The 248,842-nt window shown below is 41.6% G+C and overlaps 6 protein-coding genes across 11 annotated transcripts in view; 3 read left to right on the top strand and 3 right to left on the bottom strand.

Annotated features, from left to right (window-relative positions):
* Positions 1–40,878: 40,878 nt before the first annotated feature.
* MAP3K7CL (MAP3K7 C-terminal like) lies at positions 40,879–139,162 on the bottom strand. The gene is made up of 6 exons (XM_065422585.1): positions 139,072–139,162; positions 133,408–133,555; positions 104,665–104,773; positions 77,237–77,298; positions 63,206–63,321; positions 40,879–42,059 (listed from the first exon to the last, which is right to left on the bottom strand). Exons 2-6 carry the CDS (start codon positions 133,423–133,425, stop codon positions 41,879–41,881), a joined length of 486 nt encoding a protein of 161 aa, XP_065278657.1. The 5' UTR covers positions 133,426–133,555; positions 139,072–139,162; the 3' UTR covers positions 40,879–41,878.
* Positions 139,163–139,404: 242 nt separating this feature from the next.
* CCT8 (chaperonin containing TCP1 subunit 8) lies at positions 139,405–155,808 on the top strand. The gene is made up of 15 exons (XM_065403725.1): positions 139,405–139,551; positions 142,769–142,859; positions 143,616–143,695; positions 145,572–145,721; positions 146,030–146,210; positions 147,008–147,069; positions 148,829–148,966; positions 150,378–150,556; positions 151,781–151,847; positions 151,935–152,022; positions 152,137–152,252; positions 153,340–153,411; positions 153,490–153,654; positions 154,136–154,255; positions 155,467–155,808. Exons 1-15 carry the CDS (start codon positions 139,492–139,494, stop codon positions 155,542–155,544), a joined length of 1,647 nt encoding a protein of 548 aa, XP_065259797.1. The 5' UTR covers positions 139,405–139,491; the 3' UTR covers positions 155,545–155,808.
* Positions 155,809–157,938: 2,130 nt separating this feature from the next.
* On the bottom strand, positions 157,939–182,690 carry USP16 (ubiquitin specific peptidase 16). Its single transcript, XM_065397419.1, has 18 exons — positions 182,565–182,690; positions 180,426–180,521; positions 175,660–175,838; positions 174,904–175,007; positions 172,843–172,946; positions 169,624–169,811; positions 167,966–168,058; positions 166,976–167,106; positions 166,491–166,578; positions 165,356–165,431; positions 164,861–164,952; positions 163,947–164,003; positions 162,415–162,579; positions 161,083–161,743; positions 160,285–160,379; positions 158,864–158,950; positions 158,349–158,505; positions 157,939–158,224 (listed from the first exon to the last, which is right to left on the bottom strand). Exons 2-18 carry the CDS (start codon positions 180,487–180,489, stop codon positions 158,103–158,105), a joined length of 2,463 nt encoding a protein of 820 aa, XP_065253491.1. The 5' UTR covers positions 180,490–180,521; positions 182,565–182,690; the 3' UTR covers positions 157,939–158,102.
* Positions 182,691–182,803: 113 nt separating this feature from the next.
* On the top strand, positions 182,804–188,130 carry RWDD2B (RWD domain containing 2B). 5 transcript variants are annotated; one of them, XM_065406499.1, is made up of 5 exons: positions 182,804–182,847; positions 184,575–184,804; positions 184,897–184,964; positions 185,769–186,134; positions 186,835–188,130. In XM_065406499.1, exons 2-5 carry the CDS (start codon positions 184,589–184,591, stop codon positions 187,067–187,069), a joined length of 885 nt encoding a protein of 294 aa, XP_065262571.1. In that variant the 5' UTR covers positions 182,804–182,847; positions 184,575–184,588; the 3' UTR covers positions 187,070–188,130. The 5 variants fall into 5 exon arrangements, with proteins under 5 accessions (XP_065262571.1, XP_065262562.1, XP_065262546.1 ...); XM_065406490.1 differs by lacking the exon at positions 182,804–182,847 and adding an exon at positions 183,217–183,267; XM_065406474.1 differs by lacking the exon at positions 182,804–182,847 and adding an exon at positions 183,217–183,363.
* Positions 188,131–189,734: 1,604 nt separating this feature from the next.
* On the top strand, positions 189,735–237,022 carry LTN1 (listerin E3 ubiquitin protein ligase 1). Of its 2 annotated transcripts, XM_065414176.1 has the most exons (30): positions 189,735–189,785; positions 193,813–194,016; positions 194,664–194,762; positions 196,538–196,768; positions 197,658–197,710; positions 198,552–198,732; positions 199,562–199,735; positions 202,906–203,096; positions 203,656–203,803; positions 204,262–205,050; positions 205,680–205,721; positions 206,873–207,065; positions 208,465–208,704; positions 213,134–213,287; positions 213,555–213,705; positions 214,888–215,089; positions 216,151–216,310; positions 216,564–216,668; positions 216,955–217,097; positions 219,608–219,743; positions 226,139–226,283; positions 227,334–227,547; positions 227,897–228,134; positions 229,074–229,148; positions 229,674–229,860; positions 231,426–231,597; positions 233,624–233,844; positions 234,997–235,191; positions 235,808–235,975; positions 236,498–237,022. In XM_065414176.1, exons 1-30 carry the CDS (start codon positions 189,744–189,746, stop codon positions 236,558–236,560), a joined length of 5,316 nt encoding a protein of 1,771 aa, XP_065270248.1. In that variant the 5' UTR covers positions 189,735–189,743; the 3' UTR covers positions 236,561–237,022. The 2 variants fall into 2 exon arrangements, with proteins under 2 accessions (XP_065270248.1, XP_065270242.1); XM_065414170.1 differs by lacking the exon at positions 205,680–205,721 and having other exon boundaries at positions 189,739–189,785.
* Positions 237,023–246,967: 9,945 nt separating this feature from the next.
* N6AMT1 (N-6 adenine-specific DNA methyltransferase 1) overlaps positions 246,968–248,842 on the bottom strand; it is a 12,398-nt gene continuing 10,523 nt past the window's right edge. Inside the window, exon 6 of the mRNA XM_065413833.1 lies at positions 246,968–247,799. Within this exon, the coding sequence (XP_065269905.1) occupies positions 247,693–247,799 (107 nt within the window). The 3' untranslated portion in view covers positions 246,968–247,692. The remainder of the gene's footprint in view (positions 247,800–248,842) is intronic.

Below are 248,842 nucleotides of genomic sequence, written 5' to 3'. Positions count from 1 at the left end.
TTGATAATGACTCCTTGAGTACAGGCTTTCAACCAGTTGTGCACCCATTTTATAATAATTTCATTTAGACCATATTTCCCTAGTTTGCTCATGAGAATATCATATGAGACTGTGCCAAAAGCCTTACTAAATTAAGATATATCACATCTATTGCTTCCATGCAAGACACTAAACCAATAACCCAGTTAAAGATAGAAATTTAGGTTGGTTTGACATGATTTGTTCTTGACAAATCCGTGCTGGCTATGCTTTATAATTCTGTGTAATCTAGGTGCTTACAAACTGATTGTTTAATAATTCGCTCCTGTATCTTCCCAGATATCAAGGTTAGGCTGACTGGTCCCCAAGTCCTTCTTGTTCCCCTTTTTAAAGACAGGTACTATTTTTGCCCTTCTCCTGTGCTCTGGGATCTGACCTGTCCTCCAGGAGTTCTCAAAGATAATTGTTAATGACTCCAAGATTGCTTCAGCCAGTTCCTTAAGTACCCCTAGGATGAATTTCATCAGGACTTGCCGACTTGAATACATCCACCTTATCTAACTATTCTTTAGCTGTTCTTTCCTTATTTTGTCTTGCATTCCTTCCCCCTTGTTGTTACTATTAATTGTGTTAAGTATCTGGTCACCATTAACCTTTTTAGTGAAAACTGAAGCAAAATAGGCATTAAGCACCTCGGCCTTTTTGATATCATCAGCTATTAGCTTTCCTTCCCTGATAAGTAGAGAACATACACTTTTCTTTGTATCTCTCTTGCTCCTAATGTATTTAAAGAACTTCTTATTGCCCTTTATGTTTCTTGCTAGGTGTAATTCATTTTGTGCTATGGCCTTTCTGATTTTGTCCCTACATGCTTGTACTATTCTTTTGTACTCCTGCTTAGCAATTTATCCATTTTTCCACAGTTTGTAGGATTCCTTTTTGATTTAAAAGAGCTCCTAATAGAGCCATATTGACCTTTTCCTATTCTTATGTTTCCTTTGCATTAGGATAGTTTGTAGTTGTGCCTTTACTGTTGTCTCCCTGAGAAACTGCCAGGTCTCTTTAACTCCTTTATCTGTTAGATTTTTCTTCCCACGGGACCTTACATACCAGTTCTCTGAGTTTGTTAAAGTCTGCTTTTTTTAAGTCAATTGTTCTTATTCTGTGTTCACATTCCTTCCTTTCCTTAGAATCATGAAAACTATCATTTCATGATCACTTTCACCCAAACTGCCTACCACCTTAAAATTTACAACCAATTCTTCTCTGTTGCTGAGATTCAAGTCTAAAATGACTTGTCCCCTGGTTACCGCCTCCACTTTCTAAAACAAAAAGTTGTCCCCAATACATTCCAAGAACTTATTGGAAAATTTGTGTTTTGCCATATTACTGTTTCAACAAATGTCTGCGTGGTTAAGAGTCCCCCATTACTACCAGGTCTCTTTTCAGATTGAAACCTGAGCTTTTCAATTAGGGAAGTGTGTGGGGATGTGTGGCAGAGGGTTTCATCCCAGATCACTCTGGGATTTGAACCTTTGTCTTCCTCCCTAGTGCCCTAACCCCCACATGAGCAAGCCAATAAGAACTGGTTTATACCAGAATTCCTCCATCAACATAGCTTCTGCCTCTTGGGAGGGGCAGGGAGATTACTTACGGTACATTGATAGAAAAATCCCTTCTGTTGCTGTAGTAAGTGTCTACACTACAGTGCTTCAGCAGTGTAGCTTTAGCTATGCTACTGTAGCACTTGTAGACATATTCTGAGTCTCCCCCTTGCTGCGCCCCCTTCTTTGAAACTCATATGTCTCTGTGCAACATTTTGCTGAAAATGTTCCAACCAGCTCTATTCAGAAGTCATGATATTTAAATGGAATTGTTTTGATTTGCCTTAGGTTTTTTGAGCTGATAGGGTGCGCTTCTTCAAGCTTTTCTCTGCAATCAGGAGGGCTAGAACCGTCCATTTTTATTTAATGAAAACTGAGATTCTCATATAATTGCATGACTCCAGGAGCTAAAATGTCAAATACTGCAAGAGTTTACCACACTTTTATCAATGTTGGAGAAGGGTACAGTTGAGGCACACACGAGTGTCTAATTTCAGGTCAAGTGGATCTCTAGTCCATATATACCCATCAGAAGAACAGAAGGGAAGCCATCACCCTATATATTAGTTCACGGTCTAAACTAGGGGTCGGCAACATTTGGCACGCGGCTCGCCAGGGTAAGCACCCTGGCGGGCCGGGCCAGTTTTATTTACCTGCTGACGCGGCAGGTTCGGCCGATCGCGGCCCCCACTGGCCGCGGTTCGCCGTCCAGGGCCAATGGCGGCGGCGAGAAGCCGCAGCCAGCACATCGCTCGCCCGCGCCGCTTCCCGCCGCCCCCATTGGCCCGGGACGGCGAACCGCGGCCAGTGGGGGCCGCGATCGGCCGAACCTGCCGCGTCAGCAGGTAAATAAAACTGGCCCGGCCTTTACCCTGGCGAGCCGCGTGCCAAACGTTGCCGACCCCTGGTCTAAACAGAAGGCAAAACCACAACACGAATTTCTTCCACCTTGCTTTTAAACAGTTCATTCTAGTTGTAATGAAGTCAAAACTTATCCACCTCCAGTGGGTTGGTTTTATTCACAAAAGGAACTCAAAATGACACAAAATCCAGGCCAAGCCTTCTCTCCAGAACTTGCCTATTTCCAGATTTCCTTTCTGAAGACTTCTCAGCCCATACTGGGGAGAGGCAGAAGCTCCCTGTGAATGGGAGGGGTGAAGGGAGAGGAGAGGGAGTGAGGGGAGGTACTGCAACTTGGCTGGTGGGAGAACAGGGGAGACAGCTGGCTCCAAGCTGGAAAGGACAGTCTCAGGGATCCTGGCCTGCTCCCAGGCCCATTCCAGTTTCTTTTGGGTCCTGTTCCCTGCTCCCTAGTTCAATCTTGGGGTTTGCAGTGGCTGCTCCATCCCCTCCAGCAACACATTCTAGAACAATTTTAGGGTTATAGACACCAGAACTTATGGGCTTATTGCAGAAATTATTAAGTTAGGTTCTTAGGTGTTATGCAGGAGGTCAGACTACAGGGTTGTAGGGGTCCCCGGTCCTTCTGGCCTTAAAGTCTATGTCGAGGTCTACACTAGAAACTTGCTAGTATAGTAATATTGGTTGATTGTGATTTTTTGTAACATTTCTATACCAGCAAAAGCCCTAGTGTAGATGCAGTTACACTGGTATAAAAGTGCTTTTGCCAGTATGATTTATTTTGCTCACCAAACTGCTATAAATTACCCCAGTACTTTTTTGCTGGTATGAGCTGCATCTGCACTAGGAGGGTTTACCAGTATAGGTATATTTGCAAATTTGTTTAGTGTATACCTTGCCTGTGAATCTATGAACCAGGGATCAGATTTATGCTGTGCCTTACAGGTTGAGCCCACATGGAGAGTGAGGTAAAAAGTGGCTTAGTGCTTCCAAAGTCTGGCCTCAGCTAGAGGCGTCCCCAGCTCCCAAAGCAACTTGGAGCAGCCCCAGGGTCTGCTGTGCAACCCAAAATAGCTGTTGAGCAGAATGCTCCCCGCCCTGATGTCATCTGCTGCCTCCTTGCAGCCAGGACTGTGCAAGAAAGTGATGTTGGGCCTCTCTGCGAACATTCTGTTACACCGGAAATCCCTTTACAGGCTGCACTTCCCCCTTTATGCTCCTGGAGTAGTGTAAAGGGATTGCAGCAGGGTACAAAATCTGGCCTCAGATTTATCAGTGCGGGGAGGGATAGCTTAGTGGTTTGCGCATTGGCCTGCTAAACCCAGGGTTGTGAGTTCAATCCTTGAGGGGGCCATTTAGGGATCCGGGGCAAAAATCTGTCTGGGGATTAGTCCTGCTTTGAGCAGGGGAGTGGACTGGATGACCTCCTGAGGTTCCTTCCAATCCTGATATTCTATCAAGTCATCAAGTTCTCCACACAAAATGATGGACCAGGTATCTTGCTTCCTGAACCTCAGTGAAAAATTAAAGATAGTAGTTGTTAAAGGCACAATGGCAAGTGTGTAAAGAAGCAGATTGCTGCAGGTCTCCCTTGTTAGGAATTAGAAACAAGATTCATTAATTTTGTTTTAATTTGTATTATAGGAATACATTCATAGGTCATGAATGCACAGTTAAGACTAAATTACTGTAGCTTTCTTTCATTCTTGCTTTTTCAGGTGCTCATACCTTTTGCAAATTGCTTTTACAGTGAAAGTTTCCATGCATAGTCTCAGCCTAACTATGAGTTTTTTGGGGAAGGTTTTTAGCAAAAATCCTGTCAGTCCTTTTTAGTTATGCCAGTTGTGGGGGAAGTTCCCCTTATGTTCAGACTAGAATGAATGTACTTGCATAACTCAAAAATATCTGAAGCTAAACATTGAGGAAGGAAAAACTACTATATTTGAAGAAATATTTTTTACTATTTTTGAAGTGGTTTTTTTCATGCATGTTCTAACATTCTTTTTCTAAAGATACCATGTTAACTGGATTCCTACTCTTGCATCTTTTACTTGCAGTGCAAGCCCAGGCAGAAATCCCCAAAACTAAGAGGTTGTACAGCAGTGATCAGTACATTCGGGCTAAGCAGCCCCTTGTGCACCAAAACATTTCCTTTTTCAAGTGAAGGAGCTCCTCAGCTGATGGCTACTCTTCAGTAGTCATTATACCAACTTAAATCTGATAGAACCCAGGGAAAAGTCTCATGGAGTTCCTGATTTTTATCTATTCTTTTCCCCTAACTGGTCAGTTTAAATCCACACATGTTGAAATAGGGGGAGACTGTTATTCTGAGATTGCTGTTTTGGTTGTTTAAGGCAGAGTTAGGCCTCACTTTGCCTTGGATCACTTCTCTATCTCTTGTTTTTGGTTTTGTAAAGTGTTTGATATTAATAGTCTTCTTGTTCTCTCTTTATTCAAACACCTCCAGTTCTGTCCAAAATGGCACGTTGAAGCACTGGTTGCAGCTGTGCCTTACCACAGAGCACCCATGTGTGTTCCAAATGGCATTTGTAGATGGCTCACTCCATGTCCAGGGGCCCCATTTCTTCAAGAACTGGGAAGTTACACCATTAAATTTCAGAGTTGTACACATGCATGGAAAAAAAGCTTCAAGAAAACATTTGATTACTGTAAAACTCCAGCCACCCATCAGCAGCTGTATTAAAGATAGACATTAACACTCTAGGCCAGATCCTCAGCTAGTGTAAGTTAGCGTCATTCCATTGTAACACTTGCTGTGGACCTGGCACACAAACTTTAAACATCCCCCCCAAAACAATGCTCCTTTCAGTTTGCTATGTTTGTAACATGAGCCAGTAGTCTTAAAACAACTTAATGGTTCTATACTCTTTAACATGCGTTAATATTTCTGAACAGCAATCATCTCTCTTGTAACTGACAATTTTGCAACACAAAATCAAGGTAAGATTAATATATGAAACATTCTTTATTATATTAGTTGTACGAAATAAAATTTGGTCAAGCAACATTTTCCCTTCCAAGATCCTACAGTATGCAGAAGTATATACTTGTAAGCTGCTCTTGTACAAAAAACCATTTTAAGCAACTGCTGCACTTCTGTAACTCTGCAGATAAGACAACAAGGAAAGATATGAAATCACCAAAGGGGGTGCTGAAAAAGTACAAAGAAAACCAGGATGGTGTCAAATATATGATTGGGTGGGAGATGCAGGATTCAATGGCGTTTATCAACAACAATAACAACAAATTTAGATCTTAGTTTGTGGCTGTGGAATTTTTTGTATAGTTATATTGTCTTTATTTCTCATAATTAGTTTTTAATTTTTTGCTCTTAAGCATTTGTTCTCAGCAGGAATTATGATGCCTTTAAGCTAAGAAAAAACACTTCCATTAGGAAGAAGGATTGTCTTCTGGTTAAATCACAGGTCATGGAGCCCAGCGCTCTGGACTCAGTTCCTGTCTTTCCTTCCTCAGCCAAATTCATCCCTGGTGTAATAGCACTAAAATCAGGGATGAATCTGTACCCATGACTTTGCTAAATAACTAAAACTCTGTTTGTCCATCTGTAACATAGGGATAATAATTACCTATTTCATAAGTGTTAATAATTGCAAAACTTTTCTGTTTTAATCAAGTACAATTTTATCAAGGGCTATATGGTTATCAAAGCAGCTATATCTTTACATGAGAAATACCCAAAAACCTTTAAATTGCATTTAGGATTAACCAGGATCAGACATCATGAAGAGGGGTTGCCAGGTATCACTAGCATGCATATGAAGATTATGAGGACAAAATTCTGAAACTTTTAATTTTGATGGAGAATAGTTTACATTATCTTCCAGTGGATGGCTCTGTGTCTGCTTTCAAGCTCTTTAAAAAGAGAGTATACATGAAATGAGAGTATACAGTCTTTTTAGTTGGCTAATGCATCTCACAGGAATAATCAAAGTTTTTCTGCAAAATAACATAAGTAATTTCTGGTTTAGCTGGCATAAAGCTTTCCGCAAGGACAGCAATTTGCTAATGTAAATTTAAAATAATCACCATGTGAATATTGTGTCCTTGCTTGAAATTTGGCCGAGAGTTACTGATGCTTTTAGTGGCAACTGCTTCCTATTCTGAATCTCAATTTATAGAGCTGCTCTTCATTTATGGCATGATTATGGTTCTCATGTTCCCACCTACTTCCATGGATATTGGTAGTTGTCATAACTCTCAAATTGCTTAAATCCAGATATGAGGCAAACAGCTTTAGGGGAACTGTTAACAGGAAAAATTTTGTTGCAGGAGCAGGTTGAAAATCTGAAATGTTCATATTTTCAAATTAAGAATGACAAGGAGAAAACTTAACTACTGCAGAAGTATAAGACAAAGAAGGCATAAAATATAAGGGTCTGTTACAAGTTTTATGGATTTCCCCTTATGACTTTTTGGTGGGAGGGTGGAGGGAAAAGGCAAATCAAAACAAAAAGAACTTTTACTCTGGATTGAGACTTGGTATACAAAATATTGCCCCATGTGAACTAGGAAGAGATTCCTGGCTACTGTTTTCAGTGCATCACCTTTAACAATGCTGACTTCCTAAACAACTCAAAACAGAATGAAAATATGTTGTAATACCATGTTTCTCATATATGACCACACTGAAGAACCTAATACTGTCTTTATTGTAATTAGGCACTGCTTGAAAGGAAAAAAATAATAGTCCAATTTTTTTCCCTAAAAAAGGAGAAATGAAACTACCAAAAAGGAGATCTGGGAGTTAAACTGAAAATAGGGAAGCAGACCTTCCTATAGATGAGTAATGCTGTGGTTTCAACAGGCTTAATAATGCATGAACTGAAATTAATGCTCATTAAGAGTTTTCAGAATCAGATGAAAAAAGCTAAACAAAAACGAATGACCCATTTACTGATTTGTAATGGAGTTCTTTTTGCCAATCCAGAAGCATAAAAGGGGCTTACATGACCCTCACACAATATCTTTGTTTCTCCAACTGATATAGAGCTGACATAACAGTTCTGTGCTGGTCCCATTGCCTATCTCGAGTGCAGCAGATGTGTCAGACTAGGCTGGGGAGAGAGGAGATGTGGCTGGATTACACTGTGCTCTGTTTAGTCTGTGCTGGTGTAATGGCTCACAGAGGGCCTTTGCAACTCTACAATGTACAGCCCTTTGACTGATCTTAGTTGTGCTAGGCTTCTGGCACAGCCCAAAATAAGGGTGTTGCAAAAGTCACTTAAAACGTATCCCATTTCCTTTGTTGTACACAGGAACAACGAACCACAGAAATTTAGTTAATAAATTCTCCAGAGGAAAGTTACAACAGATCATGATTCTAACTGTGTGCTCCTACATGGAGCCAGGCTCAAAATAACCACAGTAAAATCTCTAAAGACCTGAGTCTCTTACATCAGTGTAAATCAGGAGTCATTCCAATAACATTTAATCTACAGTGGTATAAAAGATGTAAGTGAGAGCAGAATCAGACTCTACAATATTTAACTTGCCTGAGATCTAGTTGAAATTGGAATATCTATTGATGAGGCATGCTGTTTACCAATATTCCCAACCACCAGTTCATTTAATGGACAGCATATAAATATACAAATGTTTAAGACTTGGAAAAACCCACTTTGTACCTTTCAATCTTGCTACTGTTTTGTATGTTTAAAGGGCCAGTTTCTCAACCTCTGTAAATTTGAATAGTTCCACTAAAGTCAATGGCACTATGCCAGTATGTACAGGATGAGGATCTGGTTCCTTGTCTTTTAGTGTGATAAACTCTTAAAAAGAAGTTTTTTAAAAATCTCAGGTGGACTCTCTTATGCCACATTCTTTTTTTTTCTTTCTTTCACAAAGAAAGAAAGAACGAACAAACAAACTATTGCAAAGAAATTCTACTCTGTAGCTGTCCTTCACTGGGGACACGTCTGGTACTATTTGCCTCCATGACTACATGTGTATTTTTTATGGTTTGTTATTATAAAAGTCTTTTGTTCATACTCAGAAAGTGTAGTATTAATCACAAGATAAATATTTTACATTTATAAAACCAAAAGTTAAATAAACAGTTAAATAAACAAAAACAATATTGTGTTTGCTAGACAAGACTTAAAAAAAAATGTTATAAAAGCAATTAGTGTCCACTATTGACATGAACTAACCAGTTCAGCTGGTCAAAATTATAGTTAATTTTATTTATATATATAAAACAAATTAACTTTCAACCAAAATGAAAATTTTCATTTTGATCCTAATTTTCCACTTGTTTGGTGAAAAATGGAAACAGAAACCCAACATTTTTCAGTAATTTTTTTTAGTGACAATCTTTGGTTTTCAAAAACCCAACCCAAAACAAAACAAAAATATTTTTTACCAAAAACTTTTCAGAACTGTTTTTGATCAAATATTCTTCTATTTCAATTGACAAAAGATGAAATATTTTCATAATTTCCCCAGGAAAAACAATTGACATTTTCCAACTAGTTATGTTAAACAGGCAGCTATTGAAGGCGCAAAATATAAGGTGTTCCCTTTCCTATTAAAAATAAACTCCCAGTGGAGGGAGCTCCAGTCCTAGGTTGTCATGATAATCTAGCCATTGTTGGGGAAGCTGTTTGAAATTATGTTGAAGGTGTTTGTGAAAGAACAACACATGTATTTTCTTTCATATGCAGTAAAGATAAATATTAGCCTTCAGGATACACTATAAGGCCCACCTTTTATCAGAGAAAGGTGTAACACAATCCAATGACTGGAAGTTGAAGCTAGACAAATTCAGACTGGAAATAAGGTGTAAAATTTTGACAGTAATTAACCAACCATTGGAACAATTTACCAAGGGCTTTGGTGGATTTCCATTACTGACAATTTTTAAGTCAAGATTGGATATTTTTCTAAAAGCTGTGCTCTAGGAATTATTTTGGAGGGGAGTTCTATGGCCTGTGCTATACAGGAGATCAGACTAGATGATCACAATGGTCCTTTCTGACTTTGGAATCTATGAAAGCCTTTTCTCCCTTGTCAATGAGGAGATGAGCATTGTGTAGGGGTGGATTGTGATAGCGTGAGGAGATCAGTTAGTTCTTGTAGTTCTTGGGTTAATTGAAGAATCTGTTTATTTATTGGTATATTTTAAAAAATATTAATCAAGGATACCAGGAGCATTGGATGGCGGCTTTTGTTGTAGTTTGTAAAAACCCAAATAAATACCTATAGCATTTTCAGTATTTCTGTGGCAGATTGAGTTTACTCTCATACAAGCCATGGGGAAAGGCCATGAAAGCGGTATAAGAATAATTTCTCAGACACACACAGAAATAGATTAATAAAACCTTACAGCATATAAAATAGATTTAAATGATTACTTAAGAATTGTAGTCATACCCTCAAGAAAGGAGGAGGATGTTGAGTCATCATGAAGAAAGGAAAAAGGAATGGAACGTGTTCTGATCATAACCATTACAGATGTCAGATGCAACCGAGACAGACAGATGAACAACAAAAATATGCGTCAAATGATGCAAGAGACTAATAAAGTCATCTGGCATTTGAGCACAAACACTTACGGCACTTTGAAAGAAACCATGGAAATGAATCTACATTCTAGCACATCTGAACTGTTTGACTCCCACTTAAGAAATACAACACTAGGTTCTTGAGCTTGTGCTGCTTTGGAGTCTAATGCCTGAGGAGAGGATTAATTTTAAAGGTGTTGGGTAGCAAACTATTTGCAAGATTTACACACACAGCTCATTTGAAGATCATTTTAAATATATCAGTGAAACAGAGGTAAAGAGTCAAGTTGCTTTTACATTTGCAGACTTCACTGCTGGTGGACCTGATGACAAAAAACAAGATATGATTCTATGCCATGTGGACATATTTAAATCAACATTTAAATAAAAATAAACCCAATTTTTTGTTTGTAGTGTATAAGCTACCATCAATTGATATCCAGTCTACTTTTGTTGTAGAGCTAACACAAAACAAACAACGTAAACAAGTAGGAATTATTTTCAAATATTTTGGCATAGCTCCAATTTTAACAACCAGAGGTTCTTATTATAACTTACTTTTTCTCTATTGGTCACAAAGTAAATTGCCAAAAAGAGAATTGGATTATTCCTCACATCAACTCTATTTTATTCCCTTTTCAGTATCTATAACCCTTTCCTGAGATCACTCATTTACTTTAGAAAAGAGGGAGTCCTTGATTCTCCCCCTCTTTGTTGCTCTAGCCCAGTAATACAAACCACAAGTACCTAGTTTTCTTTGTGCAGCAAAAATTAATTCTGTGTCTGTCTCTCCTCCAAAATGTAGAACTGAATGCCCCATAAATGAGGCTGCTCAGGTCCAGGCACTAATTAACCCAATCAAATTCTCAACTGTGAGGGTGATTCACAAAGGAATTTAGGTGTTGGAACGGTAAGTGTCATGGCAACTTTTAGACACCTAGAAAATCACGGGAACAAAACTGAGTCCACAAAGCCAGAGCTGGGTGCCTACGCTCCCTGTACAATGAATGGAGATAGACAGGCGCGTTAGACTGTGATCCAGAGAAAAACCTGCACACTTGGCAGCGGCTGAGGTCAGGGAAGTGTTCCAAGCACTGCCTCTCTAATGGAGATGGATGCTTAAGTCCAGGCAGGTAGGTGGCTAGCTCTGCTTGTGATTGTTGAGCCAGGGAAAATAGGCATATGGCTACCTAAGTTGTGTGCAGGTCTGGAAACAAAATACCTAGGAGGGAGGTGGGCCTCCCTTAGAACTAGGCTTGGCAGAATTTGATTTTTATTTTTTAGAATTTTGACAGATAATATTGATGTTTATTTTTCAGCATTTTTTCTATTTTTATCATTTTAAATTTTTACAGCTGCAAGAAATTATAGGGGGTGAAAATAATTATTTAATGACAGCCGATGTTGAGATTCAAAAAGTTAAAGTTTTATAACTATTAAAACACAAATTGTCAACATCACATGTCAAATTATACAAAGTAAATATCCTTAAATCAAACTAATAAGTTCTCAACCAGCATTTTTTCTCACTTTGCCTACTTGTAAATCTTGATTGTTATGGATGGAAATATTTTTTCATCAATGGGAGGGGGGGGGGGATGGTATTTATAACTTTAGCCCAAGGATAAAGATTCCCCAGTTTGTGAATCACTCTGAGGTTTAGGCAGCAGATAGGAGATGCCTAGAGTGAGACAGCAGCGCACATGCCAGATGCAGAAATGTAGGCACATCGGGAACTTTTGTGGCAAAAACTTAGGCACCAAATGAATTAAGCCTCTGTAAAGTTAGGCAGCAGCCGAGTGGGAGTTTTGTGGGTTGCGGTGGTACCTAAAAATTGAATTTAGGTGTGTAAATATCTTCAGCTTGGATACCACTGCCATCATACAGTAGGTGAACAGATCTATTCTTAGTCCAGATGAAATTCTCCATTTGGATTCTCCTCTGTGCTTAGTGGTTGGCCAGCTATTCATACTCATTTGGGTGTGGTGAAAACCATAATAAATTGTAATTTAAATGTACGGGCTCACATTGAAAGCAAAATTAGGCTGATTTCAATTTTGCACCTAGTTACACCTCCAAGACCTTTAAAAAGTGTGTGAACAATTAAATGCTTAAAGAAGGAACTAGAAGCACCATTGTAGGAAAAGGAAGACCTGGAGGGGAATGCACACACAATGCTCCAAATATGTACAATTAGCTGGTGTGCAGAGGGTTCATCAGCTGTTCAAATCTTGTTTGTGGTATTACACATGGGCAAAAAGAGATGAAAAGAAAACTACAGGTCTATAACAGGAAGGTGCATTCACAAACCTTGAAACTATATGCAGTTCAATAGGAAATTCTGGAATTGAATATGTACGGTGCTATGTTTTGATAGCTTGATTACAAAAGAGTACCTATTCTCAGGAGCTGGCTAGAATGCTATAGTAGGCTTGACTACTGGTTCCTTTGCAGCTGAATCCTGATTTTAGTTGGATGAACTAAACATCTGTGCTGCGAGCCTGCGACATTTGTGAGTCAAATCCTGGAAACAGCATTGCTGAGTAGTCTTGATGCTTTCTTAAGTAATCCTATACTATCTATGGCTCATAGTGATGAAATCTGAAGGACTTATATTCAGTAAGTTCAAAGACAACTGCCTATGAGGGATTGGGGCAGAGCTCTTAGAGAGGCTGATTGAAAGGAGCTCTGCAGCTAATAGCAACAGAGGGTCTCTATCACTTTCAGAAGCAGAAATGTGGAAAGGGGTCCTGGTGTTTTCTGTAAATGTGTAAGTTCCTATACTGCTGTCTATGGTGAGGGTGATTGAGGGCACAGTTGATTAAGATGCTAATAATGGCAACTCCATAGTTTATTCTGCTGCCCTGCTTCCTTCTCAGCCCTGCCTGCCCCCTTTGCACCCACACAGAAGGAGCGGTCTCTGCACTGTCCTGAATAGGCTAGTTATCCCTGGTCTTAATATGGACAGGTAAGGGGTTTTGTCCTCTTGTAACCCTCCCAACACACAGAGTTCAACTGGCACCACTTTAGACTCACTTCAGTCCTTAATACCTTCTTTGAGTCTTCTGTGGGAATTAGCCTGTGGAACTTACTGCCAGAAGATACCATTAAAGCCAAGAATTTTGCAGGATTCAAAAAAGATTAGAAATTTAAATAGATGATAAGACTATCCAGAGTCATAACGGGAGCTTTGGAGGAGATATAAACTCTTGTAGTTTGGAGCGTAAACTAACTTCTAATTGTGAGGCGTTAGGAGGAAACTTTCCCAGGGAGCAGGTTATCCCATTACTGCCTGCTGCTGTTTCTTGCACATGCCTCTTGAAGCAGCTGGCATGGACATTGTTGGAGACAGGATATTAGATGAGTCACTGGTCTGAATCAGTATGGCAATTCCTATATTCCTAAGAAAATATTAGAAAACAAGAGCAGGTGGTTACAAAATTCAAAATACATGCAAATATAATAGAGACTGTTATTTACAGTCTGTAAATAACAGAAGTTATTGTATTGTTCAGGAGATTAACTGTCACGTTTAAAAGATAGAGGAAGAGAGGAAAATATTAATGTCCCAGTTAAAATGTCTATGAATAACTGCAAAGAAAAACAAAATTCACTTTTAACACTTGTCATATAACTCTTTAGAAAATTTGTGCATGAACATATTGTAGCATATGGGGTAATTCATGACAATATTCTACAAGGGATTACATGGCATGATGAGACCATATATTACATTAGAAGTCCTATTTAGATAAGTAAAAAAGAAGCAAAAAGTGCACAGCTACTGAAGTCTGACCGTGAACTGTACTAAAAAAGAAGTAATACAATATTAGATCAAGTAATCACAACAAACTGCAACAAGTTTTTGGTAGTGAATCAGGATTCTCAGTAAGCCAGATATTAACAACATAAGAAACTACATGGACAGTAATTACTGTGGAGACCAACATAATAAATAGTAAGGCACATGTAAAAAATGGACAACATAGGAACAACTTTGAAAAGTTTGCTGGAGCAAAGTAATACATGAAAGAGAAGATTCAAGAATGAAAATGAGCAAACAATTCAGTTGACTATATAGGATTCTTAGCAGGAATTTAAATATTAATTTAAAAAGTTAAAGATGATCTGGTATTTTTAAAATAACAACTAATGATGGGATGTTGTGCTGAATGCCCCCAATAGAAAGAGTAAGATGGGTATCTGTATGAGGCCCTGATCCAGCAAAGCGTGCTCCTAAATTTAAGAACATGACTAGTCCCATTGAAATTGATTTTAATGGGACTACCTAAAAACTTTGAATGAGCAAACTTTAAAAACCTGTTTAATAATGTGTCCCACTATGTTAGATATTGTAAAATATATAGTGGATTTTAGCCATCTTAAGTTATCTTAATACTGCTTTGTGAATTCATCAGTAACACAGTATGACTAAGAAGTCTAAAGTGATACAGCAAAATGTGTCATATGCAGGGCCGGCTCTAGGTTTTTTGCCACCCCAAGCAAAAAATTTTTTGGCTGCCCCCCACCCCAGCCCTGGGCTCTCACCCCACACCCACCCCCTGCCGCCCCAGCCCTGGGCTCTCCACCCGCACCCCACCCACACACCCCGCCGCCTCAGAGCTGGGCTCTTTCTTCCCCCCCCACCTGCACCCCCTGCCACCCCAGCGCTGGGCTCTCTCTCTTCCTCCCCCCGCACCCTCTGCCGCCCCAGCCCTGGGCTCCCGCCTCCAGGACCGTCCGGGACCTGGGAGGGCAGAGCCGGGGGACCGCCCCGACAGGGGGCTGAGGAGCCAGGGCAGGGTAGCCCCAGAGGAAGCGGAGCCCCGGAGAGCGGGACACAGGCCCCGCACGGCAGCACCCCACCCTCTATGGCCCCGCTGCTGCTGCTTCTGGCCGCCCTGCCCCAGCCCCTGGGCAGCTCGGGCCACTTTGCCCACCCCAAGCTGCGGCGCTGGGGGGCGGCCGCCCTGCGGCGCCTGCAGGTGGCTCCATGTGCCCCGCGGGGCAGCCCCCCGCCCAAGTGTCCCCCGCTCGGAGCCTGCCCGGCCCAGCCACAAGGTGTGGTGCTGCTCCCCCGCGGCATGAACCTCAGCGGCCCCAGGGCGCCCCCTGCGCACGACGCGCTGCTGCTGCCAGGGCTGGCTCCAGGCTTTTGCCGTGGGAAGCAAAAAAAAAAAATGGCCAGAATGCCGCCCTTGAAAATGTGCCGCCCCAAGCACATGCTTGGTTTGCTGGTGCCTAGAGCCGGCCCTAGTCATATGAAAAGTTTAAAAAACACTGACTGATCTTTCAAACCAAAAAATTGCAATCAGTTTTCAGAGGAAAATCCTGTTAAAAGTACTATTCAAATGTATCAGTTTCATTATGGCTGCTTTAAGCAATTATCTTTGAGAAATTAATTTTTTCCTTCTAGCCACATACATGAGATATTCAACAATCATTCAGATTTGATTCACCTTATCAACCAAACTATAAACTTTCACGTAAATGTAGTTTGAAATTTCAATCAATTATATTCAGCTCTGGCCCCAGACCTAAAGCCTGCAGCTCTGTTGAGACTACTCAAGTCAAGAATATGAGTGTTTACTGGACTGGGTCCTATGTTTGCACTGACAAGAAACTGGCAGTAACTTTTATGGTGCTCACAAACAAATCAGGTTATAAATGGAAAGTATGGTGGTCCTGCTTACAATGTTTCTATTGCTCTAAAAGTTTTTACCATTTTGACAGAGAGAGTTACTATTACATGCAGTGGGAAATGCTGCCAGATCTGATTAAAACTTTTGAACCAGGAGAAACTTTTATAGAATTTCTTTTACAATAAAAGGAAGCTTCTGATTTAGTTCAACCAGTACCAACTAAAACTTATGTTTGTAAGGACACAAAAGACTTGCATGTGGTTTTTCATTATTTGCCAATTGCAGTGGAAATGATGCAGCACCAAAAAAATGCTGACTGGAGAGTCAGTTGTGTTTTCCAGGTACTTTCTGGTTTTGAAACATCAGCTTTGTCCAGTTACTGTGAGTGGTGCAGTTAACTCTAGCCTAGATTTGATACTATTAATACATTTAAGAGTAGAGAAATTCACCTTAAATCTAACATTTTTTGTGGAAAGCAATAGCACATTTAAGAAGTCAAATATTTTCTTTGAATAAACTAAGACATCTATAAATACTAAATGGCAAACTACATTTAATTTTAATGCTTCATTTATGTTCATAATCACACTCCATAGATGTATATTTTAACCTAAATAAAGAGTAAGGATTTGTATATTGCTATACTGCATCTCCTGATGAGGACAGATAAGATTCAGTGAGCTAAAGTAGGGGAAATGACCAAAAGGATCTATGCAGAGCATCTAAATATTGGGTTGCATTATTTGCTGGTGCAAACTGGAACAACTTCACAGGTGTTGTAAATTGACACCGCTTCATTAAAGTAAATGATTTTAATTATGAACTCTGACAAAGGGACTCAACCTTAATGAGCTGGTACAGCACAATGTACAGTGGGGATCTGCTTGGGCCCTGTTGACTCTACTTTAATAAAAATTAATAATTATGGTTAAATTCACAATCCAGTGAGCCAGAATAAGAACTTTTTCATTACTTAAGTCCTGTGCTAGGTCTCCATAAAAAAACCTGCAAGCAAGCCAGCTATCCAATGGGCCCTTCACATCCTCTGTGCACCACAGGAGGCGCTGCATAGACTGATGTGAAGAATGACATTGGGGTGAACGGCCCATATTATGGTAGCGGCCAAAGAATGTCTGTAAGGGTTTATCCACACAGGGAAGTTATTCTGAAATAAGATACAGTGTGTTTAAAGAGCAACTAATATTGTGGAATAGCTTATTGTCCCTGTGTGGACAAGCTCTGAATGAATTCAGTAGTCTTAACTATCTAAACAAGTGGTACAGAGGAGTAGGGTGCCACTATTTTAGCTGTGTTTTATTCAGTGACATGAATTTCATCCTAAGTATGGGAATGATACCTATGCCCTTTCTAACCTAACAGCAAAGATAGTCACAAATTTTTAATTTTGAAAAGTTAAAGCATCCATTTTAATTTCATCATATCTAGTATTAAGGGCTTGTCTACACAAGTTGTTGTTTCTGATTAACTCCATGATGGGAGTTAAACGCCAAATGCTTGTGCCCTATTCCCAAGTAGTCTGGCAAATTAATCAAAACTTAAATTTTGTTTGCATGCATTGTTCTTTAACTTTTGTTTTCATAAAAATAGACACTTAAACCTTGTGTAGATTATGAAAAATGTGTTTTTTAAAAGTCAAGGTAACCAATATGCTTTGAAACACCACTTAGCACCTGGCATGGACCCGGTTTAACAGTTTTACAACTGTGTGAGGTGATGATCAGGTAACATGACTGTAAAGATGTCAAACTGTGTGTACACTCGGAGTGGGATCCATGGAGGGACTTAGGCATTGCAACTCTAAGCATCCTGGCACCTAACTTTTAGGCACCTAGAAAATCACAGAAACAATACTGCAATCCACAAAGGCTGAGTTAGGCACCTAGGTTCCTAAACAATGAATGGGGATAGACAAACAACTCAGAATGAGATTTGCAAAAGCCATGCTAGGCAGGGAGATGCCTAAGGTAGACAATGGGAGATGCTGATGATGGAGGAAGGGGGTGTTAAGTCCTTACCCTCTCATGGAGATAGGTGCCTAAGTCTGACTGTAGGGAGGCACCTATCTCTGTTTAGTAATCCATGAACACGAACCAGCCACATAGAGTCAGGCAGTTTAAGTGCCTCAGGTATACTCCAAATATGCTGAACAACTCTGCAGATGGACTTCAAAGAAACTGAGGACCCACTTACTGCACCTCATATACTCCAGAAGGGACCATCTCAGACAAGAAATCATCACATGCTCCCACACACTGAAGGAAAAAAACAAGGAAAGTTACCTGGAAATCATGCAAGAAATCCAAAACAACTATAAAAAAGAACCCAAACAAACCTGATGACAGGCATCCAACACAAAAACAAAACAACGACTACTCCACGACCCACAGAACGCCATCTCCAGGAGAAACCATGGCACCAGTATCCACCACATGGATGCTACATGACACCCGAACATCACCAGTTTATCAAAACTGCCCCCCACTGGAACTGAATTATCTGTATTCTCTAAGGGACTGAATTTCTGCCCCACCACAGAACCTGATACCATACTAACATGGAGAACTAGAAAAATTCTTCCACCATCTCTGCCTTAAAGAATCCTTTCACAACAATGATGACACCACTCACAATTATACAATGATGACACTACATCCCCAACAACAATCATAAGAAAAAAGAATAATCTGACTGGACACCACAGAGCAGACGAAACCACACTCTTGATCATTACATGGATTACTTCAGGAAAAAAAATTGTCTGCAAAATCGTTAACATCCATCTCATCCACCATAATCTCTCCACCACCTGGAGGACAGGCATACAGTCCCTGAAATCTAACCACCAGACAGTGATCAAACCAGCAGACAAGGGGCGCGCCATTGTAGTCCTCAACTGTGATGACTATGTTAACAAGGCTGTGATGGGGTGTCCATCCCACAAAATGCCTGAAGAGGTAAATGAGGCCAATTAACCTTAGGCTGCACCTGGAGGAAACCTAGGGAGTGCTAGGGTCTAATTGCAGATGAAATCCAGTTGGGGGAGGAGCTTGGCAGGATCTACAAAGAGAGGAAGTTGGCAGGTTGGAGGAGGAAAAAAAAAACCGGTTACTCACCTTTGTAACTGTTGTTCTTCGAGATGTGTTGCTCATATCCATTCCAATTAGGTGTGCGCACGCCGCGTGCACGATCGTCGGAGAATTTTTACCCTAGCAACACCCGGTGGGTCGGCTGTGGAGCACCCTGGAGTGGCGCCTTCATGGTGCTGGATATATACCCCAGCCAACCCAGCGCTCCCTCAGTTCCTTCTTGCCGGCTACTCCGACAGTGGGGAAGGAAGATGGGTTTGGAATGGATATGAGCAACACATCTTGAAGAACAACAGTTACAAAGGTGAGTAACCGGTTTTCTTCTTCAAGTGCTTGCTCATATCGATTCTAATTAGGTGACTCCCAAGCCTTACCTAGGCAGTGGGGTCGGAGTGAAACATCGCTGAGTGCAGAACCGCTGAGCCAAATGCGGCATTGTCTCTAGACTTGCACTTGCACCAGTTTAACTGTCAGTGTGGGGCACTGTGGGACAGCTTCTGAAAGCCAGCCACTGTCGATGTAAGCAACGCAGTGTCTACACTGACACTGCATTGACCTAACTATGTCCACCTAAGCACTATGCTTCTCGCGGAGGTGGAGTTATTAAGTCGGCATAGTGGATAAGTTACATCAGCAGGAGTGAAATTTTAGTGTAGACACTTACAGAGTTAGGTTGATGTAAACGGCCTTAAGTCGACCTAACTCTTTTATCAAGGCTCCTTCCCCACTCTGAACTTTAGGGTACAGATGTGGGGGCCTGCATGAAAACTTCTAAGCTTAACTACCAGCTTAGATCTGGTCTGCTGCCACCACTCCCAATGTGCTAATTCCCTTCCCTGGGTAGCCTTCAGAGACTCTTCACCAATTCCCTGGTGAATACAGATCCAAACCCCTTGGATCTTAAAACAAGGAGAAATTAACCATCCCCCCTCCTTTCTCCCACCAACTCCTGGTGGATCAAGATCCAACCCCCTTGGATCTAAAAACAAGGAAAAATCAATCAGGTTCTTAAAAAGAAGGCTTTTAATTAAAGAAAAAGGTAAAAATCATCTCTGTAAAATCAGGATAAAAAATAACTTTACAGGGTAATCAAACTTAAAGAGCCCAGAGGACCCCCCTCTAGCCTTAGGTTCAAAGTTACAACAAACAGAGGTAAACACTCTAGCAAAAAGTACATTTACAAGTTGAGAAAACAAAGATAAAACTAACACGCCTTGCCTGGCTGTACTTACAAGTTTGAAATATGAGAGACTTGTTCAGAAAGATTTGGAGAGCCTGGATTGATGTCTGGTCCCTCTTAGTCCCAAGAGCGAACTTTCCCCCCCCCCAAAAAAGAGCACAAACAAAAGCCTTCCCCCCACCAAGATTTGAAAGTATCTTGTCCCCTTATTGGTCCTTTGGGTCAGGTGTCAGCCAGGTTACCTGAGCTTCTTAACCCTTTACAGGTAAAAGGATTTTGGAGTCTCTGGCCAGGAGGGATTTTATAGTATTATACACAGGAGGGCTGTTACCCTTCCCTTTATAGTTATGACATCTTTAGTGTAGACCAGGGCTAGCATTTAGGTCGATGTAGCTAGGTCGACGCAGTGTCAGTGTAGACACTGTGTTGCTTTCATCAACTGTTGGTGGCTTTCTGAAGCTGTCCTATAATGCCCCACTCTGACAATTAAATTGGTGCAATTCGTGCACACTACCGACAAAAGGAGCACAGCATGGACATCAAAAGTGATTGAATTACTGCAATGGCTGTATGTCGACGTAACTTAGGTGAACATAATTTTGTAGTGTAGACATACACTAAGACATTTCTTGTGAGAATGACTTAGGTGACTGCCTCACTCCATGGAAAACAGCCAGATGAGGAAGTGGTGGTGCTGTTGCTACCCACCTTAAAACGTTTAGCCCAGTGATTAGCGCACTTTCCTGAATGTGGGAGACCCAGGTTCAGTTCTCCCCTTCTCTGCCACAGGTGAGAGAAAGGATTTGAACAAGGGTCTCCCACATCTCAGAAGAGTGCTCTAACCACTGACCTAAGGAAGCTGTTCTCTGAAAGATACAATAATGACAAAAAGTATGGTTGTATTACTCTTATTAGCTTATACTGGACTCTTAGAAGTGCTTTTCATTTACACAGGAGAAGAGATACAAATTATGTCATTGGAGAGCACACAAAAATTCAGCTGACTAATAAAGTATTATTACAATCCAACAGCATAAAGCCTAACCAAAGAGCCTGTTATGTATTGACGCACTTAGCTGGATTTCCTTAATAAAAGGCGTTTATTGCAGAAGTTTCTGAGGTATGATAGATATCAAAACGGTACTCACCCATATCCAGAAGTTCCTCTTTTCATCAGCTCTCAGCAGAGTAGCATTTTTTTTCTAGCTACAGCGCTTACCCCACACGTTTCTAGTCAGTATGAATACAGCAGATACAAAGATTCTATTTTTACCAATGTGCATACTTTCTAGAACTCTTTAAGTCTTTAATTGATGGTTTAATTCACTGTGCAAAAACCATCTACAACAGTCAATTACCAATTTGAGAACTGGGCTGGATCAAATTGAACCTACTCACATGCTGTACATAATATTTCAAACAAAAATATACAGCCCTCAACAATATAAAACTATTTACTTGATCAAATCCAGCATAGTACTACAGACCTACTGACTGCAGCATTGTCTTTAGATGAAAAAGTATAACAGACTACAGACATTAGGGAACTGAGATTTATCTGAAATGAGATAACTATGTATAGGCAGGCAAGACCTTGGGAGCAAATATTACAGTGAAGGAGGAAGTCTGGCCTTTAATGGAATAAATCAGAAAAATCAATAGACCAAAAAGAAATCTGGAAACCAAGTTGAAGGTTGAAGCGCTACTAGCAAAAGTCAGATGAAATGGTTCAATTCATTAAGAAAACAGTGAAAAGAGCAAAATAACCACAGTTAGAACAAATGGAATCACTGAGCAATCAAGAACAATCATAAGAGAGTTTATGAGCAATATTGTATTTTAATGCATCTGCATTTTCCAAAACGGATCACCAGTTCATACAGCAATTGCATGAACAGATGAAACAAACACAAACCTTCAAGAAATAATTAAGCATAAAGACAGATAAAATTGGAAATAAATCCACAGAATATTTAATATAATGCCAATAAAAATGAGCAACAGCATCCGGGAAAAATTAGATGGAGTCACTAAACTAAGTGGTAACTAATGGTAAACTGGCTAGATTATCCAGGCCAACTGAACTGTTCTGAGGGAAAGTCCAAAGTGCGGGCAATAGGCTTCCAATAGACCCCAGGAATTATTTCAGAAGCTGTGATCAACCAGAAACAGAGGGGCCCTGGCCACATGCCCTACATTGTGGGAGGGCTGTGTGTGTGTTGGGGAGTTACTATAGTGGCTCCACATGACGCAACAATTCTTCCATGACAACAGAGATTATTTACCCACCCACACATACACCCTCCCTATCCCGGTAGAACTGGCCAAAGAGAGCTCCCCACTAGAGGGCACAAGGACTGTCATACGGGATTAATATTTAGTTATCTTTTTATATAAGTTCTTCCCAAAATCTTGTAAAATGTAAACTATCTTCTGTCTAAGTTAAGGGCCCATACCTGAAAGTCAGTGGGGACCTATGAATGACTAAAAAATGATTTGTTTGCAGGATTGGGCCATATTATCTGTGTAAGAATTGTTAGCTAGGAAAAATACTGAATAATATCCAAGTCCTTCCAAACAAGCACAAAACAGTTTCTAACCACCTGTTAGTTGCCAGAGTCCTGGACGCCTATCTGTCAGACTTCAGGCCAGGGAGCAGTACAAGGACAGCAGTTGTTGCATTGGTGGATGATCTCCCTACTGTCTACAGACAAAGTAAATACTTATGCATTCCTTTGGACCTGTCTCTGGCATTTGATACTACTGTTCACCAAATACTCCCATCCTGCCTCTGAGAAGCTGCAGGGTGAACAGAAATACCCTGAAATGGCTCATGGCCTTCCTGTGTCAGACCAAACCCAAACCCAGAGGATGTTATGGGCAACTGTTCTCTCTCTTAAATCTCACCATCAGAATCCTACAAATCTCAATCCTCTTTCCTCATATCATTCAACATCTACATGAAGCCATCGGGAGAGTTAGTGAGACAACACAGACTGAAGTGCCAGCCATATACAGATTATACCCAGTTCTGCATCTCCTCTACACTGAATGTAAATAGCATCATCTAACAGCTTTCTCCTTGCCTAGCTGAGATCAGCACCTGCATGAAAAGCAACTGGCTGAAGCTGAACCCAAGGCAAGAAAGGTGATACTAATAGGAAGAGAGAAGCACTTCAAAGAATTTGCCTGCTCTAGGACCTCCCACTGTTGAGTCCTCAGAATGTTAGGTTGGTCTGTAGACTTGGGTTTGTTTTGGACTCCTTATTTCTGTTGATGCTCAAAAGCCATGATGACAAGGGGACAGGGCCGGCTCCAGGCACCAGCTTAACAAGCAGGTGCTTGGGGCGGCCAAGGGAGAGGGGCGGCACCTGCGGCAATTCGGGGACGGCAGGTCCCTCACTCCCTCTAGGAGCGAAGGACCTATCGCTGAACTGCCGCCGCCAATCGCGGCTTTATTTTATTTTTATTTTTTCCCCAATTGCTGCCGCCGATCGCAATTGCGATTGCGGCTTTTTTTTTTTTTTTTTTTTTGCTTGGGGCGGCAGAAATGCTGGAGCCGGCCCTGCAAGGGGTGCTCACTTCCTTCTGTGACTAGCTAGAAGACTGCACCCCAGTGCCCTCACTACTTCTCCCCAAGCACATGGAATGAAGGAAACAGAGCAGGACCTCTGGGTTGCAAGACCCTATGCGCACCAGTAACTTTCCTTAGCAACAGCTGAGAGCAGCCGCTCTGGGGCAGGGAAGACAAACAGAGCTCCCTGCTCTCCTGGCCCTAGATTCCAGTGGCAGGGAAACCCCTCTAAAGACACCCGCCCACTCCAGGGCAGTAAATCACTTCCCTGCCCTTCAGCCACAAGAGATGGAGAACACAAAGCAGGACCTCCTCTTGGGTGAAGCCAGCCTTTGGAAAGAATAAGGACTGCCCGAGCAGCAGCAGGGCAGCAGCAAGCTCATCCAAAGGATATTGCTGGATGGCAGGGTCAGCAGCAGACTACTTTTTACAGTTTAAACTCTGGACATTTTCTGTTTGCTGACTGGTTTGTTGCCTGTGTCTCCTCCCACCTCTGTCGCTTACAATTCTTCGGCTGGCAGCCTCACTTTTCCATCCTTCTTTTCCTCCCCCCTCTTCTTATCTCCCCTTCTCTCCATCCCACTTCCCTCCCCTCCATTCCCCTCCTTCCTTTTCCACCACTCCCTTGCTCCTATATATTCACTTCTGCTCCCACTACTTCTCAACCACCCCCCTACCTTCATAAGAAATAGCTTGTATGTCCAGTTCTTTTTCTGTGTGCATAATCTCTCTGATCCCTTTGTTTGTAGGTGGTATCCTTTCCCCAGACTTTGTCTGGTTTTTTGTATTTCAAGGTTCCAAGTTCCTCAGCGAAAGGTCTAGGTCTATGTGTTTGTACAACACTTAGTCCAGGGGGGCAACATTGGGGACTTTGGGGTCTACTGCAATATAAATTCTAAGGTCTACATTTTCAAAACTGAGTACTAGGGTTGCCAGGCATCCTGGGGCAGCGTGCAGAGCCCCCAGCCCTGGCCATCTCTGCACCTAGGACCCAGAGGGATGTCACTGCTTCCTGGGAGCCACCTAAGGTAAGCGCCGTCCAGAGCCCGCACCCCAACCCCTTGCCCCAGCCCTGAGCCCCCTCCCACACCCAAACTCCCTGCCCCAGTCCTGAGCCTCACTCCGCCCCCTGAGCCCCAGCCTGGAGTTCCCTCCTGCACCCAAACTCCCTCCCAGCGCCCACACCCCCTCCCACTCCCCAACCCCCTGCCCAAGCCCAGAGCCTCCTCCCACACTTCGAACCCCTCAACCTCACACCCCAGCCCAGAGCCCCCTCCTGTACCGCAAACCCCTCATCCCCACCCCAGGTGCCCGCAATCCTAGCTGGAACCCTCACTCCCCCATCCCAACCGCCTGCCCCATCTCAGAGTCCCCTCCCACACCCTGAACCCCTCATTTCTGGCCCCAGCCTGGAAATTGCACCCCCCAGCCCAGAGCCCATACCCCCCTCCCACACCCCTGCCCCAATCCAGAGCCCCTTCCTGCACCCCAAACCCCTCATCCCTGGCCCCACACCAGAGCCCGCACCCCCAGCCAGAGCCCTCTCCCCTTCCCACACCCCAAACCCCAAACCCCTGCCCCATCCCGGTGAAAATAAGCAAGTGACCGGGGGGGTGGGATGGAGTGAGCAGGGGTGGGGCCTCAGAAGAAGTGGGGCAGGGGTGGGGCCTTCAGGATGTTCAGTTTTCTGCAGTCAGAAAGTTCGCGACCCTACTGAGTACTAATTTGTAGTTCTTAAAGAAGCCTAACTTTACAAAGTGTTGAGCACTCAGCCTCGATTATCAGGCCCCAGTAAGCTCCCTCAAGCTGGGCACCCAAAATCGCTAGGTGCTTTTGAAAATTTCAGCCTAAATTCTACTTCAATGAATCATAGCCACAATGCCTACATAGTGCAGAGAGTGTTTTTCTCTTCTTTTCTCCCTTCCCCTTGGTTAGCTTTGCTACTTTAATTAATGTGGTATTTTCTGGAAGTTTTCCTTAAATAAATAAATAAAAAGTGTCTCACAATTGCAGCTATACTTGAGCACTATTTTAAACCTTTTCTTACTTCAGACATATATTAAGTAATATGCTTTCCTATTTAAAGAATACGTGTCATTAGACAAAAAGCTCCAAATGCTTAAGATCATACTAAAATAGTCATTTTGTTTGTTCAGCTGCACATATCACTGTAGGTCTAAGCTCACTGCATATCTAGTGTATTTATAAAACCACTCCACTTACATTGATTCTCTTTCCTTAGCGTGTGTTTTAATATTCCTGAATAAAGAACATTCTTTTAAAGCTAAAAATAGTTCAGTTTTGCTCAGCATTCAATGACTAGTGAGGGGACAATAAATCAACTCAGGGGAAAGTTCCGCATGTTCTTCTGAGATTTAAAGGCTGGTTTTTGTGTTTGTTTATTTATTTGCTTTTAAAAAGAACAATGTCATAAGAATTTCTATTAGCGATCTGATGAACTAAGTGTTCATTAGTTCAATATTTTCCAAATTTGTCTGTACATTGGTAAAAAAAAAAAACTCTGTGTTCACAGATAAACAATTTAGGTCAGTTATTCTCATCTCCTATTAAAGTCACTGGGAGTTGAGATCACTTTGCACCACATAGGATCTGGGCCATATTTCAGTTTTCATGGTAATTTCTATTCATAGTTAGAAACAAACAAAAAAACCCTACTTGAGAGCACATTAAAATTGCATCATCAAGCATGCAAAGGTTAGTGCAACCTTAATTCAATTCCCTTCTGCATTTGCATTATGATACAGTCTTTAATTACATGATTACATACTGTTTTTACTCGTCACAGTCCCAGTTTACTTGCCCAAACAGTCCTAGTCTCCCCTTCCAGGCTCTCCATCCAAGGTCCAGTCTCTCTCCACTACCTGTCTCCTTGCTCAGCCAGTCCCTGCCCCCCTCCCCTCCAAGCCCCCAGTCAGTTTTCCCCTCCCAGGTCCTCATATGATCTGCCTCTACCCTCTCTCCAGCCTCCAGTTGTCTCCCCTCATGCTCATGAGCGGTGGGTATCAAAGGCAGAAGGCTAAGCCTACCCAAACAGCCAGCGTGGCCCCGCTCACACTTCACCCCCAAACCCCCTCCTGCTTCCCACCACACTCTGCTGCGGGTGCAGCTCTTCCTTCCCATGTGACCAGGGCCCCAGGAGAGTGGCGCCAGAACCGGGGCCTGGCTCATCCACTTTTCGCCAGGGCAGATTCCGCCCCCTTCCCCTCCTCTTCCCGAGGCCCCACCCTTGGCCGGGCCAGCGTGGAGCCCAGGCAGCTGCGGTGGACCCTCCACCTGTCCACAGTGCGGGGGAGCTGAGAGCAGCCCCTGGCCCGTGTCCCTGCCCCCTGGGCTCCCCGGCCGCCTGGAGCTCTGAGGAGCCACAGAGTCGCAGACCCTCCTCCTACCCTGGGTGGGCAGGGAGCCCAGGAGGTGGGGACACAGGCTGGGGACTGCTCAGGCCCCCTGCCCAGGGTAGGTAGAGGGTCTGCCGTGGCTCCTCACAGCTGCCCGCCCGGCTCATGGCCGGGTTGTGGCCCTGAGGCTCCCCCTCCCACCCCTGGCTGGAGCTGGGTTGGGGAGAACTGCGTGGGCAGCTGTTGGTTGCCTGGGTCCCTTCACCTGCCCTGGGCGGGGGGGGCCTGGGACATAGACAGGGGGCTGCTTTCACCTCAGGCAGGGCACCCCCCACACTTTTGGGAAGGCTCCGGCACCCTTGCCCCGGGCTGGCGCTACTGGGGGCCGGCCTGCAGCCAAGGACTCTGGGCTGCCGGAGCCAGTGCTTGCGCTGCCCGCCCACCTGATGCTCTGGGGCTGGGGGGGACTGGGTGCCCGGGCAGCCTGGAACTGGCAGCGGGGGCGGTGGGGAGGGGTTCTGAGCTCTGGCGGGGGAAGGGGGGTTGGAGGAGTGGGGTCCTGGGCAGAAGGGATGGGCCAGCCATCCTCAAGCCTGCGATTCACCTGCCGCCCATGCTCCTATTTCCTGCCCCATCCACCCCCGGTGCCCTGTTGCAGTCTTTTTCCAGCCATTCACAGTTCTCCCCTTTCACCCCAGCTCCTCATTAGATCCGTCTCCCCTCTCCCACTAGCCCTATTTCCTTGCCATGGGTTTCCAGTCCCAGTCTCCTTAGCCAGGCAGTCCCAGTCTCCCCTTCTTCCTCCAGCTCCTTGTCCAATTTAAATGTTGTCTTCCCCTCCTCCCCCTACAAACTGGCTCCCATTTCCCCTCACCAGCTCCCAGTCTCCTTGCTGAACCGGTACCAACTTCCTTCCCCTTCCCCAACTCCCAGTCTCCTTGTCCACTCAGTCTCCTTTCCCCACCTCAGATCTCAGTCCCAGTCTCCTTTTCCAATCAGCCCCAGTCTGTCTCCCCACAACTTCCAGTCACAGTTTCTCTTTTTCTGCCCCCTACCAAAGTCCTTGTCTCACCAGACTCCCTGTCCCAACCTACTTCTTTCTCTCCCCTCAGTATGGCTCTTGTTTCCTTTGCATTTGAATCGGACAGCTTCCTCCTCCACACTGCTTGGGTGCCATCAGGGAGGCACTGAGAGCACAGAAGATGGAGGTTCCCTGCTCCCAGTTCCAGCATCTGGCCCTGAGCAGCTGGAAGCTGCAAATTATGGGAAAAGCCAGCTTTGCCACTCTAACCCAGGAATGCAGCGTGCTCAGTCACTCTGAGAGGGATGGCACGCATGCAGGCCAGTCACATGTAGGAGCTAGGAGGGGATGGAGCATGTTCAACTGCTGTATGGGAATAGCACATCACACGCAGGAGCTGTGAGGCAATGGTGCATGCTCAGTGAGGATGGAATTTTCAGAGATTTTAGTTGCTAAACTCTTTACTGAACATGTGTCAAGTGACATTTTTCAAAGGCTTATAACTTGGCCAAAATTGGTCAGATTTTCATTAGGATGGCAAAAAGCACATCCTTGACACACAATCCACATTACTGCCAAATTTCAAGTCCCTACTCCAAACTAGGAGTGCTACAGCTTCTCAAAGAAAAGGTTGCCATAGATTTTTTTTAAACATTGCCAAACAATGTATTTTTTTCTGTAGCCTCATTCTCAGAAACTAGATTTAACAGAATCTATCCTAATCAATTTAGCTTGAGGCAGACAACCAGGATGGAAAATTTTACCCCCAAAAGTTTAAGTTTGGCAAAGTTATAAGCAACTGAGAAAGGGTCTTATAATCAGAATTGTCAGGCAACCTTAATAACATGTGGTATTACCAATCTCACTTCTAATAAAAAGAGAAGTAGTATGCAGGGAATCAAGTGGATGGGCCAGGAGACCTATATTCTATTCATGCCTCTGCTACTGACCTGCTGTGTGTGCTTGGGCAGGTAACATCACCGATTTATACCTCAGTTTCCCATCTGTAAATGGGGATAATGATACATACCTTCCTTTGTAAAGTGCATTGAGATCTATGGATAAAAAGCACTATGTGAAAACCAATGGTAAAAATTTCAAAAGTGCCTAAATGACTTAGAAGCCTAAGTCCCATTTTCAAAAGTGACATAAGCACTTATTGTAAGTCTCATTGCAAGTCAATGGGACTTAGGCCCCTAAGTATCTAAAGTTTTGTCTGTACTAGAGCGCCTTGGCCAGTATAGCTGTGTCAGCAGAGAGCCCCCTAGTATAGTTGCAGTGTACGCCAGCAGAAGCAGTTTTGCCAGCATTACACCAATTCCCAAACAACAATAACTAAGCAGATAGAAGTATTCTTGTCAGCATAGTTGTGTCTAAGCTGGGGGGTTTGCCAGCATACCTATGTTGGCTCGAGGTATGATTTCCCCCCCACACACACACACTCGTAGCCAACATAGCTAAATGTTATGTGTAAACCAGGCCTAAATCAGATTTGAAAATGGGATTTAGGATTCTAAATTGCTTAGGCCCTTTTGAAAATGTTACCCTAAAGCCTGGTCTACACTGAGGGGCTGGGGGGGTGTTGACCTAAGATACGCAACTTCAGCTACGAGAATAGCATAGCTGAAGTCGATGCATCTTAGTTCGACTTACCTCGCGTCCTCACGGCGCGGGGTCGATTGCCGCGGCTCCCCCCGTCGACTTTGCTTCAGCCTCTCGCCGAGCTGGAGTTCAGCAGTCGACAGGAGAGCAATCGGGGATCGATTTATTGCGTCTACACTACACGTGATAAATCGATCCCCGATAGATCGATCACTACCTGCCAATCCGGCGGGTAGTGTAGACGTACCCTAAGTATTGTTATTTTTAATATGATTGCAATGCTGCATGAGGTTATATTTCATCATGTCTTGATTGGTGTCAAGGGACCTGGAAATTACTAAGTATGGGGAGACAACTTTCATACCAGACCAGCAAAGATGTTCCATACTTACCTTGTTTAGTAATTAGAATGTATAAAGCCTGTGTCTCACTGACGGCCCTAATCTGGCTGGCTGGTGCTCTAGAGGAAGGCAGTGATAGATAACCAGCGTGTCCTCTGCAAAAGGATTCTTCCCTCTTCCTCTTCTTCCTTCTGCTTAGTATCTTAGAGGATGAAGTCCTTAAACAGCATTTATTATGTGAGACCTTCAGCCTTCCTGACATCCCTTTAAAAATCTTCCTTCTAAAGTTTCAATTGGCAAAGCCTAAAACTGTATTAGTTCCTTAGCATAAGCCTTTGTTGCCAGGGAACCCTCTGTTGTGGGAGATTGGGCAGCCATGGGTGCAGAAAGCCTGAGCAGTACATCACTTGCAGGGAGCTGGAACAGAGATAGGGCACCTGCAGCCAGTGCAGAGGACAAACAGGGCTTCCACACAGATGGTCCTGTGCCTTCAGCAGACTCTCCAAGATCCACATGGAGCTTGGTGTCCCTACTTCTTTTATTTTGGGATTCAAAAGAAACAAACCCTGCCCTCACTGGATGAACTGGAAGGAAATTTGGCCAGGGAACTGCTCATGGAATTTTCCTCCCCCCTCCACCCAGCCTCCACCCCCTCCATTACCTTTTTCTGTGGAAAGGGGAATCAAGCCCAGTATTTACAAACTACTTGCAAGGTATTTTGCTGCTGATCCTTTAGCTATCACTCCAAGATCAATTTAAAGATACATTTTAAGGGTTTTGTAAATATTTGACATTTTTTCTCTGTTTACTTATTATTTTAACCCCAATTTCCAGAACTTTTCAGAGCCACTGTGTTAAAAGCTGATAGGCTGTTGGTCATCATGTGGGTATGGACAAGTACAGTTAATAGGAAAGTCAACATGACTGTTGGAAGAACAAGCAGAGAGAATGTTTTCTTAGTTATTTAGAGTGGGGAAGAAGAGACCTATCATCTACATGAGCTCTTTTGCAGTTAAAACTGGAACTGAGCTCAACTCAAAACACCAGAGCCAGATTGTTGAATTTTGTGGTTCGGGCCCACCTCAGGATAAAACATCTCAGTGTCCTTCATAATATGAAGAGCCTTCCCAAAACCAGAGTGCCATTCATACCAAGATAGTCTGTTATCTGCTTTGTTGATTTACTGATAATTCAGATGGAAGGCCCTGATTAAGCATTCCAAGCACATGCTTAAATCAAACTGACTTCATAGAATCATAGAAGAATCATAGAAGATTAGGGTTGGAAGAGAACTCAGGAGCTCATCTAGTCCAACCCCCTGCTCAAAGCAGGGCCAACCCCAACTAAAGCATCCCAGCCAGGGCTTTGTCAAGCCGGGCCTTAAAAACCTCTAAGGATGGAGATTCCACTACCTCCCTAGGTGCTTCACCACCCTCCCAGTGAAATAGTTTTTCCTAATATCCAACCTAAAGCTCCCCCACTGCAACCTGAGACCATTGCTCCTTGTTCTGTCATCTGTCACCACTTTGAACAGCCGAACTCCATCCTCTTTGGAACCCCCCTTCAGGTAGTTGAAGACTCCTATCAAATCCCCCCTCACTCTTCTCTTCTGCAGACTAAATAACCTCAGTTCCCTCAGCCTCTCCTCACAAGTCATGTGCCCCAGCCCCCTGATCATTTTCGTTGCCCTCCGCTGGACTCTCTCCAATTTGTCCATATCCTTTCTGTAGTGGGGGTCCCAAAACTGGACGCAATACTCAGATGTGGCCTCACCAGTGCCGAATAGAGGGGAATAATCACTTCCCTCGATCTGCTGGCAATGCTCCTACTAATGCAGCCCAATATGCCGTTAGCCTTCTTGACAACAAGGGCACACTGTTGACTCTCATCCAGCTTCTCATCCACTGTAATCCCCAGGTCCTTTTCTGCAGAACTGCCCCTTAGCCAGTCGGTCCCCAGCCTATAGCAGTGCATGGGATTCTTCTGTCCTAAGTCCAGGACTCTGCACTTGTCCTTGTTGAACCTCATCGGATTTCTTTTAGCCCAATCCTCCAATTTGTCCAGGTCACTTTGGTTCCTATCCCTACCCTCGAGCATATCTACCCCCCACCCACCCGACTTAGTGTCATCCGCGAACTTGTTGAGGGTGCAATCCAGCCCATCATCCAGATCATTAATGAAGATGTTGAACAAAACCGGCCCCAGGACAGACCCCTGGGGCACTCCGCTTGATACCGGCTGCCAACTAAACATTGAGCTGTTGATCACTATCCGTTGAGCCTGGCGATCTAGCCAGCTTTCTAGCCACCTTATAGTCCATTCATCCAATCCATACTTTTTTAACTTGCTGGCAAGGATACTGTGGGAGACTGTATCAAAAACTTTGCTAAAATCAAGGTATATCACTTCCACTGCTTTCCCCATATCCACAGAGCCAGTTATCTCATCATAGAAGGCAATCAGGTTGGTCAGGCATGACTTGCCCTTCATGAATCCATGTTGACAGTTCCTGATCACCTTCCTCTCCTCCAAATGCTTAAAAATGGATTCCTTGAGGACCTGTTCCATGATTTTTACAGGGTCTGAGGTGAGGCTGTCTGGTCTGTTCTTCCCCGGATTCGCCTTCTTCCCTTTTTTAAAGTTAAGATGTTGAGCATTCTGGCCTTGATCCAACAAGCACATAGATATCACTCTAGGGCTCTGAGTAGTCCTATTGGGAATTTAATGGGACCACTCACAGACAAAGTTAAGCATGTGCTTAAGTGCTTTGTTATATCAGGAACAGAGGTCTCAGCACATTTCAGGATTGAATCCTTAAATGCTGTGTTGATTCAGGGCCTAAATCAGTTTCACTGGGGTTTGCAATTCTTGCCCTTGCAGACCAGTCAAGCCTCACTAACTTCGATAGTCATACCGATTTCAGAATATATTTTAGACAGATTTAAATATCATCCTGTTGTGATAAAAATGTCAGTGACAATTCTGCTTTGGATGGGCCTTACTTCATAGCACTGTCAATCAAACTTCAAATGAAATGTCTGCAATACAGATTGAAGGATGATAAGAACACCACACACATTTAAAAACAGTTAATGAATGCAGAGTACAAGTCAGCAGACCTACAAGTGTCACTACTAGCTAATAAAAACATTTTATTGCATTTGGTAAAATCCTGATTATGTCTTCTTCCTTTTCATACTTCTCATTTAAGTACTATGTATATAATGTTCTGGCTATTATCCAGGTTTCAATTGTGGAGAGCAAACAAAAAACCAGTCACAGATATTTAAAGGGGAATTCCAGACTGAAACAAAAGTTTGAGAGAATTTATAGGCACTTCCCACTCCCACACTTGTTCTTGCAACAGTGTTCTGGTCATACAGCTGAAAAGTATTTCAGAATTTTGCAAGGATAATCCTGTCTAAATTAACCTTACACAAGGATTTCAGATCATGTGCATGTACAAAATCTACACAATTTGTTTGGTTTAAGAAAGGTTCTAACTAAGCGTCAGCATTTTAGATAGCTTGAAAATTTAAAAACTTGTACTGTAGCTGGAATGTTGTCTATATTTTAGAATACTCTTGAATTCTAGTACTTTAGAGTCTGCAATTACTTAACGTTAAGCATAGGATAGCATGTGCAGAGAGAAGTAGAAAGACCTCATTTACTTTCCTTTTATGAATATAAGAATGTAACTCATGAAAACACTGAGTCATGATGTGGACTGAAATTTGCTAGCAAAAATAATAGACCAGAATCCAGGCTCTGCTGTTATGTACAAACAGACTACCAATGATTTTTAGTTCTTACAGCATTATTTTAAATGTCAAATTTAGTTAAAGTTTCTGGAGGTGACAATCACTTCTTAGTTAATGTTTGTACAATACTTTGAAAATGTAAACCACTATAGCTCAGATTTTGATACATTTACTCAGTTGAATTCCACAAATAATCCCCACTGAAGTCAATAAAACTACTCATGGAGGAAGGGACTACTCATCATGAGTAAGGGTATCAGAGGCCAGTAAGTATTATTCATTCTTTGTAGCTTCTCTTGGATGCCTGTTTAGCTATAGTATGCCTTATTTAACTTGGATGTTCAAATGGTTGGCCATTTTCAACACTGCTGTAAATAATGCTTTTCTACAATTATCTTTAATATGTTAAGACCATTAGTTGCATACAGAAATACTTAGGTGGAAACAATTTAGTCTGCTATTCCATAAATATTTGTTAGATATAAATTTTAAAGAAAATCAGAACCCCATTTGCTTTTGTACTTCTAATTTTCTGGACAAACGTACACGACATGGGTTGTTAAATATTTCTAGCAGTGGTAGGTATTTAATTAACCACCAGAGGGAGCCTATACAGTCTAATAAATGTAAGAGAAATATACTTTTTCCTAAGATAAACTAATGAAAGGTTTTTTTTTCTTTTTTTTTTTAAAGGATTATAGATAGATGGAAGGGTATTGTTAGAAAATAGCTTATTAAATGAATGTAAACTGTCTGGTTGCGAATTGTTTGAGGGCAGTTTACGAATTTTTTTTTCTGACTATTCCTTATTTGAAATTATTTGACAAATAATTTTGCAAATGATTCTTATTCTGTAAATGGTTCACAGGCTGCTTGCTGGGACTATTTGATATGTGAAATTCAAACTTTGTTGCTTAGATTTGATCAGATGCATAACATATTACATTTCCTGATGGCTTGAGCCTAATGTTTACACACTGCGTACGTTTATTTTTGAGTGCAAATCTTGCTTTCCATAAAAATTCTTTAATATTTGCTTAAAATTCAGGGTTTCCTCTAGCATTCCAGTCAGTAGATTTATTCACTGTAATATCTGCAGAAAGTGAATACAAATGGAGTGTTTTGTTTGAGCCAATAATAGTTGAAATGTTTTGGGTTATTTGCTCACCTCTGATTATGCACTTTAAAAAGCTGAGCGATCATTCAAACTATATAAAGATGGTATGGATAGGGGGCAGGACTGGGACGTTGCAGAGTGGAGCCCTAGAGAAGCAAGTCTGTGGGGTGGGGGAACAGGAGGGCTATCTGGGTTCCAAATAGAGGGGTGGCATAAGAGTCAAATGGGCGTGTGAGTAGTGTAATGGAATGCTAAACTGTATTTGCCTGTTCAGCCACTAGGTGGCACTGTGTGCTAAATGCCTTATTTAAACAAACCTCAGCCACACCCAATACCTTATTTAAACAAACCTTAGCCATACCTGGCAGAGCATTAAAGGATCTTATGATGAATACATCTGATATATATCTTGCTGAAAAGGAAGCTCTGTGACCAGTCCATATCTGGTACAGAAGTATGTGACATGGTGTCAGGTGTAAACTTAAATCAGACACAGAAGGAAAAGCAACAAAGGTTGCAAACAGAAGGAACAAAGCAATAAAAGTTGCAGGATCCCATCAACATGCCACTCTTCAATGCCCCAGAGAACTTCAGCTTTGACAAACCTTCAGAATGGATAGAGTGTAAACAATATATTACAAGATATCACATTGCTACCAAGTTCTACTAAGAAACTGGAGATATACAGGTATCTTTTTTTAATTTATGCTATGGGAGAGCAGGTAGAGCATATCTTTAGATCCTTTGATTTTACTGAAGACAGTCACGAAGATGACTATGAAATCTTGAGAGGGTTTTGTATGTAACATTTATCTAAAGAACATACTATTAAAATTACCTTGATGGATACGTACAAGACCTTTCTACGGCGACAAAACCACTGAATGAACTGTTAAAGTTAAACACATCTTGGCTACAGGGGCCAAATCAAGAAATTGCCTTCAAAAAGGTAAAAGAAATTATATCAACAGCTCCAGTTCTCAAGTACTATGCTATGAACAAACCCACAGTGGTCGGTGCGAATGCACGCAGCTATGGCCTAGGTAAACAACGTAGCTCTGAGTGGAAGCCAGTTGCATTTTGCTCTCGCACATTCATAGAAGCAAAAAAGCAATAAGCACAGATTGAAAAGGTGTGCCTGGCAAGCACATGGGCATGTCGGAACTTTTACAGATATCTGTGTGGACTGGATTAATTTGTACTGATAAAAGGCCATAAACTGCTTGCAAACGTCATCAGTGGAAAAGACTTGGACCAAGCACCACTGGGATAGCAATGTCTATTGCAAGGGTTAATGCGATTTAGCCCAATTATTAAATGTGTTCCTCAGAAAAATCTAGTCATAGCAGACACTCTGTCACGGAACCCAGCATCACACTCAATTACCTATGAGCTCAAAGAGGACATAAAGGTGTACATGGATGCTGTGGATGCACACAAATCTGAGACAGAAAAGAGACTACTCCAGCTACAAAAAGCACCTTTGACAGACTCGCAGCTTCAGGAAGTTCTAAGTTACATTAGAGGTGGCTGACCCAAGCATGGGCGCCAGGTTTATATAGTTTTTGGTGGTGCCCAGAACGGAGCCATCCCATCCATAGGACGGACTGCGGCAACCGCTCCGGGCCCCAAGCTTTGAGGGGCCCCGCGCTTCAGAGGGACGTGGGGTCCAGGCAGAGCCATCCCATTCATAGGATGGACCGGGACAATTGCCTAGGGCCCCACACTTTGGGGGCCCCGTGCTTCAGGGGGATGCGGAGTCCAAGGCGGCCTGGGGAATTAGTGGGGGGCCTGGCACTGGCAACAGCGAGCAACTCGGTCCCAGCCCGCCCCTGCTCCGCCCCCATTCTACCCCTTCCCCCAAGCCTCCACCCCGCCTCATTCTGGTTTCCACCCCCTCCCCCAAGTGACGCTGAGAGCCGGCTGGGAGGAGCCGGCTGGAGCCAGGTTGCTTGCTGATGCTGATGCCAGGTCCCCCCTGCTAGCCTCCCAGGCCGTCCTGGACCCTGCATTCCCCTCAAGCGTGGGGATCCCCAAAGCGCGGTAAGCCCAAACATTGGCGGAGCCGGGCCCACATTCCTAAATAGTGGTGGAGCATGGGCATCACGGGCCCATATAACTCGCTACCTATGGACCAAGTATCTAAAGGACACTAAGAAAGTGACAAGAGACTATTTTGCAGTGAATGGACAATTAAATGAGTCAAACAGACTCATGATTAGAGGCAATGGCATCGTAATTCCAAACAAAAGGAGAGGCGAAATCCTAAACCTCATCCATGAAGGATATAGAGGTTTAACTAAACCGTGTTTAACGGCACATTAGGAAGTTGGCACCTGTGCTCACCCACTTTGTCTCTCTAATATGTAGGATCTAGTAATTATGCTATTTTAACTATTGCACAGCTTCAGCAACAAAGAACATTGACATCTTGTTAATGTATAAAAATGTTTTATTTGAAAAACATGTAGTATATATGATTTTTTAAAAATGCACTTACCTTACACCAGAACCTCAGATAGGTCAGCTCCATGCTCAGACTGGGTTCCATGGCTGATGTGATATTAACATAAAGGTTCATGCCACGGAACCGCAGCACAACTGTATGGGAAAGAACTTATCTGTCTTAAACTATGCCTGTTTGTAACAATCTCCATCTTTCATTAAGAACTAGCCTGTAATAAGCCACATTTTTAAAAGCATCAATTCTAGGAATTTTCCAAAGATCATAAATTCACAAGAGAGCTGGAATAGTAACATGTTCCAGGAAAAGGAAACAATTCTGAAAAATTGCAGCTTCTTCTTTTCCAGCTTTTTTTTTTTTTTAATCTATAAAATCACCCTAGCATTTGGCAGTTTCAGGACTGCATGAATCATATCCTTGCTAACTGGAATACTTAAGTAAGCTTGTTCAGCATTAGGTATGTTTGTAAAGAAGTGAGTAAATAGTAATTGGAAATGAAAAACTTAGATTTTTTTAGAACATTTTTCTTCTCCCACCATTCTCTAGTGACCTGACCTGAAATAACTGCATTTATGTTACTGCACTGATATGTTTAATATCTTCAGACTGAATAACCTATTGGGATCCACTAAAAAAGACCCCTGCTGCATTGGTGCCAAAATTAGATCACTCTAACCTCTTTCCATATGAAAACTGCAATTGTTAGAGGTATGTAAAGTTTAAGGTCTCACTGGCAGTTGGGTATGTACACTCAGAGAGACAGAACTTGGCATTCAAAATTTCTGAGATGAAATACAATATAAAATCACCTTTAACATAATTGCCTAAAATCTTCTTTTGTATATAGTATTACATTTAGAATGGATTTTTTTTTTAGCAGAATAGTTCAGTCATAAACCTCTAAATAGTAGAGGAAAAGAGCACAAATCATGAGCAAATCTTTTCATATAAAATGTAATTGGTATTAAATCATTTAGCAGTGTTGTTGCTTTAAGAAAAACCCAGGGTGTCAAGGCTACATAGTGTGACAAAGTTCCTCCTCTATTTTGGTGGGTCCTGCGCTTATTGGCGGATTTGCTCGCCTCAGAGATCTTCCCCTCTGGTGGAACCCACAGTCCGGGTCAACTCCTCCTGTGTCTGATCAGGAGTTGGGAGGTTTGGGGTGAACCCGGGCCCGCCCTCTACTCCGGGTTCCAGCCCAGGTCCCTGTGGATTGCAGCTGTCTATAGTGCCTCCTGTAACAGCTGCATGACAGCTACAACTCCCTGGGTTACTTCCCCATGGCCTCCTCCAAACACCTTCTTTATCCTCACCATAGGACCTTCCTCCTGGTGTCTGATAACGCTTGTACTCCTCAGTCCTCCATCAGCATAGCACACCCTCTCAGCTCCTTGCGCCTCTTGCTCCCAGCTCTTCACACACGCACCACAAACTGAAGTGAGCTCCTTTTTAAACCCAGGTGCCCCGATTAGCCTGCCTTAATTGATTCTAGCAGCTTCTTGATTGGCTGCAGGTGTTCTAATCAGCCTGTCTGCTTTAAAATTGTTTCCAGAAAGTTCCTGATTGTTCTGGAACCTTCCCTGTTACCTTACCCAGGGAAAAGGGACCTACTTAACCTGGGGCTAATATATCTGTCTTCTATCACTCTCCTGTAATCTCCAGGTCCTGTGGACCCCCCTTAGGCCCACTTCCTGGATCCCAATAGGATCACTCTCCTGTAGTAGCCATCTATAAAACCAGGGTGAGGAGGTTGGCCGATGGAGTCTCCTGTGACTGTGGGGCCTATTTCAGGTCCTCCGTTCATTCACGTATCCGGGCAGGTTTCCTCTGGGCGGCATCTGCTGGCTCCCTTGACGCCTTCGAGGAGCAGTGGGCGCTGTCCGAGGTTCTCTGCTCGGTGTCCCCGTCTGGTTCGCTTCGTTTGACCCTTTGACCTCACTCCTCTCCCTGTTCTTTTATTAGTTGTCCCCTGTAATTTTTTGGTCTCCAGGTCCTGTGGACCTGCCCCCCCACTTAGGCTGGGGGGAGGGATCCTTTAGCAGTGGGCGGGCTTTGCCTGCCCACTTCCTGGATCCCAATAGGATCACTCTCCTGTAATCACAGACTTGTGGATCCTCCCCTTAGGCTGGGGGGAGGTCCTTTTGCAGTGGGGGGGCTTTGCCCGCCCACTTCCTGGATACCAACAGGATCACTCTCCTGTAACCATCTGGCCTGACCCTGTCACAATAGTTACTCTGATTATGTAAAAGTTTATTATTTCATGCTTTAATATTTTTTTAAAATACCCATTGGTAGAAAAACAAACAAACATAGTTTCTCTTCAGAAGGCTAATCTGACTGAACCATACTTTACACACTGTGAGTAGCCTCTTGGTTATCCTCAGTTTTCTACAGTTTCATTTTCCTACAAATGGATTTGCAAAGTTCAGTGGAACTAATTTTGTTCATTTGTCAGATCCTTTAGTTTTTCTTTTCTTATTTGGTATTTTCTTGATTATTTTTTTCTTTTTCAGCTACCTCCATTTTGGTTTTACTCATTTTGCTGGTGATGAAATGTCTTTGAGCTGCTATTCTCAAAAACATGTGCGTTCATGTTAGTACATATATGTAAATTAAAGTGAGCTATTTTTGATTGTACATTCTAATTAACAATATAAAGGAGGGGGAAAAACAGCGTTTGGCTAAATGGAAAAAGACCGGATCAGTGGAATACAAGATCCCAAATTAATTGAAGTCGAAGGGAGTTTCCATTGATGTCAATGGGCTTTGAATAAGAACCTTATCTAAAGAATTCCAGATTTATTGCAGGTGGCGAGACCACAGTACTCCAATACCACAGGGAGGAGGAAACCGAGAATTTACAATATTTGTCATGCATTCAGTGCAATCCCACTGAAGACAACAAGATTACACACAGTGTATGTCAGCATAGAATTTGTCTCAAAGTTCTTACCTTGCCCGCATTCCATATCTTAAGTATTTTATATTATTCATTATGCTGTTTAATGTATGGATCCAGTTTTGCTTTCAAATTTGTACACACAAGGACTACACTGTGAGATAATGATCTGCCCTAAATAAGGGGCAGCACATTATTACATGCCCGTTAAGCATCCCAGGAAAAAAGATTGTGACTCAAACACAATTCCCCTTCTTGTTTTCCTACTGTTCTGGGAAGAGAGTAAACTGCCCCAGGTATAGACCCAGTACAAGGTATGCTGCCCCGTGTGCTGGGGAGATTGGAGCTGAGATTCTGCCTGTTCCCCACCCTGTCCTGTCCCCATACTCCATGAGGAAGTAAGCAGCAGCCCTATGGAACCTACTTTCATGTCTGTGCTGCTACCTGATGTTGTTAGCCAGCAGAGAGATGTAAGGGGGCACCTTGGGCTCCTTTAGGCCTCTGTGCTGCACTAGCTGGGGTAAAATTTGGTGCTAAATAACTTCAGTGAGAGTTGCCTAGGTTAATTTAGTATAAATCTTGGGTCCTACAAGAAGCATGGGGTCAAAGTTAAAGGTTACAGTGAATATCTTACCTTTTGCAATTCCTAACATTTTTAATTTTAAAAGTGTAACCTCATCATCAAATTTGTGTATTTAATTCTAACCTCACAAAAGTGTAACATACTTCCAGTTGAGCAGAGTTTAAAATATGGGGAAGATTAAGGAAGTGAAGGGCACAAAATAGGTTTTTTTTGTATATCCACTTTTAATGAAAAAAATACTGTATGAATAGAAATGGAAGTATAACAAAGGATTTTCAATTGATTTAGGAAAATACAGTGATAAGTAGAGCAAGGAAAAACAGACATTTTAACTCTCAGTTATTCATATATCACTGAACTGCTTAGTACCTACCCTCAGTCATTTCTGTTCCAAAACAGCCTACAAAATAAAAACAAAATATATGGTACTTTTACTGAAGTATTCTCCATTAGCAACCATAAAGTCTTATTTATTCACCACTGTAGTGTCCAAACATTACTTTTCCATTTCTTGCATGCCAAAAAGTACAAATGAATTTTTAAAAGAAAAGAATTTCTAGCCAAGTATATGGCAGTGGAAAGAAAACTTTCTTATCTGTTTCTTCACAATTTAATAACTTGAAAATGATTACTGGCAATATAATTCTTTGATTAAAATGATCGGTTAGTGCTATTTTAATGAAAGTACTTTTTTAAAAAATGTGCAACCTTTTAGAATTTATAAAACAACCTAAAGTTGACATTATCAACATGCCAGATACCTGGAGCATAATCTTGAGCCATAGCCAGATTAGATTTAGGACAATGTCCAAACATTTTAGGCATGAAAAAAATAAAAACAAAAAAGAAAACTAAACTAAAATAGAAACACATGAGTGTGTTCCAGTGTTCCATATATTAAAACTGCCCCTGCTGTATGTCTTAGTATGGTCCAACTCCCAACATAGAGACTATTTATATCAGTTTCTAGTGTGTCCATATCTTCTTAAATTGGAAGAAATATCTTTAGAAAAGAAATCTGATCTACTAGAACATACAATGGGGCTAGATTAGCTTCAATTATGTTACTTGAAATAAAATATCCATTATATTAAGCTACCGGCTGGCAAGCATTAAATCAAATATAGACTTTTATATATTCTGTATTTCTAGTGAAGTGTTACAACAGAACCTTTTTTTAAAACCTCTTGGCCAGCACAAAACAAAGACTGGATTTGACTGCCTCTTATTGGTTAGTTGAGAGTTATGAAGAGCCCTGTCTCTTTTGGTATTGTATTCTAAGCTTTTCCAGTTGCTCTGCACACTGCGTCTGAGCCAGTTTCAATGTCCGATTCTCCTCTGTCAGTTCTGCATATTCCTTAGTCAGCTGAGCAGCATCCATGCTCTCCTTTTCTGCCTGTTCCAGTCTGGCAATCAGCTCCTTTCTGAGGATTAAGAAAACAGGAAGATAAAAGTTGAAGTATGTAAGTGCCATTACCCAGGATACGCTTTTGGACATCAACCTATGGTCTTGGTCCCTAGGAAAGACAACACTATAAGGTTTTGTGTTGATTATAGAAAATTTAATGCTGTTACAGTACCAGATGTATATCCCATGCGTAGAACTGATGATATACTGGACATTTTAAGCAAAGCTAAATATCTCAATTATTTTGATTTAACTCAAGGTTACTGGCAGATCCCTTTGGATGAGGATGCACAGAAAAAAATCTGCTTTCATCACCGATATAGGACTCTAGGAGTTCACAGTGTTACCATTTGATTTAATTAATGCTGGAGCCACCTTCCAGAGGCTGGTAAACCAAGCGTTAAATGGTTTACAGACCTTTGCAAGAGCATGTGTGGATGACACTACAGTATTTAGTAACACTTGGGCTGATCACAAAGAACACTTGGGAACTGTGCTGTCAAAACTCAAAGAGGCCGGCCTAACTATAAAAGCCTCTATAAAAGCCTCTGTAAAACTGAAGTAGCCAGAGTTCCTTATTTGGGACACTGGGTAGGGGAAGGTCAAACATCCCTATGCTTTGAAAGTTGAAGCTATTGTAAATTGGCATATATTCCAAAACAAAAAATAAATCCAGTCTTTCTAGGTCTGGTAAACTATTACAGGCGGTTTGTGTGTGGGTCTGGTGACATTGTCTCTGCCATCACAGATTTATGTAAAAAGACCAAGCTAAACAAAGTCGGTTGGATGAAAGCATGCCAGGAAGGATTTGATAAGGTAAAGAACATTTTGTCTGAAAAGTCTGTTCTAGCTAGCCCTGATTTTGACAAAATGTTTAAACTGTGTAAAGATGCATCAGACATTGGTCTGGGTGCTGTGCTGATGCAAACAGGGGAGAATAACATGAAATACGCAATTGCTTTCTTAAGCAAAACATTTACATCAACTGAATAGAATTAGTCTGTCATAGAAAAGGAATGCTATGCTATAGTGTGGGCAGTTAAGCAACTATCCTGTTCAAAAGAACAGGCCCTACCTGTTCAATAGAAAATTCAGGGTCTTAACAGATCATTAGTCATTGATTAGGCTAAACAAACCTAAAGGCTCAAATTCCAAGCTTCTACACTGGAGCCTCTTCAGGATTTTGATATGGAAATTGTGCACATAAAGGGAAAAGACAACATGGCAGCAGATGTAAAGCGTTTGATACTGTGCCGCACGAGGAATTACTGGTTAAATTAGAAAAGATGGGGATCGATATGAAAATCCAGAGGTGGATAAAGAACTGGTTAAAGGGGAGACTGCAGCGGGTAGTACTGAAAGGGGAACTGTCGGGTTGGAGGGAGGTCACCAGTGGGGTTCCTCAAGGTTCGGTTTTGGGTCCGATTTTATTTAATCTATTCGTTACTGACCTCGGAACCGAATGTAGGAGTGGGCTGATAAAGTTTGCGGATGACACAAAGTTGGGAGGTATTGCCAATTCGGAGAAGGATCGGGATATTTTGCAGGGAGACTTGGATGACCTTGTAAATTGGAGTAACAATAATAGGATGAGATTTAATAGTGGGAAGTGTAAGGTGATGCATTTAGGGATGACTAACAAGAATTTTAGTTATAAGTTAGGGACGCATAGGTTGGAAGTGACGGAGGAGAAGGACCTCGGAGGACCTCGGAGTCCTGGTTGATCGCAGGATGACTATGAGTCGGCAATGTGACGTGGCTGTGAAAAAAGCTAATGCGATCTTGGGATGCGTTAGGTGAGGTATTTCTAGTAGGGACAGGGAGGTGCTGCTTCCGTTATACAAGGCGCTGGTGAGACCTCATTTGGAGTACTGTGTGCAGTTCTGGTCTCCTATGTTTAAAAAGGATGAACTCAAACTGGAACGGGTACAGAGAAGGGCCACTAGGATGATCCGAGGAATGGAAAACCTTTCCTATGAAAGGAGACTCGAGGAGCTCGGTTTGTTTAGCCTAACCAAAAGAAGGCTGAGGGGGGATATGATTGCTCTCTTTAAATATATCAAAGGGATTAATACCAAGGAGGGAGAGGAATTATTTCAGCTTAGTAGTAATGTGGATACGAGAACGAATGGATATAAACTGGCCGTGGGGAAGTTTAGGCTTGAAATTAGACGAAGGTTTCTAACCGTCAGAGGGGTAAAATTTTGGAACAGCCTTCCGAGGGAAACGGTGGGGGCAAAGGACCTCTCTGGCTTCAAGATTAGGCTTGATAAGTTTATGGAGGGAATGGTTTGATGGGATAATGTGATTTTAGTCAAATAGGCATTAACGGGCCATCGCGGGTAAAATGAGAGTCCGGCTGTAGAATCTTGCCTGTATGCTCGGGGTTCTGCTGATCGCCATATTTGGGGTCGGGAAGGAATTTTCCTCCAGGGTAGATTGGCAGAGGCCCTGGAGGTTTTTCGCCTTCCTCCGCAGCATAGGGCAGGGGTCGCAGGCTGGAAGATTCTGTTGTGGGTGAGTCAGCTTTTGTGGCCTGCATCATGCGGGAGGTCAGACTAGATGACCATATTGGTCCCTTCTGACCTTAAAGTCTATGAGTCTATGAGTCTATGCCCTGTCCAGGAAAGAGGGCCCTGACCAACTGCCTCTGGGTTAGCCACAGCTTTGTAAGGGGGAGGTGTGACGGTCTGTACCCCAATGTTCACCCCTTTTACAGGACTATGATAAAGTTTGTACAACAAGTATGCCTTTGAAGAGGCATCATTTGAAAACTCATAATTTGCTGATCATTATTGTACTGGTAAAATACGTATGGGAACATTGTATGTAAAGTTATAAGATTCTACTGTATAACACTACTAAGGCCTTGTCTACACTACACAGTTTTGTCAACAAAAGTCAGGCTTCATTGACAAAACAGTGGAGGTGTACACACAATTCTCCTTCCACCAATTTAATTCTCCTGCTACACCGACATAATAAAACCACCTTGATGAGCGGCACAGAGCTTTTTGAGACAAAGTTAGAGTGACACATTGTCAGTGTAGACACTGTGCTTGTTTATGTCACCCTAAGGGGACTCCAGGTGGTGTCCCACAATGCCCATCATGACCGCTTTGGTAAGCAGTTTCTACTCTGCTGCCCTACAGCCAGGTACAGAGGCCTGCACTCCTCCCCCTTTAAAGCCCTGGGAATTTTTGAAATTCCACTTCCTGTTTGCTTGGCCTGGACAGCTCACATCACATCTTCCCAGCCAACCATGCCAGCTTTCCGCAGCAAACATGCTCCCATCTGGAGTACACAGGAGTTGCTGGATTGGTTGGGTCTGTGAGGAGAGGAGGCTGTGCAGTTGCAGCTCCGATCCAGACATAGGAACTTTGACACCTACGAGCAGATTGCCTGTGGCATGGATGGGAAGGGGCACGAAAGGGGTATGCAGCAGTGCCGTGCTAAGATCAAGGAGCTGAGGCAGACGTACCAGAAAGCAAGGGAGGTCGACCGTCACTCTGGTGCGGTGCCAAAAACATGCCACTTCTACAAGGAGTTGCTCGCCATCCTCGGCAGCAACCCCACCTTCACCGCCAAGAGCCCCATGGATACTTTGAGGGGACTGGAGGCTGCGGCCAGTGGAGTCATTCCCAAAGACTAAGTGGTGGATGAGGAGGTCAAGTTGGAGGATGATGTGGAACAAGCAACAGGCTTGTCCTGTGGCATGGCGAGGTGAGCCAAGACCTCTTTTTGACTCCAGAGGGATCTACCCAGTCACAGCGGTCCGGCTCTAGTGTGCCTGAAGCAAGAGAGGGGAGCTCCGGTAAGTACTCATTCTGCTTTGATAGTGCATGGTTATATGAGCTAGAGGTGTCCTTTATTTTGTTACATGGTGCACATGGGAGAAGAGATTAAAATTAACAACACTTGGTATTGTTTCATCTGCTTCTTGCTCCCCTGTGCAGCTACGCAGTGGGGGCGCTGCGGAAAAGTTTGTTAATGCACACCAACATCTCCTGGGAATCCTCCATAGTGATCTCTAGGAAACTTTCCTGCAGATACGCTACAATCCTTTGCCGAAGGTTCCTTGGCAGAACTGCTTTGTTTCTTCCCCTGTTGTAGGAAACTTTGCTGCACCAATTGGCAATTACTTCTGGAGGCACCAAAGCAGCACACAGGTAGCAGCATATGGAACCTGTTGGAAGCCGCACGCATGCAGGAAATGCACCCCTGCATCTTTGGTTACCCTCAGTAGTGTGATTTCAGCTTCAGTTGCCCCCCGCCTGTGGAAAACGGTGCCAGTATTCAAAATAGTGTCCTTAGGCGCTTGTACTGATCCCCTTCTGAAACCACCCAGACCCTCTCCACCATCCCCTCCCCACATCCCCCCGGCCAAACTCACCATGTTTAGTGCTCTGTTTAGTGCGTGCTTGTCAAGGAAAATTAATAATGAAAGTTACATACACCTCTTTCTCAAAGACAGTGAGTGCACACACAATACTGACTTTGTGTACTGTTTCTTTTGCTTCTGCAGATGTGTGCTTGAGGGCCAGCTCCTACACACCAGCGGAACACCTCCATCAGATAAGGAAGCAAATGAGGAGGAGTAAGGAGGACATGTTTCATGAAGTGCTGCAATTGTCAGATCAGGCTGATAGTGAGCACAGAGCATGGCGAGAGACAAACAAAAAGCTAGAAATGAATAGCCAGGAGAGGGGACAGGGCCAGGAGCAGACAATACAGGGTCAGGAGCAGATAATAAAGCTTACGGAAGACCAAACAGAGATGCTTGGGTCCCTGACTGCACTGTAGTGCTCAATTCCCTGCCTTCCATGCTCTTCCCAAACTCCCCCCATACATTCCTTGCACTTCCTGGCCTGCCACGGTACCCCTGGCACTCCACCCGCAGGGACATCTCCCATAATGAAATCTGGACTTACACCCAGCTGTGAGATCCTCACTTCAGAGAGTGCTGCTCACTGTCATGTCCCTTGTAAGAAATGTTAATCTGGGCATTGCTGTTTAATAAAAATGTAGTCTTACAAATTCAGTGTTTCTTTGTGCAAGGTGGTTGCAACAGAAATTCATACACAGTGGTAATCGCCACATTTGCAGACTACAATTAATGCTCAGGCAGGAATCATTACAGGGATCATTCAATGTGGCAAGTAAACAATGCTTGGCTCAATTCATTACTGAAAGACACATTGCTGGGGCTCATTGTCAAAATGCTGCTTCAAAGTCTCCCTGATTCGAATAGCCCCCCACTGAGCCCCTCTAATAGTCCTGGTGTCTGACTCCTCAAAATCAGCCACCAGGTGATCCACCTCAGAGCTCCACCCCTGGGCAAACTTTTCCCCCATGGTTTCACAAATATTATGCAGAGCACAGCAGGCTGCTATGACTCTGGAAATAGTTTCCTCGTTGAGGTCTAACCTGCCAAAAAGGCAGCGCCAGTGACCCTTTCATCTGCCAAACGGACATTCTTGGTTATTCTGCACTTGCTGAGTTAGTTGTTGAAGCGCTCCTAATGGCTGTGGTGTATGGTTTCATGAGCCATGAGAGTAAGGGGTAGGCTGGGTCTCCCAGGATCACTATGGGCATTTTCACATTCCCTATTGGAATCTTTTTGTCTTGAAAGAAAGTCTCTGCATGCAGCTTTCTATACAGGCCAGTGTTCCTGAAGATGCTTGCGTCACACACCTTCCCTGACCGCCCTGCACTCATGTCAGTGAAACGACCCTGGTGATCCACCAACACTTGCAATACCATAGAGAAATAGCCGTTTCTGTTGATGCACTCCATCGCAAGATGGTCTAGGGCCAAAACAGGGATATGTGTGCCATCAATCGCCCCACCGCAGTCAGGGAATCCCATTGCCGCAAAGCCACCCACTATTTCCTACACATTGCTCAGAGTCACAGTCCTTCATAGCAGAAGGTGATTAATGGCTCTGCACACTTCCCAGCTCCAAACTGATTGGCAACTGACTGGTAGCAGTCTGGAGTTGTCAGCTTCAACACAGTGATCAGCACATGCTTTTCCACCGTTAGGGCAGCTCTCATTTTCACATCCTTGAAAGCTCCACACAGAGTTCAAGGAAGGTGGCTTTGCGCATATGAAAGTTATGCAGCCACTGCTCATCATCCCATATCTGCATCACAATCCAATCCCACCACTCGGTGCTTGTTTCCCGAGCCCAATAGTGATAGTCCACCGGATGCAGCTGCTCGATGAATGCCAACATCAATTTTGAATTGTTTCTTTCCATGGTACATAGCAGGGCAGGCACCACGGATTCCTGTTCAGATTCACAGCTCATGAAATACTGCAGGATCAGCCTCTTTGTGTTCACAAAGCTCATCACAAGTCAGGTGATCAGTGCAGGATCCATGCTTTCAGGCAGAAATGGCGGATGCAAAGTTTACAGATGCAGTTGAAAAACGGCGTGAAACACAGTCAGAAGTCCTTGGAATCATGGAACAGAGAAAACTGCATCATGGGGCGGTGATCCCACCCCTATGATGCACTGTGATCCATTCCCAGAACTCCTAGTGGGAGAAGTTGGCGATTTGCACAGTGGGCTAGCTACCCACGGTGCACTGCTCTCTCTCTCTCAGTGCCAGAGCACCAACTGTGGATGTTCTCTGCCGACAGAAAGAACGTTGTGTGAACATGCACAAGCGATGTAATTACAGGAGTTTATGATCGTCGATGAAACTTAAATCGACTTAACTCTGTAGTGCAAACATGGTCTAAGACACGTTCCAAGTCCAACTAGGGGCTGGCTGGCATAGTCTGTTCCCTTAACTCACCAACCAGTTCAACCCCTTGCTTCAGGAAGAGTTTCCTTTGAAAGTTGCCTTGTCCTTTTCATCATCCTGCTTCTCACAGATTAAGTAACTTTTTAAGCATTTATAGCCCTGTGAGCAGTTAGCTCCCAGTCTGGGCAAAACAATGCTAGCAACTTGGGGGGGACAAGTCTGTACTCGGTGTCCTTATCTGGGGCCATTGTCTTCTTTCTCTTTGTTCTTCCCTCAGCATCCTTTTAAGGTACCTCAATTTATTCATACAGGAAAATCTTATAGCATAATATGGAATAACTTCCCCTTGCTAACCAGATCATATTCTTTGTTAAAAAGCAGAATGTTATTGATTAATTCATTCCTCTTTTCTTATCCTGTACTGGAACAACTATTTTTTTAAATGCCAAAGTTGAGTTGAAGAGAATATTTCTTACTAGGCTGCTATCAACAGGAATTTTGCCTGCCTAAGGATCAAGTGCAAATGAGTAATAGCTAAAAAAATTTAAGAGGAATCAGTTTGTATTAATTTAACTGTATTAATAATTTAGTGACATGAAACTTCCTTTCCATGATTTTCGTCACTTGGGGCCAGCTGAGGTCTTCCTCAGAATGTCTTCCGACTTATTCCATTGGGTGCAATGCTGGACTGAAGGCTTGAGCTTTTTCAAGCTACCACTTCCTAATTTATGAATATTCCAGGTAAATTACTTCAGATTTATTCTTCATTACTTTTCTTATACTTATGCAGTTACACTAAACAGAGATAGAATAAAGTAAGCAATCAGTAACCAGAATCTAATTTCACTGCTTTTCAGCACCAGCAGGTAAAGGATTTGAAATCCATGACAAATTTTAGAGAAAAAAATGTTAGTACTTATGAAAGTCAGACACCAACAATACTTAGCTGGCCTCAAACCAGGGGACGTGCAGGCAGACACTATACAAACTTGCACAAATCTGTAAATCAATATCAATCCTGAATTGCAAAACCTGGATCAAAAGAGACTCTGAGCAAGCACTTTTTCCAACTTGCTCTACAAACAGAGCCAAGAGACTATAACCCCTTCCTGGGTTTGGCTTTATTAAATAATAAGTAATAAAAAAACCAGATAATCAAGATCACCTCAAACCTTCTCCACAAACAGTTTGTGTCTAATGCTCCTTCCCTCACTGCTCAGCCCACACCTTAGATCCTCTTTCCTAGAAAGCCAATTGCACCTCTCTTATATTCAAGTAGTATAAAGAATCGCCTGCCTCTGAGTCAGCAGAACTTATTCTTTTATTGTCAGTATCAACACCTGTTAGAGTGGGGTAATGTTTCAGGCAAACACTATCAGCCTGTTACAAAGGCCTAAGATTAGAATACCAGGGAACTGCTAAATGTTATGAATGGTGTGGTTTACAATGCCCACAAAAGGCTGAGACCACCTACTAATTTTTGCTTGTGACCTAACCCTGGATTTGAACTAAGCTTTCAGAGTTTGAAGGATACCACAATAAGCTCTTGCACCATCTAGCCTTAGTTATGGATGCTTAATAAATAGCTCTAGCATTTTTTAAATCTGTGTTTTCTTTTAGCAGCTACACTGTGGTTAAAAATTAACATAATTGATAAAGCATTTTCTAATGCCGTTGCTAAGACACTTGAGGCTATGAGGGAATCTATAGTTTCCTTTTTCAATGTCCACTTTGTTTTTTCTATGAAAAGCATGATTTACATGGTAAAAATGTAATGAAATGCATGTCTTTCAGTAGCAAAAAGACAAATTAAAGAAACTGGCAGAGCCTTAATGAAATTATTTTCACCCCCCCCCCCCCCCCCCCCCCCCAGTGTTGCACAGTAAAGGCTCTTTTTGTGGCGAGCACAGGTGCCTTTTTATTTAATTCATTCTGAATAAATAATAAATACAAGCAAATTCTGCTAGCTTATTTCTAACAAATAAAAAAACATCAGATATTGGGGTGGAATGTACCTTGTAGGCATTGCCCCTTCATGGGAGTGGTGCACAGTCGCTCCCCCCCACCCTCTCCTGTGTGAGGATGAGGAAGGATTATGCCTCTGGATATGTGACTTACAGGGGCATGTGCCACCCCTTAGGAAGATGTAGCATGCACGTCTGCTGGCTGGTGGCAGGACCACAGTCCTACCTCCTCATTCAACATTTTGGGGCTGCTTTGACCCATAGGCGTAGTTTGACTTCTATATTTGGGGCGGGGGGCAGCTCCAGTCAGGCCAAGGGGGCCACACGTGAGGGGAAAATTCTGCACCCGCCTGAGGCTTACAGTTTGGGGGGAAGGTGGGGACATTGCCCATGTTCTCATCTCAGGGGGAACTAACAGAGTGCAGGGATTGCAATGAGCTGGCTCCTGCTTGGGAAGGATATTCGAACAAGGACCAGTAACAATCTGGTTTTTAAGCTATAAAGGCAGAGCCTGTGGTCATGCCACTTACAGCATGCTTCAGCTGTGTAGTCCTAGCACATCTGAGCACTGACCAGCATGGCAGGACAAGCTGAAGAGTCTTTTGGGATTAAATGAAGCCAGCATACCACTCTGATTTGGTAGTGTTTTACAACCTTTTTGCACAAGTGCAAATAACTACACAAGGTGCAAGTGAGTGGAGAATAAGGCCTAAACTGGGTAAACTGAGCAATCGTCAGAATAGGAGGTTGGTGGGTTTGGGCTACACAGCATTTTTAGGAACATCCACAGGTATCAATGAAATCCTCTGCTCAATGTACAACAGCAGTCAAAGAAAGCAAACAAGATGTTAGGATGCATAAGGAATAGGATGGAAATTAATATAGAAATTATATTGCCATTCTATAACTCAATAATGTGGCCTCATCTGAAACACTGCAGTAATGGTCACATTTTAAAAAGGAAACTGAAGTACGAGGGGGTTCAGAGATAAGTGACAGGAATGATTAGGAGCAGGGAAACTCTCTTATGAAGAAAGATTGAAAAGTTTGGGACTATCTTAAAGGAGATGAATAAGTGGGACCATGATAAAAGCATATAAAATAAAGAACAGCATAGAGAAGGTAATTTAAGGGCTTCTATTCTCCCCCTCTTGTATTACAAGACTAAGAAAACGTTCCATGAAATTGAAAGGTGACATGCAAAACTAATCAAAGGAAATAGATTAAAAAAAACAAAACCACACAACACAGTTAGTCTGTGTAACACATTGTCATCACTGAGACTAAGAGGATCAGACATTTAGAGTATGTCCACACTGCAATATAACACCTGCAGCTGACCTGTGTCAGCTGACTCAGGCTATGTCTACACTACAAAATTAGGTCGAATTTATAGAAGCCGGTTTTATAGAAACCGGTTGTATGCAGCCGATTGTGTGTGTCCCCACATAAAATGCTCTAAGTGCATGAAGTCGGCGGACCGCGTCCACAGTACCGAGGCTAGCGTCGACTTCCGGCGCATTGCACTATGGGTACCTATCCCACAGTTCCCGCAGTCTCCGGCGCCCATTGGAATTATGGGTTGAGATCGCAATGCCCGAATGATGCAAAACAGTGCCGCGGGGGGTTCTGGGTACATTGCGTCAGGCCCCTCCCCCTCCGTCACAGCAACGGCAGACAATAGATTCGCGCCTTTTTACCTGGGTTACCTGTGCAGACAACATACCACGCCAAGCATGGAGCCCGCTCAGCTCAGCTCACCGTCACCATATGTCTTCCGGGTGCCGGCAGACGTAGGACTGCATTGCTACACAGCAGCAGCAGCTAACTGCCTTTTGGCGGTAGACGGTGCAGCATGAGTGGTAGCCTTCATCGGTGATCGGGATGCTGGTAGCTGTGGGGCTGGCAGCCGTAGGGCTGCATTGCACCAGCCCCTTGCCTTTTGGCAGTAGATGGTTTATTACGACTGGTAACCGTCCTCGTCGGACAATCATGGATATCAGTCATAGTATATTATTTTCTGCCAAGTATTGGCTGCTGAGCACCCAGAAGAGGCCGAGGGCGATCTGGGTGCTGGCAGACATATGGCTGGCACACGTGGGGCTACATTGCTACACAGCAGCAACCCCTTGCCTTTAACCGTCCTCGTCGGACAATGATGGCTATCAGTCGTAGTATACTATTTTCTGCCAAGTATTGTCTGCTAAGCACCCAGAAAAGGCCGAGGGCGATCTGGGTGCTGGCAGACATGTGGCTGGCACACGTAGGGCTACATTGCTACACAGCAGCAACCCCTTGCCTTTTGGCAATAAATAGTATATTATGATTGGTATCCGTCATCGTCATACTGGTAAGCGCCCAGTATTTGCTGCCAAGCACCCAGAAAATGCCGAGGGCTATCAGTCATGCTGCTCTGTCGTCTTAAGATGTAAAAAATAGATTTGTTCTGTATTCATTTCCTTCCCCCCTCCCTCCGTCAAATCAACGGCCCGCTAAACCCAGGCTTAGGAGTTCAATCTCTGGGGGGGGGGGGTGCATTCTGTGTGACAGTTGTTTGTATTTCTCCCTGATGCACAGCCACCTTTCTTGATTTTAATTCCCTGTACCTGTACGCCATGTCGTCACTCGCCCCTCCCTCCCTCCCTCCCTCCTTCCCCTGGTCTTTAGATACTAGTTTCGCACCTTTTTTCAGACCAGACGCCATAGCTATCACTGGGATCATGGATCCCGCTCAGATCACCGCGGCAATTATGAGCACTATGAACACCACGCGCATTGTCCTGGAGTATATGCAGAGCCTGGACATGCCAAAGCAAAACCGGGACCAGCCGAGGAGGAGGCGATTGCAGCGCAGCGACGACAGTGATGAGGAAATTGACATGGACATAGACCTCTCACAAGGCACAGGCCCCAGCAATGTGGAAATCATGGTGTTACTGGGGCAGGTTCATGCCGTGGAACGCCGATTCTGGGCCCGGGAAACAAGCACAGACTGGTGGGACCGCATCGTGTTGCAGGTCTGGGACGATGCCCAGTGGCTGCGAAACTTTCGCATGCGTAAGGGCACTTTCATGGAACTTTGTGACTTGCTTTCCCCTGCCCTGAAGCGCCAGAATACCAGGATGAGAGCAGCCCTCACAGTTGAGAAGCGAGTGGCGATAGCCCTGTGGAAGCTTGCAACGCCAGACAGCTACCGGTCAGTCGGGAATCAATTTGGAGTGGGCAAATCTACTGTGGGGGCTGCTGTGAGCCAAGTTGCCAGGGCAATGAGAGACCTGGTGATATCAAGGGTAGTGACTCTGGGAAACGTGCAGGACATAGTGGATGGCTTTGCTGCAATGGGATTCCCAAACTGTGGTGGGGCGATAGACGGAACCCATATCGCTATCTTGGCACCGGCGCACCAAGCCACCGAGTACATAAACCGCAAGGGGTACTTTTCAATGCTGCTGCAAGCCCTGGTGGATCACAAGGGATGTTTCACTGACATCAACGTGGGCTGGCCGGGAAGGGTACATGATGCTCGCGTCTTCAGGCACTCTGTTCTGTTTCGAAAGCTGGAGGAAGGGACTTTCTTCCCGGACCAGAAAATAACCGTTGGGGATGTTGAAATGCCTATCGTGATCCTTGGGGACCCAGCCTACCCCTTAATGCCATGGCTCATGAAGCCGTACACAGGCAGCCTGGACAGGAGTCAGGACCTGTTCAACTACAGGCTGAGCAAGTGCTGAATGGTGGTGGAATGTGCATTTGGGCGTTTAAAAGCGCGCTGGCGCAGCTTACTGACTCGCTCAGACCTCAGCGAAAAGAATATCCCCATTGTTATTGCTGCTTGCTGTGCGCTCCACAATATCTGTGAGAGTAAGGGGGAGACATTTATGGCGGGGTGGGAGGTAGAGGCAAATCGCCTGGCCGCTGATTACGCGCAGCCAGACACCAGGTCGGTTAGAGCAGCACAGCAGGGCGCGGTGCGCATCAGAGAAGCTTTGAAAACTAGTTTTGTGACTGGCCAGGCTACGGTGTGAAACTTCTGTTTGTTTCTCCTTGATGAAATCTCCGCACCCCCACCCACCCGGTTAACTCTACTTCCCTGTAAACCAAGCACCCCACCCTCCCCTACCCTCCCCTCTTCAAGCACCACTTGCAGAGGCAATAAAGTCATTATTACTTCACATTCATGCATTCTTTATTAATTCATCCCACAACTAGGGGGATAATTGCCAAGGTAGCCCGGGATGGGTGGGGGAGGAGGGAAGGAAAAGGACACACTGCACTTTAAAACTTTAAAACTTATTGCTCTGGAAATCATCTAGGCTGGAGTGACTGGGTGGCCGGAGGCCCCCCCACCGTGTTCTTGGGCGTCTGGGTGAGGAGGCAATGGGACTTGGGGAGGAGGGCTGTTGGTTACAGAGGGGCTGTAGCGGCGGTCTCTGCTCCTGCTGCCTTTCCTGCAGCTCAACCATACGCAGGAGCATATCAGTTTGATGCTCCAGCAGCCGGAGCATCGACTCTTGCTTTCTGTTTACAAGCTGACGCCACTTCTCCTCTTCAGCCCGCGTTTCAGCACGCAACCTCTGCTCTTCAGCCTGCCACCTCTCCTCTCGCTCATATTGGGCTTTTCTAAAATCAGTCATTGACTGCCTCCACGCATTCTGCTGTGCTCTGTCAGCGTGGGAGGCAGTCTGTAGTTCAGTGAACATTTCGTCACGCGTCCTTCGCTTCCGTTTTCGAATATTCACTAGCCTCTGTGAAGGTGAAACATTTGCAGCTGGTGGAGGAGAAGGGAGAGGTGGTTAAAAAAGATACATTTTAGAGAACAATGGGTACAGTCTTTCACGTTAGATTTTGCTGTTCACATCACACAGCACATGTGCTTTCGTTACAAGGTCGCATTTTTCCTCTTATATTGAGAGCCTGCAGGTTTGGTGTGAGAGATCACTCACGCAGTGCCAGGCCACAGATTTCAGCTTGCAGGCAGCCATGGTAAGACACAGTCTTTTGGCTTTTTTAACCTTGTTAACAAGTGGGGATGGTTTAAAACAGTACTGCTCTCATTAACCATACCAAGCACCCGTTGGGTTGGCCATTTAAAATGGGTTTGCAATGTAAAAGGAGGGGCTGTGGTTTCAGGTTTAACATGCAGCACAAACCCAACTAACTCCCCTCCCACACACACCCAATTCTCTGGGATGGTCACTTCACCCCTCCCCCCCACCGCGTGGTTAACAGCGGGGAATATTTCTGTTCAGCAGAGCAGGAAGGGGCACCTCTGAATGTCCCCTTAATAAAATCGCCCCATTTCAACCAGGTGACCGTGAATGATATCACTCTCCTGAGGATAACAAAGAGCGATAAGGAATGGATGTTGTCTGCATGCCAGCAAACACCGGGACCATACGCTGCCATGCTTTGTTATGCAATGATTCCAGACTACGTGCTACTGGCCTGGCGTGGTAAAGTGTCCTACCATGGCGGACGGGATAAGGCAGCCCTCCCCAGAAACCTTTTGCAAAGGCTTTGGGAGTACATGAAGGAGAGCTTTCTGGAGATGTCCCTGGAGGATTTCCACTCCATCCCCATACACATTAACAGACTTTTCCAGTAGCTGTACTGGCCGCGATTGCCAGGGCAAATTAATCATTAATCATTAAACACACTTGCTTTTAAACCATGTGTAATATTTACAAAGGTACACTCACCAGAGGTCCCCTGTGTGCCCACAGGGTCTTGGGTGAGGTCGGGGGTTACTGGTTCCAGGTCCAGGGTGATAAACATATCCTGGCTGTTGGGGAAACCGGTTTCTCCGCTTCCTTGCTGCTGTGAGCTATCTATGTTCTCTCCATCCTCATCTTCCTCGTCCGCCGAACCCGCTTCCCTGTGTCTTTCTCCAGTGAGGGACTCATAGCACACGGTTGGGGTAGTGGTGGCTGCACCCCCTAGAATGGCATGCAGCTCCGCGTAGAAGCGGCATGTTTGCGGCTCAGCCCCGGACCTTCCGTTTGCTTCTCTGGATTTGTGGTAGGCTTGCCTTAGCTCCTTAATTTTCACGCGGCACTGCTGTGCGTCCCTGTTATGGCCTCTGTCCTTCATGGCCTTGGAGACCTTTTCTAATATTTTGCCATTTCTTTTACTGCTTCGGAGTTCGGCCAGCACTGATTCATCTCCCCAGATGGTGAGCAGATCCCGTACCTCCCGTTCAGTCCAGGCTGGAGCTCTTTTGCGATCCTGGGACTCCATCACGGTTACCTGTGCTGATGAGCTCTGCATGGTCACCTGTGCTCTCCACGCTGGGCAAACAGGAAATGAAATTCAAACGTTCGCGGGGCTTTTCCTGTCTACCTGGCCAGTGCATCTGAGTTGAGAGTGCTGTCCAGAGCGGTCACAATGAAGCACTGTGGGATAGCTCCCGGAGGCCAATAACGTCGAATTCCGTCCACACTAACCCAATTCCGACCCCCTAAGGCCGATTTTATCGCTAATCCCCTCGTCGGAGGTGGTGTAAAGAAACCGGTTTAAAGGGCCCTTTAAGTCGAAAGAAAGGGCTTCGTCGTGTAAACGTGTCCAGGCTTAATTCGATTTAACGCGGCTAAAGTCGACCTAAACTCGTAGTGTAGACCAGGCCTCAGGCTCAGGCTGCAGGACTATAAAATTGCAGTGTAGATGTTCAGGTTGGTCCAAACTCCAGGACCCCACATCAGGGGGTGGGTCCCTGAATTTGGAATCCAGCCCAAATGACTACACTGCAATTTCAGAGCCCTGAAGCCCAAGCCTGAGTCAGCTGACAAGGGCCAGGTGCAGGTGTTTTATTGCAGAGTAGGCAATGGCTAAGCCTCAAATGGCTACTAAGAATATCCAGAACTTATAACAGCAATTTTTTAAAAAAAATAATCAAGGTCTGTGGGAGGGATATAAACCCAGATGCTTTGGCACATACACCTTCCTCTAACTATGGGAAATTAGAAGGAAACTTTCCCTAAGGACAGATTATCCCATAAATATGTCCTTGCAGAGTTTCTTCCTCTGAAGTAGCTGGTACTGGCCATTATTGGAGCCAGAAAAATGGATTACATGGACTACTAAACTGATCCAATATAGGAATTCCTATGTTCCCCGGGCAAACTGTTTTTGAAAATAGTTGCTAAGTGTTGCTTCTCTGAACTCTCTTAATGTGCCAGTAATCATCTGTGTCAAGGGTGGTTTAGCAGTATCCAGCGATGAGGATGAACACTAATAAAAGCATGGAAATCCCCCATCTTCAGTTCACCTGAATGTTTATACCACATAAAAGGTTTGTGTAAGCAGGCAGCCTTTTTTCTTTTTTTTTGGTGGGGACGGGGGTGAGGTGGTAGAAAAAGAGAGAGTGAACTAACGTGTAAGTCAGGGCATAAGCATACCCTCAACTAGGGGTCTACTACAATACACATAGAAGAAAGGAAGTGAAAAGGTATCCATGGCACAGAAAAGGGACAATCCTAGACCACATTTACTCCAGGCATGTGTTAGAATTGTTTGGGGGAGGAAAAAGATAAAACTGGCCAGAGCTAATAATACAAAATATAGCTAGCAACCAAGACAACTCTAATATTTAACTGCATAATCCAGGGTCATTAGCTAGTAATAGTAATGTAATAAGTGCCCAAAATAACCAGCCATCCTATCCCTTTCACCCAAAATTAGAGATCTAACACATCTGTCATGGAAATATAAGAAGTTACAGGAACATAAATTAAATTACATTCACTGATCTAAGTGTGGTGTATTCTTGCCTCCACACCCCTTTCTTCCTTTTCTATCTCTTCTTCCATTTCAGGTTGAGTTTGTCCCTTGCCCTACATATCAGAACAAATTCTCTGCTGGTGTAAATGGGCAGAATTCAAATGAAGTCAGAGCTGTGCCCATTTACAGCATGTTCTCCCACCAGTCTTGCCCTTTGTTCTACCCTATAATTCTCATTTTTTGATCCCCTCATCCTATCCCTCTCTCTCACTCCCTCTTCCTCATGAGGTAACTGCGTTCATTGCTCCCACACCTACCATGGATTGTGCTCTTACTATCTGCCTCTCCCACAAAGAAAATGGGGCAAAAAGACTCCTGCTGTGGAGTGCAGCAGTCAGTGTTAGTCCAATTCACCACCTCCCTTTATAGCTTTGTGCTCCTGCCTCCCCCTGCATTCTGTAGTGAAAAGCACATTGCAAAGGAAGAGGGTCTGAGGGCAGGAAGAGAAGGCAGCCAGGAGAGGGCCCCTAAGCAACAGGAGGCCAAAAGAGACACGCCAGCTGGTGCTAACTTCTTAGCACTGGCTGGTGGGCTAGCATGCAGGACAAAAGTGCAAACCAAGATTGTTAACTGCCCTGCATTTGCTCTAGGTCCCTGGAAAGAAGAGAAGGCAAGAGAGAAATTACACATTATTTATCTACCATATTTCTAAGGCATCTGTCACTTTGGTATGTAAACAAAGTTATAAAGAAAGCATTTTATAAAATAACCCTTTTCAGCTGTAGTTATTCAAATGTGCTTGTGGCACTGACATCTATTTATGCTTATGATTGTTTTGATATCATCATGATATGATTAAGTTCCCTCCTTGATAAATTCTGATCTGTGCAATAGCGCTAATTTACCATGTGATCTTTACTGGTCTGCAAATATTTTTTTAGAAGTAACAATGTGGAGTATTCTGTTTAGAGCAGACTATCATCTTGTTCAATATTTTGAACACAGAGTTTTGTATCATCAGGCTTCCTGGCAGTATGCGTTGCCAGGTAGTGTTTGACCTTTGCATTCCACAGATAAACTAATCTGTGGAGAGGAAGTTAAGAATGCTGGCAGGGTAGCCATCTAACATAAGATCTCTTGGCCTCAGTAAAAATGTGAACTGAGTGGAAGAAGAATATTGCACAAGTTACTATTTGTTCAAAATAAAAGGGAGAAATCATGTGTGTATTTATCAGTTTATTGTATTCAATATTTACAAGCAAGGATTATATTTACCTGGCATATTACACTATTATGAATCCACATTTCCACAAAAGGAAGGTTAAAATTTGATAATATTTTGTAGTAAAGTTGGGACATCTGCTGTAGTCCCTAAACTGGTGAAGTTTCAGAAAGCTCAGAAAAGACTCCATTTTTGAACTTCTGTCATTCAGACAGACTTTTCACTCCAGCCCACTTCTTTTTAGAAGAGACAAAACATCCCTTTCTTTTAATTTATGGAATATTTAATATCCCATTTCATCCCAGCCAGTGTGATCCACTCTAGTCTATTAAATTTCAGCAAATACCCCCACTTATATCTTGTTCCCTGTAACTTTCAAACTGTTTTTGTCTAGAACAGTATTGTACTATCCAAAAAACTAGTCAACAGGCCAAAAATCATTTTCTCCTCCTCCTTTTTTAGATTAAATGAATTGAGAGCTAGTAAAAGGTGCTGGACTGACATCCTTATCTGTCTAGGCATTTCTAATGCACCCACCACCATGGTATCTAGGTATCATGTATATTATTAGGAGGCATATAACAATAGTCCAGAAAGAAATTACATAGCCACTCTTGCTTGGATATATTTTTGTATATATATTTGGAAATCTCCAGCATTAAACATTTCTTATGTGCCTATTGTCATAGTATCTGTATATATATAACTCTGTTCCCAAAAGACAAATTTCATTCTATCATATGCAATAAACTATTTTTAAAAGATTTTTATTAAAGAAAAACCTCAAAGTCTCAAGTGTGTTTTGCTTGAAAACGTGTGTAGTTCATTCAGGTATGTATCACTTGTAATAAAACATTTATATCAGCTTTCTGAAAAAATAAAAAAATAAGACCGCCTTTTTAAGCCTGGGTACCTAAAGGTACTTAAATCCATAATTTGATATATAAGTATCAGACTTGGATTTTCAGAGGTGCCAAGCATCAATGGCTCCCACTGAAATAATTTGGGTGCTAAATATGGATTATAAATATGTAACTGACTTTAGACAACCAAGTTTAGACAAGTTTCAACAACCAAGTTTAGACAAGTTTGAAAATTTTGGACTAATATCGGCGGTGGAACAGATAAATAGTCTCAATTTCTTCCCATCTAAAGTTACAAAAATACATTGTTAGCACTTACATATTATGTTATTAATTTTAATTTTGAATTCTTTTCCTTGTTTTAGATCTACTCACAATAAATCAGTTCCATTCAACTTCTGGACCAAACCTTCACCACTTGTGGCCCAAATCACAATAAATGCATATATCGAAATTTGCACACACAACCATACACTTGGACATGCAGACATTTATTTTACACATGCATATTTGTATTTGCTCATCCAGAGGCAGGTTATGCTTGTGCAACTTAGGTGGACAGTTTTGAAAATCTGTCAGTTTTAGGATCCCAAATTCAATAATCTTTTAAATCATGGAAAGATTTGTTGGATTTTTTCATGCCATTTGGTCCATCCTCCACCTTTAGTACAAAGAATATGGCTTTTCCTACCCTACATATACTTTAAATATACTGACATTGGTGGTACATCCTGACCAACTACTAATGCCAAACAGTCTCTACCTCACCTATGCACAAAAACCAATTTGTCTCAAAACAGAAATTATAATTTGTTCTGAAAACAATTCTTAAAGATCAAACTATGGGCTCTAACAGTGCATAAAGGACCACATTCTGGAATGTATCCTTAATATCATAGCTCTCTCAGCTGGCCTCAGCTAGCAATCATATCTGTCAGGCAATAAAATACCTGTATGGCTTAATGCAGGAGGAAAAAAATAAGAAATTGCTGCAAAAATCATTGGAATTAGTAGAAAAATCCCTGCTAGTAGGAAGTTTGTTCAGGTAATAACTGAGACCCCAGTCCTATGATTGCCCTTTGATGGCAGATACCTGCATCCTTACAGGGGATTCTGCAAGAAGGGCAGGTGTTCACTCATCTGGACCCACTTGCAGGTCTGGGGCTTAAAATCTTAACATTTTTTACAGTTGGGTCTCTGATCATACCTCACCTTCTTACATGACTTCAAAAGGAATCTCCTGAGTTGGGGTAATTGAGGCAGAAAATTATGCTTTTGTTGCCCTGAGGAAAATCCAAAGTCCCATAGCATCAGAATTAATGGTTTGTTAAAGAAGGATGTATCTCTTGAATTAGCTTTTTACCTCTGACTCCACCCCAATCCAAGGCTTGGTGAAACACAGCTACAACAAAAAGGGCTTTTTCTGTGGGATGGCTGACCTTTTGTTAAAATAAAATCCAAATACCATACAACAGAAATGGAAAGTACAGTAGATTAAGGATCTACTTAGAGTATTATTTTCAACTGAATTATTCTCACTCTTTTGCTCTTCACTGAAAATGCCGAATCATTCTGGTTGTCAATGTCTGGCATTTGATTTAACATTAACTACACCTTGGAAGAATCCAATTAGCGTCAAAAATTTTTGTTTAATCTGTTTATATAATTGTGGTGATCAACAACTGAGCACCATGCCATAAAGTCAATGCAAACCATTACTATAAACAGGATGGAGCCAGTGAGAATAAACCATCAAATGGATCAGAAAGGTCAGGCAAGAGAATAAACTTAATGTAACTCAGGCAAACCACCCTGCCAGGCAAAAGGAAAACAGAAAAAGAAAAGGAGTAGTCAGGAAATGAAACACAAAACAACTGGACAGAGAGGGACCGAAAAAATGGTCAAAGGTAGATATGCCATAATAAATGGGTCTTCCAGAAGGCTTGTCTACATGCAAGGTTGCAATAGTTTAAAATCACACCTTAAATTAAACTACAAATCACAGGGTCCACACTGTCTTTGCACAGGTTTAACTAAAGTTAATTAAAAACAAATTTAAGCTATACAGAACTAAATCATTCTTAAAACTGAAATAAGGGTGTCTACGCAGGGGATTGCACTAGTTTAGACTGGTGCAAGTATGTGTGAATAAGGCCATACAGTGTCCTAAAAGCAGCCAATAAAGGGATTCTGGTGGATGTCCTTCAGTGGACAGTTGCATAATTGAGAGCCCTGGACAGTTAAAGTTCTGCTCTCGTCCTGGTCATGGCCGAACCTTAGGACAGAGAGACGGCCTGCTCTGTCCAATTGCAGATGTCCCAGGCAGGGGAATAGGGTCACAAAGACCTTCTGGCTTAGATTACGAAGGATTTCTATAGATCAAGATCTTGAATGTTAGCTTCCTTACTCAAACTTTTACTCTTTTAGTCTCTTTACTCAAACAAAAATACCATTTTTCTTTAATACCTACTTCTGGCAGCATTTTCCACTTTTCCTTCACTAACCTAGAAATCATATTCCATGTGAATGGTTCTGTAGTAATTTTAAAATAATTATGAAAGTTTTTCTTCATGCAAATTACACTTCTTTTCCTTTGAACGTATAAGTAAATACTGAGGTTTCTTTGGAGAAAAGTTACTTACTTTCTTTCTTCCAGCAGTGCAATTTCCTTTTTGACCTCATGATATTCTTCTGCTATTTGGCAGTGCTGTTTGAACACCTCCATAGATTCCGTAGAGTCATGGCAAGGAGGCAGAGGCTTCATAAACAGAAGGAAAAAAATAATCTAATGCTTCTGCATGTGACAAACATTAGAAATGAAATCTTGCCTATTTAAAAACCAAGATATGATTTGGGTCCAATCCTGTAGTCCTTATTTAGGGAAAACATCTATTTACTACAAGGACTGCAGGACCAGACCAAATGTTATTACTGTTATTTCCCATCTGTCACATGTAAACATAAACCTTTTAACCTTTCAAGTATTTTCATAATTTTCCTTGCCACCTTTGCAAGCCATCAGTGAAATTTGGATTAGAAGAAGGATATTCTCCCTATACAACATCTTCGTCAGATACAGTGAAGTAATAATGCTAAATCTGGGGCACCAGTTATATCCACACCACAATATAAAATATGGTATTTATAATTTCACTGCAGAATCAAGCAGAAAATTAATTTGAGTTGAGGGTGGGAAGAGCTCTAATTCAAACATAAACACCTATAAGATTAGAAAAGGGTACACCGAGGAACCATTGGCTAACTAGTTTTGTTTTCATATACATGCTTCCCTCCCCCCCCCCCCCCACTTTATGGAACATGGTCTTATAGTTAAAGAACACCACTGTCAGCCAGAAGATCTGGGACCGAGTTTTGCAATTTACTTCCAGGGAGCCAGAATTTCAACCCTAGCCTCTATCCCATCTCTGCCACAGCCTTTGATGTGACCTTGGGCAAGTTTCTCTCTCTGTGTCTCAGTTTTCACAACTGCAAAAGGAAACAGACAGTACTTACCTAAGGGCTGAGGTGAGGCTTAATTCACTAATATTTGTGAAGTCTTTTGAGTTCCAGTGATGGAAGGTGCTGTTGAAGTGCAAAACTATGAGGACAATGAAAACATTTCTTTAAGAGTATTCAGATAATAGGGACCCAATTGTCCACCATTGAAAGTAATGGGAGTTTTGCCACTGACTTCACTCTATGCAGTCCCTATATTAGTACAGCAAGTTGTTTTTAAAAGAAGAATGCAAACTTTGGAAATCCACTATTGTAAATACAGCAAATAAAAATATCCCACCCTGAGACTCCTCTCAAGAATTAAAACGAACGTGTTGAAAGTACAATTTGGGGAAGTGGAGGTTGATGGGTATTGCTCCTTCTAAAAAAATGCAACTTAATTCAGACATCAGAGATGAGCTTCACACTTTGTCCATAATACTTGTAGGAAATTTAATATTTTTCAATTGGTAGCCATGAATTAATCAACTGCACATGAATGCCACATAACATGATCATGCCACCTGTTTAAATCAAAAGGAAACACTTAAAAATAATTCTTCTACTGTCCTGCTAAGGAGCATCCAATTGCCCTCTGGAATAAAAGTGAATCTATTTCTACCCCTCATTGCTCTATTTGGACTCTTCTATTTAGGGAGGAATATGCTTTCAGTGACTATGGCAGGAATGGCAGCGCACTGGTACTTCGGTTATTCCTATTCCTGACTCTGAAATCTTTTGCTGTAGCTAAAGTTACAAAGCATAGTTTTGATTAAATCTACTTACAGAGAAAGAACAAAAGGGTTTTTACTTAATAATGAGTCTCTTTCAGATGTGCCTTAATGAAGAAAAATGGTTGATGTGATGCAGGCCATTTGAATTAATTGTAAGTGGTATGTAGTTTTTAAGAAATGTGGATGTACAAACATTCATTTTCAATACAACATGAGTTCTGACAGTTTAAATTAAGACATTTATAACAATACTGCTGTGAACAAGTTGTTTTTAAGAAACAGCTTTGAGTTCAGGTGAGGTCAGAGCCCCAGAGAGAGAGTTCCTCATTCCTCAGGACATCCAAGGGAATGAGGACAGACACAGGGACGGATTTTAAATGGCAGGCCACAACTTAGATGAAAATTTAACACTGGAGAGAGGCACTATCTGCCCTATCTCACACAAGGCATTTCAGGAGGGTCCATCGCGGTGTTTACAGGGCATCTATCATAGAGCTCATAACTCAGGGTAGACTCTCCACTGCCTACCCCAAGGATTCACCTTGCTCTGCTGAATCCCCTACACTTCCACAGTATGAAGGGGACAGAAGGTACCAAAGAGGTACCCCGGTCTGCAACGACTTCAGGTATTCCTTATTCCATAGACCTGGGTTCCACCAGTGAAATCCCATATCTCTTATCTGACACAACTGCTGCAAATTGGGATGAACTAACACTCTTAGAATTCCTCACATTAAATTCCTACATCTTATACAGAAGTCATTAAGCACCTCCGCCATTTCCACATTTTCTGTTATTTTCCCCACCTCAGTGAGTAACGGGCCTACCCTGTCCATGGTCTTCCTCTTGCTTCTAATGTATTTGTAGAATGTTTTCTTGCTACCCTTTATGTCTCTAGCTAGTTTGATCTCGTTTTGTGACCATCTGAGGACTTAAGAAAAGCCGTTACTAATAATGCTTGATTTATTTTTAAAGCTGCATTTGAGAGAGAATATTAAATTTTTTAATCTGAGGTTCCACAGAAGATAGAGAAGGCTTGTTATCACCTCCATCTCCCTTCCAACACAACATTATTCCCAAGAGTACCTTTTCTGCTTGACTTTTTATTTTATTTGTTTTCCATACTTTGCATCTAGCCACTGTACACTGAAATATGGACAATGTCAAACCAAGAGAATTTTATTGCAATAAGCTGCACGTTGGACAGCATGTACATTACATCATATCTGCTCATACACATGCTGGGCTAGGGGACCTATTTAGCAATCTTCTGTTATCCGGGGCAGTCACATTTCATTCTGCCTTTTTTATTTAATGAAACTAAACTGGCATGCAACTAAAGCTGGTTGAGAATTTTTGAAATTCCATCAAAACCTTTTTATTTTATTTTTTCTATTTTTGACAAGCTTACTGAGTAACTGAAATTTTTTGAGAACTTGAAATTTCAGGGAAAGGTATTTGCAAAAAGTTTCTACATTGTTCATGAAAAATAATTCTACCAGCTCTATATGAAATACAGGCAGACTTATTATTTGATAGCAAACTGCTCTCTATCAATCACAGGTAAAATGGGAGGTATAATGCTTTGTCCAACTCCCTGGCTGCCAACCAGAATGTTCAATTTAGCAGAGAGAGTTTATATGAGCCATAATTTGCTCTGGAATAATCTCTAAGTGCTCTAGCTCGGCAATCAAATTTGGTGGAAATGTTAATTTCCAGGTATTCCCATAGATGTTCACTATGCCTCTCTAGCATCACAGTGTGTTCTCAGCTATCATCCATGACTGAGAATAAGCAAACTTATCACTTTTGCCTAAAACTTTCTTGAACAGGGCCTTCCTTTCCCTTAGTGGGCCCTCAGGGTCTGTCAAGGCTCCTGTTTGTCTGCAATAAGTAATCTTTGTTAGTCTTCTTGAATGACATTCCACCATTTGTCCCCCAGCCCAAACTTTGTTTCCTACTTTCTTTTTGGGACGGTGTTGTCTTGTGTCTTTACAATTTAGGCCTGGTCCATACTAACCCCCCACTTCGAACTAAGATACGCAACTTCAGCTACGTTAATAACGTAGCTGAAGTCGAAGTACCTTAGTTCGAACTTACCGCGGGTCCAGACGCGGCAGGCAGGCTCCCCCATCGACTCTGTGTACTCCTCTCGCGGAGCAGGAGTACCGGTGTCGATGGCGAGCACTTCCGGGATCGATTTATCGCGTCTAGACAAGACGCGATAAATCGATCCCAGAAGATCAATTGCTTATCGCCGGACCCGGAGGTAAGTATAGACGTACCCTTAGAATCACCAAAACAAAGTGCTTTGTAAGAAGAAATTGGAATTTGAAACCAACACTATCATATTTCTTGCTATTTTGAGGATTGGATGTGCCACTACTTAATGTGCTAACTTTCTCATTTCAGTGATCATGTCGTAGGCTAGCTGGCTACTTAAAGAGAGTTAGATCCAGCCCCCCTGAGATAAATCAGCTGCCTCACAGCTGATGCTGTGAGGCTACAGATGAGGTGAAAACTTGATCACTTGGTCCTCACAAAAAAACTACAAGTAGCTCAGTTGAACCAGAAAGCTACACAGAGTGGGTAGGCTCTTGCAGGAGTCCCTAGGTCAGGGGAAAGAAACGGGTTTATGTATGACTCTCAGGCAGAAGCAGGGAGACTCGCCTTAACTCCCAGACAGAGGGCCTGTGGAGTGTGATCCTGCAGGGGGAGTAAATAAAATCTTCTGGAGGAACCTGAGTCAAGGGGAGGAAAGGATAGTTTGGTATACAGAACTTGTGTTATTTTGAAGAAATAAAAGAGAACCTCTGAAGAAAGGAGGACTGGAATCCTGTAACTGCAGAGTGTACTTTAGTGCACAGGCTGATTAGTTAGCCCACTGGCTTACCGGCCACTACTGCACCAAATTCATTACAGGGCAGGAGAGGTGCTGGGCATCTGGCATCACAAGTGCCATCTCTGGGGAAGGAAATGGGAAAACAAGCAAAGTTCTCTTTTTTGACCTGCAGAGGAGCATGGCAAGGAGATTCTGCTAAAATGTTTACTTGCAGAAAGGAGAAAGTATTTTTGATTTAGGCAAGAGGACAGAGAATTAATGAGGGAATAAATCTGTTACCACCAAGAAATGAGTCTACAGAGGCAAGTCCTGAAAGAACAAATGCAAGGGCAAAGGCCTCAAGCACCATTATCTCAAAGAAGCTATTGTAGTGGTTCAGCAAATATCATCATCTCACCTTCACAGAACAATGACACGTAATTATTAGTGTCCTGTTGGCTCCCAACAATGCATTTTCACAGCAATCCAACCTACTAAAGAGCAGGGAAAAAGAGAATGGGAATTCCCAGAACATGCATTTCTTGTCCTTAAAGTCTGTGCATTTTTTTGGTAATGTTTTGTTAGGTTGCACTGGCCACTGGTTGTGTCTGGCCTGCATATTAGAATACTTAATCAATTTGATTTACAGGATTTGTGTTGAGTCCAACAGGCATACTTTAGTTTATTCTCAATATAGTATCATTTCACTATGCCATACAGTTAATATATAAAAGCATATCTGCAACAAAAGATTTTAAAAAAACCACACGCAGCCACAAAGGAAACATTGTTATATTTAATAGCAGCAGTTGCCAACATTTAATCCTTCTTATTTTAGCGTCATCCAACCTCATTCCCTTGCACTGGCAAAATATGTGCCCACAGCAACTCTCATTTGGTTCACCGAGCTAATACAAGCAGCACTGACTAAAGTCACAGGTTCAGGTGATGTTGTCTGTCCAGCTGTGCCTAATTTGCGGCAAGGCCTAAAGCCTCCATAGTTTATTGAACACTCGGTCAGGCTTGCACAAACTTTGTACAGAATGCAACAGGCAGACATTCAGAGATCCTGTACTGTAACTGCATGTCATCAGTCCTTCTGTGTGAGGATACGTGCACTGTTTCTTTCAGTGTAGCAGGAAGCCAGGCAGGACGGCTTGGAGGAAGAGTCTAGGAAGAAGCTCCATAGCAAAGAAGAGAGAATCTTTTGGGATTATGCTGTTTTTCTTATTCTAATGAAGATGTTCATTGTTTGAAGAAAGCAACTTTCCGTGATTCTTTGCCATTGTCACCTGCCCCTTTGCACTTAACCTTTCAAATCCATAATACATCACCATCCTACACCCACCAAGTTTGTAGTTGAATTGTCCTAGTTTGGGTAGTTGGTCGCACTGCCAAACCCAAGTGTTCAAAAATCATGAGATTGGCTTTAAAACATGAGATTAATAATAATAATAAAACAAAACATTTTGGATTCTTTTTATTTACCTTCTGTTTGAGGGCCTTTAGGGTGCACTCAGGTCATGTTTTCAAGCTTTTCTCTGCAACCATGAGGGCTAGAAACTTTCATTAAAAAAAAATGCTGAGCTTCTCATAACTCCAGGAGCTGGGTCTTAAAGAAAAACACCAAATATTGTGAGACTCATGATAAAATCACGAGAGTTGACAACAGTGAGTTGGGATATAGTTTCTTAATTCAGGGAAGCAGTGGATACACAGGCTCACCGAGAATAAATGTGGGGACGAAGATTCCATTAATATAAATTTTGTTGGATAGCAGCAACACAGATGTGTCCGCTCCTGAAAAGCCTGGAGTTTATAAAAATGTTTGCATCATACACTGTGTCTGGCCTGCCTGTGTACACATATAGATATCAGCTAACCTGGATATGACTACACTGGAGCTGGAGGTGTAGTTCCAGCTTGGATAGATATACCTCTGTTCAAGCTAGTATGCTAAAAATAGAAGTGTAGCTGCAGCGGGATGGGCTAAATACATAGGGTGTTGAATGGGATCATACTTGCGGTGGCTAGCTGTCCTGCCGCCCTCACCACTGTAGCGTCTACTATTTTTAGTGCACTAGCTCAATCAGAGCTAGTGCAAGTATGTCTACCTCAGCTGGAAATTAGACTACCAGCTCCAGTATAGACATACTCTATGATCCATTAAGCTGGCATCACCATGATAGCCCTTTTTGTCAGATGTACCTCTGGGCTTGATGTGGAGGGACAGAATGGATATTTGGGTTCCCTCTACACATCCTGCATAGTTTGGGAAGCCCAGTAATGACCTCTTGTGCATTTGCCATGTTGATCACAATGCCCTGCAACATACCTCCGTAACAATAGCAACCACTATGTACCAAACTGATGACCAGGTAAGCGGTAACTAGCTTCCACTGTGCAACCATAATCCATCAATTAATTTTCCTCTAAAGTAATAGGATGGGTCAGATGATTGGTCTAGAAACTGTACTACCATGCTCAGGAGGAAGTGGAGAGACTTTGGATCTACTCTGGAGAGAGTTGGTTATTTTCTAGTCCTAGTACGGTGCCCCAATACTGTTGGTATGGATGTCTTATAAATGCTAACATTATAATGTTATTACTACAGAACAAATGGATAAGTTCATGGACTATTAAGTGCAAATATAGGATATTAAGGCACTTTTAGAATTAAGTGAATATTTAAAATTATAATGTACTTTTTACACCTTTGCAAAATAATTTGTACATCTTTATTCATGGTCACTACAATTTTAAGTGTCATTATAAAGGCTGAGAACAGACAGGACTGGCTACTAATTTTGTCTGTTACATACCAAGGAATCTCACAAAACCTGGATGACTGGGCAACAAAATGACACATGAAATTCAATGTTGATAAGTGCAAAGTAATGCACATTGGAAAACATAATCCTAAATATATATACAAAATGATGGGTTCTAAATTAGTTGTTACTACTCAAAAAAGAGATATTGGAGTAATTGTGGACAATTCTCTGAAAACATCTGTTTAATGTGCAGCAGCTGTCAAAAAAGCTAACAATGTTAGGAACCATTAGGAAAGGGATGGATAACAAGACAGAAAATATCATAATGCCACTACATAAATCCGTGGTACATCCCCACCTGAAATACTGCATGCATTTCTGGTTACTCTATCTCAAAAATATATATTAGAAATTGAAAAAGGTACAGAGAAGGGCAACAAAAATGATTAGGGGTATGGAACAGCTTCCATATGAGGAGAGTTTAAAAAGACTGGGACTGTTCATCTTAGAAAAGAGACAACTAAGGGGGGATATGATACAGGTCTATAAAATCATGAATGGTGTGGAGAAAGTGAATAGGGAACTGTTATTTACCCCTCCACATAACATATGAAATTAATAGGCAGCAGGTTTAAAACAAACATAAGGAAGTATTTCTTCACACAACACACAGTCAACCCGTGGAACTTGTTGCCAGCGGATGTTGTGAAGGCCAACAGAATAACTGAGTTCAAAAAAGAATTAGATAAGTTCCCAGAGGATAGGTCCATCAATGGCTATTAGCCAAGATGGTCAGGATGCAACCCCATGCTCTGGGTATCCCTATACATCTAAGTGCCAGAAGCTGGGACTGGACAACAGGGGATGGATCATTTGATAATTGTGCTGTTCTGTTTGTTCCCTCTGATGCCTCTGGCACTGGCCACTGTCAGAAGACAGTACACTGGGCTAAATGGACCATTATGGACCCAGTATGGCCATTCTTCTGTTCTCACATAACAAACTTCTCTTTTTATAGCACTGAACATTCTCATTACTTTCCCAATAAAATCTGACTTAAATTTACCTGTGACTTCATAAATGAGGCAAGTCTTTCTGTTACATCAATTTTATGCTAATCTAACTCTATTGATTTTAACAGAGTTATACTGCATAAAACCAGTGCTGCTGAGAATCAAGTTCATGATTTCATGTAAGGCCATGGAAGGGAGTTTCATTATTTTTTATAAGAACAATTTTCCATGACTACATTCTTCCCTATTCAGGGGAAAACAGGAACACCCAAAGAGAGTGGAAAGCATAACTGAGAGAGGAGGAGACAGATGGAGCAAAACATATCGGGAGCAGAGACTGGAGAGACATAGTACAGGGCCCAATAACTTGGGTGTCTAAAGTTGGACACGTTCATCTGTAGTCAGCAATCTAAATATCCATTTCAGGCATTAGGTGTTAAGTAGATGTCTAAATATGGTGCATATCTTTTAGTTCAAAAAATGGGATTTCAGGCAGTGCAGTCACCTCTCATAACACTATTAATCAAGAAAGCCCCCTCAGAAGAACCAGTCTTTGGGGGGAGGGACAGAGGTTTTTACTTCCTCACAGTAATCTCCCAAATGCAGAAAGCATGTCCCCTCTCCCATAGACTGCATGAGTCCAATGTGAGGGAAACAGGACTGGACCCAAGACTCCGATTCAGAAAAAACACATAAGCATGTACTTAAGTTCATCCTTATTCAGGAAGCATCGGACTTCAGTGGTACTTAGCACACGTTTAAGTGTTTTGCTGAATTGGGGCTAAGGACAACATGCTGAAGAAAGTGGAAGAACAGGGAGCTTTATTTATATCAGCTCTGCTTTAGTTGAGCAGCCTGGTAATTTCTGCATACGGATTTATTTTATTAATTGTAATATGTCAGAATGATTCAACTTTTCTACTTAGATAGTTTAGCCTGCTGTGTAGTTAGTACACGCTGAACTTTCTGAGGCTAGTGGGCCCTAGAGGCCCACCTATAATGTCTTCTTGATGCAGCCCATCAGAGCTGTGCCGCAGTTTGTTTTGTTTAATACAAAGCAAGTAATACTCCTTGGAATTTTTCCATTGCAGAGTAATGGAAAATGGAACTTTCAGAAATGTATTTTTAGAACAAAGTTCTTGCTGTGACTTCACTAAGTAGATCAGAATACTGGAATGAAAATTTCCATTTTTCAGAAAAAGCAGTTAACTTTCGATTATCAAAAGTGCTCTGTTGTAAAAATGGCTATAAAGCACTAAATATTTGCAATTAGTCATCTAGAAATATTTATTCTGGATCTGGATCTTCACCTCTGCAGAATCTCTGCTTATAGCGGACTGACAAAGCTCCACAGCTCAATGGGAAGTGCACACATTCTGTGGAGTACCAAGATCAGTTCTGCAGAGTTCTCCCACAAGCAAGTGCACAAAGGGTGGGTGGATCCGGATAGTGATGAATGGCAGTGGGATGATCCATTTCAAGGCTGTCAGTATCTCTTCGGGGCTCTGACATCTAGGGAGAAAGGCCACACATCCAACAGAGAAGAGAGTAGCACACTGCCTGATATCTGGTCTGTAGACTGCTGCCCAGGATTCTGGCTTAAAAGCACTAAACTATAAGGCTGAGATTGTCAGTCACTTATTGAATACCCAAATTAGTTATGTGGCTTTGAAAATCTCACCACAAGGGTTCCAGTAATTTGTGGTCTTTGATATTACAAGTTTCAAAATCCTCCTTTAGGAGTTTGGGAGCTCGCAATTGGCAAGTTACTTTTTAAGAAAAACTGAGTATCAACCACTGTATATCCATTTACCTTGCACTTACATGTATACTTTGTTTCTCTTAATAAAATATCAGTGTCTCTGCCTATAAACCTGACACCGTGAGGAAAGCCTTGTAGCCTGAAATATTGGTATTTTTATTGTGAAGATACACACAAGCATACTTAAGTCAAAGGATTTCTCATTGTTGTGCTACAATTGACTTAGCATTTTGGATTCAGAGAAAAATCAAAATAAAATTGCCTAGCTAGTTTACAGTAGATACAAATAAAGTTTAAGATATTAAATATAAAATCCATTTCATTTACACTATAGTTGTGAAACAAACTCAAGGAAGGAAGGAAACTCAAGGCTGAGCTGAATTCACTGTTAAATTTAAACACAGCACAAAAGTCTGAGCTTAAGGCCCAATCTGGCTATCACTTGAGCACTTGCACATTAACTCAATGTAATTACTTACGTGTATAAATGTAAGCATGTGTGTAAGTGTTAGAAGGACTGTGGCCTAAGAATGAAGCACCAACATTAATTAATCTGGTAGAATCAGCCAGACACTCATCATAATGTATACTTCCCTGATATTACAAAAATGTTCCTGAAAGATAATAAAAAGAACACTATCTGACCCAAAGCCTTTGATGGTTTCTTCGGATTGGCTGTGGCATCTTGAGTTCTTTAGGGAGAAGGAAATATTTAGGCAGTTCTTAAAAAAAAAAAAAATGTTATGGACTCAACAGACCAAGAGGGCTCCTTGTAGAATTTTTCCACTGTGTATTTAGAATATTTTGTAAAAGGCTATTATTTATCCAACAGACTTAAATGCTTCCAGAGGAGCAGTTTCAGTCTATTGTGAAAGTATACATTTAGAGAGTGTATTATATGTACTAAAAGTAGGTTGTAAAAGTCTTAATAAAAAAAAAAGAGAGACAAGGTGGGCGAGGTAATATCTTTTATTGAACCAATTTCTGTTGGTGAAAGACAAGTTTGTGAGCTTACACAGAGCTGTTCTTCAGGACTGGAAGAGGTTTTTAGTGCAGAGAGATTTTTAGTGTCTAGCAGAGTGTGATAGGGTGTGTTCTTCACACTTGCCCTGAAGGGGTTAATGTAGACCAGAGGGGCCAATTAATTAGGCTGCAAACTGGGGGAACTAAGGCTGAGAGGAAAGCCCTAATTAAGGGAAGATCATCTGTGTAGGAACAGGAATGGGGTTCTACAAAGCCAGAGAGCTGATAGCAGAGAGAGGCTGCAGGGAAGTAGTCTGTAGTCACTCCCTAGGAGAAGGGGTGTGTGTTTGGGGCTATAGAAATTAGCCTTCAGTTACTCCCTGAGAGGAGAAAGATTGGGCTGGCAAACCTGGGGGATTGGGGTGGGTATCAGAGCCAGAAGGAGTACGAAAGGCTCAGGCAAAAAGGAAGCAAGGTTCAGGATGGTGCAAACCTTGGCTGCTGACTAGAGGGTCCTGAGCTGGAATCTAGAGTAGAGGGTGGTCTACCAGCCACTGTGAAAGTGGCATCATCGGGGCAGTGAATGAAAAGGCTGACTAAGACTGCTGGTAAGGAACTGCGTTTGATACCTCAGAAGGGGGAAACATGCATAGGGACCTGGCTGGAGGGCCAAGTCATGAAGAAGGAGCACCTTGAGTCGCAGAAAGCGCGAGAGAGTGGCAGCAGGGTGTGCAGCGAGTAGCCAAAGGGGGCCTTGGACTGGGAAAGAGCTAATTCCCAGAGTGGCCAGGGGGAGGTGCCACCTGTGGTGAGGGGATCTGGTGACACAGTCTTATGAATTTAAGTTTCCAAGCTCATCTTTTGAAGGTATTGTGCAGGTTTCCTTTGTAGATGAGGACTGAGAGGTCAGATAAGATCATTTTGTGAAAAGTGTTCACCCCTGGGTTTTGTCTCTTTCACCTGCAGAATTTGGTCCAATAAAAAATATGACCTCACCCATCTTGTCTCTCTAACATCCTGGGACCAACACCGCAAACAATTTTTTAAAAATTAAAAAATTTAAAAAATAGTCACTTTGGATGTAAAGTAGCAATAACAGATTATCTGGGTAACTTTGTTTTTAAATATCACAAGCAGCGAAGATAGTCATACATAGCACTCTTCATCCAGAGATCTCAATGTGTTTTACATAGAAAAGTAAACATCACTATTTCCATTTTACACAGGAAAAACAGATGCACAGAGAGGTGAAGTGACTTGTCCAAGGTCACACAGGAAGTCACTGCAGAGCTGGGAATAGCACCCAGGTTTCCTGACTCCCATGCAGTGGTCTAGCCATTAAAAACTACTGGCTCAATCAAATTAGGGCTATATGCTGCAGAAAATATCCACAGCCTTCTGAGCCAGCAGGAAGATCGGCAGACTGAAGAAAGGCTAACATACCAAGCTTTACACCAGAATTCTGTATTCTGGGCCCATTCCTCTTACCTTCCCTACAAATCCCACAGGCCCACCCCTGTTCTCTGTATTCTGATGGGGAGGGTGAGGACAGCCTCCGTTATCCTCCAGCCCTTCCCCTGTCAACTTTCTGGTGAGTAGTGGGAAGGACAGAAAATGAGGTTTCTCCAGACCAGTGGCTCCCTGGCATCATCTCCTTAGTTGACAAAAGACAGCTAAGGAAACATCATTGGACCACATAGCTCCTTTGAAAATATTTCCCAGTTTACGTAAGGAAAGCACCTGCCTTTGCATTTAAATGTCAGAGGATGCCTGCTGTCATTTACATGAGCCTGAGTGTTCCTGGGAAAGATATGATCTGAAGCAGCCATCAAAAATGAAACTGTCGTCATTCTGCTGCTACTACGGAGGGGCACTGACCCTAGGAACAGGGAGCCAGCTCTTTGCCTCCTAAACCTCTGAGTTTCCATGGACCCACAGAAATGGTCCGATTCTGTGGTGAGTTGGGCTGCTTTGTGTTATCCTTGCATCACAAACTACAGCACTAAAGCCATCTTAGCAGGCGGCAGGAGGATTCCCCCATCACTATAGCAGCTCCTATGTTGAAAGTGTGGCTGAGGCAAAGGGAACATGGCTGAGGTGTTTACATCCTTATGATCACTGACTGTTGTAGTGGGGGCTGTTGACCAAACAGCATAAATTAGGGTAACCTTCAGGATACTCTAATTCAGCAGTTCTCAACCAGGAGTCCAGGGCCCCCTAGGGGGCCGCAAGTAGGTTTCAGGGGGGTCTGCCAAGCAGGACCGGCATTAGACTTGCTGGGGCTCAGGGCAGAACGCTGAAGCCCCACTGCATGGGGCTGAAGGCCGAGCCCCAGAGCCCCGCCACCCAGGACGGAAGCCAAAGTCTGAGCAAATTAGCTTTGTGGGGCCCCCTGTATCATGGGACCTGGGCAACTGCCTTGCTTGCTACGTCCTAACGCTGGCCCTGGCTTTTATATGCAGAAAAACAGTTGTTGTGGCACTGGTGGGCCATGGAGTTTTTAATAGCATGTTGGGAGGGGCCTCAGAAAGAAAAAGGTTGAGAACCCCTGCTCTAATTTATGCTGGAGACTGACCTGGTACCAGGATGGCCTAAGATTAAGTTTAGGAGTGAAATGCAAGAAAAACCTTTGTATACCAGTCCTTTCTTGCCCCACCTTCACTGAATGCTTTGTAGCCTCAGTGAAGTATCTTGCCTGGAGCCGATCTTGGACTGGATATGGGCTTTAAACCATTTTACAAAGTATCGGCGCAATCCTTCTCCCATTGAAATCAGCAGTGAAACTCCTATTCAGTCCAATGGCAGCAGGATGGGCCCTGTTAAGGTTTGCACACAAATAATTTGTAAATAAAAAAAAAAATTGAAACTGCCACAATGGCCAAATTTCCCTGCACTGGGTTGAAAATTCAAACCAATCTCCTTGTTGATATAGTTTCTCTCTCTATGCAAATGTGCAGTCCCATAAATTTTTAGAGCTCAGATGTGCACCACTGAAACACTCACAGCAACTTAACTATGGCAGCACAAATATATTGTTTCAAGTTTGTTTGTTTTTTTAAAAATCTATTATACATGGTATAGAATCAGTTAAAAATAAAAATCAAAGTTTACCTGAAGTTGCTGTTCTAGTTCTGAAAAAGCCAAAGGAAAGGTGTTTTCAGGAGGAGCATCATCTAAAATGTAAACAGACATTTTGAAAGATAACACTTACTATAAAGGCATTTCACATGCTCGATTGATATAGTATGGCATGTATGTTGTCCCTTCTGTCCTGATCCTGCAAAGACTTACACACATACTTAACTTCATACATGTGCGTAGTCCTACTGAACTCAGTAGAACTACTTAGGGATGTAAAGTTAAGTCTTTGCAGGATTGGAGCCTTGCTTTGTGTTACAATAATTCTGAAACAGAGTCACACTTATAGAATGTATTATAGCACAGTCCAGACAATTTCTATCTCCTGCTTCCCAATTAAAGTACAAATAATTCAGGTTTCTGCCATACACACCCATGCCTTCAATGAGCTCATGACTTAAGTAAAGAGTAAGGCCTTGTCTACACTGGCAAGTTTCTGCGCAGTAAAGCAGCTTTCTGTGGTGTAACTCCCGAAGCGTACACACTGCCAAGCAACCTAGTGTGCAGAAACTGTACAGTTGCAGCGCGGTAAAAAAATCACCCTGACGAGGCGTACAGCTTTCTGCGCCTGGGCTACAGTGCCACAGTGCCAGTGTAGACACCCTGGTTGATTACAGCGCTGCAACTGGCCTCCAGGAAGTATCCCACAATGCCTGTTCTCACCTTTCTGGTCATCAGTTTGAACACTACTGCCTTGCCCTCAGGTGACCAATTGTGAGCCCCACCCCTTAAATTCCTTGGGAATTCTGAAAGTCCCCTTCCTGTTTGCTCGGTGACGCATGCAGTGGTCTCAGCGCATCTTTCCAGGTGACCATGCCTGCTCCATGCACCAGGCAATCCCCCACTTGGAGCAATGCCGAGCTGCTGGACCTCATCAGCATTTGGGGAAAGCAGGCTGTCCAGTCCCAGCTGCGCTCCAGCCGTAGGAGTATGGGGGGAGGGATAGCTCAGTGGTTTGAGCATTGGCCTGCTAAACCCAGGGTTGTGAGTTCAATCCTTGAGGGGGCCACTTAGGGATCTGGGGCAAAATCAGTACTTGGTCCTGCTAGTGAAGGCAGGGGGCTGGACTCGATGACCTTTCAAGGTCCCTTCCAGTTCTAGGAGATGGGATATCTCCATTAATTTAATTTTTATTTTATTTTATTTATTTAGTATGATACCTACGGACAGATTTCACGATGCATGATAGAAAGGGGCCATGACTGAGACACACTGCAGTGCAGGGTCAAAGTGAAGGAGCTGTGGAAAGCCTACCACAAGGCGCAGGAGGCAAACTGCCAATCCAGTGCTGCGCCCACAAGCTGCTGGTTCTACAAAGAGCTGGACGTGATAATCGGTGGTGAACCCACCTCCACTGCAAAGGCCACTGTCGATACTTCGGTGGCTTATGTGCCAGTTGAGAGTGAACTGAGCCAGGAGGAGGAAATCTTGGACGAGGATGTGGAGGGGCAGGGGGACCCAGAGGCAGAGGACGACTCGGAGATCAGAGATGCATTCAGCCAGGAGCTCTTCTCTACCCCGGAGGAGGGTAGCCAGTCACAGCTGTCGGATCTTGGCGAAGCGCAAACAGGAGAGGAGGCCCCTGGTAAGTGGCTTTGATTTTGGGAATCGCTGAAGCGAGTTGCTGGGGGCAGGAGGGTTGCAGAAAGCAGGCTTGTGTCTGTATGATGCGCGTACCACCACATGCCTAGTCTGAGCGGCGGAACAGGGTGTTGATTGACTCCCTCACCTCACAGGAATCTGCCTCAGAGATCTCCAGGAAACTGTCATGGAGATACTGGGCAATCCACTGCCACAGGTTCTTTGGCAGAGCTGCTTTGTTTCTTGCCTCATTAAGGGTAACTTTCCTGTGCCACTCTGCTGTCACTGGGGGACGGGGGGACCACAGCCACACATAGGAGAGCTGCATAAGGGCCAGGATGGAAGCCGCAGTCTTGGAGACGACCCTCCCTTAATTCCCTGCTCACCCTCTGCAGCGAGATATCTTCCATAATGAACACAGCCTGTGGAAAGTGTGGGGACAGTAATGATTATAAGGTCCCCCCTACAGTGCTGGCTCTCCCTAAGAGCCAAGTGCCCAGTGTACAGTATGGTCCTGGAACACTGATTTCCACTGCCCCTGCGGTTACTAACCATTTTGGGGGGGTCTTGTGGCTCATGTGTGTTTGCCTGGGGTCAGCCAGTTAGTGACAGGTATGTGAATAGTAGCTGTGTTTTAAATCAGTGGCCTGTGTGTTGCAAACAATACTGCTTCTGTAAATTGTTGCATTTTGGCTTCACAGATATGACCTTGGGAGCGCAGCCTCCTTCTTTGTTATCGCCAGCTGAACAGCTGCTCAGAATTAGAAAGCGGCGACAAAGAACTAAAGAGGACTTTCTGCGTGATGTCACGGTGCACTCCATGGCCAAAAACCAAGAATTGAAGGAGTGGCAGGACAGCAAGAAGAGGGACCGAAAAGAGAACGCAGCGCGCCAGAATGAAGCCACGGAGCAGTTCTTAAATGTTATGGAGCGCCAAGCAGACACTATCCAGGCGCTACTAGCACTGCAAACCAAACAGCTCCGTGTCCGCCCTCCCTGTCGCAAAACTCTTTCCCATGCGCCCCCCAGACACCGCTTATCAACCTCCTGGCTCCAGTCTGTACCTGTTGCATTCCACTCCTGCCCTGTCACAGCCAAGCCCTGCGGACTCCCAGTACCCACTGCACTCAACATCCATCCCTCTGCAATTTAGCCCTGCTCAAGTACAGTACCCACTGCACTGTACTCCAAAGGACAAGGTTGCATATGATACCTGTACATACACAAATCTTTAACTGTCCCGGGACCCCACCTCCCCCTCGGACCTTCCCTTCCTCCATCCCTCACAGTGCTGATGTGTTTTTTTGTTTGATCCTGTCCTCCATTGTTTTTTTTTTAAATAAAATAATTGTTTTGGTTTGAAAGCAATCTTTATTCCATTAATTGAAAGCAAACAGAGCCCTGCAAATCAACAGGCAATTTTCTTAAACCTTCATTGGGCATCGTCTGCACCAATCACAATCACCTCCTAGCAACAAATATTAGTGGCTTTCAGCTTCAAATTGCTGCCTCAAGGCATCCCTGATCCTTATGGCCCCATGCTGCGCCCCTCTAATAGCCCTGGTCTCTGGCTGTTCAAATTCAGCCTCCAGGCACTGAGCCTCAGCGGTCCAGCCTTGAGTGATGCTTTCACTCTTCCCGTCACAAATATTATGGAGTGTACAGCACACGGCTATAAGCATAGGAATATTGTCATCAGCCAGGTCCAGCCTCCCATATAGGCAGCGCCAGTGGGCCTTTAAACGGCCAAAAGCACACTTAACAGTCATTCTGCACTTGCTCAGCCTGTTGTTGAACCGCTCCTTGCTGCTGTCAAGGTTCCTTGTGTATGGCTTCATAAGCCACAGCATTAAGGGGTAGGCAGGGTCTCCCAGGATCACAATGGGCATTTGACTTCCCGTACGGTGATCTTCTGGTCCAGGAAGAAAGTCCCTGCTTGCAGCTTCCTGAACAGGCCAGTGTTCTGAAAGATGCGTGCGTCATGCACCTTTCCGGACCAGCCTGCATTAATGTCTGTGAAACACCCACGGTGATCCACAAGCGCCTGGAGAACCATAGAGAAATACCCCTTCCGATTAATATACTCAGTGGCTAGGTGGTCTGGTGCCAAAATTGGAATATGTATGTCATCTATCGCCCCTCTGCAGTTAGGGAAGCCAATTTGTGCAAAGCCATCCACAATGTCACACATGTTGCCAAGAGTCACGGTCTTTCGGAGCAGAATGTAATTCATCCGGCCCTGCACACTTCCGTCAACACGAGTCCAACGGTCAACTTTCCCACTCCGAACTGGTTAGCGACCGATTGGTAGCAGTCTGGAGTAGCCAGCTTCCACAGTGCAATTGCCACACGCTTCTCCAACGACAGGGCAGCTCTCATTCTCATGTCCTTGCGCCGCAAAGCTGGGGTGAGCGCATCACACAGTCCCACGAATGTGGCTTTCCTCATCCGAAAGTTCTGCAGCCACTGCTCGTCATCCCAGACATGCACGACGATGTGATCCCACCATTCAGTGTTTGTTTCCCGAACCCAAAAGCGGCGTTCCACTGTGGCCAACACCTCCGTGAATGCCACAAGCAATCTCATGTCATAGCTACTATGCGGGGCGAGATCAATCTTGAACTCCTCTTGCCTTTGTAGTTTAAGGAATAACTCCACTGCCACTTGTGACGTGTTAGTGATTGCGAGCAGCGTATTGGTCAACAGTGCGGGATCCATTCCTGCAGACTGAAGAGGCAGAGCGCACAGTACACAAACCGTTGAAAGATGGCGTCTAATGCAGACGGAAACACAGAGATTTCTGGGATGCCAAGCAATGCATCATGGGGCACTGGGACAGGACCCAGGATGCCCCGTGACCCCCTTCGCCTTCCCACAACTCTTAGTGGCAGAAGAGGAAGAGATGCTCTGTGGGACAGCTGTCCAGAGTGCACCACTCCAAATACCGCTGCATGTGTGAACACGCTATTGCGCAGGCAGCTGACAGTATGAACACACAACAGCGGTTTCCCTTCAGCGCTCTCTGAGCGGTGATGTAACTGCCGGCACTGTAACTCTGCCAATATAGACATACCCTAAAGAGAGTTCATCACCTGCTAGAAGGTAGTCAGCATATCGCAGGGTTGGGCCCAATTATAAGTATGACTTCTAAACAGTCTTGAAAGTGACTTTTCTGCTATGGTTTAGTAGGGCTAAAATAACAATATGAGAAACAGTTTTCCCCCTGTAGTAAATGTAATGCCCATGGAACACACCACAGATTCTTTGTGTAGTTACAGAGGAATGACAACACATACAGCAGCACAGAATCATAGAATATTAGGGTTGGAAGAGATCTCAGGAGGTCATCTAGTCCAATCCCCTGTTCAAAGCAGGACCAACACCAACTAAATCATTCCAGCCAGGGCTTTGTCAAGCTGGGCCTTAAAACCTCTGAGGATGGAGATTCCACGACCTCCCTAGGTAACCCATTCCAGTGCTTCACCACCCTCCTAGTGAAACAGTGTTTCCTAATATCCAACCTAGACCTCCCCCCACTGCACCTTGAGACCATTGCTTCTTGTTCTGTCATCTGCCACCATTGAGAACAGCCTAGCTCCATCCTCTTTGGAACCTCCCTTCAGATAACACTGGTCTACAATTTTTGAGAAGTCGTCTGCTTCAGAGATAAAATGTGCTATTTATTATGTATTTTGATGTGCTGAATTCAAATATGACAATTAAAACAACTGATTGGCTACTGTTTCTAAGATATTTAAGTTTTTACATTTGATGTCTATGTATATTGTGTAGATAGTAGAGTTTTAATCATAAATTGTAAACCTAGGTCTTTTCATGTGTTTATGGTTGCTTTACATGATAATATCTCACCTGTCCTGTTTATGTAACACTTTAAAATCAGCAAAAGGGTTATATAAATAAAATTTATTATGAAACAAAAGGCAAAAAACTATTCTGTACATAGTTTAGTCCTATTCAGTGTCTACTCGGCGCTTCTTGGCTTGTCTCTTGTATTCATTAAATGGAGCATCGCTTGTCACTGTCCAGCAATAGTCTGCAAGCATTGATGGGCTCCATTTGCCCTGATAGCGTTTCTCCATTGTTGCAATGTCCTGGTGAAATCGCTCGCCGTGCTCGTCGCTCACTGCTCCGCAGTTCGGTGGGAAAAAATCTAGATGAGAGTGCAAAAAATGGATCTTTAGTGACATGTTGCAACCAAGGCTTTTGTATGCCTTGAGGAGGTTTTCCACCAACAACCTGTAGTTGTCTGCCTTGTTGTTTCAGAGAAAATTTATTGCCACTAACTGGAAGGCTTTCCATGCCGTCTTTTCCTTGCCACGCAGTGCATGGTCAAATGCATCATCTCGAAGAAGTTCACAAATCTGAGGACCAACAAAGACACCTTCCTTTATCTTAGCTTCACTTAACCTTGGAAATTTTCCACGGAGGTACTTGAAAGCTGCTTGTGTTTTGTCAATGGCCTTGACCAAGTTCTTCATCAGACCCAGCTTGATGTGTAAGGGTGGTAATAAAATCTTCCTTGATTCAACAAGTAGTGGATGCCGAACACTTTTCCTCCCAGGCTCCAATGACTGTTGGAGTGGCCAATCTTTCTTGATGTAGTGGGAATCTCTTGCACGACTATCCCATTCGCAGAGAAAACAGCAGTACTTTGTGTATCCAGTCTGCAGACCAAGCAAGAGAGCAACAACCTTCAAATTGCCACAAAGCTGCCACTGATGTTGGTCATAGTTTATGCACCTCAAAAGTTGTTTCATGTTGTCATAGGTTTCCTTCCTATGGACTGCATGACCGACTGGAATTGATGGCAAAACATTGCCATTATGCAGTAAAACAGCTTTAAGACTCGTCTTCGATGAATCAATGAACAGTCTCCACTCATCTGGATCGTGAACGATGTTGAGGGCTGCCATTACACCATCGATGTTGTTGCAGGCTACAAGATCACCTTCCATGAAGAAGAATGGGACAAGATCCTTTTGACGGTCACGGAACATGGAAACCCTAACATCACGTGCCAGGAGATTCCACTGCTGTAGTCTGGAGCCCAACAGCTCTGCCTTACTCTTGGGTAGTTCCAAATCCTTGACAAGGTCATTCAGTTCACCTTGTGTTATGAGGTGTGGTTCAGAGGAGGAGGATGCGAGAAAATGTGGGTCCTGTGACACTGATGGTTCAGGACCAGAAGTTTCATCCTCTTCCTCTTCCTCGTCTGACTCAAGTGAGAATGATTCTGGTGCATCAGGAACCGGCAGTCCTTCTCCGTGGGGTACTGGGCGTATAGCTGATGGAATGTTTGGATAATGCACAGTCCACTTTTTCTTCTTTGACACACCTTTCCCAACTGGAGGCACCATGCGGAAGTAACAATTGCTGGTATGATCTGTTGGCTCTCTCCAAATCATTGGCACTGCAAAAGGCATAGATTTCCTTTTCCTGTTCAACCACTGGCGAAGATTTGTTGCACAAGTGTTGCAGCATATGTGTGGGGCCCACCTCTTGTCCTGATCTCCAATTTTGCAGCCAAAATAAAAGTGATAGGCTTTCTTAACCATAGTGGTTATACTGCGCTTTTGTGACGCAAAAGTCACTTCACCACAAACATAGCAGAAGTTATCAGCACTGTTCACACAAGTACGAGGCATCTCTGCTCACTTTGGCTAAACAGAAATGTGTCCCTTTGCAAAATCAAACACTGACAAATAAGAGAGCACGACACTGTATGATTTCTAGAGCTGATATAGGGCAATTTGTTCAGCAGAGTGATGTAAGCTTCGTTATGATTGCATCATCCATGACTTCTAGGAATAACATGATGCAATTCATATCATGTATGACGCAATACCAGCTTCAGATTGCATCATTCATTGTTTTGCCTAAAAAGCAAGTACTGTCCAAACCCAGTCATAGATTTATTCATAGATCCAGTCAAAGATGTATTTTAGTCATTTCTGGTTTAAATTGAGATCCCTTCCCTTTATAACTCACTTATCCTCCGCCATTCCCAAATCAAGGGTCGTATATACTGACCCAATAGCATATCTTGAAAACTAGAGCCAATCAACAATTTTAAGCATCATTTTCGTTCTCAGTGACCCAGAAGTAGTAAAGTTTGACTACATTTATTTCAGAAGCATTTTGGCTGTAGAGCAGTGAAGGCTGCTATCAAATCCCCCCTCGCTCTTCTCTTCTGCAGATTAAATAACCTCAGTTCCCTCAGCCTCGCCTCGTAAGTCATGTGCCCCAGCCCCCTAATCATTTTTGTTGCCCTCCGCTGGACTCTCTCCAATTTGTCCACATCCCTTCTGTAGTGGGGGGACCAAAACTGGACGCAATACTCCAGGTGTGGTCTCACCAGTGCTGAATAGAGGGGAATAATCACTTCCCTCGATCTGCTGGCAATGCTCCTACTAATACAGGCCAATATGCCATTGACCTTCTTGGCAACCAGGGCACACTGCTGACTCATATCCAGCTTCTCGTCCACTGTAATCCCGAGGTCCTTTTCTGCAGAACTGCTGCTTAGCCATCGGTCCCCAGCCTGTAGCGGTGCATGGAATTTTTCCGTCCCAAGTACAGGACTCTGCACTTGTCCTTGTTGAACCTCATCAGATTTCTTTTTGCCCAATCCTCCAATTTGTCTAGGTCACTCTGGACCCTATTCCTACCCTCCAGCATATCTACCTCTCCCCCCAGTTTAGTGTCATCTGTGAATTTGCTGAGGGTGCAATTAATCCCATCATCCAGATCATTAATAAAGATGTTGATCAAAACCGTCCCTAGGACCGACCCCGGGGCGCTTGATACCGGCTGCCAATTAGACATCGAGTCGTTGATCACTACCTGTTGAGCCCAAAAATCTAGCCATCTTTCTATCCACCTTATAGTCCATTCATCCAATCCATACTTTTTTAACTTGCTGGCAAGAATACTGTGGGAGACTGTATCAAAAGCTTTGCTAAAGTCAAGATATATCACATCCACCGCTTTCCCCATATTGACAGAGCCAGTTATCTCATCATAGAAGGCAATCAGGTTGGTCAGGCATGACTTGCCCTTGGTGAATCCATGTTGACTGTTCCTGATCACCTTCCTCTCCTCCAAGTGCTTCAAAATGGATTCCTTGAGGACCTGCTCCATGATTTTGCCGGGGACAGAAGTGAGGCTGACTGGTCTGTAGTTCCCTGGGTTCTCTTTCTTCCCTTTTTAAAAGATGGGCACTATATTTGCCCTTTTCCAATCGTCCGAGACCTCCCTCGATCACCACGAATTTTCAAAGATAATGGCCAATAGCTCTGCAATCACATCAGCCAACTCCCTCAGCACCCTGAGATGCATTAGATCTGGACCCAGGGACTTGTGCACGTCCAGCTTTTCTAAATAGTCCTTAACCTGTTCTTTCACCACTGAGAGCTGCTCACTTACTCCCCATGCTGTGTTGCCCAGTGCAGCAGTCTGGGAGCTGACCTTGTCTGGGAAGATGTACTCAATGCTTTTTTTTGCCTCCTTCAGCTTTTTCCACGTCATCTGTCACTATGTTGCCTCCCCCATTCAGTAAGGGTCCTACACTTTCCCTTTACCTTCTTCTTGTTGCTAACATACCTGTAGAAACCCTTCCTGTTACACTTCACATCCCTTGCTAGCTGCAACTCCAATTGTACCTTGGCCTTCCTGATTACACCCCTGCATGCTCTAGCAATATTTTTATACTCCTCCCTAGTCATCTGTCCAAATTTCCACTTCTTGTAAGCTTCCTTTCTGAGTTTAAGCTCACCAAAGGTTTCGCTGTTAAGCCAAGTTGGTCGTCTGCCATATTTGCTCTTCTTTCTGCACTTTGGGATGGTTTGTTCCTGCACCCTCAATAAGGCTTCTTTAAAATACAGCCAGCTCTCCTGGACTCCTTGCCCCCCTCGTATTAGCCTCCCAGGGGATCCTGTCCATCAGTTCCCTACGGGAGTCCAAGTCTGCTTTTCTGAAGTCCAGGGTCCATATTTTGCTACTCTCCTTTCTTCCTTTTTTCAGGATCCTGAACTCAACCACCTCATGGTCTCTGCTGCCTAGGCTGCCACCCACTTCTACTTCCCCTACCAATTCATCCCTGTTTGTAAGCAGCAGGTCAAGAGGAGCACAGTCCCTAGTCGGTTCCTCCAGCACTTGTACCAGGAAGTTGTCCCCAACACTCTCCAAAAACTTCCTGGATTGTCTGTGCACTGCTGTATTGCTCTCCCAGCAGATGTCAGGGTGATTGAAGTCCCCCATTAGAACCAGAGCCTGTGATCTGGAGACTTCAGTTAGTTTTCTAAAGAAAGCTTCGTCTACCTCATCCTTCTGATCCAGAGGTCTATAGCACACGCCCACCACGACATCACCCTTGTTGCTCTCGCCTCTAAACTTAACCCAAAGACTCTCAACAGGCTTTTCTCCAGTTTCAAACTGGAGCTCTGAGCAATCATACAGCTCCCTTACATACAATGCAACTCCTCCACCTTTCCTCCCATACCTGTCCTTCCTGAACAGTTTATACCCATCCATGACAGTGCTCCAGTCATGTGAACTGTCCCACCAAGTTTCTGTTATTCCAATCACACCATAGTTCCTTGATTGTGCCAGTGCAAGCTTCTCCATATCACATTACTTATGTGTTTTTACTCTGAAGGACCCACCTGCAGGGATGAAGTTAATTCATTCATATGCTCAATCAAATCAAGGGCTTTTTAACATAGGCTGCCAACCAGGTGTGACTGAGGGCACGTCTTCACTACCCGCCGGATCGGCGGGTAGCAATCGGTCTATCGGGGATCGACTTATCGCGTCTAGTGAAGACGCGATAAAATCGATTCCTGATGGCTCTGCCGTCGACTCCGGAAATCCACTGCGGCAAGAGGCGGTAGCGGAGTCGACGGCGGCGCGGCAGCGGTCGACTTGCCGCCGTCCTCACAGCCAGGTAAGTCGACCTAAAATACGCCACTTCAGCTACGCTATTCACGTAGCTGAACTTGCGTATCTTAGGTCGACCCCCCGCTGTAGTGTAGACCTAGCCTCAGTGCCCGTTTTGGGGTTTTCACTAGGAACTGGATTGAGAATAGAAATGTGAATCATACTCCTGTGGCAATATTCATTACTCATAGTCACACTAACAGTTTTGCATTGGATTTCACTGTTGTTTATGTATCTTGCTGCAGGTTACAGATCTTCATTACTAGCTCACTTTCAGAAGCTGTTGTATGCATTGTCACAATTAAACCACGGTTGTTTACACAGTAGAAAACTGCTGAGGCAGGATCTTGTAAGCTGCTCTGTGCTGACAGACCTCTGTGCTCCCACAGAGCCTCACTGAGGCTAGGTCTACACTACGGGGGGGGTCGACCTAAGATACGCAACTTCAGCTACGTGAATAGCGTAGCTGAAGTTGCGTATTTTAGGTCGACTTACCTGGCTGTGAGGACGGCGGCGAGTCGACCGCTGCCGCGCCGCTGTCGACTCCGCTTCCACCTCTTGCCGCGGTGGATTTCCGGAGTCGACGGCAGAGCCATCGGGGATCGATTTTATCGCGTCTTCACTAGACGCGATAAGTCGATCCCCAATAGATCGTTTGCTACCCACCGATCCGGCAGGTAGTGAAGACGTGCCCTGAATCAATAGGGCTTTGTGGGGATGCAGATGTCTGCTCACACAGAGTATCTTGCCAGATATTTTGCACCTCTGTATCCTACTATCAGTGGTCATGGAGTGAAGTGATTGTGGTGGGGAATAGGGAAAATAAGCAACCTTGTTCCAGGCAGAGTATACAGAGTATATATTGGCTAGTATACAGTCAAAACCTTGCTTTAACTAATAGAGAGTTGGCATCCAGGGCAATGAGCTGGTCTTACCATGAATCATACTGTATTGCACACTGGATATACCTCCACATATGGGCATTCTATCTGCATGCCATTGAGTCCCTGGTCCCTCTGCTAACAAACAAACAAAAGTGAGGGCCATAGCAAGGAAAAATGAAGTGGAGAAGAGGGCAACAACACAAGTAAAACAAATAGTCTATAGATACCAAAATCTAGTATTAATATTCTGAGAGCTCAGTTTGCAGTATTATTAAAAACATCTCCCCACCACCTACCCACAAGGTTTCTCCTGCAAGATATTTAAGTTTTTGAATTGCATAAAGTTACTTTACATCAACGTGCAAATGTTTACTTTTAAGTTGCTGTTGCCTTCTTGCGCAAATTTTAAAAATAGACAAATATTCTAAAAGAAGAAAGACGAATAATGCTGCATAGCCAAATGGAAAGAAGGAATATGACTCAGTCAGACCAGTAGTACAGCTGCTCTACAACATTTGGATGAATAGTTGTAAAACATTTTGACAGCAATATTGGATCAGAGTTGTGGAGAGCCGTTAAACTGACATTTGACAATTCCAGCAGTACAACATACTGTACCAGTAGCAGTAAGGAAGACCCCCTCGTGATTTTAATTTTCAAAAGAAATCAAGAACACGTAAAGCAGGAATTGCTGTTATTTTTCACATGCACAAGATTTTAAAAATATCTTTTTTGAATTTTTGACTGTTTCAAACTATTAGAAATGTTACACTACTAACCGCAGTGTAGTTAGTAGAAGCAGCAAATAAAAAATAAAACAAATTCCCTAAATAAATTTTAAAAGGATGAACTCTAAAAAGAAATAATTTCAGAGGAAATCCTTTCAATAAGCAAATGTTCACTGCTTATTTTCTGAACACAAAGTGACTGAGTCAATGGTACTAAAAATAGAACTTATTGGTATCTTAACCATTATAGCATACCATAGTACATTTTATAATGGGCCTGCTTTAGCATCTACTCAACAGCTGCAAGGGGTTTTTTTTAGTCACACTAGTTTAAGACTTCTTTAAATCAACTTCTTTGTGCTGTTATACACCAGATAAACTAAGAACTTCAGTGGCAGGAATTTTCTTGAATTTAGAAATGCATACACATACTTATAGACTAAAGCAAGGTAAAAAACACAGTGCCACCCCCACTCACACACACAGTAGAAGGGATTTTCAAAGGAGCCTAAAGGGAGTTAGGCACCCAACTCCTAGTGAATTTCAATTGAAGCCCTTAGATTCCTTTGAAAATCCCAGTTTAAGTTCCCAGTCCAACTCCCACTAAAGTCGATGGGAGTCTTCTTACCATTGACTGGGAGTGGAAGACAAAACATTCCACTGCTGTCTTACAAATAGTTGTTTAGCACACTGGCAAAGTGTGTTTTGTATCCTTCTTTAAGGGCTGATCCACAACACATACTTTGCCAGTGCGCTACACAACTATTCGTAAGACAGCAGTGGAATGTTATGCCTCAGGATTCCTGGTTTCTAATCCTGGCTCTGAGAGGTCAGTGTCTAGAGGCCAGAGCAGTGTTTACAGACAGACAAGTACAGACATTGCTTGCTAAAAGGCACGGTGGCTAAATGAATGAGACTTGGCTCTATCATATAAGAGCCCTGGGTTCTATTCCCAGTTATGCCTGAAATGACCTTGTGCAGCCTCTCAGTTACCTTATTTGTAAAAGGGTAGGGAAAAATAATTGCCTGCCCTTAGGATAGGAATATGAGGGCCTTGTTTAATAATAAGTGTTATGGACTTCACAAAAATATTAACAGCACCCATGAGCTTCCTGCTCATACTTTCTCCTAAGCTAAAGGATGTTCCGTGGGGGACTCTCAGTCTCATGCCCTTTAAGGGCATTTCTCATAAATTCCTGTGAAATCCTCAGAAAAATGTCATTACTGTCTACCAAAAACAGAACATGGTTTTAAGGATTAATCAGGGATATTATTATTATTATTATTATTATTTTTATATGAGCCTCTAAATAGAAAATATATGCACTTTGAAGCCCACACATTGTGTTAAAATAATGAATTTATTATTTGTACTACAGTAGTTTCCAAAGATCCCAGTTAGGATCAGGGACCCATCCTGGTAGGCACTGTACAAACATATAGGATTACAGCATCCCTGCCCCCAAGGAGCTAACAATCTAAGGATATGTCTACACAGCAAAGAAAAATCCATGTCAGGCGTGTGCCAGCTGACTCAGGCTCGCGGGGCTCAGGCTTCAGGGCTGTTTCACTGCTGTGTAGACTTCCGGGCTTGGGCTGGCACCGAAACTCTAGGACCCTCCCACCTCACAGAGTCCGAGAGCCCAGGCGCCAACCTGAGCCCAGAGGCCTACACAACAATATAACAACCCTGCAGCTTGAACCTCTCAAGTCTGAGTTGGTTGGCATGGGTCAGCTGCGGGTTTTTCTTTGCTGTGTAGACATATCTTTAGATTGTTAGCTCCTTGGGGCAGGGATGCTGTAATCCTATATGCGGAGTCTAGTTGCTGTGTAGAAATATCCTAACTAAAGACAAAACTCAACAAGTGAGCATGGCAAACAATAGGAAGGACAGAGGTGAGGGTACAAATAATAATCAGTATTGTGTTATTGTTTCCTTATTCCCTTCTATTTGCTGTATCCACATGTAGCCTGTTGTCTCATTCTTCAGTTATAAGCTCTTTAGGGCAGGGACTGTCATTTTGTTCTGTGTTTGTACAGCACCTACCACAAAGGGGTCCTGTCAATGACTAGGGCTCCTAGGTGCTACCACAATACAAATTAATAATAATAATAACACTGTGAAAATAAGATTACAATGCACTTTAAAACCTATGGATGACAAGCACAGTGCAGGAGCCATTTATTATGATTTTACATGGTTAAACTAGCTGATTGCACAACTTGATGGTTCCAAATTATTTTAAAGTATAGGCCAACATTTTTAAGTATGAGAGCCCACGATTAGGCTCATAGATCCATACCTAGGCCCTAAGATAAGGGAGTCCTGATTTTCAGAGGGATAGAGCACCACAGTTGTCACTGAAGTAACTGGGCGCTGAAGATGCTCATTATCTCTGAAAAAGCAGGCCACTTCTGTTGAGCCTAAGGAAACTTAGGTTGGTTTAACTTTGTTGGTCAGAGTTGTGAAAAATCCACACCTCTGAGCAGCATAGTTAAGTAGATCTAATTCCCCATCGATTAAGTCGATATAATTCTTCCATTGACCTAGCTACCACCTCTCGGGTATCCACACTGAAGCTCTACAGCAGCACTGCTGCAACAGCACAGTTGTGGGGCTATCACGTCTTAAGTGTCGATAACCCTAAGTGTGGCTTTAGGAGCCTGTCATAACTATAAAGGGAAGGGTAACAGCTCTCCTGTGTACAGTACTATAAAATCCCTCCTGGCCAGAGACTCCAAAATCCTTTTACCTGTAATGGGTTAAGAAGCTCGGGTAACCTGGCTGACACCTGACCCAAAGGACCAATAAGGGGACAAGATACTTTCAAATCTTGGGGGGGGGGAGGCTTTTGTTTGTGCTCTTTGTTTAAGGGGTCGTTCGCTCTTGGGACTGAGAGGGACCAGACATCAATCCAGGTTCTCCCCATCTTTCTAAACAAGTCTCTCATATTTCAAACTTGTAAGTAAAAAGCCAGGCAAGGCGTCTTAGTATTACTTTGTTTTCTCAACTTGTAAATGTACCTTTTACTAGAGTGTTTATCTTTGTTTGCTGTACTTTGAACCTGAGACTAGAGGGGGGTCCTCTGAGCTCTTTAAGTTTGATTACCCTGTAAAGTTATTTTCCATACTGATTTTACAGAGATGATTTTTACCTTTTTCTTTAATTAAAAGCCTTCTTTTTAAGAACCTGATTGATTTTTCCTTGTTTTTAGATCCAAGGGAGTTGGATCTGTATTCACCAGGAGTTGGTGAAAGGAAGGAGGGGGGAAGGGTCAATTTCTCCTTGTTTAAGATCCAAGGGAGTTGGATCTGTATTCACCAGGAGTTGGTGAAAGGAAGGAGGGGGGAAGGGTCAATTTCTCCTTGTTTAAGATCCAAGGGGTTTGGATCTGTATTCACTAGGAGTTGGTGAAAGGAAGGAGGGGGGAAGGGTCAATTTCTCCTTGTTTTAAGATCCAAGGGGTTTGGATCTGTATTCACCAGGGAATTGGTGAAAGGTTTCTCAAAGCTTCCCAGGGAAGGGAATTAGCTTGTGGGAATGGTGGCAGCGGACCAAATCTAAGCTGGTAGTTAAGCTTAGAAGTCTTCATGCAGGCCCCCACACTTGTACCCTAAAGTTCAAAGTGGGGATACAGCCTTGACATGGTGGCACAGCGGTGGAGATCATTTTAAACCCAAAAGCCAGTAAGAGATTTTTTTCCCCTTCTAGCTGCTTGGAAAGCAGAGCTGAAGGTAGATGCATATCTTATCTCTCCTTGCCTGAAGGCAGAGGTGTTAAGTTTTTTTAACAAGAGCCTTTGTTAAGAGAAGGGTTCAATTAATGAGCAAACGACTGGTAAAAGGAATTTACAAGCTGAATTGTTTTTTTTTATTTTTACATCCTCGGGAGTAGCTAGTTAGAAAGTCTCTGTTAACTCAGCAGCAGCCTGAGCTGAGTGCATCCCAGTTTCAGTCAACTGCAGAGGGGTGTGACCCAGCACAAGAAAACAGGAAAATGACTACCAAAGAAGTAGCTAACAAAATAGAACTGGCCAAACTAGAAGCAGAAGAAAATGAAAGAAAACATCAGAGACTGCTTCAATTAAAAAAACTCGAGACAGAGCAGAAAAAAAAAGAAGAGAAAGCCAAAGAGGAGGCCCACAAGAGAAAGATGGAGCTGGAAAAAGCCAAAGAGGAGGCTCACAAGAGAACTATGGAGCTGGAAAAAGCCAAAGAGGAGGCGAGAGAAAAAGAGATGGAGGAGAGAGAAAAAGAAAGGAAGCATGAACTGGAAGTAGCAAGGGCTAGGCAGGATGCACCAGCCCATCCTAGCAACTCCTCTCCAGGTACCACTTCCCATCCCAGAAAATTCCCCACCTACAAGGCAGGCGATGATACTGAGGCCTTCTTAGAAAATTTTAAAAGGGCCTGCCTTGGATACACTCCAGACCAGTACATGGTAGAGCTGAGGCCGCAGCTCAGTGGACCCTTAGCAGAGGTGGCGGCTGAAATGCCTAAGGAACACATGAACAGTTATGAACTTTTTAAAAACAAGGCCAGACTCAGAATGGGGCTAACACCCGAGCATGCCCGTCGGCGGTTCAGAGCCCTAAGGTGGAAACCAGACGTGTCATTTACCCGGCATGCCTACCACATTGACAAAAATTGTGATGCCTGGGTATCAGGAGCAAATGTTAAATCTCTGGAAGATCTGGTTTCCCTAGTAAAAATGGAGCAGTTTTTAGAGGGTGTTCCTGAGGAAATAGAAAGGTACATCCTAGATAGGAAGCCCAAAACTGTAACCGAGGCGGGGGAGATTGGAGCCAAATGGGTGGAGGTGGCAGAAAAGAAAAAAAACTAGTAGCAGTTGGAGCGAATATCAAAAAGGGCAAGCCGAAACAAAACCTTACCACCGGGGACAACCCAAGGCCCCACCCACATCCCAAGGGAAACCCCAGACGCCTTCTCACCCCACCACACCAGTCTCCATCAACCAACATCGCCCCGGTGATACCTTAGCAGGGCGATGTTTTAAATGTAATGAACTGGGGCATATAAAGGCTCACTGCCCCAAGAACCCCAACCGATTACAGTTCATTACACCCCAATCACACCAAAGATCCCCAGACCCAGATGCCTCTCTCATACCCTCGGAGCGAAAGGAAACCTTGAGAGTGGGCGGAAAGAAGGTTATCGCTTGGAGGGACACTGGGGCACAAGTGTCAACTATCCACCAATCCCTAGTGGACCCCAAACTCATCAACCCGGAGGCTCCAGTGACCATTCAACCCTTCGTGTCACAGTCTGTAACCTTGCCTACAGCCAAGTTGCATGTCCAGTACAAGGGCTGGTCAGGAATGTGGACTTTTGCAGTCTATGACAATTATCCCATCCCCATGCTGCTGGGGGAAGACTTGGCCAACCATGTGAAGCTAGCCAAGAGGGTGGGAACAGTCACCCGCAGCCAGGCTAAGCAAGCTTTCACCCCCATCCCTGTTCCTGAGCCGTCCACCAGGGCCCCGTCTGTGTTACCAGAGGCCCAAACAAAGGTGGTGGAACCGGATCCCCTGCCAACGACTGCAACAGCCGTAGTGGATCCAATCCTAGAGACCCAGCCAAAGCCAGTCCCAGAACCGGAACTGGCAACACAGCCAGCACCAGAACCATTGCCAGCACTGAGTCCAGCGCTTGCAAACCCGTCTACAACTCCAACGCCAGAGGGCACCAGCGAGCCTGAACTGGCGGAAGCAGCAGATAACCCTACCCAAGAGGCTCAGCCAGAGCCTGAAATACCACATAGTGCACCAGCGGACAGCGGTTCACAGTCAATGGAAACAGCCCCAGCACCTGCATCGCTTCCAGAGGGGCCAAGCCCCAGTCCACAGTCCAAGGAGGAACTGATGTCTCCAGCATCAAGGGAACAGTTCCAGGCCGAGCAGGAAGCAGATGACAGCCTTCAGAAAGCTTGGGCGGCGGCACGGAGCACCCCACGGCCTCTCAGCTCTTCTAACCGATCCCGGTTTGTTGTAGAACAAGGACTTTTATACAAGGAGACTCTTTCTGGTGGGCACCAGGAAGACTGGCATCCTCAAAGACAGTTGGTAGTTCCCACTAAGTATCGGGTAAAGCTCTTGAGCTTAGCCCATGATCATCCCAGTGGCCATTCTGGGGTGAACAGAACCAAAGACCGGTTGGGGAAGTCCTTCCACTGGGAGGGAATGGGCAAGGACATTGCTAATTATGTCTGGTCTTGTGAGGTGTGCCAACGAGTGGGAAAGCCCCAAGACCAGGTTAAAGCCCCTCTCCAGCCACTACCCATAATTAAGGTCCCATTTCAGCGAGTAGCTGTGGATATTCTGGGTCCTTTCCCAAAGAAGACACCCAGAGGAAAGCAGTACGTACTGACTTTCATGGATTTTGCTACCCGATGGCCGGAAGCTGTACCCTTAAGCAACACCAGGGCTAAAAGTGTGTGCCAGGCATTAGCAGACATTTTTGCCAGGGTAGGGTGGCCCTCCGACATCCTTGCAGATTCGGGAACTAATTTCCTGGCAGGGACCATGAAAAACCTGTGGGAAGCTCATGGGGTGAATCACTTGGTTGCCACCCCTCATCACCATCAAACCAATGGTCTGGTGGAGAGGTTTAATGGAACTTTGGGGGCCATGATACATAAATTTGTAAATGAACACTCCAATAATTGGGACCTAGTGTTGCAGCAGTTGCTTTTTGCCTACAGGGCTGTACCACATCCCAGTTTAGGGTTTTCACCATTTGAACTTGTGTATGGCCGCGAGGTTAAGGGGCCATTACAGTTGGTGAAGCAGCAATGGGAGGGGTTTACGCCTTCTCCAGGAACTAACATTCTAGACTTTGTAAGCAACCTACAAAGCACCCTCCGACACTCTTTAGCCCTTGCTAAAGAAAACCTAAAGGATGCTCAGGAAGAGCAAAAGGCCTGGTATGATAAACATTCCAGAAAACGGTCCTTCAAAGTAGGAGACCAAGTCATGGTCTTAAAGGCGCTCCAGGCCCATAAAATGGAAGCGTTGTGGGAAGGACCATTCACGGTCCAGGAGCACCTAGGAGCTGTTAACTATCTCATAGCCTCCCCCACCTCCAACATAAAGCCTAAGGTATACCATGTTAATTCTCTTAAGCCCTTTTATTCCAGAGAATTAAACGTTTGCCAGTTTACAGCCCAGAAAACAGATGACGCGGAGTGGCCTGAAGGTGTCTACTACGAAGGAAAAAAGGATGGTGGCGTGGAAGAGGTGAACCTCTCCACGACCCTTGAACGTCTGCAGCGACAGCAGATCAAGGAGCTGTGCACAAGCTTTGCACCAATTTTCTCAGCCACTCCAGGACGGACCGAATGGGCATACCACTCCATTGACACAGGTAATGCTCACCCAATTAGAACCCCACCCTACCGGGAGTCACCTCATGCCCAAACTGCTATACAAAGGGAGATCCAGGACATGCTACAGATGGGTATAATCCGCCCCTCTAATAGTGCATGGGCATCTCCAGTGGTTCTAGTTCCCAAACCAGATGGGGAAATACGCTTTTGCGTGGACTACCGTAAGCTAAATGCTGTAACTTGTCCTGACAACTATCCAATGCCACGCACAGATGAGCTATTGGAAAAATTGGGACATGCCCAATTCATCTCTACTTTAAACTTAACAAAAGGGTACTGGCAAGTACCACTAGATGAACCCGCTAAGGAAAGGTCTGCCTTCGTCACCCAGGCAGGGGTATATGAATTCAATGTACTCCCTTTCGGGTTGCGAAATGCACCCGCCACCTTCCAAAGACTTGTAGATGGTCTCCTAGCGGGATTGGGAGAATCTGCAGTTGCCTACCTCGATGATGTGGCCATTTTTTCTGATTCATGGACAGAACACCTGGAGCACCTGGAAAAAGTCTTCGAGCGCATCCGGCAGACAGGACTAACTGTTAAGGCTAAAAAGTGTCAAATAGGCCAAAACAAAGTGACGTACCTGGGGCACCAGGTGGGTCAAGGAACTATAAATCCCCTACAGGCCAAAGTGGATGCTATCCAAAAGTGGCCGGTTCCAAAGTCAAAGAAACAGGTCCAATCCTTCTTAGGCTTGGCCGGATATTATAGGCGATTTGTACCACACTACAGCCAAATCGCCGCCCCGCTGACAGACCTAACCAAAAAGAAACAGCCAAATGCAGTTCAGTGGACTGATGAGTGTCAAAAGCCCTTTAACCAGCTTAAGGCAACACTCATGTCTGACCCTGTGCTAAGGGCCCCAGACTTTGACAAACCGTTCCTAGTAACCACAGATGCGTCCGAGCGAGGCGTGGGAGCAGTTTTAATGCAGGAAGGACCGGATCAAGAATTCCATCCTGTCGTGTTTCTCAGCAAGAAACTGTCTGAGAGGGAAAGCCACTGGTCAATCAGCGAAAAGGAATGCTACGCCATTGTGTACGCGCTGGAAAAGCTACGCCCATACGTTTGGGGACGGCGTTTCCAACTACAAACAGACCATGCTGCGCTACAGTGGCTTCATACCGCCAAGGGGAATAACAAAAAACTTCTTCGGTGGAGTTTAGCTCTCCAAAATTTTGATTTTGAAATACAACACATTTCAGGAGCTTCTAACAAAGTGGCTAATGCACTCTCCTGGGAAAGTTTCCCAAAGTCAACTGGTTAAAAATTGTTCTTGGACTGAAACATATTGTTAGTTTTATATAATCAGTAGTATGTCTAAAGGTACATGTGTCTTATTAACTCTGTTTTCTCCTAAAGCTCCAGGAAGAAATCACAGCCAGTGTGGAACCGAACGTCCAACACTATCTGTAATTTGGGGGGCGTGTCATAACTATAAAGGGAAGGGTAACAGCTCTCCTGTGTACAGTACTATAAAATCCCTCCTGGCCAGAGACTCCAAAATCCTTTTACCTGTAAAGGGTTAAGAAGCTTGGGTAACCTGGCTGACACCTGACCCAAAGGACCAATAAGGGGACAAAATACTTTCAAATCTTGGGGGGGGAAAGGCTTTTGTTTGTGCTCTTTGTTTAAGGGGTCATTCGCTCTTGGGACTGAGAGGGACCAGACATCAATCCAGGTTCTCCCCATCTTTCTAAACAAGTCTCTCATATTTCAAACTTGTAAGTAAAAAGCCAGGCAAGGCGTCTTAGTATTACTTTATTTTCTCAACTTGTAAATGTACCTTTTACTAGAGTGTTTATCTTTGTTTGCTGTACTTTGAACCTGAGACTAGAGGGGGGTCCTCTAAGCTCTTTAAGTTTGATTACCCTGTAAAGTTATTTTCCATACTGATTTTACAAAGATAATTTTTACCTTTTTCTTTAATTAAAAGCCTTCTTTTTAAGAACCTGATTGATTTTTCCTTGTTTTTAGATCCAAGGAAGTTGGATCTGTATTCACCAGGAGTTGGTGAAAGGAAGGAGGGGGGAAGGGTCAATTTCTCCTTGTTTAAGATCTAAGGGGTTTGGATCTGTATTCACCAGGAGTTGGTGAAAGGAAGGAGGGGGGAAGGGTCAATTTCTCCTTGTTTTAAGATCCAAGGGGTTTGGATCTGTATTCACCAGGGAATTGGTGAAAGGTTTCTCAAAGCTTCCCAGGGAAGGGAATTAGCTTGTGGGAATGGTGGCAGCGGACCAAATCTAAGCTGGTAGTTAAGCTTAGAAGTCTTCATGCAGGCCCCCACACTTGTACCCTAAAGTTCAAAGTGGGGATACAGCCTTGACAGAGCCTAACTTGTAGGTACCATGGTTTGTAAACTTTGGGGATATATTTTATACATTAACAATCCCCACTGGTCCTTTACCTATCCATTTTCAGCTGCAGGCATTATGATAAAAGTGAGACTGGAGGAGGGATTTGAAGGAGCTGCTGAAGAAGCATCTACTGTAAAACACAGTTATTGGTTTATGTGGCTATATACAACAAAAAGCAAGGGTTCCCCATGATCACATTAGGAGGATTGGATTAAAATGGTTGGGAATATAAAGAAAGTTGTCAAAAGAAGTAATTTCATGTACATCCAAATATTGTATTATTCCCCTCCCCAACAATGTCATTAAAAGAAAGCACATACATTTTTACCAGTAAATTTTCAGGGGAAGTGATTATTAGCAGCAGACTGACTTCAAGTGAAATAAATGACTGACAATTAGAAAAAAATGCATGTATTCAACAATTAGGTAAAACCCAATTCCACTGCCAGTATTTTATAGCTGGATTCAAACTCTCCTTAGGCATGTGAAGCTGTGTATTTTACCTACAAAACAAGATTAGGTACACCTACAAACTACAGGCATGCCCATCATGTCCTATCAGAATAAAGCCCCTACTTCTAACCACTTAGCCCTAACACCTATAAAAAACAAAATTAAGCATGGACTCTGATTCTGGTTTTGATTGAGGCCTCGTCTACACACAAACTTTAATTAGTTTAATTAAATTGGTTTAGTTTAACTGGTGCAAAGCCCTGCGTAGACACTCTTAGGTCTGATCTACATTACAGACCTATATCGGAATAACATGTTACTCAGGGGTGTGAAAAATCCACACCCTTGAGCAACATAGTTATACCGACCTAACATCCCCCGCTTTTAGACAATGTTATGTCAGCAGGAGAGCTCCTGCCAACATAGCTACTGCCTCTCAGGGAGGTGGATTAACTAAATTGATGGGACAGCTCTCTCCCCTCAGCTTAGAGCGTCTTCATTAAAGCGCTATATTTGCATAGTTGCATCAGTGTAGCTGCGCCGCTGCATTGTTTTAAATGTGGACGTGCCCTTATTTTGGCTTAAGGGCAGCTTATTTGGTTTAGTTTAAATCTATTCCTACATCAATTTAAGCAAAATTGAAATAAGCTTGTCCACTCAGCCTTTTGTGTTGGTTTAATTCAATCAGTTTTAAATCACACCTTAAGCTAAACTGCTACAAATCTGACAAGCCATGAGAGAATTTATGCCAGTTTAGTGAACTTGAGTAAAAGCATCAAATATAGATATCTATATCTACAGGATTAAGTGATACACAGTAAAATTGTATTTTTATATAGCATCACTGTTAGCAGTTGGTCAGAGTTCCCTCAAGACTTTTAAGGACCTGGTCACCCCACAATCATAATAAAAATACAGCACAAAACTGGCCCGGTTTTAATTGTTTTTGTGGTCATTGTCAGGCCCTAAAAGAGCCAACTTTTGAACACAGTAAAACAATTTTTGGTATGGATAACATAAGCCATATCCCTTCTTGTAGATAAATAACACTAAATAACTTGCTTTTCTTGAGTTGATAACAGTCTCTGCTTTCAGACCCAGTACTTTGTTGCAGTTCTAACCAGTGAGATAATCACCATCCAGAAGAAACACACCTTTTCCCCTTTTCTATCTGGTTATGTTGTAAATTCCTCCCTGTACTACTGTGGTAGAATAATTCAGCCTTACGGGGCATCACACCTGCTACCATGATTGGCAAACAAGACAACATCTAAGAAAAAAAATTAAATGAGTTCAATTCACTCACCTCCTCATTCTGGGTGAGGTTTTTACATATACCTCTACCCCGATACAATGCGACCCAATATAACATGAATTCGGATATAACGCAGTAAAGCAGCGCTCCAGCAGGGCCGCCCGGGGGGGGGGAAGGCAAGTGGGGCAATTTGCTGCAGGGCCCGGGCCCCTCGAGCCCTGGCCCGGCGGCGGTCCGGGTCTTCGGCGGCATTTCGGCGGCGGTGGATCCTTCAGTGCTGCCGAAGATGCGGAGCAACTGAAGGGCCCCCCGCCACCGAAATGCCCCGCGAGCCCTGGCCCGGCGGCGCTCCGGGTCTTCGGCGGCATTTCGGCGGCGGGGGGCCCTTCAGTCGCTCCGGGTTTTCGGCGGCATTTCGCCAGTAGGGGGCCCTTCAGTCGCTCCGGGTCTTCGCCGGCATTTCGGCGGCGGGTCCTTCAGTGCTGCCAAAGACGTGGAGGGACTGAAGGGCCCCCCGCCGCTGAAATGCCGCCAAAGACCTGGACCGCCGCCGGGTGAGTACAAGCGCCGCAGCTCCCCTGCTTTGCCCCAGGCCCCCTGAATCTTATGGGCAGCCCTGCACTCCAGGGGGGCGGGGCTGCGCACTCCGGAGGATCAAAGCAAGTTCAATATAACGCGGTTTCACCTATAACGCGGTACGATTTTTTGGCTCCCGAGGACAGCGTTATATCGGGATAGAGGTGTACCATCACAATACTAAATCTCTCAAGATGCTGTCAGAGTTGAAACACAGAACTCCTTCCTGAATTGAGAAAAGCAACTCTCCTCCCATGAAAAAAGGATTAGAGGAATATAAAAAGGTGAAAAGAAGAAAAAAGATTCTAAATTTAAAATGGATAAAGGTGGCAGTGAGACGCTGTGTCAGCAGATTTATTTGTTTCTTTGCAGTGTCTCTTTAAAAAAAAGACATTTCAGTTGCTTGTTTGAACTAGGATCATTTGAATGTGGCTTTCTGTAAAACCTCAGACTTGGAGTGATTTTTCTTTTGCCTTGTTTAAATACGTTTGATATTGATATCTCCATTCAGGCTTTCCGTTAACATCAGGTGCTGAATTCTCCTGATGAGGTCAAATACTATGCTGATTTATACCTCTGAGTAGCCCTCCGGGGGTTGCAATTCAGTGTGAAATATGGTCCTTAATCTACTGGTTCCTATTTACTCTCTCCTATCTTCACAGATGGCCTGGATCACTTGCTGCAATAACACATGTATGCTGAGAGCCAGATAATGTGGGCAATGAGGAAGTCCTAAGGAATTTAATAGAGAATGATCACCTTTCCATAGTTCTGAATCTTCTTACAAATTTTAATAGAGTCTGGAATTATTGCCAGAGCAGAGGAGACAGGGTGAGAGAAGGGAACAGCTTGCGACATTACTGAATTTTGACCTTTCATGCTCTTCACAACCTTGTCCCTCGCTACTGTCTTCTCTTATCCCTTATCACATTGCCCTTCCATCTCCTCTGCTCTGCCCATTGTGCAAGCCTCCTTTGCTTGATTTTCAGCTCTTCACACAAGCAGCTGATTCTTCCATGATTCATAAGGACACTCCCCTCCTCTCCTTAAAATCTCTCTTCAAGACCTACCTTTGCAGTGATGCTTACAAGAAATCAGATTGTTAAGGATGGCTTGATGGGCAGATGGGGATAGTTGGTACTTTCTTTATATATTATAATATACTGGTAATTATAATTTACAAAGCAAGGCATATATAAGCTTGCACCCTTTCCCCACCCCCACCCCAGATTGTATCCTTCTCCCAACTTTTATATGTCACTTGTCTTTGTAAAGTTTTTAGCATATGGACTATGTTACCATACATAATTATACGTCCCTTCAGAGCTGTGATGTGGATTGGGCTTTGTGGGCTACTGTAATATTAAGTAGTAATAAATACAGGAAGTTTATTTAAAAATATTTTTTAAAATATTATAAAAGAAAAAAGAAAGGTGACAAAAATTTCATGGATGTAACATTGGAGTTGAGATTGTATTCACACAGCATTCAGAAAACGGAGCATTATTATTCCTATAACAGCCTATACTCTGCTCCGTGATACAATTCAAATGCAGCATAAGTGGATGCTATTCCACTTAAGTCTGTGGACTTATATCTACTTATACCAGGTTTGAAAGTGGTCCTGTGTGTAAAAAGCATACACAAAAGCAGTTTGATACTAAAGAGTGTACAGAGAAAATAAGGATACAAAGAATGAAAAACAAAATCGCGGAGCAGAGTTAAGGCTGTTGTAGGAATAATAATGCTCCGTTTCCTGAATGCTGTGTGAATATATATATATATATATATATGTTACTCTCTTGTGTAAGAATGCACAGAATGGAATAACTTACCTGAAAAGATCTGTGACTTCTGAGAGCAGAAGCTGAACTACACCATCCATATTGTGAAAGGGAGACAGATAGTATTGTAGCACGGGTAGTCTACAAACATGCATGGCAAGTGGGTTCACAAGTAATGATAACTGAAACCCTGTGAGTTTCAAGCTCTGTATACACCTCCGCCTTGCCTCCAGGCTCTCCCCTAGCACTGGCAGCAGAGCTAGTTTCCTTCTTTGTGATGCTGCCATTGCTTCCCTGTTTCTGGTTTCTTTATTTCATTCTGATTTTCACAAAGTGCCTATCAACAGCTCTCTAGGCATTTTCAAAAATTAAGATACACTCAATAATGTGAACCTAATCCAAGGGTTCACATGTGCACAGGTTACGTTGGGGAAGTTAACGCTCCATCAACATTAGTTTACAGGACAAACGGTAATGGAATTTGTACTACTGTATCGGGGAACATGCCAGGTTGAGCGGCTGTTTCCTGAACCCTTCCCTCAAGCTGGGCATTCTGTTGGTATTCTTCAACCTTTTTGCCTATGGGAAAGTGTCTTTTTGTTCTGTCTCATAGACTCATAGACTTTAAGGTCAGAAGGGACCATTATGATCATCTAGTCTGACCTCCCGCATGATGCAGGCCACAAAAGCTGACCCACCCACTCCTGGAATAATTCTCTCCCTTGACTCAGCTGTTGAAGTCCCCAAATCGTGATTTAAAGACTTCAAGTCACAGAGAATCCTCCAGCAAGCGACCCCTGCCCCATGCTGCGGAGGAAGGCGAAAAACCTCCAGGGCCTCTGCCAATCTACCCTGGAGGAAAATTCCTTCCCGATCCCAAATATGGCGATCAGCTGAACTCCGAGCATGCGGGCAAGATTCTCCAGCCAGACCCTCCGGAAAAAGTTCTCTGTAGTAACTTTTAATATCCCATCATTGACCATAGTTACTAATTACCAGCGATGGCACGTTATTGACCTATTGACTAAAATCACGTTATCCCTTTGCTTAGATGCCAGCTTTGCCCTCCCCATCAAAATAAAATAACAAAATAAAAAAAATGTTGCCCAGGAGTTTTAGCACACTTTTTCAGTTTATATGCAAATATATTGGTAATTCAGTCATAGTTTTATGTTTATTCCACATTCTCTTGAAATAAATCTCACTTTTACAGTATCTAGGCTGTTGGACAAGTGATTTTAATCTATTGTTAGTTTCCTCTAACAACATTGTAGTTACCAGACAGGAAAACTGATCATTCACACACATGGAAAAAGTCCATCCATGACATTCGACTTCATTTGGTAATATAAATATGATCAAGAACATATAAAATCTAGAAACATTTCATTTGCATTTATTCCATAAAATTGAACTGTACCTGGGGAGTCATTTAGACTGAAGGCAATTCGGACTGGCTTATCAGCAGGTACTCTTGCTGTGGTGATCATGTGGGCACTTGAGTCTACGCGTTTATCTGTGTGTTCCAGCTGCAATTATATAAATATTGCATACATTACTGATCATATGAAGCCATTACGTCCTCAGCTTAGTGATTTGCACACATTTATAGCTGCACTTTTTGCATTTTTTATTCCAATAAAGCAAATTTAAGGTGACATGCACAGGGCTACATTTGATTTTTCTTTAAAAAAAATTTTAAAGTGAAATTCAGTGATAGAGACTAAATTCCTTGATTTATCCACAGTTCAGGTAAAGGCAATGACGAAGAAAATTTTCCCACTTTGTCCTGTCAGCATATCTCAGCCTTGACCTGGACAGTCACACATTTAAGGGTCAGAAGACTGCTAATTCTCCAAACCTTGGTACTGATCCTTCAGTGGGATTCCTTGCAGATGTTACGGGTCTGCCTAGAAGAAGTCAATTGCAGGATCAGGGCCTAATTTAGCCTGTGGCCTTTCTTCGGAGTCTGCCAGCGCCAAATGGCGGTTTTAATGAGGTGGATAACTCTTCACTAAGAAACAGCCCCAAACTCCCAATTTATTTCACACAGAACACCAAATAGCCATCAAATATTAATGGTCTTCAGTTGCTATCAACTTAGACAGGATAAGCTTAAAGCATGTCCAGGCTTATGCACTTATAGTTATATTATGTGTATTTAGACTTTCGTATAAAAGTTTTTTCCCAAACGAAGTCTATTAAGTATTTGATGTCCAACTTAAACTCCTATATATCTCATATAAAGCTGCTGTAATTAACATTCACAAACAGTATACACTGAGGCCCTAATCCTGCAATGAGCCAGGTCCTTGTATGGAGCCTAAATGAAGTTAATGGAACTTACATTGGTGAAAGATCTGCCCAGGCAGAAATCATTGTAACACTGGGCGGTAAGAGAACTAAGCAAACTTCAAACATTACCCAGCAGTGCACTGCACCTATATCACCTAGGTGGATTGCTACATGAATAACATTTAAAGAAATAAACACAAGTGTAAAACACCCACAGAAAATTGGAAATCAAATTATTCAATAAAGTATAGCAAAATTGCTAAAAGCTGCGCTATACTTCTGTAGACAATGTGGCGTTTAATTGATGGAAAGGGAAAAGACAGTTCTCTTAGCCAATCACATTGCAGCTTTTCCGTAACACTTTCGAAAGCAATGGTTGTTTTTCTGTACTAAAATTGCATCACCCCATTTGATGTCATGTTTAATTATTAGAGCATCACATAAAGTCAGTACAACAGAACATCATTACAAGATAAAGGTCTTGCTGGATGATGCACAAAATTCATCCCTAGCATCAATCCTTTGCAGGCAGTAGAGTAGCAGCAAGCATGAGTTTGGCCCACTGACTTAAACATTTATTTTTTGTTTTGTCTGTCTGAGCATTTAGCCAGCAGAGGGAGACTGTTCCTCTGTGGCAATGTTACACAATAAGCCACTGACGTGAACTCTGATCAAATAGTGGATGTTTTACAGTGCTTAGATTTTCTTTAAAAAAAAGAACAATTATTCTAAAATCCTTACTTTGGAGCTGGCAGCCTCTTTTCATATTAATATTTGGAGGATTCTCATGAATAACCCCATCTTCCCTATTATTACTAATCAAAAGAACACACACACCCCCAACCAGCATCAATTGGAAGAGAGACCACAAAGTCATTTAAACAGACAAAATGCATTTTGGGGGGGTCTGTTTATGTAGCAACTTTTTCTAGAGTAACGATCTCCCTCTTCCATGGTCTCTTTGTGAAAAGTATTTGAGACCTTGCATGTTTTTTTTTTTTTAAATAAACAGAACAATTGCAAAACCAAGATATAACATACCCTTCCCACATGACTCTCAAACAAACCTAGAACAAAAGAGAGATACAAATTCGCACAACTTTGGAAACAAGACTGTTCATCATTACATATTGTATCACACATGCACCACATCTGTTAACCATCATCAGACAGGTTTTCTACACAATAAGATGCTTCATGTTTAATATCACAGATTAAGAAATGAGAAAAAACATTCATGGAAGTTAATACCATTTTAACAACAAACATGATAGGATGTCTTTTGTTGGAATCCTTAAGCTTACCATAACTGAGCACTGTCCTAAGTAAATCAGTGGTCTTGTCCCATTCACACACTGTGTGGTCTACAATGTTTACAAATTACCAGTATTTAGTCACCGATCTGGGGGCAAAAATAAATACTCCCTTCAATAACTAATGTTTTTAATATTACACAAGAGACTTTTTCATTTTGTTTTAATTTACGGAAAGAAAATCCTATCTATATATACACACTGTACATGAGCCAGTTATCTCATTTTATGAATTAAGATTATTTCTTCACCAGATTTTCTGCAGAATCCTCAATGGTCTCCATCATCAAAAAGAAAATAAAGAAAACAAGAAGGCAGGGAAACCTTCATTTCAGTGCTGTGTGTGTAAATAGGATGATGAATGTCCCATCGGCTCAGGGAAATGAAACAGACCAACTGCGTACAAACTTCCCACTTATTTTCCTCACACACAAAAAAGGATAATCATTCCCTAGACAGAAGGATATGGGAGTGGGCAACTTTGAGTATAATGAGGTCTTTAAAAGGATCCCAGAAAGCAGTTCCATATTCATGAGGACTGTCTGTGGAACAGGCTGTTGTTTCTTTATAAAAATCTGTAGCAGAACTCAGATTAAGTGTGTTACAGCTCTATCAGTTTAGTTCAGTTTTCACACCTGTTGCCTTACCTCACTTAGTGGAGAGTCTGCACTTGTATAATCCAGGGCTAGCCACTGCCTTGGCTTGTCGTTGCCTTTATGGAGTAAAGATTCAATAAAAGAAAAGGCTGCACCTGCTACATAGCAACAAACTGACAGAGTCTGAGAAGCTGAGACAGCTGTTAAGGCAACATGCTGCTACCTGCACTTCCCAAAGGCTTTGCTATCCCACAAGACCACCCTTTTCCGCTTTTCTTCGCAATTCCACTCTCCCTTCCTTTCCTTTCCAACAATGAGATTTATGATGTTATCATGCTTCAGAGGGAAAAAAAATCCTTCTGACAGAGGCATTAATAAGCAGCAAACTGTGGAGAGTTAAAGATTTTTAATTCATTAGTCCTGGCAAACCTAAAATACAAACAGACTTGCTTCACAGGACAGGAATGTTTTCAGCATGACCCAATCAGTGTCTGTGTCTATTCCAGCAAACTGGCAAAGATAGCATGACTCCAGTCAGCAAAAATGTCTGTGGCTCGAATCAGCTTGGGGTGACATTGCCAACTTGGACTGGCTACACGCAAACTATTAAATGATAGAGGCAACTATCAAAGCTAACAATGAGGATGAGGCTTGGTGTTTTAGGCTAGGTTTGTAATGGCTTTGGTAAAGTGTCTAATAACAGACTAACAACAGATGATAGAATTATTATATTAAAGAGACAATGGATTAATTTTAGTAGTATATTAGAGTCTTGTATAGTCTTCATTATAAGTACATTCTGAAGGCAGATTTATTTACAAATATTTTGGACAGGAATTGAAATTGCAATTGACTTAAAACTAACAGCTTGTAGATTCTGCTGCTATTTCTGATACTGCCAGTCAGTTTTGTAACTACAAGCAAGGTAATTAGTAACTGAATATGGAAATGCTGTGAAAAAAAGAAGCAGTTGTCCAGACTGATGCAATTACAAAAAGCAAAGCTTAAATACCCTGCTGGCTGTATGTATTCTTCTGGATAACTGCGATCCCTGAAAGTGCAAAGGATACTATAGGACAGGAGATTGACTGACAATATATCTGCTGCACCTATCATTATACTGTGGTTTTTTCATTAAGAAAAGCTTGTCTCTTTCACCAACAGCAGTTGGTCCAATAAAAGATATTACCTCACCTTGTCTCTCTGACATCCTGGGACCTACGCACCAACACAGTTACAACAACACTTTTAAAAAAAGTTAGTTTCCCTACCTTCAAAATATTTTTAAAAAAACAATACATTTAATTTGACAGGTTATCCCAAATGCTCGTATTCTGGAATGTCTCAAGTACAGCACATCTGGGGCCAGATTCTCTGGTTCATCTGAGGCATACTAGATGCAGAAGCAGGGGGAGCCACAAAGGTGGCATTAAATCAACTTTCTGTCTCCCCCCACATCCTGGCATTGGTCAGGAACTGATCCAGTCCCAGCATAAATAAGAGCTACCCTTTGGCTGCTCTAATTTACACCTAGCTCCCTGTGATCCAAGGGGCTGGTCCACACCTGGAGATAGCTGGAGCACAGAGCCACCCTGCTTACACTCCCCTTTCTCCAGGAAAGACCCCCGTGCTGGGGGCTTGGAGGATGTGGTGTGGAAGCACCACCCAGGCTCTACATTACCTAGGGATTCCCCTGGTAGCTGATTAAATCGGCTTTCTAGCTTCACTGTGCCACCAGAGCAGGAACAGGAATCTGGCCAAGAGAATCCATTCCATGATTTCAAAGCCTCAGCATGCCCTGACTTCTACACTCATGAGGGAGCTCATCTTTCTTTCCTTCTCAGCTGTAAATATACTTCTGAAAAGAGATTTATAATAATCTCTATTTATCTCATTTTGGAGGAAGATTTCGCTTTGTTCACAACCACTATTGCTACTGAAATTTCACAATAAAATAGCACTGCAGCTTAATACTGATCTCAATGAGGGATTCTTTCTCCAACTAGAGGACTAATTATTTTTAAAGGATGTATTTGGTTTACAGACATAGGGTGAAATTCTGGCCCCACTGAAATCTATATTGAAACTCCCATGGACTTCAAGGCCAGGATTTCTTTCATAGGGCCTGACTCTCTCCTGTTTTGCATCGTGTGTAGTTACTTACACCTGTTGAAAGTGGATGTAAAATAAATCAGATAGATAGCATTTACATCTAGTTGGCAGAGGTCTGAATGAACGCACAAGGTGCAATGCAGTGAAGAACAGGTCCTATATAAGGTATTTCTAAGATGCATACAACCTTGGTATTTAAGCACCAACAAGACTTACCTTCACTAACCAAGACAGCAAGATTACTAATCACTCACTAACATAGGTCATACACATGCAATCTATCTGGCATGCCCAAGATGAGGCAGAAACACTGACACATGAATGACACATGGATGACTTTTCAAAACAGTTGATTGACAGTGCACAGCTATGAGATCACAGTGTATATAGTGCATGTATTTGCAAATTCAATACATAATATTTTGGTATTTTCTATCTATTGTAAGCATGTTATATCATATTCTCCATTTATTATATATCAGTGTTTCTGATGAAATCCCATATTACTCTTCACACATTTCAAAAGAAGACAGTCTTAACAGTGCTTAACTCCAAAAACGTAAAACAATTCTCACGCATCTCTTTCAGTCAGTTTAGTACCATGCAGGGCTGCAAGTCACCCTTTGGGACACAGAAACTATATAAACCAAAAAAACCTTGTATCACATTTAAATTTCAGTGCTTTATACATTGATTAGTCCTCTGGAACTACTGCTGTATGTACTATGTGGATGACAGTGTAGTCTGACATTTTCAGTACAACAGTGGGAGTCAAGAATCCAGGGCTTTATCTTGCAGCCCTTACTCATGTGAGTAGTCCCACTGAAACCAAGCACACAATGACATGGACTTCTGTGACTGCATTGATCCTGATTTGGTGGTCATGTGGTTGTCCATCTAAAGAGCTCATAAACAAACTAGATTTTTAGACTTATTTTCACATGTTTGAGTTTACATTTTTGGAGGAGTTTTCCCTGATTCCTCGGAGACCCTATCCATCAAACCTTAACATTAAGACATTTTACATATACAGCACTGTATCTGAAATATTAGGTTGAATAATTACTATCATTCTGTAATTATTTTTATAACCTGTTTGCTATTGGGAATATAACATTACAAAACATTCAATTAAAGCTGAAATCAAGCAATAACATGCACTCATATAGCACCTTTCATATGAAGTTCTCAAAATCACTTTACAAAAAAGGAAAACTGAGTCTTAGTGAAATTAGGTTACATGCTCAAATTCCTATTAAGGCACTGTAAAACTTGGGAACAGACTCTAGTGGCCCAATCCCATAGCTCTTATTCATGTGAGCAGTCCCATTGCACCCAAGAAAACTACTCCACGATTTGGTGCAGCACAGTAAATACTTGTTGATAACAGGCTGAATATACACTTTACAGTAAACTCTATGAAAAGTTCAGAATGCTGATAATCCCTCTGGTTTTTCCTGTAGAAGCACAGTAGTGGTGCTGTACCCTGTTTTCCTGCCAGCCTGCTCTTAGTCATCAGATGTTTGGTACCCAAGCAAAATTCTTTTGATCCCATATCACATTATGAAACCTGAACTCCTCTAGAAGAGTGACACACAGGATATCATGTTTTAGTCATCAAAAGATTTAAAAGTAATCATACTTTAAATTAGAAACACTGCAGCTTATTGATATCTGGTACAAGTTTGTAATTTTTTAAAATATGAAGTATCAATTATTTTACACATGTATAAAGAGCAGTAAAATGATCAGTATTTGCTATCTAACAAAACACCTGTTCCCTTCCCTTTTATAGCTGTGCTACTTTCAATTCATGTGAGTTTCCTAATATGAATAGTATTTTGGTAGCATATGACCTCATTCAAACTGAAATGGTGTTTCAGAGGTTGCTAGTCACTATTTAAAAATACACTTAAAAATATTCTAACACATGGATGAAGTTCAAAGGAGATGTTGAAAAACATGCTTTTCCTAACAGTGAATGAAGGGAAATTTTCATTTCACTGTTTCATCTGAAAAGAACACAAGACAGAATACAAACAGAAATTAACTTGTTTTTTTTATAGCAAAAACTGTTTAAGGGTCCAATCTTGCAAAGTTGCAGAGCACCCTTGACACACACAGAGGTTGATGGAAGTTAAGGATGCTCTACACCTCACAGGACTGAGTTCTGAAGGAGGAGCAAATGGCAACAAGACAGATTCTTTAACTACACATTACATGCTGAATCACTGAAGCCAAAGGGATTGCCCGGGTGTGAGTTGGCACAGAATTTGGCCAAATAAAAATATTTCATGAGTGCATTTTTTGCCTGAACCTGCACTCCATTCTCAGACAAATGTTCTATTGGGGAGTTCCTCTGAATATATAAAATACAAGGTCTAAAATATTGCACTGCAAGGGAATGTGCAGTAGGAGGTGGTGTTTTGTGCATGTAAAACATTTTTTGTTGATATTTTTCTCTTTCAGATTTAAAAAAAACGTAGTTGCATTTGTAGGGGAAAAAAACTTAGTGGAAATTTCTATAGACGTAAAATACCAACCACATGTATAGGAAAACTGAGTTATACCCAGAAATTTGGCACAAATCTCCCTCCCCTCTTCCTACATCCCCCCATTCCCCAACAAGTGGCGACAAACACTGAATACATTTAAGCTTGCTATTTTAGAAATCCATTGTTTTGCCATCAGTTAATCCTTTTCTAGTTCACTAAAGAAATCCCAGAATGCATCATTCTGTGATCTCACTGATACAATTAGTCCCATGCAATCCATTATAAGCAAGTTAAACTAATTATTTCTGTGCTGAATGCCCTCAACACCTTAGCTGGGCATTTAGCACATACTTTAGTGCTTACATCATTTTTTATTTTAGCTTTGCAATTTAACTTTAAGAAATGTATGGCTATAATGAAAAGTGTTCCAGATACTTCTGATAAAAACATTCAGAACTAAGGGTATGTCTACACTTACCCGCTGGTTCGGCAGCAAGCAATCGATCTTCTGGGATCGATTTATCGCGTCTTGTCTGGACACGATAAATCAAACCCAGAAGTGCTCGCCGTCGACTCCGGTAATCCTGCTCGGCGAGAGGAGTACGCGGAGTCGACGGGAGCCTGCCTGCCGCGTGTGGACCGCGGTAAGTTCGAACAAAGGTACGTCGACTTCAGCTACGTTATTCACGTAGCTGAAGTTGCGTACCTTAGTTCGAATTGGGGGGTTAGTGTAGACCAGGCCTAAGTTTTCTGCTTACAACCTGTACAACTTCATTGACTTTTAAGGTGTTGCACATGGTGTCAGTGCTCAGTGTGAAATGAATATACGTATAGATCAGTAAAATGTCCTCTGCCAGTTAGCATCAAGAGGTCCCTGGATCACAAAGGAAGCTCAGCCCAAAGGACCCTTACTGCGTGCTCTGGTATTGGCAGTGTCCATACTGTGTCCAGTGCCCTTCGGCCGTGACCCATGGGGAAGCAGAGGGGGAGGGGGCAGCTGAGCGCCACAGTCAGAGGGGTGGCTGCTGGTGTGGACTATAGGGATTTTCCATTCAGTGCACTGTCCTTCTGGGATTGCTCCCATCAGAGATGGGGGAAGGGGACTGCTTGGCTATGGCATCAGTTCATTTCCAAACCTGCCTGGCTCCCTTCCTGCCTGGGGGCGGGGCTGAGGTGAGCCCCTCCAACCTGAGCTACTAAAACAATGCCTGCAACTTGCCAGCAAAGCTGACCTGTTCAATGCTGTCTGGCTTCTCTGCAATTAAGGGAAAGGGGGACTGAGATGAACCCATCCAGACTGGATTGAGGGAGAAACTGCATTTTCCACCAAGACCCTTGGTTAAGGAGGGAAGCATGAGACACAGACCTTCCCTTTTGCCTCTGGCTTTCTCAGCCTAGATCCCTCCTGAAGCCTTCAGCGGCAGTAGTAGCTGCAAATGCCTCAGAAGGGGAGGTGCAGCTGAGGAGACAATCTTGTCAAAAAGGCAGCCCTGGGCCATGACTGGGACTCAGATAAACACATTAGTGAGATGAATTTTTAGTCAGAAATTTGAAATCAAGTTTGGAATTTCCTCAGAAGAGCTCTGCAGAAGCAGAGCCACCAGCCAATGGGGAGACAGAGAAAACCAGAGGGAACTTCAGGGGACAAGGTGCTGCCCTGCTGCCAGTGACTAACTTGTCTAGTTCTGTCCCCAAGCTGCAAGCAGGCTGAAGGATCCACTGAAAAGTATCAGTGGACCTCAGCATGATGAAGAAAGGTGGTTTACAGCCACGTTTCCTCCCTCTCCACAGCCGTACTGACCACAAGCTCAGCATAGTTAAGGATCATCTGTCCCTTAGTATCCCTTAGCTAAATATGGATCTCAGCTTCACAATATTTAACTCTCACCATTGGGTCAATAAATCTTGGTATTCATCTAAACAAACTCAGGGAAATAATTTCTGTTCTCAGGTGACACCTGGAGTAACTGCATTGATTTCATTGGATATTACAGACTCAATTGTCAACATTATGCTGATAACAAGCAAGTGTGTACACACAAATAAACACTCAAAATCTTAAACAGAAAATGTTGTCACGAAGCTTCCCTGCTGTCAGGAAGAAATAAGCATCCCTAGGACACAAAGGTAAAAAGCCCAGCAGCAGCAGCCAGTGTCTTGCCTTTCATTAGAACTGCCACTCTTGTTACCGCTACTGGAGCTGCATCTGCAGTGGCACCAGTCAGAACTGTAGAGGGGAAAGTGTAGGGTAGGCAAATGCAAGACTCATCTATTTGCAGAAGTTTGTTCTCAAAAAATGCAGTTTATATCAGTCCAGCCATCCCTTTCCCTTTTCTATAAATATCCACCCTCTCCCTGCCCCCAGGAAAAGACAACATATGGACTATATAACCCGTCATGGGCAGAACAGGAAAGACAGCCCAAGAATACAGCAGCTTAAAGTTCTTGTATTTGGCACCTAGATACCACAAAATGATTGGTACATTAGAGATAGGTATATATTTGTTACATTTAAAAAATATTAAAAAACATTATTAAAGTTGTGAAGTCAATAGTTAACAGAACAGCATTAACAAAATACTAGAAGGTACATAGCTATATATATAGAAATCAATACACAAGACTAACCGGCAAGTACACAGAACCCAAGAGTGATGCCATATTATGTCACGATAGGCAGCAATGTTTCTACGCGATGTCTACAAAAGTTATACTGACAAAAGTGCTAATGTTGCTCAGTGTTGTGAAAAAACCATCCCGCTAAGCAACATAAGTTATACCAGGGGTCGGCAACGTTTGGCACGCGGCTCGCCAGGGTAAGCACCCTGGCGGGCTGGGCCAGTTTTATTTACCTGCTGACGCAGCAGGTTCGGCCGATTGCGGCCCCCACTGGCCGCGGTTTGCCGTCACGGGCCAATGGGGGTGGCGGGAAGTGGCGCGGGCGAGCGATGTGCTGGCCGTGGCTTCTCGCCACCCCCATTGGCCTGGGACGGCGAACCGCAGCCAGTGGGGGCCGCGATCAGCCGAACCTGCCGCGTCAGCAGGTAAATAAAACTGGCCCGGCCCGCCAGGGTGCTTACCCTGGCGAGCCGCGTGCCAAATGTTGCCGACCACTGAGTTATACCAACAGAAGCGCTATGTAAGCAGGAGAGGCTCTTCCGCCAACATAGCTCCCACCACTCATTGGAGGTGGTTTAATTATGCTGACGGAAGAGCTCTCTTCAGTTGGCACAGAGCGGCTACACGAGCGATCTTACAGCAGCACAGCTCCATTGGTACAACTGTGCCGCTGTGAGATTGCTAGTGTAGACATGGCATAAAAAATGGTATTTCCAGGAATGACTTCTCTGCATTAGTTAATTAGTGTTAGTATAAGATGTAATGTTATTCCTAGAAATAACTTAACTTGATGCTTCTTGGAGACAAGTAATGCAAGGTGACAGTGCCCTCAGTTTCCCAGTTAGGTAGGCCAACAAAAAGCAGTTTTCCTATGTGCTTTCAGACACCCCACATTCACAGGATTCAATGGTTTTAGAGTTTTAGCTGAACAATTTCTAATAACGTTGACTACAGCTCAGCAATTATGATCCTCAAATATACATACAATTACACTTAGAAAACTCATGATTTGGCACAAAACATCCTTCTTTTGAGCGCTCATAGTCCATTACTTACAATAGGTTCTTTAAACACACCACACTGAACCATGTATATAAATAATATTTATCCAAATATATCTGCTCCCCAATGCTGCCCCTTAGAGGACACATTTTAGAAGTTCATTATATCAAAGATGCAAACCCAGACCCTTGAAGACCACAAGAGCTGAAGTTTCTCAGCACAACATAGGTTTGGGCCCATTTTGAAAGGAACAGTTCACAAATATGTGTAGGAGCACTTCTTTTTTTAAAAAAAACAAGTTTCCTTTGCTTAATTTCTGCCTAGGGGTTAGTTCATCAACTTGATTTCCCTTCCCACTTTTGACTTACACTTTTTAATGAATGTCCAGTTTTTGACTTACATGTGATTTTGTTCCTGTGCTCATTAAGCAAGTTTTATAGCAACACAATAAGATTTCTGAGCTAAACCTATGTAATAATTTTTTAAGAGTTGCTAAATCTTTCAAAATAAACTTGGTTATAAACCATGTTCTGTAGCATGCCGGTGTTGTACAGCTAGGGTGACCAGATGTCCCGATTTTATAGGGACAGTCCCGATTTTGGGGTCTTTTTCTTATATAGGCTCCTATTACCCTCCACCCCCTGTCCCGATTTTTCACACTTGCTGTCTGGTCACCCTATGTACAGCCTCTGTGTATGCTCCCCAAATCCTCTCTCTCTTGGGTGGGGGATTATAATGGTATCACAGCAGTGCTGGTGCAACTGGGGTCTTCTATGCCCGTATGGAGATGGAAAGCAAGATTTGCCTCTAGTACCTGAAATGGGTAGGAAAGTACCCATTAATAATGTGTAATGCCCTGATTCTGCAAGGAGCTCTGTGTAGGTGGATCTCCATGCCTGTGCAGAGCCCCACTGAACTCAACAGAACTCTATGCAATTGGGCTGTTTTGCAGCATCAGGGCGTACACATTTGCATGCAAGCACTGACAGGGGAACAGATCCTGATAAACTTATAATGAAACAATTTTGAATTCTTGAAGCTTTAATTTTGTACAAAGGTTCAACAATTCTGGAAAGAAGAAAACCTTATGTCCCCAAATCAACTTCCAGTACTGTATATTAAAGACAAAATTCATGCTTTCTGACACTATAAGCAGTGTAATTAGGGATAATACTCCTTTTGCTATGGAATTGCATTTGTGTTCCATTATTTCAAGTGCAAATACAGTAACTCCTCACTTAAAGTCATCCCGGTTAACGTTGTTTCGTTGTTACGTTGCTGATCAATTAGGGAACATGCTCGTTTAAAGTTGTGTAATGCTCCCTTCGAACGTCGTTTGGCAGCCGCCTGTTTTGTCTACTGCTTGCAGGAAGAGCAGCCCATTGCAGCTAGCTGGTGGGGGCTTGGAACCAGGGTGGACTGGCAGCCCCCATCAGCTCCCCGCTCCCCTAAGTTCCCTGTGCAGCAGCTGTCTGCAGTTCAACTGTGTCCCTCCCCCCACTGCCATGTGCTGCTCCTGCCCTCTGCCTTGGAGCTGCTCCCCGAGACTCCTGCTTGCTGTGCCGGGGGGGAGGGAAGGGAGAGGGGGCTAATGTCAGAGTGTCCCCCTCCCCCCTGCTCCTGCAACCCGCTTACCCCATCTTCCATAGAGCAGGGTTCAGCACTGAGGGAGCTTGCAGCAGCTGCGGTCTCAGCAAGCTGATCTAATTAACAAGGCAGTGTACTTAAGGGAAATGCGCATATCTCCCTCCATTCCTGCTGCCTTGCAGACTGAGAGAGTTAACCCTTGAGGGCTCAGCCAATTGCTAATTCATCATTTAGCAGTAAGGGAAATATCCCACCCTCTGACTCCTCCACCTCAACCAAGCTTCACAATCATCATCACTGTGTACCAGTATTAATTTTTTTGTTTAAAACGTATACTGTGTGTGTGTGTGTGTGTGTGTGTGTGTGTGTGTGTGTGTGTGTGTGTGTGTGTGTGTGTGTGTGTGTGTGATATATATATATATAAAATATAATATAGTCTTTTGTCTGGTAAAAAAAAATTTCCCTGGAACCTAATCCCCTCATTTACATTAATTCTTATGGGGAAATTGGATTCGCTTAACATCGTTTCGCTTAAAATCGCATTTTTCAGGAACATAACTACAATGTTAAGTGAGGAGTTACTGTACCCTTTACTTAGCCCTCACTGTCTACACGTTTGTCCATTTCAGAAGAAGCACTATGCAATAAAGCATACGTTTGTACTCAGGAGAGGCCCAGGACTGCATTAAAAGAGGGGTGCATTGTATGCGAGGGATGAGGTTCACGACCAGATCTGTCCAGGGAGGGAACAGGGAAGAGTATCCACATTGTGCCCAGTTACAGTTTATATTATTAACTTCTCTATTATGCTAGCACTAAAATTCTTCAAACTCAGCTAAATGTAGAAAGTAACAATTAAGCTACATACATGGGATTGATTCCTCATTGCATTATTCCATTTTCTCCAGTTTTACAGCAACCAATGGAGTGACAACTGCATAAAAATAGAGTAATGCAGCAGTGAATAAGGCCCATCATTCCTGAGCCTGTGAACCTCATAATGTAGTGTTGCTTATTATATTAAGATTGTTTGTGTCATCATGGCTAAGTATTGGCATTTCAATTATAAATCACTATTTTCAGGAGTTACAAACTAACACAATGTGGTGCACAAAATCCCAGCCTATATACAAAATACATGCTACACTGTTTTTGAGTTATAAAATGGGGGAAATGATCTATTTTAAATATTCATTTGCTAAAAACTAAACTTTGCAGGTCATAATTTGCAAACAAAAAATGTTTACAAAGGTTGAATGTATGAGTCAGTAAAGTGGAGTAAAGTTGACCTAATGCCCAAAAACATTGTTACACTTTCTTTACATAAATCCTACACATTTAAAATACACAAATGTCACTCAGAATGTCTGTAAATGAACACAGATGTCTGTAAAATACACCTCTACCTCGATATAACGGGAGCCAAAAAATCTGACCGCGTTATAGGTGAAACCGCATTATATCGAACTTGCTTTGATCCACCGGAGTGCGCAGCCCTGTCCCCCCAGAGCACTGCTTTCCCGCGTTATATCCGAATTCGTGTTATATCGGGTCATGTTATATCGAGGTAGCGGTGTATCTGTAAAATGACCAAAAACTTCAAATTTGGGTGTCCTAAGAGTACCTTTGTTTTCACTCTGATGGTGGTCCTTGTTCTAATTGGCTTGGTTGTAGAATGGCTGAATAAACCTTACCAATAATTTTGTATAATCTCTAAGGGTTTTTTGCAATAAAAAACATATATGACATGCTTAGAACATGTGCTCCACGTTTCATTGTTTCAGAGTTGGTATGACTCCAATTATGCATCATCATTATCCTGTATTATCTTAGAACTACCAGGATCAGCAAAATAGAGAGTTCACTTAAGGCTTGTCTACACTGGCACTTTACAGCGCTGCAACCTTCTCACTCAGGGGTGTGAAAAAACACCACCCTGAACGCTGCAAGTTTCAGCACTGTAAAGTGCCAGTGTAGACAGTGCACCAGTGCTGGGAGCCACTCCTCCCATGGAGGTGGTTTTTTTACAGCGCTGTTTTTTTATAGCTCTCTCCCAGTGTTATGCCGCGACTACACAGCCATGTTAAAGTTCCACCGCGGCAGTGCTGCCACAGCCCACGCTTTAACGTTCTTAGTGAAGACATGCCTTTAGTTCAACACAATAACACAAGAAAAATGCAAAACAGAAGGAAAGCCACCCCATCTCAGTTAGCAGTTTTGCTTCCAATAAAGTACTTCTTTAAAAAAAACAACAAACAAACAAACCCTACATACACCAATTATTCTCATGGCTAATCTGTTTTGTTTATCCAGCATAGTAACTACTCTCAGTAGCAAGAAGTCTGGATATCATTTCGCATATGCAGAGCCCTTCTCCAGCTTGTACGGATATCTGCTTGTCCTTACATTTCACAATGGCTTAATAGCTTTCTAGCATCCATGCTATAATCTTCCAAATTACCTCCAATTTAATAACTTCATTTATGTATCCCTGAATAGGTTTTGGTCTTATTGCTCTTAAGCACCATGCACTGTTTGACAATATTTTCCACAGATGACATTCCCCAATCCTTCATTTTTATTTCATATTTTCTCTATACTGAACTGCAGGTTCTTAAACTATCTAGTTTATTCTGAATTGTATTGCTTTTTTCCTTTATTATGATCGCTCCTTTTGTAGTATAAAGCACATGAATATCTGTTCCTCTTTTTACACTTCAGTTCCTCAAAATGACTGGTTATCATCATGACTTGGCTAAATTTCAATCAGACGGTTACATTCTGCCTTCCAAAATGTCCCTTGCATTTTAGTTGATTAAAATACTCTTCACTTCCTGTCCTAAATTATGCTGTTCTAAGTTATAGCTCTGCACTATTAAATGGCTGCCATTTTCCATCCCAGAGGTAAGTGTCATGAATGGGTGAAAATGACTGCTGCATATGTAATTTATGCATCAGACTGTCAGAACACTTCATGCCGACTGTCCCTACTTAAAATGTAGAGTGTCTGTATTTATTTTTAAGCAATAAATTTGCCATTTTTCCAAGCTGTCTCCTCAAAAAGTTCTCTGTATCCAAGGTATTTCAGTGGAATTAAAAAACATGTCCCTACTTTTCTCCCTAAATGGAGATTTTCAATACTCACAGGTGTGCTTTGGGAAATTTTGCATGAAAAATATTATATAATCGTCAATCATTATTTATTATTTACTAATACTCACTTTTCTACCGTGTTTCAATCAAGATCCCATGCTGACATTCCCTATCTGTGAATATACTTTCAGTTCCTGCTTTTGGATATATATGCAAACATCTCAAGCACCCCAAAGTAGCTATTACTTCCAGAAATTTTAGCCCTATTTTTGAGGGTTTTTCCCTTGATATCTTGGGTTAGATTACTCCCTTGTATAACTCCACCAAAGTCAACAGGAATTACATCAGGGATGAATTTGATCCATCATATTAAATACTTCACAACCTATTTACTTCATTCAAATTAGTAATGTCGTATAGTGAAATCTAATAGGCTGAAACAATTTTAAGATACTTGGCAGCATATCATGATGGTCTTGCCCTCTATGGTAAAATATATCAGCACCTTGACCCATACTGTGATGCCTCTATCCTTTGAGGAAGTGGGTCACTATATGTATGTATTGTTTTATATTGCTTGTTTGTCTACTTAGGCTCTGAACTCAAAGACCTTACAATCTATGTCCCCTCTTTGCTCCATACAGTGCCAAGCACACAGATGATGCTCAACAAATAATCCTAGGAAACAAAAGATGAAAATAAAAAAGCTTTCTTTTCAAAATCTCCCCTCAGTGAATTTCCTCTTAGATTCCTATGACTCTTTTTATTCTCCCAGAAAAAATCAGGTCCCTGTTTCAGTATTGACTTCAGTCTCCAGCAGAGTCACAGACCCACACTCATTCATCTTTAATCGTGCCCTGACTGAGCCAAACTTGACCACAACCTGATCTCCTAAACCAACCTGAACTCCACAATTCTCACATACACATAAAATACTAAGAAATGTGTGACGGAAGTATACATACAGGGAAAGATAGGGATAGAGTTGCAGCCTGAATTCTAACTCCACACCATTGTGTTATTAAAATACATGCATGATGCAAAATCCCCTCACTGCTCGGATTAAGCCACAATGCAGACTATTCAACTGCAAAGTTTCATGTTTAAAGAAGTGTTGTTGTTTTTTAAACAAAGGGGCAAATTCTGAGGTAATATGTAAAGTGGAGTAAATTACATGTTGGTAATTGGGTGTAAGTAGGTTTAAGGAAGTAAGATGTACACACCAAGGGTACGTCTATACTTACCTCCGGGTCCGGCGGTAAGCAATCGATCTTCTGGGATCTATTTATCGCGTCTTGTCTAGACGCGATAAATCGATCCCGGATCGATCCCGGAAGTGCTCGCCGTCGACGCCAGTACTCCTGCTCTGCGAGAGGAGTATGTGCAGTCGACGGGGGAGCCTGCCTGCCGCGTCTGGACCCGCGGTAAGTTCGAACTAAGGTACTTCGACTTCAGCTACGTTATTCACGTAGCTGAAGTTGCGTATCTTAGTTCAAAGTGGGGGGTTAGTGTGGACCAGCCCCAAGTATCCAAAAGCAGGAAAAATAGGCCACCGCCTGTTTTAAAGGACAACCTCCCATCAGCTGCTCTTTCTGCTACAAACACTATTCCAGCCTCTAAACCTGTAAATTCATTCTCATTACTATGGCTAGTTGAAATTTTTGACAAAAATGTCTTTTCAAATTATACATTTTTTTGTGCAAAATTTTTTCTATCATTTGAAATTTTCCAGTTTTCAGTTAAATATAACATAGTTGGATTCAAATTAAAATGAAAACTTCTTGGCTTTTGTTTTTTCTGACAGCTTCTCTTCTCCCCCTCCCTTTTTTCCAGTGGAAAAATCCAAGATTATTGATTTTGAAGAATGTTATTGGAAAAAGTCAGAAAATTTCAGGAATTTTTTTTTTTTTTAAAGAATTTTAAAAAAAATTTTTAATGGAAAAATATTTCCATTTTTGACCAGCCCCACCTAGTACAGAGAATAAAATTCAGGTATAAGGTGGTATAAATTACACTTGGTAAGTCTAGGATAGCCTAAAATTGTGTAATGTATATGGTGGGGAGTGGAAAAGAGGGAATTTGGTTGATAGTGTTCAAAAGCACCAGTATAAAATATAGAGTCCTATTTATTTATTTGCAACTGAAGAACTGCCAAGCTACATTTTTTCTGATGGATAAAAAATAATTGTTGTTACTCTTCCTTGTCTTAGATCTTCGTTTTTTGCAAAGATTGCAGCGCAGACAGAACTGTTAAGAAACTACAACACTGAAAATAGTCTATAATGGAAATGCAACAGATCCTTACTGCAGTCGTCATCTTGTGAATGGTGATCCTAAAATACATTAATTTGGGGAAGATGGGTCCTCTATGATCACTTCCATTTTCCCCCTCTTAATTCGTCCCTCATAAAGGCTTCGAATCACAGTGAACCAGGAAAGAGGGAGCCTGTGAACAGTGCTCCTGGATTAATATAAAAGTGCTGCTCAGGAACAACATTAAACACCTTTTCCTTCCCTTGAGGGCTCAGTTGTGTTGCTTCTAGAACACTCCCAGCCTCTGCGGTCATTGGAAGCAAGGGATAAGTCTACGCTCTGAACTTTGATCCCTCACATGGCAGCACATTGTGCTACCACCAAACTACTTGGGGCCTGGCTCTATGGTACACTGTAACCATCCTTGATGATCCTTCCCAGGGTAACAGATCAGAGAAAGAAATAAGGTCCTGTTGTCCTGCTCCAAACCTCATGCGTAGACATATCTCTCAACTCTGTACCTGAAGACAGTGCCTCTACTGAAATTTTATTTCTCAAATTGCGTGTTTTGGGCTTACAGTGTATTTACTGAGAAATCTGCTGACTCTGTAAATTGTAGAGCTGTATAATATGTTCACAGCATAAATTAGAGCTGTAGTAGTTTATGCCTGGCGTTCTATGATATAGTTTGTGTCCTTTAACATATTCTCTGTCATGTCTCTGGCAACATTTCCTAATGAGGTTCTTTCTCCCAAGCTCTTTTAACAAATGATGTGTTTGACTATGACCTCAATTCAAAGCTTCTGAAATCATTTCTTGATGTTTTTCTAATTACTATTTCTGGTTTAAAGTTTCTGAAAACTGTGCAGAATGTGTCTCTGGCTTGAAGAAATATAGCATAAAAAGTGAGCTTGTATATAATGATGTTTCCTTAAAGTGAAGTTCTATTTTGAAAAGTGACTACAATAATGGCAACAGATCTGATCCGTACGTGGATTCAGTCAAACCTGCTGATATAACTGAAATAAGATTTTACTGCTTTTTACTCCTTTTAGCACTGCAGAGCAAAAACAACTATGAAAATAGTGCACTGGAGTCTAATATTCTTGTGCGTTATCCACAGACTTCATTACTAAGTTTCATTTATAGAATCAATCATTTTCACTTGTGCAACCCCACTGAACGCAAACTGTTCTAGCATTAAGGGCACGCAGCAGCCCTGAATCTGAGCAGTAAAAACATGAGCTTTATGCTAGTTTAGCCCATACATTCACCCTGACCTTTGCTGTATGCAGTTCAGCTGAACCCAGGATCTGGTTAGTAGTATTCAGCTGACTTTCTGTAGTTCCTTCTTTTGGTTATTGAAATTGATTTTCCTATAATGGGAGCAGAGGGAAACTTTCCCGTAGTTGGGACCCTCCTTCCAGATGGTTCTGGGGTTGCCTCTCGCACTGAGGTTGCCTCTCCGGGGGAGGGAACTCCAGTTTCTAGGAAAAGGCAGGTGTTAGTAATGGGAGATTCGATTATTAGAAATGTAGATAGCTGGGTCTGTGATGACCGGGAGAACCGTATGGTGACTTGCCTGCCTGGTGCGAAGGTTGCGGATCTCTCGAGGCATCGAGATAGACTTATGCGTAGTGCTGGGGAGGAGCCGGTGGTCGTGGTACGTGTAGGTACCAATGACATAGGGAAGGGTAGGAGAGATGTCCTGGAAGCCAAATTTAGGCTGCTAGGGAAGAGACTGAAATCCAGGACCTCTATGGTGGCATTTTCAGAAATGCTCCCAGTTCCACGCGCAGGGCCAGGTAGGCAGGCAGAGCTTCAGAGTCTCAATGCGTGGATGAGACGATGGTGTAGAGAGGAGGGGTTCACGTTCATTAGGAACTGGGGAAACTTCTGGGATGGGAGGAGCCTATACAGGAGAGATGGGCTCCACCTAAACCAAAGTGGAACCAGACTGCTGGCACTAAACATTAAAAAGGTTGTAGAGCAGTTTTTAAACTAGGAGATGGGGGAAAGCCGACTGCTGCAGAGGAGTGTGTGGATCGGACACAGACTTCTCTTAGGGGAGAGTCTGATGATAGAGAATCTCCAGGTTATAGTCAGGAGCAGAGGACTGAAAAGTATAATGTAAGGGCCGGATCAGATGATAAACAGTCACATAAAAAAGAATCTGGCACATCAGAAAAAGGCAGGCTAATAAACAGGGACAAGTTTTTAAAGTGCTTGTACACAAATGCCAGAAGTCTAAATAATAAGATGGGTGAACTAGAGTGCCTTGTGATAAAGGAGGATATAGATATAATAGGCATCACAGAAACCGGGTGGACTGAGAGCAATCAATGGGACACAATCATTCCAGGGTACAAAATATATCGGAAGGACAGAACAGGCCGTGCAGGGGGAGGAGTGGCACTATATGTTAAAGAAAGTGTAGATTCAAATGAAGTAAAAATCTTAAGCGAATCCACAGGTTCCATAGAGTCTCTATGGATAGAAATTTCATGCTCTAGTAAAAATATAACATTAGGGATCTATTATCGACCACCTGACCAGGACAGTAATAGTGATGATGAAATGCTAAGGGAAATTAGAGAGGCTATCAAAATTAAGAACCCAATAATAGTGGGGGATTTCAATTATCCCCATATTGACTGGGAACATTTCACTTCAGGACGAAATGCAGAGATAAAATTTCTCGATACTTTAAATGACTGCTTCATGGAGCAGCTGGTACGGGAACCCACAAGGGGAGAGGCGACTCTAGATTTAATCCTGAGTGGAGCGCAGGAGCTGGTCCAAGAGGTAACTATAGCGGGACCGCTTGGAAATAGTGACCATAATACAATAGCATTCAATATCCCTGTGGTGGGAAGAACACCTCAACTGCCCAACACTGTGGCCTTTAATTTCAAAAGGGGGAACTATACAAAAATGAGGGGGTTAGTTAGACAAAAGTTAAAAGGTACAGTGACTAAAGTGAAATCCCTGCAAGTTGCGTGGGCCCTTTTTAAAGACACCATAATAGAGGCTCAACTTCAATGTATACCCCAAATTAAGAAAAACAGTAAAAGAACTAAAAAAGAGCCACCGTGGCTTAACAACCATGTAAAAGAAGCAGTGAGAGATAAAAAGACTTCCTTTAAAAAGTGGAAGTCAAATCCTAGTGAGGCAAATAGAAAGGAGCACAAACACTGCCAACTTAAGTGCAAGAGTGTAATAAGAAAAGCCAAAGAGGAGTTTGAAGAACGGCTAGCCAAAAACTCCAAAGGTAATAACAAAATGTTTTTTAAGTACATCAGAAGCAGGAAGCCTGCTAAACAACCAGTGGGGCCCCTTGACGATGAAAATACAAAAGGAGCGCTTAAAGATGATAAAGTCATTGCGGAGAAACTAAATGGATTCTTTGCTTCAGTCTTCACGGCTGAGGATGTTAGGGAGATTCCCAAACCTGAGCTGGCTTTTGTAGGTGACAAATCTGAGGAACTGTCACAGATTGAAGTATCACTAGAGGAGGTTTTGGAATTAATTGATAAACTCAACATTAACAAGTCACCGGGACCAGATGGCATTCACCCAAGAGTTCTGAAAGAACTCAAATGTGAAGTTGCGGAACTATTAACTAAGGTTTGTAACCTGTCCTTTAAATCGGCTTCGTTACCCAATGACTGGAAGTTAGCTAATGTAACGCCAATATTTAAAAAGGGCTCTAGGGGTGATCCCGGCAATTACAGACCGGTAAGTCTAACGTCGGTACCGGGCAAATTAGTTGAAACAATAGTAAAGAACAAAATTGTCAGACACATAGAAAAACATAAACTCTTGAGCAATAGTCAACATGGTTTCTGTAAAGGGAAATCGTGTCTTACTAGTCTATTAGAGTTCTTTGAAGGGGTCAACAAATATGTGGACAAGGGGGATCCGGTGGACATAGTGTACTTAGATTTCCAGAAAGCCTTTGACATGGTCCCTCACCAAAGGCTCTTACGTAAATTAAGCTGTCATGGGATAAAAGGGAAGGTCCTTTCATGGATTGAGAACTGGTTAAAGGACAGGGAACAAAGGGTAGGAATTAATGGTAAATTCTCAGAATGGAGAGGGGTAACTAGTGGTGTTCCCCAAGGGTCAGTCCTAGGACCAATCCTATTCAATTTATTCATAAATGATCTGGAGAAAGGGGTAAACAGTGAGGTGGCAAAGTTTGCAGATGATACTAAACTACTCAAGATAGTTAAGACCAAAGCAGATTGTGAAGAACTTCAAAAAGATCTCACAAAACTAAGTGATTGGGCAGCAAAATGGCAAATGAAATTTAATGTGGATAAATGTAAAGTAATGCACATTGGAAAAAATAACCCCAACTATACATACAACATGATGGGGACTAATTTAGCTACAACGAGTCAGGAAAAAGATCTTGGCGTCATCGTGGATAGTTCTCTAAAGATGTCCACGCAGTGTGCAGAGGCGGTCAAAAAAGCAAACAGGATGTTAGGAATCATTAAAAAGGGGATAGAGAATAAGACTGAGAATATATTATTGCCCTTATATAAATCCATGGTACGCCCACATCTCGAATACTGTGTACAGATGTGGTCTCCTCACCTCAAAAAAGATATTCTAGCACTAGAAAAGGTTCAGAAAAGAGCAACTAAAATGATTAAGGGTTTAGAGAGGGTCCCATATGAGGAAAGATTAAAGAGGCTAGGACTCTTCAGTTTGGAAAAGAGAAGACTAAGGGCGGACATGATAGAGGTATATAAAATCATGAGTGATGTTGAGAAAGTGGATAAGGAAAAGTTATTTACTTATTCCCATAATACAAGAACTAGGGGTCACCAAATGAAATTAATAGGCAGCAGGTTTAAACCAAATAAAAGGAAGTTCTTCTTCACGCAGCGCACAGTCAACTTGTGGAACTCCTTACCTGAGGAGGTTGTGAAGGCTAGGACTATAACAATGTTTAAAAGGGGACTGGATAAATTCATGGTGGCTAAGTCCATAAATGGCTATTAGCCAGGATGGGTAAGAATGGTGTCCCTAGCCTCTGTTCATCAGAGGATGGAGATGGATGGCAGGAGAGAGATCACTTGATCATTGCCTGTTAGGTTCACTCCCTCTGGGGCACCTGGCATTGGCCACTGTCGGTAGACAGATACTGGGCTAGATGGACCTTTGGTCTGACCCAGTACGGCCTTTCTTATGTTCTTATGTTCTTATAAGCCCTACATCAGTGGTTCTCAAATTTTTCCATATCATGACTAAGGTTACGATTTAGTCATGGAGGTCGCGGAAGCCACGGAATCCATGACTTCCAGCAACCTCCATGATTTCAGCCTGCGGCGGTCGGGAGCTGCAGGGTTCCCCGCCACCCGTGGGGACAGGGAGCTGAGGGGGAACCCCGGAGCTCCAAGTCGCCGCAGGTGGTGGGGGTACCCTTCAGCTCCCGGTCGCCACGGGAAGCAGGGGAACCCCCGAGCTCCTGGCCACCATGGGCCCCCAGAGCTGCGGGGGTACTCCGCAGCTCCCAGCTGTTGCAGGAGGCATGGGGCCCCCACAGCTCCCGGACACTGCACCTGACAGGGGGATCCCCAGAGCTGTGGGCAGCAGGGGTACCCCACAACCCCCATCTGCTGCAGGCCGCAGAGGACCCTGGAGCCCTGACACTCAACTTGCGGTAGGGGACCCCGGAGCTCCTAGCTGCCATGCAGCTACTGGCAGCGTGTGGACCCACAGATCCCCATTTTGTCACAGATATTTTTAGTAAAAGTCAGGGATAGGTCACAGCTTCTGTTAATTTTTCTTTATTGCCCAGGACCTGTCCCTGATTTTTACTAAAAATATCCATGACAAAATCTTAGCCTTAATCATGACTCCATGTTATATCACAAAAACGGCTTTTAATTCCCATCCCATGGTTTCGGAACCCCCTCATCCATCTAGCCTAGTGGTTCCCAAACTGGGGTTCGTGAACCCCTGGGGGTTCACGAAATGTTACAGGGGGGTGTGACGGGTTGGATCACAGAAACCCCCTTCGGAGCTGCCACCCGATGTGCAAAGACTACCCCTGCTTCTGTTTTCCCTGCCAGCTCAGGACTCCAGCACCCTGTCTTGCTGAATTAGACACTCCAGTCCACTTCAACACAGACCCAGGGTCTGAATCACTTGTCCCAAAGCTGCAAGTTTACCTGAAAACAGCTCATAGAAGTGTGCTTGTCTTTAGCACTCAGATGCCCAACTCCCAATGGGGTCTAAACCCAGATAAATCAGTTTTACCCTGCAGAAAGCTTATGCAGGGCAAACTCATAAATTGTTCGCCCTCTATAACACTGATAGAGAGATATGCACAGTTGTTTGCTCCCCCAGGTATTAATACATACTCTGAGTAAATTACTAAATAAAAAGTGATTTTATTAAATACAGACAGTAGGATTTAAGTGGTTCAAAGTAGTAACAGACAGAACAAAGTAAGTCACCAAGCAAAGTAAAATAAAATGCGCAAATCTATGTCTAATCAAACTAAATACAGATGATTTCCTCACCAGTTCCAGAGCACTCCCTTTTACAGGCTAATCTCCTTTTAGCCTGGGTCCAGCAATCACTCACACCCCCTGTAGTTACTGTCTTTTGTTTTAGTCTCCTTCAAGTATCCTGGGGGGGGGGGGGGGGTGGAGAAGTTCCTTCTTTAGCCAGCTGAAGACAAGATGGAGGGGTCTCCCCCAGGTTTAAATAGACTCTCTCTTGTGGGAGGAGACCCCCCTCCTCCCTCCTATGCAAAGTCCAGCTCCAAGATGGAGTTCTGGAGTCACCTGGACAAGTCACATGTCCCTGCATGACTCAGTCTTTACACAGGCTGAAGCCATTGTCCACATGGTATCTTGCATGTCTCCAGGAAGACTTCTTATGTGGATTGGAGCATTCCAAGATGCATTGTTCCCCAAGTGTTTCCTGATCAGGTACTTAACCTGGCGAATTCCTTCCTAAAGAAGCTGACCAAATGCCTCCCAAAGCTTACTTAGAAACCAAGCAAGCATACAGCCCATATTCTTAACCTCAAGTAGAAAATTATATATATATGTACAAATAGGATGAATAGATATAGTAGACCATAACCTTTACGGAGATATGTTACCTGGCACAGGCAGCACAAAACATATTCCAGTTATGTCATACATACATTTATAAGCACCCCCTCCCCATAAAGCCTTATGGGGTACGCTGTCACAGGGGGTTCTTGAGAAAAAATTCCCTAATGGCGGCCAGAGCTGTCCCTAGGGACCCCGGGCAGCAGAGGCCCAGCAGCCCGGAGCCCCTAGACTTCCAAGAGCTAAGCACATCAAAGCAAGCATATCTATCACACTGAGGAGATTTAAACTTCAAGACTCCTTATAAGAAATGGAAAGGGGAGGTGGATATTTTTTGCTGTTATTAAAATTAAATAGGCAGCTAGTGTTGTTTTTAAAAGTATTATGAAGAACAAATTTAAGCTTTGTTGTAACGTGTGTTGTTTGCCTGGACTGCTCAAGACCTGAATGCTTGTGTAGGAGGAACTCTTTGAGTTGGCTTCTTAAATACCTTCATGCTGTTTCACATCTGATACTCCTTGATGAAACATAGGATCCTTGTCTTATAACAGGCTTATTCAAAGTGTTACAAGCTACAAAAGTGAGATCTTGGAAGAGTGTTGCCATTTTCATAATGTAATAAAAATACTGTAATGATAAATAATTAATAATAAATAGTGTGTAATAAGCATGTCATAAAAACAAATTTTATATTTCCAAGATCACTGCTTTTATAATTTATACTCAGGTAAAGGAGAAAATCCCTGGAAATATTCATTTTTAGGAGGAGGTTCACGAGACTTGACATTTTAACGAAAGGGGTTCACAGGTTGTTAAAGTTTGGGAACCACTGATCTAGCCATATGGTCATGACCCCCTGGTTGAGAAACTATGCCCTCCATTGTGTACCTTGACCCCACCACCTGACAGCATGGGAGTTTCAACAGTTGCAAAGAATAATAAAGTTCTGTACGATATATAAAGAGCAACTTCCAGCTGAGACAGAGCCCGCACAGCTCCTACTGACTTGGTCAGAGAAGGTCTTTCATTTGGCTCACCTGACAGACTTCCTGGCCATGCACAGTGGGTCAAACACTGGTCCTGATTAAGTCAATTGACCTCAAAAGTACTAACATTTGGTTCTACAATTGCTCTTTGGGTCTTAGCACAAAACAAGTCTAAACACCAAATGTGCTAATTGGTCAAACCCATTCCACTGTCTGGTGACAAGCTAGCAGACACAACAGGTACAGACAGTAACAGAGCTTAGGCTATCAGAAGTAAATCATATGCAGTTTTGATATGATCAAACTGACAGTTTCCACACACTGGAAGCTTACTAATGGAAAATCTGTTGTGAATACTATTCGGGGCCTAATCCTGTTCCAAATATAGTCAACAGGATGACTCAGGATCAGGATCATTAAGTATGCAATCAGTATTCAGACATGTATTGTTTCTTACTGTGGTTTCAAAAAAAAGCAGAAGAGAGGAGACTCAGCGTGGCCAGATCTGAAATCTATTCTTCCATAAAAGATGAGAAGCAGCTGGTACTCAGAGTTGATAAGATAAATAATATTGATGACAAAGAGAAGCTGTGCCTAGTATCCCTTTATAAGCAAAAAGACAGAGACATCTTCCCCGGTTGGATGCTGTTTCAGGCACCTAACATTTATACACAGGGTCCAAATTAAAAATGGCTCATATCCAACATGGAGAACTGCTAACACTGCTGAGTTGGTGCTGACTACTTGTTTTCTGAAACAAGGTTGTCACCTTCAGTTCCTGTCTATTGCAAGTGAAATGGTACCTTGAAAATTCTACATACAGTACATTTTTCTTTATTAATCCTGTTAAATTTTATTTAACCCTTTCATTCTGCTGAATGTAAAACTGTTACTAAGAAAAGACTTAGTCAATTATTTCACATCTGAATGTAATAAATATAATGCAGTACTTATATAGCTCTCTGCATTTTCACAGCACAGTACAAACATTAAGGAATAAATACTGATTCTATGGGCATTATAAAAATAATTTTTTACTGTTAAGTATACATAAATACATATTAGATCACTGATTTCCTAATCTATTACTGTCTTATTGGCTTTAAACAGTAATGTGACATTTTACTTTTTTAAAATAGTTTTTCTTATAAAATGGTTTCTGCCTAGTCCTTTTATATATGCACATGTATTGTTTTTGCCTTGCTTAAGTGTAACTTCAGCAGCTATCCATAGCAGTTGTCATTCTATATAAATATATACGGTAGTACATTATTTTTCTCTGCCTACCATTTTATGTTTAAATGAATATGTACACACGAGTGATTAAAACGAAGCCACTAAGAATACAATATGTAACAACACTACAGCTTTAGATACCGAGCTTTTTTGAGAGAGAATAGTAAGTAATGTGCTCTATGAACCAGGCTGAGGGAGGGAGCATAGTCTCCTGGTCAGAACACAGCACTAGGACTAAGCCTTGGGTTCTAGTCCTGGCTTTGCCACAGGCTCATTCTGTGACTTTCAGTGAGACACTTTAGATATGTGTGCCTCAATTTACACATTGTAAAATGGAGTAAGAATTCTTCCCACTGTACTGAAGTGTTGTGAGACTCCATTCATTAATATTTTTTAAATGTTTTGAGAATCTTATATGAAAGACACTATATAAATGCAGAGGTCAAGATCCTCAGTTCCAGCCAAGGAGTGCACAACAGTTCAGAAATGGGAGGTGAAAAGGTGGCCTTTACATTCCTCTGATCCACTGCCAACTCTATGTTGGGCCAGTCTGCTTACTGCTGGCAGCCCTAAGGGGCTGATATGGCAACCAGGGATAAGTGAAATACAAGGAAATTCCCCTGGCCACACCAATGTTCCTCAGCCACAATGGCACCAGGGAGGTGAAGACTTTACAGACTTTGGGCCTAATCCAAAGACTACTGAAGTCAACAGATTCCCATTCAGTGGGCTTTGGATCAGGACCTCTGTGGAATCTTCATACCACAGGTTCAGATCACACATAATTAAGAACTCCAAAGTTAACCCTCCCAACTATCACACAACAGGAAAGAGGACAATACAAGAAGAACACAAGTAGGAAGATGCTTGGCCAAACTCTTTCAAGTTAAGGAGTGGCAATATATATATATAAAAAATAAACACTAGGAAACTCTTCTATCCTCACTCTGAACCGATAAGACTTATGTCTTCCTTGGAAGTTCCAAATTGCATCTGGCTGCATGGGCATCCTGGCCAACATGCTGGGGAACTATCTAGATTTACAAGATTACATACCTGCATGTCCCACGTGCCCACCAACAGAATCGGTGGTCTTCTCTTAGGATCTGCACCCCCACTAAAGTTCTTCCCTTCAGCATCATCACCGCCAAGAGAAACTCATGTCAGGAGTAGTAGCTTCTTTCCGGAAATTGAGAATTGCAATTATTTTTATTATTTTTATCTCCATAACTGGGATCTAGTACAGTTAGCTCCAAGAGTCTCAGTCATTCATTTCCCAGACTGTTGTCCTGTTCTAGCACTTCAGTTCTGTGATAAATACAGCCTGAAGTTCATTAAAATCTTTTCACAGTTTCGACCCTCTGGTTATCAAGACATCCCACGGATCCTGAAAAAACCTTCCTATCTCCAAAAAGGAGTGGTATGTCAAAACAGCAGACTGGAAGCTTTAATTTCTACACGAGTGTTCTCTCCATCAGAGAATGCACTTACCATGGCTGCTCGTACCATGTCTCATGTTGGTTCTCTGGGTCTTATCTGGTTCTGGAACTCTTTCTCAGGCAAAATGCAGCCCACCAGTTTGCAAGACCTGGAGGAGATGATGTCATTCTTTTCCAGGTGAGTCTTCCTACTCATGGCGCTAGAAAATTACAAAAACTGTAGTAAACATTTTATTTTCTATGAAGAAGTGGTCTTCCTAGGACAGTATTTTGAAAAGGCTAAAGAGAGGATCACAGAGTGATCTTGTGGCTTGATCTACAAGACAAAAGTGCCGCACATGGAGTCACTGCCTCTCTGTGCCTCTGTTTCCCCTTCCATACTTTGTCTGTCTTGTCTAGTCAGTGTAACTTTTTTAGGTCAGGGACTGTCTTACTATGTGTATATGTGGAATTTCGCACAATGTGACCTGAACTTGGCTGGGACCTCCAGAAACTACTTTAACGTACATACGACTAATAATAATTGAGATTATAGTTCTCATTCCATACTCAGTCCTGTACTCTTTGTGGTCTAACACCTCTGTGTTTTACATGGGGGAGGATGAACTCTGCATATCTTTACAAAAATGAGGTATAGCCCTCAGGCTCCTGGCAAGTTGCCACTGGAGCCCTTCATTGGCCAAAGTTGGAGGTCCCTTGGCTAAATAGAGTTTCAATTTTATATTTATAATTTCATCAGATTTTTTTTTTAACTTTCCATTTTCCAGCTGAAGACTCCTTGTACTGTACAGGCAACTGGAAATGAAGCTACTTGTTTACATACTATTCTTTGCATCTTTGTTAAAATTTTACCATCCTGAAATTTGATGAAACATGTGTCTGCAGATGAACTGGGGATTTCCATTTGTGCAGTAATAGATTTTGGCTGGTGAAGGAGCAGTCAACTGCCAAGAGCCAACTCTCTGACCTTTGGATGGTCCTCTAGTATGGCCAATGTCCCTGCAGAATATAAACTGAGTAGCTGAGTAGCTAAATAAAGATCAAGGCCAAGTCAAAGTCATGATTAGACATCCAGCCCTGAACAAATATTTAATACCCATTCTTGACTGAATAGGAACAAAGGTCTTTTTACTAATATTTTATATGATTTTAAAGTGTTCTAGCTTCAAAGCCATTTTAAAACCTTTTTTTTTAAATTTGTGCTTAGAACAAATTTTTTGGAAGCATTTGACTAATACTCTAAAACACCACTCACATTATTTACTTATCTAAAGCATTGTGAATGAATACAAACACTTGGTAATTTTACCTCTCCAAATAAAACCTGCATTTAATAAGACATCTGAATTAGGACAAATCAGATTGTTCAAGGGATAAGGTAGAGGATACACAGCCTTTGTCCTAGGTTGCTGATTCAAGTCAGTGATGATCTAAAGTTACCATCCGATGGTTACTGGCGGCCTACATGACTTGAGTTTGATTCTTAGTCCAGTTTCAACATTCCACAAATTACATTCAGGACACCTCTACCCCAATATAATGCGACCCGATATAAACCGAATTCTGATAGAACACGGTAAAGCAGTGCTCCGGGGGGGGGGGGGGGGGGGGGGGGGCTGCGCACTCCGGTGGATCAAAGCAAGTTCAATATAACACGATTTCACCTATAACACGGTAAGATTTTTTGGCTCCCGAGGACAGCGTTATATCGAGGTAGAGGTGTATTTGTAATCATTTGACTAATTAATTAACTAATGACATTTTAATTACTGTAGATTTAATGAGGGAATGTCACATTCTGACTGGCCCAATGCTTGCAAGGTTACCACTCCATAATGCCATACAAAAATCCTTAGTTCAGTCCCTCAGCAAAGACTTTTGCTTGTTACAGGCACTGGGAGTGCTTCAGAGACACTGTTACCTGAAAAAGCTGAGAGCTGCATTCATGGGCTCTGAAATGGTAACATCCAGCCCTCGTTGGCCAAAGGTTATCATGATGGGTGACTTGAGGGAGGAGTGAGTAGAAGTCCTCCATTGAGAGAGAGGGGTTTTTGTACTTTTAATGGAAAGTTAAAGGTTTCTTTTCTTAAATAGGCCTGATTCTGCTCTCATTCATATGAGTGAAAATCAGGAATGAATCTACTGAAGTGAAAGGAATTACAACAGACCAAAACCAGTATAACTGAGATCAGGCTCAGGGTCTTTATTTTGTAATACAAAAACACATTGGCTGCATTATGCCTGAATTCAGGTGCTACCAATAAACCTAAGTATCCAGCGCAGCTATGAAATGGGAACTCAGGAAGAGAAGGGCTGCAGATACCATCACTGAAGCTCATATAATTAAGGCTACGATTTAGTCACGGGTAATTTTAGTAAAAGTCATGAACAGGTCATGGGCAATAAACAAAAATTCACTGCCATGACCTGTGGTGGCGTCCGGAAGGAGAGGGGGAGAGTGCTGCTGGAGGGAGAAATGGGGAGGGAGGCGCTGCTGGGGAGGGGGCCCGGGGCCAGCAACACCAGCTGCCAGGGGCCAGTGGACTGCAGTGGCTCCGGCCGGCTGCCAGGGGACCACTACCTGGGGCTGCGGACCATGGCTGCTCCAGGGACCGCTGCCTGGGGCCCCAGACTGCAGCTGCGCCGTCGAGGGACCACTGCCCAGAGCCGTGGCTGCTATGGTAGGCTGGGGCTGCAGCTGCTCTGGCCAGGGACCACTGCCCGTGGCTGCTCCGGCCGGACAGGGACCATTGCCCAGGGCCACGGACTGCAGCTGCTCCAGCCAGCCGCCTGGGGACCACTGCCTAGAGCCGCAGCTGCTCTGGCCAACCGCCCAGGGACCACTGCCTAGGGCACATCTGCTCTGACCACCCAGGACCACTACTGGGGGCCGCCAGAGCAGTGGCTGGTGTGGCTGTCCCCAAGGCCGTTCCAGCAGCAGCTGGTGTGGCTGGCCTGGAGCCAGCTGCTTGGGCTGCCCTAGGGTCAGTCACACTGGCCCCCTTCAGAAGTCACGGAGGTCGCAGAAAGTCACAGAATCGGTGACCTCCATGATAGACATGCAGCCCTACATATAATTAATTAACTACTACTAAATTATCTGATATCCAGTAAAGCAAACTACAAATATGCTACAAAGAGCTTTATATAATGGAAACTCACATGCCTCTTTAGAATAAGCTATACTGGCATAAGCACTTTTATACCGGTATAACTGCAACCATGCTGGAGAGGGAGAGTTGGTCACCTTAACTAAAAAAGCTGCAAAACTTTTCAGTGTATACTAGTGACTTGCTGTAGCTCACACAGGAAGTCTGTAATGGGGCAGGTAACTGAGCCCACTTCTTCCAAGTACCAAGCTACCAAACACACATCTCCCACATGGGAGAGGGGGATAGGGAGCCCTTCTCTGGAAACACTGAGCCAAGTAACTAACACTAGCTCATCCTTCTCCTCTAACATGAAGCTAGTCCATGCATTGTGTTATTAGAATTGGTACTGTATACAGAATACATAGTTGTTCATGAGGCTTCATACTCCTGGACACCTTGTCTATAAATATAACAAAGCTTGCTCGCTGACAAATTTTCCTAACTCTGATTTGTAGACTTATGGAGGAAAGGCCTACATTTAAAAAAAACATTAATTAAAAAGGTGGTTTGTTGTCAGTTTCACTTTCTACAGTAGTTCTTACTTCTCTTTTCTACTGTGTTACATGGTGTTATAAAAACACACAAGTCTGTTAAATTATGCAAGACATAAAATTAAGTTAAGTGCACCCTCTTGAGGTTATTTAAGTGACAACCCTTACTTAGAGCTTGTCTACATTAAGAAAATTTGTACTGCTGGAGCTAAATAAACGTAAGATTAGAATAAACAGATTTAGTTACACACCAGTAGTAGGGCGTAAAGCAGTTTAGTTTAATTCAGTTATTAAAATAACAAGGATAGTATGTCTTTTACAAAAGCTGTGCAGAAAGAATTTGGTTACAGAATGAAGCTTAGCTCATTTATATAACCACTAACAAATTAATTTAGAGAAGCAAAGGACTAAGAAGTTAAGGCTTACAATCTGTAAAGGCTTCCTAACCCCTGAATCTAGACTGATTATTGTTATTATTTGAATGCATCTTCCTTTTTCTCTGCACAGCTTTTGTGTATTATGAAGAACATTTATCAAGGAAGGCCTCTACACAGTTAGCGATCACATGGTCACCAAAAGCTTCAGTGGTGAGATGACAGATACAGGCATAGCTATAATGGCATAGCCCCATAGCTAGATGCAGCTTACAGCGTCAGAAGGGGCTTTTCTGTTGCTGTAGGAACCTGAGTGACAGTGGCTAGGTCAATGGAAGCATTCTTCCACTGACCTAGCTGAATCAACACTGGATCAACATAACTAAATCGCTGAGGGGTGTGTCTTTTTCACACCACTGAGCACCATAACACCATGTCCACCTACATCTGAAGTGTAGACCACTGAACACCCTGCCAGATCATCAAGTCCAAATGGCCTTCTAGTAAGCCATGCAATTTCAAGATTGATCTGGGTGGTACTGGATCTGCAAGCAAGCTATGTCCCTTTTGCTTTGATGCTGATGATTAAGGCTGAGGTTTGTCATGGAGATCACAGATTCCATGAGTTTCCGTGACTTCTGCAGCAGCTGGTGTGCCTGGCTCAGGGGCAGCTCAGGCAGCCCCTGCGCCAGGCGCACCGGTTGCTGCTGTGGCAGTCCCAGGTTACCATGCCCGTCCCCCACAGCAAAGTTTGGGTGTGGGAAGGGGCAGGGGGTTGGGGCACAGGAGGGGGTGAGGCGGGCTCTGGGCAGCGCTTACCTGGGGGCTCCCTAGAAGCAGTGACATCCCCCTCGTAAGCTGCTAGGCGGAAGTATGGCTAGGTAGGTCTGTGCGCTGCCTCCGCCCAGAATGCTGGCTTTGCAGCTTCCATTGGCTGGGCCCCAACCCCCTGCCACCTCCCACACCCAAACTCTGCTTCTGCTGGGGGGGGGAAAGTGTGAAGCCAGGTAGGAAGCCTGCTGGCCCCACCACCCCCCACACACCAGTGGGAGTCCCGGGCATCCCCCACCCAATTTTATTCACTGGTATTTTTAGTAAAAGTCATGGACAGGTCATGGGCCGTGAATTTTTGTTTACTGCCCGTGACTTTTACTAATACCCGGGACTAAAACTTAGTCTTACTGATGATGCATCACCATAGTCGACACCCACTGTGCATGCTCTGGGGTTTCAGCCTGGGGGAAAGGGTGTCACAAACAGCTGGGCTGCAAACACCCTGCTCTTCCTCCCACATCATCTCCCACATGGGAGAAGGGGACAGGGAGCCCTTCTCTGGAAACACTGAGCCAAGTAACTAAAGCCCTGGGCACAGTAGGCATCCCTACACTGTGTTGTAAACCTGGGCCTGTGGGACCTGGACTTGGGAGTTTCCAAACCCACACTTGAGCATCCACATTACATTGCAAACCTGGGTTTACAATTTCTGGCCCAGCTCCCACAGCCGTGCTATGGCAGCAGAAGTGCCCGATACAGAGCTTCTGGCTGGGAACTCCGACTTGACCCCTGTCCACACTGCAAAATGACAGGGCTTGGGGCCTGAGTCACCTCGGGTCTGCTGAGCTACCCCCGCCCCGCGCTGGGCCCTGAGTGCCTGCTGCCCCCACTCAGCCTGACGTGTGTGCGGCCACACGGGGCTCACCAGGGCGTGTAGAGGGACCCGGTTTTATACGCAGCACAGGCTGGCTGCGCAGGCACAGGGACGAAGCCCGGCTCGCGGCGGCAGAACGAGGCGCGGCAGCGCAGTCCGGCCGCTGGGAGAAGGCGCAAGGCGGCTGCTGTGGGCGCGCGCAACTCGTCCCCTCCGCTGTCACAGGGACTCCGCCTCCTCCTCCGGCGCGTCCACGAACCACCCTCCGATCGATGTTCTCTAGGAATCATTCGCTTCTCCCTGGGAAGAAAGAGGGAGCCCGCCGCAGCCTGGCGCGGCTGTTTCCTTCTGCGCCTGCGTGCCAGGGGAGGGGCTTGTGAGTTGCGCGCGCAAGCTCCCTCCATTCTCCCGTTTCCCGTGGTTCAGCTCGTGCATCACGGCGCGTGGCCGGCCTCACTGCTCCGAGCGGACATGGCGATGCACGTGCCCAAGGCCCCGGGCTTTGCCCAGATGCTGAAAGAAGGCGCCAAGGTGAGAGCGGGACCGGGCCTGGGGTTCCCGCGCGCCCCCGGGTCCGGGCCGGAGAAGCTTCTAGAAGCGCAGTTCGGGCTGGACCCTGCGGCTCCACGCGCTGAGGGGGGCGGGGCCTGTCGTGTCCGCGGTGCCCCTCCTCCTCGGACTAGTGGGGGGCGGGGGGCTCCGGCCGCGAGATACGGGCTCGGGGGCAGCTTCTCCCCCATTACCCCCCCCGTCCCTGCTCCACGGCGGGTTCGCGCGTGGCCGCCCTGGAGGCTGCCGGCGGGGCCCGCAGCTGCAACCTGGGAAGGGGCTGGGCGGGGCCGAGCCGGCTGCAGGGCTGGGGCTGGAGCGAATCTCCCCTTTTCACCTGCCGGTTTTACCCTGCCCTGGGCTCGCGGCCCCTGTTGCCTGAGCGGTGACTGAAAACAGTTGTGCCTTGGGGTGGATAAGCAGATGAACAGGAGCTCCCAGGGCGATGCTGTGACCAAAAGAGCTACTGTAATCCTGGGATGCATCAATAGGGGAGACTTGAGTAGGAGCAGTGAGGTTATTGTAGCGCTGTATTTGGCTCTGGCGTGACCGCCACTGGAATCCTGTGCCCGATTCTGGTGTCCATAAATCAAGAAGGATGTTGACAGATTGGAGAGGGTTGACAGAAGAGCCACGAGAAGGATTAAAGGATTAGAAAAACGTGCCTTATAGTGGTAGATTGAAAGAGCTCAGTCTTTTTAGCTTAACAAAGAGAAAGTGAAGGAGTGAGTTGATTACAATCTAAAAGTACCTACATGGAGAACAAATATTTAATAATGGGCTCCTCAGGTTAGCAGTGAAAGATATAAAATGATCCAATGGCTGGAAATTGAAACTAGATAAATTCAGATTGAAAGATGTACATTTTTAACGGTTAGAGTAATTAACCAGCGGAACAATTTGCCAAGGTTTGTGGTGACTTTTTTCCGTCACTGGCCATTTTAAAATCAAGATTGGATGTTTTTCTAAAATATATGATCTAGGAACTATTGTGGGGAAATTCTATGGCCTATAATATACAGGTCAGACTAGATCACAAGAGTCCTTTCTGGCCTTGGAGTCTATGAAAGTATTAACAGTAATGCCCCCAAAGCATTAGGCAAGTGACAGTGGGTAATTTTGAGCAGCTGTCAGGCCGTTCAACCACAACTCTGTGTTTATTGAGACTCTGATCCCTCACCCTGTGTAGGTTGCTTGGCTTTCAATATTGCAAGCTGTTTGGGCAAGGAATTGTTTTGATAGATAGCCACACAGTGCTTAGCACGAACGAGCCCCAGCTGTGGAATGCAAATGCTAATAAATTAACTCACTCCTGTTACTAATGAATGTCCTTATATCAGTCTATTCTTACTATACTGTTTACAAACAAAATTCCAGAGAAGCAAAATGCTTAATACAATGCTACACTCAACATTGAATTTATAGACACCTCTACCTCGATATAATGCTGTCCTCGGGAGCCAAAATTTTTTACCGCGTTGTAGGTGAAACAGCGTTATATTGAACTTGCTTTGATCCACCAGAGTGCAGCCCCCCCCGCCCCCCCGCACTGCTTTCCCGCGTTATATCGGGTCGCGTTATATCAAAGTAGAGGTGTATTTAACATGTATTTTGGCAGGAGTTGACAAACCTGCATAGGAGAATAGGAACTTTGCTCAAATAAATGGACAGAGAGGGATTAGGTATGGAGTGGCCAACCTGTGGCTCCAGAGCCACATGCGGCTCTTCAGAAGTTAATATGCGGCTCCTTAGATAGGCACCGACTCCGGGGCTGGAGCTACAGGCGCCAACTTTCCAATGTGCCGGGGGGTGCTCACTGCTCAACCCCTGGCTCTGCCACAGGCCCTGCCCCCACTCCACCCCTTCCCAGCCCTCCCCTGAGCCTGCCTTGCCCTCGATTTCAACCCCCCCCCCCCACAGCCTCCTGCATGCCCCGGAACAGCTGATCAGGTGTGCGGGGAGACGGGGATCTGCTGACATATTACTGTGGCTCTTTGGCAACGTACATTGGTAAATTCTGGCTCCTTCTCAGGCTGGCCACCCCTGGACTAGGTTATTGATGACTCCTCCTGGAAGGGAGAAGAAAGCAACAGAGGTTTCTGAGTACTGCTGCTTAACAGGATGGAGAATGGGAGACGCAAGCAGCTCAGGGAACTTTATGCTTTTCTTTATTCACAAGAGAGTAGTTGGAGGTAGGGAATAGTTGCAGGAGCTGCTGAACTCTTGTAGAAAGGAGAGGGGAACAGGGGAAGCAAAATGGCACAGATGCTGGTTCTCCTTTAACAAGAAGAGACAGGAACAGAACAGCTGGAGCTGCTTCTACCTTTCCTGAAGTTGTGAGAGAGCTTGGTAAACAGCTTTCTCTGGGACTTTTAGAGGGCACCCAGATGAGCTTTGCAGAGGTGTGTGAGAGAGGAGACATGATTTATTAACTGATAGGAGCTCTAAATTTACAAATGGATGTATCTACACATCTACCCCGATATAACGAAACCTGATATAACACGAATTTGGATATAACGCGGTAAAGCAGTGCTCCGGGGGGGGCTGCGCATTCCGGTGGGTTAAAGCAAGTTCGATATAACGTGGTTTCACCTATAACACGGTAAGATTTTTTGGCTCCCGAGGACAGCGTTATATTGGGGTAGAGGTGTATGTGGGAGGGAATTTGAAATTATTTATCTTGTGGCGCATAGTTGACTTACTGATGTGGGGAGTGGTGTAAATGGTATAACTTTGGGAGTATGATCTTGATGGGAATGATGGTGCATACATTTTTCTCAGGCAAGTAGGTGTGGAGGACATTTGTCATGCCCTCCATAAGCCAATATCCTCACCAGAAGTCCCTGGTTTACTTAGACAGACTTACGAGGTTCAATCTGTTGAGTGTTGACCCAACTTTCCTCTTTCATATTCATAAATTTGCTTTAGTTGCTAAACTCTGCAGTTGACAGCCAGTGTATGTTAGCTTCTTTGTCACTGTTTTTGAAAGAGGAGGATTGAATTTTTGTTTAAACTTTTGTGTAGCCAGGATTTCACTCCAAAATAACTCAGTGGGAGATTTGCTATTGACTTTAGTGAAGCCAGCATTTCATCCTGGCTGTCAAATGACAAGTGACTGTAATTCTTCCAGAATTTTTTTGTTAGAACCTCTGATTCTAAGCAATAAACTTTTTTTTTTTTTTTTTTTTTTTGACAGCATTTTTCAGGATTAGAAGAAGCTGTATTTAGGAACATACAGGCATGTAAGGAGCTTGCCCAAACAACCCGTACAGCTCTTGGACCAAATGGTAACCTTCTCTAATTTTATACTGTTTATTGTAATATTTATGTACAAAGAAGCTATATTTGTTTTTCTTGAAGGACGACCATTCCATTGTTTGTGGTAAAACTTCAGTTATAAATGTCTTTAGTCACATGATTTCAATAAAGGAGCATTTTCAGTCTGGTCAATTTTTAAAAAAAAGTTTAAGGTCCCATATCTGCCTCTGAGTCCTCAAGTCTGTTTTTGTAGAATTATCATCATTGTCCTAATTTAATTTTTTTTGTCCCATTTGCTGCTATGTGAAAGATCCACAGAAGGTGAAGAAACATTGACTGTGTAGGGGATATAGTTAAACTGACTACACACTGCACTATCAAATGCACAAAATAAACTGAAAAACATATTGTGCTGGTACATTTTTGTTAGTAATCTTAAATTATGTAATAGGATTACAAAACACTAATTTTGTTTAAATTGTTAGTATCCCCTTAATGTAACTTCAAAACTTTATTTCAGAAGAGAGAGGTCTCACAGATTCCTCAATCCAAATTTACAAATGTTTATAGGGCTAAAAATTATGAAGGTCAAAATATCCCAAACCACTTCTTTACAGGGGAAACTGATTATGGTAAACTTCTTTGTTATAAATACTTTTATATGAAGAACAAAAATAGTCCGTCGATTGCATGAGATGAGAGGAATTAACCAAATAACACCAATTCAAACTGTAAAGTATTTACAGTTGTGTAAAATAAGAATTGATGAGCTTTTTATCATTTAGGAATGAACAAAATGGTTATCAATCATCTTGAGAAGCTTTTCGTGACAAACGATGCTGCAACTATCTTAAGGGAGTTGGAGGTAAGTGCTTTTTCATGTTAAAAGATTTTTACTTACTTACTTACCAACTAGCTAAAGTTTATTTCAACAACTAAGACTTACTCAGTTTTATTAATAAGGGTAAGTTTGTAGGATCAGGGCCACAGTTTCTAAATGATCTAATTCATAATTACTTGCATCTGAAGAAGTGAGGTTCTTACCCACGAAAGCTTATGCTCCCAATACTTCTGTTAGTCTTAAAGGTGCCACAGGACCCTCTGTTGCTTTTTACAGATTCAGACTAACACGGCTACCCCTCTGATACTAATTCATAATTGGATCCTGAGAGGAGTGTAGCAAATATACACACAACAGAAAAAAATAGAAGGGCTTTTCAGAGCTCTAGTAGTGACAGAAAAGCCCTGCTGCAAAGACACTTGGATTATTGAATATCATTATTGGTATTTGCATCTCTTCCTCCTCAAAATAGGAGTAGAGTTTAGGAATGAAAGAGACATGGATTGTAATTGCTGACATCTTGTGTGGAAGACTCTCTTGTTTAAGAGAAATAAGTGCAACGTTAATTTCTTGTTGGTGCCAACTTTCACATGTCCCTCTACCTGCGTAGAATTCTCACTTTTGGTTTTAGGGACTTGGGGATGTGACATTATCCTGCAATGAGAAAGTTAAGAGAATTGTGCAGAAGCTGAGGTGACATGTCATTTGCTGCAACAGTTAAATAGAAACTCAATTGTGTGATGCCTCTGTGTCAACCCATGAATAATGTTGTGTGTATGCTATTGAATAGTGATACTCAGACTGAGGTTCCTGAGCCACAAGTGGCTCTTCAGTTTGTCTTCTGCGGCTCTTTGCAGCACATGATATTAAACCACAGTGTTTTAATATCCTTAACCAATCAGGTTATTTTACTATGTTATTAACCAATTGTAGTTGATAAAATAATAATACTTGGTCAGTTATTTTGCTGTGAGAATAATATATAAAAATAGTAAATAAACAATGCATTCACACTACTATGGCTCTTTTGGGTGATGTTGATTGCTAATTTGGCTCCTGAACCACTGAGGTCTGAGTATCACTGCTATAGAACTTTCCTAATTTACTTTAAATAGGGGACCATTATAAATGATTGAATTCTAAAATTAGCAAGTGAACAAACACACAGCGAAAATGTTTAAGAAAATGTATTTACTGCTTTTTTAATTTGATATTTTTAAATCTATATTTACATGCACGGTTAGACTTGTTTTTCCAGTATTCTCAGTACTGTAAAATTTCAGTAGAGTGCTTAAATACAGGAGTCTTGATTGCTTATTATAATCAATCTTGCATGTCACCATGGCTTAGACACCGTAATTGTAGCTATAAATATATCCAAGAATAGATAAAAGCACTTTTCTATTAAATTGTTTATTGGAAGGGGGAAGAGCTGCCATTTTTGTGCAGATTGCAAAGTATAGCTTAGAGCTGATCAACTGTGTATATATGCATACACAAAACTCAGTGTTGCTTGAAGTTTATCTTGACAAGGTAAGTTGAAAGTCTAAGGTAATCTACATGTGTGATTGTAAGGCCACACTGGTATCCCATAAAAATTATGCAGCTGTCAATTAGAAATGGGGAAGAAAGGAAGTGCCTTTTTTCTATTGTCTTAACCCCACAGCAGTATTCCAGAGTCTTGCAATTTTCATATCTTATACTCTTGCTTATTGTGTAATTTACTGTTTAACTTGCTTTTCCCCCATCTAGTTCATAATCCTGATTAATTTTAGATCAGATTTTTAACCAAAAAGGAGCTTATATTTGATACATACAAAGAACTTTAGGGCTATATACTTTTAAAGTTGACTAACCGGGATATTAACAGTTACATTAATATGTCTAACTCCTTTAACAGGTCCAACACCCTGCTGCAAAAATGATTGTAATGGCTTCCCATATGCAAGAGCAAGAAGTTGGAGATGGAACAAACTTTGTCCTTGTTTTTGCTGGAACCCTTCTTGAGCTAGCAGAGGAACTTCTGAGGATGGGACTTTCAGTTTCAGAGGCATGTAGTTAATTTAATATTCATGATGCATGAACACTGGTAGATGATAATTAATATGGGTTAATCAGTGACCTTGGGTTGTGTATTACTTAATCACATCTGTAATATTCTTGAATACTTGCTATGTATTACTTGATGATCTCCATCCCTTTTGAGCTGCTCCCTTTAGTCAACTTTCAAATGACAGTATATACATAATGTATGCATTGATACTTTGTGACTCTTTCAGAAGGAAACATAGTGAACATGAATGTACAGTTAGGTGGAGGAGGTTAGAATGTCAGTGAACTTTGTCATTTGCATTACAGGTGATAGAAGGTTATGAAAAAGCTTGCAAGAAAGCCCTAGAAATTCTTCCTGACTTAGTATGCTGTTCTGCAAAGAATCTGCATGATGTTGAAGAAGTGGCATCTTTGCTGCACACCTCAGTAATGAGTAAACAATATGGCAATGAAATCTTCCTGGCAAAGCTTATTGCTCAGGCATGTGGTAAGTGAACAAGTTGCATCTTGTATGTATCTAAACTGAATACAGGCTTGTTTTTAATCTTTGTTATGTTATTCAAGTGCTCACGTCATAGGTGAAAGGCATTGCCAGCTATTCATGTATTAGGCTAAATGAGCTGAATATATTAGGTCTCATGCCTTTGGGGGCAAGGGAGAGAGGGAGGTGGTATTTCTTTTCATCTTTACCCACTGAATTCTCTTCATGCTCATTGTGGCCCAGCTGTGGTTAGTCCAAATGGCTTTCTAGTAAGCCATACATTTTTCAAGATGAAAATCTATTTTCATCTTTGCAGTTGCACTCATGCTCTTAAATGCACGATTTAATCTAAGTGTGATGTTGGTGAGTTTTGTTATATAGAGCTCTCCATCTTGTAGAGCTCAAGAATACAACTCTCATCATTAGAGCAAATTTTTCCTCAAAATACTCTGGGCCAAATTCAGCCTCAGTGTAAGTGGGCACAGGCTAAACTTGGCCTGCTGGCTTCATTGATTTGTGTTCTCTTGCTGGCCAGATACTGCTATTTCATAGTGAAGAGTTCCGCTTTCTCAGCATTGCACTACCTATACTTATCTGTAACTGATCATCGAGGAGGGTAACTGTTCCCTGCTAACGTAAAATTTGGCAGTTCATTTCTTGATCTCTTTATTTGTTTAAAGGCTTTTGAAACCAAATATCTTATTAATACAGTATTTTCTATATAAACGATGCGTATGATTTTCTAGTGTCACATTTGTACTTTGCACTTAAATTATATAATACATGTTTCTTTCCTCAAACAGTATCTATTCTTCCTAATTCTGGTCATTTCAATGTTGACAGCATCAGAGTATGCAAAATTTTGGTAAGCTCTGAACTTTTTTCACTAAAGCATGACTAATTCTTACTCCTGGGGGAATTCTGCGCCAAAAAATTAAAAATTCTGCACACAATATTTTAAAATTCTTCAAAATTATGCATATTTTATTTGTCAGAATAACACAATATAACCACGCCAGTTTCAATTATTTTGGTAATCTATTTCACAATACTTGTCAGCAAGTATGTCTGGAACAGACAACAAAAAAAGATTCAGGAAATGTTTTTTGACAAATAGATTCCTTTCTAGGCATATTAAATATGGAACTTTGAGTAGTAATTCATTTAAACTACAATTCAGAAACATATTTGCCACACACTTAGAAGCAGTGTGAAAGCTTGGGGGAGTCAGTGGCAACGGAGGAGCTGAGCGGGAGGGAAGTAATTGCTGGGAAGGAGCCCTGGGAGTGAACCTGGAAGGTTGTTAGGCGTGGGTGGGACAGTTTTTTTGTGGGGGGTGGGAGGGATTGTTAGGGAGTTGGGGAGCATCCCCCATTCAGACACAGACTGACTCCCTTTCAGTCAGGCACATCTTCTCTGCACGCCCACTCCCCATTCAGCCAGGCATATCCCCATGTGGCCCTGTACCCTAACTCCCATTCAGCCCTTGGCTTAATGTTACCCCACTAACTCCTGTACCTTCACTAGCCCTTCTGAACCCCAGTTTGTGACTCCCCAGCAGCTCCATGTGTCCCACTCTGTTTGTCCCCCCGTATCTCGTGCCTCCTAACCTGGTCCCGCGGCCATGGCACTTTGAGGAAGGCAGCCTCTGCCTCCTCCGTCTCCGCAGCAGGCTGCCCTCTCTTCTGGCACTATATCAGCCCCTGGTTGGCGAAAGGTGTAATTGCAGCGTCACCCCTCTCATGGCTTCCCTTTGCCTCCCTGTCAGAATCAATTATTTTGTGGCGGGGGAGGGGGAGAAATATCTGCAGGGGATATTCTGCGCTTTGCGCAGAATTCCCCCAGGAATAAATTCTGGTATTCCTGTTATTGTATTAGATAACTCTGTAATGAAAATAGCTAACTTCTGGATCATAAAATGTTACATTTCTGTTGTCCTTCACCCAGCCTAGACTTTAAGATTGTCTTTATTTTTGATAGATTGAGGCACGGCTTCAATAATGTAGATATATTGTTATAGCACATTCAATTAAATTATTTTTACCAAACTCTGGCATTCCTAGTTTCAAGATATTTTCTGTGCAATACTTGGCTTAGAGCTGAATTGCCTGTAGACTTCAGGGGCAGAACTCTAAGTGTTTGGTCCTTAAACAAATCAGTTTCATGAGCTAAAAGCTCAACCAATATGTTTTTCAGTAATCGTACCTTCAATTAAAGTGCAACCCAGATGTTCAGGCTGGGGTGGGGGAGGATGCAGAATGTTACGGGCCTGATCCTGTTGTTCTTACTCTGTCAGTGGGATATTAACCTCAGTAAGGATGACAGGATGGGCTAAACTTGTGCTTCCCATCAACTTCTTTCTTGCTAATCCTTCTTCCTGACTGGGAGCAGAAAAAGGGATCACTAAAAATTTCTAATTGTTACTGCCATGGAATAAATCTTCAACTGTGTATTTCTAGAGAAGAATATTCAGTATTCCCAAATCAGCATAGTGTTTTCTCCTCATCCTGGAATAGAAACATGTCTAAGCATGTTCAAACATGAGACTTCCGTTTTTAAAAGAGCAAGTGTAGCTTTACTGTGGTGGATTGGTGTACTTTATCTGTCCCCTTTATTCTCTTTAGGGCTCTGGTATCTCTGCCTCTTCAGTCCTGCATGGTATGGTTTTTAAAAAAGAAACTGAAGGAGATGTTACTTCTGTCAAAGATGCCAAAATAGCTGTGTATTCCTGTCCTTTTGATGGCATGATAACTGAAACTAAGGTATGTAGGTGCCCAAAAGAAGTCCCATAGCAATTTATGTACATATGCAGTACTTGGTCTGTATTATTCTCAGATTAATATTAACTTTAAATATCCTTGACAATTGACGGTGACAACTTTTTTTTAATAGGGGACTTGAGCTTCTATGTTAAAATGAAGTTCAGGGTTTTCTATCATAGCTGTCTAAACCATATTTTTCTCTAACTTTAATATGAAGTGTTCCTTTGAGCAGATGCATTTTCAAACTTTTCCTGAGACCACTGACAGATAATATATAACACAAAATGTTAGCATACAAATATAATTTGAGTCAAAATAGAGTTTAATATATTCTTAAGATATTCTTGTGTTCCCAACACACAGTAGTTTTGCTCTACTAGGTTGTTTAATATGACATTTAAGTGCAAATTAATTAACTGACTTAATTGCAGATACCTATATTACATCATGGTGGTCGACAAAATTACCTGAAAAGTTATAGACTCTGGTAGGGGTGAATGGAGCTGCATTGCAGTGACTCAATTCTTTTCCTTTGAAAAGTCCTAGATGATAGTGTTGGGCAAAAGTATAGCTCCCCTGAGAACTCATGTCAGGTGTGTGAAGTGGTGTTATTCATTACACCCTTCTGTCCAATGTAAGGCTGTCAAAAGAAGTAAATGGTTTAGGCTGCACTGACATGAGCATGTGGATGACGGCAATCTATCTTTTTGTTCAAAATGGGACATTTACTATTTCTTTGCCTCCGTAAAGCCTTCCTTAGATTTTAAAGATAACAGTGGTAGCTGGAAAAAATCTTTCCACCTGTGTCTGGATAGGATGGTTGTGACTTTCCTCTTGCCAGAGCGATACAAACCTACTTGACATCTAAAGTAAATTAGTATGATATGTTCTGGCGCTATCCTGGAAGACCAGTTAGAAGCTTCTGCTGATATAAAATGTGGCTGCTCACTTGGTGCTAGCCATGTGGAGGATATTACACCTCATTCTCCATAAATCACACTGAACTCTAGAAGTAAACTGGTAGCCAGGATGGTTTGTGTGTATGTAAAATTCTATATGGTTAGTATTCTGTTTTAGGAAGCACTGTCTTGACGCTTGAGCAGCTACAGGGACAGGTATGAACAGTTCCTGTATCTGAACTCTGGACTAGAAACTAAGGCATTCCTGAGATAGGATCTTCAGCTGTGAAATTTCTCTCCTGGTGGTCCAGAACTGAACCTTGCTGACCTGCAATTTAGTATCTGACACGTTTCACTCATGCTTTTACTTGAGGAATAGTGATAAAGTAGCATGAGTTGAAGTGGTGAACAGGAAAAGGGCAAGTTCATTTTGGTTTGTCAAAATGTCATGTAAAACCTCTAGGCACAATACGCATGTGTTTTGTAAATTGAAAAATGTTTCCTTTTGATAGGGCACTGTACTGATAAAAACTGCTGACGAACTTAGGAATTTCAGCAAGGGAGAAGAAAATCTAATGGATCTGCAAGTCAAGGCAATTGCTGATGCTGGTGCAAATGTTGTAGTAACAGGTGGCAAAGTGGCAGACATGGCACTTCATTATGCCAATAAATACAATCTTATGTTAGTCAGGTAAGGATTAAAATGGTACAAACAATTTAAATGTCAATACCTATACATACCATACTTGCTGTTGTCTCCTCAAAGTCCTCAGAATACAAAGGTATATGTAATGTAAACATTCTTACCTAATGTGGATGATTATTTTTCCTCCAGTAGAGGGTGAAATTGAGTGTCTATTAAGTTAGTTACAGTTAGGGTGTGTCTGTTACCGAACATAGCTTGGAGTTTCCTGACAATGGATTGCACCTTGCAAAATATGGAGTTTTGGTGTAATGGTTGCATTGTCTGTATATTGTAGTTATTCATTATTTGAAAATAATTTTCCAGTCAACAAAATCAAATATTCTAAAAAGACATATTAGTGATTTTAGTAAAGTGGTTCAATGGGCATAGAGGTAGGGCTATCACAATGGTGGTTCCTCCAAGTCAGAGTGTGCAGTGGTGTGCGGAAGTATAAACAATATAGGTAGTGCATAAATGGAAGAACTCTGCCCTAGGACCTTTGATAAGCATTTTCCATGGGCACTAAAATTCACTTTATAAAAATGAGTGAACATTTTTGAGTATAGGTATAATTATTAAATGTAGGACAGCCCCATGAAAAAGACATAACAGCTAGTGTTATATTTTCATATTTTGATCCTCTCAGAAAAGTCTTGTGCATGTAAAAGCTATTCTTATGTTTACAAAACAGAATCAGTGACACTTCAAAAGAGTTGTAACATGTTCAGGGAAACAGCATTTTAATCCCATGAGGTTATTTGTGATTAAACATGGTCTAATACAGCAGACCAGATGTTGGCCTAGTAGCCTTGAGCGTTAAACTTATTAAACTTCATTTTCCCCATTAGTAAAATGGAGATAATAGCTATTCCTCTATCACAAAGATGTTGAGGATTAATAGTTAAACTTTCAAAATGCTAGACAGATATTAAGTAAAAAAAATTTGATTCCAAGTGAACAGTGCTTAAAAATAAAGCATTACTACGTCAATTTCTGAAATATTAGCATGGAATTCCTGTAACCATAGAGTAGCAACTGCAGAAATGCACTAGAGGAGTTGATGCCATGGTAGTGTTGTAGTGGATACCAATAAACTAATTCTGATAATATTACATAGAACTGCCAAATTATGGAGGAAACCTTTATTTTTCCTTGCAAACTAAAGTAAACTTCAAATTGTTCTTGGAAACATGGTAGTAAAAGGAACTCTTTTTTATTTATTTATTTAAGGTTGAACTCAAAATGGGATCTCAGGAGGCTGTGTAAAACTCTTGGCGCTACCGCTCTTCCTAAATTGGTATGCCGTTTGCAAATGAGTATCATCAGTGGAGATATTTATTTTGTATGAACAGATCTTTTTCTGACTTGTGCTTCTTTTTTCCAGATGCCACCTACACTAGAAGAAATGGGTCATTGCGACAGTGTTTATTTGTCAGAGGTTGGGGATACACAAGTAGTTGTGTTTAAGCATGGTATGTTTCTATTCATAGGAGATCATGGTTCTATGTCATGACTAGAACTTTATTTATAAATGTTCTACATCTTAATATGTTTTCTAGAGAATTAAGTCCGTCTTTCCTTAACAGAAAAGGAAGATGGTGCCATTTCTACCATAGTAATCCGTGGATCTACAGATAATCTAATGGATGACATAGAGAGAGCTATAGATGATGGTGTTAATACTTTCAAAGTACTCACTAGGGTGAGTAAAATGAATATACTTCTCTATTAAAACAGAGCTGTAGACCAAGATATTTGTGCCAAGACTTTACGGCATGCTTTGCTCCCTTCTGTCGCTTGGAATGCGGAAACTACTTGTATCTCCTCAGCACGGGGGAAATCTCCAGTGGGCAAAGAGCGGGTGTGTAACTGATTCCTATGCCACTCGTGCAGCCCTGGAGTTAGGAGATGGGTTGTAGCCAGAGTGCACTGTGCTTAGTCCATCTTGAGTGACAAGATGATCTGTTTGAGACCAATACAAGCTGGCAGAGCTAAACTGCACCCTGGCCAGAGAATCAGTGACTCATAGGTGGCACTCTGTGGACCGTTTCCCCAACCTCCTGCCGTCCCCATTGGAAACTGAGAGCAGCAGCAAATCTGGATCTTGGTATCTATCATTGGTGATAAGGGTGTTAAATATGATTAGATACTGTACAAAAATATTTAGTTCATAAATTAGGACAACTTAGTCTGTTACAAAAGTTTTGTCTTTAAACTGTGCAATTAAGATACTGATTTTAAAATAAGATGGGGAGTCCTCAATGTGAATACAGGCTGAAAAACTATGTAGAAAACATGAAGCTTTTTGAAAGCTTAACATCTGATAGTTTCCACTTTGCCACCGTTTGAATCCAAGTCTGAGTCCCTTGCAGTTCTTATTCTGCCTCTTCCATAATGACTCCCCAGAATAGCTGATCGGCTGAGGAGCAGTATTAATATACAGTGCCTTTCCTATTTTTCCCAACAAGTCATGTTGTCTGTTGAGATAAAAACAAATTTACTCTTACCACTTCCATTTCATTGTTTTAGTAAAGTAATGAACTTTTCCCAAAGACATTTAGAAATAATAGATGCTAGATTTTTACCTTTAGCCATACTAATAAAATGCCTCACTTTTTGAAGTTGGTGCCATTTCTGCACTTGTGTAATATTCTACCAAGAAAAATATCTGTTTATGAAGGCAGAAATTAGTTCTAGAAACTAAAAATCTAATCAGGTTACTTTAAAACAAAACTACCTCAAACCACTTTGCATTTATAATTATGTATCTTGTGGGGTTTTGTTCACAGGATAAACGTCTTGTTCCTGGTGGTGGTGCAACAGAGATTGAGTTGGCCAAGCAGATCGCATCTTATGGAGAGGTAAATAATGTATTTTCCTCTCGCTTCATCCATTTCTTTTCCTTTAAAATATTAAACAGTTTTCAAACTTTGCTTTAGACATGTCCTGGGCTTGACCAGTATGCTATCAAGAAATTTGCTGAGGCATTTGAAGCCTTTCCTCGAGCACTAGCAGAAAATTCGGGAGTAAAGGCCAATGAGGTTCTCTCCAAACTTTATGCAGTGCACCAAGAAGGCAACAAAAATGTTGGATTTGATATTGAGGTAAATGGTGTCATACATTATGCCTGCCAAAATACTTGGTTCTGTGCAATAGAATACGCCACATAAAATACCTAAGGATATAAATTATGTTCTAGATTTTAGGTGTTCAGCTTTAAAGTAATTGGAGCAGTATATTAATCAGTGAGCTAGACAAACAGCTTAGAGAATGGATGTTTTGTTCTTCAGCAGACAAATTAGTTACATTACTACATGCACAATGGTTGTATGTGAGAATTGAGGATATGTTCTTGAACAATTGCTCAGCTAATTCCACTTATGATTCAGTTCGCATTTCTAAAAGTTGCTCAAATGAATGTTTTATTTGGAGGAAAGGGGATAAAATCAGGAAAGTGTCATTGTGTTACCATTTGGTGGGTGTGGCTGTTGGTGTTTAGGATTACAAAGGTAGAACAGTTTGAAATAAGGTAGGAAAATCTGGTGCTATGAAACTTTGAACCATGTTCATATTTTTTTCTGACAGGCTGAAACTGCAGCTGTGAAGGATATGTTGGAAACTGGTGTGTTAGATACATATCTTGGAAAACACTGGGGTATTAAACTGGCTACAAATGCTGCAGTGACTGTGCTCAGAGTAGATCAGGTGAGTTGAAAAAATGACTTTGGGAGATCGTGATTTCAAACTTTCGAGTTAACGTGAGACATCTTTATACATGTCAGGAATACATGCTATAAAAAGTAAACTGATAACCTTAAATCAGTTTATTTTTGTGAAAGGTGAGGCAAAGTGCCATCTCACTGAGATCCATACATGTTGGATTTACATCCTGACCCATAGTTGGTAGCTCTTAATTTCACAGGTATGAGCACGTAACTGTCTCAAAGAAAATATGTAGTATGTATTTCAAAAAAGAAAATCTTCCACATCTATATTTTAAATGCATCTTGTACAATAAAATGGAAGGAATGCGTTGAAAATGATAGTTTAATGACTTGGTATTTTATGGAACTTTAGCAGAAATGTGTGTGATGCATGTAAAACTTCTGTAGATTATTATGGCAAAACCAGCAGGCGATCCAAAAGCCCCTAAACAACAAGGACACTGGGATAAGGATGAATGGAAAGATTAACCTGAAAAATAGCAAGCTGTAAAATCGGTGGCACTTGTTATATTGAGTTGAGAGACACATCTGTTGCATGAATGTATCCACACTCAGCACAGAGCTAATATGTATTGTTGGCTTTCAAGGGCACGTGTGCGAGCAGTTTCACCTTTTTAACAACCCGTTTGAAATACGATTTGTGGCAGATTGCTGTGCTGTAGTGAATTCATCTTATTTACTGAAACTAAATTGTGCGGTGCTACTTGAGAGAGGTGTAGCTGGCATTTTTGGAAGTCTACCTATGCTGGGAAATCCTGATGTCAGGGATTTAAAATAGATTTTCAGTTTATTCAGATTTTGTGCATTACAGATTATCTTTAAACTCTTCCTGTAATATATTGCATGTGTTCAGTAACCCAGTCACTCTCTGACAAACTAGCTAGATATTAAACAGATCTTTCTTAGATGTGAAAGTGTACAGCTTGAATCCCCCTCTCCCTTTTAAAAAAGGTAACTGAGGGAATACTGAAATTGTATTGGGGAAAAACAGCATCTTATGATGTGCCAGCTTGCAACATATTTGCAGAAATATGGGACACACCTAATGGCAAAAGCTTGTCTGTTCAAATGTACAAAAGTAACAGATCTGCATAAGTTTAGTGAATGCTGCTCAAACTGTATGTCTCAAGCTATAGAAAGGAAAAATCCAAAGTGAGTGTTACTTAATCTAATTATTTCCCCCCCCCCAAGATCATCATGGCAAAACCAGCTGGTGGGCCCAAACCTCCGTCAGGAAAGAAAGATTGGGATGATGACCAAAGCGAATGAACACCTTCACTGTACTTTGAGTGAACGAGGATTGTATGCATCTTGTAATACTCCTGTTGGGACCTGACATGTTTTCTCCCTCACCTTAAGTTATGAAACTGTAATCCAGTAAAGAGTGCAGTACTGCTACTATTTCAATAAATGAACTTGCAATATAAAAAGACTCAATTTGTTAACTTGTCCTATTAGACTTGTAGCCTTAAAATTAACTTTCACACATATTGCTTTTGAGTGTTATCTATATTGATTAAAGGAACACGTTGTTTTGAATCTCTCTACAGCTTCTGTTTCCCTTTATATGAAAACAAATCAACCCTAAACACCATTAACAATGAATCTTTAATCACAATTTGGGGAAATTATAGTTAAACATGTACCACTTTACCCATGTCATGGAATCATAAGTGTAGAACTAGAAGGGACCTCCCTAGGTTTTCTAGTCCTGTTGCCTGCACTCAGGGCAGGACTAAGAAATAACTAGACCATTCCTGACAGGTGTTTGTCACACCTACTTAAAAACCTCCAGCGATGGAGATTCCATCACCTCCCTAGATAATTTGTTCTGGTGCTTAACTGCCCTGACAGGAAGTTTTTCCTAATGTCCAATTTAAACGTCTCTTGCTGCAATTTAAGCCCATTACCCTAGCCTGAGAACAATTTTTCACCCTCTTCCCTGTGACAACCTTTTATGTCCCCCTCAGTCTTCTTGTCTCCAGCCTAAACAACCCCAATTTTTTCAGTCTTTCCTCATAGGTCATGTTTTCTAGACCTTTAATCATTTTTATTGCTCTTCTCTGCACTTTTTCCAATTTGTCCACATCTTTCCTGAAATGTGGCACCCAGAATTGGACTCCAGCTGAGGCCTTATCTGCATAGAGTGGAAGAATTACTTGTGTCTTTCTCACAATACTCCTGATACATCTCAGAATGATTGCTTTTTTAGCAACAGTGTTACAGTTGACTCATATTTAGCTTGTGATCCGCTATAGCCCCCAGCTATCCTTTTCTGCAGTATTCGTAGGCAATCATTTCCCATTTTGTATGTGTGCAACTGATTGTTCCTTCCTAAATGGAATACTTTGCATTTGTCCTAATCAAATTTCATTCTGTTTACTTCATTCTGTTTGCCCAGATCATTTTGAATTGTAATTCTGTCCTCCAAAGCACTTGCATCCTCTCCCAGGTTGGTATCATCTGCAAACTTTAAGTGTATGCTCTATGCTATTATCTAAATTTATGAAGGTATTGAACAGAACGACCTAGAACTGATCCCTGCAGGACCCTACTCAATATCCCTTCCAGCTTAATTGTGAGCCACTGATGATTACTCTGAGAATGGTTTTCCAACAGTTATGCACCCACCTTAGAGTAGCTCCAACTAGATTATATTTCCCTAGTTTGAGGTCATTGGGACAGTATCAAAAGCCTTACTAAAGTCAAAGTATACCACATCTGCTCTCATCCTCCCCCACCCCCACAAACCACAAGGCTTGTAACCCTGTCAAAGAAAGCTATTAGGTTGGTGTGACATTTGTTCTTGACAAATCCATATTAACTGTTACTTAACAAATTGTCTTCTAGGTGTTTACAGACTGATTGGTTATTTGCTCCATTATCTTTCCAGATACTGAAGTTAAGCTGACTGGTCTGTAAAATGGAAACATTGGTAGTCTCAGGTCTTGTGAAAGTCTCCTTTAAGATTGTAGTTAAGAGCCACATCTTCACTTGAGGCCACCTATTTTTTCTCTGAAAATCTTTACACTCCTTAGTATGTAAGAATGATCTTTTGCAACATGACTTTGCCATAATACAAAATACTATATAGAAATTTGCTATTCAGCATGGAATTGACTCCATGAAGCACTGTATTTGCAAGTTTTCACAAGGTTGGCTATCTTTGCTTATAAAAATTAGAAGGAGGCTGAACAGGTGAAGCAGAACACAAGGGAAGTGTTCTACCTATAACCCCTTTTCCCCAACATCTTTAGACCAGTTCTGGGGGGGGATACACTTTTGCAAAATATGTTCTACATCTTTTCTGTCAAAAAATACCACAGCTTGTGAACTGTACCTCCCAGGCCCTACTGGTCAGGCAGGGGGTGCAGCTGGGTGAGGAGGAGCGAGATTGCTCACACAGCCCTGCAGGAGCCCTCCTGCCAGCAGGAAAGGCAAAGTGGCTCCCTGGGACTTGGAAGCCTGCTGCTTCCACTTCCCGTCTGTGTCTCCCTGCGCTGCAGGAACACACTGCCGGGTATCTGGTTAAAACTGGTGACTGGACACTAAAAATTGTTCAAAGGAGTCAAATAAATGGTTCAGACCTGAAGTTGTTATGGAAAAAGACAAAATAGCTTTTTATTTAAAAGCAATGGAACTATTGGAAAAGTATAAGTTAATATTTCATCTGCCAGTATTTCTAGGAAGCATGAGATTTCTGCAGTAGACAGTTTCAAGTCTAATTGAACATGATTTACAAGTCATTTTTCTCTGATTTAACATTTCTTTATTTTAAGATGTTTAAAAACCATAAAGTATTGTGTGAGGAACACATCCCAGGTTAATTATAGCAGTCGTTCGTAGAACAGGAGATAAGCTTGTGAGTTCAGCACTTTAGATACAGCTACAGGTTGCACATGGGTATCACTGATGTGAAACCACTGTCCCGCTGATTCAGTTTCTAAAGCTGTTAACAAAAATTTAAAAAAAATCTTAAAAGTAATGCTGAAGCAGAAATGTCACAAGTTACTACCAGTTTAGAGAAATTCCATTTAAGATTGGACTGTTGTGAAAATACTGGTGACACTTACCTTGGGGAATTTCTCCACAGAGGACAAGATCAGAAAGATGGTTTCTCAGAGTTCTCATCTTGGCATAGGCAGTGTAGTGTCCAGACCTCATTGTGCCACTATGTTCAACCACCCCATATAGAGAGTACAATACTCTCTTATTCCCTTCAGCAACATTCTGTGAAGTGACAATTTTGTTATAGTGCCAGTGTAGTACAGATATTGAGATTCAACCTAGCTGAAATGTCAGCCTTTCAGACCAGTGTGTTTTGATTCCATTGTTCTGTACTGAGTCAGTTCTGATTCCGCTTGTCAGTGTAGAAGCAATGTGTTAATGACTGACTTAACATAAGAGCTTAACTATACGTTAAATGACGAGGTCAGTGAAGTTTTGGGATATGGTATGGGGAGATTGATTAATGGCTGACTGTTTTGAGAACATACCAAACAGTTTTCAAAAACAAACACACACCTCTTGCTGTAAGGGTTGACCGGTCGAACTATTTGAAAAAGAATTAAAGGATTTTTTTACTTGCCTTGCATTTAATTGCACAGAAAGGAGCCAAGTCTATCACTTCTGGAAACTTTATGTGTTTGTTAACTTTACGTAGATTAAATCCTGCCTAGAAATAAAGATAGAAATGAAGAAACACAAACAGGACTTTAAATCTTGACATATATAAACAGGTGATAGAAGTCTGTTCTGAAAAGGTTACAAGTTTAGTTATTTTAAAAAATTCCAACAAGACTTCAAAGATTCATTTAGAGCACAACCAACCTTTGGATGGAAAACAAAGTTGGGAGGTAGGGAAGAGGAAAGACAGACTATTACTTCCAACAGTCATGCTTTTCGGTTCTTTATGGCCATGTTCCAAATTTCCTCCTGTCTATGGTTTCTCTACACATTTCTCTGGAGCATAGGGCTACATGGCTGTTTAATTTACAGATTTAGCATGTATTGGCATTAATGACAATAGCAGTACAGTTATAAGAAGAGTATACTTTTAAAAATTCTAGTTGGAGGACACCTCTGATCCATTGCTAAAGACAGTGCAGAAAGGTTGTCTATACTACATTCTCCATCCTGGTTTTAAAAGTCTCAAGTGATGAGCCTTCTATCACTTCCATTCAAATGCTATTCTACAGCTCAATAGGTACTAATGTTGAACATCAAGAAAAGCCTCCCCAGCTTCCTTCCTTTAATTTAATCACAAATATATCCCACTGGATCATTTTACACAATTCTGCTCACTCCCTGGAGTTTCAGCTACTTAGACAGTTATATCCCTACTTGATTGTTTGGCCATGGTGCATTATATAATTATTAATTTTAAACTTTTAAGTCAATCCTTTCTGATATTCATTTCCCCCTTCTCATTTCTCTCTAGTTTATCGCTGTTTTTCTGATATTGAAGAGCCCCAAACTGAAAGCCATAATCTAGGTACAGAGGGAATATAACCTCTGTAGTTAATATGATGCTCTGTATATTCACACCCTTTCAAAATACATGATCACATTGCAAGCTTGTATCTAATTTACTGCCCTCCACCAGCATTTAGATGTCTTTTAGCTGTACTGCCTTCTATTTATGTATTTCTTAGAGTGGATCTCCGTTGCGGATCATCCTTCTCCATATTTAGTAAGTTTGTTTTTCAACATGAGTCAATTTATTTTTTGTCTATATTTCTTAATTCTACATTTCTGGTAGTTAAAGTGTTTTAATAAACGTCTCTTTGCTAGAAGAACTCAAGAATTCTAAGAAATATTACAGAAAGCAAGAGTAACAGGAATAAATGCATCAGGAATATTTCTCACATTACCTATATATTACTTCTAAAGTTGTAGAAAGAATAGTAGTTAATGGAACAAGTTTATACGGAAGTCAAGATCCATTAACTTCCATGGGTTATTACTAAATAAAATTTTAAAATACGAGAGTTAACCAGTTAATAATACCTGTTGAAATCTCTTTAAGTGAAGTGTTAAAATTGGAGGAGCAAGAGAAATTAACATTTGCTTTTTGGCATTAGTGTAAACATGCTTCTTCTCACCTAAAGGAAAGAGAGAGCACCATTGGTTAGATAGTCAAGAATAATGCAATAACAACATGTAAAATTTTTCTAATATGAAAGTGAGTAAAATCACGTACTAGGACTGGAAACAATTTATTTCATCCATCATTATAATATGTTTAAGACACTGATGATTTCCCTTCAAAATTATAAATGTTTACAAGCTGCCATCTTCATGATGGTCCTAGTTCAAGAGATTAACTAGTGTATATCACATCACCACATCATCTGCTTGAATAGGGTGAGTTCTAACACTCATTTCTAGGACTTCTATAGAATTACATGCTGAATGGTGCTTTTATTAGTCTGCTGGACAAATTTCTGCATGTTCTCCATCTATGGCTCATGTGCTATAGTAATTTTAAAAGTTTAACATTTAAAGAGTTTAAAAAATTGCTTCATGTTCCATCCTACTATACAGCCAGATGGTGAGCCACCTTGCTCTATACTGATGGTAACTTACAAGTAGTTCCATTGAAGACAATGGGGCTACTCATGAGTAAGTGCTCACTAATAGGAGTAAGGGGTTCAGTCTGGCCCTTAAATACTGAGTATCAATAGATCCAAGAGAAACTACTCATGCAAACCTGTTTAAAAACAAGCACAAAGAGAATGAAGATAGCAGATATGGACAGATTTAGAGTTGGTTTTCTAGTTTGTAAGTAAAACTTAATTGGCATACTTTTTCCACTAGTCTTTGGTCCATAATGTCTTTGTGTACACACATCACAGAGCAATTTATTAATCTCACTGAGTTTCTCATTACGAGTGAACTGATATAAACAATGAAGGATTGAACCTTCTTCTATGTTTAGGTCTTCCCTGTTTGCAAGAGTACGAAATGCTGTTTCTGGGTCCTCATTCACCACCTCATATGTCTTTAACTCAGCCATATGAAGGTCATCCAAGATATCCATATCAGAGTCAGTAACAACATCTAAGTGTAATTTTTCTAAGTTAGTAGCAAGTTCCTCCTCTTCCCCATGATAATCTTCTTTAACAGATAGATTGTCAAGTCCACTAATACACTCAGTAGTAGAAACTAAACCTTTCATAGCAACATCCATATTGGTTTCATTATCTTCATATTCTTGTTCTGGATTTTTTATACTTTCCTGGGCACTATGTACATCTGTACTATTCTCTTGATCATTTAAATCTTTCTGATTTAAGCAAAGTTCTTCACACTGACTGGAAGATTCCTCCTCTTTTTTCAGGTCAGTGACTTCAGAGTTTATTTCTCCCTTTGTTTCTTTATCTTCCTTCACATTTTCTTCAGATTGTTCCATAGAACTGGTTATCTGAAGCACCTTTCCTTGAATTTTTTGCTGCCGACGCTGGTTCTACAAATAAAAATATGCAGTGTACTGTACAATACTGTATAAAAGCAGAGAAAAAGTTGCTGTATTTTTATCTGCTATGCACCATTTATTTTGGAAATACCTTATTACTTCAAGCAACAGGAGTTGCCATTTAAAAAGGGAATGATCTAATTTAGCAATCATAACAATTAGAGAGCATCAACTCAAAATGATTATGGCCAGTGTCACCCTCACCCAACGTCTCAAATGCAGTCCTCTCACACTTCCAATTAGAATACCCATCCTGCAATCCAAATCTGAATTTTTTTCATGTCCCCAAAACGTTTTTTCTTGCCTATATTCCTCCAGAACCATCTAAGTGTTTCTCTTGCAGTCACTGACAAGAGAAAAGCCTTCTGGTGTATGTTAATGCTGTTTTAGTCAGGCAGCACATGACTAACTAGTTCAGCAGTTCTGGGCATATTAACTGGTGCTGCATTAGGAAAGCAGGCAATAGAAAATAAATACAACTTCACAACAGGTAAAATAAGATATTTGTTCCTGTAAGCTTTGCACTTGAGTGGGGAGAAATTATTAGTTGTCCCCTTACAAATGATCATCCTACACATAAAGTGGACTAAACAAAAAGTCTAGCATTTTATCTTATGCCCAGGGTGAAAGTGCTTAATATTTATTTTTGCATCATAACCAACCTTGGCTTGCTTTTTGGCCTGTTTCTTTGCTTTCTTCTGCAGGTGCTTACTTGCACCAGGATTATCACCCCTTTCCTTCATATAACTGTCATTGTCTTCATCCTCTTCATCCTCCTTTTCCTTCATCTTTTTAACGTTTTTCTCATTTGAACTTTTCTTAACACTCTAAAAATCAAAACAGATTTGATCAAACAAACATGGTGCCACCATCATAGTTTCAAGGACAAAGACTTCAGATTAAAGATTTAATTTAATATCAGTTATCTTATTTTGAAAAAAAACCCAACAAAAACAATATCGCCCCTCCCCCCCCCCCCAAAAAAAATTGCAGAGAGACTGGCATATTACTAAGAATTTTAAAATTAAGCTGCTGATTTTTTAGGTATTGTAACAAAACATTCACACACACACACACACACACTCACTCTAAGAGCCTGATTCCGCTGCTCTTACTCTTACTGAGTAGTACCTTACTCCACAAGCAATCCCACTGAAATCTATGCTTGCAGAGTACAATACTACTCATTGTGAGTCAGGATGGCAGAACCAAGCCATAAACATTTAAAGATGGAACTTAACATTCAGGTTTACTGATATGAATCTCACTGAATCCACAAAAGATACTAAATATTTTAGATAGTTTAGAATAACTTCAATAAATAGGTAGTAAGTGTTTGCAGGATCAGGCGCTCTATTTGCTTCTATTAATATGAAAAAAAAAAGGCCAGTCAATGCAGGAGCATTTTATCCAAACATCTTTTGGATGAAATATGTATTTTTAAAGTTTCTTCCCTTAGTGGTTTTTTTTTTTTTTGTTAAATGTAGTACTACTTTCATATGTTTTGAAGATGAAAGGAGATATAATGTGTGCTGATGGCAAAAATGAAACAGATATAAATCTGAAACAGAAACTATTTTTAGATTGATCAGTTAAATAAGTGCTCTAACCATATGTTTCTTCACCTTGATAGTATATGATAAGGCTCTGAGTATCAGTATTAGATAGGAAGCCTCCATTACTGTCCCCAGTGCAGTAAATAGACAGGAACTTAATATTTGAAGAGCCATCTAATTTGCCTCAGGAAAGTATGGCTATTGACACATTAATATCATGAGATCTATTTAAATTTTAGACTCATGACACTGAAGAATGCCTAAATGCTTACCTGAGATAACGTTCTTTACAAGTCAGCCAGCCTTTCAGTGTAGCAGATTTTTTCTAACCAAGGTACTAACTAATGATAGAAATATTAGCAGACATGGCAGTAAAATCACCAATGCCCTGCCTACAGTAGCATTCCCAACCATCAGATAATTTTCAAAGAGGGCTTGTGTAGCCACAACCTGTAGAACTTACCTTAAGGAAATGCATTGTTATTCTCTATCATTTTATTGTGCGACTTTATTAGGTAAGATTATTGAAGATAAGCACCTTTTGAAATTACGTACTTTTAAAAAATTTCCTCTCTAAGATCCAGCTAACAGAACTGCACACCAAAACGAATATAAAAAAAAATACCTCTGATTCTTACCTGATCATCTAACACAGGCAGTGACAAATCAAGGAAAGACTCATGGACCAAGGACACCTTAAGCAAACAGATTTTACTTAATATAATTAGAGAAACTTTGTTTTTATTAGTTAGAAGTCTAAACACAAATTAGAAGCTAGCACTCCGCTATGGATATAATGGGGGCAGGGGAGAACGGCTCACCATTTCTTGAAGTCTAGTCATGTATTTACACGCCTACCTATGGACTTAAGCTCTTAACTTTAGGCACTTAAAGGTCCTGGCTTAGAATTTTTTGAATGAAGCATCTTTGCCATTTGTTTCCCTTCTCTTTTGCCTGTTTCTGGGATAGCACCCAATGCATGCTCTTACTTGCACATACAAATTATGATTGTTTATATTTATATACCTCTACGTCAATATAATGCTGTCCTCGGGAGCCAAAAAATCGTACCGCGTTATAGGTGAAACCGCGTTATATCGAACTTGCTTTGATCCTCCAGAGTGCGCAGCCCTGCCCCCCCGGAGCACAGCTTTACCGCATTATATCCAAATTTGTGTTATATCGGGGTAGAGGTGTATTTACAAAACAGGAACCCATGAACCAGAACCAACATCCCTACTAAATCTTATAACTCAAGATCCCTGCAGTTTTTCAGAATTAAGAGAAGCTTCCACGCAATCCTCTCCAAGCATTCAGTTCTCATCCCCCCATCAAGTCCTGGGAGAACAGATGAGATTTGCAGTACAGGTGAACAGATATTTCTGTCCAATTTTACCTTTTGAGAAACTTGCAGCTCCTGCTGCCTAGTTTCCTTCATTTAATAAATTCTTATCTAATACATCTTATTTCTACGTATATTACTACTTGTTTCTTCTGTGCACAAGTCTTATACACAGTATTTTAGACTATACCAAGCAGACAGTCTACATACCGTTCTGCACTCCTCACACATGATTGTACTAGATAATTCTCCACCAAAGATTCTGTCCACAAAAGTTGGTATTGCCTTTTTCTTTTCATACTCTGAAAATCAGAGAATTCATTCAAATATATGTCAAACAATAACTTCACCTGTACATTAGTGACTGCTTTGATTGGATGTTAAGCTGTGTGTAAACAGGGAGGTTGCAGTGTAAAGTCCATGGTCTGCATTTGTTGTGCCCTTCCCGCAGCCCCCATTGGCCGGGAGCCGCGATCGGCCGAACCTGCGGACGCGGCAGGTAAACAAACTGGCCTGGCCTGCCAGGGGCTTTCCCTGAACAAGCGGCGGACCGGCTTCGAGAACCACTGCTCTAGACAATATGTTAATTTAGAAAATGTGTTCTAAATCCTGCAACTAAATTACATTTGAAAATATTAAAAAATGCATGAGTAATGCATTGTCCAGGTTTCAATTATCAAAAATAATTTTAAACTGTTATTTTACCTTTAATTTTCTTTTTTAGCTCTTCATTTTTTTGGTCAGAGTCATTCAACGCTTTAAATATTCCAACACTTACTCGCTGAAAGTTAGAGTAAATAAATATTCCATCATAAGACTTAACAAAACATTGTTTCCTAAATGCGTGTTCAGTTAAGCATTTCAGTTGGATAGAATTCCATCTTCACCAATTAAAAAGAATTAAGCTTAATAAACTATAATCCCCATACTAGGAAAGTAACAAGACTGTCTGCACTCTGCAGAAACATGAAATATTCCCCACATTTGGGCTTTTCTAAAGCCATTTCCAGGTGTTTCGGTTAACATATTTAGTAGGAAGTCCAAGGAATAAACAGTCTCCCAACTAAGCCCAGATGCAAACAAACCATAAATCCTCCACAAGGATCCCTCACCCTACTAAAACAAAATATTTGTTTCATAAAACTCTTGTAGACAACCACCCACCTTCCAAACCAATTGCTTTTCAAGGTGCTTCTACAGCAATATGAGGCCAGCAACTTATTAATATTTACAGGACTTCAGACACCTATTTCAAGTTCTTGTTATGTTAATATTAGCCCATTGCTTTCAACATGGGCAGAACTGGGCCCACTGTTTAGTACTCTTGATTCTATTAGTACATCATCAACAAAAGATAGAAAATAACCCAAGATTCACCAGAATGCACCCCTCCAGGCCCACAGTTTTATCTAGAGAATAATATTCATTGACTTGTTTTCCCTGCTAAGTATTCACAGCTATGGCCAGGTCCAAGTACAAGCAGCTGGACTCCCTTCCTCTATCATAGCAGACTGCAGATAGTACCCTAAATAGTCTCCTTTTATGGATGATTGTTTGGGAAGAGAGAGGATAAAGAAATCCTCTAACTAGCCCTCCTCAAAAATCCTAACATTGATCACACAATCATGCAAATGACAATGTGGAAAAGTCAGTTCAGTATTAGCTGGAATGTGGTCTAAAAATTCTTTGCAGACCTAACAAAAAGGGCTAAAACGTAAAACAGTTAGCTCTGTTTACAATACACCTAACAATAATAAAAGACATTAAGAATAAGGTTTACTCTGTCTAAGTATACTGATTTTAGTGCTTTGTTGAACACCCACACTGTTTAAGGACTTACTTGGATCTCTTCTGCCCTCATCCCATCCAGTAAATAACGAAGCAATTCCTGGCTGTCTTGCTGCTGGTAACCTTTAAACCGTATTGCTCTGTTTAAATGGAATGAGACTGATATAATATATATATATAAAATTAAAATGTGAATTATTTTCAACTTGTCCACAGAAGACAGAAACAAATCTCAAGTGCTGATGAAACAGATACCTGTATGTATACGGGAACTTCTGAAAAATAGGAAGCTGAGAGGGTAGAAAGTCTCATTTTATAGGCTTCTTTCATTTCACTTTAACTCATTTCTATTTTAGACTACACCAATGTCTTTGAAAAGTTTATAGATACCATCTGAACTTCTGCTGGCACATGCATGATGAGAGATAAATGAAAACGTTTTTTGTTAATAGTAAAAACTGCTCTACTACTATATAATCCAATGTTAACATTAATTCTTTCAGTCATTATTAAAATGCATTATGTGTAGATACTCACTTTTTACAAACCTGAGCAAAGAGTTCTTTAGGAGTGACCGTTCCCTTTTTTGTCTCTTGCATCTCTGAAAGGAACTGGCACATAGCTAATGTAAGGGGCCCAGGCTGCTCAAGTTTTATCACCAGAGGTTCCTTTTTAAACAACAAAAACAAAAATCAAGTTTTGTTTTGCATTCTTACTTCAGTCAGACTTATGGATTCATTTGAAATTAGTTCAATATTAGAAAAACGGAACGCTTGTTTTAACTTCCTGAAATATGATCCATTATAAAACAACATTTAGTAAAAGCTTAATTCTCTGATTTTCTAAATGAAACGATAGGAAATAAGTTTACATAAGGCAGAAATGGTTGGAGAACATTTCCTCATTACACAGTATCCTTAGACTCAGCACACTAAGGATAATTTATTGTTTAATTTCAACTCTGAATGTTCTGGGTTTCTCATATTTATTTATTTTTTTAAATGGCACCATTTTTGTGTTTGTTCCTGTTTTACAATGCACAAAATAACCCAAACATACCCTCAAGTTAATGAAATGTACACTATCCAAGTTAAGTGTCCGGGGATTTCCTTAGTTTTCATTTTCATTTTTAAAATTTGTAAGCTCCCGAGTCCCCAGGCTGAAGGAATAGCAGGATCACATCAAAGGGGAACAGTTATCCTTCCTTTCCTTTACAAATTTTAAAATTTGATTGAAAGTGGCGTCTGACCAGACTTCACCAATACCAAAGTTACAAGAATAATGTTTTTAATGTAATGGGAATTTCATTGTAATGGGAATACTTCTATGAATTTATTCAGCATATTAAATCTGCCACTTAACTGTACATCTTGGGTGAATTCCTGACTCCTCTAAAGTCAATGGTAAAACTCCCATTGACTTTAACGGAGACAGGACTTACATTTTTCCCTAAAATTTCTCCAAAAAACAACTGACTAGTTTTTTAATGCACCTAAAAAATTACTTTATAAACTGCAACATACATACTGTTGAAAATTCTGGTGGCTCAATGTTAACTGTTGTTCCAGGCATTTTAACCTCCTTCAACAGCTCTCTCAGAACTGGTGTCTGTGATAAATTCTGTAAGAGATCAAAAAATCAAATTAAAGTCTGGTAATTAGGAAAAGTCAACTACTGATGCAATTAATGCAGTGCGTAATGTAGTGGTTACAACATTATTTTTCAACACCTAGAAGTTGAGTGCAAACTACCACATTGGATACAACTGTAGGAAGTTTGAGAAAGTGGGGTTACTTTGACTGAGAACTCTAAAGGTATTACAAGAATATTAATTAATAACTTCTTGTTTAAAACATTTAACATTTGAAAGAATTAGCACCAACCATTTTCAGTTATTTCCTTAATCTCTGTACCCTGAGTTACAGTCTACAGTTCATATTATTATAGGCAAAACAGATGAGTCATTATAAAAGTGTAATAAATATAACACAGCAGTTTGTACCAGTCACTCACAAGTATGCCTTTCCATTCCCAACGTGCTTCTGCATATCTCCTCCAAGATTTATCATCAAGCATTTTAATTTCATATGGCCAAAACTCCCTGCCCAGCTCTCCAAGTCCTTCCAGCACCATCATTCTGTTTGTCACTCAGGTGTGTAAACTGGGGGGCATATTTGACTCCTGCCTCTCTCGCCTCACACATCCAGACAGTATCCAAATCCTGCCACTTTATAACAGTTCCAAATGTGGGCTAGTGAGCAAGGTAGTGTAGCCTAGTGGCTAGAGCACTGGACTGGGACACAAGAGACCTGGGTTCTATTCCTCGCTGTCACTAGCCTGCTGAATGACCTTGGGTAAGTCACTTTACATCTGTGGCTCAGTTATAAAATGGGGATAATAATGCTTACTTCCCTTTTGAAAGGCACTTTGAGATATGCTAATGAAAACCACGGTATCAGAGCACCTATGGATTAAGTTATTGTTACACTGCTAGAACCCTAGTTCATGCCTTCATCTTTCATTACTACTGCTACCTTTCTGACCTCACTGACACAAATTACACCCGCCTCCCCCCCCACAGTTCATTCAAGAAGTTGTTCTGGCCGCATCCCCACCTTTCCGCGTCCCTGTTTTGGCTTCCTATTCACCATTATCAAATTCAAGCTTCTCATATTCACCATGAGGACCATTCACAATTCTGTGCCTGTTCCCCTTTAGTTATCTGCTATTATTGTGTTGTTCCTCTCTCCCAAACACTACACACTACCAGCCTTGAATGCCAATTTGTCTGCTTCTCCCACAAATGACCACTTGCTTCCAAGTGGAACAGGAATATCACCTTTCCCTCAAGACCCACTTCTGCTGGAATGCCTACAAGTGATAGCTAGGTACTATAGAAAAAGTAGTCTTATAATTTGAAAATCACGTTGCTCAATAGCTAACCTAAGTAACTATGTGATCTTACTTTCATTAACCATCATCCTCTGTTCTCCTCCCCGATCCCTCTACAACTGACTTGTTCTGTTTGGTCTCCAATTAGACTGCAAATTCTTTAGGGCAGGGATCATGTCTGCATGCTTGTACAGCACCTACCACATTAGGTCCTGATCTATTTTAGGTCCTTTTGGGGCTACTACAACATTAAAAATCTGAATCTGAAGGGGTTGCAACAATATTTAGTGTACCTGCATAACAGCATTAAAGAAACATGTATTCCCCAAGTTACTAAGTCCTTTCACAGTCAGTGCTTCACTGGTATTTGAAGAATTGTCTTCTTTGATCACGCCCTCCTTTTTTTCCTTCTCCTGCTCATTTTGGTTTTCTTTTTCTACTTTTTTATTTTCAAATTCTTTGTTTTCTTGATCTTTTGACACTGAAATACAAAAAAGAAAAATGTTAGGTACCTGGGGTGAGTTGGAAACAGATTATAATATTTTGTAGGAGACCTAGAAAAATGCTCCACCTTTGAAGACAGCAGTAGAAAATTACAAGGGTTAAATTTTAAACCCATGCCATTCAAGAATCACATTTCAAATATAACATTTCAATGTTAGGTTTTGAGGTCACTTCTTGCACATCATAATTTAACAAGACTAATCTGTGCTGTTTAATATAATCATCAGTTGAATACTGTCATTTAACAGACATACACCTTGAAATTTAATGTGTGTTCTTGGAAATTCCAGATCTGTGGAGTCAAAAGTCATTCTACCATTGCATTTTCTATAGCACCCACCACTATAGCATCTAAGATCATGCTGCACATGAAATGGCAGCTATGGTCTACACAGAAGTAGGTGGAACAGAACTGTCCTGTATGTAAGTGTTCTCATGCCAATGCTTTTATAACCTAGAAAGATGGTGTTAGAGAGCGAGCGAGCTTTTATTTAAGTGACATCTGTATCTTGAGGATCTTTTCCTGAAATTCATGTGCATCACTGAAAGATGCTCCTAGGTAGTTTCAATAGGGAGTTCCTAGGGAAGTCGAGTACAAATCCCATCAAAAACACCTGCTAAATAGCTGCCACAGTCTTCCTTTGACAGGGCTCTGACTAACAAGACATTCAGATACGATATGACTGCATCATCTTCTTCAGCGTAACAGCAACCCTCACAATGACTCAGGTTCATCTTGAGTGCAGTGGTCCCAGATTCCCTCCATGTTTCTCACTTTTGTACACCAAGTTAGAGCTTGTGAGCCAATTCCTGATTCCATTAAAGCCAATGGCAAAGCTCCCACTGACTTCAGCAGGATCAGGATTTGGCCTCACTATTCCAGACTAGTACGGAAATTGATAAAATAATGGAGATTATTTTCTTACTTGTAAATCAGGTTTACAGGATTCCTCAAAAAATGTGGTGCCTTTCCATTCCTAGCTAACTAAGATCGGTCACTTTTTTTGTACGGCGGGTTAAGTTGGTTACGTTGGTTGAGCTGCTCACATACATCTCTCTCTCGGATCATGTTAACTCTCTTATCCACTAATTGCAGTTTTCTTAACAAATGTTAGCCTTGTTTCTTAGCAATATTTTTTTTGCATCAATAATCACAATTAAGGATGTCTGTCCCAGAAGTCAGTGAAGGTACCTGTCTGTTCCTCACCTATTGGAAAGATTATTTGACTCACCTCGCTGCCCAGCAAAGTGAAGAGAGGTGGAATTTAAATCTTACTAGTGTGGACTAGGGCTATAAATGTAATTTGAAACAAAGCAACTACATTAATAGGAACACTTCAGTTATGGTTTTAGCCCCATAGTTCACAGGACAGAAAAATATGGCCCAGGCAACACACTTCATTTCTGATCTGTAGGGACCACTTTTAGAGGTGAAAGTGGAGTTCAATCATAGAGCCCACTGAATCCTCAGTTTTTCTACTAAAACTGCCAGTTGTGACGATTTTTACAACTTGTCTGCTAGGAAATGGATTGACATTACTAATTCAGAGAAAGTTGTATTCAGTTGTAATCACCTAGGGGTTACTTACCTTATAGTACCTAGTTCTTAGAGATGCTGTCATCCCATTTTAGATGTGCATGCTCCTTACACAAAATTAGAATAGCAATGCCTTTGTGCCTCCCCATCCCCCAACCATGGACATAAAGGGCAGAGCAGCCACAACCATCTCTTAGTTTCCTTGCTAATTCAAAATCTCAGGTAAAGAGGACTCTGAAAAAATATGAATAAAGGGCAGGTCTGGGATCCACAAGGATGACATCTAGAAGAACCAGTTACTATAAGGCAAGTAATGGCTTTTTCTTCTTTGAATAGCACTCTGTGTGGATTCCACTCTAGGTGGCCGATAACCAGTGCCCTATTCTGGATTCCTAATTGCCAGTAACCAAACAGTGGCCTTCCAAATTTGGTGTATGATCTTGTGGCCAGGTCAAAGGTATAGTATTTAATACAGCAATGGGATTACTCTGCGTAGCTGCCTTGCAAATGTCAATGGGGATTCATGTAAAGCATGTAGAGAAGGGAGCCTGTGCTCTAGTAGAATGAGCTTTGATATTTGGAGGAAGGGGTGGAGCAGCATATGATAGGTTGAAATACACTACGTAATCTATTTAGATATTCGCTGGGAAGAAATGGCTTGCCCTTTAGAAGTGCTACTTATGGCAACAAAGACAGGGAGATTGTCCAAAGGGCTTTGGCCTATCAAGATAATATAGCAAGGACCTAGAACATCCAAGGTGTAAAGTTTCTTATCCCCTGGAGAAGAATGGGGTTTTGGAAAGAAAATGGGGAGATTAATAGATTTCCACTTAAAATGGAAATCTGACAACTTTGGGAATAAAATTGGGATGAGATCTCAACATCACCATCTCTCTGTAGAATACTGCATAAGGCAGGTCAGCTTTGAATCTGTCTATTTAGATTAAGGTAATGGTGCAAAGTGCTGAGAAGTTAAATTAAAAAAATAAAATAAAACTAAATAAAGAAGAGGGGGAATTTGTTGGGAAATTCCCCTACCTAGAGAAAAATTGCAAGGAGGGGGAAATTCCACTAAGGGACAGGGTGCAGACACTCCTTGCTGCTATGGGCAATAAAAAAAGAACTGAGATATAGTTGCAGCCACCTTGCCCTTTATGGCCTCAGGGAGGTCCCCCATGGGGACATGCACAGCACAGGCACGGATGCTACTCTTCACATAATCTCATCTCCTGTGCCCCCACAGTGGAATCCACATCACACACATACTCTAGGAACAACATTCTGATTCCAGAAGGAAGTTTTTCCTGTCCCCATATTTTCCTTTTGAAAAGGTTTAGAAACATTAGGTGAAATCCTGACCCCATTTCCTAACATCTAAACCCCACAATTAATATTGTATTGTCTTGATTTACAGCAGTGCCTGCTGGGCTCAAGGTGCTTTCAGTTAACTATATACCTTATAGGTACCTACCTGTACTTGGTGTGTCGACACAAGCTTGTTTTCTAACACAATCCACGAGTTGGCCCAATCGATTTGAACTATTATATGGGACTTCATTATCACATGAGTAGCACCTGTCTCCCAAAAAGAAGCCAAAGGAGTGCAATAAAAAAAAAAGAAAGACTGAGTTAAAATTATATTTATATGGCATCAAATCACATCATCTAGAGTCATTTCTGAACTACTCCATTATACACACCTGAAAATGCTATAATTTTATAACAATCTTCTTGAATTGGGAATTTAAAAAACAATTTTGATACCAATTTACCTTCATTAAAGAAAAAGAGTGGCAGTGATATGGGAGGTGGGGATCATATAAACCCTAACTGTTGACTTTATGGACATCCTGCAGTCCTTACTCATGCAAAACTCAAATTCATTGGGAGTTCTGCCTGAATAAAGAAAATAAAGAATCAAGCCCCAAAGGAAATGATTACAAATATTAGTGGATACAAATATAAAAGTTGAAGTTTATTCTATCCAAACATTTATTTTGTTATATTTAGTTTGAATAAGATATGAACAAGTGTATTCTGCTTGTCCTGTTAATGTATAGTTTTGTTTTATTTGCCTTTTTAATTGCTGATACAGTTGTGATTTTATTTCTAAGAGAACAAAAACCAAATAAGTGTACCACTAGATCACTTCTCTGTGTTTCACATAATTTTGCTCAGAAAAGCCACACTGGTAGATGGAAATATTCTATTTATCCCCAGAGCAGATAGAGCATTGGGAGAACAATGCAATCTTCCCCACACTGTCCTGTCAACATACCTCAACCCTGACTTTGAGGAACCACCTGTCCTGTTACCTGATATAGACTTGCACTAACATATGTAACCAAACAGAACTGCTTTGACATACTGAAACATCCTAAATGAGTATATATCAAGTACACTTATTTTTAAAGTGTTAGGCACAAATGCATTTAGCAGATTTCAGGATTACAAGAAAGTGTGGATTGACTCCCATTTTTGGGAGCAGAGGAAGTTTATAATGAAGCTCTTTTTTCTAACCCACTAGAATCCCCAATACAAAGCATGGAAAGAATATGTATATATATAACCAATCTTTCATCCAACTTACTTAGGAATCTATTTTTTTGTCAACTGTTTTGAAAACTTGGTAAATTTTTAAACAGGCTCATAGTCACCATTTTAATGGGCAACACATGACAAAAACTTAAAAAGGCACCATCCTCTTCATTGTCTCTGTATCAGCTAAAAAGTTTTGAACAGAAGACAGCAATTGCAAAGTTCTTTTTATATACTGTATAAAAGATTAATCTAAGATTTTAGCATCTCCTTTGTATATTAATCACATCAAGAGATTTGAAGAACTATTTTTGGCTTTTAGTTTTAAACATCCACTTTATAATGAAATACTGTATCGCACCAATCAGTTTTAAATTCTTCATGAAGTCAGTTGTTTTTACACCAGAAAGCCTGATGTAATAAAAACCTTTATAAACTAGGTGCAATATTTCTGTCATACAATTTAGAATATCTTTTAAAAGAAGGAAATTTACACACAAAAAATATTTAACTTAGAGTTAAGTCATTGAATAAATCACATCAGCAACTTTATGTAAAAAGCACAATGACAGTATGACCATTAAAACTTTAATTTCTAACAAGACTGAAAGATTAAACATTTATCACTAATTACGTTATGTAGCCTAAGATATATGTATATTAGTAATGTTCAGACTGAAAGAGTGTCTCTTTTGAGTGACAGCATTAGGGTTGATGTGGGAATGCGAACATGAATTTTTCACGTCAATACTATCATTAAGTGAATGTATTAAATGTTAACAATATTTACTAACTGATCAGGGTCAGTCTTATGGTAATGCTGTAGTAAAAGATTTTATTAATTATTTCAGCAACCGTAACTCTAAGTTAAAAGTTTTTTGTATGGAAATATCCTGAAAGTTTTGAGAAGTCTACAAACAAAACACAAATAAATCACACCCCCGTTTTTATTTTCTTCCAGTTATGACTTTTAACTGTTGCCTGACAAACTCACCACACACTCCAGTTGTCCAAACTGAGAACCAAACAATGGGGTTCTGATCTTGGTGTTGTATAATGCTTTAAAGCATGCTGCTCTTGAGAATTTCTGCCACAGCCCTATAACATTGATAACCAGAAGTGTCACAAAACCCAATGGACTATCAAGTAAAAAAAAAAAATTCAGACTATAAACAAAATTTTAATAAATACCTAACAATTAGCTAAGCAAATAAAGTAATTAGTATGAATACCTCCAGAAGTTATTTCTACAGAGAAAAGGTACTAGTTGGATAAAGGATAATTATCAAGTAGCAGGGGATTTGGGCACCTAACTCCCTTAGGTGCTTTTGAAAATCCCAACTTTAAGTCCTAAAAAATGAAAAACTATTAGTCATTACATGATTCTAAATTAAGTAAGCCATATTACTACTACAATATACCATAAGATCCTGCAACAGAAATATTAATAGAAATATTATATATTTATTACAAGCAAAATAATCTGGACTTTCAAGAAGTGGAAGTCATCACGATGGAGTCTGGTCCTTAAGTCTGCTAAATGCCTTTGTGCCAAGCTTCTAGATACATTTAGTAGCAATTCAGAGCAGACACTTTTTGCCAGATTGAACTATATTAAATCATTTGTGTAGCACCACATCTGGCTACAAGTTTAACAGTAAATGAAAATTTAGTGGGCTAATTGGAAGTTCTCTTTCTTAACTGCATTATGCAACATTGAAGGGTATTAAAAAAAAAAAAAGAGAAATACCCTATGGCCACATTTTAGACATAACCATATTGAAGGGCTTTCATCTGCTTCCTCTTCAGATTTATCTGGTCTCTGATTGTCTGTCTTGCAGTCCTGACAAATGTTCCACTCCACATTCAGCAATGCCTTTTTCACATGGCCTTGTTCCAATCCCTTGCGAATGTGCTTGCACACAGGTTCTATGAAACAGAAAGTAGAGAGATAAAATGAGGAAGTCACATTTTTGCCAAGTAGTCAACATGGACACAGACTTCTAGATGTCATAAAAAAGGTGACAGGCTCATGAGCTCAAGTGGCCTTTTCATAGTTAGGGAAACAATGACATGTTAGGGGAAGTAACTGGACGATGTGGCAAAGATTTGACAAAGAGTGTGTGACCATCCTTCATTACAAGAGTTCACGATCTGGAGATATCGTTGGACTGTCAGCTATTGCTCAAATATGACCAAATAGCATTACTGAATAAGACTGTCAAATTTCTTCTGGATACAGACCTAGCCATCATAATCTATGCCTTTGTCATTTCAAGACTAGATAACTGCATTGTGCTCTGTCACAATTCAAGGCAACTGCATCTGTATTTCCCCTCAGTAATTCAACAAGGGTTTCATAGAAACATAGAATATCAGGGTTGGAAGGGACCTCAGGGGGTCATCTAGTCCAACCCCCTGTTCAAAGCAGGACCAATTCCCAACTAAATCATCCCAGCCAGGACTTTGTCAAGCCTGACCTTAAAAACCTCTAAGGATGGAGGTTGGAGGATGGAGTTTCCACTCTCAGGCTTCCAGCTCCCCTGGCCATCACCTCTCTTGGGTGGAGACATGTGTCTTCCACTGTCCTGACCAGGATATTTCCAGACTGCAGAGTTTCCTGATTATACTGTGAATTCACCAGCAAAGTCAGGCTGCCTAAGCAGACCTGCTTAGCTTCTCTCCTCAGAGACAATACACAATGTAATTGCTACAGTTATAAGTTGCCACACAACTCTTTCTATGCAAGCCTATTTATTCTTTGGGTAAAAGCATTACAGAGAAAACTTATTAAAACAATAAAAGAATGTGCATGCATGCTAATAAACATACCAGAGATCATGACAACGCTAACATGTGCTCTGGCAGGAGCAGTCCTCCTTCAAACCCCCACAAAGGGATCACAAGTGCCATGATCACAAGTTCATACTCAATAGTCCAAGTCCTTCCAATCCTACTCTAAGAATTAGGGCCTTCCATGGACCAGGGGTCTTGTCTGTTTTCTGGATCAGGAAGAAAGCCCTGAGCCAGTTTAAAACCAGGCTATTTATCCAAAAATCCTTTCTTTGTCTGTTGGTCTCTGGAGAATCCAATTTGAGCTAGTATATGCACACCTCTCCAGGGGGTTTGTGTCAAAGGGCTAATAACTGGAGGAATTACATTAGCACATACGAAGCTGCACACAACCTCAATAACACAAACAATTTGATTTTTAATACAATGGATCCTAAAGGCATTACATTCAATTAAGTAAGATTTGTGCAGGATATTATTATTTTTGTCACATTCTCTACGTAGTGCTACATCTTAAATCCACCCAGAAACTGAAGCCGATGCAGAACGTTAGCCACTATGGACTGGTCTACACTGGAAACTTACATTGGCACATCTATGTTTCTCAGGGGAGTGAAGAATCCACACCGTTGACAGAGACAGCTATGCCAACCTAACCTCCAGTGCAGACAGCACTTGGTCGACAGAAGAATTCTTTGACCTAGGTACTGCCTCTTGGGGAGGCGGATTACCTACAGCAATAGGAGAACCGATCCTGTTGCTATAGTGAGTATCACTGATGTAGTGTTTTAAGTGTAGAAGTAACCTTAGAGGCTTCTCTCAGCAGAAGACACCAGGATCTTCACTGTTTGCCTGTTAGATTCCAGATGAAGTATAAGGTACACCTCTACCCCAATATAACGCTGTCCTTGGGAACCAAAAAATCTTACCGTGTTATACGTGAAACTGCGTTATATCGAACTTGCTTTGATCCGCTGGAGTGCGCAGCCCCGCCCTCCCAGAGCGCTGCTTTACCGTGTTATATCCAAATTTGTGTTATATTGGGTCGCGTTATATCGGGGTAGAGGTGTATTGGTTTTGATCTATAAATTCCTAAAGGCTTGACAGACTGCTTATGCCATATTGCCAGAGCTACAGTCAGTGGCACGAGATGATGGTCTTTGATAGGAAGAAGTGATATAGTCATAGAACCATAGAAATGCAGGGCTGGAAGAGACCACAAAAGGTCATCTAGTCCAGAGGTAGTCAATTACTTTTTGTCAAGGTCCAAATTTCTTGGTCAAGGTATAATCAAGATCCAGACTCCAGAGAAAATAATAAAATAAACAATAATTATAATAAGTAAATAAAAAGATTTTGGGGTCAGTTCAAAAGCATCTGGCGATCCAGATTTGTCCTGCGGTCCAACTCACTACCCTGATCTAGTTTCATCTCACCTCAGTGATACAGGATTAAATATACCTAAGTATATTAAATATACCAAGTGCTGTATAAGTATATAATGAATGCTAGTATTTGCTAGTGAGATGGATATTGTTTGAGTTTGATTTTTTTATTTCTAGTTGGTTATTTCTGGGGTTTGAGTGAAGAGAAGCTGTTGGTTTTGCCTTTTACATGACAAGGAGTTTAATTTATGTACAAAGAGCTTATAACTAACTGTTTATGCATAACCTGTTAGTCAGTAAACTGAAGCAATGCATTCTAAGATTTTCCTAAGAGCCAAATAGAAATAGGTTTGGAAGAAATATGTGGTGGGGTTTATACAAATGTCTGTCACTAAGGTATTTAATGCTGCTTAGCATAGTTTGTTTCCCTATTTGCTCTAAATTAATATTTACAACAAATGCTTAATTTCTCTAGTATAAAAGCTAGAGTAAAAATATTTCAGTAAATCTGCTTACATGAAATAATTTAATTTACAAAGCATCTAAATCCATAGTTAATATTTATAGCGCTTTCTTTTGCTACCATACTCTTTCAATGAATTTAAGTAACTTGTTAAAAAAATTACATAAATTTCTGTATAATTCAAACTATTTTCTAGTACCTTTCGTAAAATTGGAATTTTTTTTATTGTTCAAGTCAATTAATAATAGCTCTAAAATCTTTCTCCTTTGCCTGGAGCAGTTGGCAGGACTATAGCCCTAGACTGTAAGAACTTCATGGCAGTGACTCAGTCTTGCTAGATGTAGAGTGCCTAACACATTGGAATTATGGTATTGACTGGGGATTCAGGCTGCTACCATAATACAAATGCTAAATAATAATACAGCCTGGGATAGATGTTTGTCTGCACAGATTAAAACATTAGTAGTCTTTGGTTTGTCTACAACAAGTCTAAATTAAATACATTTTTTGTTCAAAAGTCTTGCATATTCAATGCAACTAAAAGTTAAGTTACTGACAACTTCCAGCGTTACTTATTTTCTGTAAGTTAACTTCCATTTTGGGCTATGAGACAGAAATAACACAGGTGAGCTGGCACCTTTTAGGGAGTTGGGCAACCTTACCTGTGCCTGTTTAGCCTACCTCCCTGCTCAGGGCCCAGAGATCAAGTGACAGTCATGTAACCTACAGGGCTACAATATACAAAGAGAGGCCTCCAGCTCAGTCAAGGAGAGAATTCAAAGAAGGATGATGGCTACAAGACTTTCCCATAGATGACTTCTTCCTGGAGAGCTGACCGGGAATGTAGCTCTCCAGCAAGGGAGCTGGCCAAAGAGAGACTGCAAGAGAGACTAGATTGAGGTCACTATAGGAAGTGGCCCTGGGAAACAGAAACAATGTAGTTTGGAATTCCGGGCAGACAGCCTATGGCATTAGTGTCTCGGGGTGGAAACCTATAGGACAGGGAGGGAAAGTGGGCATTGGTCCCCACCTATGGCACTATTTAGAGAGGTGCATGGAAACACCCTGCACCAGTGGGGTAAACAAGGGCACTGAAGAACTATTTGGGGCCTGGTGGAAGTGTATACAAAAAGAAAAGCTACAGCTTGGGGAAAACTGACCTTTGAAGCAGGGCTGGGATCCTGTAATGAAGCTGAAAGGAAGGATTATGCTCATTTCAGAACTTCATTTTACTCTGAAAGAGGGGTGGACTTTTGACCAGAAGGTCAAAAAGTGTTATGGTAGCCTGTAAGTTCATGGAAGATAAATGGCAGTGAGGAAACTGAGGCAGCATTGACCTCCAAAGCCAGATGGAGTAAGATGCTGCTATTACAAGGAATAATAATTTCTCTGAAATGACATACGCATTTATAATTGTGCATTTTAATTCATACCCTTTTACTGTTAGCATACTGATCCACCCAAAAATGAAAAAAATGTATCAAGAAACTTTCCATTACACATACAGGGCCTGGCTCTGCAGGCCCTTTATACCATGAATGTCTCATGGGATTCTGGGGCATTTCCATGTAAATTGAAATGACTATTGAGAAAAGGTTTTCAGGATTGGACCTGTATGACAGTAAACATTGAATCTGACATTTTATAGATTTCCTACCAAGTTTAAGAAGCAATACTGACACTTTCTGAAGAACTTAAGTTTCAGCTGAATAAACTCATTCTTTACAATCAAATATTCAAAGAAGTAAAAGTGACTACTGTAAATGCCTTCTGGTTATTAATGGGTTGTCAATGCTCCTCACTTTCAAGACAGATGAAACATTCCTTCCACAGTACTACAGTCTTTCTATGAAAATGTTTTGTTATGAAACATACCCAAAATATCTTGAAACTCATCATCAGCCTGTATGTTTTTTCCCTTTGCTCGCTTCTTTCCCATATTAGTGCTTTGTAGTTTTCCTTACACAGAACCTAATGGGGAAAAAAAACATTAAATTCAAAACTAGATTTTGATTCTGCTTGTAAGAGGTTATACAAAAGGTAGCAGCAATCAGACAAATTTTAAATTAGCTGAATTTCAAGGGGACATGAATTCAAAATATTTCTGTACTTTACAGCTAATGCACATTTTGACCCCACTTCTGCAACCAGATCTGAGCTCTGAGGTCTATGGGACTCCACAAGGGCCCAGAGGTCCGCAATTTGTAAGAGTGGGGTCTAAACTGTCAGCAAAATTCCCCTACACTTTTTATGGCTCACCTTAATGGAGTATGGCCACAAAAGTTTTAGGAGGCAACTGTCATATTATTAGTTTATCATATTTAAATACTGACGATACTTATTTAATGAACTCTCTACTTTTGATTTATTGGAAATTCCTTTTTTTATGACTTGCTCAGCAACATTAAATAAATTGTTATTCTAGCAGCATTTGACAATATACTGGAGATTCAGATTTTTTGTGGCATTGATGTCTCTTCAATGCTGGGAGATTTCAGTTTTTGTATTCATAGAACTATCTAGTAAATAATGCAATTTAGAACAACTGTTTGAGTATACCCTTAGAAAGGGACCTAGAGAGGCATCAGTCTCTAACATCATGACAGAGCCTTAAGCAAACTGTGCATTTATGTTTGTCTTAAATAATAATAATAATAATAATAATAATAATAATAAAAAATCAGGTACTGTATGTATGGTTTAATGTATATAACAAGAAAAAGCACAAGAGTAGCTGAATTCAGAGGGGACACCCCCCACCCCAAGAAAGGTCAGATATCAGACCTTTGGCATGGAAAGGAATTCCAACCATTCTCAAAAGGACAAGTTTACCCAGGTAGTAACAGATTTAAAGATAAAAAAAAATTATTAAAGTTAATGTTTAAAATCAAATTTACACAAGTTAAGAAGGAAGGTACTGTACATCTGGGGTAAGGCTTGGGTTATGAGGGATTACAAGTGTCAGTTACAAGGTTCATAAGATATATACATACTGCATAACCAGCATAGACCCAGATTGGGATGCATACTACATTGATTTATGTGAAGGATGAAGTAGCACTTTAAAGGGTGTGGCAAATTTAACACTCTGAAAATTCAGACTAAAGAAATTATAGATTTGGAAAAGGAATTAGTTACACACTCAAAAATAAAGTTGCAATTGTCAACCTTTAGTTAAATCACAGTCATGCATTTCTAGCCTTGTCCGTTGAACTCTATCTTGCCAACAGAATGAGAAGGCAGCTGAGAATAGGTAAGTATTAAACAAATCTATGTTGTGGCTGGGAAGATGAGTCAGACAGGATCTCCTCAACTCTACTAAGCTACAAAATACTATTTATGTAGTATTAAAGGGTGTGATTTAGACCCAACAGTTTGTTAAGGCACCTGAAAGCCTTTAAAATACACCTGCTGTAGAATGGGAATAGGACATTGACACAGGGGCACTATTTTTAGAAGCAGTTTACCCCACTGTAACTTCACTAATATTTGCGGAGTCTGGTACACTAGGAATAGGACATACCTCTGATACCTACACAGTAGGTGGCAAATGTCCAGTGTAAGTGGTGCCCACTGTACCACGTATGCAACCTCTCTATCTCTAGGCATTTCTCCCACCACCACCGCCAGGCCTTCACAGGAGATGTATCCCATTGGGAAACACACACACACACACACCCCTCCTCCTCCACAGTGCAGAGTGAGTGTCAAGCAGCACAACACGTGTTCTTTGGTCCACATCTGCCCAGGGACCCTGACCAACGAGACCTCGCTGCCATAGGTGCTGGAACTGGGGGTGCTACTGCACCCCCAGGCTTGAAGAGGTTGGTATCATATACAGGGCTTACAGTTTGGTTCAATGGCTCTCAGCACCCCCACTATACAGATTGTTCCAGCACCCCTGCCCGCTGCTATCCCAACTCCCAGCCGCGAGGGACCCCGGGGCAAGGCTGCTCCTGCAGCTGCCCCCCTTCTCCTCCCCGCCCCAGGGCGCGGGCGCACAGGGCTGCCTACCCGCCCGCGTGGAGGGATGAGCGCCGCGCCTTCCAGCTCCTGCCACCAGCGCTGCTGCTGCAGCCGGCCCCTCCTCTCACACTAACCCAGGCCTGGAGTGCAGCGCACCCCACCTCGCCCGGCAACTCGGGGGCAGCCCGCTGGCTCCGATTGGCTAGTCAGCCTCATCTGAGCCCGCCTCCCACCCGTTACGGACAGCCACCAGAACCAGTAGGAAAGCCCCACAGGCCCAGCCGCGCAGAGTCGGGCCGGGAGCGGACACGAGGCGGCTCAGGCCAGGAGAGTAAGTGACTCAGAGACTGGTGGGGGGATAAGGGAGAGTAAATAACGTGGTGGAGTCTAGAGGAACTCACTGAGCCTAAGTCCCTCACCTGCCAGTGTCGTGAAGCGAGTTGTTTTACGACACATATTTCCGGCTCAGCGTAGTTTTACGGCTCCCGCCCTCTTCCCGTGGCTGAGCTGTTAGAGGGAACGGCTCTTTATCACTTCCGGTGCGTTGCATAGTGGGAAACTGGAGGGGGGTTGAGGTCAATCGGCGAGAGACCGCGAATGAGGAAGTGCAAGACCCGCAGCGCATGCGCAATAGCGGAGTGGCCTGTATACGTCCCGGCCCAGGGTGGGGGCGCAGGCGCAGTCGGAGGGGTGTGAGCTGGAGGGTCTGTGCTGGGCTGCGGCTACGTGGGAAGCTATAGCGCTGCGCGGTGTGAGCTGCGGGGCGGGTTCCGGGCCCAGCGTGGTGATTTAAAGCTCAGATTTTCAAATGATGGGGGAGGCAGCGACTCTCTCTGGAGCACCTTCGGTTGGTGAGAGCTGAGCGCTTCTTCCGGCCCGGGGAAGGTGCCCCAGCCTGGCAGCTGCACGCGCGGCGGGACCGATTGGTCCGCCTGAGTAGTTACAGCGTCTCGCTAAGGGACCATTCGGGGTAGAGTGGCCCCTGGACACTTATCAGACGCTCTAACTACTTATGCTAAACAGTCGGTTCCCCCTTGTGTTTTGCTGTTCCCCAGACCTGAGGAAGAGCTGTGTGTGTCGCTCAGAAAGCTTGTTTCTTTCACCAACAGAAGTTTGGTCCAATAAAAGATACGACCTCACCCACCTTCTCTCTTTAATATCTGGGGACTGACACAGCTACAAGTACACTGCTGTGGACTTAGCATAGACTATGGTTCTACTTTTGAGATGTGGTGTGTGTTTTAAAATTAAAAAATGTAATTTGTTCTTCTTTCTAGAATGGGGCTGCTTCCTCCACTCCTAGGAGTGCTTATTATAACAGCTGCCAGTGCTGGAAACCCCATTATGGGGTATGAAAGTCCAGAGAGATTCTTTTGGGTCATGCATCATCACTTGTAAACATTTCTCTAATTAGCATTTAGTTAACCATTTGGTAAAGTTGGAAGGCGTAATAAAATTCATCACACTCTCCCATGTCTATATTGGCTCTGCAGGGCTAATATTAGCAAAATCTTGTAGAAGATTTTGTCAATACAGTAAATATGTCTTTGAATGTACAATGAGCAGATCCAATGAGCAAGAATGTCCCATTTCTACAATCACTTTTCTGACCACTTTTCTTCACTTTGATGCTTAAATTGGCACTATATGCCTAATTTCTCCACATATTATTGGAAGGACAGACCCCTAAGCATAGCCTTATCCAGCACTGCAAATACCAAAACAATGCAAATGATGAAATTCAAAACATATCACACTGTGTAAGCCAAAAACATTTGAATGAAAACACAGGGTGAAATCCTGGCCCTATTGAAATCAATGGGATGTCATGAGTGTTCCCATTGATTTAAATAGGGCCAAGATTTCAGACACCATTTCTATATTGGCCCCATCCTGCAAACCCTTAGCTGATCAGCTCTTATGAGCAATCCCATTGATTTTGGTGGGATTTATATGAATTAATATTACTCACATAAGAGTTGCATGATTGGGCCTTAAACTTGTGTTTGTATCTATTAGAATTGTCTTTTCATTTTCCCCCCTAATTTCTTTATTTAGGAAACAGCTAAAACATGGCCAAAATGACTAATTTGGAAGAAGCTGAAGTACAACTTTCTGAGTTAGACCTACTTTCTAGTATGTTTCCTGATGAAGATGAGTTTATTGTGACTGACCAGTTGGCTGTAGCAGAACTAAAACATTATATTGATAATAAGACATCAGAGATCCCATCTTCAAAAGTTCAGTTTATACTGAATGTAAAACAAGAGGTTGCTGATGCCACTATGGTAATGTAGCCATATTTTTGAAAGAAAAGAAAAAAAAGACATTTCAGATCAGATTTTAATGCCCTTTTTTTTTTCTTTTTCTTTTTTTTTAGGTAATGCTTTCTTTATCCTGTGCTTTACCACTTAACTACCCAGCTGTTCTACCAGAAATTACTGTCAGGTACTGCATATTTCTAGACAGGGAACTAAAAGCTAAAATTTACTAGATCAATAAATAATAGCAAGAGACAGCCCCAAAGAGCACACAGTCTAAATAAACACGACAGACAAAGGGTGGGAAGGGAAACAGTGATGCAAAGTGGTGAAGTGGCTTGCTCAGGGTCATGCAGCAGGTGAGTGACAGAGCTGAGAATAGAACATAGGAGTGCTAGCTCCCAGTACAGTGAAATTATTGTGGCTCCATGCGGGCACAGTGATGGTCTTCCAGCGTTGATCATTTTACAGGACCAGTGTCCAAGTAAGGAACATAGGCTCAGATTCCCAAAGATATTTCAGTGGGAGTTAGGTTCCTAAATACCTTTGAGGATCTGGGCCATAGTCCATAGTGACAATGCTTCCAGTTGGTTCTAACTTCAGAAGTGAACGGTTGTTTAATAAATCTCATCCTTCTGCTTGGCAGAATATTGTTACTCACTGACCTGCATTATTTCTGTTTTAGTATTTTTGTTTGTTTCTGTTACATTGTATATCTCAGAACAATACTGCAGTGGCCATCATAAATTCTCATCTGGGCTTTTCCTGTTTAAAATTTACAGCTATATAGTGCTATATATAAAATCTGCAGCTAGCTCTTTAAAGGCTAAAATGGGATTTTCTTAGGAAATATTAACTTAAATGTTTTAGCCAAACAAAATGCTTTTGTACCAGTTCTAAACTAACAACATAATAGAGTTTTTAGACATTTTGATTTCCCTACCTTTTAAAAAAGATATGCTAACAAGATGTGTTAATATTTTTTCCTTAGGTCACCATCAATAAGCCGATCACAGCAGATTCAGCTGAACACAGATCTAAAAACATACTTGAAGAGAAACTGCAGTGGTGAGGTCTGTGTATTAAATGCAAGAGAATGGGTTAAAGATCATGCAGCTGCTTATATCGATAAGGAGCTTTCATCTTCCTCAGTGATGACATTGAGGACTATGCAGTCAGAAGAAGTCATTTTCACTAGATTATGGATCTATAGTCATCACATCTACAACAAGCATAAAAGAAAGAATATTGTTGATTGGTCTAAGGAGCTCGCTCTGTCGGGGTTTAGCATGCCTGGGAAACCAGGTGTCATTTGTGTAGAAGGCCCACAGAGTACTTGTGAAGAATTCTGGTCAAGGTTTGCTTTTTATATACTATATTTTGCTTTTAAGTAACATTGGTGGTTAGAATATTGTGCTTGTTATGTTGTGGTTCTGTACATTTGGTCAGAAGGTGGGCAACTCGTAGTACTGGTAAAATCAACATCTTGTCTATGAAAAGTATATGTTTTATATTTTATCACAATACATTTACACCTCCCACCTTCTGCCACTTCTTATAGCCATCAGGGCCATAAATTAGCCAGCAAGGGGTTCTCTTTGACTAGTGCATGCAGTGTTTTTCTTCTTGCCTCCCCCGTCAGCTCTACGTCAGCTGTGTAGCAAGAGTATGCTGTACCACCAGTCTCGTTAATATTTTTTATATTGCTTGTATCATTTGTATTTTCGTGTAGTGTAGACCTGGTTCAGCTCTGCCCATTTAGTAATAAAGAAAAAGGGTAAGGAAATTCCTCGCACAGACAAGGTGGAGGTGTGTAGTTATATTTAAATCCCAACTTTATTGACTGTTCTGTTCTGTAAAGAAACAATGCTCTGGTTTTAGGAATGTTTGCAGGTATGTATATGTTTGTTTGACTGATTGGCTAATGAGCTATAATGTGTATCCCAGGTATCTACACAATTGAAATTTGTCGATTCTCCTCCTTTCATAATCTGCTTCATAACATTTTATAAAATGTGCTACATTTTATGGATTCATATTTCCCTAATTGTTTTCAGAGTCAGAAGATTAACATGGCGGAGAATTTTAATTCGCCATAGAGAGGATATTTCTCTGGATGGGTCACATGCTGAGATGCAGAAACAAAGAAAATTCTCATCTTTTGAAGAAAAAGTATTTGATGCACATGGTACCAGAGGAAATCATATGGATCTGGGGCAGCTCTATCATTTTTTAGATGAAAAGGGGTGTGCTGATGTTTTTCAGATGTACTTTGGAGTTGAAGGATGTTAGATCAGCAAGGATCCAATCAATGAACTTGAAAAAATTATGTGACAGTCTTGGATAAATTATTCTTTTCCCCTCTGAAATAGTTGATCAGTGAGGGGAATGATTACTGCTCCTTTATAAGATGAATTCAGTTTTCCATGAAAACGAATATTCTTTTAAATAATGATCTATATGAATGCTTTAATATAAAGATATTTTTAAGGGAAAGATATGATGCTAATTACAAAGACAACGACAACAATAAACCAACAACAGCTTTTTGAGAGATGCTGTATGCTATTTATAATCTGAATTATTAAAACTTCACCTTGGAGAAGTTGATTATATCTATGTAATATAGTAAAAAAGATCCAGATGTTTGTGAAAAGTGTTAGTTTTGGGCAGAGATACAGCACATCATATTATAGACATGGGATTATATGTGTGTGTGTGTAAAATATGGAATGGGAAGGGAAGCAAACATGGGTGTGTGATTTTCCAATGATTACAGTTATTTTAAGCAGGCATCTCTGGAAAGAAATGTTGTCTTTTACATTATTGAACACTGTATTTACATACACTACCAGCAGATGTTTTGATTCCAAAACATTTATTTAATATTTGCTGCTTATAATACGTGCAGTTGAACATGGTGCTTTATAAAGATAGGCTTAGATCCTCCAAAGCCTTACTCATACAAGTAGTTTTATTGACGCCAGTGGGACTAGTCACATGAATAAGGACTACTCACACAAGGAAAAGAAGGTTTGAAAGATGGGGCCCACAGAAAAGACACACTAGTTGCCCTAACAAGTTTATAATTGATTATTTCAATTCTATTATTATTTCTATTTTAGTAGTGTTTAAAAACTTTGATCAGGATTGGTGCCCCATTGAGCTAGCCACGTACATAACAAAAAGGCGGTCCTTGCCCCCAAAAGTTTACAGTTTGCAAACTCTTTTTTATATAATTACTCCCACTGACTTAAATAGAAATCATATGAATAAGAACTACACACGAGAGAGAATTTGCAGGATCAGACTTTGTATAATTTTGTGTCAGATTTCAATAAATTAATATACATTAATTCATAAGAAAAGACTTAACTCTTTATTATTTTCCCTAAAGGTAGTATTCTACATTGTAACGAACTTTGAAAGTTGTGTACATTTAATAAGCAGTACACACTAAGTGTCATGGATGGTGACATTCAAATCTCTTATGTAGGCAAAAATTGGTGAGACAGCTTTTGTGGTGGATATTTGATTTCAGCTCACAACACAATTCTGTTTCCTCTTTCGAACCCTGCTAAAGTATTGGTCTTTAATTGTACTAGAATGGATTTACTTAAGATTAAAAGAGTTATCCAAAGTGTACTAAGGAATTACAGTATTTTCAAAAATATTAGTAGAAGCTATGGTTTAAAAAGATATTTCAGTTTGGAACTATGTTAATGTAATTATCACAAAGATACAGCAGCAATTACTAAAAATGTTCATTTCCCATTTATCTGACCTCTGCAATCATTCTAATATAGATGTGTGTAACTATTTTTAAGGAATATCATATCAAGCTGTCTTGTTTTTGAAAATAAAAAAAAGCACTTCACGTACATCAAAATGTACGTTTGTGCATACTCCTGTTTTAAGTACTTTCATGCATTTATCTTCTGAAAGGCTATGTCATGACACTTTAGGAAGCTTTACGGTATGTACTTTCAGATTTCTCTCTTTGGTTGCCATTTAAATTAAAGTGCAATAATTGGCCCATTTAAGTAAATTGAAGAACTTTCATTAATTTCAGTAGATTTTGGATCAAGCCCTATATGAAGGCTTAAATGTATTGAAGGGCAAATAGTGGATTGTAAAGTGTGCAGCTTAATGAAGTGTGACAGATATGGGAGTCTGCTGTCTGTCCACACACCGTAACATCATGGACAAGCTGCCATCTCTGGCTCAGTGGCAATCAGCCAGCCAGCACCCTGTACCTTGAATGCCAGCTGGGGAAGGTGCAATGTTGGTGAAGGAAATTCTACATCTGTGAAAAACAGTATTACCAAATCTTGTGGCATGTGTTGTTTTTTTGTTCAAGCCCCAGTTCCTGGAATCAAGTGATTTCATGGGAATCTCAATTTTCGTAACAATAAATAAAAAATATTTCTATCCCTGGCCTCATTATTAAGGACAAAAGCAAAAACGTGTACCCAGTGTACCCTAGAGGCATGAAATCCAGACGGGACATAAAAACCTAACATTTATTATTTGTTAAAAAAAAAAAACCTCGTGATTTTTAAGGCAGTTGATGATTTGGGGGGCCTGACTCCTGCTTTTCCAAGTGCCGGGCATTGGCGATGGTGGTGGAAAAGCGACCAGACCATGGTAGCCTCCCCGGACGCGGGGGCGCGTTGTTGTGGCAGGGAAAGCGGGGGGTGCCCCCAGGGCTCACGGGCTCCGCGGGTCTGGGGGCACCAGCCCGAGGGGGGCTCCGGGCTCAGCGTGGGGCGGGCGGTGCAGGCAGCGGAATCTCCCCTCCCCCCGCCATGGCACGGTCCCCACCCTCCTCCGCGCCGGGGGGAGGCTCCCCGGCCTGCAAGCGCCGCCCCCGCCCCGGCCGCTCCTCCCCGCCCGGCTCGGCTCGGCTCGGCTGTCTGCGGGTCCCACTCCGGCCGCTTCCTGCTGCGCCGCCGCCGCCGCCGCCATGGGGGGGAAGAACAAGCAGCGAACTAAGGGCAACGTGCGGGTGAGTCCACCCGGTCCGGGCGGCGGCCCCTCCAACCCCCAGGAGCAGGGGGTTGACTGGCCCCTTCCCCGGCCTGTGCGGTGGGGGACGTCTAGGCCTGGGGGGGAAAGCGGCGGTGTCACCCCCTTCCCTTCCCCTGGTCTGCCCATGGGGTCCCAGCCCCACAGCCACGGGGCATGCGTGCCTGGGAGTGACACTGGGCCCGGGGTCTGCCCCACAGGGTGATCGTCCTTTGGAAGAGAAGAGCAGTGGGCTGGGACACTCCTGCTCACCTGAGACTGGAGAACTTCCTAACAGGTGTTACCCAGCCCAATCTAAGCTGCCAGGGTCAGGGCTGTGCTAGAAAAGGTTCGCCAGTGGCAAACCCGGCCTGTGGTGATGCACAGTATATGGGCAAATAAGTGCTTTTCTGGGTGTCGTTCATAACCATTACCCCCAATGAAATAAACCATACTAACAAAAACATGTTTATGCTGGGACAACCGCAGCTACACTAGGGCTTTTGGTCATATACCAATGTTGCAAAAAACCATATCCTTAGCCAACATGGCTACATCCCCAAAAATGTCTAGTGTAGTCTGGTCTAAAGAGCAATAGTGCTTGCTTACATGCTTGAGGGAATAATTCCTTCCTTTGCAGGAGTCGGTGGGTGGAATTCTGTGGCCTGTGTTAGGAGGCCAGGAGATCAGAGGTCCCTTCTGGCCATAATCTGAAATGTTACACAGGTTCACAGGCCATACTCTAAAGCAGTGGTTCTCAACCTATTTACCATTGTGGGCTGCATATGCATCTCTCTATGTGTTACATGGGCCATATATCCACACAATATATATACTAGCTGTATGGCCCTGAGGATGTCACATGGGCCACCTCTGGTTGCTGATTGGGCCGCAAGTGGCCCACGGGCCTCATGTTGAGAACCACTGCTCTAAAGTCTGTTATCGTCCACAAGGAAATAATTGGTTACCCAAATTTGTATGCCTGCTCTCACTTTTTTGTTAATTCACATGGGGACCATGACCTGCAGCCAACCGGTGTAAAACGAAGCAGGTAGAAAACCCTTTTATATTTAAATTGGGGATGCAGCTTGCAGAGACTCAGCAAGCAATGTGACCATCCTGAAATACAGCACTGCCTTCAGGCGCCTGTCATCTCCATAGGTGGATTCTTGTCTGCTAGTAGAACTGGCAGGACTAGCATGATTGCCTGGTGTAAGATGGTGACTTTTCATTGGGGCTAGTCATATGCGAAGTTAAGTATGTGCATAAACGTCTGTGGGCTCATGACCTCATTTCCTCTGTTGCTTGTGCAGGCCTTTTCAGACAGCTGTGGGTAAGAGACTTCTTTTAAGAAGAGAAAGATGTGATCACAAATTGGCATGGGTCTTGAACTAATGTAGTATCTGTAATTACACTTAATTTATTTTAAATGTACAAGTTTTCAGCTTCTGTTCTGTGTAGGCTCTTCTAGTGCCACATCAGCATGGTATCTGAGGCCAAGATCCACAGAGGTATTTAGTTTCAGTGGAAGGTAGGAGCCTAGATATAGAACCCTGCAAATCTGTAGATATCCACTTTATATCTGCAGATATCGACGGACCATGTTTGTGGATTGTGAATGAATGCAGATCCAAATTTTAGATGTAGAGCACTGCAAATCTGCGGATATCCGTGGACCATGTTTGCGGATCGGATGTGGATACAAATTTTGTATCTGCACAGGGCTTTACCTAAATACCTCTGTGGATCTGGACCTGAGTGCAATCCAGAAGTGATGTGACATCTGCCATGTGTGGTTTGTTCATTCTCTTCCCAGGGGAAGAATTGTGTGTGCAGTGTAATGTTTAGTTTGGGTAGGTTTTTTTTTTAATATGTACACACTGCTATGTGTTTATATTAGGGAAGACAAAGGAACGCTGGGAAATGCATCATTATGACAGATTTTAAATTCACAGAAATTACTCAGTTCAAAGTTATGGTGGCCACATCAAGTGTAGCTTAGCCACCATGTCTGTAGTAATTTTATGCCTAATGATCACAACATTTCTATTGTTATTTGTTTTTTGTTTTTTTAAAAGAAAACACCAACAACTTGTGAAAGTTAACTGATACTTTGTTACACTTTTGCTGAACCTTAGGAACAAGGGCTGTTAATTAATTGCAGTTCACTCAAGTGATTAACTCAAAATAAACTAATTTGATTAAAAAAATTAATTGTGATTCATCACAGTTTTAATTGTCCTGTTAAACAATAATAGAATACCAACTGAAATTTATGAAAAATATTTTTGGATGTTTTTCTACCTTTTAAAATATATTGATTTCAGTTACAACACAAAATACAAAGTGTACAGTGTTCACTGATGACCCTTGTTAAAAAAAAAAAAAAAAAAAAGCCTTAATTAAATTTGTGACTGACCTCCTTGGGGGAGAATTATATGTCTCCTGCTCTATGGTTTTACCACATTCTGCCATATATTTCATGTTCTAGCAGTTTTCGATGACAACCCAGCACTTGTTGTTTGATTTAAGAACACTTTCACTGCAGATGTGACAAAACACAAAGAAGGTACTAATGTGAGATTTCTAAAGATAACTACAGCACTCGACCCAAGCTTTAAGAATCTGAAGTGCCTTCCAAAATCTGAGAAGCATGAGGTGTGGAACATGCTGTCAGAAGTCTTAAAAGAGCAACACTTTGATGTAGAAACTACAGAACCAGAACCACCAAAAAAGAAAATCAACCTTCTGCTAGTGGCATCTGACTCAGATGATGAAAATAAATGCGCGTCAGTCCACACTGTTTTGGATCATTATCAAGCAGAACCCGTCATCAGTGTGGAAGCCTGTCCTCTGGAGTGGTGGCCGAAGCATGAAGGGGCATATGAATGTTAACATATCTGGCATGTAAATACCATTTAACTTCGGCTACAACCGTTCTATGCAAACATGTGTTCTCACTAACAGGTGACATTGTAAATAAGAAGTGGGCAGCATTATCTCCCATAAATGTAAACAAACTTGTTTGTCTTAGTGATTGGCTGAACAAAAAGTAGGACTGAGTGGACTTGTAGGCTCCAAAGTTTTACATTGTTTTGCAGTTATGTAACCAAAAAATAATAATCTACGTTTGCAAGGTGCACCTTCATGATAGATTGCACTACAGTACTTGTATCAGGTGAATTGAAAAATACTATTTCTTTGATCTTTTTTACAGTGCAAGTATCTGTAATAAAAAATACTATAAAGTGAGCGCTGTACATTTTTTATTCTGTGTTGTAACTAAAATCAATATATTTGAAAATGTAGAAAATATCCAAAATATTTAAATAAATGGTATTCTATTATTGTTTAATAGAGCGACTAAAACTGCGACTAATCACAATTATATTTTTTAATCTCGTGATTAATCACAATTAATTTTTTTAATCATTTGACAGTCCTATTTGGAACCTCTAGATCTGCTACGGAACACCTCAAAGCATCAATCTTTTTGGAACATCTGGTCTCAATGCCTTAAAGAAGTGGGAGGCACTGATTAAAATAAGCACAGGATTAACTTCACTGGAACAAGTTAGAGGAGAAGCTAAACTAAATAAAAGCAATCATTTTCAATAATAATTCAAGTCATGTGACATTGTGATGTACCCCATTCCCCTAAATCTTCTCTGGCCCCCTTTGTATTTGTTGCTGATTTGGGGTTTGTTTGTTTTTTGCTCTTTGGGTTAATTTTATATTGTGAAAATTAATGAAAATATTGAACCTAAGGTTGAAAAATAAAATTACCATTTCAGATTTCTCTACTTAAAGCCCTGGTAGAATTTCTTAATGATAAGGCATATAATGTGAACCTTTTTCCTTGGAGCAGCAGATCAATTATAAGACACAAACCCGCAGGGTCATTTCTTCAAGTGTGATGATTTAGATTGTGCATGAAAACGGTTTCCAAAACCAACATTTCAGTAAGAAATAAAATGGTTTAAAAGGACACGAATAATTAATTGACTTCTCTCTCTTGTTTATATCAGCCCTCCAGCAGTGGCAGAGCTGCAGAGCTCCTTGCCAAGGAACGTGGGACAGTGCCTGGGTTTATTGGCTTTGGAACATCTCCGAGTGATCTAGGATATGTACCTGCAGTCCAAGGAGCAGAAGAAATAGACAGCCTTGTAGATGCTGATTTTCGAATGGTGCTGCGAAAACTCTCCAAAAGAGATGTCATAACAAAATTAAAAGTATGTGTATCCTATATCCCTTAGTTTACTTTTTAAACATCCTTTAAGAGAAAGATAACTTGAAAGTTTATAGGGTGAAATCCTGGTTCCACTGAAGTTATTGGTAAAACTCCCATTGACTTCAGTGAGATCATGGTTTAAGCCATAGAATCTAAAAAAAAATTGTGACAAAGTTGGATGTAACAAGCGTACATTTGAGACATCTAGTTCTAATATTCATTTGTGCAAGGGTTCTTTTGATATTTTGCTTGGGAAGGGGAATATTTTTGTGTAAAGTGCTAGAAAGGAATCTACTAAAATAATCAATGTTACTTTCACGCTAGCAAACTCCATAGCATATACTGTAATTTGTTTAGCATCTTTGAAATACTTTTTGTATGCCTCAAAAGCTTGATTTTGATTGTATGCAGTTTAAAGATGTTTTGGAAGACCTTCAGAAAGGTCTGTCATCTGATTCTGATGCAAAGAGGATTTGCAAGAGCAACTCCAGTTAACTAGAGTTTTTAGACCCAATTGCAAGAAGTGAACCAGTTTCTAGTTTCATGAGAATTACAGTACCAGGCAGTAGTTGGTAAATTTAGTAAATTTCAAGATATACATTCACCTGCAATTTTTCTAATCCCACACTGTTGGTATTTTGATTTTAGGCTATGCAGGAGTTTGGGGCGATGTGTAAGGAAAGAGAATCAGAAGTTGTTAAAGGTGTTCTTCCTTACTGGCCAAGAATTTACTGTAAAATCTCACTTGTAAGTATTAAAGGACTTAGGTTATGACAGAAGTAAACCAACAAATAAAATTGCTCTGGGCAGTTTCTGTGGTAATCCACAAGGCAATCAGATCGATACATCTAATTGTATATTTTTGTGGGTTGGCTAGTTTTAAAAAAAAACTGTTAGAACTCGGAGAAAAGCACTTGGTCCTAAGTGGTTGGGACGCATCATCAGGGCAACGTGGGGAAGCTTTCATTGCTCATGCCTGTGCTGTGCCTGCTCTATGGATAGAAACTTTTAATCACTAGCATCTTAAATGAACATTATCCAAGTTTTTCAGCTTCAGGTTTCAACATAAGAAAGCTCTTTGACTACATAAGCATGTATGTGGACAATGAGAACATCCACAGTTCTATGAGATGGGATAAATAATTTAAAGAATATAAAGCCTCATGATTTAGGCCATAAACAATTCTCCAACAGGAGTTGGGAAGAAACTTCACCTGTGGATCGGTTACTCCATAATTGTCCTTTATAAGAATTCTAGCATATTTCTCTGGAACATCTGGCACTATTGGAGGTAGGATACTGGAATAGATGGATGTCTGTTCTGATGTGTTTCAGAAATTCCTATATTCTTATTAGGAGCCATGGAACATAAAAAATCTACTAATATATCAGTGCCAACAAATGCTTGAGATTTACAAATCCAATTATGCATGGTTCATGCAGACTCCCAGATGTTTTTATGCTAATGAGAAAAGTTTCTTAATTGAAGGCAGTTTCCTATTTACCTTTTCTTGTTCTAACCTTTTTTGAACATTAAGGGAAAAATCTAGACATGGATACAATATAAATACAGTCATATATTGTATATTTTATGCTATCCATAGTAGTTAATGGAATCCAAAGGGATTATAGCTTTTATGTGGTATGCTGCTTTGATGTACGGTTCATGGTTATGTTGGTAAAATAGGACCATAGTCTGCATTTAGGGATTCCAGTGTATTAATATTACATCAAAGTATTTGTAATCTTTAGGATACTCTTCAACCTTTGGGAAGGTGTGTAGTGCTGTACACTTATGGAGGTGTAACTAATGTCTCTAATGCAGCTTAATCAATAGAACTGTTCTAAGCAAAGTGTAATATAGCCTTGGTGATTAAACTAAAGAGACAAATATGCTCTGAACAAAATTGCACTGAAAGTGGTTTGTCTCTCTTGTCTGTATTGCAGCATCTAAAAAAAATCACAGAAATTCTCAAACTCACTTCTCTTGTCATAGATGATTCAAAGTTATTTTAAGATATGATTCCTCTATTTCCCATCCCCACTCTCTTTGATGACAATACTGTTAATATAGAAAGGTTATTTAAGAAATTGAAGGGCATTCCTATGATGAAGATTGGATTCTGCAATCTGTACTCAAGCTAATGGTCCCATTAAAGTCACTGAATCAACAGGATTACTTGCATGATCAACAATTAATCCTAAAAGTTAGAAGATATATGCCCCAAATCAATTATTAGTTCTTAAGACTTTACTTCTAGATATTATTAACTGAAATGTTTTGCATTGTTTATGACTAATATTGTTTCATTTCATTGATGAAAAGGATGGGGGATTAGTGAATATAAGCCTTTAGGTTTGGGGTATAAGGACTCAATTTGAAACCATACAACTGAATACAGACAACTTTTTGTTTTGAGTGGGGAAAGTTGGGACATGATAGCAGAGCAAAAGAATTTGTGTTTTGGTATTCTTGGTATCAGAGAATGTATTTCTTTTAAAAAATCTTTATTTTAAAACAGGATCATGACCGCCGTGTTCGAGAAGCAACACAGCAAGCTTTTGAGCAACTTATTCTTAAAGTAAAGAAACACTTGGCTCCTTATTTAAAAAGTATCATGGGATACTGGCTGATTGCTAAGTGTGATACTTACTCCCCTGCAGCATCGGCAGCTAAAATGGCATTTGAGACAGCTTTCCCTTCAAGTAAACAACCTGAAGCCGTAGCATTTTGTAAAGAAGAAGTTCTGAATGTGAGTTTAGAGAATACTATGTCCTTAAAGCTTTATGCAAGTAGTTGTCATCATTTAATGAAGAGAGAAGGATTTTTTTTCTTGCAAATGTTAACTCATGCATTCTTTGCATTTGCATTCAGAAAGGTATACTCTCTTCTCAACTGAAACTCCTATTAATGCTAATGGAGATTGAGACGAGGATACATTCCCCAATATCTCCCTTAATTTTTCATACACTCTGAGTTTGCATGGGTCTGTAGAGCTATGTGGATGTATAGGAACTAATTTCTTTGCTATGCATTTCCATATGCACAGCAGATGATGCTCAGTCACCAAGTGTGTTCCAAACAGCACTTACCTGTCACTGACAACAGATGCTGGCAAAATGTTCAGCTGAACTGGTTTAACTGCAGTAGTAGTCTGGACCAATTTCCGAAAGCGTGGTTGTACCTTGTGCTGTGCAAGATGTATATACACTAGGAAATCTATGTCTGGAGCAGAGCCATTTGAAGTATGGAAAAATTAGATTATAAGATTGATGGTTTGTGATTACAAAGCCTTGATATAGAGTTTTTAATTTTTTTTTTTTTTTTTAATTCTGGAGATATGGGACTACTTGCTGTCAGAATAGTGGCTGTATGGTCTAACTGTGGTCAGATCATGGGACTAGGAGTCAGGAAACCAAAGTTCTGACCCTGGCTCTGCCATTGTCTCATATGACCTGGGTTGGTCAATTCAACTGTCTTTACCTTGGTTTCCTCATTTGTAAAATGTGCCTAATAACTAGCTGCCTGCATCAGAGGGGTGTTGAAGCTTCATTATTTAGTGCTTACTTGCACGTGACTAACTTATAGCTTGTGGTTAACTTTCACCTATGAAAAAATATGTTCTCGTGTATTTTATCTAGATGCTACAAGATCACCTTCTGAAAGAAACACCTGATACGCTCAGTGACCCACAGTATGTTTTTCTACTTACAAATTTATAGTTTAAAAGTTCAATTTTTCTTTCAAAAATTGTATTCTGTTAATTTCAATAGATGTAAAATGTATTTCACAAGGGAACAAATGGTAGATTTTTGCAGAAAATAATAAGTACATTATACTGAAGACATATTATGCCTTATGCAATTCTATAGAAAATATTGTTTTTTTTATAGGAAAATGCCTTTTTCTATACTTCACATCAAGCCTGTACAACTAGGCTGCCACACCAGCCTGTATTTCAGTAGACTACCATGGGTGGCAATTGTGCTTGGGAATCTTGCTAGAACTGTGCTATTGGGCTGGCAGCACACTTAACCCTGTGTCGTGGTGGGGAACAAAGCCAGGCAGCAGCAATGGTGGTGGTGGTGGTGGCTAAAATTTTCAGAAGCACTTAAAAACTCAAGTGTCTAAATTCTGTTGACTTTCAATGAGATTTAGGCATCAAAATTCCTAATTCACTTCTGAAAATTTTACCCATTGTCTAGTAATTCTTTCTATCTGATTCATGTGTATCATTGAGTATCTGGAGGACAGAATCGCTTGACACAAGGAGGAGACAACAAAAGAAGGGGAAAATGAACTTCTGAAAATACTGTTTTAGCTAGAATTTGGCAATGTAACTGTGTTTAGTGTTTAACACACATACACAACTTATGGAAAGTTCAGTGTAGTTATATACACACTGCTGCAATCTCTAGGAAGAATCCTAGGATTTTCTTACCAAATCATACGAGAAGCCCATTAACGAATATGAATATACACATTTTGCTAGTTTTCAATTAATGCTTTAAACTTGTTTTTGTTTTTTACCTGAGAACTGTACCGGAGGAAGAAAGGGAAGCCAAATACTTTCGAATTCTGACATGCTCCTTGTTAGCCTTAAAGAAGTTGCTTTGCATGTTGCCAAAGAACGAGATTCATTCACTGGAAGAAAAGCTAATACCCCTTCAATCTCAGAACAAATTTTGGAAATATGGCAAGCACAGTGTACCTCAGGTATCTGAACCTTTTTATACCATCTTTATTTGTATAGGCTTTTTCTACAAAAGCAACACTTGAAAACTTAGGGCACTAAGCCAACCCCAGTATTGTGGAAGAAAGAAAGAACCAGGTGCCTTGCCCAACTGTGTTTAAAACAGTCTTCCAATCACAAGACACATTGGCCCTGCTATAGGCAAACAAGTGTCCGAGCAATCTCCTCCAATATGTTCATTTGTTCCTTTGAGGTAGGCATCTCCTTATTTGGAATTTGTGGCTGAAATACAGCCCTTTAAAATTCTTGTTGAAGAAGCAAGCTCCATAAACTTATGGATACATTTAGGCAGGTAATTTTCTAAATTATTTGATTGACCTTCATTCTTCCAAGAATTGTTGTTTGTGTTTATCAGTGCAGAACTACTACAGCATTGCATTTCAGTGTTGCATAAAATGATTCATTTAGTCTGGCAAAGCATTTCGGGATGCTTATGGATAAAAGGTACGCCATAAAAGGAAGATAAGCATTCTGCATAATGTTGTACTTTTAAAAACATATATAATCTTCTCTTCCAGTATATGGTCTATTAAAAAACTTTTGTCACATAATGTCCCTATTTAAAATTTTTTTTTACAGCTCTGTGCACTAACTGAAAATTTGTTGTTTTGATTTTTGAGTGTGCTAAAAGTAGTATTTCAGACATGCCTAAGTTGATATACCATTGCTTTTTAAAGTAAGTCACAGTATGTAATTAACAAGCATGGGGAAATTAGACCTTTGATTGGTAGAAGTGAATAAATATTGTAATCCATGGTTATTGAAATATTTTGTTTTTGTGGCTTACTTTAGGTTCGCTCAGCTTTTTTTGAGTTAGTTTCTACTTTCTGTCAGCTCCTTCCTGAATCAATGAAAGTTGAAGCACCAAGAGTTTGTCCCGCAGTTCTTCTCAGTATTGATGACAGTGATGCAGTGGTGTGTCCAGCTCTTTGGGAAGCTGTGCTTTACATCCTTGTTACCATTGAGGTAATGCAGGAAACTGAATGAGAACTTCTTTTCGTTATAAGCCAGAGGCTAGTGGTCTGTTCAAATATGTCAGACTTAACCTTTCACATCATACCAGTGCCCTCGGTTTGGGGTTAAGCAGAAGATATCCTCAGTTTAAAATAAAGTAACCACTGTGCACCCCTTAGTACTGCAAAGTACTAAGTACACACACACACACACACACACACACACACACACACACACACACACACACCTCTCTCTCTCTCTCTCTCAGGACCTGATTTTCCATAGGTACTCACAGCTCCATTAAAAGTAAATACTTGTGTGTGTCCACCATCTCTGAAAAGCAGAAAGGAATTTAGCGTGTAATTAAAATGAAGTTGTGACATTTAAGAACTTCATAAGTATATAAAATAGCTTTTAAAAATACAAATATTTCTCTGTTGAATTATTTATTAGAATTTATAAAAAATGATTTGCAAGTTGTTCTTTATTCACTGTTTAGTTAGAGCCTGATACTGTAGCCACTCCACTCCTCAGATAAAATCCTGGTTTCATTGAAGTCAATGGAAATTTTCCATTGACTTCAGTGGGGCCAGAATTTCATTTAGTAATTCCATAGTGTCCTTTTTGCAATTGGTGTTTGATGTATCTTGTAATTGTTGGTATGACCTATAATCATGTATGCAAATAGCCTTCTGTTTATTCATATATTATCAGTACAAATAATAAATGTAACTTTGATGATGTTTTTTTCCCCTAGAATATTTTTTGTGCCTTTTGGCTTTCATTCAAAATGCAGTGTTGTTGTAGCTGTTTTGGTCCCAAGTTATTAGAGAGGCAAGGTGGGTGAGGTAATATCTGTTATTGGACCAACTTCTATTGGTGAGAGAGACAAGCTTTCGAGCTTACACAGAGCTCTTCTTCAGGTCTGGGAAACTTGCTCAGGGCTGGTCTACACTTCAGTGAAGATGCTACTACACCGATGGGAGAAGGAAGGTGGGGGGAAAGCAACTGGGGGGAATTGTTAGTTGGTTATAGATTATTTTAATAAGCCAGACATACAGTCTATTCAGTCCATGATTTTTGGTGTCTAGCAAAATTATGAATTTAAGCTCCCAGGCTCATCTTTTGAAAGTGTTGTGCAGGATTTTTTTGAGGATGAGGACTGAGAGGTCAGATTTCGCTTTGTGAAAAGTGTTCACCCACAGATGATGTGGGGGGGTTTGTCTTTTATCATTTTCCTGTGTGAGCTTATTTGAGAGCGTAGTGTCTGTCTGGTTTCACCCACATAGTTGCTATTGGGGCATTTAGTGCACTGGATGAGGTACACCAATATTGTGATAGCCATATGTAGGACTCATGGATCTTTACAGGTGTGTTGTCGGGGGTGTTGATCATTGTAACAATGGAGATTTGTCTGCAGGTTTTGCATCTGTTGTTCTGGCAGGTTCTAGTGCCGCTTTGAGTTGGTGCGTCCTGGTCTGTGGGGAGCTTGGTTCTGATGACGAGCTTGGAGAGGTTGGGGGCTTGTTTGAAAGCCTGAAGAGGGGATTCAGGAAAGTATGGGTTGTAGTTGTTTGATGATACTCTGTATGGGTTCCAGTGGGGGGTGGTAGGTGACAACTAGGTGTGTGCAGTTGGAGGGGGTTTTATTTCTGTATTGAACCAGGTTCTCTCAGGGTATTCCATGATGTGATCTACTTCTTCTGGCCTTCAAACAACCTTCCAACCTCTCCAAGCTCATCAGCACAAGCATGGACTGAATAAAGACACTGGATTTAGGGCTTATTACAACAATCTATAACCCACTAACAACCTGCCTGCCCCCCCGCCCCAGCTACTTCCCACTCCCTCCCTCCCTTTCCTCCCTATGACTGGAAGGGTGTTAATGGGTCACTTCGCTTTGAATGGTCCATTGAAATGTGCATTAACTACTTATGCTAAACGATCTGTTCCACCTTGTATTTAACTGTGACACTCTGAAGCCAGGTCTAAACTACAGACCTGTATCGGTATAATTACATCACTCAGGGGTAGACCTAACACCCTGTGTAGACAGCGCTATGTCAGTAGCAGAGCTTCTCCCATCAACATAGTTACTGCTTCTCGGGGAGGTGGATTAACTACGCCAACAGGAGAAGCGCTTCCATTGGCATAGGAGCATCTTCACTGAAGCGCCACAGCGCAGATGCAGCACTGTACATGAAGAGAAGCCCTGAGTAAGTTTCCCATACCTGGAGAAGAGCTCTGTGTAAGCTCGAAAGCTTGTCTCTCTCACCAATAGGAAGCTGGTTTAATAAAAATATATACTGTATATACTCGTTCGTTATAAGCTGACCCCCCAAGATGGATAAGTAAAAATAGCAAAAACTGTATGACCCTTTCATAAGCCAACCCTATTTCAGGGGTTGGAAACCTTTGGTTCCCAGCCCGTCAGGGTAAGCCGCTGGCGGATCAGGACGTTTTGTTTACCTGGAGCGTTCGCAGGCACGGAGCCCCTCAGCGAACCATGGCCACAAGGAGCTGAAGGGCTCCATGCCTGCAGACGCTCCAGGTAAACAAAACGACAATGTATTAGATATTCAATTCAATGATTCTATAGAGTTTAAAATCATCAAATTTTGGTGTAGACCCATTTATAAGCCGATCCCCGCTCTTTGATGCGTCACTTTTTTACCAAAAATATTCAGCTTATGAACGAGTATATACAGTACATATAGTTGATTTGTCACAGTTCATAATTTAAAACTCACTGCAAAATACTAATAGTTATAACTGTAGTGACTCTTTATGAGACCTAATACTTGTTTTTTGGAGGTGGTGAGTTAAACGTGGGACTGTCATAAAAGTAGCAATATATTATAGTAAGCTATTTTACAAAGCAATATTATGGGTCAAAAGATCACTCAAGACAAAACCTTCTTGATTTAAGTTGATTACCCAGAAGATCTCTGCTGTGTTAAAACAAGATTTTGTTCTGAAGTCTGCTAAATCTTAAAATTCACTAATTTAAACGGAAATATTTAGAGAGAAAATGAGTTTTAAAAATACTCAGGGCAATTTAGATTTGGTGATAGCTTGCTCTTACTGCAGTGTAGGGAGCTAGACTAGATGACCCACCTGAGAGCTCTTCCAAACCAACTGAGTCTGGTTTAATTTATTCCTGTAATTATTTCTTTCTGTAGGACTGTTGGAGTCACGTAAATGCCAAAAAAGGAGTTCTGCCAAAACTATGGATAGTACTTCGAGAAGGCGGACGAGGTCTAGCTACTGTTATATATCCTAATCTCTTGCCATTGATTAGCAAGGTACCTCATGGCATTACAGAACCAAAGCTGGACTTTTACAGGACTTTTTTCAGCTCAATAATTCAAGGGTATGTGCCACAAATTCATGATATTAGATGAAATATTTATTATAATAATTATTTATGTTTGGAAACAAATTAAAAGAAGGTTACGTTACTTAAAGCATTTTAAAATATGTAGATATCAGAAACTGAATTCTGTAAACTGTCTGCCTGTCTCCTCCTTCCTGCTATGATCCCTTGTCCCTTTCTCTCTTCAAGACTGCACACAAAAAGCATAGGTTTAAAAAGTGGCACTATATTGGGTGCATTTAAAACTTTAGATTCAATTAAATAGTAGAGGCTGCATTTGTCTGTTGAGCCACAAATGTGTTTCATCCTTAATTGTATTTTTATGAATAAGTAAACTAGGCTAAAGAGCAGCATGCTTAAATGCCCACGTTTCTAGTTGTGATTTATGTAGAACTTGTTTTCCTGAATTTTTATTTTGAGGTCACTTATAGATTTTCTTATCCCTTTTTCCTCAAATGAACCGCACCTATGGTATTACATTAAAGCACTGTAATCAGATTGTAATCAAGGAACAATGACTATTTCTTTTTTTGTCTCCTGATTTACATGTATTTAGGTTGTCAAATGAGCGAGCCATAGCTAGCCATTCAGAATGTTCTGCAATTATATCTGCATTTATGGAGTGTTTACGATTTGCCATGCTACAGAATTTAGGTGAAGAAGATGAACAAAAACAAATTCAGCAGATGCTTATATGTGATCAGGTATATATTATGAAAATATTTTAAAAGTTTTTGTTCTCAGTTTTGCAATTTCATAATTTTAACTTGAACAAAACTGTGAAACACTTCAATGCAAATTTATTCACAAATTAAAAAAAAATCCCAGAGAATTTAAGGAAAAATAACTTTAGCTGTGTTTTTATATCCTCCTTCCCATAAAACCTAACCCTCTGACACAGTGCGGAATTATTGTATGAAACCTCAAAGTCTTTAACAATAAAGTATAAATGTAATGGATAACGGTTTGTAAATGTTTAATAGAAGAGGTTGGGTGGGTTAGACGTTTTGCTAATTCTGTTTTCAGGATTGCTGTTAAATTGATATTTAATAGATGTTAAACACTTTGTTTTGCAGAGCTTTCTGAGATTGTCAATATTAAAACTATTGTCCAGTTGTGTAAACATTTAGTTACTAAAACTTTCTTGCATTTCTGTTTGTAGTTAATTCCTCTCATTGAAGCTGTGCTTAAAGAGACGAGGTTACAAATTGGTCCATTGTTTTACCAAATAGCAGAAACACTGAGCTCCTGGGAAACAAAGACAGAAATCTTAAATGATGATGGCACAGCTGAAACTTTCCGGAGACTCTTGTCGAATTTCTGGGACAGTCTCTCAAAAATGTATGTACTCCATGTTGATGCAGCAGATGCTGATGAGAAATCTTTGGTTGCTATATCCTGTATGCTACAAATTCTGCAGAGCCCTGAGAGCTCTATGAAACCAAGCAAAAGAAGAACCATAAAGATCAGATTTACAGATGAGAATGAATCTGAAATAAACACAGAGAATGGGAAGCCTGCTGAAGTGACAAGTAATGGTGAATCTGAAATACTGACTGATCCACCACATATTTTGTTTCGAAGGAAAGAACCTTTAGAAGATTTAGTCTGTAGCCTTGCTGAACTGAGTATTGTGTATATCAGTGAACAGAAGTCTGATCGGCACTTAAAGTTTCTCTCTGCTCTGCTCAACTCCTTCCCTTCTAGCAGAGTTTTTCAAGTGCTGTTAGAGCAGGAAAATGGTATGAGTGCTGCTCAGACTGAATCCCAGGAAGATGTAAAACTTCAGCATGAAAATCCATCAGTACGGTTTTTGCATCAGAATTTAATAGCTTGGTTGAAAGAAGACTGGAGGAAAGAGACCGATTTTCTGGTTGATATTTTGTATAGTGTCCTTAGGTGTTGTAACAATAATACAGAGCGAAAAAATATTCTTGATGACTTAACTAAGGTAAGGCTTTCTTTTTTACTTTGCAAATAGAAGAATTTATATAATATCTATCCTGATTTGTGGGCTACAACTGGCAGTGGGAATAATAGTTATTTTGGATCTGGAAAATGTATTCTGACTCAGAATAACTAACATATTTGTTTTGGATAAATATGACAAAGAAAAGATGGAATTAAGAGAGTTTGGAATTAGAATGCTAGGAAAGGTGTTATGACATTAATATGTTTATCCCTTTCACTTGACGTAAATATACTGTACTGAAAATAATGAATACATCTGAAGATTTTTGTTCCTAAATTGCCATCTTTTTTCTTCGTAAATATCGTAAATATGATTTATAGTATTAACCTGTTCTCTTAACCACAGTTACTTCTACCCATTTTGATCTAGTTGACAGGAGAAACTTATAATTGCTCAATTTATGGCAAACTAATTTCTTTAATTGATTATTGGCTGCTAAATAATCATAATTATGAAAGTAACTTTTGCTCACTACTAAGGCTTGGCAACTTCTACACATCCTTTTCAGAAGTTAAAATTGGACAATAAATAGAGATTGCATTAAGCTTTCTTATCCTAATGGAATATATTTTATTAACTATATTTTTATTTATTTGTTTTTCCACTAGATGGATCTGAAATGGAGTATTTTCCTACAAGTAATTCAAAAGGTATCTTCTTTGGGAATTTTATTCTTATTTTGCATGCATTCTTTTGGATACTTTCCAATCTTTAAGTGATAGGATTTCAGTTAGTTAAACTGGAGTAGACTACAAACTAGTCTGATTTTCACAGTTTGAAAATCTAGTAATAATTAAATCTGAAACAGTGCTGTTTTATTATAACTTAAATATAGCACCTCTCTCACAAACCCATGGTAGATAGCATTAGAAACTGAAGCATTTCTTCGGGGGTTCTCAAACTGGGGTCGCTGACAGCCCTGAGCCCCCATTAAATTAAATTATCCCCTGCCCCCTGTTTTTAATTTATATGGGAGGGGGGTCACACTCAGAAGCTTGCTGTGTGAAAGGGGTCACCAATACAAAAAGTTTGAAAACCACTGACAGAGGCACTGCATTGCCTGTATTGTAAACTTCCATCTTCAGCATGTCTCATCTCTGATATAGAGGGGCTCCTTGTCCATTCATATATAGAAGTCTCATATGTGGTCAATTGGGTGGCATGTGTTATATAGATTTCCATTCCCCTGAGCCATTTATTCTCTACAAAACAGCATCACACTGTGCATATATACTTTAGAAAGCATGATGTGTAAATTCAACCACTATTTGGAAATCCCAGAAATACTGACTAATTAGGACCAAGTTATTTTACTTGATAGGCATTTGTATAGCATTTATCACCATATTATCTGAGCAACTCACAAACATTAATACATTCATTCTTGCAACATGCCTGTGAAGGAAAGTATTATTATCCCCATTTTTTACAGATAGGGAACAGAAGCACAGAGGAATTTGTGTCTTGCCTGAAGTGATATGTGAAGTTGGTAGCAGAGCTGAGAACTGAACCCAGATCTCTTGATGCCCAGTATCAGTGTCATCCCTCCTCACTTATGGATGCCTCACACTTTAAAATTCCTTCCTGTTTTCTATTTTTTATTATTTATAATAATTGGCTCATCACCTAGCAGAATTTTTTCCCAGTATATAATTTGGCATTAGTTTCTGGAAAAACGCTGACATTATAACTTGGCATTAATGTATAGGAATGAAGTATTCTCTCTAAAGGCTAATACATACTAATCCTATTTCCTTAAAGTTAGTAACCTTGCAAAAATAGTTGTTTTCTTGTAATTCAGGCATGCTCGGACTCAGTGAAACATTCATTAGTCTCTGGGTGGCTGAAAGGCGATGTACTAGGGGAGAAGCTTGTAATACTAGCAGATGATCTGTGCTATAAGGGTTTGAAAACCACAACAACCTCATCGGAATTGTACTGTTCAGAAAGATGGACCCTCCTGAGCTTGGTATTATCACAGCATGTTAAAAATGGTAGGTGAATTGCTACTTGGGGGGGAGGGGGAAAAGAACTTCTTGAGGTTTTTTGCCATATCACATTTTGTAACATCAAGCTGCTTCTCTGTTTATATTTACCTGAGCTAGTATACTATGGCCTTTTAATTTCATTAAAACTAACCTGGAGTAGTGACTTGATATGCTTCATTTTCATGTACACCTCTACCCCGATATAACGCGACCCGATATAACACGAATTCGGATATAACGCGGTAAAGCAGTGCTCCGGGGGGGCGGGGTGGGGCTGTGCACTCCAGCGGATCAAAGCAAGTTCGATATAACGCGGTTTCACCTATAACGCGGTAAGATTTTTTTGGCTCCCGAGGACAGCGTTATATAGGGGTAGAGGTGTACCTGTTAACAGGATTAGTGTTAATCTTCTTTCTTTTTAGATTTTCCAGTTCTCTAATTGTATAATTCTTTAATGCAAAGATTGGATTTACTAAATGATTGACTGCAGAATAGACCATACCATCTGAAGTTTACTGTTCAAAAAGTAGTGTCAAATCAGAAGGGTTATGGATCCACATCTGAGCCCTCTGACCTCAGACAATAGAAGCAATTTATAAGTCCTAAGTCTGCTTATTTGGGGCACATACATTGAGAGATGTATGGTACACCTTTGTGAGTAACTACCTGTTCCAACTGTTGCTTCTCTTGTGTGGCAAGTGTAATATACACCTCGGTATTAATGAGTTTCATATTCAGGTGTATTATCCAATTTTAAAGTCAATGTATTTATAATGCTATCATTTTGTTTAGCTTGCTAGTATTTATTAAAATGCTTGCCCTAATGTTCCGTAATTTATTTGAAGGCTGGGTTCTTTTTTGGTGCCCAAGAAGTGGTTCATAATTTCCCAAGAGATGCACCAGTAAGATGAATGCATACTGTAGAATAGATAGATCTTCATAATACTATTGTGTTTTGCTGCTGGGTCCCAGAGGAGGGTGCAGGAAACTTGCTTGTAGAAAAGTAATCAGTCAGACTTGCCGGCTTAAAAGTCCTAATGCAGTACTCCAGGATTGAATGTTTGCCCTATCATGAGTCAGTGTCAGGCATTTCAGAGGATGGCTATGGAACTGGAGGTATTGCTGCACGTATACCATTCATTTTGTGCGAAGTGCTTGTGTAACAAACTACCAAGAATATGTTGGGTGTGTTCCATCAGGTGTTGATGATCTAGGACATCTTTGACTAGAGTGAAATGAATCAAGCTGTAGCACATACAAAATTAAAGCAGACTCTCCCCTTAATCTTGCTTTCAATATTAGTGAATCTGGAAAAACAGGCAGACACTGTTTATAGCATCTGATGGCTTCTGTAGGATCTTACTTGTCACAGAGTAATCATAAAGTCTTTTTTTTTTTTAAATAGAGTCCTTGATTGGTGACATTTATGTTGAAAGAATTATTGATAAACTTCAAGCAGCTCTTTCAAAAGCTAAGGATCTTTCTGAAGCTGGAAATACTGAACCATCAGTATCATTCATATGTGACGTAGCCTCTAACTTTTTCAGCTCAGTTAAAGGGTGCTTACTGATGCCATCTTCCGAAGACTTGTTGTTCACTATTTTCCAACTGTGTGCTCAGAGCCAGGATGCTACACACTTGTCAGGTAACCCAGCGCAGGAATTACTTTGTAAACTAAAATCTGACTTTAGAACATTTATTTTTCTGATTTTATTTGCATATGTGTTTAATGTTGGTTTGTATTAAAGATTGATCTTCAGGGCAATAGTAGAGAAAAGCCACCTCCAGAAATTTAAGGTTTTGTGCAAAAAACTCCACAACATATTACCCAAGTAATATCCACATAAAGCAGGATCAGTGTTTCTCAACTGGTCAGTTATAACTAGAGCTGTGTGACGTTTTTCAGATGAATAGTTGCAGTTTCTGGTTGACCAAAACTATTCTCAAATTTATGTCTAATTTGCCAAATAGTTTCAACCAAATTGAAGAAGTTATAACATTTTGGTAATGTTGAAACATTTTGTTTTGATCTGAAAACTTTATTTAGACTTCAGACATTTTGACAAAAGTGAAGGAAAGGATTCAGGAACAGGTGCTGATGGTGGTACTTCCCTTTTACACTGTGGCCCATTTGTCAGGGCACTCACTTAGGATACGGGAAACCTGGATTCAGTTCCCCCCTCTACCTGATGAGAAGGAGGGATCTGAGTCTCCCACATTGCAGGGGAGTGCCCAAGCTACTGGTCTATGTGATATTTTGATATGGGGCTTTCTCACTCTCTTCTCGTGAAGCTGTTCTACTTTTTTATAAATAATTAGTCATTAGAGCCAGGACTTGAACTTGGGTCTCCCTTCTCTCTGGTGAGTGCCCTAATCCCCAGGCTATAGAGTCATTTTTGCTTTCTTTTCCTAGTCCATGATGACAACAGATAGTCATAGAATGACTATGAATTGTTACTGAGAATGACAATGGATAGTCATTGGGCCAGGTTGTGTGTTGAAGGAGATGTTGCCTGTAGGACCCGTGCCTTATTTGTTGAAGAAATTGGAAGATGTGAAATAAATGAAGGAAGGGATTGCAGGAAAAGGAAGGAGGGTCTCATGGTTAAGGCAGTTGAATGCTGCCCTGGGGAATTGGAGTCTGTCCCTGCGTCTGCCACAGAGTTCCTGTGTGATGCTAATCAAATCGCATCATGACCACCTGTTTAAAAAAAAAAAAAAAGGAAAAAAGTTTGGTATAGCAGTGTGTTTTCATTTTCTGGATGCTTGATTTGAGACTACAGTATCTGATTTGCTGAGAACTAGGATCTGATTTGCTAAACACTCACAGTTGCAACTGAAGTCAATGAGAGCTGTGCTGTGAACATTGCTGTATAATGCTTTGAACTCTGAAAAATCAGGTTTTATGCATCTCAGATTGGATACTCAAAATTAGTGAATACTTTTTACCTTAATCTCTCTGTGCTTTAGTTCCCCATCTGTAAAATGCTACACCCTTATCTCACAGGGGTATTGTAAAAATAAATTCATTAGTATTTGTGAAACACTCTGATAATATAGTAAAGAGCACCATAGTGAAGCCCATGAAGAAATTAATAATTCTGTTTTTTAGAACAGAGTTTGCATAGTGTGAAATAAATAAACCCTGGGATCCACAACGAGGAGGAAATAAAATATTGAATGGCTGCTCATTAAGTGAGCACCGTCCGTTCTGTGCACTGACTAAGGCTGGGGTCCTGTGGGAAAAAATAGTATGTGGTCATGAGGGACTTGAACTATCCAGACATCTGTTGGAAAAATAATATGGCAAAACACAAAACGTCCAATAAGTTCTTTGAGTGCTTTGGGATCAACTTTTTGTTTCAGAAAGTGGAGGAAGTAACCAGGTGCACAGCCATTTTAGACTTGATTCTGACCAACAGAGAAGAATTGGTTAAGAATCTGAAGTTGGCTGCATAGGTCCTGGAACTAGGGGTGCGGGAGGTGCTGCAGCACCTTCTGGCTTGAAGTGGTTTCCATTATTTACAGAGTTTTACAGTTTGGCTCTCAGCATCCGCACTATAAAAATTGTCCCAGCACCCCTGGTTGGATGGCAATTTGGGTGAAAGTGATCATGAAATGATAGATTTCATGGTCCTAGGGAAAGGAAGGAGTGAGAACTGCAGAATAAGAACAATGGACTTAAAAAAAGCAGACTTTAACAAAGTCAGAACTGGTAGGTAACATCCCATAGGAAGAAAATCTAAGGGATAAAGTAGTGCAGGAGAGCTGGCAGTTTCTCAAGGAGACCATATTAAACACACAACTGCCAACTATCCCAACAGGAAGAATAGGAAGTGGCCAATGTGGCTGCATCAAGAGCTCTTTAACGACCTGAAAATCAGAAAGAAATTCTACAAAAAGTGGAAATCTGGACAAATTGCTAAGAAGGAATACAGAAGAGTAGCATAAGCATGTAGGGACAAAATCAGAAAGGCTAAAGCACAAAGTGAGTTACACCTAGCAAGGGACGTAAGAGACACTAAGAAGAGGTTCTTCAAATGCACTGGGAGCTAGAGAAAGACAAAGGAAAGTGTGAGTGTGCCACTTAATGGGGAAACAGAGCTAATAACTGATGGTATCAAGAAGGCTGAGGTGTCTAATACCTGTTTTGCTTCAGTCGTCACTAAAAAGGTTAGTGGTGACCAGATACTCCACACAAATAATATTAACAAGGGGGAAGGAACACAAAACAGGGAAAGAAACAGGTATAAGAATATTTAGATAAGTGTATTCCAGTTGGCAGGGCCTGATGAAATGCAGGCTAGCGTATGTAAGGAACTAGCTGAAGCAATCTCAGAACCATTAGCAATTAGCTTTGAGAACTCATGGAGGATGGGTGACATCCCAGAAGACTGAAGAAGGGCAAACCTACTGCCTGTCTTTAAAAGGGGCAACAAAGAGGACCCAGAGAATTATAGATGTCAGCCTAACTTCAATACCTGGAAAGATACTGGAACAAATTATTAAACATTCAGTTTGTAAGCACCTACAGGATAATAGAGCTATAAGGAATAGCCAGCCTGGATTTGTCAAGAACAAATAATGACAAACCAACCTAATTTCCTTCTTTGACAAGATTACTGGCCTAGTGGATAGCGGGGAAGCAGTAGATGTTGTTTTTAATAAGGCTTTTGACATTCTCATATGGTTTAGGTGAAATTATTATAAAGTGAGTGCACAACTGGTTGAAAGACCGTACTCAGAGCATATTTTATCAGGGTTTCGCTGTCAAACTGGGAAGGCGCATCTAGTGGTGTCCCGCAGGGGTCAATCCTGGGTCTATTCAATATTTTCATTAGTGACTTGGATAATGGAGTGGAGAGTATGCTTATAAAATTTGCAGATGACACCAAGCTGGGAGGTGTTGCAAGCACTTTGGAGGACAGGATTAGAATTCAAAAAAACCTTGGCAACTTGGAGATGAAATAAGATGAAATCCAATAAAGATAAGTGCAAAGTGCTTTTCTGAAGAAGGAAAAATGAAATGCACAGCTGCAAAATGGGGAATAACTGGATAAGTGTTGGATCTGGAGGTTCTAGACGATCACAGATTGAATGAGAGTCAACAATGTGCTACAGCTGCAAAAAAATACTAATACCATTCTGGGGTTTATTAACAGCAGTGTTGTATGTAAGACACGGGAGGTAATTTTCCTGCTCTACTCGACACTGGCGAGGCCTCAGCTGGAGTACTGTGTCCAGTTCTGGGAGCTATGCTTTAGGAAAGACATGGATGAATTGGAGAGAGTTTGAAAGAGAGCAACAAAAATGATAAAAGATTTAGAAAACTTGACTTATGGAGATAAGTTTTAAAAAAACTGGGCATGTTTAGTCTTGAAAAAAGAAGACTGAGAGGAGACCTGATAAGTCTTCAAATATGTTAAGGGCTGTTATAAAGAGGAAGAAGATCAGTTGTTCTCCATGTCCACTGAAGGTAAAACAAGAAATAATGGACTTAATCTACAGCAAGGGAGATTTAGGTTAGATATTAGGGAAAACTTTCCAACTCTGTAAGGGTAATTAAGCTCTGGAATAGGCTTCCAAGAGAGGTTGTGGAATCCCTGTCATACGAGGTTTTTAGGAACAGGTTGGACAAACACCTATCAGGGATGGTCTAGGTTTACTTGGCCCTGCCTCAGTGCAGAGAGCTGGACTTGATGGCCTCTTGAAGTCTCTTACATGGAATCATAGAAATGTAGGCCTGGAATTAAAAATGATATCATAATACATATGCACAAGTTGGCCAAATTAAGGTTGCTCGGGCATCCTTAATTCTGGCATTTCCTAACAACTTTTGTATGCTTGACTTTTCAAGGTGTGTGTGATAATTATATACATATTTTGCTTACTTTTATAGTAAATGTAAGAGGGTCCTGCAAATTTTTGACTTCAAATAATTGGTTACCAACCTAAAAAGTTTGAGAAACACTACTTCACATGTTAACAGAACAGTGATATAGTGAATGTGCCCACCATTATGCAGTATGTAATTTGGCAATTAATGTTTTAACTACCTTATTTTTTGTGTTTAGATTTACTTGTCAATAAACTAAAGCACACTTGGTTGTCTGGCCTAAATTCGCTTGTGCATCAGGTTGGCTATATGCAGAAACAGAGCACCTTCTTGCATAAATCTGCATTGTGGGTCAAGAATCAAATTCAGTCTTCCTCTTTGGATGTTAAAAGGTAACTATGTTTACTGCGTATCTGTTTGTTTCGGGATATTAAAATATGAAATAATCAATTCAAAACTAATGCTTTAACAGCATCAGCCTATACTTAAGTCCTAAATAATTAAAATGTTTATTATTCTGTCTGTGAGGTAACAGCATGAACTAAAATGCAAAGTGAAAAGCCATTGATGTGGCCTGGTACTGATGTGAAATGTCGTGTCTTGTTGTCACATGATTGTGCTTAATTTCTCAGGAAGAATTTTTTCTCCCACATTTTCAGCCTTCAGGTTTTGATCTCTGCAGTTAATGATTTGCTGACTAAGCTACTGGAAGCTGGGGAACTGTCTGGTTGTCTTCTGGGAACTTATTTTGGATGTATTACTCCAAACAACTCTGAATGGGAAAAGTTGCGAGAATCCCTACCCATTGAGGTATGAAAATGACTGCAGTCTGAAAACTACTGTACAATGAAATAGCTGATGTATCTACAACCTGGGCTGCTTTTTCTGTAATCTTTCCTGCTTAATCTCTGGAGCACTGTGGTTGGAAATGATGTGAAGTGTGCCTCTCCTTCTATTGCCTGTCTAGTTTCCACCCCCTGTGAGGTCCAGGAGCTCAATGCTGCATGGTGCTATGCTACTCTGGCCATGATCCAGCACACTTATGCACATGGTTATCTCTAAGCATAGGAATAGTCCCATTGAAGTCAGTGAATACTTACAGTTAAGCACACGTTAAGTGCTGAGCTGGATCAAGGCCAAAGAGCTCAGAAGCTTGTAGGATCAAGGTCCAGATGAGAAAGCAGTGGAGGTGGATGAGTCCCTTTCCATATTGGAGGGGAAGGTAAGGGTATGTGCATGCATCTACAGGGCCATACATGCACAGAACATTTAGGCTGTTGTATCCCTAATGATGCTATACAAAATCTGTAAATATAAAAACTCCCCTCTTTTTGGATTCTACATAAAATACTGTTTAAAGGACAGTGTCAACTTGCTTTATTTTGCAATTTACTGGGTTAAAAATGCAGTTTCTGATAGTGACCTCTTAAAAGTAAATCTTGTTTAAAAATAATCCTTTTATAAGGCTTGTATTGTTCCTCTGCAGCTGTTTATAGTCTTTTCAACTGATTTAGGGATACAGAGAGAAAACAGTGAAACTGACTGTCCTCAAAGTGCTGTCAAATAGGCAGAGTAAACTGAAAAAATCTATTTTTCCTTAACTACTGTCAGGGTGTAATACTCATCGTATTACTTGCAACTATACTGTGTATACAATTTTCAGACATAAATGCAAGTTTGAAGTTACAAGTGTCTCTTTAATTTGGTTGGCAATATGATTGAAATTAGACAGAAAAGGATTTTAAATTTAAATTAGGAATCCCCCACCGATAACCTTGCTACAGCAATTAGACCTGTGTTGGGAATAGTTCTCCAGTTATGATACCTTTACTGGCTATTTGTTATAGACACTTGGGAATCTCAATGTGGGAACTTTAAGTGACATTGTAAGTAATTTTGAATTTGAAAAGTTACACAAATGCCTGAGCCTTTGTATTATTCTGTAAAAATTACACGTAATTGTGGACAGCTCCTTTCTTGTGTTTGTTACAGTGGTTACACAAACCTCTTTTGGAAGGAAGACTGAGTGTGAACTGTGAGCACTCAGGAACAGAGGTTAAGTTATGCAAAACAACTAAACTTCCAAACCATCTGTGCACTGCAGCATTGTTAAGTAAAATGGCACTACTTATACAGGAACATGAGGTGGTGTTTGAAAACCATGATGCAGAAAGGAAGAAAATTGAGAATATAAGTAAGTAAGAATGGTAAAACTAAAGAGCAGTTGATTTTATATTGTAGTTGTGAACCAAATTGTGTTAATTGGTGGAAGCAATTATTAATAAAAGGTTTGGAATATAGCTGACATTATTACTTTATCCTATATCTTTTACAGTTGTTGTTCTGATCCTGCTTTAAGTGCACAAGTATCTTTTAGTGTGGTGTTTATATATCTAGAACCCTTCTGGCCTTTCATTTTTTGCTTGTATTCATACTCTCTCAACTAACCTCTTAGCATACACTGAGGTAAAAATAGTTGTTCTTAAATACCGGCTATCCCAAAACACTGCCTGCTGCATGGTGAGCATACATGCAATGTAACCAGGCGTACTGGTACATACTTGAGTGTTAAGCATGAGATTGGAGACGTTATTGCAACCATTCTTCTTATCCTCATCACACCATCCGTACCTCCCTCTCGTTCAGTCGCTTTTACTTGTGAAGTGGCTTAATTATTTTCATGTTTTTAAATCAGATCTGACCATTGACATTATGCATTTTATGAAGTAGTGATGCCACTCCATGTTCTTCTTCTGTTGCTATTGAAGAGGAATGTAACTTCTCAGTGTGGTCCTTCATAAGAGGATGAAGAAGAAACAAACACACAGTAATTTAAGAACTGGTTTCTAACTTCAGACTGGGGTTACTATCTGAAATTCGGTCTTGACTGCCTAGTTTAGGAGCAGCAGTCAGGAAAATTAGAGCCAAGAAGAGGAAGAAAATATGAAGGTGTAGGAGAGGAGTCACTAACTAGAGTCCTTTCCATGCTTTTTTGTTTGTTTTTTTTTCTTCTCATTTTAATAGTGCCTAAGCATCTAGAATGGCTTAAATTAATCATGGATTATTACCTATTGTTAACCCCAAAGTACGTTAAGTGTTGGTGCCAGGAGTCCAGCTCATTCCTCTCAGCACCTGAAGTCATGTGCGAATGTTGGCTTTTTTTGTGTTGTTACCAAGATACATGGAAATGTAAGCGGAGGCTCACCGCATACAACATGCTTATATTAAAACCGATACTTTTGTTTGTTTGATTAGTTGCAGAACTGCTATACTCTTTGCAGTGGATTGAAGAACTTGATGATCCTCCTTGTCTCCTCCTTGAATTTCTCAACATGCTTCAAGTAATCAGTATTACATATGAGGACTTAAGTGCATTTGGTAATACAACCAACCTTCTGCAAATATTATTTAGCAGGTAGGTACAGATTTAGAAAATACTTGATGAAATATAACATTCCTGACTTATTCTGGCTTTGGCATTTGCACTATAGAGATTATTACTTTTACTGATATGATCTATTACAGAGATCGCTTTTACTGGTGTGATTTCATTCTGACTTCTTTCGTTAAGGTCTTTTCCTTGATATGTTCACATATGTAGGGTGTGTGTGTATGTGTACAATCTACATGTAAATTAAATAGTTCTTTTTTTCCTTTTTCTTCTGTAGATCAAAAGAGTGTGGAAGACTTTGGGCCTTAGCCATGGTTAGAGTGATCCATACAAAGAATATTGCATCCAGTGAAATAAAACAACTTTATAAGATGACAGAAGGGTATTCTAATACTACAATTCATAATTCCTTGTAGTTGTGAGTGAATGTTGTTGATACTGCGTTGCTACTGGTTCTGATGAATGAAATGTAGGATGGGTACTGTTTATCATTTATATATGCAGTGTAAAATAAATGCAATTTACAGTATATAAATGGCTTGAAAGAAGCAGAATATGAAATAATCCTTCTTTGATCCATGATCCCTAGGAGCCAATTTACATTTTCCTATAATAAAACTGATCTTTGTTTCCCCGTTTCATTCTTGGCATCTTGTTTACATGAACAGGTTTTTCCCATTAACAGAAGGCAACTTACATACAGTTCAGAGCCTGTCTCCATTTTTACCCGAAGAAGAAAAGGAAGAACTAGTTATCCAGTGTACTGCTAAACTTATGACATGCATGCAAACCGAGCTCGTCAGTACTGATGGTCAGTAACATAACTATACACTCTTCAGCCAGTTTGGTTTATTAATTTAAGATGGGACGAATTTGTAATTAATTTATTCGTAGTAATGCTTCATAGACTATTGATAAGGCAACTGTTTACTACAAACAAATTGTTGTTAATGGAATGAAAATGCATTATCTTCAATTGTCAGCATATTATGTCTTGATTACATGTTGTACCAACAGTTTTATAAACTATTAAGGACTGTTCTCATATATATAACGAAGTATTACCCACGTGGCCCATCCAGAATGGGAAACAAATGACCCATGTCCAGATTTTTTTGGTATTTAGGCATAGCACTGCTCAGTGTTGCAGTATGAATTAATGTGATTTAGACTCCTAAGTGCCCTGTGTCGCTTTTGAAAAGGTGTAACTTTCTGAAAAATTACCCTTTTGAGCCTAAACTTTTTATAGTTGGTTTCTGCCCAAAGAAGAATTGTGTGGGAAAGTATAAGCAAAATCCTTTCAGGTGTTTGAGTATGGTGTAGTTAAAATAAAAAACAAAACACTCTTCCTCCCTCTTCTTCCTTGTTTTCATTCATTTTTGGCCATGCTCTTATTGACCAAGCTACATAAAAACTTGATACTTGTCATGTCACTGTTCCTCAGTGAGGAGTATATCTCTTGCTGAATTTGAAAATCTTAGCATTGTTAAAACAAATTCATGACCATTTGGGCAAAACTGTGTTGTATCTTCAGGTGAGCACTCGCAAATAGACATATTGTAAAGGCTTTGTAAGTGAATTTTTAAACACTGGTTAAGGGGGAACAGTTGATCAGAATCTTGAATTTTCCTGCCCCATCAGATTTTTTATTTTCTGCACAACTAGTGTGTATTTGACTATATTATCATTGGGTTATACATTCAGTTAACATTTTCTGGGCTCTCTGTCTTTGCTTCTGAGACTGCATTTGGGCCACCAGGGCCTGACCTGGGAAATTTTAAGTAGATAACAGGGGAGTGGGTCCTCAGACTATTCCCTAGTTGTATAGGAGATCCCCATGTGTCTCTTCGGCACACTCCTCTGTGATTGAGGAGAATAGATTCCCAGTCAGCTCCGCTGGTCCACATGTCCCATTCTGCCCCATCCTATTTCTCCAAAGGGTCCTGGCCAAGGAATGTTTGCCCAGTTTCTAAACATTTGTCAAGGAACGAGTTTCCCATTGAGTCTGTACTCTACTCACTTCATGAAAGAGCTGGTAAAGTTCTTGTAAATACAGCACCAGATCTTGTGTGAGGTGTATGCTCCTTGACGTGCACATATAAATGGTGCAGTTAATGGAATGCTCACGTCATTGGTATGGTGCTTGTAAAAAATGTACCTATTCTCCAGAAGGTGTAGATGCATATTTTCTTCTTTCTTTTAAAATGGAAATTTAAATGGAAAAAAATACATTAATGCAGTAATAAGGGTTCACAGTTAACATAAGTGTCAAGTTTCTGCATGTTGCACATGTGTAATATTTTATTTTCCAAATTATCTCATTAAATATATAGTTTAACCCAGGGGTGGGCAAACTACGGCCTGCGGGCCGGATCCGTCCCACGAGCTGTTTTAAGCTGGCCTGTGAGCCACACCATGCCGCTTGGCCCCGCTCCGGCCGGAGCGCAGGGTCGGGGCTGCACCACGCGGCTCAGCCCTGCTCCGGGGGCTGGGTCAGGGGCCACACCATGCAGCTCCTGGAAGCAGCCGCATGGCCTGCTCCAGCTCTAGCAGGGTCGGGGGCTGCTCCACGCATAGGAGCCTGAGAAGGGACATGCCATTGCTTCCAGGAGCCGCTTGAGGTAACCGCTGCTCAGAGCCTGCACCCCTGAGCCTCTCCCCACGCCCCAACCCCCTACCCCAGCCCTGATCCCCCTCCCGCTCTTCAAACCCCTCAATCCCAGCCCGGAGCACCCTCCTGCACCCCAAACCTCTCATCCCCAGCCCACACCCCTACCCTAGCCCTGATCTCCCTCCTGCCCTCCGAACCCCTTGGTCCCAGCCCAGAGCACCCTCCTAAACCCCAACTCCTCATCCCCAGCCCCACCCGAGAGACCACACCCCCTCCCGCACCCCAACCCCAATTTTGTGAGCATTCATGGCCCACTATACAATTTCTATTCCCCGATGTGGCCCTTGGGCCAAAAAGTTTGCCCACCCTTGGTTTAACCTATTACTCTTTGTTTTGTGCTGCAAAGGATAAATGCGCTGTTGGAACCTGAGTTTGCATTTTTAATCACTTTTATTATTAACTGTGTAAACTTATCCTAGCATTTAATTGTAATAGTGGATTAACTACCGAAAGAATAAGAGAAATCTAAATATTGTCCAGAATAAATTTTTGTATGTTTGTATATGTAAGATACAAACAAAAAGTAGTAATTGGATATGCACTTTTCCTTTCCTGTGCTGGCGTTGTCTTGTTAATAAATACATGAATATATTCAAGAGCATTCAACGTGTTATATGTGCTTTTTTATATGGTATTTTACTGTATTGTAGGAGCTTTTGGATATCTTGCCATTTTAAACTCCTGCTTACACAGTGGAAGCATTGATTGTCGAGAGCTACTGCCTGGAATATTAAAAATCATTATGTCATGGAGAAATGATAATGAGGACAGCTTCCTTTTCAGCTGGTGGGTAACTTTGCTATAACTTAACATAGCCAAATCTTACTGTGTATTTTAAAACAGCCTATTTAGAAGGACAAAGAGTTTAAAGATAAAAATCTATTTTTTAAAGTTCCCGTTCAGTAGGACTACTTGGATGCTTGAAGTTAAGGACATGCATACGTCTTTTCAGGATTGGGGGTTACATCCGTGATGAAGAACCTTAATAAACAGCTGGATTTTCAAAAGGGTTGAGCGTCTAGCAGCTTCTGCATACCCAGCAGTTTGATGATCAGATCACTTATTTAGATACCTAAATAAAGACTTGGGAGGTGAATTTCAGGCACCTGTATTTTAGAAATCTGGGCCTGAAAATCTGACCAAAGACTTAACATGCAGAGAAGAAATACTTTCATTTGTCTGAAGTTCATCCATCTTGGGTTTACTGAAGAGATCTGTGTAATGATGTCATGAAATGGGGACAAACTGGCAAGAGAATTTCATTGTGCCTGCATTATGTATTTAAAGTAGGCAATCGTTGAAGGTGTTTGTGTATCAATTCGTGCATTAACTTGTGGGATTTGCGCACCCAGGTGCTCACACTTGAAACTAAACTCTGTGATTCATTCATATATTTTATTGGCTACAGGAAATCATTAAATCTTGTAAACCCATGTTTAATTGTGTCCTGGAGTATAATGCAAACTGTAGTTTCAATTACTAAACTTACTGATTTACATTAGGTTATTATTTGAGCAAATAGATAAGTATAATGTGTAGTTGGTGGCCTGTCTAGAATCACAGAACTTCTTGTTTGTTTGCATGTTGGTTTATCTTGTTCCTGTTATGTAGACTTATTAGTTTACATAGGAACTAACCTCAAAGAAAGCAAGGGTATTTTAAGCACTTAGGGCTTGTCTACACTACAAAATTAGGTCGGATTTATAGAAGCCGGATTTATAGAAGCCGGTTTTATGCAGCCGACTGTGTGTGTCCCCACATAAAATGCTCTAAGTGCATGAAGTCGGCGGACCGCGTCCACAGTACCGAGGCTAGCGTCGACTTCCGGCGCATTGCACTATGGGTACCTATGGGTACCTATCCCACAGTTCCCGGAGTCTCCGGCGCCCATTGGAATTATGGGTTGAGATCGCAATGCCCGAATGATGCAAAGCAGTGCCGCGGGGGGTTCTGGGTACATTGCGTCACGCACCTCCCCCGCCGTCACAGCAACGGCAGACAATAGATTCGCGCCTTTTTACCTGGGTTACCTGTGCAGACAACATACCACGCCAAGCATGGAGCCCGCTCAGCTCAGCTCACCGTCACCATATGTCTTCCGGGTGCCGGCAAACGTGTGACTGCATTGCTAAACAGCAGCAGCAGATTACTGCCTTTTGGCGGTAGACGGTGCAGCATGAGTAGTAGCCTTCATCGGCGCTCGGGATGCTGGTAGCTGTGGGGCTGGCAGCCGTAGGGCTGCATTGCACCAGCCCCTTGCCTTTTGGCAGTAGATAGTTTATTACGACTGGTAACCGTCCTGTCAGTATTGTCTGCTGAGCATCCAGAAGAGGCCGAGGGCAATCTGGGTGCTCAGCAGATCTGAAAGAAGAGCTTTCCTCAGGTCTGAAAGCAAGTAAATTTAGAGGTTGCCTGAAATGCTCATAGATTATTGTAGCCTGAGCGCCTTTACCGAGCCTTCTGGCTACTGTACAGCAGCAACCCCTTGCCTTTAACCGTCCTCGTTGGACAATGATGGTTACCAGTCGTAGTATACTATTTGCTGCCAAGTATTGTCTGCTAAGCACCCAGAAAAGGCCGAGGGCGATCTGGGTGCTGGCAGACATGTGGCTGGCACACGTGGGGCTACATTGCTACACAGCAGCAACCCCTTGCCTTTAACCGTCCTCGTTGGACAATGATGGTTACCAGTCGTAGTATACTATTTGCTGCCAAGTATTGGCTGCCAAGCACCCAGAAAATGCCGAGGGCTATCAGTCATGCTGCACTGTCGTCTTAAGATGTAAAAAATAGATTTGTGTTTTATTCATTTCCTTCCCCCCTCCCTCCGTCAAATCAACGGCCCGCTAAACCCAGGCTTAGGAGTTCAATCTCTGGGGGGGGGGGCATTCTGTGTGACAGTTGTTTGTATTTCTCCCTGATGCACAGCCACCTTTCTTGATTTTAATTCCCTGTACCTGTACGCCATGTCGTCAGTCGCCCGCCCCTCCCTCCCTCCCTCCCTCCCTCCCTTCTTCCCCTGGTCTTTAGATACTAGTTTCGCGCCTTTTTTCAGACCAGACGCCATAGCTAGCACTGGGATCATGGAGCCCGCTCAGATCACCGCGGCAATTATGAGCACTATGAACACCACGCGCATTGTCCTGGAGTATATGCAGAGCCTGGACATGCCAAAGCAAAACCAGGAGGACCAGCTGAGGAGGAGGAGGCGATTGCAGCGCGGCGACGATAGTGATGAGGAAATTGACATGGACCTCTCACAAGGCACAGGCCCCAGCAATGTGGAAATCATGGTGTTACTGGGGCAGGTTCATGCCATGGAACGCCGATTCTGGGCCCGGGAAACAAGCACAGACTGGTGGGACCGCATCGTGTTGCAGGTCTGGGACGATTCCCAGTGGCTGCGAAACTTTCGCATGCGTAAGGGCACTTTCATGGAACTTTGTGACTTGCTTTCCCCTGCCCTGAAGCGCCAGAATACCAAGATGAGAGCAGCCCTCACAGTTGAGAAGCGAGTGGCGATAGCCCTGTGGAAGCTTGCAACGCCAGACAGCTACCGGTCAGTCGGGAATCAATTTGGAGTGGGCAAATCTACTGTGGGGGCTGCTGTGATCCAAGTTGCCAGGGCAATGAGAGGCCTGGTGATATCAAGGGTAGTGACTCTGGGAAACGTGCAGGACATAGTGGATGGCTTTGCTGCAATGGGATTCCCAAACTGTGGTGGGGCGATAGACGGAACCCATATCCCTATCTTGGCACCGGCGCACCAAGCCACCGAGTACATAAACCGCAAGGGGTACTTTTCAATGCTGCTGCAAGCCCTGGTGGATCACAAGGGACGTTTCACCGACATCAACGTGGGCTGGCCGGGAAGGGTACATGATGCTCGCGTCTTCAGGCACTCTCTTCTGTTTCAAAAGCTGGAGGAAGGGACTTTCTTCCCGGACCAGAAAATAACCATTGGGGATGTTGAAATGCCTATCGTGATCCTTGGGGACCCAGCCTACCCCTTAATGCCATGGCTCATGAAGCCATACACAGGCAGCCTGGACAGGAGTCAGGACCTGTTCAACTACAGGCTGAGCAAGTGCCGAATGGTGGTGGAATGTGCATTTGGGCGTTTAAAAGCGCGCTGGCGCAGCTTACTGACTCGCTGTGACCTCAGCGAAAAGAATATCCCCATTGTTATTGCTACTTGCTGTGCGCTCCACAATATCTGTGAGAGTAAGGGGGAGACATTTATGGCGGGGTGGGAGGTAGAGGCAAATCGCCTGGCCGCTGATTACGCGCAGCCAGACACCAGGTCGGTTAGAGCAGCACAGCAGGGCGCGGTGCGCATCAGAGAGGCTTTGAAAACTAGTTTTGTGACTGGGCAGGATATGGTGTGAAACTTCTGTTTGTTTCTCCTTGATGAAATCGCAGCCCCCCCCCCCACGCACCCGGTTAACTCTACTACCCTGTAAACCAAGCACCCCAACCTCCCCTCCCCTCCCCTCTTCAAGCACCACTTGCAGAGGCAATAAAGTCATTGTTACTTCACATTCATGCATTCTTTATTAATTGAGCACACAACTAGGGGGATAATTGCAAAGGTAGCCCGGGATGGGTGGGGGAGGAGGGAAGGAAAAGGACACACTGCACTTTAAAACTTTAAAACTTATTGCTGTGGAAATCATCTAGGGTGGAGTGATTGGGTGGCCGGAGGCCCCCCCACCGTGTTCTTGGGCGTCTGGGTGAGGAGGCAATGGGACTTGGGGAGGAGGGCTGGTGGTTACAGAGGGGCTGTAGCGGCGGTCTCTGCTCCTGCTGTTGGTTACAGAGGGGCTGTAGCGGCGGTCTCTGCTCCTGCTGCCTTTCCTGCAGCTCAACCATACGCAGGAGCATATCACTTTGATGCTCCAGCAGCCGGAGCATCGACTCTTGCTTTCTGAGTACAAGCTGACGCCATTTCTCCTCTTCAGCCCGCGTTTCAGCACGCAACCTCTGCTCTTCAGCCCGCGACTTCTCCTCTTCAGCCCGCCACCTCTCCTCTCGCTCATATTGGGCTTTTTTAAAATCAGTCATTGACTGCCTCCACGCATTCTGCTGTGCTCTGTCAGCGTGGGAGGCAGTCTGTAGTTCAGTGAACATTTCGTCACGTGTCCTTCGCTTCCTTCTTCGAATATTCACTAGCCTCTGTGAAGGTGAAACATTTGCAGCTGGTGGAGGAGAAGGGAGAGTTGTTTAAAAAAGATACATTTTTTAGAACAATGGGTACACTCTTTCACGTTAGATTTTGCTGTTCACATCACACAGCACATGTGCTTTCGTTACAAGGTCGCATTTTTCCTCTTACATTGAGGGACTGCCGGTTTGGTGTGAGAGATCACTCACGCAGTGCCAGGCCACAGATTTCAGCTTGCAGGCAGCCATGGTAAGACACAGTCTTTGGGCTTTTTTAACCTTGTTAACAAGTGGGGATGGTTTAAAACAGTACTGCTCTCATTAACCATACCAAGCACCCGTTGGGTTGGCCATTTAAAATGGGTTTGCAATGTAAAAGGAGGGTCTGAGGTTTAAGGTTTAACATGCAGCACAAACCCAACTAACTCCCCTCCCCCACACACCCAATTCTCTGGGTTGGACACTTCACCCCTCCCCCCCACCGCGTGGTTAACAGCGGGGAATATTTCTGTTCAGCAGAGCAGGAAGGGGCACCTCTGAATGTCCCCTTAATAAAATCGCCCCATTTCAACCAGGTGACCGTGAATGATATCACTCTCCTGAGGATAACAAAGAGCGATAAGGAATGGATGTTGTCTGCATGCCAGCAAACACCGGGACCATACGCTGCCATGCTTTGTTATGCAATGATTCCAGACTACGTGCTACTGGCCTGGCGTGGTAAAGTGTCCTACCATGGCGGACGGGATAAGGCAGCCCTCCCCAGAAACCTTTTGCAAAGGCTTTGGGAGTACATGAAGGAGAGCTTTCTGGAGATGTCCCTGGAGGATTTCCGCTCCATCCCCATACACGTTAACAGACTTTTCCAGTAGCTGTACTGGCCGCGATTGCCAGGGCAAATTAATCATTAATCATTAAACACGCTTGTTTTTAAACCATGTGTAATATTTACAAAGGTACACTCACCAGAGGTCCCCTGTGTGCCCACAGGGTCTTGGGTGAGTTCGGGGGTTACTGGTTCCAGGTCCAGGGTGACAAACATATCCTGGCTGTTGGGGAAACTGGTTTCTCCGCTTCCTTGCTGCTGTGAGCTATCTATGATGTTCTCTCCATCCTCATCTTCCTCGTCCGCCGAACCCGATTCCCTGTCTCCAGAGAGGGACTGATAGCACACGCTTGGGCTACTGGTGGCTGCACCCCCTAGAATGGCATGCAGCTCCTCGTAGTAGCGGCATGTTTGCGGCTCAGCCCCGGACCTTCCGTTTGCGTCTCTGGCTTTGTGGTAGGCTTGCCTTAGCTCCTTAATTTTCACGCGGCACTGCTGTGCGTCCCTGTTATGGCCTCTGTCCTTCATGGCCTTGGAGATCTTTTCTAATGTTTTGCCATTTCTTTTACTGTTTCGGAGTTCGGCCAGCACTGCTTCATCTCCCCAGATGGCGATCAGATCCCGTACCTCCCGTTCGGTCCAGGCTGGAGCTCTTTTGCGATCCTGAGACTGGGACTGGGACTCCATCACGGTTACCTGTGCTGATGAGCTCTGCATGGTCACCTGTGCTCTCCACGCTGAGCAAACAGGAAATGAAATTCAAACGTTCGCGGGGCTTTTCCTGTCTACCTGGCCAGTGCATCTGAGATGAGAGTGCTGTCCAGAGCGGTCACAATGAAGCACTGTGGGATAGCTCCCGGAGGCCACTAATGTCGAATTCCGTCCTCACTACCCAATTCCGACCCCCATAAGGCCGATTTTATCGCTAATCCCCTCGTCGAGGTGGTGTAAAGAAACCGGTTTAAAGGGCCCTTTAAGTCGAAAGAAAGGGCTTCGTCGTGTAAACGTGTCCAGGCTTAAGTCGACTTAACGCAGCTAAAGTCGACCTAAACTCGTAGTGTAGACCAGGCCTTAGGCAGATTCCAGTATAGAATATGAATTTGGCCTAAGAGGAAACACTAAGGCTAGAACAGAAATATTTTATTCCTCTGCATTAATGAGGTTGGTTTTAACTTCTGTACTTCTGTTTCAGCAATCTTAAAGAAGCAACGCCTCAGTTGCTTGGTTTCAATATAGAGATGATCCGTTACTTTCCACTGTTGTTAAAATATTCCACGTCTCCACTGATGGACAATGAGTGGGACTTCATAATGTGCTCCATGCTGGCTTGGTTAGAGGTAATATGATAAGCATCATTGCTAAACAGTATATTGCATCCTGAAATAGGACTCTCAGAATGGACATTCGAAACCTATTCATTTGACACTAGACTCGTATTTTTTTTCTTCTGTATTTAAAATAAGGAAGCTAAAGAACAGATATTTAAGCCTTAATACCTTTCTCTGTATGTTCTTATAGCAGCTTTCATCTGAAGGGTGTGAAAGTGCTTTACATAATATAAGTACAGGGGTTGCATCATCTACTTTGGCTAGAAACATATTCATTTTACACCAATATCATTACAAACTGGAAGGATGGATGTTAATTTAAAGACAGTAGCCCAAAACATAGTGGCAGCCACATTTGTGGACTTGCTATATAGATGTATCATTTTAGAGGATTTTCAATAGTTAGTTATATTACTTTTTGTGGATCTTGACAGAATAAAAATAAAAGCAGGAGCCCAATTTGAGGGAGGGGATTGATTTTTGTCCAAGGGAGTGAGCACCATTTTAGTAATTTCTGGTTGAACGTAAGTTTTCCACAATGTGGAAATGATTTAATGAATGAAGCTTATGAAGTTTTTTTATTTGGGAGGGAACGGGGGTGCTTTTTAAACTATGGTTTTGGCCTACTTGGCAGTGTAAGGTTTAGTGTTGCAGATACAGACATTACTATTTGAATCCACTTGGTGGCAGTTTCTGCCTACCATTATGTAACGGGTTCTGTAAAAATGGAAACAATCCATTATTCTAAACCTTGATAAGAGCTGGGGAGAGTTATTGTATTTTATTTACTTTCGTTGGGATCCAGCAGAAGTTTTTAAATAACCTTGTGAGGTCAAATACCAGGAGCTTTGAAGTGGCGTGAGCACAGATTTGTCTTATTTACTAGTTCTCACATAGTATATTTTGTAGAGGTAACTGACGCTTGCTTTTCCATCAAACATCTCAAAGCACTTGATGAACTACAAATTCTATAGTGATATATAACTCTTTATAAATGTAGTATAAAACAACTGTCTTAAAGCAGAGTGAGGACTAAGAAATTATTGCCATTTTTTCCAGACAACAAGGGAAAACCATTCGCTTTATCATGTTCCACTGGTGCAAATTTTTGCCTGTGTCAGCTGTGACTTGGCTTCTGCCCTTAGTGCTTACTTCCAGGCAGCAACTCCTGAGGCTATCCAAAATCTTCCGATGAACCTGATCAGTGAATGGAAGGAATTCTTTTCTGAAGGCATTCACAACTTGCTGTTAACTTTGTTGGTAAAAGTCACAGGCAAGTATATGGCAAATGACAAGCAGGGTAGTAGCTTGATATGACAAGTGACCTGAGTAGAGGTATTTTTAAGTAGAATAGATGACAGACTAAGTTTGACTTTATTATATTGAGTGCTCTATTCATGTAGTTGTTAGACAGTATTTAACTAGCACATAGTGGATGAGCAACAGTCAGTGAAAAATATTTAAGGGATATATAATTACACTTCGATTTTTAATAATATTTAGTATTGGATAATTTAGATAAGTGGAAATAGTGTGCCTTAGTTGTCTGTGATTGAACCCACTTGTAACCATAACAAACTGAGCTACAAATGTAACTTGCTGTTTTTCTCCATTCTGAACAGGGGAAAGCAAAGATGCATCTGAAAAATCCTTTCAGAACTCTATACTGAAGTCCTTAGGTGAAGTTCTAACATACATTTCAAAGGACCAATTGTTGAACCACAAACTGCCAGCCAAGTTTGTTGCTGGCCAGAAAACAAACCTTCCAGATAACCTACAGATCTTGTTAAACACATTATCTCCATTGCTGCTCTTCCGAGCTAGACCTGTACAAATCACTGTCTACCACATGCTATATAAGTAAGGAATCAACCAGTGATCTTTCCCTCTCTGTTTTTAAACTCTGTAAAATTTTGCATTTTGAAATGTGAGGAGGCTAGTAAAATAGTTTTCCATTTGGAAAAATCGCTAAGTGGTAATTTACGTACATGTAGTGAACTTTGATATACATATATTCAGTGTAAATACTGAGTAATTTTATAAATGTTTTAATTTTAGACTAATGTATTAACATAAAGGAAAAACTTTAGTAAGGAACATGAAAATGTAATTTGATTTTCTGACAGAATTGTGTATGTGCTTTAACTATAGTATCAATATTACTACAATCCAGGGTTGCCTAAGTGTTTTCAGTCTAACCCTGTGTTTTCAGATATACATAGCTTTCCAAAACTTTTGTCTGTTGAGCTGAAATTTTCCTGACTTGGTCTCTGCCTGAAGGTAAATTTTACTAGAGAGTTTGAACCAAAACTCTTCAGACATTTGTGTATGAGGAAAGTGGGGAATAATTCTTCCTTATTCTCAAGATTCTTCTGAACTTTCTTTGGACAGCCCTAGTGCCAGAAATTTGAAATGTGGTACATATACTTAGCTACCTTTCATGCAATTTGTAAGGTACATATGACCTGAAACATAGGCTCCATAGCAGCTTGTGCCTCTCATTTAGAGTGCCCTCAAAGGTCTGTAAAGGCTGATGTTAGGCTTGCTCAGAAGTATAGATGTTAGGACTTCTGAGTCCTCCTAAAGTAAAGATGAGTAAAGGGAAAAACTGAGCAAGATTATGTGCCTTCTGGCACCTGTAATTTAAGCAACCAGTTTTGGATGTGTGTCTTATAGACACTGCACTATTTTTAATAAATACATTGCCAACAAATTAATGCTTTTCTTGATATAAGAGATAAATGGTGTAGGCAGTAGAAATGAAAACTGGTTCACTCCATCTTCCTCTCAACTCCACAGGTTAATGCCCGAGTTGCCTAAATTTGATGATGAGGATCTCAAATCCTATGGTGATGAAGAAGAGGAATCAGCTTTGTATGTTGTTTTTTTTCTATTTTGACTTCAGTTCTGCATCTTTAAAGGGGATGGGGTGTTGCATGTCATGGGGTGTAGCATCGCAAAAAGCAAACTTCAGGAGCAGTTAGTTCAGTATTACCACTTGCCTAGGTGGTAAGAATGGCTTGTGCTTTCTATTGTGTTTATCCAGCACTAGCACACTGTGAGTTCTGCCCAAATGTAAGTTAAAGCAATTCAAATAAAGGCCCGAGTCCTCCGTTCAGATCCCCATAGTAGCATTCAATTTTTATATTCTGCTTTTCCTACCAGAAGTTAATGGGAGGTCTGTCTAGTTAAGGGGAGAGGAGTATTAAAATATAATACTGCAGTGCAGAACTGAGAAGAGTCTTTCATTGTAAGAAGAGAGCTTTTGATATATTTACATGTTTGGTACTGAGAGGATGCTGAGCAGGCTGTAAAAAATAAAACCATTTTTTGTTCTAAGAAAGTTTTATTTTGTAAAATTCATCACTATGGAAAATATAATGCCTTATCATTCCATAGGTCACCACCTGCAGCTCTTATGTCTGTTCTTGCCACTCAAGAACTCTTTCTAGAAAACATCCTAGATTGCATTCCAGTTGGAGAGTATGCAGTTGTTCAGCCACTGAGCGAAGAGTTCTGCTTCATTTTAGGATATCTTCTCACATGGAAATTAATATTAACTTTCTTCAAGGCAGCTTCTTCTCAAGTATGTATTTAATGAATGTTTTTTCTCCCAGTGGGTTTTATCTGGCCAACGTCCATTTACATCTGGTCCTGAAGTTTCCTCTTAATATTTTTCTTCCATTTAAGTATTCAATGGCTTCAGGCCTTCAGCTGATGCAGAATTAATGGTATTCTTTTTAGAACCCATCAACACTAAATACACTGAAAGAACTCACTAGCGATCTCTCCTTTCCCTAGTGCTGAGCATTTCTTACACAGCACTAGTAGCTCTGCCATTAAGCTAGCAGTGGAAGTCATGTGTTTGACTTGGCAGTGCAGAAAGCTGTTACTACACTGAGTAGTAAATATAATGCTTTAAGAATTTTATTAAAATATATAATTTGTAAGCAGTTTTAAGCAGCCTCATTGGCATTTTATTAATATTCTATTTATCCACCTTTTAAATGCTTACTTTACAGTATTTAGCAATCTTCCTCGACAGGAAGCAAGACATCACTGTAAAACCTGTGTATTAATGTCTGTTTAAGGAAAACAATCTTGCTGCAAGAGATACGTAATTTGAATTCAAACTATTGTTTGTAAATAGGAAGTATTTGGTGCATTTAATTAAATATACAGCTGTGGTTAACCTTAATAGCCACCAGAAAACTTTTATGATTCAATCAGTAAACAATACCTGAGGGACATGGAACAGTATTTTTAAGGTAATGTGGTTGATAGTTCACAGTACAAGGCATATTGCGTACATTGCTATTCTTACAATTGATCTACTCTATGCATCAGTGACTCCTAATTTTAAATTTAGTATCATATTATAAAGTATCTAAATCCCATTTAAGAAGTTGTCCAAAATAATGTAATTTTTTACTGTTAAAGGGTGATATAAACATTATGACATTATACATAATATATACCAAAGTGAACCATTTGGATTCCTGTTTCATTTGTGGAGTTCACATTTGTAGGTATAGATGTAATGGAAATGAATTCTGTGTTAACAGCTCATTGGAAAGAAAGCTAAAACAACATTCTAAATTTAGATTTTTCCATTTCTCTTAGCTCATCTCGCCTGTTCAAGCACAAGATTGTTCCCTACAGTATGTTCTTGAGTTCTTGGTTTAGTCTAATTCAATAGCTTGAACCATGAGGCTTCCATCAGTTCACTTAAAAGATAGTAATAGACTTTGGTGTCAGAATGCTTTTCCAGATAGCCTATATGTTGGACTGCCCTAATCAATTTATCTCCATGTATCTTACATGTAGATGTCTGTCTATCATAGGTATTTATATAGTCCTCATCACCATTAGTAGATGAGCACCTCACCATCTTTAATGTATTTACCCTCCCAACACCCCGTTAGGTAGGGAAGTTCTACCATTTCAAGATAGGAAACTGAGTTACAGACAGGCTTGCCCAGGGTCATACAGGAAGTCTGTGGTGGAGCAAAGAATTCAACCAGAGTCTCCCAGGTCCTAGGCTAGTGCCCTAATCACTGGACCAACCTTCCTCTCTACATGTACATGTTCATATCAGAACAAGCTGCTTTTTATTAGGACTCATACATACTTTATTTTCCCCCCCACCAGCTGCGGGCTTTATATTCACAGTACCTTCGAAGAACTAAGAATCTGAATAAACTTCTTTATCACCTGTTCAGGCTTATGCCAGAAAACCCTGCCTTTTCAGGGCCAGCTACTGAAGTCCCAGATAAGGATACAAAAACTTTCTTTACTGAAGAACTTCATTTAGGTGTCAAAGGTTAGTAAAAATGTATATGATATTTGTTCACGCAGAGTAACTTCAGCCTTAATAAGGTTAAAATATGCTTCTTAGTGAAAGAAAATGATAAATCCTAGAGAAACATATCCCTTCCTTAGTCTCATTACTGAGTTATTTTCAGAAAAAGATGTGATGGGAAATCCTTAATACCAACGTGTCTGCACATGTTCTGGGTTTAGATCCGGGGTTCTAAGACTGGGGGTCGTGACCACTCAGGGGGTCATGAGGTGTCAGCCTCTACCCCAAGCCCTGCTTCGCCTCCAGCATTTATAATTGTGTTAAATATTAAAAAATGTGTTTTTAATTTATAAGGGGGGGTTGCACTCAGACGCTTGGTGTGTGAAAGGGGTCATCAATACAAAAGTTTGAGAACCACTGGTTTAGGTGATGCAAAAAAGGGGAAATATTTAAGCCTACAATATGTTAAAATCTGCATGCAGATTTCTTGTTTCATTTCTTAAATTGACACTTTTAGTTAGCTTAAGCCAACTTTTAAATTGTCTATTTAAAAATATATATGAAGTTAATAAAAATTTCTTCAAAATACTTAACTCGTATTTGCATTCACGTATCTGCAAATACAAATGTTGCAGCAGAGTGCTAATGCATGAGAAACAGAGTGTTAAATTGTCTAAAGACAAAAGTTAAGTAGATTACCGTACATACTCGATCATAAGCCGGTTCGTTTATAAGCCGACCCCCCCCCCAAGATGGATAAGTAAAAATGGAAAATTTTTATAACCCATTCCTAAGCCGATCCTATAATTCAGGGGTCAGCAAACTTTGGCTCCCAGGCCATCAGGATAAGCCGCTGGGGGGCCGAGATGGTTTGTTTACCTCGAGCATCCGCAGGCACAGAGGTAAACCTAAGTAAACAAAGTGTCCCGGCGCGCCATCTGCTTACCCTGACGGGCCGAGACAGCAACTGGTGGGGAAATTTTTTGGGGGGGAGAAGCTGAGAGTGAGGGGAGTAACCCCGGTGACCACCCCCCACATAACCCCACCCCTAGCCCAGGACCCCCACACTCTCCCCATCCCTTCCCACCAGGGGAGGGTGAACGGCCTGGCTGGAGCTGCTCCGACAGGCTGGACAGCGCAGCCGCAGCCTGCTCTGGCGGGCCGGGCGGCACGGGCACAGCCTGCTCTGAGGGGGGGCCGAGTGGCACGGCTGTAGCCTGCCAGCCCCAGAGCTGCAGCTGCTTCGGAGGCTGGGGGGAGAGCAGTGTGGCCAGAAGCAGAGAGACTCTGGCCCCGCCTCTTCCCTTCGTCTCTGCTGGCTGTGCTGCTTCTCCTTGCTCCCTCTGTTGGGGGGAGGGGCTGTGTCCCACCTCTCCCTCTCTATACCCGTTCATAAGCCGACCCCCTTCTCTGGTGCTTCCCTTTTTTACTAAAAAAATTCAGCTTATGAATGAGTATATACGGTAGTTAATTTTCATTGTTCTACCAGAGAAGTGCAAAAAGAAAATTAGACTCGAAAATTATTTTTCCAATAATCTAAAGTGATATTGGTAACAGAGGCAAGGAAATACAGTTTCAAAATTAAAATGTTTGTTTTGATTTCATCATTTTCATATTACTATATAACATAACCAAAATAAAATGAAAAGTTGTTTAGAAAGGAAATTGAAATGTTTCATTTTAAAAACAGCCAAATGGAACACTTAGACGTTGTTGGAACAATTTTCCCTTTTTTTGGTAAAATTTCAGCAAAATGAACACAACTTGGCAGAGCATTTCAGTTTAGAGACAGCTGCTTTCTCCAAGGGAAAATGGTTCCGTTGAAGTTTTTCTGACCAGCTCTAAATCTGAATGTTCGTAAGAAGGATAGCATTTATGGACAAGAGGGGTTGGGAATTTTTGGCATGCTTTCCATCACCGGCAACAGGCTCTGTCATATAATCAAATTATTAAAATAATGCTCCTATAGGGATGGGGCAGAAACAATGCTATGTCACCTGTATGATATTTGACAAAATGTTTTTGATTTCCCCCCCCTCCCCCCCAGATACAGCAGTACTGTCATCTCAGATTCCACACTTGGCCTGCTCGGTGTATCATATGACATTGAAGGACTTGCCAGCCATGGTTAGGCTTTGGTGGAATAGCTGTGAGAAACGGGTCTTCAATGTAGTAGATAAATTTACAAGCAAATATGTCAGCAATGTACTTTCTTTACAAGAAATATCTTCTGTGCAGACTAGCACACAGTTATTTAATGGCATGACGGTTAGTAAGGCCTTTATCTTCTCAAAAAGTTGTTTGTGAATTGTCTTGTAAAAATTGAAATATAAACTCTCCAATGTTTCTAAATCAGGCATTAAATACAATAAGGTGTTTTAAGTGCCAGCTAGATAAAGATCACTGAGAGAATATCAATGGACTAGAACTATCACAAGATAGTGCTCTCTTGTAATTGGATTGAAATCCTGACCCTGTAGAAGTCAACAGTTTTGCCATTGACTTCAGTGGAGCCAGGATTTTACCCTAGACCAGGGGTTGGCAACGTTTGGCACGCGGCTCGCCAGGGTAAGCACCCTGGCGGGCCGGGCCAGTTTATTTACCTGCTGACGTGGCAGGTTCGGCCGATCGCGGCCCCCACTCGCCGCGGTTCGCTGTCCTGGGCCAATGGGGGCGGCAAGAAGCGGCACGGGCGAGCGATGTGCTGGCCGTGGCTTCCCGCCGCCCCCATTGGCCCGGGACAGCGAACCGCGGCCAATGGGGGCCGTGATCGGCCGAACCTGCCGCGTCAGCAGGTAAATAAACTGGCCCGGCCCGCCAGGGTGCTTACCCTGGCGAGCCGCGTGCCAAACGTTGCCAACCCCTGGTCTAGACCTTTATCAAAATGCTGTAATGGTCAAAGCAGAGATGTTGCTTTTTCAGAACCTGACTGATCCTCTGACAATGAATAAAACGACTTTATTTCTATTATCATAAATGATTGATAGTATAATTTCATTTGTTGTTGGTTTAGTAGGATGACATTTGTTCGCTATATAATTGCTGGCTTCCTGTATTTGGAATAGTGTAGAAAATCTTGGTGCATGTACTTCAGTCAGAGAGGTTATCCATATAAGTGCTGTTTTCTGCAAGACCACTATCAATATGGTACCTTCTGGCTAGTGTCATTTTTTTTTTAATTTATCAGTGATCGTCAGCCATCATTCAATCTGATTGGCTGATACCAGTTCTGTTTAGTTTGGCATGACAAAGGTTGGCATTTTTCTTTAATGAAAAGATTTGTCAGTCACTTGTTTTCCTGGTCCAAGCATATGCAGTAAATTATGGATCTTTCATGTAATATAAAAAGACTTGAGAAAGTGTATGTTTAACGTAAAGTGAGATCTCACCAGTCTTTTGAATGTTTCTGTTTTTCTATAGGTAAAAGCTCGGTCTGCTACTCGGGAAGTGATTGCTACCTATTCAGTTGATGATATATTTATTGAACTGATAATACAGCTTCCGCCAAATTACCCACTGGGCTCAATAACAGTTGAGAGTGGAAAGAGGGTTGGTGTGGCTGTTCAGCAGTGGCGCAATTGGATGCTACAGTTAAGCACGTACCTCACTCACCAGGTGAAGTTTTAGGCCACGCCCTTGGTTTTGACAATTTAGGACATACAAACAGTGACACAAAAATGATAGAACAATCTTAGCAATATAGTGTTGACTGAAATGTAACACCAGGATCTACATCTATGGATGATGAACTATTACAGTCTCAAAACTTCCCCTAACATGAGACCCTCTAAAATTGGGTTGGTTTGTAATGATAGATGTCACTCTACACTTGTGATTATAAGAAACTAACAAAAGGATTAATGCAAATAGCTTTATAAATGCTCTTAAATGCACACTGTCCACTACGAGTTCTGTAGAGAGGAACATGTCTGAAATCTGAAGGATCCGTTATAGGATACTGTCCATTGTAGTTGAAATACATGGCTTTATTTGATTATATACATGAAAACTGTACGTTTAATCCCTTTACCACACCCTTCATAAATAGCATGTCATCTTAGATTAATTTTTCAGGATATTGTCCAAGTCCCACTATGTATGTATACAACACCTAGTACAAAGGAGCCCCGATCCTGCTTGGGGCTTCTGGGTGTTACTAGAATAGAAATAAGAGATGTTCTAAAATGTTAACACATCACTGATTGCTGTTGTGACTCTTTCCTTCTGTTAGAATGGAAGTATTATGGAAGGCTTGGCTTTGTGGAAAAATAACGTGGATAAACGGTTTGAGGGAATTGAAGATTGCATGATCTGTTTTTCAGTCATACATGGTTCCAATTATTCTCTTCCCAAAAAAGCCTGTAGAACATGCAAGAAAAAATTCCATTCAGCCTGTTTGGTAAGTACCCAGAGTTGGTCTTGTGTACATGTTTGTATTTTGCCTAAATTTAAAATCTGGTTCAAATTGCAGTATGTAAGCTATATTAAAGCTGACAAAATGGTAATCATGAGTATATCAGAAAAGGTTGATGTCTGTATTGCCATACAAAAGAAAATTACTGCTTCTCTAACAATATAATTCCAAGAGAGTTCTCACTTGTGGATCCTACCTTCTTAAAATGAGACCAGACAACAGGGAGAATCCTGGATGGTATCTTTCAGAAACTAATGTTTTGTTTTATATTTGTATTTCATATGACTTTGCTTCTGCTAGGGGAAGTTGCTTATCACAGCTTATTGGAAAAATAACTTTTACTAGCCTTTTAGTATTTGGTAGCCATCTTCACTGGCAAGTTATATGTCACTATATCTTGTAAAACCTTACACCTGTCAAACAAAACTGAATGAAAGTGTTCAAGTGTAAAGCACTTCTAAAATTCATCATATGTTCACATTTTAAATGTTTCTATTTCTCTTTCAGTACAAATGGTTCACATCTAGCAACAAATCCACCTGCCCACTTTGTCGAGAGACCTTTTTTTGAAATATAATGTTCTTCTCCCTCTTCAATAAAATGAACAATGTAGTAAATGAAGAGGAGGCACTGGTCCTGTCAAAAACTGTACATTGAAGGAAGCCAACTTACTTTTTGGAAATAATATCAGAATTATCTTAAATTGCTTGACTAAAGGGATGATCCATGTTGATCTCTGGACTGTGTTATTGTAAAGGGTTCTGAAACACTTCTTTGATATAAAAGAACATATATGTAAGAATAGTTTATTTTAATTTGTATATTTTTTAAAATGTTAAAGTATTCTAAAAATTCAGAGGTGATTTCAATAGTTATGTTTGCACCAAAGTAGTATTCAGCTACAACTCAGTCAATTAAACCTACCTAGGTACAATCCAACATACTGTTCTGCACTTAAGCAGGATGGTGCCTCTAATTTTACAGGTGAATTTAGTGTAGGTGGCGTGAAGATCTGAATTTCTGGAACCATTAAATTTGAATTTATAAATCTTCTCATATTTGAATTATTAGCTGCAGCTGCTATTGCATTAAAGTTAATTTAAAGCATATGATAAAACATCAGTGGTAATTTAATGTTCAAGCCTGATCTGAAATACAAGGTAATCTAAAGTATTTTATAAACTGAACGTTAATAGTGTAACCCGATTTTTTGATTTCTAAGATTGAAAAGTTCAGCAGGTAAAGTCAGAGAGAGAAGTTAGAGAAGAGGAAGGATGCCAACCAGCTGTTGTGCTCTCATTCTTGCTGCTTTCTTTATCTGCAGTTGGTGAAAACCTTAACATGTTAATGAAACTTTATGCTCCACTGACATTCTCCAGTGATCATAGGGATTTAGCTTTATAACTGAATTTAAAATTGTTTCACTAGTAATTTCCGTTCATATAAGTTGTTTTTCCAGAGAAACATGCACAGAACTTATAGCCCATTTCAACTGTGAAGCCATGTTGCTTCGTGTGTTAAATATTTGGATCAGTAACGTCACACAGTGCAAAGGGAGAAATAGGCCTATTATGTCAGTGTTTCTAAGCCTTTGGGATTGTGCTGTTTTTCTTTGTCTTTTGGCCAATGGATTTTCTGGAAAAAAAAAAAAAATACCCTAAATTTTAAGTGACTTGTGCTTTAGGTATCCAGTTAGATGGACCTTTTAAAGGGGCCTGATTTTCAGAGAGTGAGTGCTCAGCCTTGTCTCAAAACCAGGCCCTTTCAAGACTCACTTGTAGCTTTTGAAAAGAGACGCCTACATGTATTGTAGGTGCAATAGATCAATAGTGCCAGCACTAAGCTGCTAATGGAGAACTTCTGCATTTTAATTATCTTTTATTAAAGAAAGCAAAAGGTGGTATTTTAACATCAATCTGAAAAAACATATTAAAGGGAAACAATTTGTTTCCATAATTTTGATACTTTAGCAGAAAGGCTTCTCAAATGTTTATAGTAATTTATTAAATATTAATCATTTAGTCTAAATGATTATTTATTGCAGATTAGGAGACAACTTCTGCTGGATAAATGAAACAGCTGGACAACTTCATTAGTTAGCTGCCCATATCTTGTGAATTGCACCTTCCATAGAAAGCTTTAAGTGGCTTGCAAGTTGGTTCTGTTAGGTATCCTGTAGTCCAGACTTCGGTAGTGGGCAGCAGTGCCTTTCTTCTCCAAAATATCTGGATGTGGCAACTCTTTTTCTAGCCAGTGCCTGCCCTTTGGTGATCCACAATTGTTTAATCTCTTGCACTAACAATTTTTGAAAGAGGATTAACCTTAAGCCATTGGCAGAATAACTAGAGCAGAATATGAAATGTAGGGTCTTGATCTTCAAGTCACTGCTACCGCTAAAGGTGAAGTCCTGGCCCCACTGAACTCAATGGCAAAACTCATTGGCTTCAGTGGGGCTAGGATTTCACCCCAATTTATACCAGTTGCCTACATAGTGTATGCTCTGCCATGTTTTACTACAAATGCTTGAGTCACAAAATATGAAGATGAGTAACATCCATTGTCCTAGTTATAACAACATCTAGCAGTTCTAATCCCATTTTATCAAAATATCTCAAGGACTGAGAACAGTCTGTTGTTAAGCTGGACCCTCATGGTTTTTTCTAACTTTAAATGCATTATTGTCAATTGTAGTTCAGCGTCAGTCACAATTGAGAGATGGGATATTTCTTCATCAGGTATATAGTGATGTGGTGTCAGTCACCTGGAATTGCAACTGCAGGCCTCCCTCTCACCCCAAAAATATGGCAGAAATGACCTATAAATAAGGCCCTACCAAATTCACGGCCATGAAAAACGCATCACAGACCATGAAAGCTGGTTTCCCCCCGTGAAATCTGGTCTTTTTTTGTGCCTTTACCCTATACTATACAGATTTCACAGGGGAGACCAGTGTTTCTCAAATTGGGGGTCCTGAACCAAAAGGGAGTTGGGGGGGGTCACAAGGTTATTTTAGAGGGGTCATGGTATTGCCACCCTTACTCCGGTGGTGCCTTCAGAGCTGGGCAGCAAGAGGGCAGCAGCTGTTGGCCAGGCACCTAGCTCTGAAGGCAGCGCTCCGCCAGCAGCAGCGCAGAAGTAAGGGTGACAATACCATACCATGCCATCCTTACTTCTGCACTGCTGCTTTCAGAGCTAGGCGGCCAGACAGTGGCAGCTGCTGACTGAGGGCCCAACTCTGCAGGCAGCAGCGCAGAAGTAAGGGTGGCAATATCATACAATGCCATCCTTACTTCTACGCTGCTACTGGTGGTGGCTCTGCCTTCAGAGCTGGGCTCCTGGCCAGCAGCCGTCGCTCTCCAGCTGCTTAGCTCTAAAGGCAGCGCTGCCACCAGCAGCAGTAAGAGGAGCAGTACCACAATCTCCCCTACAATAATCTTGCGACCCCCCCCCCCCCAACCTCCTTTTTGGGTCAGGACCTCTACTCTTACAACACCGTGAAATTTCAGATTTAAATAGCTGAAATCATGAAATTTATGATTTTTAAAGTCCTATGACCTTGAAATTGACCAAAATGGACCGTGAATTTGGTAGGGCCCTACCTATAAACACTAGGCCACATCAAAGCGGTGTTCTATAGGTGATGCAGCATTTATAGGCTCTTCAGAGGGTGAATTATGCCCTGCCTGTTCACAGCTAGCCAACCCTTGCAGTGCCACAGTAAGCAGACAGTAAGGTTAGCTCCTCACCTTGGCCCAGAGAGCTGCAACTCCAACACAGGAAAACTGAGCAGAGGCGATGGAATATATTTGGGAGAGAATCCAAAGATGAGCAATTGGCCAGCTCGGGGGGTAAATGTCAGGGTAGACATGATGCAGCAGGGCTCCTACCCAGCTTCCCTTCTCTCCAATATGAATCAGAGGATTGTCACAATGAGACCCCATCCAATGAGGATTGGGGGGAGAACAGGGAGACATATCTAGAGGGCGGAAGGTACTAAATAGCTGCAAGTTACCACTACCTCTGTTGTGTAGCAATTCCTGCAAAGCAGACACACAGGGCCAAAAGGGTAAGAAAAAATGTAAATCTTACCCAGGTATTCATCCTCTGATTTCACTATCTCTACTGTGGAAAGAGCGCTCTCAGATTCGGGCTCTGAGAAGGGCTTAGAAAAAAAGCAGCAAAGGTTTTTTTTCCCTTGATAAGTTTGACAACACGTGCAGAAAGGTTGCATATGCCATCCAGATCCAACTCTGGAACAAGCACCTGAGGACAAGTCTGAGGACAAATACCTTCTTTCCAAATCACTGCCTGTGACAGCAATCCTACTGCACTCATCCTTAGAAGATGTGATCAAGGAGGAATAGGAAACCCTTGACAAGGGTAAGCGCATAAGCGGGTATGTACTTAGATACTATAAGTTGCAAGAACCAAAAACTGCCATCACAGATATACCAATGATCAATGCTGTGCTAGCATCATTAGCAAAAGTATATGATAATCCCATCCAAAAGGGATTTCTTTCCTGAAGATACAAATGATAGAAAGGCAGAAGTCAGCCACAGAAGGTATTCCAAGGCTTCTTGGTAGACCTTGGAGTGTCCTAGACCACTGCCTGTTTTGTAAGAGCCATGCTGTCCTGGCTGTATAACTATAAGGCCAGGGAAGAAAAAGGACCATTTTGACTTCCAGCTTACTGTTAGAAAAGAACCCTAGATCCAGTCTTTGTGGCAGATGCATCAATGGATGCAATGAGATTCTCAGCCAATGTCATGGCAGCAAGCTTAACATCTGGGTGCTATATTTGTCTATGCCCATAGATGCACCTTCCAAACAAATCCTGTGCTCATCTAAATTCAGAGACTCTGCTGTTTGGGGAAAAATTGGATAACGTTGTGGTAGAAAAAGGGCCAGTTCCACCCTTCCACTTCCCACATAGTGCCTTGAGAAGGGACAACAAGCCCAGCAACAGACAGAAATTCTCCTGTTTTGTCCATACTCACAAAAATACCAGGGAAAAGACAGCAGTTCACCAGGAGAAAACCCTGGAACTGCAGACCAAGTGCTAGCCACCTCTCAGGGTTTGGTATGACAACGAATGAATGTGCCTCTGTCCAGATCTGAGTCTAGGAAGCAGAATTTCCCCACAACTCAGGGGTCTCTATCTAACACAGACAAGTGGGTGATATGAGAGAGGTAGTGAGTTGCAGCTGCTCACTGGAACTAAGGGCCTCACCTCTTCCCTTCTTCATCCAATCCCTCATCTCAAGCAACCATCAAATGTGAACTGGTGTGAAGTGAAATCTCACACCTCCTAGCCCTAGGAGCAATGTAAAAGGTACCCTGAGAAGAGAGGTTCTTAAGGCTATACTCCATATACTTCATCATCCAGAAGCATACAGAGCATGGCAGAGGATTTCAGAACTGTCCTGGACCTCAAACATCTCAACAAATAGATGAAGAAAACAAGATTCCAAATGGAAACCCTAACTTTGGCGGAACTTCCTTGCCTCAGAGGACCTAGCAGATGATGTACACATAGCTATATGTATGTGCTATTGCCATCTACTGAGATTTGCATATGGCACAAACAAAAAACGGAATACTCTGTGATACTTCACTGAGAGGAACAACAAAAAACCAGTAAAATTAGATGGTATAGAGAAAGTCTGTACAACAATTCAAATACCTCCATTCAGTGTTGAGCCGTGATGGGAATGTGGATGCAGATGTTAGGAGCTGCATGAAGAGCATTTGCTGTAAATGGATGGAGCTGATGCAATTTGCTCTGATCAGAATATGCCAAGTAAATGAAATAGCAAAGTGTATAAGATCATGATTAGGCCATCCATGATTAAGGATATGTTTTAGTCACTGGTATTTTTAGTAAAAGTCATGGACAGGTCACGAGCAGTAAACAAAAATTCACAGCCCTTGACCTGTCCATGACTTATACTATATATCCCTAACTAAAACGTGGGCGGGGGGGACGGGGGAGGGTGATCTGGGGGGGGGGTGGCCCAGGACCCCCGCTGGTGCTGGAGAGGAGATGGGCGGGCAGCATGTGGCCCAGGACCCCTACTAGTACTGGGGGGGGAGGGTTGGCGGGGCTGCCAGACTCCCTACCCGGCTCCGCGTGTCCCTGCAGCTCCTAGGAGGAGAGAAGGCCGGGGGGCGCCGCTCACTGCCCCCGCCATGAGCTCCAGCTCCACATCTCCCCTTGGCCGGGAACCACAGCCAATGGGAGCTGCGGGGGCAGCACCTGTGCGGTGGGTGCAGCACGGAGAGCCCCCTGGCCCATCTACTTAGGAGCTGCAGAGACATGCTGGCCACTTCTGGGGAGCCCCCTGAGGTAAGCACCACCCCGCACCCCAGCCCTGAGCTCCCTCCCACACCCAAACTACCCCAGCAGCCACTGGTGCGGCTGGCCCAGGGGCTGCCTGATCTGCTCAGGCAGCCCCGGAGCCAACCACACTGGCTGTTGCAGAAGTCATGGAAAGTCACAGAATCAGTGACCAACATGCAGCCTTATCCATGATGTATGGGTGGGAATGTTGGCCAATGCAGAGAGAAGCAAAAACTACTTCACATTGCCAAAATGAGAATGCTCAGTTGCATGCTGGGTAAAAGGAGAGCTGATAGGCTATGCAATGAAACAGCATGAGGCATGATTCAGGTAGCCCCCATCACAGAAAAGCTGAGGGAGTATCAACTGAGATCTCTGGGTCATTTGAGACTAGATCTGAGATATGTTGGCCAGAGAGTACAAGACCACGTAGTCACAGGAGAAAGACCACAAGGAAGACCTAGAAAAACGTGGTTTGAGACGTTGAAGGAGGACAGAAAGGCTGGCATCAGGTTGGAAGACGCACTTGACAAAAGTGCTCGCAAAGAACAAGAGCTGCTGACCCCAATTGATGGGACAAGGTAAAGACGAAAAAGAAGACGACAGACTACTACCAACACAAAACTCTGCCATTTGTCTTTGTCTTTACCAAGGTGCTGGTGTTGGGCATAGCTAGACTTGGGGCACTCACTTGATTCCGTTCCTGGATGACATTTTGATCAAAGCTCTGTCTAAAGTAGCCGCTCACAGGACCACAATCCAGACAGACTGCTCTAAGAACAGTTTCATGATAAACATCAATGAAATACCACAAGGATAGCTCAACTGGGAGTGGACACAGGCACTTCTATGGCAAAAGTCTACCCATCAGTGGACAGATTCCAGAAAATACAGAACTTAACATGTACAGTATGTTGATAAGAAACACAAGGTCAGCTATAGCTCAGTGTCTGCATATACTGGGCCTGCTGTTTTCACATACAGTAATTACTCCTTGGGCAAGATCCCACATCAGGTGTCTCCTGGCAGTATGGAACCATTCACTGGAATGCAGGATCAGGTGCGGGTCCCAAGCCAGGTACTGGACTCCCTCAGATGGTGGGTAATCCCAAGGAACATCTGAAAGAGTTTACCCATGTACCTTCCAGACCCATGGGTACTCATGCCAAATGAGGGAGGAGGGATAGCTCAGTGGTTTGAGCATTGGCCTGCTAAACCCAGGGTTGTGAGTTCAATCCTTGAGGGGGCCACTTAGGGATCTGGGGCAAAAATCAGTACTTGGTCCTGCTAGTGAAGGCAGGGGGCTGGACTTGATGACCTTTTGGGGTCCCTTCCAGTTCTATGAGATAGGTATATCTCCATATATTATTATAAGTCCATCTGGGACACAGAACAGCACAAGGCACTTGGAGCTCCATAGAAAGGAATCAGAGCATCAATTTCCAGGAGCTCAGAGATGTCAAGCTAGCCCTATAAAGTTTTCAGAGCCACCTCAAGGGCATCTACATTTTGATCTAGTCCGATGACACTATCACCGTGGCATATCTTAACAACCAAGAGAGAAGTTGGAGCTCAATTCTACTCATATATGCAATGGAGATAATGGAAGGGGCAGAAAAAAACCTCTTTTCCATAAGAGCAATATACACAAAGGGACAATTGAACCTGGAGGCAGACTGGCTCAGCAGATGCACAGTCAACAACTCGGAACATTGTTTCAACCAGGAAAACTTCAATCTGAACTGACAAACGCAGCATCCAAGCAGTTGACCTGTTTCCCAGTTGCAAAAACAGAAAGCTGTTGAAGTACTTCACCAAAGGAAGCAAATGCCAGGTTGCTGGGGATGGATACTCTCTCACAGATGGCTACAAAACCTGCTTTACGCATTCCCGCCACTTCCCACTACTTGAAAAGGTGATTCAGAAGATAAAGTGAGCAGAAGCAATGGTGACAGTTTTAGCTCCACACTGGCCAAGGAGACCATGGTTTTCAGATCTGGTAGACTTGGCATTAGGATCCCCACACTGCATTCATCAGAGAGACCGGATATCCTTCATTAAGGTCCTCATCTCTATCCAGATGCAGACAGTTCACAACTGACAGCATGGCTATTGAGAAGGAAACAATCATGTTTGGACTACCCACCAAAGTGATTGCGAGACTCCTCTCCTCCACACAGATTTCAATACTAAAGGCTTACTCCTCCATCTGTACAGGAGGTAGTAGTGTCAGGAAAACAACAAAACCCCCAGGGACCTAATGTCCCAGCTATTCTGGACTTTCTTCAGGACAGCATAGACAAGGGATTCCAGCCCAGCACCATAGCACGCCAGGTGTCAACCATAAGTAGGATCTTACACGCAGTGTCCTTGGGTTCCTTGGCAGACAATCCTCAAATATCCAGATTTCTCCGAGCAGTCAACTGGCCAGTGCTGCGATCAGACCAATATTTCCTAAACAGGACCGACTACTAGTGCTGAAAGCCCTGACTACTCAACCTTTTGAACCATTGACACTGGTCACACCATTGTACCTATCCATCAAAACCTGTATTTGGTTGCTATCATGTCTGCGAGATGAGCCTCGGAGTTAGCAACATTATCCATGAATGAACATTGGTGTATGTTCCATGATGATGAGGTGGTGTTCAGGACCCCAGAACCTTTCTTGCCAAAAGTAAACTTACCTTCCCATGACTCACAGGAGGCTGACCTCCCATCCAAACCCACAGCAGCCTACAGAAAATCTGTGGCATAATTTGGATATTTGCAGAGCACAAAAGAACTATCTTGAGTGCTATGAATCAACAAGATCAGGCCCCTAGTTTGTCTACTTTCACCCAAAGTCCAAAGGGCTACAGGTCTCCAAACTGTCTTTAGCCAGAAGGATCAAGTTATGCATTGTAGAGGCATACAAGGCATCAGGTAAACATGTTCCTGATGGAATCAAGGCACATTCCACAGGATCTTCATGCGCACAGAGAGACTGTGCTTCCACTCAGGGTATCTGCTGAGCAACAACATAGTCTTCAATTAAAACCTTGATTAGACATTATAAAGTGGCCTCTTTTACTATATGCAGTGATCCAGAAATAATTTGCCATTTTTATAATTAATTTTGGGGGAGGACTTTCTCTCTCTCTCTCTCTCTCTCTCATTCTACTACCTTACCCCTTCCTTTCTTACCCAATAATTTCATTTCTGCTAGTAGCGTCTCCCATAATTATACCCTCTCTGGATGGCTTTGTAGCAAAGGGACAAAATTAAATTTTTATATCTACAGTTTGTCGGCCACTTAGCCTACTGTTCATAGGTTTACTGGCTGGCATTGAAACTGTTGTTACTCATCATTCTATGAGTTTTTATACACATTTGGAATAAATAGTTTGGTGCAAGCTGGAGATGGGAGCATGATCAGTAAGAGCAGCATTATAGCATTGAACTGCAGGCAGGAGAGGAATAGCCCATACTTCTCAGAATTGTGGGAGACTCCACTAGCAGAAAGGAAATTATTGACTAGAAAACTTGCTATTCTTAAATATATAATATAAGTAGAGCCCTTTGTTTTCAGTTTTTATTTTATTTAATTTTTCCTGGCAACTAAGTATTACCACAACACCACAAGCAAGTGAAAATCAGTGCAAAAAACTATTAATAACTTTTCTGGGTAAATAATGGGGTTTATTGTGGTGGACAGAAAGTCAGGGGGAAAAGTATTCAGTAGATTACTGCTTTGAATTTCGTTCATCAATGTGGTTTGCGGCAGAACTAAAACAGAATTCAAAACACCTGTGAGTTTAAGAAAACAATAAAACTTTTCATTTGAATAAACAGTTTACTGTTGTAGACGTGGAATTATTAGCCTATAAATATTTACTTTTAATAACTGGGCCACACCATTTGCAGCGCATATCCTCAACTTCATCCTTTTCTCCTGTTTTTGTTTTTTTAAAAACTTTCAAATACTTCCTTGTGTTCTGAAATGTATTCTGATATAGATTTTTTTCTTCCCATTTTAGTGTGTCAAATCTTTAAACCGTTATCTGCTAACAGCTTGCAATGTGTATGTGGTGGACGTGAGATTCATTAGTATGTTCAGATGCACACACACTTCAGAGCTTGCGTGTGTGCCTGTTTGTTTATATCTTCTTGACTAATACATAGCCTTACTTCAACAGGCAGCTTTGCATATACACACAGACTAATGTATTTTCATAATACAATACATTGCATGAGATATATGTATTTTCCAATAAAGCAAGTTATTTTTTATATATTTGAATGATACAAAAATAGGGTGAAAAATCAGGAAAAAAATGAATCATACTTTTTGTAAAACCCAGGAATTTTTCCATAAAAATCGGTTTAAACTGAAAATGAAGAAGCTTAAATATAGGGAGATAATCAGACCATACAAGTCTCCATCCCATACATTTTATGGTGCGTTAGTATAAGTATGGTATCATACCATAGTCATATATGGACGTGCTTCATAAAGAACTGTCACTTGTTAGTTTTCTATACTGTGACAGCTAGGCTCTACTGAAAATACTTTTTAACTAAACCTTCCTTTTTATAGTCTAAAAAAAGTCTCTACCCTAAAAGAATTTTGTAAAATTGATTAAATTGAACTGAACTTTTTATATGGTTTATTAACCCATAGCATTTAGCTTAAAGACTCTGGATGACATATAGCAGAACTCCATATTGGGTACATCTGTTGGAATATTCATAGCAATAATACAGTAGCAAGATAAGATCAAGAGTTTTCCAACTATGGGAGCAAAATTAGTTTCTATGCACTAGGCTTTTGGTGATTCTGCAACAAATGCAAAATATAAGACTGAGGCCACTAACCTCAAGATCAGTGGTTTCTTAAGTACTAATTTAAACCAGATAGCTCTACAGAATAAGTACCATAAGACAAGACAAAGTACTAAAGCAAGAACACTGTTTTGAGAACCCATAATGAATGACAAAGGTTAACAATTATTAAATGTATGATCACATAAAAATATTCCAGTTATAAAACAAAATACATACCAGTGAATTTCCTCATTTTAAAGTGTGACCGTCCATTTTAAAGTTTACATTTCAGCTACAGTTCCACTATGCTACATAGAAAACCAAGTCCAGAAACAACTGCCCCCTCACTCATTACAGATCACAGTGGGTTGATGGCCAGGTTAAGGGAACAACAATGAAAGTTTTGCTAATTTTCCTGTAAAGATCAGGAGACAGGATAATTTTTTTTTCAAAAATCTGTTATAGTTTATAGTCACAAAATAGCCTGACCATTGTAACACCATTTGTGTTTAACTTCCATTGCTGAAGATGTTTAAAGATTTAAGAGCAGTCATCAGGACTTGCTGAATTTAAGAATTGTGAGAGTTTCTCTTCCTGCTTGTCTAGAAAGTACTCTAGTACCTCTTAAACCGTATTTCTTCATTGTTTCCAAAATTTCATCTGTAATTAAAAATGTACAGCATTACAGTTCAGTTTGTGTTAATCACCACCTAAAAAGCCCATCCTGTCTTAAACTGATTTATTTGCTAAAAGCAAATTACAAAACAAAAGATTATATAGGCTCATAAAATATCCATCATGCTCCTTTAGGTGATTAGAACAATTTTTAAAGCAGTCATCCAACAAAACCAAATGAACTTGGCTTTCTACTAGTGGAAATGTTGGATTTTAATGTCTTTGAAAAATATACTAAGTACTTAATTGAATTGGTAAATAAGTTTAAGATTAAAAAGTGTGATCAAAGTTTAAGTGTGTGTATGCTTTTAATATTCTATATATTAACACAAAATCCAAAATGAGTTAAGTGCAGTTATACTGAAACTGCAAATTAGTTAGAATCATAGTATAATGATTTAATATTCCTATCTTAACTAACTGCTTCAATTAAAGTTTCAGCACTATACTCAGGTTTCAAGTACTTAATAAAAAGGACGAGGAGTACTTGTGGCACCTTAGAGACTAACATTTATTTGGGCATAAGCTTTCGTGGGCTAAAACCCACTTCATGGGACGCATGCAGTGGAAAATACAGTAGGAAGATGTATATAAACAGAGAACATGAAAAAATGGGCGTTGCTATACCAGCTATAATGAGACTAATCAATTAAGGTGGGCTATTAGCAGCAGGAGAAAAAAAAACTTTTGTAGTGATAATCAGGATGGCCCATTTCAAACAGCTGACAAGAAGGTGTGAGTAACGGTAGGGGAAAAATTTGGGGGTTCTTTGGTAAAATTCCAGCAGAGTACAATTGCAAATCTGATATTTGAGCCCTGTCTGAAAATGTTCAAACGTGGGAGTGCCCTGGAGTAATTCTACACTTCAGTGTTAGTTTCACTTTAGCAGATGAAACCCATATTTCCCATACTACTTGGGTCAATGTTGTAATGGACAGTATGTTTTCCTGTATATACTAAGTAAGTAGTGGCTTGAACAAAGAAGGTTTTATAAAAGGTTTTATAAAGGCAGAAGCTCTGATAGAAGG

The sequence above is a fragment of the Emys orbicularis genome, chromosome 1 (assembly GCF_028017835.1).
Source record: "Emys orbicularis isolate rEmyOrb1 chromosome 1, rEmyOrb1.hap1, whole genome shotgun sequence".
NCBI lineage: Eukaryota > Metazoa > Chordata > Testudines > Emydidae > Emys > Emys orbicularis.
The sequence above is the reverse complement of the archived record's forward strand: the minus strand, read 5'-3'. Positions and strand labels throughout refer to the sequence as shown.

Bases quoted from the DNA above. Each gene is read 5' to 3' on its own strand.
- LTN1 (XM_065414176.1), top strand. From the start codon at position 189,744: ATGGGGGGGAAGAACAAGCAGCGAACTAAGGGCAACGTGCGG. The intron at 208,705-213,133 runs GTAACCCAGCGC...TTTTGTGTTTAG, and splicing joins GGATGCTACACACTTGTCAG to ATTTACTTGTCAATAAACTA. The intron at 219,744-226,138 runs GTGGGTAACTTT...CTTCTGTTTCAG, and splicing joins GACAGCTTCCTTTTCAGCTG to CAATCTTAAAGAAGCAACGC.
- RWDD2B (XM_065406499.1), top strand. From the start codon at position 184,589: ATGGCCAAAATGACTAATTTGGAAGAAGCTGAAGTACAACTTTCTGAG. The intron at 184,805-184,896 runs GTAATGTAGCCA...CTTTTTTTTTAG, and splicing joins AGGTTGCTGATGCCACTATG to GTAATGCTTTCTTTATCCTG. The intron at 184,965-185,768 runs GTACTGCATATT...TTTTTTCCTTAG, and splicing joins CTACCAGAAATTACTGTCAG to GTCACCATCAATAAGCCGAT.
- MAP3K7CL (XM_065422585.1), bottom strand. The intron at 63,322-77,236 runs GTAAACTTTGAT...CTGTTTATGAAG, and splicing joins AACTAGAACAGCAACTTCAG to CCTCTGCCTCCTTGCCATGA. The intron at 42,060-63,205 runs GTAAGTAACTTT...CTTAATCCTCAG, and splicing joins GCACTGCTGGAAGAAAGAAA to AAAGGAGCTGATTGCCAGAC.
- CCT8 (XM_065403725.1), top strand. From the start codon at position 139,492: ATGGCGATGCACGTGCCCAAGGCCCCGGGCTTTGCCCAGATGCTGAAA. The intron at 146,211-147,007 runs GTAAGTGAACAA...TTCCTCAAACAG, and splicing joins GCTTATTGCTCAGGCATGTG to TATCTATTCTTCCTAATTCT. The intron at 153,655-154,135 runs GTAAATGGTGTC...TTTTTCTGACAG, and splicing joins ATGTTGGATTTGATATTGAG to GCTGAAACTGCAGCTGTGAA.
- USP16 (XM_065397419.1), bottom strand. From the start codon at position 180,489: ATGGGAAAGAAGCGAGCAAAGGGAAAAAACATACAGGCTGATGATGAG. The intron at 168,059-169,623 runs GTACACTAAATA...GATCTCTTACAG, and splicing joins TCTTTAATGCTGTTATGCAG to AATTTATCACAGACACCAGT. The intron at 158,506-158,863 runs GCAAGTAAAAAA...GTCACTTCACAG, and splicing joins TCTGTGCAATTAAATGCAAG to AATGTTGCTGAAGGGAATAA.